Genomic DNA, 242,382 nt, shown 5'->3' with positions numbered 1-242,382 from the left:
CACCATAGGCCCCAGCAGTTGCTTTAGCAAGTTTAGCTCTGTTACTGGAAAAAACTTCAAGAAGCCAAATGGTCTAGTCCCCAGTTGTACCTAGATACCAACTGGCTCTAAGGTTCAAACTGCCCAACTCCACTGTAAGTAGGTGTGTGGCCGTGGGCTAGCTGCTTAATCTTCCTATGCCTCAGTTTCTTCCTCTGTAAAATGGGGATAATAACACCTACCTCAAAGGATCAAAAAAGTTAAGATATGTAAAACTTATACTTGCAGCACAATAAATGTTAATTAGTATCGTTATTCTCTCCTTCATCATTGACAGGGATGAAGAGGAAATACCTCTCTTGGGTTATTACTAAAATAAAACCGTCAGCCATTATTTACTGAGGACCTACATTAAGAACTCTTTTTTCTTTTTAAATCTATTTATTTATTTATTTATGGCTGTGTTGAGTCTTTGTTGCTGTGCGCGGGCTTTTCTCTAGTTGCGGCGAGCAGGGGCTACTCTTCGTTGTGGTGCGCGGGCTTCTCATTGCGGTGGCTTCTCTTGTTGAGGAGCACGGGCTCTAGGCACACGGGGTTCAGTAGTTGTGGCACGTGGGCTCTAGAGAGCAGGCTCAGTAGTTGTGGCGCACGGGCTTAGTTGCTCCACGGCATGTGGAATCTTCCCGGACCAGGGCTCGAACCCATGTCTCCTGCATTGGCAGGCAGATTCCTAACCACTGCGCCACCAGGGAAGCCCACAAGACTTCATTTAAAGCAATGTAAGGTTCACAGGAAAATTGAGGGGAAGGTACAGCGATTTCCCATATGCCTTTGCCCCGACCACATGCATAGTCTCCCACATTATTAACATTCCAACCAAAGTGGTACGTTTACTACAATTGATGAACCTACAATGACACAGCAGCATCCTCCAGATTCCATAGTTTACATTAGGAGTCACTCTTAGTGGTGTATATTCTATGGGTTTGTATGCACTTTTAATATAATCCTCACAATAACCTCACAGGATGGATATTATTTACCCCCAGTTTACAGAGGAAGGTACTGTGGCTCAAAGAGTGTAAATGAGCTGCTCAATCTTCTGGAAGCATTCAGGTCCCTCGTTTGACTACAGCTGCTTCCTGAGTGCTTGGTCACAGCCAAGTCCATAGCAGCGTTGGGTATCAGGTTCCCAGTGATGAAAGCCCTCAAAGGGCTCAGTGTCTGTCGCCAGTAGCAGACAAGGCAAAAGTTTGTGATAGGACTACTAATTGTTCCACAAATCCATTCTCCTCCTCTTCCTGGCACGTGGCCTCCCAGCTAGAGATGACATTTCCCAGGGTGCCTTGCACCTAGGCTTGGCCAAAGGGTGAGAGCAGAAGTAATGTGAGAACTTCCGGGTCTTGGATTTAAAGCACTGGGCCAGGAACCTCTGTTTCCCACCGTTCCTATAGGCTAGAGCGTGGTTCAACAAGCAGACAGGATCGATATTCTAGGGCAGAGATTTCTGCGTTCTGCAAAACCACGGAATTAGCCTTGAGATCTTTCTAGTTTACGGATTCCGTCTTGTGATGAGAAAAAAAAACCCTCAGCATTATTTTCGAAACTCGCGTGCTGTGTGATGCCAGCGCTTTCAGTGATGGACAGTAATCGAGCAGCCTCGGAAACCATTTGTGAAACGTTGTTCAGCCCCATCTGCAGTGCTCATTGGGTGGGGCCTTGCTCAGTTTTCAGCGTGAGATCAGGAAGTCTGTCGATCATGTGTGAACACGGTATTGCCCGGATAGGAGGTGGTAAAGAAGGTGACCTCAGCCTCGCCCTCCTGGTTACCTCCCTCCACCTCCCCTTAGGCGCAGATGACTGACTTAGGGGCGCAAACACTCTGGTGTGATAGAAAATCAGAGGAAATTTTTCTTCTAAGGAAATCATTTTTGCCTCGACGTAGCGGCCTCCCTGCCACTTTGCTGTTGATGCGAGCACTGTAAAACATGAATTATGCAGGTTAGAAGTGAATTTCAGCATGATTTCATATCTTGTTGCAAGTTTCCTGCTTAGTTATATATGATGCCCTTCTATTGTATGTCTTATTAGTGTTTGTGTTTTACAAATGGGTCTAGCGATTCCATGTGATGCTGTTTTATCATCAGGTGTGAAGTGAAAGAGGAGGAGCTTAGGACTGTGGACAAATCTGGTAGGGTTAGCGATGAAGAATTACAATTTACAAGTGTAGCAATGGCTTCAGGAAAATCGAAGAGAACTAAATTACAAATTACAGCCATTTGACAAATAAATGTGCTGATTTTTAACCTATCGTATCTCAAAACAAACAGGGTAAGGCTTTTATAGGCTACATTTAGTACAAAGGCTCAAAGAGCAAGTTATTTGTAACAGACCAATTGTCCAGAAAAAGAACCCAATAATGCTGGCATGTAAAAGTATATGAGTGACGCGTTAGCGCAAGATGCTCAACAAAAGAGTGTAAGTGTTCTACTCTCAGAGAGAGTGACAACACAACGTGTTGATGTCACGTGATGCTGAAGAACTTTTCTTTTTTTCTTGGTAATTAGCTGAAAACTAACAGATTCTTTATCCAGGCTGATGAGTCAACAGATTTCACCGATAAATGCCATGTTTTTAGAAGTGGCACTGATAAATGCCACTTCTAAGATTTGTAAATGATGCTGGTAATCGAGACTTTTTTTTTTCTGAGGCAAACAGCTTTTACATAGAAACAGCCAAGATATGATTAATGTTTTCTTCATATCTAGAATCAGAAGGTCTGTCTTGGAAGAACTGTCTTGGCATTTGAACTGATGGTGTTTCCATCAAAAGTTGGCTCCATAAGAGTTTTCACTGCTGTTATAAAAAAACAAAACCAGGACTTCCCCAGCGGTCCAGTGGTTAAGACTTCACGCTTCCACTACAGGCGGGGGTTCAGGTTTGATCCCTGGTTGGGGAAGATCTTGAATGCCCCGTGGTGTGACCAAAAAAAAGAAAAAGAAAAAAAACAAAACCAATCAAAACCCAACAAACAAAAACCTGTTGTTGCCACGTACACTACTTTCCTTACAGGGAGGAACAGGCGTCACAAACTCTTGGAGATGAAAAAAAGAATGATGCTGCAAAATGGTTAACTTGATGAAACAAAGACTTAACTTGAGCATGTTTAAAAAACTGTGGGCTTCCCTGGTGGTGCAGTGGTTAAGAATCCACCTGCCAATACAGGGAACACGAGCTCAAGCCCTGGTCTGGGAAGATCCCACATACCACGGAGCAACTAAGCCCGTGCGCCACAACTACTGAGCCTGCACTCCACAGCCCGCGAGCCACAACTACTGAGCCTGCGTGCCACGACTACTGAAGCCCACGCACCTAGAGCCCATGCTCCGCAACAAGAGAAACCACCGCAATGGGAAGCCCGCGCACCACAATGAAGCGTAGCCCCCACTCTCTGCAACTAGAGAAAGCCCGCGCACAGCAACAAAGACCCAATGCAGCCAAAAAAAATTTTTTTTTAATTAAAAAAACACAAAAAACTGTGATTATGGGGAATTCCCTGGCAGTCCAGTGGTTAAGACTCCACACTCTCACTGCTGAGGGAGTGGGTTCCATCCCTGGTCAAGGAACTAAGAGCCTGCAAGCCACGTGGTATGGCGTGCGTGGCCAAACCACTCCCCCAAACCAAAAAAACCCCTGTGATTATGATCCAACAAGTCCACTTCTGGGTATGTGCCAAAAGAATTGAAAGCAGGCATTCAAACAGGTATTCATACACCCCTGTTTGTAACAGCATTATCCACAACAGCCAAGAGGTGGAAACAACCCAAATGTCCATGGACAGGTGGAGAGATAAGCCAAATGTGGTCCATAGATAAAACGGAATATTACTGAGCCTTAAAAGGAAGGAACTACTGATAACATACCACAACATGGATGAACCCTGAAGACGCTATGCTAAGTGAAATAAGCCAGGCACAAAAGAACAAATATCATATGGTTCCACTTAAATGAGGTACCCAGAATAGGCACATTTATAGACACAGAAGGTTACATAACGGTTACCAGAGGCTGTGGGAAGGGGATGATGGAAAGTTATTTTTTAATGGGTGCAGAGTCTCAGTTTGGCATGATGAAAAGTTCTGGAGATGGACCGTGGTGAGTGTTACACAACAGTGTGAGTGTACTCAGTGCCCCTGAATTGTACATTGAAAATGGTTAAAATGGCCAATTTTATGTTAATGAATATTTTACCACAATAAATGTTTTCTTAATTAAAAAAAAAACTGTGTCCGCAAAAAAAAAAAAAAAAAAAAAAAAACTGTGTGAAAACCTGAACGAAGAACACAGACATCTCCTATACAGACAATAGAAATCTGGTGGCTTCCCACTTTGTGATAGGTCCATTGAGAAAGCACCAATTTAGTTGAGGAAAGAGGCTGGCTGAATCTATAGAATGGGTCATCTCATCCAATTAGTGAGGACTCCTGCACTGACTACCTTACATTGCATTTACATGGGACATGAGTAACTTTCCATTTTGTGAGCATTTTAAGAAGCCATCCACAGACCTCTTCCCTAGACCATCATATAATCAAGTTCCCAGTTGTGTTCTTTCCAAGTCTCTGTAAATGACCAGCCCATCAGATATTGCTCAAGAGCCCATATGAATCTGCACCTTAGCCCCTCTTTCCTTCCACACAAAGTGGATAATATATGTATTGCCCGAAGTTCTGCCTACTGGGAGGATTTTTCTTCACCACCGTCTTTCAGGGCCAACTCTGAATGGGGCTGTCGTGCAGCAACTGTCCACTTCTGGCTGTCGCTGGCTTACTGTGCAAAGTCTTCCATAAATCAGGTCTGTCCTTTTTCCTCTTCCCCTTGAAGCCTTTGAGTGTAAACAGAGGGAAAGGAGATGAAGCATTAGAAACAGACATCACGGTAGGCTGAAGCACCTGCTCATGTAATTCATTTGTGTCTTCTGGATCAGACCTCCCTTGCTATACAGGAGGTCCATGTTGATTACCTCTTTTATATGTACTAGCATGTATTTGTTAATCCCAAACTGCTAATTTATACCTTCTCCCCAGTATCATATATACCACTTCAATTTCTAATGGGATACAACTGTGAAAATCCAATTTCATGATTCTGTGGGCCAGATAACACCCAGTTTATGATGAACATTTGGGTCTGATAATCACTAGGTGTTCCATAAATCAGTCATTCAGTGTTCACCAGGGCCCAGAGGCAAGCCAGAGGCTGCTTTTGAGAGGATAGAATAGTCGTTGGCAGAGGACAGCATGACAAAAATTCCATGGGTCTTAGCTGTGATCCTCCTATTGGGGCTTGCTAGATATGCCACATGGCATCTTTGGCTGACACCTGCCCAAGTGGTAGGGCAGCTTGCACCACAGGCTGGACTTTTGCAGAGCTTTTTTTAGATCCAGATCGAACATTGTCAGATTTACAGGTTACCCAGAAAATGAGTCAAAGCAGTTTGCCCCAATGGGACCTACGTTGGCTCCAAAATCCAAAAGGCACACCGTACATTGCTCCCCTTTCTTCGTGACATATAGTGTTAAGCGGCAGCAACGTGTCTCTCACTTTATTTATTTTTTACATTTTATTTATTTATTTATTTTGGTCGCGCCACATGGCATGTGGGATCCTAGTTCCCTGACCAGGGATCGAACACACGCCCCCTGCAGGGGAAGCAAGGATTCTTAAGCACTGGACTGCCAGTGGAGTCCCTGTCTCTCACTTTAGAAGAGACATGCAACATTCCCCAGACCTCTGGACCCCTGGAAACTTTCCTGATGTGGCAGGCAATTTGAACTTCCATGGGGTTCATCTCCAGCTCTCTGGCACACATATGTTTAACGCTTGCTGTTTCCTGATCATAGTGCACAGTTAGCATAATAGCTTCAGTTGAGTGTGTCAAGATGGTATTCTCTGTGTTGTCAAGACTATCAACGTAGGGAGGGTGGGAGGGAGGGAGACGCAAGAGGGAAGAGATATGGGAACATATGTATATGTATAACTGATTCACTTTGTTATAAAGCAGAACTAACACACCATTGTAAAGCAATTGTACCCCAATAAAGATGTTAAAAAAAAGAAAAAAAAAAAGACTATCAACGTCCCTTTGGACCTTGCAGTTTGCTGGAAGATGGCATAATCCAGGGACAAGACACTAAAGGTATACTGTTATCCTTGCTATGTAAATGCAAACAGTGTAAATTCCCATATTCATGGGAATGTAAGAGAAAGCATTTACTAGTTCAATAGCCACATAACAGTTGCTGGGGTTTATACTGAGTTTCTCCAATAAAGATCTCAAATCTAGAATTGCAGCTGTGATTGGCATTGCCACATCACTAAGCTTGCTTTTCCACCGGCAAATAAGAAGGGGATATGCCTGGAATCACCACTTTTGCATCTCTCAAACCCCTAAAGGTGGCACTAATCTCTGCAGTTTCTTCAGGTTGTTGTATCACTTGATGTATAACTTCGCAGGGGTGGGGGGACAATTCCAGAGGTTTCCACTTGGTCCTTTTACCATAATCGTCCACACTACAGGGGAAGGGAAGCAACGTGAGAGTCTGCCAGCTACTGAGTACTAATCTCACAATCAATTCTGGAATGGTGGAACTAACCACAGCGTGAATCTGAGGGCCTCAGGAATGTGACCTTTCATCTCTAAAGGCCTTTAGTGCTAACTGGTCTCCATGGGTAATAATATTCGAATTAACATCTGAAGCTGCAATGAATTTGTCGTGTCATTTTAGCTAAGCTGGAACTGCTTCCCAGAATTCCCTTCTCTGCATAGTTCTCTTTAGTGTGGGCCACGAGTGGCATTTTGTGTAAGATTTGGGAAGTAGAAGTGAAACAGGAGTTGTATCCTTTTTCCACTAGGAAGGTTGGTGCAGGGGCACCAGAAGCAGCTGCATCTCCCTCACAATGACCCTCATTTGCTAGCTCACCTTTTTAGCATCGAGCAGTACCTGGGTCCACAGCTTCTCCAGCTTCTGCTACTCTTGTTTCAGGTGCATGTTTAGCTCCCTGGTGGAGTGCCAGCTTCTCCTGTGGGTCATCTGCTTCATTAAAGTTGGAAGCTTAGACGCAGTGAGAGACTGATACAGGTTCTGGTCCATCCTGTGGGTACTAGCTTATTCTCACTGGTGCAAGTTCATTCTTGCCTCCCTCACCTCACATCACATTCATTCCAGCTGTCTGCCTGCCATCTTTTAGCTCCAGCACCAGAAACAAAGATGGCAGTCTTATATGATCAGCCCTCACAATTATGTAGGGTCTTATCCATATGATACAACTTTACTGCCTATAATCGCTCCCAGTAATTTTGTTTCTCTGATTAAATCCTGGCTGATACAGTAACTTTATTTTTTGAGTGTTTTTTTTGTTGTTGTTGTTGGTGGTGGGCTTTTTCTGGTTTTTTTTGGCTGTGCCATGTGGCTTGTGGGATCTTAGTTCCCCCCACCAGGGATTGAACATCCTCAGCAGTGAAAGCACAGAGTCATAACCACTGGACCACCAGGGAATTCCCCAGTAACTTAAAAAATACACAAATTGCCATTTTCTGTGTCTAAAGAAACTTACAGCTCATCTCTTGTCCCTTTGTGCACAAAGGTAAATAAATCAATGTTTCCGGTATCTTCCTTATTGTAACAAAGTGCTTATGACGGGTTGGGTTTTGTTTTGCTTCTTAGGGGTGCTGGATGAAAACAGAATCAGGAGTAAGCTCCTTCGCTTGAAGAAAGAGGGGAAGGTAGTATGATAGACTGAACATAAAAATAACCCCAGTTCTCTCCTGCTTCTATCCATAATGCCCCATGAAATGTGACTTTGAAACATCGACCTTCCCACCCCTTAAATCTGAACAGGTTTGGCTAATGAAATGGGGCAGAAGTGATGGAGTGTCTCTTGAAAGCCTCAAAAGAGCTTGCCCGTTTTTCGTTGTTCTCTTGGACCCACACTTGGGCGATGAGAACAAGCCCAGTCTCCTCTGCTGAAGATAAGAGAGACCATATGGAGCATAGCTGTGTCATATGGGCTGAGGCCATCACAGACTAGCTAACCCCTCCCCGCCCTGCAGTTGATCCTGCACCACGAGTGAGCACAACTGAGATCAGTCAAGCCCAGCCCAGATCAGCAGAACCACCCAGACGACCCATACTCTAATGAGAAACAATGCATTTTTATTTTTTTTTTATGATTAATTAATTAATTAATGGCTGCATTGGGTCTTTGTTGCTGCGCGCGGGCTTTCTCTAATTGCATTGAGTGGGGGCTACTCTTCTTTGCGGTGCGTGGGCTTTTTACTGTGTTGGCTTCTCTTGTTGCAGAGCATGGGCTCTAGGCACACAGGCTTCAGTAGTTGTGGCATGCAGGCTTCAGTAGTTGTGCCTCACAGGCTCTAGAGCTCAGGCTCAGTAGTTGTGGTGCACAGGCATGGTTGCTCCACGGCATGTGGGATCTTCCCGGACCAGGGCTCGAGCCCGTGTTCCCTGCATTGGCAGGTGGATTCTTAACCACTGTACCACCAGGGAAGTCCATAGAATGCATTTTTAAAAGCCATTGGATTTTGGGGTGGTTTGTTACACAGCACATTGCTAACTAATACAGGAGCATGGGAAAATGGATGTTTTGAAGAATGGTGAGGAACTTTACAGGTGGATCAGAAAAGAAAAGGCACTAAGGGCAAAGAGAAGATCATGTGCCAAGAACAGAGGTGTGAATTGTCCTGACACCTTCAGGCAGTGGTGTGCTGGGAAGCATTTGACACCTATCTCTCCATGTGTAGTTCTGATGTGAATTTTGGTTGCTATTTTTTGGTTTTGTTAATGAGTAACAGACTTTTTCCATGAAGGACCAAGAGGTAAATGTTTTAGGCTTTCAGGGCCACACAGTCTCTATTGCAATGACTCAACTCTGCTATTGTAGTGCAGAAACAGCCACAGAACAATAAGGAAAAGAATAGGTGTGGCTGGGTTCCAATAAAACTTTATTTACACAAACAGGTGGTGGGCCAGATTTGGCTTGTAGTTTGCTTATCCCTGGTCTAGACGATTAACAAAACAATAAATCGATCTGATTTATAGTGTTTGTTGATTTGCAGTGTAACTACTTGCACCATGGCTGATTTCATGCTACCAGTGTAATGTCGCTGAACACTGTCTGGAAGAAATGGACAATAAGGAGCATCCTATTCTCTAGGATTTCCACCAGGCAGATACAATAGACCTACATAACCTTAAGAGCAGAAATAATAGTAAAATCTAGTAAACGATTTAGGAAGTAATGAGTTGTGAGTATTTATTACCTTTGTTCTTAATATACTTTATTTAATAGTAAGTTTATGTAATCTAGTTAAATTTTTAATTTAATTTTTAATACAATTTAATTGTGTTCAACAACCAGCTGGCAAAATTCAGCATTCTAGAGCCAGTAAGAGCCAGACCTGGCATACCATTGCATTCAGGAAATGATGTGTTATCCAGAGTGAGCAAGATGGGGGGTGGAGATAGAGGAGTAATGGGAGATGCAGGTGAAAGGTTTTTGGAAGGTCAGACTAGGCTGGGCCTTGTGGGCTGGTAAAGGGGGTGGCATTTCAAACAGTGATGAGATCAGATCAGATGGCTCTAAGAAGGATGCTTGCACACAGAGAGGAGTCTGTTTGCTGTGGGGATCCTGAGGCCGGTGGGTCAGTTAGGAAGCTGTTGGCATAACCAGCAGAGAAACTCTGATGGCTGGGACTACAGAAGATGTTGGGAAAGAGAGGTGGGTTGATGCCAGTTATTCAGGCGCCTGGATCTACAGGATGCAACGACGGATAGGTGGTGCTGGGGAAAGGGTGAGGGACACATGAAGGGGACATCAAGGATTGGGGCTTGAACATCCTCAGGAACTGGGGCGCAGGTTCCTGAAACTGAGAGTGCTGGAGAAGGAGCTGGTTTGGCAGAAGATGAGTGTTCGGTTTGCACATAGTGGGTTTGACGATCCCGGGAACACCCAGGAGGGGAGCCCTGGGCTGGAGGCCAAGTTGGGAAAGTGGGCCCAGGACCTTGCCTCCTGGGGCTCCGGTGGCAGGACACTCATGGGAGTGTCCCCACTCCTGACTCTGCCCTGGCTCCAGGCCACCTCTGAGCCACATTCCCTCTCGGGGCTCAGTCTCCCCATTCGTAGTGGGGGGTTAGGGTCTGACTCCTGCACTCCTATTGCCTGGCTTTTGTGAAAATCCCACGAGATCGGGGTGCGGGTTGAGAGGGCGGTGGAGGACGCTGTTTCTGTCCTGTCCTCGGCCTGCTGGAGGGTGCTGGGGGACTCCTGGGAAGGAGACGATGGCCAGCCAGATTCCTGAGCCCTGGCTGGGTCAGAAGAGCCCAGCTCAGGTCCCCCCCCATCACCTCCCCTTCTGCCCTGTATCCCCCTCTCTGGATGGCCTGGGGGGCTGTCCCCTCTCCTCAGGTTCTCTTGCCCTGCAGCCCCTCTCCACTCCTCTCGCACAGCCCCAGACGCCGCCAGCCAATTGCGCTGGCAGATCGCTGCTTTCCTCACCTCCGACACCCAAAGTGTCTCCCTGCCCCTCCCTCCCACTCGAACCACTCTCAGTGGCTTTTATAAAGAGGCTCTTTAACAAGGAGCCTGCATTCTGGTTTCGGTCCTTGCTCAGGCTCTCCCTGAGTGTGTGGGTGAGCCTGGGCACATCACCTTTTTGTACCTCAGTTTCCCCTTCTGTGAAAAGAAGATAAGAATAGCATCTACCTTACGGGGTTGCTGTTAAGAAGCACATAAGTTAAAATGCAGAAAGCATGGAGAAAAGCGCCCAGCACGTAGCAAGTGCTCAATAAATGTTAGCTGGTGCCACGTCCCTCCTTACCGTGCCTTCTCCCTGCAGCATCTGCAGTTTATTAAAGGCCTTTCTCCTGCTTCCCTCAGTGGCTCCATCATCTATAACAGAGCTCCCTACCTGGTGCACTGCTGTGCCAGGAATGGGCTACAGACGGGCTGAGACGGTGACTCCCTCCCCTCTGGGGACAGCCCAGCACCCCCTGCTGGTCATCTCTGGCCATTCCATTTATTCCAGTGTCCGGTGCAGAACAAGCTGGACTTCTAAGCGTGAGATTCAAGGCCTTTCCTAACCGGACACTGGCATGCTTCTCCCCACACTGGTAGCCCAGCATTCTCTACCTGGAGCACCCTTCCCTGTCCCTGTTCTCAGCTTTGAAACTGCCAGGTGATGCCTCAGGGAACTCCAAGGGGCTCCCGGTTCTTTATGTCTCAGCACAGAAAGAATTCAGTGAGAGGCAAAGTGATAGATAAGAAGTGATTAATTAGGATAGGATGCTTGTGAGGCTTAGGAGCGGGCAGGTGAGCATCTCGCTGCACTGCCCCAAGTACTTAGTGGGTTACATCTTTATAATCAAAGGAAAAGAGGGGTGGGGGAGAAGACCACCTTCTTCCTCGTTCTCCTTTGAGTCTTCCATCATTAACTCCTCCGACATGTCAGGTGGGGTATTTTTTTGACCCTATATGGCCCATCTGGGACTGTCATGGCACTATGGAAAAATTATTTCAGGTCTCAGTATAATGAGGGTCTTTCACTTTGAAATGTCACCTTTCCCTAAATTATTGTTTTTTATGAGTGCAGAGAGTATGCCCTAGAAGTCATTATCTTGTTGACATCACTGGGCAGGATGTAGGCATTATTTTTCTACTATTGTTTTATTGTCTTGAGGCATGATTTGTGCCTCCATTGCTTAGTGTTGTTGCTAAGCACCTTGCTCTGCTTCGTGAGTCAAGCAAGCCCACATTGTTTCAGGATTTTCCCATTGCTTTCCTCAGTGCTCATTAACTTACTGTGGTCTCCCAAAGCCCCCTAAAGTTCCCTGTCTATCTACAGTCCCCTAGTGGGATTTCTAAACTAACTATTTGATTATCCTACTCTATCCCTATCACCTTCTCCAGGGCGCCTCTCCAGACGGCTCAGGCAGACACTCCTGTCCTCCTCTGCTCCCCATGAAACTGAGCAGGACCCTGTGGGTCTCCTGGCACAGAAGCCTTTCCGTGTCCCCCATTTCTTGTTGTAGGGAACAGACTCCAGCCTCCATGACCTTCCCTGAGTTCCAAAGCGCAGATTCAAACAGTTGCTAATCAGGGAAGGGAGGGGATGCGGAGACAAGGGATGAGGAACCAAGAACAATAGTGGAGCCTTGGGGCAGGATCTTGGTTCCGCCTCAAGGGACACACAGAACAATTTATTTGAGCTCTTTACAGAACTAAAACCCCCAACAAGTGCAGTCAGCATTCTTCATTCCAGAGAAGACCACCTGAGACCGGATTCAAGGAACCGGAGAAGCTCATCAAGAGATTACCTGAGGGGCTTCCCTGGTGGCGCAGTGGTTGAGAGTCTGCCTGCCGATGCAGAGGACACGGGTTCGTGCCGTGGCCCGGGAGGATCCTACGTGCCGCGGAGCGGCTGGGTCCGTGAGCCATGGCCACTGGGCCTGCGCGTCCGGAGTCTGTGCGCCGCACCGGGAGAGGCCGCAGCGGTGAGAGGCCCGCTTACCGCAAAAAAAAAAAAAAAAAAAAAAAGAGAGATTACCTGAGGGCTTCCCTTGTGGCACAGTGGTTAAGAATCCGCCTGCCAATGCAGGGAACACGAGCTCAAGCCCTGGTCCGGAGCAACTAAGCCCGTGAGCCACAGCTACTGAGCCTGAGCTCTAGAGCCCTTGAGCCACAACTACTGAGCCTGCGTGCTGCAACTACTGAAGCCTGTGCGCCTAGAGTCCGTGCTCCGCAACAAGAGAAGCCACCGCAATGAGAAGCCCACGCACAGCAACAAAGAGTAGCCCCACTCACCGCAACTAGAGAAAGCCCACGCACAGCAAGGAAGACCCAACACAGCCAATAAATAAATATATTAAAAAAAAAAAAAGACAGAGAGAGAGATTACTTGAGATCAGATTAAAGGAGGGCAGGGCCTGCACACACACTAATCTTATCAGCAACCCCACCCCTCAACTGTTGCTATAAAACTCCTTCCAAATCCTCCGGGGTTGGGACACACAGTTTTCTTTTTTTTATATATATAAATTTTATTTATTTATTTTTGGCTGTGTTGGGTCTTCGTTGCTGTGCGTGGGCTTTCTCTAGTTGTGGCCAGCGGGGGCTATTCTTTGTTTTTAGTTGTGGCGAGCGCGGGCTACTCTTCATTGCGGTGCTCGGGCTTCTCATTGCAGTGTCTCCTCTTGCTGCGGAGCACAGGCTCTAGGCACGTGGGCTTCAGTAGTTGTGGCACGCAGGCTCAGTAGCTGTGGCTTGCGGGTTCTAGAGCGCAGGCTCAGTAGCTGTGCCACACGGACTTTGTTGCTCCAAGGCATGTGGGATCTTCCCAGACCAGGGCTCGAGCCCATGTCCCCTGCATTGGCAGGCAGATTGTTAACCACTGCACCACCAGGGAAGCCCAAGGGACACACATTTTTCGAGGCAGGAGACCGCTGTGTCCCCTTTGCCTGGTAAGGCAATAAAGCTATTCTTTTCTACTTCACCCAAAACTCTGTCTCCAAGATTTTATTAGGCACAGATGCACAGAGGCTGACTTTTTGGCATCACCCACATGCTTTGCACATCCTTCTATAATCATAAAAGTCAAAGCTGCTGCTCGTCCATACAGTGCCTTTGAGCAAAAAGCCACCCTTACCTCAAAGTGCGTTCTCCCATCTGCTGGAAAACTCTTGGAATAGATGTGCCAACCTATAACATCTACAGCGTGAAGGGTGTCTGTCTCGAAGGAGCCCTGATGATGCCAGAGCGGCCACTTTGGGGACATTTCCATGTGTCGGGCACCGTGCTAAGTGCCTTATCTCAACTACTGTTCACAAAGCTCTGGAGGGTTCATTTCACAGATGAGGAAAGTGAGGCTCAAATGCTAAGACCAAGGTCGTGTAACCAGTAGGTGGCAGAGCCAGGGTTTGAATTCCAAAGCACTGATGGAGGTAGTTGCTTCCGTCAAGTCACTGTCACCCAGGTTGCTGCTTACACATCTGTCCCAGACCTGAGCGTGAGCTTCTCAAGGAGGAGACATGTACAAAGGGCACAGATGGAAGGAGTCTCTCTGCAGGGCACTGGGGTCTCAGGGGCCGGGGCCTGTTCCTCTGGGTTGTGGCTGAAGCTGGAGATGTTCAGACCAGAGTCTCAGCCACTGAAGGCTAATCTTTGATTCAGTGTCTGCTTAGGATCTGCCCTTGCTCCTACCGCAAACAGAGAAACCCTCTCCTGTGGCCTGATAATTCCAGATGATTCCAGTTAGTCCCTGAATCCAGATTTTTCTGAGTCCAGAGTTGTGCTCTTTGCTGAAGTGGGGCAAGGTCTATAAAAGAGGCCCAGCTGCCTGAGGATGAAGGAAGGCAGGAGAGGCCTATGAAGGCAAATCTAAAGGTATGTATGAGTTTTCCAGGAGGATACAGGGCACGGTGAAGGATGTTCCTGGCAAAGGTATGACCAGAGGCTAGGGCTGGGGGGAGCAGGGGTGGGGGACAGTAGTGGACAGACATCTTCTTGGCCTGAGGGCCACAGCATGTCTGACTGCTTGTTTTTGGATAGATGACTTTGAGTCTAGTACAATGCTTTTTTTTTTTTTTTTTTTTTGCGGTACACGGGCTTCTCATTGCTGTGGCCTCTCCCGTTGCGGAGCACAGGCTCCGGACGCGCAGGCCCAGCGGCCATGGCTCACGGGCCCAGCCGCTCTGCGGCATGTGGGATCTTCCTGGACCGGGGCATGAACCCGTGTCCCCTGCATCTGCAGGCAGACTCTCAACCACTGCGCCACCAGGGAAGCCCGAGTCTAGTACAATTCTTTAAAGCTGCTTAACACCAGAAACCTAATTATGTCTTTGCAGGTCTCTAATTATTGTCTTTTGCCTTTTCCAGAGTGCCACTGTAAAAAGTGCTGTGTTTTCAAGCCCAGGGAGAGTCATATAACCTGCCAACTAAACCTTGCAATCTCCATTGCCCAACCAGGCCAACGATTGTCTCTGTGAAAGATAAAAGAGGAGCTGACAGCAATGTCTTGGTTTCTTCACTTATCATTCTTTTGGGGAAGATCCTGGGCATCAGCCTAGCCTGGGGAGTGGGAGCTCCTTTATTCTAGTGGCAGTGTGAGAGCACTTAGGAACTATCAGTCTGGGTTCAAACTCTAGCTGTGTGACCCTGAGCATCACTTAACCTCTCCCAGTTTCAATTCCCTCAGCCATAAAATGGTACCTATCTCATTAATTAATACACGTGAAGCCCTTCAACAGCAGTTGGCACATAGTATACCATGTTAGCTATTGTTTCTTTTGTTTTTTTTGTGGTGCGCAGGCCTCTCACTGTTGTGGCCTCTCCCGTTGTGGAGCACCAGCTCCGGACGCGCAGGCTCAGCGGCCATGGCTCACAGGCCCAGCTGCTCTGCGGCATGTGGGATCTTCCCGGACCAGGGCACAAACCCGTGTCCCCTGCATCGGCAGGCGGACTCTCAACCACTGCGCCACCAGGGAAGCCCAAGCTATTGTTTTTATTGCTTGTCCAGATGTGTCAATATAGCACTGAAGAAAGTAACAGGAAAAGTCCTGATTCTCTGCTGGTCTTAACAGAGGTTTCATTTGAAAGTGCTGGGTGTATTACTGTGCTAAAGGACATTGGAGGCAGGGAGTAGTCCTCATGAGTCAGTGTTGTCTTCTTGTGGGGAAGGAAGACCAGTGGTGAAGTCAGTGACTCAAAATGGAGATAAAGTCCTGAGTTAAGCCTCTCCTGACCTGAAACGATCCTCCTTCCAGCCTCTGCTCTGCCCAAGGAGGGGTTGTCAGTGTTTTCCCATGAGGATAAAGGTCCTATCTGCCTTGTTCCCCTGTGTCCCTAAGTTAGGGGGATGACGCTCAATACATGGTGCTGAAATGAATGAAAAGGCATGATTTAGATCTTCTCAAAGAGAAGTGAGTGGGGCTGGGGTGGCCAGTCTGGTGAACCCAGTCAATCAAGGGCTTGCTGAGTGTCGTGAGCCTCTGGGAAGGGCAGTGATTGAGCCTGGTGACGCCGAAAACTCAGCCTCCGTGCACCGCTGCCTAATCGAATCTTGGAGACAGAGTTTTGGGGGACGTAGAAAAGAATAACTTTATTGCTTTGCCAGGCAAAGGGGGGACACAGCAGGCTCCTGCCCTCGAAAACTGTGTCCCACCTGGGAGGATTTGGTAAGGAGTTTTATAGCAATGATTCAAGGGCGGGGTTGCTGATAAGTGTGTGTGCAGGGCCTGCACTCCTTTAATCTGGTCTCAGGTAATCTCTTGATGAGCTTCTCTTGTTCTTTCTAGCCTCAGGCAGTCTTCTCTGGAATGAAGAATGCTGACATCTTCCATTTATTGGGGGTTTTAGTTCTATAAAGCTCAAAAGATATTGTTATGTGTGTCCCTTGAGGTGAACCAGGACCTGCCCCAAGGCTGCACTATTGTTCTTGGCTCTCCTCCCTTGTCTCCGCATCCCCTCCTTTCCCTGATTAGCAACCGTTAGAATCTGCCCTTTGGAACTCAGGGAAGGTCATGGAGGTGGGAGTCTGCATCCCCTACAAACAAGAAATGGGGGACATGAAAAGGCTTCTGTGCCAGGAGCCCTACAGGGTCCTGCTTGGTTTCACTGGGGCCCCATCCTCATGGTAACAGCCACACCTATTCTTGGGCATCTGCCTCATCCTCAAACGTGGGGAATCTGGCTTTTAATGAGTGACATGCAATCTGTACATTTTAAAATATTTTATTAAAAACAAGGAAAACCAACCAACCAAAAAGCTCAACCCAAGAACTCTGGGTTCTGGGGGTCTGGGAGCAGCTTAGGTCTGCGGGAAGGGTGGAACCTGGAAGACGGACAGTGTGGGGGGCCTCTGACCCCTGGCAGGAAGAGCAAGAGCCGGGGAGGCTGACAGGCAGCACAACCTTCCCCAGGGCTCAGCCCCTTTCTGTGGCATGGGCTCATCCACTTGGGGAAGACAGGTGGGGGTCCTCAATCCCCATAAAAAGGCAGGGTGGGCGGTTCTGCACGGGTCTCAGACCTCTTGGCAAAGCCACCAACCAGTTAGGACGGAGGAGAGGGTGGCCCGGGGCTCGATCGGGCCTAACAGCACCCTCCCCGAAGGCGGGGTTCAGCTCCCCCTCGGGAGATGGGCTCAGACAGGGAGCTGCGCCCCCAAGTACTGCTGCAGCCCCTCTCAGGAGAAAGGGCCCCGATGGGGTGGGACCTGGAGGCAGCCCTAGGCAAGATCCTGGTGGGCAGGGCAGGGTCCGGACTCCCATCCGGAGCTCAGTGGCCCCGGGGCAGCGCCCGGATGGGCCGAGGAGGGGGATTGTCCAGGACCGGTTCGGGCCGGGGGCGCACGCCACCTCGGCGCTTCTGCTTGCGCAGCAGGTAGCTCGAGTACTGCACCTCGGGCATGGCCAGCTTGAGGCAGGCCTCGGTGGCCGGGCCGGCGCGGCCGCTGGGCAGGTCGTAGCCCATGATGTCCACCTTGCGGCTGGGCTGCCAGGGCTGCAGCTGCTTGGTGCGGATCTGCGCCGCAGGCCGCAGCACAGGTTCCTCACCAAAGCAGCTCCGCAGCAGGCGCTCTCGGGCCTCTCGCAACTCGCGCGCCTCGCGCTCCACGCAGGCGCGTCCGGCGAGCGCCACGCGGCGCCAGAAGGTGGCGTTGAAGTGGTCGTAGAGGCCGGCGTCGAGCGCGTTCCAGGCGCGCGCGGCCCGCGCGAGAGCCGCGGGGATGGCGGCGAGGCGCGAGCTGGCGGCGCGCGCGTTGAGCCTGGCGTAGAGCACGTCGTCTAGGTCCCAAGCCAGCAGGCGCCGCAGCAGCACGAGCGACTCGTCGAAGTACTCGGCGATCATGACGAGCGAGAAGACCTCCTCCACCTGGCGGATGAGGCCCGCCAGGTAGGCAGCGTCGTCGCGCGGGCTGCGCTCGTTGTCGCCGCCCAGGTCGTAGGCCAGCGTGTTGTGCGCGAACATGGCGAAGTGCTCGCCCGCGCGGTAGTAGGCCTCGGGCGCGCTCAGGAAAGCCTCGAGCGACGCGTTGGGCACGCGCCGGAAGGCGGGGCAGTACTGGTTGTAGTAGCTGAAGAGCGACTCGAACATGGCGGCCGGCTCGCGCAGGATGGTGACGTAGACGGTGCCCGGGGGCATGAGGCGCTGCAGCTCCGCGCGGTCGAAGCGCAGGTGGCTGGCCAGCATGTGCGGTGGCCGCGTGGCCGGGTGCACGAAGTGCGCCGAGAAGTTGCGCGGGTAGCAGAACTGGTGCTCGCAGCTCGGGTGTGGCAGGGCCACGGTCAGGTTGTGGCGCTCGGCGAAGCGGAACAGGATGTTCTGCACTGTCGTGCCCGCAGTCTTGTGCGTCTTCAGAAAGGCTACGGTCATGTGCTTGGGGCGCGGCGGAGAGTCCTGCAGAGGCGGGCAGCTCTGAGGGAACAGCTTGGGGTACCTGCAGGGTTCAGGGGGTGTGCAGGGAGGAGGAAGTAAGAAGGGTGCGGCTTGACCCTGCTTCTCCCCAAGGATGGTGGGGATGGGCCAGGGCTCATCCTGGGCTTTACCCACAGAACAGTAGAGGCGTATGGTGGGCAGCCTCTAAGATGACCCCCGTGATCCCTGCTGACCTCCTGGCATTCACGCTCTTGTGTATGTCCCTTCTCTTGAATATGAGTGGGACTTATTGATGCCTCTTAGGTAGTAGAACAGGGCGGAAATAGTGGGATGTCACTTGTGAGATTACATTATAAAAAGATTATGTTTTCTGTCTTGGTATCTTTCACTCTCTCTAGGGCAGCTCATGCAGGGGACAAGGAGGTACCAGGTGGGAACAGTCCCCAAGGAACGAGGCCCTCAGTCCATCAGCCTGCTTGAAGAGCTGAAGGCTCCGCCACCAACCACTTGAATGGGCTTATAAGTGGAGCCCTTCCAATCAAGGCTTCAGATGAGACTGCATCCCCAGCAGCCAACTTGATTGCAACTCCGTGAAAGACCTTGAGCCAGAGGTATGCAGCTAGGGCACACCTGGGTTCCTGACCCACAGGAGTGACATAATAAATGTTTAATGTTTTCAGCTGCTAAGTTTTGAGGTAACTTCGTTACACATAAAAGATAACACAAGGACAAAGGCCCTTGGAGATCCTTGAGGAATTCCACTTCACAGATGTACAAACTGAGGAACAGAAGGAGAAAAATCATTTCTATAAGTTTGGCAACTCAGATTAAGTCACCAAATCCTCTTGCTCTCTGTTTTCTTTCCACTGGCTACTCACATTGTAGGTGAGTGGCATGGGCTTTGAAGGAACCTGTTGTTATGTGATTCTGTTAAGTCCTCTGGAACCTTATTTATTTATTCAAGTAGTATTTTTTTAAAGCATCTACTATGTGCCAGGTACCGTTCTAGGCTCAAGAAATATGATAGTATAAAAAACATAATAATCCTAGCGTTCATGAAGCTTTCATTTCTGTTTCCTCATTCCTGAAACAAGGGCCTTCGGGATTACAGGTGACCTGTGAGTTCCCTTCAGACTTTGAGTCACTCTGCTGTTTCTTTTCTGCCATCCTCAGCGTCATGTAACAAGGACAACTCTAAGCAGCTTTGAGAATACCATTGAGACTTCCTATCAGTGGCTGGTTTGGGTTCAGGATAACGTCTGCATGGATGCTCCTGAAGACCAGCAAATCATCTGGCAAGAGGGACGGGGCCCATTCACACTGTTCTCATGGGCAGACCATGTAGCACATGGTGAAATTGAGGCCCTGAGGGGGTGCAAGGATTCACTGGGTTCACAGTGAGCCAGGAGCAGGGTCAGGGTTGCTACTAGTCATCACATGGTATCCTGTATCAGGGTGACTGGCTGGGTCACACATACATCATTCCCATTTCATAGATGAGCAAATGGGCTCAGAGAAGTGAGGAGGCTTGGCCAGCACAACAGTAGTGAGAAGTTGTTTGCACTTCTCTGGGGGTGTGTGGCTGAAACACACTGTCTCCATCTTGTCAGCTCCATCGTAGGGCCACAGTCCTACCCCCTCCCCTTTCTGCGAAACTGAGCTTTAGCCTACGAACAAGGGGTGCGTCCAAGCCCGATAAGTTCCCTGCCAACCTTTACGCTTGCCTTCATCCCATGTGAAAACTGCAAGAGTGTCTTTTGCTGATGCAGATGGTTAATGGCCATGAGACCCACCCCCCCGGGGGCGGGGAGGAACCTCGTCCTTCCCATCCACGCGGATGTGCTTCTCCCTAATAGTCAGATTCTGTTTTTAGCTCTGGCCCCTTTAAACCCCCCTGTACCCCTTTCGGTGCCGCGGCGAATGTGGCGGAGGCCTCTGGATTGACTGTCCGATCGTTCTTTCCTGCCTGTATGTAAGTTACCCACAATAAACTTCATAGTTGCAGTTTATGGAGTCGCCCACTTCATTTTTTAGTCTTAAAGTTCCTTCTCACTTTGGAGAATATTCAACATCTCTGCCTTCTGACAGGGAGGCACTCAGAAGGAGATGCCGAGGGAAGACTCGAGCTGGAATAGAATTCCAGATTACTCACTCAACCCTTTCAGTGAAGTCCCTGCCCAGGGAGGTTGTGTGAATCTAAAGAGAATGTATGGAAAGCGCTTTCAGAACAGAGGGAAGGAGCAAAGCCCATCATAAGATGGACTCTTCTGGCAGCTTTAAGGAACGAGGAGAGCTCCCCTCTGCTAACGCTAACCAGGCAGCTGACTTCTAGAGGACCCCAACTGCCGAGCCCCGCCCCCTCACCGAGGCCCCGCCCCCTTACCAGCTGAGCTGCGCCCCCTGGTGGATGAGGAGGCTTAAGGTGCTGCATCCTAGCACCAGCAGCAGGATTTTCCTGCGGCTCATCTTGGTGGCCTGCTGCAGGCGCTGGAGGATGGGTGGCATGATGGGGTACCCACCCCTGGACCAGCCAGGGCCTCACTATCCAGGACTGCCTTCGCCGGCACTCATGGGGGCTCCTGGGGCTCTGGTAGCAGGGCCAGTGTTCCTGTGAGGCCTGGCAGGAGAAGGAGGCAAACAGGTTTGTAGCAGGCAGAGAAGATGGGCTCCGAGCCCCAACAGGACTGCTGCAAAGGAGAGCTGCAAAGGGTGGGGTGAGCAGAGAGGCCAGGGAAGATCAGATTCCTACCTCCTGTTACCATGACCCTATCTCCACACTGCTCCAGATAACTTAGTCTTGGGTGGAATTACACGCTCTGGGGTCTGGCCAGCCCTTCAGGCTGTAGCCACTCCCTTCCTTGAGCCCTGTCTCTGCTTTTCTGCCTGCCCCTAATTGTCTTTGTCTCATGGCCATTTGTGTCTGTCTCCCCTGTAGATGTGCCTTAGCACCAGCACTTGGCTCAGGGCACAGAAGTCTCAATTCGGGGTTTCCTCTCCTCTAGGACTCCTTGCCTCATTGCCTCAGCCAACGAGTTGGTCTTGACTCCCCAGACGCTGAGCTCCTCAGAAACACTGACCAGGTGTTCACTTTCTTGAGTCTCTGACATGAGGAAGAGGCTTTCTCTACATATTATACTACCACACACTTAATCCCATTTAATCCTCGCTGCAAGCCTAACATAGGTATTCCCATTTCACAGACAAGGAAACTGAGGCTCTAAGAGATGATGTCACTTGTCCGTGGTCATGCAGGTGGTATTAGCAGAGTCTGGATTCAGATCTGTTCCTTCCGGCTCCAAAGTCCATGCCCTCAGACAGTATGTGTGCTGCTTCTACAGAGAACTGATTTCCCCATCCCTGCCCTGGACTCTGGCAATCCTGCATGCTTCTGAGCCCCGAGGGCCCAAGACCAATAAATCCACGAGGGAAAGAAAGGAGGACTTGAAATCCTGGAACCCTATCTGGATTCCATCCCCAGACACCTGAAACCCTGGCCACCTCATCAGACGATTGCAGTGAGAGGTGCCTGGCCAAGGGAGGGGGGAGGGGAATACAGAGCTTGCTCTGCTGAGACTCTCCAGGAGAGGTGGGCCTCTATCCCAGCTGAGCGGCAGCAGTGAGAGGCAGGAGAAGGGCCTGGTTTCTGGTCAGTTACCCATCCGCACATGATTGTCTTGGGTCAAGGGCAGCTCCAGGGGAAAGTCAGCTTCAGTAGCAATGACTGCCCCCCAGTTAGGGTGGGCTCTCTGTCTCAGCAGCCTCAGTCTCCAGGTTCAGGTTTGGCTTCATCCTCGCACACACCCGTCTCCAAAGGGGAGGGGGAGCCTGGAACGTTATGGGCATGTGCATGTGTGTGGAACTAGGACACCTCAGTCCCAGGAGGGTTGAGGTAATGGTAAAACTCTTTTGACCATGACCTTCCCCTAGGCCCCTGCACTTGGCTTCCAATCCTTCTCCTTTAGCCCCCCCTTCCCCCAATTAATCCTGGATTACATTTAAACCTGTTTGGGTGGAAAGGTGTACTGGTTACGCCTTTCCCTTCTCTCCAGTTCCCATCACCTGATTTCCTCCACCCCTGCAGATAGCCTTAATCCTCCCGGAGCCAAGGGGTATGAAAGGTCCAGCCACAGAGGGCAACCAAGCTAAGGTCCCTCTGTCTTCAAGGATGGCTAGGGCAGAGGAGGGCTGGCGCTGCCCACGTGAGGCTGCCGGCAGGAGGGAGCCACAGCCAAGGCCCTCTCGAGATGCACACCTTCTTTCCCTGTCACTTATCCTGCCTAGAGGAGTTGGTGACCAGGCAGGAGTTTCCCAAGGGGGCCAAGTGGAGGGCCAGCCTACTCCCATCTTTGCTCAACTCACTGAAACCACCCTATTTTTCAGTGGCCTCTGGGTCAGCCAAGGAGAGGTCAAGCCTGGAGAGAGCTGCAGTGGGACTTTCCCTGGGAGACGCTTCAGCCAGGCCATATAGAGAAGGGTGATGGGGTGCTTGGTAGCCCCCTCCATCCCACTCCCCTCCATGGCTTAGCCCTGGGCAGCCAGCCAGACCCCAGTCTGAGGCCCACTGGGTACAGGGTATCATCACCACAAGAATCCCCTGGACACCAGCCCTCCAAGGTGGGCACCAGCTTCTGCGTGTTCCCGGTCAATGACTGGATGCTCACCGCCTTCACATACAGCCTGGTCCGTTTCTGAGCAGCCTTGGCTGTTCAGAAGTTCTCTCTGGGACAGCTGGGATCAGCCTGCCACTGGCGGCGCCCTCCTCCCCTTGTCCCCTTCCACCTCCCACTCTCATGGTTGCTAGTACTGCCCTGCTACACCACACGAACCGTTTTTTCTCCATGACAGACCTTCAGGTATTTCAAAGCAGTAACCCTGTCTCCTCTGGGTGGGCACTCGGCCAGGCTAAACATTCCAGGTCCCGAGAGAGGGTGCTGCTCGGACACTGGAGGAGGCCTCCCTTCCCTTGGCAAGTTCACTCCGCGATGCCTATTCTGGAGACGGAGTCAGGTCACTGGCACCCAGGAAGGGGGCCACCTGGGGCTGGGTTTCTCTTTGTAACCTCCGGGGCGGTGTGGGGTGGGCGGCAGTCTGCTGGGGCCAGAATTTAGAGCAACAGCCCTGGCTCCTGCCCCTCACATGTTTCAGACTACTCCCTGGCATCCCCGGTGCCTTCTCTGTGGAGACAGAGTTTCCCTCAGTCGTCCGAGACAAGTCAGGGTGCCCAGCCTCATCAGAAAATCAGTGCTAATTTTAGTCAGAACAATCAACCTCAGGCTGCTGCCTGGTTTTGCAAATTGCTTTCCTTTCTCCAGGGAACCAAAGAAGAAATGGTTTAGCTAGCCAAAGCTTTGCAAACCGGCCTGGATGCCCACCCACTCCCACATAAGCCCTTTGCTCTCTCCCTGTAAGCTCTAGGGCTGATATTGGTGCCTTTGGAGGAGGGGGGGGCACCCTGGCCTGGACCACCCGCATCTGACCGTCGGATGACCTGGAGACTCTATCCTTACCTGAGGATGGCACAGCCCACTGTGTAGGGCAACTGCCCAGTGCACTAAAGAGGAAAGGGCCAAGGGCTGAGCGGGCTGCAAATTAGTGGCCCAGGAGATCAAATATTTTTCAACCTTCCTCTTTTCCTTCCTTTCTTCCCCCCCAACCCCCGGCCTGCGCCAGGTCAGCCCCCCCTCCTCCAGTCCCCTCTCCCTGTCATCCACCCCCACGTCATCCCTGCCTCTGAATTCCCTTCATCCTCCTCTCTTCATCACTACTGCCCACCCTCCCAGCCCCCATTCCCTCAATTGCATCCCAGCCTCCCCCAGGGATCGGTCACTGGGATCTGGTCCCCATAAGGGATAGGCCAGATTCTCTCTCTCACCCGCGTCCTCTCCTGCTCTGCAGGGGGCCAAGAGCCCGCCTCCTCATGCTCTTCGGGGACTGGCCCCCACGGCACCCTCCCGCCCAGCCGGCATCCCCCATCCTGGTCCGGTCCACCCCCGCGCCTCCAGCCCCAGGCCGTCCCGCTGCAGTACTTACGCTGAGCGAGCTCTGCTTTGACCCGGGTTGAGGGTGGTCGCCGCTACCTCCCAACCTTGGCCGCGAAATCCGCTGAGGGTCCGAGGGCGCTGGGGGCCCTGCGAGCAGAGTGCTGGTCGCTCGCCTCTCCGTGCCTGGATGGGATCAGGTGGCAGCGTCAGCTCAGCTCCGCTGCTCTTGGCTCTGCCCGCCGCCCGCCCCCCATCGCACACCGGAGGCGGAGGCGGGGCGGGGGCGGGGGCCGGCGAGCAGGGGAGGGGGAGGGGAAGAGGAGTGGGAAGGGGAGGGGGCAGCCCTGACTCGCAGGCTCCCCGAGAACACTCTCCGAGTGGCGTCTTCGCATGCGGGCATCTTCCCTGGGCAGCCTTTGCAGAGTCTGGACACCAAGGTGGCCAGCTGCTTGCCCTCACTCTACAGGAGGGGAAACTGAGGCCTGGACGGTATCTGGATACTCCGGCTTTGCTGGGCCCCACTGGTCACCCTTGGGCGGGGTAGGCCCTGGGAGAGTTAGAGACACAGGTACATGTACAAGTACCTACATGGTTTCCCCCCACCCCCTTCTCCTCTTTCCACCTCCAGCCGAGAAATACCCTCCAGCCTGGGGTCTGGTCCCATCTTTCCTCACACCCCTAGGGACCCTTTCCTTTCCAGCCCCTGCTGCTGACCCACTCCTACTCTGCACCGGGAGTCCAGATCCACTCACTCTTGGCCAGAACTGTAGTGGGCCCGGGACCCCTGCCTAGGCACTTGTGTGCTGGGAATCAGAGAACCCAAGTTCAACCCGGGTTGAACTTAAGTTCCGGAGTCAAGAGGCAACTTCCTGGGCCTGGATGCTTCCAGCTCTACAATAGGGAGCTGTTCTTGGAGCTGTTCTCAGGCTGCAGAGATGATACATGTGAAGGCTCTGTGTGAACTCTGTGTGAGGATCCTGAATTTTCTACTGCCTTCTTTGTCCTTAGCTCCAGCCACCTGGGAGCCAAGCAGCAGCAGCTCCCAAAGTCGTACCAGACACCAAGAGCCCCAGCCGCACATTTAGTTATGTGGTTCTCAGGAACCCCTGCTTTCTCCTGCCTTCCTGGCCTGGTATGGCAAGGATCCTGGAGCTGGGGTAGCCACCCCAAACTGGGACCTTGCCTGGTATGGGAAGGAGGGGACTGGATTCCGTGCTAGACCCACACAGATAGGTATCGTGTGAGGGTCCTTGTTAAGGAGAAGGGAATGGGGACTCTCAGAGTCAAGAGAACTGCTTGTGGTCCCAGTTTGACCCCTTGGGGACATCAGTGTCTCTCTGCCCCTCAGTCTTCCCTTCCGCACAACTGGAGGAGGGTCATATCCTGCCTGGGTCCCAGGGCTGTTGGGAGAGAATGAGGCCCCAATTGGCCTGTCCTTTTCTGGCCCTGGCTACATTGCATCTTCACCCATCGGCCCTTAGTTTATCCTGCCTCAGAGACCCCCAACCTCTTCCCTAGCACATACACATGCTTTGGGGCCTTTGGCCTCAGATGACCTGCAGTGGCTCTCCAGTTACAGGGAGCAGAAAGACACTTCCTCTGGGTCAGGAATGGTGCTGCCTGAGTGGGCTGACAAGCTGGAGGGGAGGGCACTGCTGTTCTTTCTTCTGTCCTTTCTGGGTTTGGCTTCTCCTCTGGGAGTGTCAGGAGACTGGGATGGTGGTAGTGATGAAAAGGGGAAGGTCCAGGTTTGGGTGGGAGCAAAGAGAATTTCCTAGCCTGGGTTAGGATGTGAGCAACCTTCCTGGTCCAGTCCTTTTCTTTGTCTCTCCTAAATCTCACCTTCCCTGGACCTGACATCCCATTCTTTTTTCCCTGCTCCCAGCTACTCCTCTGTTGGGGGTGGTTGGTGAAATAGAGCATGCTAGAGAGAAGATCTGAAAGATGTGGGTGTCAGGGGGAAAGGAGACCATTCTGAGGTTCCCAGCTCTCTCACCCAACACACACACACTCACACAGGACGGGAGCCTGGCCGTCAGTGAAAGAGCAGAGCTAGAATGGGAGAGGGACCTCACAGCTAGTGGCAGAGGGGGGAAGGTTAACTGAATTGACTGGTCAGGACAGGGAGAAGTAGAAGGTGGGCAAGCATGGGGCACCCGCCCATCCCTCCCTCAGGGGCACAGGCCACTGGTGAGGTAGGGGAGCAGCAGACAGGGTCAGCTGCAATGGTAGGCTGGTGGGGATGAGGGAAGAAAAGGTCCTGAGTTTATTTTCTTTATTTTTTTTGGCTGCGCCGTGAGGCCTGTGGGGTCTTAGTTTCCTGACCAGGGGTGGAACCCCGGCTCCACAGTGAAAGCACTGAGTCCTAGCCACTGGACAGCCAGGGAATCCCCTGAGTTATTTTCAAGACTAAAAAAGACCCAAATCCTGTAGCCAGAAAGACTGTTACATTTGTGTTTTTTTTTTTTTCTTTCAGTAATCATTTATTGATCGCCTCCTTAACGCCAGGTACTGCGAGCCAGTAAAAACTCCTGTCTTGGAGTTGGAAGTGCGGAGAAAGGGCAAGAAAGAATTCAAAACAAATGGTGGAGGTTTCGACGTGTTACGGGCACTCCAGGGTAGGAAAGGCGGGAGACAGCTTAGAGGAGATGACATTTGAGCCGGCCAGGAAGGTGGAAAAAGGGGCTTTAGTGTGGCCCTTCCCCCAGGTCGGCAGCTGGAGCTCAGCCGGGAGGGCCCACTTCGCTCCCGGCTCCGATCCCCTTTCAGCCCATTCATCCATGCCTGGGCCGGGGGTGGGCGGGCAGACAATCAGACACTGTTTTATCACAGGCATCGGCTGCAACCTCCCGCTTGGCGCCCACAGCGCGCGGCCGCCGGGGGAACGAGTCTCCCCGGAACGTAAGCGTCCGGGCCTCTCACGCCCGACCAGGGAGTCGGGCCGGAAGGCGGGACGTCAGTGCTGCGGCCCGTGAGACGATGAAAGCACGCCCTCCGGGCAGGTCCATCTTTCCCCGCAGCCCCGCCCCAGCTCCGGCCCCCAGTGTTCCCGGTGCCGTGGCCGGCCACTGTTCTCCCCTCCCGGCTTCTGACCCTCAGAGACCGTGACCTGCGCACTACAACTCCCAGAAGGCTTCGCGACCAGGCCGCTTAGCACCATTGGAGAACGGCAGGGGGTGGGCCCTAATCGGAAAGGCCTAACAACCCTCGAGCGCTGCCGGAAGTTCCGGGAAGTGGGCTGGGAGGCTGGCCCGAGCTTCCGGGTTGGTCGCGCGCCTTCCTGCGGCTAAGATGGCGGCCGAGCATCCCGAACCCCCTAAAGGGGAGTTGCAGCTGCCGCCGCCGCCGCCCCCTGGGCACTATGGTGCCTGGGCTGCCCAGGAGCTTCAGGCCAAATTAGCAGAGATCGGAGCTCCGATCCAGGGTGAGGAGCACGGGAGGTCAAGAGCGGGAAAGTGCAGGCCTGCGGGGAAGCGGAGCTGGTTACCCCGGAGACTCGGGGGCGGGGGTGGAGGCTGGCCGCGGGGGCCTGACTTGGGCCTGCTCCGCCTGACCTACCCCATTGATCCTGTGCTTTGCCCAGCAGGGACTCGCGAGGAGCTGGTGGAGCGGCTGCAGACCTACACCCGCCAGGTAAGTGTTGGTGGCGGGACATCAGGGTAGGCCGAGCTTTTCGAGGAGGCATTAATGATCCCTCACAACTCGGTCTTCGTTCTTAACGTATCTCCGTACAGCAAGTGGGGTCTTGCTCTTTTTGCCTCTTCTTGCCTGCTCAGATATATCGGTCTTCCTGAGAGTCCAGTCCGAGCTCTGGCAGACAGACTCTGGGTAAATTTTGTTGAACAGAGCGAATGTTGTTCAGTGGAAGAACTCCTTTTGGGCTGACTCAGAGTCCTTCTCTTTCTCAGACTGGCATCGTCCTGAATCGGCCCGTTCTGAGAGGTGAAGATGGGGACAAAGCTGCTCCCCCTCCTATGTCAGCTCAGGTAAGGAGATTGTCCGGCTTGATAAGATCCGTTTCTACTCACAGTAGCCCATACTCTCACATGGAATGTACGGGAGGGATGCAACTAGCCGATTGGGCAGGGAGGTACTGTGATGACAGTATTGGGAACTCTTCAGTTCTCCTTTGGTCCTGATCCTTGCCTCTTTCCTCGGTGTCAGCTCCTCCAAATACTACATGTCATTTAAGATTCAGCTTAAATATCTGGAAGCCTGATTTACTCCTCCCCTAGTGGAACGTAATCACCCTCTTCTCTGCCCTCCCAGCACACAGTTGCCATATTATTCAGTGAGAAACTAGGGCTTACTCCCTGATTTGATTTCATATTCTCTATATTTAGTGAGTCCTTGGAGGCACAGTGGCTCCAGCTCCTCTCAACTTGCATGTCTTTTCTGATCTAGGATTTGACTCTCTTTCTTTAGAGCAGTGGCTCTGACTTGGGGTCCAGGGACTTCTATGTGTGGGATGAGGAGTTCTTAGATGGCCTTTTGAGGTGTCCCTGAATCTCCTGAAATTGTATGCAAAGTCTGTGTTCATGATATTTTTCTGGAGAGCGAGTTGATAGCTTCCATTAGTTGGTGCCCCAGAGTTAACATTGCTATAGAGTATTCTTGATATCCTTGATATTGCTGTAGAGTATTCTTTTCTTGAGTGCAAGAATTATGCGTCATTTGACTTCACATCCCAGCACCTGGCTTATAGCAGTTCCCCAGCAAATGTCTGCAGTTAGATAAATGCTGCCTAGTTAACGGTCTTATTTTCCCCACAGCTCTCTGGGATTCCCATGCCACCCCCCCCCATGGGACTCCCTCCTCTGCAACCTCCTCCGCCACCCCCACCACCCCCACCCGGCCTTGGCCTTGGCTTTCCTATGGCAGTTGGACCCCGCCCACCAAACCTGGGGCCCCCTCCTCCTCTCCGGGTGGGCGATCCCGTGGCGCTGTCAGAGGAAGAGCGGCTAAAGCTGGCGCAGCAGCAGGCGGCGTTGCTGATGCAGCAGGAGGAGCGTGCCAAGCAGGTAGGGCAGGTGGCGGCCTGAGCCTGGATCTCATCAGGGTCCCGAAAGGGGAGTGGAGCCTCAGAGAGAGCCGGATCCTGGGGCCAAGGCTTCTGGGAAGGTCTGAACCAAAGACTTGGGCCCTAGGCTGGAAGAGGACGCCAGGAAGCAGAGTTGTGGCAGACTGGCCTGTGGGGTATTGGTGCTGGTATGAGCTTGTTTTCTTTTTTAAGCAGGGAGATCATTCACTGAAGGAACATGAACTTTTGGAGCAGCAGAAGCGGGTAATGCCTCCCTCATCTTAACCTTTGACCTCAGGGTCCAGTTCTTTGTCTGTCACTGCTAGTGCTTAGTGTCTAAAACGAGAAGTACCATTCAAGTTCTCCATGGAGGGAATTCCCTGGCGGTCCAGTGGTTAGGACTCTGCGCTTCCACTGCTGGGGGCCTGGGTTCGATCCCTGGTGAGGGAACTAAGATCCTGCAAGCCGCATGGTATGGCCACAAAAAAAAAAAAAAAAGTTTTCCGTGGAGGTTACCTCATCCTCATCTAAGTTCCAGTATCTCCTAAATAATTCTCTCTTTCATGTAGCCCAAGGGTTGGTAAACTGTGGAGTACAGCCTGTTTTTGTATGGCCTGTGATGTAAGAATGGTCTTTATATTTTTGAAGGATCGTTTAAAAAAACACAACAAAAACAAACGGAGAATACACAACAGAGTCTGTACAGACAGTCTGAAAAGGCTAAAATATTTACTGACTCGCCCATTACAGAAAAGGTTTCCTGACCCCTACTAGTCTTACATGATATCATTTGAGGTACATTGGAGAGAACTCTGGGCTAATTTAGTTATTTGTATCAGATTTAGTTTAAACGTGATGGCTCTGAGTTAGGGAATGATACATAAGACATTCAGCCACAGAGACGCATTATATCAGTTGTTACCCCATACGTTACTCAGGAGTATTAGAAAATAAGCATTAACAGCAACAAATATGGAAATATTTACAGAGTACTGTCTTTGCCCAGATTGTGCTAGATCTTGAGGGGCAGGTACAAGAAAAGAGTTCAGTGTCCTTAGAAATAACTTAATCTCTTGGGGAAGAAAAATCTTGTTAAAAAACAGAAGGTAGTGTTTATTAAGTATTAAATTCTCTGTTAGGAACCAGAAGTTTCTCAGGGTTTTTATTGGTGTAATTTCCAGGGGTTTTCTTTTGTGGTAAGAGGGCTCCTTCACTTGGATCAATAGCCTGGAAGTGTGGGTGTGGCGAGGATGTCAGAACACGGGTGGTACCTGATTAATCAGTTCTCCTTGGGCCAGTTACCTGGCTGTAAGGCTGCATTTGCCAGATGCTGCCTGCCCAATGGATTTCCAAAGCGGTGTCTCCAACTCCTACTTCCCTCTCATAGGCAGCTGTGTTACTGGAGCAGGAACGGCAGCAGGAGATTGCCAAGATGGGCACGCCAGTCCCTCGGCCCCCACAAGACATGGGCCAAATTGGTGTTCGCACTCCTCTGGGTCCTCGAGGTAAGACCGTGGAAATGGAAGGGAAGGGCAAGGAAGATGATGACAATTTTTAACTTAAGTATATATCACATGAAAAGGTGCACATATTGTAAGCGTACAGTTCAGTGAATTTTCACAAACTGAATACATCCATACAACTAGCACTTGGACCAAGAACCAAAACTACCAGCACCCTAGAAGCCCTGCACCCTTCTAGCCACCCCCTCTCCCAAGGGTAACCATTACCCTGACTTTGAAGCAAGGAAGGTAATTTTTATGTTTTGATTTTTTTTCAAATCATTCTTTTTAAAAAAATTTAGTTATTTTATTTTTGGCTGCATTGGGCCTTCATTGCTGTGCACGGGCTTTCTCTAGTTGCGGCGAGTGGGGGCTACTCTTCTTTGCGGTGCGCAGGCTTCTCATTACGTTGGCTTCTCTTTGTTGTGGAGCATGGGCTCTAGGCATGTGGGCTTCAGTAGTTGTGGCATGTGGGCTTAGTAGTTGTAGTTTGCGGGCTCTAGGGCACAGGCTCAGTAGTTGTGGCACACAGGCTTACTTGCTCTGTGGCACGTGGGATCTTCCTGGACCAGGACTCGAACCCATGTCCCCTGCATTGGCAGGCGGATTCCCAACCACTGAGCCGCCAGGGAAGCCCCAAGGAAGGTAATTTTTAAAATGTGTGATTTGTCTTTTCTTACTTGAGATTTTGTTTTTTCTCCTCTCAGTGGCTGCTCCAGTGGGTCCCACTCCCACTGTCCTGCCTATGGGGGCCCCTGTTCCTCGGCCTCGTGGTCCCCCACCACCTCCTGGAGATGAGAACAGAGAGGTGAGATTGCTGATTTCCTCCTAGGGACAGGAGAGTGTTTTAGAAAGGGACTGTTTCTAGATTTTTTGAGAAGGATTCCAGAGAAGATGGGAGAACTTCTGGGGGTGGGGTTGGGTGCGGGGAGCCATATTTACTTAAAACATACTTAGGTAGGGCAGGAAGTAGGGTCTGGGAGACGTTTCTGGGGTAGGGTTCTGGGCTTCACTTTGAGGGATGCTGAGGGATGGTTGAATTTAGTTGGTGTTGTCCCCTATCTGCTGTTCCCAACACCTGGCCAGCAGGCTTTCGAGTACAAGAGGTAGGAGTCGGAGGAAAAAGGGCACTGTGATCACCCCCTCTGCCTGGGTTGTCTCTGGCAGATGGATGACCCCTCTGTGGGCCCCAAGATCCCCCAGGCTTTGGAAAAGATCCTGCAGCTAAAGGAGAGCCGCCAGGAAGAGATGAACTCTCAGCAGGGTGAGTGTGCCACCGTGTCCCAAGGGCTGCAGGGACAGAGCCTGCAGAGCTGCAGCCAAGTGTGCTTCCCTCCTCCCTCCCCCGAGGAGGATTTGAGAGAGAAACTGGCTCTTGGTAAAGAGGGGTTACCGTGAAGAGACTGATGGCCTCCTTCCTCCCTTACAGACGAAGAGGAAATGGAGACAGATGCTCGCTCGTCCCTGGGCCACTCGGCGTCAGAGACTGAGGAGGACACAGTGTCCATATCTAAAAAAGAGGTATGGATGGAGCTGGATCTGGAAGGGATGTCAGAGAGAGGGTTTGGGCCCTAAAATAACCCCTATTCTAAGTGTTCAATAAGCAGTAGCTGCTGTCTCTTGCCAGTTCTTTGTCCAAAGCGTCTTACAGGTATTTTTTATTCAATTGGCTAAATCCTTTGAGTTCTGAGTGTGATGCCTGCCTCCATTTTAGAGCTGAAATAACTGAGGTTCTGAGAGATGCAGTAATGTACTCAGAGGCACACAGCTTGAGAGGCGTAGAACTTTGTGGTCTGACTTCGAGGCCTCTTTTCTCAGTCACTTGGGGAAATTGGGTGAGATTGGCGGTTGGGAGGCAAGCATGGTGCTTGGATTCCCTGACCCAGTTGGTTTTCCATGTTTTGGCAGAAAAACCGGAAGCGTCGGAACCGAAAGAAGAAGAAAAAGCCCCAGCGGGTGCGGGGGGCATCATCTGAGAGCTCTGGGGACCGAGACAAAGAGTCAAGCCGCTCCCGTGGCTCTGACTCCCCAGCGGCTGATGTGGAAATTGAGTACGTGACTGAAGAGCCTGAAATTTATGAGCCCAACTTCATCTTCTTCAAGAGGATTTTTGAGGCTTTCAAGGTACAAGGAGGAGCGCCTTCGGAAGGGGCAGAGCTAGCAGAGTAGGGGCAGGGATGGGGCAGGACAAGGGGAGGAGGGCACCTCTTCAGTGCCAGGTTCAGGAACCGGGGAGGGGCCCAGGGCTGGGGTTTCCATGCTGTCTGCCTCCTCAGCTCACTGATGACGTGAAGAAGGAGAAGGAGAAGGAGCCAGAGAAACTTGACAAACTGGAGAACTCTGCGGCCCCCAAGAAAAAGGGCTTTGAGGAGGAGCACAAGGACAGCGATGATGATAGCAGTGATGACGAGCAGGTGAGGCCCACGCTCTCCTGTTGGGGAAACAAGGGCTCTGGGGACGAGTAGCTGAGGTACAGCCAGCGAGGGACCATGGGGAACTCTTGCAGGGGAGAAGTCCTTTGGTGGCTTTAGTTTCAGGGTAAGCTGGGCGGTCTGATTCACACCTAAGAATCCTGCTCACAAGAGATGATTGTTCTGGGACTTCCCTGGTGGTCCAGTGGTTAGGTCTCCACACTTCCACTGCAGGGGGCACGGGTTCAATCCCAGGTTGGGGAAGTAAGATCTCGCAAGCCGTGCAGTGAGGCCAAGAAAAAGAAAAAATGTCCTGTTCTAGGAAAAGAAGCCAGAAGCCCCCAAGCTGTCCAAGAAGAAGCTGCGCCGAATGAATCGCTTCACTGTGGCTGAACTCAAGCAGGTGAGAGCTGAGACGTTCCATCAAGGCCTGGAGCCCAGCTGGGAGAGCACACGAGGAGCTCCCGGAACCTCTCAGGGGGTTTGCTCTCGGGGTGGGGAGGAGGGCTTTGAAGGAGGCCCGGGACGGGCCCTTTGAGGAAGAGCAAGCAGGCAAGCTTTAGATCTGCGAAGCCCAGGCTTTCCAGAGGGGTGCTGCTGTGTTTTCCAGCTTGTGGCTCGGCCCGACGTTGTGGAGATGCATGACGTGACTGCGCAGGACCCCAAGCTCTTGGTTCACCTCAAGGCCACTCGGAATTCTGTGCCCGTGCCTCGCCACTGGTGTTTTAAGCGCAAGTACCTGCAGGGCAAACGAGGCATTGAGAAGCCCCCCTTCGAGCTACCCGACTTCATCAAACGCACAGGCATCCAGGAGATGCGGGAGGCCCTGCAGGAGAAGGTGAGGGCCTGGCTGGGGTTCAGATCTGCCCTGGGGGATCCACGTCCTTAGCAGCAACCGGCTTCAAAATTGCAGCTGGCTCCCAAAACCCACCTACACATTAATTGTCTGATTATTTATTCTTCAGTTTAGAAGTCAGCACTGCATGTCACACATGGCAGGGAGGGCAGGAGGGGAAGGACATCTCACAAAAGGCAGACCTCACCTGTATGCTCAGAGCTCGCTCTCGCCCCCGCTGAGACTTCCGGTTCTGTGCGGTTCGGTTTGCCCCTTTGTCTCCTTGTCCCCCTGCCTGCACTTTGCCAACTCTCTCATTTGCACACGGTGACTCCTCCCTCTGCAGGTTGCTGTGTCTGTAGTTCTCTGCCCCCTGTGTGAACCTGATGCACTTGTGGCTAGAAATGTATGGTGGTTGTGTAACTTCTTGAATTTAAAATTTTTAATTAAATACTCTCATTAGGTAATAGTTGCGTGTAGTGCAGAAATTAAGGAGGTACCAAAGCACATGGTGAAAACTGCCTCCCAGTTAGATTCTAGTCACCTAGCTCTCTGCAGAGGCAACTGATGAGCTCAGTCTCTTGATCAGATGGCTTAAAAAATATTTGACCTAGATAGCTGAGGCTGATTGCATATGTTACATCTATTTTGTTCAGCGTGGATCATGTAATTTTGAGGGGCTTGAGCAGGAAGGATTTTGGTGACTTTCGGAATGAGCCAAATGAGGTTTCCCTCTGTCTCTTTTGGGAGTGGGGATTTAGACCTACCAAGAGTTGAACTTGGTGAATACCTTTTATGGTGTGTCTTCTGCCATGCCCCACAGGAAGAACAGAAAACCATGAAGTCAAAGATGCGCGAGAAGGTTCGGCCCAAGATGGGGAAGATCGACATTGACTACCAGAAACTGCATGACGCCTTCTTCAAGTGGCAGACCAAGCCAAAGCTGACCATCCACGGGGACCTGTACTACGAGGTCCGGGAGGGGGCGGGGAGGCAAGGCTGGGCCTTTGGGCATGGCTGTGTAACTCTTGGTCAAAAGGGGTTTGGAAGCTGGAAGCGGGTACGGGGCCCCTCCCCTCAGCCTTAGAGTTTGGAATGAGGTAGTTTTCTGAAAGAGAAATGCAGACTATGTCTTTGAGGTGATCATTGTTTATTGTGGGTGGTTCAGGAACAGAGGGGCCAAGGGCAGATGCTTTTAGGAAACGTTTAGTATTGAGGGTAGGAGAAAAGTATTTTTTTTCTGATGCTTGAAATAATCACCGTGCAGTTTTTCAAGTGGAAGGACCTTGGAGATCATCTTCTCGAACGTCCTCATTTAGCAGATGAGAAAGGCTGTCCTTAGATTTGGCCACGTTCTCATAGTGGGTTAGTGACTGCACTGGGAGTCTTGCCTTTCTCCCTACTTCCTGGCCTTTATTCCTTTCCCTACTCTAGCCAGGAAAAGAAGTGATGAGAATCAGAGTGGGAACTGGGTAGCCCTCAGTGGGACTTTGTGTCTGATGTGGATTGGGACATCTCGTCTTTGTTCTCATGTCCTCTTGCAATTGACCTCCCAGCGTGTGTCTGGTGTCCACAATACAGCATGCTTGGCTTTTTCCTCAGGGGAAGGAGTTTGAGACACGACTGAAGGAGAAGAAGCCAGGAGATCTGTCTGATGAGCTGAGGATTTCCTTGGGGATGCCAGTAGGACCAGTGAGTGCCAGTTATCTGACTGGGAAAGTAGAGAAGGGGTTGGGAATTGGGGCAGGAGAGAGACAAGGGGATAGGGTTGGGCAGATGGTATCCTGTCCTCTTTTTCCTGCAGAATGCCCACAAGGTCCCTCCCCCGTGGCTGATTGCCATGCAGCGATATGGACCACCCCCGTCGTACCCCAACCTGAAAATCCCTGGGCTGAACTCGCCTATCCCCGAGGTGAGTACTATCCTTTCTTTCATTCTTAGCTGGCTCTACATTTTTTTTTTTTTTTGCGGTATGCAGGCCTCTCCCGTTGCGGAGCACAGGCTCCGGACGCGCAGGCTCAGCGGCCATGGCTCACGGGCCCAGCCACTCCGCGGCATGTGGGATCTTCCCGGACTGGGGCACGAACCCGTGTCCCCTGCATCGGCAGGCGGACTCTCAACCACTGCGCCACCAGGGAAGCCCTGGCTCTACTTTTTAACTAGAGGATGATTTTCTTTTCCCTTTTCTCATTCTACCATGTGTCCTTTTTTTTTTTTTTTTAAAGGAGTAATGGTTTTTGTTTTAAAAAAGAATCTGAGATGCTTGTCATAAAGTGGTCAATCAGAATTAACAAGTACAAAGATGAAAACACATCACCCACATTTCACCACTCAAATAACCAAATTTAATATCTGGTGAATGTGTTTCCAGATAATCTCTCTGATATTATCAGAGAGATAGACAGATATAATTTTATCTCAGGAATGGCATTGAACTTATTTTTATTTTTAAAATTTTTTTAAGGAAAGATTTATTAAAGTGAAAAAGAAGTAATTGTTAAACTTCAGATAAAAATTTCTGTCCCTTAAGAGTAATAGATTCTAAAAGCTTACCAAAGTTAGGAAAAATCAGTAAGAAGTTGGAGTAATGTTTTTTAAAGTGTATGTTTCAGTTTCAGATAGCATGGACTCTGCCACAAAGGCTGAATTTATTAGCATGCTTTCTGCTCCCATCTCCCCATCCTATTACCTCCAGATTTTTATTGTTTACTACTTTTGCTTTGTAATGCTTTATAAGATTTAATTCTTCTCTGAAATCATAATCTCCAGAGTTCCCAGGTGTTAGTTCTGTACTTTGGAGCATGACTTTTCTTTAGGGCTTCAGTGTTTCTTTTGGAGCATAGGAGTGGAACTGACTTGCTTTCCTGTCTTGCAGAGCTGTTCTTTTGGGTACCATGCTGGTGGCTGGGGCAAACCCCCAGTAGATGAGACCGGGAAACCCCTCTATGGGGATGTGTTTGGAACCAATGCTGCTGAATTTCAGGTATGGGCCACGGCTGGCAAGCTTGGTCTTAGTTAAGGTTATGAAGTTCAGAGATAGTTGGTTTATAGCTTCATTAGCAGAGAGCTGTGTGTTCTGAAGTTTCAAAGTCTGAAAAAGGGACATATGTTTTCCTGAGATGTAATGCAAGCTCCCCACTAGCATATGAGCTCTTTGTCGGTAGTGATTATTGTCTATTTGTTTACTCTCATATCCCTCTGTTTACAACCGCTTGACACATAATAGGTATATAGTAAACATTTGTTGAATGAATGAGTGATGTCTTTCAGACCAAGACTGAGGAAGAAGAGATTGATCGGACCCCTTGGGGGGAGCTGGAGCCATCTGATGAAGAGTCTTCAGAAGAAGAGGAAGAGGAAGAAAGTGATGAAGATAAGCCAGATGAGACGGGCTTCATTACCCCTGCAGACAGGTGGGGGAAGCAGAGAGTCTGCCTCTCTGAAGTGGTATGTCTGTCTTTGGGGGCCTTGTCTTTACTCCAGAGCTTGTTCCTCTCTTCACAGTGGCCTCATCACTCCTGGAGGGTTCTCATCAGTGCCAGCTGGAATGGAGACCCCTGAACTCATTGAACTGAGGAAGAAGAAGATTGAGGAGGCGATGGATGGGTGAGGGAACCAGGGAGGGCTGAGAGGGGAGGATTTTCAGCCTCTAGGTGGACTGGCTGACTTTTTCTCCGGCCCCCCCTTTTTCTTTTTAAACAATTATTGAACACTAGCTCTGTGCCAGGCACTGCTCTAGGCACTGGGACATCTGCAGTGAAAAAGCCAGGCGAGGTAAACAAGTGATCAGAGAACAAGATAATTTCAGATGTGGATAAGACGTGTAGCAAAGGAAACTGAGTAATAGGATGTAGAGGGATTTGGGTGGTGGGGAGGCCTTTGGGAAGGCTTATGGAGGAAGAGGTATTTGGGCTGAGAGCTGGGGCAGAAAGAACTGTAAGAGCAAGTAAAAGAACACTGGAAATGATAATAGACAATTCTTATTATTTAAATCTCTCTAAAAGATAATTGACCATTTAAACAAAAATAATAACCATGTAGTAGCCTTCCTTTTTGAAAGATACAGGATTCTAGGTTAACAGTGATTTTTTTTCTTTCATTACTTTAAAGATGTTGATTCAGTGTCTTCTTTCTTGCATCATTTCTGGCAGGAAATCTGTCATCATCCTTCCTTTGTTCCTCTGTGCATTTGTGCCATTTTTCTCTGGCTGCTTTTAAGATTTTCTTTTTATCACTGTTTTGAACAGATTATGACATGCAGTGTAGTGCAGCATAGTAGTGTAGTTTTCTTCGTATTTCTTTCTTTTGTTAAAACGGTTTGGTGGGGTGTTTTTTCCCTTCTTTTTCTGGCCATGCTGCATGGCTTGCAGGATCTTAGTTCCCCAACCTGGTGAAAGCCAGGAGTGAAAGCAGTGAAAGTGGCGAGTCCTAACCACTGGACTGCCAGGGAAGTCCCATCTTTTGTTTCTTTACTTGGGGTTTGTTAAGCATCTGGAATCTGTGCCTTTATAGTTTTTATTAATTTTGGAAAAATTCTGGCCATTATTTCTCCAAATATTTTTTCCTGTTCCCTTCTCTTTCTCGTCTCCTTTGGGAACTCCAATTATACATCTATTAGATTTCTTGAAGTTGACCTACAGCTCACCGATGCTCTGTTCATTTAAAAAATTTCTCATTTCTCTTTTTATTTCATTTTAGAAGTTTTCTATTCCTATGTCTTCAAGTTTGCTAATATTTTTTTCCACTATTTCTAATCTGACATTAATCCCATCCAGTGTAGTTTTCATCTCTAGAAGTGCGATTTGGGTCTTTTTATATCTCCTGTGTCTCTTATTTGACTTTTGAACATACGGAATCCAATTATAATAACATTTTAATGTACTTGCCTGCTAATGCTAACATCTGTGCCAGTTCTGGGTTGATTTAAGTGCATTGATTGTTTTCCTCATTGACGATTGTATTTTCATGCTTCTTTGCATGTCTGGTAATTTTTGATTGGATGACAGACTTTGTGAAATGTACCTTGTCAGGTCCAGAATACTTTCATAGTCCTATAAATCTTCTTTAGTTTTGTTCAAGGTTACAGTTAAGGTACTTGGAAACAGTTCGATTCTTTCAGGTCTTGCTTTTCAGGTTCATTAGGCAGGACTGAAGCAGTGCTCAGTCCTCTTCACTATTGAGGCACAAGACCCTATACTCTATCCAATATCCTGTTAATCAGGAGGTTTTTCAGTCTGGCTAGTGGGACTAGGCACTATTCCCAGTCCCGTGTGAAGCGCAGGCATGTATGATACCACTAATGCTAACGGGTGGTTCTTTCCCTGGCCTTGGTAGTCTCCATCCACACAGTACTCACCTGAGAACTTGAGGGGATTCTCTGTAGGTCTCTTGAGTTCTCGAGTCTCTGTGCTGCTTTCTCTTCTCCAGTTCTCTGTCCTGTGATCTCTAGTCACCGTAGTCTCTCTGCACTTTCAGCTTCATCCTTTCAACTCCTAGAGTCCTCTGGGCTCTACAGGAGTTCCCCTCTTTATTCTGTAGCCTGGAAACTCTCAGTGCAGTAGGATGGACAATTGAAGGAATCACCTCATTTGTTTCCTGTCTCTCAGGAGTCACTGTCCTTCGTTGCTTCGTGTCCAGTGACTTGAAAACCACTGTTCCATATATTTTGCCCCTTTTTTGATAGTTTCAGGTGGGAGGGTAAATCTGGTCCCTGTTACTCCTTATCCAGAAGCAGAAGTCTCAAGTTTTGAGGAAGAAAAAGAAAGAAGGGTATTGGGGCTAGACTGTAGTGAGCAGGGATTAAGTACAGGACCAGATGATGAACCCTATAGGTCATGGTAAAGAGTTTGGGTTTATTCAAACAATGATCAGAAGGCTCAAAGGGTTTTGAGCAAAGGAGTGACAGGATGTGAATTCCGTTTTTCCTTCTGGCTGCTTTGTGAGAATAGATTTTCACCTCTTCCAGGGGGAGGGGTGGGGATGAAGTCATGGTCTGGGTTGGTATTGGTAGATTTGCTGTTGTATTTCGAGTAGCATTCTTGAAACAGGTGGCACTTCTTCCTCCCATGGGTCTCCATGACTTGCAGAGGCAGCTTGGGCAGAATTTTTCCCCTGGGTATCTTGGAACCTCGCTGGGGAGCTCTGTGGGGATGCTGCCCTTACTCCTTTTGCTGTCCCTCCTGGAGACCCTTTTATCCTTTCCTTTTTGGGCTTGACCCCCTCGTCCTTTGCAGAAGTGAGACGCCTCAGCTGTTCACTGTGTTGCCAGAGAAGAGAACGGCCACTGTTGGGGGCGCCATGATGGGATCAACCCACATCTATGACATGTCCACGGTGAGCACTTGGAGGATACCGCTTTTGGGGGCTGGGAAGTGGGTCAGGAGCTAGGGCTTCTGAGCTTCCCCTTTGGAGATGACAAGGCTCCGATTCCTCTTCCAGGTTATGAGCCGGAAGGGCCCGGCCCCCGAGCTACAAGGTGTGGAAGTGGCCCTGGCACCCGAAGAGCTGGAGCTGGATCCCATGGCCATGACCCAGAAGTATGAGGAGCACGTGCGGGAGCAGCAGGCACAAGTGGAGAAAGAAGACTTCAGTGACATGGTGGCTGAGCACGCGGCCAAGCAGAAGGTGGGCGCGCACACAGGAGCCTGGCTTCGTGAGCGCCAGGGACCAGGGCCGCCTTTCTCAGTGGGCTGGTGTCCTCTAGTGGTGAGAGGGAGGGAGGACGCAGTGCCTGCTGCCCTGAGCTTCCTTGGGGTTGGGAACCTAGGAATCCTCCAGTGGGCTGCCCTCTTTAAGGATGATGAAACAGGCACAGGGAGGGGAGGGAACTCATCCAACTCTGAGAATTCCAGTTTCAGTACTTTTTCCACAGACGTGTGTGGCTCTGTCAGGCTGCCCACTCTTTGTTTTGGGGATCAGCCAGTTGTTTAACCTGTTGTAACCTGTTTCGTTCTCTCCTACAGCAAAAGAAACGGAAAGCTCAGCCCCAGGACAGCCGTGGGGGCAGCAAGAAATACAAGGAGTTCAAATTTTAGGTCCCCTCACACACCTGGCCCTCCTTTCGGCCCTTTGCCTGGACACCTGGGCTTCTTCACATGTGGGTCCCCAAAAGCCAGCTCTCCTGCTCTTCCCAGGGGCTTGTTATTTCATGTTCTTATTTTAGACCTGTTTTGTAAATAAAGCTGTTTCCCAAGGAAAGAGATGAATATGTAACACTGCTCATCCTCCTTCATCTTGTTTTAGTCCCCTCCTGCAAAAGAACGGAAACAGCCATTTTCTACAACCTGAAGTTGCTCCAGTGGCTGGGGGCAGGCACTTGGATCAGATGTTGCAGTTGAGACTGGTGATGAAGCTAAAGCCACACCGAGATTGTGTGTTTTACCACTGCCTGCTTTTGTAGGAAGGCTCTGGGGGAGGGACCTCCAGGTCTGGTTTGACCTTACTGGTGTGTCCTTGGGGACTAAAAATAGCCAGCTTAGCGCCCTGGCTGGGCTGAGGAAGTACAGTGGGCTTGGGAAGTAGGCCAGGTCAGGCCTTCCTAATAGACCTTGTGGCCAAGCGTCCAAGTCCTTACGTGGGAGAGAGCACAGCTCAAAGTCCGTATAGGTTGTCCTGAGTCCATGTGAGCCCCTGGGTGGTTTCATCAACAAGTCTCCAGGTTTTGGTGGGCGGGGGCTGCTTTCCCAGGTTCTAGTCCCCCTGTCCTGGGAGGTCTTTCTGACAGGCTAGACTACGTTGGACCAATGGTTCCAACGGGCATTTGCCAAGCACTGGGGAGGGAAGTCGCATACTGCCGCTGTACCACTGATGCTGGTCCAAGTCCACCATCTGGGGTGCCGGCATGCAGGAGGATTCGAGATGGTTTCTGGAGCCGGGAGTGTGGGTGACTCCAGGGAGGATGAGGCAGTTGAGTAAGGCCTCGGGAAGAATAGGATTTTAGAAATTTAGTAAGTGACGAAGCAGAAAAACATCCCAAGTAGAAGAAATTGAGCGTAGAGATGGCTTGGGACTGTGATGGTTCTTTGTGGGAGGGGGACATTAGGGGCAGAAAATAGGTGGTTGGCTCCAGATGGGTCAGGGCTTAACTTCAGATTCACGCGTGCCAAAGGCCTTCTGAACTCTAGGTCCTTGAGCCCTTGCCCACACTGGGGAAAAGCGGGGCGGAAACTGCCCGGCCCACAGGCGCCCAGCCGGCCGCTGGGTCTCCATCGCTCCCTTCGCTGGTCGTGACGGCGAAGAAGCCCCGGAGCCGCAGGGTGGGGGCCAGGGCGGCGGTCGGAAAGCGGGCTTGGGTGGGCAGCGGGTTGGGCCTCTGGTCCACAGGCCCGAGAGGGCCGAGGCGCGCTGCCGCGGTAGCCCCCTCCGGTCCGGGGCCGCGCCCCGGAAAAGCGAGGTTTCCGCTGGCTCGGCTGCCGCCGCCCCCGTGGAAAGGACGACGCGAGAGAAGAGGGGGGTCAGCTGGCTGCCGCCGGGCCGCGAACTTAAGGAGAGGATCCGGCAGAGGCGCGAACCGCCGACCCCTCTCCTGAAGAGCGAGGGGCGCGCACGCCCACAGGCCCGCCCGGGGCGCGAGCGCGAGCGCGGCCCCGGCCCCGCCCCTCGGCGCTGGGTGGGGCGGGCGCGGGCCAGGCCTCCCCGCCCCCTCCCCGGACACGCCCACCCAGTGCTTTGGCGGCGCGAGCCGCAACTGGCAGCGGCGGGCGAGCGCGAGGACCGCGCGCCGCGACGCCCCGCGCGTGCGTGCAGTCTCTCGCTCGCGCGCTCTGGCGGGCGGGCTGAGCAGACGAGTCGAGCCCCCGCCGCCGCCGCCGCCGCCGCCGCCGCCGCCGGAGAAGCCTCGGCGTCCGCTCGGCGTCGCCTGATTCCCGTAACCCCTGTGCCTCCCTATCCCCGGCCGGGCCATGGCGGAACGTGGAGGGGCGGGCGGTGGTCCCGGAGGCGCCGGGGGCGGCAGTGGCCAGCGGGGCTCTGGGGTCGCCCAGTCTCCGCCGCAGCAGCCACCGCCGCAGCAGCTGCCGCAGCAGCCGACGCCCCCCAAGCTGGCCCAGGCCACCTCGTCGTCCTCGTCCACCTCGGCGGCGGCCGCCTCCTCCTCGTCCTCGTCCACCTCCACCTCCATGGCCGTCGCGGTGGCCTCGGGCTCTGCGACTCCCGGCGGCCCGGGGCCAGGCCGCACCCCCGCCCCCGTGCAGATGAACCTGTACGCCACCTGGGAGGTGGACCGGAGCTCGTCCAGCTGCGTGCCCAGGTGAGCGGCGGGTGGGGGGGACCGGGCCCTCGGGGGTCGCCCAGCCGGGTCTGTGGCAGGCCCCCGCCTTCCCATTCCTCCCCGTCCCATCGCCCAAGGGGGCACCCCGACCCTAGATTCCCTCTGGCTGCTTTGCCGCCCGGCCTGGCTCCTGCCCGGCCTCCCGGGACTCCTCCCGAATGGACCCCGCCCTCTCCTGGCATCCCCACCTTCTGTCTGGGGCCGGGGCCACCCTCTTCCCCTCTCTAAGCTGGGCCTTCTGGACTCTCAGCCCTGGGCCTTCTCTTGTTGATCTGACCGAATCCGGCCTTCCTGTCAGTTTCCCTGTGAAAGTCACAGACTCTTTTCCCGGCCTTGCCAGCTCCCGTGGGCTGTACATATGTTACATAGATGTGGTATGGATCTCTTTAGACATTATTTCCCAATATACTTGGCACGTGTCAAACTCGGTTGTCACCTTCTGCCAGGTAAAGTCGGTATAGTAACCCTTGGCGCTTCTAGTTTGTCTTCAACACACATGTTCATTTGTACTCCAAAGACACACATTGTGTCCCGGCCTCTACGTCTTGTAAAAGTCCTATTAAATGTGTCTTAAAGTGTATTTTTCATCCTCTTCTCCCTCCTCACCCCCCAATAACTGGTCACAACTTCTAGCCCTGCAGGGCTACATAAAATTACTGCCTGTTCCTAAATTCAATCCATTCCTCTGTCTGTTGGAACCATCTGGGGACTTTCCTTCCATTGGTAAAATATACCTGAGTTTGGCATATTTTCTGTTTCTGTACTGGCAAGGCAGTCTTTCTCAAACTCTTTGGGGACGGTGTGCAACATCCTACAGTTTACCCCTTGAATAGACACTGTGAAGCTGGTTTCACCCAGGAAGCCCAGAGAAGTGCCTGGAGGTGGTCTTTTTTGTCACCTGTAAACTGAGTTGATTCTGTTGGCTTGGAGTCTGGCTGGCTCCTTACTTTGTCAGCCCTGTCTTGGGCAGATGAACGTGTAAGTGGGGTTGGGGAGCATTGTCTGGTTACATCTTCAACTCTTTATTTTTCTCCATGCCTCCCCCTTTATTCTGAATTGTTTCATGCATGCAAGATTATATATGTCCTAGAAAGGATTGTAAATAAAAATGACAAGAAGTACATCTCTGTACTTGACTCAGCTTGAGAAAGAGCATTACAATTGTGTTGAAGCCCTCGGGGTGCCACTTCCTGATCACATCCCCTTCTTCCCCCTACAAAGGTAAACATTATTTTGAATTGTGTGTCTGTCATTTCCCTGTCTTATAAAATTAGTTTTACTGACATATGTGCATCTCTAAGCTATGTTTTTTAGTTGTGGATGTTTTGGGAAGTTTATATAAATGCTATCATACTGTATGTGTTCTGTGGCCTGTTTGTGTGTGTGTGTGTGTGTGTTTAAACTCAACATTAAGTTCGTGAGAATCATCAGTGTTGTATGGTGGCTCTAAGTATTTTCACTATTGGGTAGAATTTCATTGTGTGAATGTATCATAAAGCTCCTTTTGATGAACATTTGGGTTGTTTCCTGTTTGTTAATACAAACAGTAATGCTGTAAATATTTTTGTCCAGGACTCTTGGTGCTCCTTGCAAAAGTTTCTTTAGGATGTCTTTATATGTAGGGGTGGAATTGCTATTTGAGAGATAAACGTCTGGAACATTTTTAGATAATGCTGAATTGTTTTCCATTAGCCCCTCTCTACTCTTCGTGTCCCTTGTGTTTCAGCGTTCACTTCACTGATTTATACTTTCCTTTTTCTCTGTCCTTTCTTCAGGGTAATCAGGAGCCACATTAGTTTAGTTAGGTTTGGCCAGTACCCTAACACACACCAGACGCAACTGGGAGTTTAGTATGTGGTGGTTTTCCTCTCTTGGTCCTAAGCAGGCCTGCCTTTCTCTTTCTGTACAGGCCCATCTATAGTTGAAGTATTCTCATCTACTTCTTTCAAACATAAAAGCACTGGGTCCTTTCCTCCATGGGTCCAGTGTTAGCATGCTTGCCTGTTCTTCCGTCACATCTATCACTGTTTGACTGGTGACATTTGGACAGCTGCCTTCTCTAGCTTGTTAGATCAGAAAGGCGTGAGCCTACTGGCAAGAAGCTGCTGTGCAACCGAGGGGGATAAATAAAAACACTGATTGCTGTTGATTTCCAATCTGTCCCTATTGGTCACTGAAAGGTCCACACAATAAATAATTAGCCAAAGAAACAGCCAGGCATCCTGATCAAATCAGTAATTGTTATGTTGACTTGGTGTGAGAGCCTTAGACTGTCTTGTTGTTTTCACCTGCAGGGAGCATGCAGTTCTGTCATGTCTACCAACCAATCTTTGGGATTGTCAGCTGTCCTGCTCTGACTTATTTTTTAACCGGCACCCTTGTGCCTCCCAGCTCTTTGTGAAACACTTGTGCTCTTTGGAGCAGGCTGTTTTATCTGCAGGATGGAAAATAACACCCTGTGGGGAGAAAATGGCCTGCTATTGGCCCTTCCAGTGATTAGAGTCATCCAGTTAATTTGAAGTCTCCTTGGTATGCTTGTTCACATTGTTTGGAATGTATTGGCAGCGAGCACTCTGTATACAGCACGCTGAATATCGTCTAGGATTAACATTCTTGTCTTGTGTAACTCAAATGAGACACAAATGTATGATTTATATGCACTTGAGAAATGCACGCATGATTGTATGATCTAAGGTTGGATGTGTATAAAATGTCCTGGGATTCAGTCTTGTGAAATTGTCATCCTCTTCCTAGTGCAGAGAAGCGAGTTGAAAAGTCGAGTGTTAGGAAGGTCATGCTCCTTTTGTTGATCCCTGTAGGAATATAATTTACTTTTGGAAAAAAAAAAAAACTTTTTCCTTTATTAGATGTTTAAATAAAGTTGTTGTTTCTCAGGTATGTACTCTGCTCTGACTTAACAGCTACTAAATTCTCTCAGAATCCATAGTATTTTTTTTTTTTTTACTTTTTATGAATGAAGAGCATACCTATAGTTGGCTTTAAAATAACTAAATTGTTCTTTTCATTGCCATTTTTACCAGCATTTTTTAAAATAAAAAGATGGTTTTTTTCCTGATAGTAGATTTTTATTCTCACAAGGAATTTCAAAATTTTAACTGAAATATAGTTGACATACAATATTATATTGGTTTAATTTGCATTTGATTTGACATTTGCATACATTATGAAATGATCACCACGATAAGTCTACTAACCATCTGTCCCCACACAAAGTTATTACAGTACTATTGACCATATTCCTTATGCTGTACATTGCATCCCAATGGCTTAAAATAAAAAGATCAATACACGTCCATGATTAGAAATTCAAGCAGTACAGAAAGATGGAAATGGTAAAGGAAAGCCCCAGCCCTGTGTCTCTTCTCACTCCCCAGAGGTAATCATTGTGAAATACAGTTGACTGTTGAGATTCTGTCACCAGCAGGTAGGTCTGTTACAGTTCCATTATGAAATTCACAGCTTTGGAAGTGGACGCTGTTTTCCCTCCACACTAAGGAGTGCTCCCTGGTCTGTGGTCCAGAGTATGGACAGTGGTGTGGCGCTGTCGTAGGTACCAGGTGGCAAGATGCTTGACATTGAAGGCAGGGCTTTAGAGTCTCATTGACCCTTTCTCTTTGGTCTTTGTATGGTGACATTTCCCCTGATGTTCTTTTCTCTTTTTGAGTTGCTTAAGTAGGAGAGACTGAAAAATTATTCAATTTCCTAAGTGTACAAAATTTCCTCAGGGGTGTAAAACTGACTGTCAGGAGACAAAATGTGCTCTGCTCTATCACCCACTAACTGTATCACATTTGTCTTTGAGTACAGAGCACATTTGCGTATCCTTATCTGTGTGCTTAGGGAAGGAGTTCAGTGGTTATCAGTCACATTTCTCCTTTAGACCACATTTGGAAAAAAAAAAAAAAAAAGGGGGAGGTGGCCATGGCCAAGTTTGTGTGACTGTCCTGCAATAGAAGTATTAATTTCATGAAGATACTTGAGGCCAGCTACCCCTCTAACCATGAAAGCACTGGGCAAGCCAGGATGTATTGCTGTATGTGCTTCCTGTGTGCTAGGGCAAACTCTCCCACACCTTAGCATTTTCATCCATTGATTGGGAATACTTTTACTTACTATCCATTCCAAGATGTGGGTGAAATAAATATAAAATAGGACCTATAGATCCACAGGAGAAAGTACTTCTTAAATGATAGATATAAAGTAAATGTAATTGATCAAATAAGAGAGAGCTGTTAAACTTTCATTTATTTCCCTAGCGTTAAAAGTCTTGGAAGCAGGGCTTCCCTGGTGGCGCAGTGGTTGAGAGTCCGCCTGCCGATGCAGGGGACACGGGTTCGTGCCCCGGTCCGGGAAGATCCCACGTGCCGCGGAGCAGCTGGGCCCGTGAGCCATGGCCGCTGAGCCTGCGCGTCCGGAGCCTGTGCTCCGCAACGGGAGAGACCACAACAGTGAGAGGCCCGCGTACCACAAAAAAAAAAAAAAAAAAAAAGTCTTGGAAGCATATTTGTATCTTAGAAGATTTGAATTTCACATTGTGAGTGTTGTAATAGAATATGCTCTCTATCGGAGTAATATAATCCACCGTCCCTGTGGAAGCTCAGATTCCTTAAGTCAGAAAGAGAATGACTTTCACAGAGTCTGTCTTACATGTATTGATTTACAGATCTTTTGGACACATTAGTGGTTATGTGATTTCCTTTTAAGCTAGATTTCCAATTTCTTAGCTGAGCCAATAAGCTGCCACTGTTATTAAGGTTGGTGCCGTCTCTGTGTGCACCAGGGAGGTGCAAGCCAGAAAGCGTTTGGGCTGTGTCTTTTCACTGCTGCGCCCTAGGAGGCTTGTCCTGTTTTGGCCCGGACTTGCAGACTCAGTAGGTCCTCCGAAATTTGGAGTCGGCTTGGCTTGGACCTGTGGTGTCACATTCTGGGAGTACTTTGGGAATCCAGGGAAGCTGTGGGAATGATTGCAAGAGTTGGTCTTTTTCCAGTGTGAGTTCGGAGCGGTATTAAGGGCTCTTGAGAAAAGACAGAGTTTGAAGTTGGCCTTAAAATGTCTCTCAGAGCCCACTGGGCTGGAATTGAGCAAGGCGGTTTGGTTCTAGATTGGCGAGCCCTGACGCAGTCCTCCCTTCTCCAGGCCTAATTAAAGGAATAACCAGCATAACTTCAGAGGACTTTAGGGAACCAATGTGTGTGCCTGGGCACCAACTCTGGAGTCATTCACAGGGCAGTTATCTGATTAGAAAGCCTGCTGGACCTGCTTTCCCTTTTACGTTATTACAAACCAGCGAATAGCTGTAGTCACAGCTTAGGGAGCTGCTTAGGCAGACACGTGCCTGGCCTCTACCTTGGGTAGCGCAGTAGAGAAGGCCAGTAAGTGATGATGTATTGTTGCTGAGCTTTTATAACTTCTAGAAAACAGTTACTTAAAACATTTTCTTTGACATTCAGTTATGTCTTAAGATCATAGGCTATTTCATCTTTAAAGCTGTGCTGTTCAATACAGTAGCCACTAGCCACATGTGGCTGTTTAAATATTGATTAAAATTGAATGAAATTTAAAGTTCTCTTCCTTAGTTGCACTGGCCACATTTCATTTCACACCAGTCACGTGTGACTGGTGGCTGCCATATTGGACAGGGCAGATCTAGAACATTTCCAGGACCACAGAAAGTTCTGTTAGATAACACTGTTTTAGAGAGAAAACTGCCTAAGTATGGGCATTTCTGGTATTAATATTTATGGCTTCTCCTTATTTGTTTAATTAGACTGAGTACTCAGTCTGTCCTCTTCCAAGTTATTTTAAAATGTCCCCTTTCTTCGCTATTCCAAGGGCCCATTAGTTTTCTTTTGTTAGTTTTCCCCCTTTAAGTGTTGTTACCTTCTAGTCTGTTCACTTCTTCCTGGAGGGAATTAGCTTCCTGGTGCTTCCCTGTCATTTTTTTCTCACAATTTTAGGTCTTAGTCAATATCTACAGAGAAAACTGTCTGGAGGCATTAACTCCAAAATGGTTTTGGATGGTAGGATTATGTGTGATACTAATTTTTGCCCTTGTGTATTTTTTGGTGATTTCCAGACTTTCTATAACAGACATGTATTACAGAAAAGACCAGTAAATGTTGTTTTAAAAATATATATTTAGGGACTTCCCTGGTGGCGCAGTTGTTAAGACTCTACCCTCCCAATGCAGGGAGCCTGGGTTCGATCCCTGGTCAGGGAACTAGATCTCACATGCATCCCACCTGCTGCAACTAAGACCCAGTGCAACCAAATAAATGAGTAAATATTTATATATATATATATGTATATATTTAAAGATGCATATCAACTCTTCTCGGTTGTATACGTACCTCAAAGGAGGGAACCTTACAAATTTTATATCATTATAAAGATGTAAAATATAGGATTTATTGAATGGATGAAGACATTGGGGGGAGCTGAGGTTTCACTCCATTCACCTTCCTTTCTTGGTTCTAGAGTTGCTTGTTCATCTTTATTGACAGCAAAAATGGTGACTGGAGAATGCTCTAGCCTGCTGCCCACCTCATGGTTGTGGATGGTGGGGCACAGGTGAGGAGGGGGGCATTGATAGAGGCACATTAGTTATTTGATGTTCGTGTAGCTTCTTTTATTTTATTTTTATTTTTTATTTTTGGCCACACCGTGCTGCATGCAGGATCTTAGTTCCCTGACCAGGGATCGAACCTGCGCCCCCTGCATTGGGTGCGCTGAGTCTTAACCACTGGACCTCCAGGAAAGTCCCATGTAGCTTCTTTCAGATTGTAAAGTTTTTAAATACATTAAAGGTCAGAATATCTGAGTTTAGTTCTAGCTTCACCAATTTTTCTGACCCCGAGTACTGTTCTTCCTCTTTTCTCCTTGGCAGTAATGATCCTCCACGACTCTCAGATGAAGCTGTGTTTCATTCATCCTTTCAGCACTTGCAGTTCGTTCTGTAAACAGAGGCACTAGGTAATATCCAGAGCCTATTTTGGCAAGAAAATTTTTTGGAACTGTGACAGACCTCTCAGCAGTTACACCCTGAGTGGTTTACCCTGTATGTTTTTTTAGTGACCTGGTGCAGGTATAGGTAGGCGTGATGTTTTAAAACTTGGTTCCTATTACAGCACCTGCTCCTGTCTTCTTAGTCTGCAGACTCCTCCGAATGGCAGTCTGCCTCTCAGAGCAGTATTCTGAGCAAGACTCCCCCCAGGTAACAGTTTGGATGTGGTAAGTGGAATGTTAATTGTCCCTGAGGAAATTTAGCCTGGTTATTGTGCTTAGATGCAGGAAGGTGTTTTTTCTTTAGTTTTTCTCCAAAACTCTGTGTGTGTGTGTATGTGTGTGTGTGTGTGTATGTCTGGCTTTGAGCTTCCTTTTGTTCCTTTTTTTATAAGTGAAACAGAGATTCTTTGTAGTGTTTTTTTTGGTTTTTGTTTTTATAACAGTTTAGGAGAACACAAAAGGCTTAGGACACAGTTGTCCTATTTGGTCCCTCCTCCCAGACCTTTTCCTGTCTGTTGTTTAGAAACACCAAATGGCTTCAGGGGTTAGATAGTAGCTTTTTCCTCCCATGTCTGTGATTTACGGTGCCTGGAAAGCACATCGCACTCCCTCATGTGTAATTCTACCCATCCTCTGTGACTCTGATCTCCTCCTAGAAGGTAACCACCAGTAGCAGTTCAGAGTGATATGTTAAAATGAAAATCAGATCATGTCACTCCCCTGTTCATAATCTTCCCAATTAACTCACTTAGCAAATGCTTGTAGACCAGCCGTCATGTGCCACAAACAAAATCCTTGATCTCATGAAGTGTCCATTCTGTTGGGTGAAGATGAGAGACCCTATCAGACAACTTTTCATCACACTTAGAGTAAAACGCTTTTTATGACCTAGGAGATACTTCGTGGTGGGACTCTTCCTGTGGCTTCCACCTCATTGCTACCATTCTCCCCATGCACACCTGGCTCTGGGCAAGTTGGGCCCGGGCACAGTCACCCTGCCTTTGGGCTTTTGCACTTGCTGTTCCCTCTACCCGGAATGCTGTGTCCCCAGGTCATCGTGTGGCTGGCTCCTGGGTATCATTCAGGTCTCAGCTGACCTGCTACCTTGGAAAGCTTCTCTCACCTGCCCATTCCATTCTGGGAGTTTATAAATCTCCTTCACACCAGTTACCATCATCTGAAATAATCCTGTTCATTACTTCACATAGTAGTTACTTTATAGGTGCTTGATGGATACATTTGTCAATGAACAGTGCCTGTTTATTCGTAAAGTTTATTGAATGAAAATCTATCCTACGCAATTCTTTCATTCAACAAATATTTTTTGAGTATTTCTATATGCCAAATACTGCTCCAGGTGCTGGGGAACCAGCAGCAAACTGGTTGACAAAGTCCATTCTCTCCTAGAGTTAACATTCTTGTGGAGGGAGACAGATAATAAACACGTAATTAGGTCTATAGTGAAGAGTCAGGTGGTGAGTAGTGCCATGATGGAAAACAAAGCGGAGTGTGGACTTGAGAGGGTTGGGTAGTGTGGTCAGAGAAGGCCTCTGGTGAGGTGCTGTTTGGGCTGATGCCTGGGTGAGGTGAACCAGACTGCTGAGCGTTTGCTATGTGCACAGCACCTCTGCAGGAAGGGAAGTCGAGGCCCAGGGAGGTGAAGGCTGTTCTGCAGGGCTCCCCAGTTTAGAATTAGGTGGAGGACTTCCCTGGTGGTGAAGTGGTTAAGAATCCGCTTGCCAATGAGGGGGACACAGGTTTGAGCCCTGGTCTGGGAAAATCCCACGTGCCGTGGAGCAACTAAGCCCGTGCGCCACAACTACTGAGCATGCGCTCTAGAGCCCGTGAGCCACAACTACTGAAGCCCGCGCGCCTAGAGCCCGTGCTCCACAACAAGAGAAGCCCCCTGCTCGCTGGAACTAGAGAAAGCCCATGCACAGCAATGAATACCCAACACAGCCAAAAATAAAATAAATTAATTAATTAAAAAAAAAAAAAAAAAACTTGGTGTCCCCTGAGCTCTGTCTGGTTCTCATGGTTGACAGATAATATTTAATGCTTTATACTTTCTAATGTTGGGATTACAGAATGCTGCTTTATTACCAGACTGTTGACAGTGAGAGGCTTCGTAGCACAGTGGCTACAGGTGTCATTTCTGGAGCCAGTTAGCCAGGATTTTAATCCTGACTCTGTTGTTTACTGTTTAAGTGACTTGGGCAAATTACTTAACTTCTCTAATGCTTCATTTGTCTCATCTTGTAAAATGGGCATAGTAATTGCCCCTACTGTTCATTTATTATGAGGATTAAATGAGATTAATACACTTTAAGTGCTTATGTGGCACATAGAAAACACTTAAAAATGTTAACTATTACTCTTGCTGTCTTTATTGCCAGCCTAGCTTCTCTGTCTCTCCCCCACACCCCTCGAAAAACTGCTTTCTGTCTAGAATCAGGGCAACCTTGTTTATATTCTGATTTCCTCAGGGGGACCATTACAAGGTCTTGGGTTCACTTTGGCCACAGATCCTGCCAAACCCCAAGCTTAATAGACTAGAAAGTCAAAGGAAAATATTTTGGTTCTCTGAAGCAGTGGCTGGGTCGGGATCCTGTTTCTACATCCTGCCAGCTTATATGAACGGAAGAGATGGTTCAGGCCCGGCCTGCAAACCACAACTTTGTTTTGAGCCAACTTAACTTGACAGCTTCCCTATTCTACCTGCTGACTTCTTTAGCTCCGCTTTGGCAGCCAGAAGAGCAACTAAACCGGTTTACAGCTAGCCATTTATCACCAGTAAAAGCTGAGCGACTCCTAGGAAAATCAGGATTTAAACGGAGTTGATCTTTTTCTCTTTTCTCCTTAAGCTTTCCTTTTTATGTCTCAAACTATAGAAAAACTGTATTCTACTTTTGTAGGAGAACCTGGTAATACATTTAAGGCCTATTGTGAAACATTTGGATCTTGGTACACATGTCAGTTTTCTCCTTTAATAAGCACCAAGACTTTTTATCTTCCCATTTTGGTTAGAAACCCACAAATATATTTATGTGTTTCTGGTTCTTCCTTGAGAATATATAAAACACAGATTTACCGCTTCTCAAGTGCGGATGGTCATGATGAATGGGACCCTCATGGCGAACATCAGGGCTTGAAATGAAGTGTGGACCGGTACATGGTGCGTAACTGTTTTTAAAGTCATATGTTTGCTTTTTTAGTTTTGTTTTTGTCTTCTCTTCTCCCTGTTGCTATCAATATGCCTTCTTTCTGCTTTGTTGCTTCTAATATTCCATGAGCTGAAGAATCATATAGTCAAATATGTTAAGAAGGAACGGGCTCTCAGTGTGAGGCTGAGAGTAATGGGCAGTGTAATCTGAGAGCATGAGATCCACAGCGGGGCTGTTTTGCTCACCTCTCGGTCCAGTTTGTGCTGTAGAGGTAGGCTTGCTGGTGAGTTGAGGGTGAGGGTTTAATCTTCTATTTAACTATTTAATCTTCTATTACTATTATGGATTAGTCAGTAAAACCCTATATCTAGTGCTTAGTTAAATCTATTTTGATTACCTCTGGGCAAGTCACTTTTTCTCCTGATTTTTTTTTACAAGTGGGGATACCCTTTTTGGCCTTGTTGATTTGTTATGCAGAGAAACAAAATATTTGTAAAATGTTTGAGCATCTATATTCATAGAAATCATTACCTTAACATCTTTGGGTAATGGCAGTGAAACTATGAATATGATGGTATAGTATTTGTAGGCCTGATTTACATTAGTCATCATTTACATTGTCTCTGCAAGTAGGTTTTTGTTTCGCACTTTCAGGTCGTATCCAATAGAGTGTGGCAGCGTAATCTACCCTAAGTCTGTTGTTTAATAAAATTGTCTCCTCAAAATTAAAATATGTGGAAAGTAGACTACAGCATTCAGTCATCCATGCCATGTACTGTTTTTGCTGTGGATGAAAATGAATGAGCAACTCTGGAAACCAGCGTCCTCTGGGAACATAAAAGCTCAGTAGCTATTAATGGATTTAATTGTATTTCCACTCTGCCACCAAGATGTGCAATAAATTGTTTATGCCCTTATCTTTAATGGGGAGAATTGTTCATTAACTGTATATGATATCATTATCCCTTTGTTTTTATTACTTGTGGATAATCCCCTCTATCTTTCCTTTCTTTAAAAAAAAAACTTATGAAAAGGAGCAGCTAAAATGTTATTAAACATTGCCCATTAATCTTTTTGGTTGACTTTTCTCTCCGTGGAGGAAAAGGAAAGTGTCATCTCACTGGGAAAACAAATGCTTGGGTTGGAAATGGGACATGACCTGAACTAAGATTTGGCATAGGATTAGTTTGGTGTGCTTTGGACTTAGGCCAGCGATGTGTTTGCTTATGTTCCAGGAGGGCCTCATTCTCAGGCAGCCTCGCTGATAAATGAGTGCCGTGTCTCCGTGTGCTGAGGCGTCGTCTGATTGGAGTCCATTTAAGAGAACGTTTTATAGAACGTTTGTGGTGATGGCTTTATTTGGGTTTGGGTTTTGTTTTGTTTTGCTTTGTTTTGTTTGATGCTCATTCAGGTATTTCCTCCTATTCTTATAATATATCTGGAGGAAAAAAGTCAGCAAGTTGCTATCATCTCTTTAAAACCACGTGCCAAAAATGCTTTGGCTCTAGAATCTGGTTTCTTATTTGGCTTTACCTCACCATGTGGGTTTGCATAAGTCTCTGTGAGTCCTCTCCCTAATAGTAACTTCATTTAGTTGGCAGGTACTCACCGTGCAGAAACCGCATGCCTAGTCACCATTTTAGACACCGAGGAGAGAGTGCCTAATAAAACAGGCAAAATCAAAGCTCCCCTGGAGGTTACCTTCTAGGGGCAGAGGGGGCAGCAGGCAATAAACAAATGAGTGAGCAAATGGTAGGGTATGTCAGATGGGGAAAATTAAAGCAGGAAAGGGGTATACGTGAGGCAGAGAGTGTTACTTTTTTAAATAAGGTAGTTTAGAAGACCCCAGAGAAGGTGAGTCATCATGTGGAGCACACACTTAGGCAAGTCATTAGAGGGAACAGTAAGTACTAGTAGGTTCCAGGAATATCCAGGAGGCCAGTGGACTGGAGCCAAGTGAACAAGGTGGAGAGTAGTGGGAGAGAAATTCAGAGAAGTGAAGGGACCAGATCTCGTAGGCCAATGTAGGACTCTGGCTTTGACCTTGAGTGAGATGAGGAAGCCAGTGGGGATTTCGAGCCAGAGAAGAGGCATGGTAATGACTTACATATTAAAATAACCACTGGCCCTTGTGTGTAGCATAGCCCATAGGGAAGGGCAAGGGTGAAAGCAGGGAGTCCAGTTAGGAGTATGAAGATGATGTACCGGGAGCTGATGTTGCCTTCAGCCAGGGTGGTAGAGAAGATGAGAAGTCATCAGAGTCGGGTATAGTCTTTTCAAGCCTAAAGGATTTGCTTATGGATTACATTTGGGATATGACAAAAGAAAAGGATTCAAGGACAACTTCAAGATTTCATTTAACCTCCTTGTGTCAGTTTTTCACTAAAAAAATGATAGTGATTGTCATCTGTTTATCATAAGTGACATTATATGAGAATGAGATCTGTGTAACAGAACTATTCAAAGCTCTTGAGGAAGGTTGTTTGTTTCTATTTTTGCCATTTGTGATTAACTGGGAATAAATTTCCTTGGGGATTTACTGGGTGATGGAATAATCCATAGGTTGGCAATGATTGTGTTAAAAATCTAGATAAATTCTTCTTATGCTGTAGGCCATGGTGAAGGTGTTGGAGCAGCAGAGTCCCAACATCCCTAATTATTCTGCTGTCACATTTGCTTGGTCTGATATCTCCTCTGTGATCTTTACCTATTTGATGGCTTTTGGTGAGGGAGCTGTATTGCAGAGGCCATTAACAGCCATAGCACCTACCCTTTGTCACTGACCCGGTGGAACTGAAAAATAAAAAACATCTGTTTTTTGTTTTTTGTTTTTTTTTTTAAATGACTGGTTTGCTACAGCCGACAGCCTGTCTGTGCTTCCTAGGAGCTGCTCTATAAGGAGGAATCCTGCTGCAGAATGATCTAATTTGTGTAATCTTGAAGGTGGAGCTATTTTTGAAAGAGAACAGAAAAATAATGGAACCCTTTGCTTGTGAATGCCAAGCTGGATCTTACTGACTTAAAAGGAAAAGGGCTCAGTTAGATCTTGTAGTTTGAACTCTAGTTTCCCTCTTGTCCTGCTCACCAGGTCTAGGCAAAATTTATAATAGATATATCTAGGTAATTGCTCTTGAAAACGGTAGCTGGGTTTTTCTTTTCTTTTTTTTAAAAACATTTTAGATAAATATATTACTTGTGATTTGGATAATGTGAGTAGCATAAAAGAGCAGTTACCAAATTCAAGAATTAGAATTCTCTTTACAGTTATTTGATAGACTGATGGTTTGTAACTGGTTCTCAAAACTATCAGATTTTATGGCCTCTTTTCTATCTTGAAATGAAATTCCCAGATAATCAGATTTACCAGCATGTCTGCAATGTCTTTTTTTTTTTTTTTTTTGCGGTACGCGGGCCTCTCACTGTTGTGGCCTCTCCCGTTGTGGAGCACAGGCTCCAGACGCGCAGGCTCAGCGGCCATGGCTCACGGGCCCAGCTGCTCCGCGGCATGTGGGATCTTCCCGGACCCGGGCATGAACCCGTGTCCCCTGCATCGGCAGGCGGACTCTCAACCACTGCGCCACCCGGGAAGCCCTCTACAATGTCTTAACTGCACTATAAAGGAAAAATAAAAAGAAAGCTGTTTGTAATACAGTATGTGTTTCTATATGTAAATTCTCAGAAGACATGTGTAAGTGTTCACAGCACATTAGAAACCATAGCTGTCAGGTGCTTGCAGGTACACATCGCCTTATCTCTGTGGATATGGCTCCCATAAATAGAGACTGATACAGGTGTACTGCATGGGTGCCTCATGATATGAGGCAGTGCCATCGGTGATACAGTTTTCTAAAATGGTGGATAAATCTTCATCAAATTCTACACAAAACAAAATGTACTCTTTTCTCTGTTTACTGTAGTTACATTCCTGCAAAATCCAGTGTATATTGATTGGTGAAAAAATCAATTAAGTTTCTATGTAAAATCTATTTAAATCTAGGCTTAGAACATTATAAGCTGCTTTTTATTTACATACGTTTGTGTCTGGCAAGACCAAGGCAAATTTATTAGTAAGCTAATGAAACTTAAGTTTCAAGGTCCTTTATTTGCCTTAAATTCAAAGCAAATTTATTATGAAGCTAATGAAACTTAAGTTTCAGGCTACTTCTGTGGCCCTATACCTAATTTTTTTTAAACTTTTTATTCAAAAAGTATAATATATAGTACTTAGAAAAGGACAAATATAATAAGTACAATTGATGACTTTTTACAAACTGAACAAAACTAGCACCCATATCAGGAAACAACACATTACCAACACCCCAAAACATTACCTTGTCTACTTCTAATCACTGCCTCTGCCCCCACCAAAGATGACTAGCATCCTAACGTGTAAGAGCGTAAGTTAGCTCTGCCTGCTTTGGTACTTCATACCGTGTATACTCTTGTACCTGACTTCTTTTGCTCAACATGATGTTTGTGTGAATCAGCCATGTTGTTGCATATGGTTGCAGCTCATATATTCTTGTTGCTGTACGGTATTCCATGTGCGCATGTATCACAAGTTATTTAATCACTGGGCTGGCGGTGGTCATATAGGAGATTTCCCGTATTGTGAATAGGGCTGCCATGGACATTCTCACCCGTCTGTCGGAGGTCATAAGCACTCTCGTACAGTTCATTTCGTTTCTCTTGAGAGGACAGCCAGGAGTGCAATTGCTGGGTTGTGTGAGAGTTCCGCTTGGGTCAGATCGCTACCATCAGTTGGGATTGTCTTTTGTGTTTCAGTTATTCTGAGTGGAGGTGAAATGGCTGCTCCAGTGGTGTTAATCTGCATTTCCCTCATGATGTTGGGAACCTTTTCATAAGCTTAGCAGCCATCCGATATCCTCTTTTATGAATTGTCTGTTCAGGTAGTTTTTCTATTGGGTTGTCTGTTTTCATTGAATTGTAGAAGTTCTTTTTCTTCCAAATATCTTCTCATACTCTGTGGGCTTCCTTTTTACTCTTTCAGTGGTGGTGTTTGTTGAACACAGATTCTTAAATCTGTCCAGTTTATCCATTTTCCCCTTTATATTTAGTGCCTTTTATGTCCTGTTTAAGAAATCTTAGTCCATTCAAGATCATGAAGAGGTTCTCTAATATTTTCTTCTCAAGCTGTATTATTTTTCTTTCACATTTAGATCTATAGTCCATCTGGAATTGATATTTGTGTGTGGAATGGAGGGTTAAGATACATTCCCCCCACATGGATCTTCCATTACCCCTGTACCATTTACTTAAAAGATCATCTTTTTTGATGGAAATAAATGTTCTGTGTTTTGATTGTGATGGTGCTTACGCCATTTGTCAAAACTCATAAAACTGTACTCTCAAAATAGGTGAATTTTATTGTATATACATTAGACTAAAATTGAAAATAAAACAGAACAAAACTAAAAAAAAAAAAAGATCATCTTTTTCCACTGCTCTACACGTCACCTTGATTGTAAATCACATGACATTTTACATGTGGGTCTATTTTTAGACTTCCTGTCTGTACCGTTGGTCAGGTTGTCCACGCTGGTACCAGTGTTCCCCCTGCTCTACTCCTGTATCTTTCCTTTATCTTTATAATAGTCCTATTACCTGGTGGTGTAAGTCTTCAACTTTGTGCTTTCATGATTGCCTTGACTTGTCTTTGCTCTTTCATTTCTTTTTTTTGCGGTACGCGGGCCTCTCACTGTTGTGGCCTCTTCCGTTGCAGAGCACAGGCTCCGGACGCGCAGGCTCAGCGGCCATGGCTCACGGGTCTAGCCGCTCGGCGGCATGTGGGATCTTCCCGGACCGGGGCACGAGCCCGTGTCCCCTGCATCGGCAGGCGGACTCTCAACCACTGCGCCACCAGGGAAGCCCTGCTCTTTCATTTCCTTAAAAATTTTAGAATCAAATTTTCAGTTTCCTTAAAAGTTTTTTGAGAATTTTATTAGGATTGCATTGACTCTGTGGATTAATATGGAGAGAACTGAAATGTTTAAAGTATCGGTTCTTTCAGTCCATGGATGTGTTATGTCCCTCCATTTATTTAGATCTTCTTTCACTGATTTTGCACTTTTAGCATAGAAGTATTGTAAATCTTTCTTTAGATGTATTCTTACATATTTGATACTTTAAAATCCTAGACCTAATTTTGTAACTGTATTTGCATGCTTCTCCTGTAGAGGACCCTCCAGCTTGTAAAAGCTTTAGGCCCTACAAGACCTGGTTCTGCCCCTGGTCAGAACATTCCACTTAGGTGAATGTTGGAAATTGTGCAGGAAGCTAGTCATTTCTTAATTGTGAGGGGCTCAGAGGAATTGTGGGTTGTAGGAGGTCTGGCTTTCTTGTTTTTTCCACCACTGAATGTCAGTGAAGTCTCTAGTCACTGTGACAATCCAGAAAGCCCCCTGGAGGCGTTAGCACCACCATTATATTCCAGTTATGATAGTTACATCCAGATGATAAGTGTGCTTGAGTATCTTCCAGTGTGTGTGGCTTTTTGTTTGTTTTAGGAAGAGACCTAAAGTAAACCAGCAATTTCAAATGTTGTCATCCCTAATCTAGACCTTAAAAACTAGCAAATGATTAATCTTCACAGACTTCTGTTTGCACAGAGAGACTGGCAGAGTGGATTGAACACTGGACTTGGAGCCAGAAGAGTTAAATCCTTCCTTGAACAAAAACTGTGATTTGGGGTTGGTTACCTTTTGAGCCTCCATCTCATCAGAATGGAAAGAAAGAAAAAAGACTGTCCAGCTGCCTACCCGGGGTTGTTGGGAAGAACAGATGAAATAATTTATAGATGCCGTCTTAAGTCTTAGAGTACTATAGAAAAGCCATTGAGTCGGGCTGTGAGTTTGCTAACTTCAGTTTTTGCTGGAGCTGTAGGCAGAATTACCAAGACGAAGTCTCCTAAACGGTATGGATCTGCCCAGTCCGGGGTTCTTTGAGTTTGGTCACTTTAGAGATAACTTATTCATGGAAAGTGGTGTCTGCTTTTTAAAAGCTGTGTGTTTATAGGAAGGCAACAAGAGCACTACTCTGTTGGGATTCCTGTGTCTTAATTCAAATTCTGGTTTTCAACATGAAAGTAGGCAAACCACTCACTTTCCATTTCCTTCGTCATCTTACTGCTTAGAAGTGCTTTGAGGATTCTGGTAAAATTTAAGCAAATTTCATGTTCCTCAGTGAAAGTTTCCATGTGAATATAGGTGTTACATTATTATAATTAAATTCTCATTCATATTAATTCACTATAACCCTGGCCTTCCAGCCAGTGGATTGAGAAATCCCTGGCCTCTTACTGGATGAAAAGGTGATAAGATTTTGGAATGTAAGTTGTGAGAGAGGAAGGATACTGTCTCTGCAGTTTTAACATGGAATATACTTAATACTCGTATGAAACTGAATTACAATGTGAACTCCTCACCCCCTCCCATAACTAAGTCTCCGTAGTACCTCTGGAATGCACCTTCTCATACAGACTGATGCTCGTTTGAACTGCATTTTGGTTTCATTTGAAGTTTCAACATTTGATTATTTTCCATCCTGGTTTTATTTTTTTTACTAGTCCACTTCCCCTTAATAGTTTTCTTCCCCTTGTTGTTGTATTTATTTCTCGTCAAAGTTGTACATATATTTTAAAGAGTCAAGTAGTTCTACAAGGCTCCTTTCAGAAACAATCTTTGGATAGTATCTGGTGAATTCCAAATGTGGAAGATGGTTTGGCTTTTTCACCACCACCTCATTCTCCCAATAAAATTGTAATTTTGGTTATATTATTATTCAGGACTTTCATTATTATGACCGTAGAAGGGCAAGTCACTGTTGAGCCATATAGCCAACTATGATTTTCCTTTCCTGGCCAATTTTTAGTTTTTCCAAGCATCCATAATCATCTTTTTAGTTTTGTTTGATTAATAGCTAATGTTAACTGAATACGTAATATGTACTAGGTGCTGCTCTAATTGCTGTCCACGTGTTAATTCATTTAATTATCAGATAGGTAGAGGTGTGCAAAGGGGTTAGGTAACTTGCTGAAGAAAGCTGCATTGCCAGAGTTCTGACCCTGGCAGTCTGGCCTCAGGATCTATGCTCTTAACTACTGTGCTACACTTTTTTCACTGTCTATTAATATGCACTTAAACATTTTTTTAATTGAGGTAAAATTTGAATGCAGTGAAACGCACAGATCTTGGGGTTATAGTTGGATGAGTTTTGACAAACATATACATTCATGTAACCAACACCTTAATCAAGAATGTTTTTGTCACTTCCAGTCATTCCCCACCTGTCATAGGCAGTTACTGTTCTGGTTTATATGGTCATAGATTATGTTTGTCTCTTCTTGAGCCTCATATAAGTGGAATCATATATATTCTTGTGTTGACCTTCTTTTGCCAGATTCATCCATGTTGTGTGTTAGTGGTTCATTATTTTTTATTGCCAACAAATACTACAATTTTTTAATCTATTCTGCTGATGGACATATGGGTTGTGTACAGTTTTGGGCTTTTCTTTGTAAGGCTGCTATGAATGCTCTTGTACAAGCCTTTTGTGGACTTACATTTTCATTTCTTTGGGGATAACTATGTAGGATTGGAATGGTAGGACTCAGTATAGGTTTATGCTTAACTTTATTTTTTATAGTACTTATTTAATTTATTTTTATTTTTGGCTGCGTCAGTTCTTAGTTGCAGCATGCGGGATCTTCGTTGAGGCATGTGGGATCTTTTCTCGTTGCGGCATGTGGGCTTCTCTAGTTGTGGCATGCGGGTTTTCTCTTCTCTAGTTGTGGCGTGCAGGCTCCAGGGCGCGTGGGCTCTGTAGTTTGTGGCACGAGGGCTTAGTCGCCCTGCGGGCAGGTGGGATCTTATTTCCCTGACCGGGAATCAAACCCGCGTCCCCGCATTGCGAGGCGGATTCTTTACCACTGGACCACCAGGATGTCTCTATGCTTAACTTTATAAGGTGATTGTGTCAGTTTACATTCTCACTTCCTGTGGCAGATTCTAAGGTGGCCCCCGTGATCCCTGTCCCCTCATATTTATGCTTTAGTGTAATCCCCTCCCTATGAGCGTGGGCGGGACCTGTGACTTGCTCCTTCCTAACAGAAGATGTCAGAGGTGATGGGATGTACGTGATTATGTTGCATCAGACTGTAGTGCCCACCCTGTGGGGAGACTCCCTTGCTGGCTTTGGAGAAACAAGCATAGAGCTGCCTATGGAGAGGGCCACGTGGCAGGGAGCTGGGGGCGGCTTCAAGTCCACAGCCAGAAGGAAACGTGGCCCTCGGTCCAGTAGCCCACGAAGAACTGAATGCTGCCAACAAGGAGGTGAGCTTGGACACAGATCCTACCCAACGCAAGCCGCATGTGAGACCACAGCCCCAGCCGACACCTTAATTGGAACCTTGTGGAGGACCCAGCCCAGCCACGCCTGGGCTTCTAACCCACTTAAACTGGGAGATGATTAACATGTGTTATTGTAAGCTGCTAAGTTTGTGGTAATATTGTTGTGCAGCAGTAGATAACTAATACCAGCAGTATACAAAAGGTCCTGTTGCTCCACATTTCCACCAACATTTAATTTAGTCAGTCTTTTTAATTTTAGCCATGTGAATGGGTATGAAACGTTCACTCCTTGTGGTTTTAATTTGCATTTCCCTAATTAATAATAACATTGAATATCTGCTGATTGGCCATTTGGATATCTTCCTTTGTGAAGTATCTATTCAAGTCTTGCCTGTTTTATAAATTGGTATGTTTGTCTTTTAATAATTTATTTGTAGCAGTTCTTTATATATTACAGATAAGTCCTTTCAGATGTAGGTCTGTGCATGTGACTCTGTGTGTGTGTGTGTGTGTGTGTGTGTGTGTGTGTGTGTGTGTGTGTGTCTCTGATAGATATTACTTTCTTCCAGTCTGTGACTGGGAGGAACTCCCACATCCCTCTCACCTCACCCATGTTCCCAAACTTTTTACATTTTTCCACATTTATTCTACTATGCTAACTTTCTCTAAATTAGTTTTTCTGAGCCATTTGAGACCAAGTTATGTACATGATGCCCTACCACCCCCAAATATTCCCTCGAATCAAGTGCACTCCTAAATAACTAGTACACGCCCTCTAAGTCAGGTAATTAGCATTGATAAAACCCTTTTCTCCAATCCATAGACCCCAATCACATTTTGCCAGCTGCCCAGCAATACCTCCTTTTGATTTTGCTCCAGGATCCCACCAAGGAACATGCATTGGATTTAGTTGTCATGTCTTTTCTTTTTTAATATTTAATTTAATTTATTTATTTGGTTGCTCCGGGTCTTAGTTGTGGCAGGCGGGCTCCTTAGTTGCAGCTTGCTGGCTCCTTAGTTGTGGCATGTGAACTCTTAGTTGCGGCATGCATGTGGGATCTAGTTCCCTGACCAGTGATTGAACCCAGGCCCCCTGCATTAGGAGCGCGGAGTCTTACCCACTGCGCCACCAGGGAAGTCCCCTGTCATGTCTTTTCGTGTCCTCCAACCTGGGATAACCTCTTAGTCTTTTCCTGTCACTCATGTCCTCAGCTCGTTGTATGTTCAGTAGGATGATCTGCAAGCTGAATCTATTAGTATTTCCTTGTGACCAGGTTGTGATTTCTTGCCAAAAATATCACAGAAATGATGCTGTGAATATTCTCAGTACATCACATCAAGGAACACATGGTGTTCACCAGTCCCATTACCGGTGATGTTAACCTTGATCATCTGGTCATGTTGGTGTCTGTGACGTATCTCTACTTTTCTGCAGACTTTTCTTTTTGTAACTGATGAGTATTTTGTGTGGAGACAGTTTGAGATTATGCCAATATTCTGTTCCTCATCACACTTCGAACTTACAGCATTAGTGTCTTCCCTAAATCAGCAAGCACTATGTGTTTGCCAAATGGTGATTTTTTTTTTGTTTCCATTATTCCTTCTACATCTATAAATTGTTCTATTGTAAAGATGAGCCTTTATCATCTCCTTCCTCCCTTCCTCCCTCACTCCTTTTCTTCCTTTCAGTATGGACTTACGGATTTGTCATTTATTCATTGTGTTGTAATTTACTAGTGTTATTATTTATTTTGATGCTCAGAGTACTCCAAATTTGGTCAGTGAGAGCTCTTCCAAGCTGTTTCCCTTTTATATGTTCTTTGCATTCTTTGAACACTTGTAATTTTCTAGAACAAGATGTTCCAGGCTTATCTTGTGTTTTCTCTGCCCTGGCCCTGGAATCAGCCATTTCTCTAAAGAGTCCTGGTTCTTTTAGTGGAGGATGGTATTTAGAAGCCAAGATTGGAGGTTTGTTGTGCTCATTGTTACAGGATGTCATTACTTCTAGGTGCTCTCAGAAAACAGAGCCTGGGCTTCCCTGGTGACACAGTGGTTAAGAATCTGCCTGCCAATGCAGGGGACATGGGTTAGAGCCCTGGTCTGGGAAGATCCTACATGCCGTGGAGCAACTAAGCCCATGTGCCACAACTACTGAGCCTGCACTCTAGAGCCCGTGAGCCACAACTACTGAGCCCACGTGCTAAACTACTGAAGCCCGCGCACCTAGAGCCTGTGCTCCGCAACAAGAGAAACCACTGCAACGAGAAGCCCGTGCACCGCAACAAAGAGTAGCCCCTGCTCGTCACAACTAGAGAAAGCCCGCGTGCAGCAACAAAGACCCAATGCAGCCAAAAATAAATAAATAAAATAAATAAATTTATTAAAAAAGAAAAAAGAGAACAGAGCCTGGAAATGTAAGTGAGTATCTATAGCACATACCCGCCCCCTCCACCAAAAACATACACACACACTCTATTTCTGTAGAGAAACCATATGTTTTTTTTAAAACTGTAAAAGACCCAGGAGTTCAAACTAACACCTTCATTTCCAGTATAATACCTCAAGGTTCTCTCCAGCCCTACCCTTTTCCATGTTTGTTAGTACCTTTTCCAATTTCAAAAATATACCAAAGTAGAGAAAATGTGTAATGAATCCCCGTGACCTCATCACCCAGCTTCATTATCAGCTGGTTGTTTCATCTGTATCCCTACCTCCTACCCCGACTTTCACTCCCAGATAATTGAAGCAAATCCCAGATGTCGTAGGATTTCTTCTATAACAATTTCAACATATACCTCTAAGAGGTAAGGACACGTTTTAAGAGTATATAACGCAATACCTTTATCCCTCCTAAAATAATTTACGTTTTAAGAGTATATAACAGCGATACCTTTATCCCGCCTAAAATAATTAAGTCCTTAATATTAACTACTTACAGCCAGTTGAGCTGGATTTCACAGAAGATTTAATAGTGGGAGGAAGAGAATTCAGGTTGAGGGAAATGTGGGTAAGTGACAGGGGTTACAAGTCTGGTTTAGGGCTGCGGCAATGGAAGTGGAAAGTAAATGGCAGATATGAGTCATTGTGGAGGAAAAGGCAATGGAATTGTCGCATTGCAGACAGCAGGTGTCTCTTCCCTCTGTTTCTGGTTAACAGTGTTTGAGTGGTTGTTTTGAGCCGTATAGAACAGGGTCAGCAGACCGAGTCCTACTCTCAGCCAGTGTTTGTAAGTAAAGTTTTTCGGGTACCCAGCCACATCCATTTGTGCACACATTGTCTACAGCTGCTCTTGCCCTGCAGAGGCAGAGTTGAGTGATTGCAGCAGATACCCCATGACCTGTGAAGCCCCAGATGTTTACTGTCTAGCCCTTTATAGAAAAAGATTGCTGACCCCTGATCCAGAGGAAACTGGGTCCTGGGTTTAGTGCTGTCGGAAGGCTGTGTTGAATGTACTGGTAAGGAGCAGCCGTGTTTGTGATGTATAGGAGTGAGAAGCCTGGGAGTTTGCTTTGTTCTGTCTTGATCATTCTCTCTGTAGCCTGAGAAAGCAAGTTTCTCTAAGAATTTCTCTGCCTGTTTGCCTGTTATCTTATTTATTGTCTTTCTCTCCCACTAGTCAGGGATTCTTGCATATTTTGTTCACTACTCTATCCCCAGGGCCTGGATTAGCGCCAGACACTTAGCAGGCACTCAGTAAACAATTATTGAATAAACAAGTCAGTGCATTAGTGTTTCTGCTCCTCTTCTGCATTAGACACATTTGGAGCTTCTTGGGGGATAAGAGTGATGTATTTTTAGGTGACAATGATGCTATTATGTAAATCCATTATAATTTTCCCCCAACAAAGTTTAGAAAAGTGTTCATCAATACAATGGACTGTTAAGCAGCAACTAAAACTAGTAATTATGAAGATTGTAGAAATGTGGGAACACGTTTATAATGGGTCAAAATCTTATGCACACTGCCTCTGTAAAATATATATGAATATGGGCAAAGGCTAGAAGATAATGCGAAAACGAAATCATTGTTTTAAGACAGTGGGTTTTTGGGGTGGTTTTTCTCTCCAGATTTTTCTTTAATACTGTTGTTTTCTCATATTTTCAATAATGATTTTAAAAATATATAATTTTTCTGTGCCTCTCCGCCCGCCCCATACATGTACGTCTGCACCATGTCCAGAAATATAACCTTTAGCTTGGGTCACAAATAATGCAATAATCAGAAATTAGAGTTAGTATTGGAAAGGTTGGTGGGCATTATGGGTGAATGGTCCACTTTATCCCATGGTAAACTGCTACAGTATACTTCCCAGCAGGACATGCCTGTAAGCATTCTTGGTTAGAGCCTGATTTGGGTTTATATGTAAGCTTACATTTAGACAAAAGCCCTTTTATTTGAAATGGAACATGAACAGGCATGGTGGGAAGGAGTGGTCTGGGTGAGAATGTCTTATGTTTGCGTTTTCTCAAAGCAGTACTTCCGCCTTCCTCTCATTCTGAGATGCACGTTCTGCCTGGCTTTTCTTTTTTCCATAGAAAGGCAGCATTTTCTCGGGGATGCAGTCATTTGGAGCAGTCATGTGGTTTTCTTCCCATTTCACGTTTAGGCTGCCTTTAAAAACATGGATAAATCTTTTCTTTGTACCTCACTTTCTCTATGTGCAAAATTGTTGTTCGCTATACATCTTCCAAGGATGTGGTGAGTTTATAGCCGTTTTATTTAAATAGGTGTCTGTGTTTGTTCTACCTAACTACGTTTCTAGGTTATATATAGTTGGTGTTCCAGCCGTTGCCTGTAGGCTTCGTCTGAGTGTCTTGTCAGGGGCTGGAATTCTGCACTGCAAAACAAAATACAGAAAGATCCCACGATTTCAGCCTGCTCTTTAAGGGAATATTACCTCTCAGGTTTAGCAAATGGGCAGATGATAAAGTATCTTAGTTAATTCAAGGTAAAACCCAGAGTCCTTCCAGTGGTCTACAAGAGCCTATGTGATATGGCTGTCTGCCCCTCTTACTAATCTGACCGCCTGCCACTTCCCCGTAGGTCACTCCATTCTCAGTGGGCCTCTTGCGCTTCCTTGAAAATGTCATGTGACCTGCCTCTTTGCACTGCCTCTGCCGGTAGATACATGGTTCATTCTCGTTCTTCTTCTAAGTGTTTACTCAAGAGTCACCTTCCCAGTGAAGTGTGCTCCAAGCCCTCCTTCCCCCATGTCGTTCCTGCTTCTTTTTGTCTATAGCAGTTGTCAACCTCTAACACACTATATAATTTTCTTATATATTATGTTTGTTGTTTACTGTCTCCTCCCTGCTCTTAGCTAGAATGGACGCTCTGTGAGGACAAGGATTTTTGCTGGTTTTGTTCACTGTTGCATCCCTAGTGGTTAGATTCGGGTCAGCTGTATAGTAAGCGCTAGGTAAATATTTGTTGAATATTTACAGTGATTGGGACACTGACTTCACTTTCCACTTGGAATCTTACTTATGTGATTGTTACTACCATACCCTCTTGACCCCAGGGGTACTCTGTTCCCCTTTAATGAGCAAAGGTGAAAACATCTCTTGGTTCTGCTTTGGCGTAATTGAGATAGGCTGGAGAGTTCAAGAAAATGTTTTTGTTTTTGTTTTCATTAGGGGGTGTTCATTTTATTTATTTATTTATCTATTTTTATTTTTGGCTGCGCCGGGTCTTAGTTGCGGCATGCATGCGGGATCTAGTTCCCTGACCAGGGATCGAACCCGGGCCCCCTGCACTGGGAGCACAGAGTCTTACCCACTGGACCACCAGGGATGTCCCCAAGGAAACGTTTTGAGTGTTAAGAATAATGGAGAAATGAGTACAGAAAATGCAAGAAGTGTAATGGTCTAGCTTATAGTGTATGACGCTTGAATCTGTCTTAGCTAGCTGGCTCTGGTGTCTTGCATGCCCTATCCTCGTCTACCCATTTATGAGAAACCTAATCTTAGCTTCGAAGGACTCGTACTGACCTTGCCTTGATGTCCTTGCATGTGGCTCCATCTCATAATCTGCTACTGAGGAGCTTCCCCCCGTACATCTTCACAACTATCAATGAGACCAATGGAACATTCATTTTCTAGTTTGAGTATCAGTCAGCTTGGGCTGCCATAACAAAATACCACAGACCGAGTAGCTTAAACAACAGACATTTGTTTTCTCGCAGTTCTGGAGACTGGAAGTCCAAGATCAAGGTGCCGTCAGAGTTGGTTTCTGGTAAGACCTGTCTTCCTGACTTGTAGATAGCCACCTTCACATGGCCTTTCTTCTGTGTACACTTAGAGAGAGAGATCTCCGGTATCTCTTACTCTTCTTATAAGGACACCAGTCCTATTGGATTAGAGCCCCACCCTTATGACCTCATTTAACCTTAATTATTTCCCTAAAGGCCCTGTCTCAAAACACAGTCACATTGGAGGCTAGGGCTTCAACATATGAATTGTGGGTGGGAGTTGGGGAGAGGGGACACAGTTCAGTCCGTCAGCGTCGTCTCTTTTACTGGAACGAATAACATTATGCTTCAGCTGAGATGGCACACAGGTGGCATGGCCTTCATTAGCATTTTAGCTGGCATTTACTGAGCGCTAACCATGTCCCAAAATGCGTGCTGGATGCAGGGGATATCCTGTACCCTGCCATCATGAAGCCCACGGCTCAGCAGAGGAGACAGACAAGGGTGACAAGTACTGTGAGGGTGCATCTATGTGTCAGGGAAAGCATACTTGAGAAGATTGTGTAATATTCTTGCAGATCTGTCAATAAATATATCCATAGTTACAGCACCATAGCATATAGTGTACTAATACGGTAATAACAGACATATACAGCAACAGGAAGGCAGTTCCTTCCACCTCTAGCCTAAACCCTCTTCCTTGTCTTCCCCTGGCTTTAGTCCTCCAGCCCCTCTCCCCAACCTTGACCCCCGCCCAACATTTTTCCCTTTTATTTTAACAATCCATGACTTTTCTTTTCATTCGCTATAGAAAGTTACTGATTTTTTTTTTCTCAGTACTTTTCCTTAACAAGTTGAGTTGAACATTTAGTTCTCTGTTCTCATCTCTTAGCTTTCTGCAGAGGCAGTTCCTGATGCTAAGTGAAAACTGTTCCCATCAGAGTCTACTGTTTGCCATTAATAAATGCTAAAGGAAATTGTCAGCCAACATTAATGCTCTGTTCATAAAATTGCAATTACTGATGCAGCATTTTGTGAAGTTCTTACTATATAAATGGTGCAAGTGATTTGATCAGTTACGACTTCTGAGAATTCCACACATAGTAAGCCACATTTCTTTTTCCTTCTCAGGGGAATACACATAACATTAAATTAAGTTTATTTTGCTTGCCATACATTTTAAACTGAGCTGGCTCTCCTGCCTATGCCCAGGCGCGTTTATGAGAGTGTAACTGATTTCTCTCACAGCATGGACATCGAGGGAGCAGCCTTCTCCTGCCTCAGTCTCATTAATGCTTCATGGTCTTGAAATATCAAAAAGCGCTTGCTACTTGCCTTAGTGCTTTATGACCCTGTGATAAACTACCAAAGCTCCTACCAGACACCTCCTGATTTTGATGGCATGGCTTTACCTCATAGCACACTCCATGAAGTACTCAGCCTAATAGATATTATTTGTGGTCCTTCTCTTTTCTGTTGGTTCTGTTCCCAAGTCTTTGTATATAATGTTTCTAGTCCTTGGGTTGTAAACTTCCCCAGACAGGTGACGTGCTGATACTTAGGTTGAACTTATTTTCAGTAGCTTTTATAATTGTGTAGTAGAGGCTTTTAAAAAAGGTTTTTTAAAAAATCTTTTTTCTTTCCTATTATCCTTTCCTTTTGTCTTTCTATTCCAATTTTGCTTGTTCATTCATCCATCTGTTCTTCTGTCCCTCTACCTGACATTTGTTGAACATTTACTAGGTGATAGTTGTTGTGGAACTTTCTTGGTCCTCTTGACCATAGCCCTGGGCTTCACATACTTCTTTTGTTCTCTGTAAACCATTTTCCTTTTCCATCCTCACATGGAATATTTTCTGATACTCTGATAGCTGTCGGTTGTAATTGGTGAAGTTAATTTCTTCAGTAGATGATTCTCTTTTCTCTTTTATTAGCTTTAGAATTTTACTGGCCTTGTTTTGTAAATAGGTCTATCACAAAGGCTATTATACAAACAGGAAATAAATGTGATTTTTCTCTTTTTTTTTCTTTCTCAATATTACTATAACTGACTTATGGTACCTTCATAAATGGAGAAACTGTCACTCTCAAGTAGAAATACAGTGTGAGCTGCACATGTGTTTTTTTAAAAAACAGCTTTATTGAGATGGGATGCACATACCATACAATTCACTTATTTAAAGTGTGCAATCCACTGGTTTTTAGTATATTCATAGAGACTGTACTTTAAAATTTTCTAATAGCCACATGAAAAATGGGAAAAGAAACAGGTGAAATTAATTATGTATTTTATTTAACCCACTGTATCTAAAGCAAGTGTGATCAATGTCAAAGAATTTCCACTGCTTCCGTTTTTAAATTTAAATTCATTTAAGTTAAATAAAAAATTTAAATGTCATTTCTTAGTCGAACTAGCTTCCTTTTAAGTGCTCAGCAACCACACGTGGTCAGTGGTTATAACCGTATTGGACCATGGAGCTCTAGAAGGACAATCTTGTTGCAAGATGATACTGCCTCAGGCAACTGTAATATTTATTGAAAATGTAAATTTTCTGACTGTTTGGTAATGAGCCTGTTTTGGAGCATGAATCAAAGTTATTTGACTGACATGGTTGAGAGACAGTGTGTTTATTTGCTGTTGGACAGTGAGAGAGGAGGTAAGTTGCAGAAGAAAGTCTTGCCAACGTGACTCCAAGAGGAGGCAAGAGTTGGCAAAAGGTTTCACTTGGGCTATAGCTTTCCCATTCGTACACACTCATCCTCATACACGGATGCACTTAGTTGATATTAAGCACCTCTTTCTCATTTCTCATAAAGAACTATAATTTTGGCTTTTGTATCTAGTTTGTCCCATGAAGCTTTTCAGTGTTTTCAAGGAGCAAACAAAGGTATAGTGTTCTCTTTTTCTAGCCTTTTAATCTGCTATCTCCTACATGTTTACTTTTTCCTACAGACTCTTTACCACCAACTTAAAAATCATTAAACAATTTTAAAGTATGAGAAGTGGTAGTAACTTCAAGTGCTCCAAGATGTTAGTCAGGTAGTTAGTTACTGTCATTTGAATACTTGGAGCTAACTGTATTGACTGGAAAAGTCTGGCAGTTGCTCAAAAGATTAAACAGTTTAACCATAAGACCCAGCAATTCTATTCCTGGATAGATACCTAAAAGAAGTGAAAACACATGTCCGTACAAAAACTTGTACATGAAGGTTCATAGCAGCGTTACTCATAATAGCTAAAAAGTAGAAACAACCCACTGTCCATCAGTGATGGGTGGATGAATAAAATGTGGTATATCCTTACAGTAGAATATTTTTTGGCAGTAAAAGTATGAAGTACTGATTCATTCTACAGCATGGGTGAACTTTGAAGACATTGTGCTAAGGGAAAGAAGCCTATCACATGCTGTATGATTGTATTTATATGAAATGTCCAGAACAGGAAAATCCATAGAGACAGAAGGCAGATTAGTGATTGCCTAGGGCTTGTGGGGTTGAAAGAAGATGGGGAGTGACTCCTCATGGGTATGGGGTTTCTTTTTGGGGATGATGAAAAGGTACTAAAACGGATTGTGGTGATAGTTGCACAGTTCTGTGAATGCAGTGACAACAGCTGAATCGTACACCTAAGTGGATGAATTATATAGCGCATGTGGGTTGCATCTCGAAGATTGTTTAAAAAAGTGCTGACAGGCAAGAGTTCTCAGCAAGTTCTCAGTAAATGGTAGTTCCTGTCCTCTCCACATTGGTTTTACCTTCTTTCCTTTATTTATTCCCCCTGAGATAAAAATAAAAAGAAATAAAAGCTGAAAGCCTTCTGGTCTTCCTGTATCTTAAAAATTTTTTTTTAATTAAGGTAACATTGGTGTATAACTTTATATAAGTTTCATGTGTACAGCGTCATATTTCTACTTCTGTATACACTACAGCGTGCTCACCACCAAAACTTTGGTTTCCATCTGTCGCTGTACAGTTGACCCCCTTTACCCATTTCACCCTTCCCCCACCCCCACCCCTTCCCCAGTGGTGACCGCCACTTTGTTCTCTGTATCTAGGTATTTGTTTTTGTTTGATGTGGTTTGTTCATTTATTTTGTTTGTTTTGCATATTCCACATATGAGTGAAATCATATGGTATTTGTCTTTTTCCATCTGACTTATTTCACTTAGCATAATTCCCTCAAGGTCCATCTATGCTGTTGCAAATGGCAAGATTTCATCTTTTCTTTTCTTCTTTTTTTTTTTAATTAATTAATTTAATTTATTTTATTTTTGGCTGCATTGGGTCCTCACTGCTGTGCGCGGGCCCCCTCCAGTTGCGGAGAGTGGGAGCCACTCTTTGTCGCGGTGCGCGGGCTTCCCACCGCAGTGGCCCCCGCCGTTGCAGAGCACAGGCTCCAGAGCGCAGGCTCAGTAGTTGTGGCACACAGGCTCAGCTGCTCCGCGGCATGTGGGATCTTCCCGGACCAGGGCTCGAACCCACGTCCCCTGCATTGGCAGGCGGATTCCTAACCACTGCACCACCAGGGAAGCCCTCATCTTTTCTTATGGCTGAATAATATTCCATTGCAAATATGGAATTGTATATACATATACCACAACTTCTTTATCCATTCATCTATTGATGGGCACTTAGGTTGTTTCCATATCTTGGCTGTTATAAATAATGCTGCAGTGGACATTGGGGTACATGTAGCTTTTTGAATTAATGTTTTCATATTCTTTGGATAAATACACAGAAGTAGAATTGCTGGATAATATGGTAGTTCTAGTTTTAACTTTTTTAGGAATCCCCATACTGTTTTCCATACTGGCTGCACCATTTTACATTCCCACCAACAGTGTGTGGGGTTCCTGTAGAAATCTTCTTCAGCCCAGATTTCAGTGCTTTCCCGACCAATCACATTTAGCGTTTTTCATATGTAACTTATATTATTTTCTTTTGATACTTATGTCTTGTAGATCTTATTATACAGTGAGACCCTGTAGAGAAAAAATATTGGGGCGTGTGTTTAACCAGGGGCTATGCTTAAGCGCCTTGCCTGTATTCTGTCATTTAACCCCTGCAGTGACCCTGTGCCTCCACAGTTAATGAGCAGCACAGGTGGCATGTGAACCGAGGCCCGTGGGCTCTGAAGTCCACGTCCTAACAGCTGTGCTGCTCTGCCTTCTTGTGAGCCCCACAGCCTCAGGCCCTGGGCTCTAGTCCATATGTTACATTTTTGCTAATTGATTGTTGTGTATTCTGATACTTGTCCAACTTTTTTCCTGAAATACTCCAAGAGATACATGAAGATGTATCACTAGGTGTCTTGTGGTATAGTCCGAAGGCTGCCAGCCACAAACACAAAATGGCTTTGAAATCTTATGTTTAATCATGAACAGTTGTGTAAATCCAGCATTTTAGTCTTTACATGTGTGCATTCAAATATAAAATTCATCCCTCCCTACCCCCTCACCCCCAAATCACAGTAAAATTGTTCTTGGAGTCCTGTTCATCTGGTGTGATCCAGGTGCACTGAGGTATATGTCAGAATATTTTCAGAAGCACAATTGTAGAATCTGTTTCTCAGCTTCAGATACTATTCTCTAATACTATCAATATACATCCAGCACTGACTTCTCGTCTTAACTTCAAACTCATGTATCCAAGTGCCTATTTGACATCTGCATTTGGACGTTTAATCAGCATCACAGCTTCATTCTGGTGGCGATGGCCTGGACTACAGGGAGAGCAAAGAAAGATGTGCAGAATACACTAGACTACAAGTCCAAACCTCTTTTTCCTCCAATTTTCCCCATCTCAGTAAATGGTACTACCATCCACCTAGCTGCCCAAGCCAAACACCTAGAAATTATCCTAGATTCTTCTTTTTTATTCCCACTACATCTAATCCATTAGCAAGAGCTATTGATTCTACTTTTAAGATATCTTGAAATCATCCCCAGCTCTTCTCTTTTCTTTGCTTTCCCTGTTGTCCAAGCCATCACCACCTGCATCATGCAGTAGCTACCTAACTAATCTGCTTCTCCTCTTTCCCTTTACAATTCTTCTCTACACAGCCAGGGTGATGTTTTTAAAATGCAAATCTGATTATTTTACTCCCCTGCTTAATAGCCTCCAGTAAAACCCAGACTTCTTGGCCCATAAGATTATTTGGCTTGGCCTCTGCCCGCCTCTCCAGCCTCATCTTTTACCCTCATTCACTACATTTCTTTCTTTCTTTTTTTTAATTGTTATGGTTATTTTTAAAATTTATTTATTTATTTATTTGGCTGCATCAGGTCTTGGTTGCAGCACACGGGATCTTTCGTGGCGGCACATGGGCTTCTCTCTAGTTGTGGCATGTGGGTTTTTTTCTCTCTAGTTGTGGCACGCAGGCTCCAGGACGTGTGGGCTCTGTAGTTTGCGGCACACGGGCTCAGTAGTTGTGGCGCGCGGGCTTAGTTGCCCCGAGGCATGTGGGATCTTAGTTCCCCAACCAGGGATTGAACCCGCATCCATTGGAAAGTGGATTTTTTACCACTGGACTGCCAGGGAAGTCAGTCCCTCGTTCACTACATTTCTATCACACTGGCCTTTCTGCTGCTCCTAGATGAGGAGAAGTTCAGTCTGTCCTTAGGGCCTTTGCACTTGCAGTTCTCTTTGCCTGGGATGCTTTGATCTTAGATAGTCACATGGCCGGCTCCTTGGTGTCATTCAGATCTCAGCTCAGATAGGCCTTCCCTGGCTGCCGGATCTGAATTAGACACCCATGCTTCTAGCCACTTTCTGAATATGTTACTTTCAACTTTTTCTATTTTGTGTGAAATTTTCTTTTATTTTTGTATATCTCCCCTTCTGCAGTCCCTCCCCTCAAAAAAGATTCTAAGTTTTACAGAAGAGGGATTATACTGTCTTGTTCATTACTGTGTCCCTGGTGCCTGAACAGTCCCTGGCAAACAGTAGATCCTTAATATATGTTTGTTGAATAAACGATTGCTTTTCCCATTGCACATAGGGCCAATGTAAGAATGGGACTTGTGGTGAGCTGAGAGTATATGGACAGTGCTGAGGTAGTAGAAAGTGAAAGGAATGAAAAGCTTCTGGTGCCTTGCATGTTCATCACAGATTTAGTCATAATAATTCAAAACTGGAAACAACCCAAATGTCCATCAACAAATGAGTGGATAAACAAATTGTGGTCCGTACAGTAGAATATTATTTGGCCATAAAAAGGAGTGAAGTACTGATATGTGGTACAACATGAGTGAACCTTGAAAACATTATGCTGAGTGAAAGGAAGCCAGACACAAAAGAGCACTACTTATCCTTTCATTTCTACGAAATTCTAGAAAAGACAGATCTAATCTGGAGTGACAGAAAAGTAGTTAACCCAGGGTGGGAGTGGATTGACTGGAATGGGACGCAAGAAAACCTTTAGGCTTTTGGAAATGTTTTATATCTTCAGTATGGTGGCAGTCACACAGGTGTATAGATTTGTCAAAATGTATTGAAACATAAAATTTAAATGGGTCCATTTTATTATACGTAGACTATATCTCAATAAAGTTGATGAAAAAAACTTGTGGTGCCTGCATTTAAGAGTACTTTGGATTTCTCTTGTCTTGTTTACCTGACTGTTTCTTGGGCAGATGACTTTTAAATTTCAAGATCCCCTAGTCACCCGCCGACTCATCCTAGACATGCTGGCATTCCAGTTCATGAATCAGTACCAGCATCCTTTGGGTCTCTTGTCCTCTATCTCTAGTTGGCAAAGTATCTTTTTAATTGTAGTGCTGTTGGTTATTTTCAGATATGCTGTTGGAATTTGCCATCAAGGCTAGTTGGATTTCTTTTTTCTTTTTGGGGGGCACACCCCTTGGCTTGTGGGATCTTAGTTCCCTGACCAGGGATTGAGCCCAGGCCCTTGGCAGTGAAAGCATGGAGTCCTAACCACTGGACTACCAGGGAATTCCCTTTCTTCCCTTTAATTCATAGAATCATCTAGTCCCTTTTCTGCTTTAAGTTTTTTTTAATATACAAGCGATATGTGAATGATGTGAAAAATTTCTCCAAACTCCCCCTCTTCTCTCACCTCCCCCCCAGTTGAAATAATTATTAAGAATTTGGCATGTATTCTAGATCTTTTTCCCAAGTATTTGAGTACAATATGTGTACAGGTTCACGTAAATGGTTTACATAAGCAGAATCACCATGAGTTGTTCAGTTTGCTCTTTTCCTGTAACAAAGGTGTCTTGGAGATTTTTCCATTTCGTACTTGGAGGTCTCTCTCATTCTTTTTCATGGCTGTGTACTATTCCATAGAATTGACAAAACACAGTTTATTTAACTAATCCCACCAGGTGGATATTTAGTTTGTTTCTGATTTTCACTTTAACAGTCAATTGAATTTAGACTAATGTAAATAATTTGTGTTTTTAAGGTTTTTCATTTCTTTCTTATTCAGTTATGTAATTATCCATACTACATTTTCTAAGCTTATTGGGGTGAGAAATACCTCACTGATGTTGTAAAGTTGGAACGACACTGTTTGAAGACCTTTACTTTGAAAGAAAGGGTTGAATATAAGTTCTCTGTGCTTGTGGGTTTTATTTATCATTGTGTCTTCAGCGCTTTCTTTTAAGGTGTGTTTATAAAGCAACAGTAGTTACAAAATTGTATTACAGTTTTTATCTGGCTAGTTCAAAAGAAGCATACATCTCTAAGGATCAGATCTAGGACAATACAGGAAGTCAGCAGTTGGTTATAATGGTTGCTCTAGGTTAATATTTTCCCATTGAGCTGGAGTCAAGCCTACGTGAAAAATGTTTTTGTCTCCCTTTTTCTTCCAACTCGAAATCCTGTTAATACACATCATTGCCGTGGAACTTTCTGTCATTGACCAGCTGTTGCTGGTTTATTAGCACTTGAAATATTAAAAACAAACCCACAAAAACCCCTGTCTCTTCCCGTTTTCTTGCCCTGTATGTAAGAAGATATACATATATGGATAATTCTGATGTTTAAGGAGATTTAGGAGGTTATATTTTAAGCAGATGGGTTTGAGTGTCTCAAAACCCTCATGATACAAGCGCATTTCCTCCGCTCTGCTTTTGGGCCAGTGCTGGGGTTGGGGAACAGGCTGACGTTTGCGTGACCACCCAAGAGGGGCCCAGACTGCCTTCCGGTGAGGTTTTGACTGCTGCCTAGTTATGAAACAGTCTCAGGACACTGTTTCTGTTGTATTAACTGACCTTGTTGTTAACCTCATGTTCCCTCCCACCTTTCTTTTTCTGGTTTCTGGTTTGCCTTTCCAATCTGTTATCACACTACAGCGTGAAGGCGTTGCAGTTGGTAGAAATTATTACATTTCTCTGGAGCTTCGAGTTGTCTTGGCTCTTAGCTTCCTTCCTCTTAGGACTTTGTGAGACAAACAGCATAGGCAGCCTGTTGTGTCTGAGGGTTTACATTCTTGTTAACCTTTTAATTTACTGTGAATAAGATGAATTAAAAATTTTTTCCCTCTATTTAAGAGTTGCCTTGGCGAGAAGCTGGAAACCCTAGAACCTTGTTGCCAAGGAGAGTGTGGCTGTTCGTTGTGAATGGGTTGTCTCTTATCGTTAGCGTGCAGTTAGATACCTTCAGTGGGAAAGAGACGGAAGGCAACGCAGCAAAACTTCAGAGGACAAAGGGTAAAGTGAAGGCAGAGTTAATAAGCAGGAGACCTGGCCCATGAATTTTGTTCACTGACTAACCTGGAGGCATTTGACTTCTCTGCCTCACCTCCCTGCTTCGCCCTCAGTCAGTAGATATTAAGTTTATTGTGGAGGCATGAAGTTGCCTTTATAAAAGGTTTCCAGCGCTATTAAGAAGTTAGTAAACATGAAGCCTTGTGTATTATCTTGCTTAAGGATGACAGATCCTAGTAGAACTGCCTGTGATTCCTCTGAGAGTAATAGCTCTTAGGAGACAAGACGTTTATTTACTAATTCAGAATATATTTATTGGGCATCTGTTAGCTACCAGGCATTTTGTAGGTTTTGGAAATAGAGTGGTAAACAAAATAGATAAACTTGCCTGCCCTCATGGGAGCAAGGTTCTAGTTGGGAAGACATCTACTAAATAAGAGAACAGAAGTAAAATACGCATAGCGTGTTAGATAGTGACAAACACTAAGCAGAAAAAATAAAGCAGGGAAAGGAGACAGGAAGTGTCGGGGGAGGTAGTGTGGGCTAATTATTATAACTGGTTTCCTTTTTTAAACCACGCATACTGTCTTATGTATTCGAAAACATTGTTCTGAGCAGGGATCTGCTGGCTTCTCCGGACTGCCAGAGGGACCCCCGGCACAGAGAAGGTTAATGATCCCACCGTACAGGGTCATCCACCCGACCATGTGTGATTGAAATATATTTGTTTCTCTTTTATGCTTTATGTGATAACGATGAAGTAGACTTTTCCATGTTGATTTTCACCTTATATCTGGTAATTGTGGCTTTTCAGGTTTTCTTCAAACTATTTGAAGCCATCATTCATTTATTTTATTTTATTTTTTTTAATTTTTTTCGTCATTCATTTTTGAGGCTAGTGTTATAGGACAGTAGCTTTTCCATTTGTGTTCTGCAGACCCCCAGGGTACCCCGAGCCTTTCTGGAGACTCAGTGGTCATTTTAAATTTATGCTTGGATCTTTTTCATGCAGATTAGTCTAAACAAGTTAGTCCGATGCCTGGCTTGAGGGAGGTATAAGTATAGAGACTAGATGGAGGGGTTGGTGCATATGTATAGGGCATAAGCAACATAGATTGTTAACAGATACAGAAAGTAGCTGAACCACTGATTTAACTCCGTAGGTGTATGTCATGGAACCCCTGTCAAGACTCTGTGCTGATATCTAGTGTCTGTATAAAGATAAGAATTTCTGAGCTTATTCCTTTTTATTTTCCTTATCGCCCTTACCCCCGCTATTTTTGAGCATCCACATCGGCTAGGAATACAGACTTGAAAACAAACAAAAGCACATACAAATGATTGATTGAACATATTATGGTAAGTGTTAGGATAGAGATAGACCCAAGTTTCAGTAAGAACACAAAAGCGGGACACCTGCCCCAAGTGGGAGTGGGGGATGGCCCAAGAAGGCCTCCTGAATCAGTGACTCCAGAACTGAGTCAAGAAAAAGGCCGTAGCCTTGCTTTGTAGCAAACTGCTTTTCCTTTGATCACTTCTGCCTTTTACTTCTTTGTTTTAATGCAGGGTCAGCATATGCCCTCTGGCCCACTACCTGTTTTTCTATAGCCTGAAAGCTGTAGCTTCTTAAGTAGTTGGGAAAAATCAAGAATAATATTTCACGGCCTGTGAAAATTATATGAAATTCAAATTTTTGAGTCCAAATATTAAACTTTATTGGAACATCACCAGGCTCATTGGCTGCTTTTTTTCCTCACTAACGTGCTTTTAATGCCCTACTGAAAGGCAGGAGGCGGCAAAAATGATGGTGGTGGAAAGGAATGCATGAAATCCTGTTATCTTCTGTTAGCTGGTTGCAAGTAATGCACAGGAAGTGTTTGAGGCGTCTCTTGTTCTGTCTTCCACGAAAACATGATGCATCCATAGCTCGAGGCACAGTGACAGGCATTTACATATATCATTCTTGTTTTGTCTCTTTTATGGGGAAATTTTTAATATTTCTCAAAAAGAAAGTATCTGGTATGAGTCAAAATGATTACAGACTGTGCTTGCCTCAGAGTAGGAAATCTGGGGTTCACTCCCAGTTGTGCTGTAAACTAGCCAAAGGACCTAAGTAAGGAAAGTCCTTTACCCTCCCTACAGGTCTTTTTAAATGATAGGGTTGATTGGTGAATAAATCAGATAATCTCTAGGCACCTTTCAGCCCAGTAGAGATGATGCTGCTTGGTGGAAGGAGCATGCACTTCGGCATCAGACAGACCTGTGTGTACATCCTGGCTCTGTCACTTCCTACCCAGGTGACCTTGAGCAATTGATCTAAACTCTCTGTGCCTTAGTTAGCTCATAGGAAAGCGAGGCTGTAAGAATGAAGTGAGCACTTGTTCTTAAAACTCCTGGCACTAATAAATGTTTAATCTGGTATAACTATGATAATTATTGTCAGTCTGTGAACTCTTACTGTACATTATGAGACATTTAAAAAAGCAAAGATCTCCCAGCAGTTTGCTTTAATGATTTATTAATAGCCCATCAACTGTGACTTAGTACATTTGCATTTTTGCTGAACGGCTTCCGAAAAAACTGAGTTCTTTGAACCAAGACTTTCCCTAACTGATAAAATTTCTGCTCATGTTTTAACTGGAATTGGCACATAGACTGTTTACCTTGCCTTGTAAACACATTCAGTGACAATTTCTATGCTTAAAGCAAATGATAGTGGGGAAAAGAGATTTCGTGTGTCATAGCATCTTTCCTCTGTCTTAGCTACTTTCTTCTTTCCACCCATTCTCAATAATTGATTGAGTTGTTTAATTAATAAGTTTAATTCTCCTTAGGAAGGTTAGTTTTGATGAGGCGACTTAGAAGTTCTAGTGTTTGCTTAGCATAATTTTTGATGGTTTAGAGGTAACGTAATTCTAGAGACAGTATTGGAATATCAGTCAAGACACTGCATTTTCTGTCTCTGAAAAATTTTCATTTGGTCTTCATTTTAAAAAGTCTATTGAAAAGGGCTTCCCTGGTGGCACTGAGGTTAAGAATCTGCCTGCCGATGCAGGGGACACAGGTTCGAGCCCTGGTCCAGGGTGATCCCATGTGCCGCGGAGCATTTGGGCCCGTGTGCCACAGCTACTGAGCCTGCGCTCTGGAGCCCGCGCACCACACTACTGAAGCCCGCATGCCTAGAGACTGTGCTCTGCAACCAGAGAAGCCACCGCAACGAGAAGCCCGCGCATTGCAGCAAAGAGTAACCCCTGCTCGCCACAACTAGAGAAAAGCCTGTGTGCAGCAGCGAAGACCCAACACAGCCGAAAAAAAAAATGTCTATTGAACACTAATTATATACTTTATTTTAAACAATCTCAATGTATGAAATATTTGTGTTTATGATTCGCTTAATGAAAAAGACATGGGATTCCTTAAATAGCCAGCTCTTCTAGTAGGATCAAGGTAATTATTTGAATTACATACAACTATATAAGATCATGTCAGTGCACAGTGAGCTAGACAAGGATTAGACTGTGGTTAAGAGCACAGGCTTTGGAGTCATGTAATACAGCTGCGGTTCAGAGCCTGGCTTTGCCATTTGCTAGCTGTGTGCGATCTTACCTCCTCGTGGGAGTAATAATGCTCAGGGTGGTTGTGAAGATGAAATTATCCATATGAGGTACTTAGCGTGGTGCCTGATGTACAGTGAGCGCTTCCATCATATCCATTGTTATTGGATTATTTTAGGGATCTTTACAGCGTATTGCTATCTCTGAATATCGAACTGAATCTTGCTGTCTCTCAAGCTTCATTTATCTCTGTCTGATCTCAGACTCCAGCCGTAGTGAGCTCGTAGTTCCCCTAAAATTCCACGGCCGCTTTCTTCTCTAAAGATATACCTAATGCTCTGTCCGCCTAGGACACCCTTGTCCTCAGTTCTTTTCCTCCCAACTTCCTTGTCCTTCAGGGCTCTGCTTGGGGGATTCTCCTCCATGAAGCCTCCCCCCGACCCACTGTCTTTTGCTTCCATAGAGCCCTGTGCACACGTCTGTCCGCCTCCCGCATTGTGTTGGAAGGGACTGTTCATTTGCAGTCTCTCAGACTGTGAGCCTCTTAAGGGCAAGGTGTTCTGATCAGCTTTGGAAATGCCGTGTGGTGGTGGACAAGAAAGGCCTGTTCTCAGGGCATGTACATCCTGTACATTTGGGGAAGACAAATATTTACATAATCGCGAGTACACACAGTGCTTCAGTAGAGCATTGCATGTAGTGGAGTGTACAAGGAGCTTTGGACCTTGTCTGGACACATCAAAGAAGCCTTCTTCTAAGGAAGTGATGTTTCTGTTTTGTTTTGTTTTGTTTTTTTAATAAATTTATTTATTTATGGCCACATTGGGTCTCCGTTGCTACACGCGGACTTTCTCTAGTTGCGGTGAGCAGGGGCTACTCTTCGTTGCGGTGCGTGGGCTTCTCATTGTGGTGGCTTCTCTTTGTTGCGGAGTGTGGGCTCTAGGCTCGCAGGCTTCAGTAGTTGTGGCATGTGGGCTCAGTAGTTGTGGCGCACGGGCTTAGTTGCTCCGTGGCATGTGGGATCTTCCCGGACCAGGGATTGAACCCATGTCGTCTGCATTGGCAGACGGATTCTTAACCACTGCGCTACCAGGGAAGTCTCGGAAGTGATGTTTATTCAAGTTGGAACCTGGAAGATGTGTAGGAGTTAGCGAAGGGCAGAAAGGGGAGAGTTCCAGGTGGAGAAAAGTGCATGGATGGAGTGACTTTGGCCAGTTACTTAGCTTCTCTGTGCTTCAGTTTTCTCATTTGTAAAATAGGAATAGTGTGACTATTCTCAGAGGATTATTGCACACATAAGTACCGTATGTAAAGTCATCGTCTTCTAATGAATATTTCTGAAATGAAGCACAATCAGTTCATACAGGCCAGTTTCCGGGTCCAAGTTTATTTATTGAATTGTTAAACGTGTGGATTCACTTACTGTATTTTTCCTCGTAACCTTGCTCTTTACCTGTCCCAAAGCCTTTCTCATGTTTTAATGACAAGAATGGGGTATTTCGTTTTGCTTTCTTGTTTTTTTATTTTAATTATAGAGATCCAGTTCTGCCTTTCATTGCTGCACGTAGCTAGTGGTGTGCAACCTTTTAGGTCAATAAGTGTCATCGGTTGGAATGCTTTTACCTTCAAGAAAAACAGAAGAGCCAACTCAGTGACTTAAACACACAGGCAGTATTTCAGACAACAGGAAGTCTGGAGGTAGGGTGACTCCAAAGCTGGTTAATTCAGCAGCTGGGGAGCCACGTTCGTTTTTTTTCTTCCTGCCCTGCCATCCCCAGAACACTGGCTTGTCCTGGCTGCTCCCGTGGTCTCAGGTGGTCTGTCGCCATTCCAGGTGTCACAGATAGACACCAGAATATCCAGTTGAGGAAGAGGGGCCGTTGTTTTTCCTTGTCTGTCTCTTTATCGGTGGACTTCTGGGTGGTTTTGGCTATTATGAGTGAAGCTGCTAGAAGAAAGGAAATCAAAACCTAGGTAGGTTGATTTACCAGCTTCACACAGCCGGCTGGTTTGACGCAGCAGTAGTGGCCTACAGGGGAAAGCACCAGACCAGGAGTGAGAGTTCCTTGTTTGGGCTTTACTTTGCCCTGGACTGCTAGTAATCAGGGTGTTTCCTTCTCCTGAAACACGTTTGTTAGTCACCACAGGGTTCCCAGCAGAGCACTGTCTGGAAACAGACTCAGGACATGCAGCCAGGTAATCCCTGAACAAGTAAATCCCAGTGGAACCAGAAAACTGGGTCTTGCTTTCCTTAATTGGAGCCTGACTTAGAATCAGATATTGAACTGGAAAGGAAGTATTAGCCATTAGAAAAAGAATTTAAATTACTGGTCTGTCCATATTTAGAATTTCTTGCAATCATTTCCACTGTATGTAACACTGAAATCCTTTGTGGTTGTCTGCTGCAAAAATGGATCTTTGACCCGGCAGCTTTAAATGTGCTTGACACCGTTGGGAATTTTGAGAATTCTTAATTTAATCTGTGCTTGTCCAGAGGTGGGGGCCAGGATGAGGGAGAACTCGATCCTTTTGTACTGAAGGTTATGCTGTTTGTAAGCAGAGGCCTGTGCTTCTGGAACTTACGTTACCAGGCAGTAGTTACTGGCACAATAATTATCATATTCTAACTTTTACTTCTGGAGGCAGTAAGAACCAGCCCAGCACGGAGATGAGTAGGAGGTGGCTGGCAGTGGAGGGCCCTGTAGCTATTAGTGCAACATCGTGCTGCAGGTGGCTGAGGGTTTATCAGAGTGGGAAAAAGAGAGAGGCCCCAGTCGTCCTGCCAGTGACTCTAACTTCCTCCGCATGGCTCAGTAACAGTGGGCCTCTCCCCTGGACTTGGGTGAGGTTGGAATGTAAACTTGCTTTCCTCTTCCCCATCCCAAATGTCCCAGGTTATCTCTTTAATTTAACTGATTCTTATTCTCTTTTGTGATAACTTAGTTCTTGTCAAGCAGGGACTTGCCCTGCCAAAGAGAGCAGGAAGGTCACTTTACCGGGCCCTCTGGCTCCTTGTGTAAACAGCATCCACAGCCCTTTCCCTCGGAGACTCAGATTGTGTAGACTCACGCATCTCCCTGAAGGGAAGGAGGAGGCATTAAAGTAGAAACACGTGCAACTCAGCAGGTTTCTCCGAACAATCAGTGATCTGTGATTTCTCATGGTAAACTTCCACCGATTCACTCTTCATATTTCTTCTCTGCACCTCTGTTTTCTGGTTGGTAAAATCTGGATGTCGCTGGCTCTGGAGGAAGGTTGTAAGCAGCTGATGAAGGAGGCGGACCTCATCAGGGATAGAGAAGGGCCTTTCCTCAGCGGAGAAGCGTATGATGGTCACTCTTGCCTGGGTGATACCTGTGTGCAGAGCCAGTGATGAGGGTGGAGGAGAGGCCACCTCTGCACCTCTCCTCTCGGAGATAAGACATGCGCAGAAGACGGACGTGGCAGCGTGTGTTCAGTGTGTGACTTCAAGTAAGTGATAGGTGGATATGATGGATGGAACCATCTGAGACAGTGACTCAAAGCCTATTTTTCCTTTGTAGGAACACCACTGTCCAGAATCAGTCTGTTAAAATGGGGGTCGATGTCCTATACTTTTACACTTTTCTAGATTATATGAATCTTATAAACTATCATAAATGCTTTTCTTTTCAATTAGTTGAGGAAAAGACTATGGTTTTCAAAACGTGAGACAAAGAGAATATGGGACATGATATGTGTCTCCTGATAGAGGTCCACGATACCGCCCATAATGTAGCCTTGCCAGCTATAACAGAACCTGAATTTGTTACAACTTCTAGATCTTATTACAAATTTATAGGGACTACAAGGGACAGAAACTTGGTAAATGTTTTTTAGGGAAGCAGTCAGCAAATTCCAAACTGCAGGTGCTTTATAGGACAAACTAGTTTCTTCAACAAATAAATTATAAGGGGGTGGGGGAGAAAAGATGGAGGGGACACCTATAGATAAAAAGGGACTTAAGAGATGAATGAACCAATAGTAATATATGGATCTGATTCAGACAAACATAATGAAGGAAAAAATGTGAGGCAATCTGGGAAATGCAGGTACTGATTATTTCATGGTATTGAGAAGCTTATTTTTAATTATTTTAAGCGTGAAAATGGTATTATGGATATGTTTTAAAAGAATATCCTTCAGAGATATATACTGAAGTATTTACATGTGAAGAGAAATAATGTCTGGGATTTTCTTCAAAATAATCCATGCAGGGGCGTGGGCAGGAGTATAGATGAGACAGGATTGGTCATGCATTAAAAATCGTTGAAGCTGAGTGTTGGGTAAATCACTTTCATTATACTCTTCTACTGTGTGTGTGTGTGTGTGTGTGTGTGCGTGTGTGTGTGTGTGTTTTAAATTTTCCAAATATTAAGTGAACCTTTTTTTATACTAGAAAAAATATAAAGATGGGTATCTTGACAGAGGGCAATCAGTGGTTGCCTGGAGCCAGGGTGGAGATGTGGACTGATTGCATAGGAGCATGAGGGAACTTTTGAGGTGATGGAAATGTTCTACGTCTCGATTGTAGTGGTAGCTGCATTCATTTAAACTCATCAAAATGTTCATTTAAAAATGGGTGCAGGCAGGACATACTTAAAGTGATGAAAGGGAAAAACCTACAACCAAGATTACTCTACCCAGCAAGGATCTCATTCAGATTCTATGGAGAAATTAAAATCTTTACAGATAAGCAAAAGTTAAGAGAATTCAGCACCACCAAACCAGCTTTACAACAAATGCTAAAGGAACTTCTCTAGGCAGGAAACACAAGAGAAGGAAAAGGCCTACAATAACAAACCCAAAACAATTGAGAAAATGGTAATAGGAACATACGTATCGATAATTACCTTAAATGTAAATGGATTAAATGCTCCAACCAAAAGACACAGGCTGGCGGAATGGATACAAAAACAAGACCCGTATATACACTGTCTACAAGAGACCCACTTCATTCAGACCTAAGGACAGATACAGACTGAAAGTGAGGGGATGGAAAAAGATATTCCATGCAAATGGAAATCAAAAGAAGGCTGGAGTAGCAATTCTCATATCAGACAAAATAGACTTTAAAATAAAGACTATTACAAGAGACAAAGAAGGACACTACATAATGATCAAGGGATCAATCCAAGAAGAAGATAAAACAATTATAAACATATATGCACCCAACACAGGAGCACCTCAGTACATAAGGCAAATGCTAACAGCTATAAAAGGGGAAACTGACAGTAACACAATCATAGTAGGGGACTTTAACACCCCACTTTCTCCAATGGACAGATCATCCAAAATGAAAATAAATAAGGAAACACAAGCTTTAAATGACACATTAAACAAGATGGACTTAATTGGTATTTATAGCACATTCCATCTGAAAACAACAGAATACACTTTCTTCTCAAGTGCTCATGGAACATTCTCCAAGATAGACCATATCTTGGGTCACAATCAAGCCTTGGTAAATTTAAGAAAATTGAAATCGTATCAAGTATCTTTTCCGACCACAACGCTATGAGACTAGATATCAATTACAGGAAAAAAACTGTAAGAAATACAAACACATGGAGGCTAAACAATATGCTACTAAATAACCAAGAGACCACTGAAGAAATCAAAGAGGAAGGCAAAAAATACCTAGAAACAAATGACAATGAAAACACGACGACCCAAAACCTATGGGATGCAGCAAAAGCAGTTCTAAGAGGGAAGTCTGTAGCAATACAATCCTACCTCAAGAAACAAGAAAAATCTCAACAACCTAACCTTACACCTAAAGCAGTTAGAGAAAGAAGAACAAAAAAACCCCAAAGTTAGCAGAAGGAAAGAAATCATAAAGATCAAATCAGAAATAAATGAAAAAGAAATGAAGGAAGCAGTAGCAAAGATCAATAAAACTAAGAGCTGGTTCTTTGAGAAGATAAACAAAACTGATAAACCATTAGACTCATCAAGAAAAACAGGGAGAAAACTCAAATCAACAGAATTAGAAATGAAAAAGGAGAAGTAACAACTGACACTGCAGAAATACAAAGGATCATGAGAGATTACTACAAGCAACTATATGCCAATAAAATGGACAACCTGGAAGACATGGACAAATTCTTAGAAAAGCACAACCTTCTGAGACTGAACCAGGAAGAGATAGAAAATATAAACAGACCCATCACAAGCACTGAAATTGAAACTGTGATTAAAAATCTTCCAACAAACAAAAGCCCAGGACCAGACGGCTTCACAGGTGAATTCTGTCAAACATTTAGAGAAGAGCTAACACCTATCCTTCTCAAACTCTTCCAAAATCTAGCAGAGGGGGGAACACTCCCAAACTCATTCTATGAGGCCACCATCACCCTGATACCAAAACCAGATGAAGATGTCACAAAAAAAGAAAACTACAGGCCAATATCTCTGATGAATATAGATGCAAAAATCCTCAGCAGAATACTAGCAAACAGAATCCAACAGCACATTAAAAGGGTCATACACCATGATCAAGTGGGGTTCATCCCAGGGATGCAAGGATTCTTCAATATATGCAAATCAGTCAATGTGACACACCATATTAACAAATTGAAGGATAAAAACCATGTGATAACCTCAGTAGATGCAGAAAAAGCTTTTGACAAAATTCAACGCCTATTTATAATAAAAACTCTCCAGAAAGTAGGAATAGAGGGAACCTACCTCAACATAATAAAGGCCATATACGACAAACCCACAGCCAACATCGTTCTCAATGGGGAAAAACTGAAACCATTTCCTCTAAGATCAGGAACAAGACAAAGTTGCCCACTCTCACCACTATTATTCAACATAGTTTTGGAAGTTTTAGCCACAGCAATCAGAGAAGAAACAGAAATAAAAGGAATCCAAATTGGAAAAGAAGTAAAACTGTCATTGTTTGCAGACATGATACTATACATAGAGAACCCTAAAGATGCTACTAGAGCTAATCAATGAATTTGGTAGAGTAGCAGGATACAAAATTAATGCACAGAAATCTCTTGCATTCCTGTACACGAATGATGAAAAATCTGAAAGAGAAATTAAGGAAACACTCCCATTTACCATTCCAACAAAAAGAATAAAATACCTAGGAATAAACCTACCTAAGGAGACAAAAGACCTCTATGCAGAAAACTATAAGACACTGATGAAAGAAATTAAAGGTGATACAAACAGATGGACAGATACACTATGTTCTTGGATTGGAAGAATCAACATTGTGAAAATGACTATACTACCCAAAGCAATCTACAGATTCAGTGCAATCCGTATCATACTACCAATGGCATTTTTCACAGAACTTGAACAAAAAATTGTACAATTTGTGTGGAAACACTAAGGACCCCAAATAGCCAAAGCAACCTTGAGAAAGAAAAATGGAGCTAGAGGAATCAGGCTCCCTGACTTCAGACTATACTAAAAAGCTACAGTAATCAAGACAGTATGGTACTGGCACAAAAACTATGTTGATCTATATTAAAATATGGATGGAAAGCCCAGAGATAAACCCATGCACATATGGTCACCTTATCTTTGATAAAGGAGGCAAGCGTGTACAATGGAGAAATGACAGCCTCTTCGGTAAGTGGTGATGGGAAAACTGGACAGCTACATGTAAAAGAATGAAATTAGAACACTTCCTAACACCATACGCAAAAATAAACTCAAAATGGATTAAAGACCTAAATGTAAGGCCAGACACTATAAAACTCTTAAAGGAAAACACAGGCAGAACTCTCTATGACATAAATCACAGCAAGATCCTTTTTGACCCACCTCCTAGAGAAATGGAAATAAAAACACAAATAAACAAATGGGACCTAATGAAACTCAAAAGCTTTTGCACAGCAAAGGAAACCATAAACAAGATGAAAAGGCAACCCTCAGAATGGGAGAAAATATTTGCAAATGAAGCAACAGACAAAGGATTAATCTCCAAGATATACAAGGAGCTCATGCAGCTCAATATCAGAAAAACAAACGACCCAATCCAAAAATGGGCAGAAGACCTAAACAGACATTTCTCCAAAGATACACAGATTGCCAACAGACACATGAAAAGATGCTCAGCATCACTAATCATTAGAGAAATGCAAATCAAAACTACAATGAGATATCACCTCACACCGGTCAGAATGGCCATCATCAAAAAATCTACAAACAATAAATGCTGGAGAGGGTGTGGAGAAAAGGGAACCCTCTTGCACTGTTAATGGGAATGTAAATTGATACAGCCACTATGGAGAACAGTATGGAGGTTCCTTAAAAAACTAAAAATAGAACTACCATCTGACCCAGCAATCCTACTACCAGACATATACCCTGAGGAAACCATAATTCAAAAAGCGACATGTACCACAGTGTTCATTGCAGCACTATTTACAATAGCCAGGACATGGAAGCAACCTAAGTGTCCATCGACAGATGAATCAATAAAGATGTGGCACATATATACAATGGAATATTACTCAGCCATGTAGTGAGGTGGATGAACCTAGAGTCTGTCGTACAGAGTGAAGTAAGTCAGAAAGAGAAAAACAAATACCATATGCTAACACATATATATGGAATCTTAAAAAAAAAAAGTTATGAAGAACCTAGGGGCGGGACAGGAATAAAGATGCAGACGTAGAGAATGGACTTGAGGACACGGGGAGGGGGAAGGGTAAGCTGGGATGAGGTGAGAGAGTGGCATGGACTTATATACGCTACCAAATGTAAAATAGATAGCTAGTGGGAAGCAGCCACATAGCACAGGGAGATCAGCTTGGTGCTTTGTGACCACCTAGAGGGGTGGGATAAGGGAGGGTGGGAGGGAGACCCAAGAGGGAGGAGATATGGGGATATATGTATATGTATAGCTGATTCACTTTCTTATAAAGCAGAAACTAACACACCATTGTAAAACAATTATACTCCAATAAAGATGTTAAAAAAACTTTTTTAAACATAAAAAGATGCGCTGAAAAAAAAAAATGGGTGCGTTTCGGGAATTCCCTGGTGGTCCAGTGGTTAGGACTCAGCACTTCCACTACAGGGGGCCTGGGTTTGATCCCTGGTTGGGGAACTAAGATTTCACAAGCGTGGCCAAAAATAAATAAAGTGGGTGCATTTTATTATATATAAATTATACTGTAATCAAGCTGACTTAAAAATGAGTAAGAAGGGTTTTTCCGTTTTGTACATATAGGGTCAAATGGTCATTTCAGAGGTTAATGCTACCTAGCACTGCCAGGAACAGGAATCATCCGACTTGTGCTGCGTCTCTTTTTTTCCCCCACTTAAAATGAACTTTTGTCATTTGCATTTCTGATTTTGCTGTAGCATCTCTGAGTTTCCTTGCAGCCATAAAGTCGACTTGAATTCTGTGATATGTTTGTTCATGTGTCTGTCATCCAAATGGACATGCCTTTTGATGCTAGAATAAATGATGCAGGGAGGGACATCTAGCCATAGCCAGTCAACATTCATTGAACATTCATTTAGCTACATTATAACAGTCAAGAAGGTTCAGTTGAGTTCTAATTTTGGTTTATTTTTCATCCAGTCTACCAAGCAACAAAGAGGTCAGCCAGTCAGCAGTGACTGAATCTATTCTTTGCAACAGCCACTGTGCTGAGTCCTGGGTTTATGAGGGTGAATGCGATCTAACGCTCAGGGTGGGAAGCTCGTCGTGGATGCATGTAGTTGCAGTGGTGTAATGAATGCCGTGGTGATAAAGGTGGGTGCAGGATACAGCGGGGCTCCATTTGCACTGTGCCCTGGTGCCTGCCCTCCTCCCTCCGAGGTCCCTTAATCACCTGTTAAATCAGATGAGTCAACTGACAGAATGTCATGCAGTTTGGGAAAGACAGTTGGAACAGATGAACATTCCTTTTGCCCTGTAAAATTTGTTGTTTTTCCTTTTAGATCTCAAGTGCAGAGCTGAATTTATCATACAACATTGTACTGACATTGCAAGACCCCTCTCATGTTATTATTTCTCACTATTGTCATTTTCCATCTCTTCTCCCATTCCCGTTAACTTCTTCTATAATGTGTTCAGTATTTATCCTTGGATATGTTTGTATCCTTGTATGATTTGTTTTGTAAATTTATATTAAATAATATTATGTCATACTTCTTTCTCATTTTGATCCTTTTTTCATTTAAAACTACATTTTTAGGTTCTGTCCATGTTGTTGCGTTTCTATATTGTGTTTAGCTCCTTTATTGTATTTTATCACTAGCATCTACCGCATATTATTTATCTATTTCCCCTAGTGATGGACGCCTAGTTTGTTCTCCAGCTCCCTGCACCACAAACAAGTGTTCTGATGGAAATCCTCACGTGTATCTTCTTAGGGACTTGAGCAAGAATTTCTCCAGCTAAATACCAACAGGTCTAATTGTTAGGTCCCAGAGTATACTCACATTTAATTTCACTAAGTGTGGCATGACTGCTCTCATTATATTCCCACCACATAGTGCAGCACGCGGTATCTGACTTTCAGACTTTTGTCAGTTTGGCGAACGTAGCGTGTTATTTTGTTTGAATTCCTGTTTCCCTGATTGCTAGTGAGAACGAGAATCTCTGTGTATACTAGTCTTTGGATTTTCCTTTTATGGATGACCTGGTCATATCCTTTCCCCATTTTTCCAGTGAAGTTCCTTATATGGTCTAGATATTAATCCTAAATCAGTTATAAGTGTTGCAGCTGTCATCTCCTGGCCTTGCCCATCTGTTAACTTTGTTCATAGTGTCCTTTATTCAGCAGAAATCTTACATTTTATGTTTTATTTTATTTTATTATTATTTTTTTTTGGCCGTGCCTCGCGGCTTACGGGATCTTCGTTCCCTGGCCAGGGATTGAACCCGGGCCCCCTGCAGTGGAAGCGCCGAGTCCTAACCACTGGACCGCCAGGGAATTCCTGAGAAATCCTATGTTTTAGTATGTCATTTTCTTTGGTTTTTCCAAGTATAAAGATTTGTGCTTTTTGATATCTTAAGAAATCTTTTCCCATCCTCAGGTCACTAAGAAATTACCCTATATTTTCTTCTAATTAGAAGAAACACATTAGGTTTACATGTGTCTCTTAAATTTGCATCTTCAGTTTGATTGTTGCATCTCTAAATTTGTATACCCGCTGCCTACCTCATAGATCCATCTGAATATCTAACAGATATCTCAGACTTAACATTGCTAAAACAGATCTCTTTATTTTATCCCTTTCCCATTAAAAAAAAAAACCAATCTCTCCCAGTCTTTATTCATCTAAGTAAAAGGGTACCACCGTCCACCCTTTTGCTTAAGCCAGCAACCTAGGAGGCCTCTTTGCTTGTTTCCTTTTTCATGTTCACCCACAGCCAATCCATCAGCAAGTCCTAAACATTCTAACTCCAGAATAGAGCACAAATCTGTTGCTGTCTTGTCAACTCCACCCGCTGCTGCTGCCCTAAACCACATCGCCATCATCTGTCCTCTGGAGGCCGGCGGTGGCCTTCCCGCCGGCCTCCCTGCTTTCAGTGTAGCCTCCCCCCAGTTCATCAGCAGCCAGAGGGACCTTTCACAAACATCAGTCAGAGGGTGTCACTTCCCTGCTTAGAAAAACCTCTGATCATTTCCAATCACAGAATAAAATGCAAACTCTGTTTACCTTAGCCTCAGGACCGACGCGACCTATCCTTGAGCATCCATCTAACCCCATCTCTTGTTCTGCTCCAGCCAAACAGGTCTATTTTTTGTTGCATACCGAGCCTGTTTCTTCCTCGGGGCGTTTGCATGTGACCTGGAATGTTCTGCCGCTAGCTATTTGCATGACTGGTTCTTGTCTTTCAGTTCTCAGCTTTCTGTTACCCCCTCAGTGTAGCCTTTCGTAACCACTCAGTCTGAATTAGGACCCTTGCCCCATTCTCCTGCCTGTGTCATGTTTTTGGTAGTCATTGTTACTCTCCCATGTCGTGTTATTTGTCTGTTGTATATATTCATTGCATCACTACCTCACCCTGCTTTTCAGCTAGCTTTACAAGAGTAGGGCACCGAGTCTCTCCTTCACGGCTGTATTGGTATTTGCAGCTGTGCTCTAGATATGGTGGCAGTTAGGACATCTGTTTTGAATGAATGAATAGGCTTTCGAGGCAGCGTCTCTTGCAGAGTCATAAATGGCCCACGTGCTTCCGGCTGGAGGAGCTGCTCTTTGCTTCTCAGTGAGAGGAAGGCAGCTGTCATTTTAGAGCCTTCGATGAGGATCTGGCTCTACCCCTTACTGGTTTTGAGGCCTTGGGTGAGTCACTTGTCTTCCCTAGGTGTGTTCTGTCATTTATAGAATGGAGATAACACGTACCTTATTGGTGTTTGGTGAGGAATAAATGAAATTACATGAGAACACCTAGCAGCCACCTGGCAGTGTGTGCCCCCTACCCTCTGTCTCAAAGTAAAGCTGCCTCCCTGAATTCTGAAAGCTCATTCCCTTCCGTGGGCCAGCTCCTAAACACCAAGCATCTGATGTAAAAACGATATTTCTAAGGAATTCCCTGGCAATCCAGTGGTTAAGATTCTGGGCTTTCACTGCCGAGGGCCCTGGTTCAATCCCTGGTCAGGAAACTAAAAGGAAAAAAAAAAGAAAAAGATATTTCTAACATGTAGTTTTGTTATATAAGTTTTAAGCCAATATTATTAAAATTGCACAGATGAATAATTATTCCTATTCCACTGCGGGAGCAGGGCAAAGCAGTCAGTACCCAGGGACATCACCTAAAGACAATTTGGGGGCACTCTGTGTAGTCTAAACTACTAAACCAGCTTTTGTCCTTTCTGTCCGTTTTCTGTGTTCTCCATTTTTATACTCTCTTCTCTCCTCTCTGCACGAACCCTCAGCCTTCTTTCCTCTCGGCCTCCTCTTTGGCTTCTCTCGTGGCTGCTGGAGGCCTCACTGTTGACTGACTCTTAGGGTTAAGGATGCTGTCAACCCCAGTACAGATCATCGGAACAGCCAGTATGTCTCACGGTTTATAATATAAAGTAATATAGGTCAACAGACGTCTTGGAAAGATTTTGCCTGGCAGCAGGTTTGAGGGATGAGGACGACACAAAGTAGCTCCCGAAGGGACAGATTTGCTTGTATGTGTTATCCAGGCTCAGATATTTAGCAGACCTTTTTGTTAAATGTATCTTAAAGCAATACTTTCTGCCTTGTTTAAAAAAACAATTGTGAATCTCTGGCATCTAATGGAAAAAAAAAAAAAAACTGGACCAAACAGTTATACCAGTAATCTTTGTCCTGGTTAAGTGTGATACCGAGCGAGACATTTAACCTCCTACTTTTTCAGCCGCCTGTGAAATATACCCCATGTTTATTTGCGTTTCTCAGAGATATGAAAAGCTAGGTTTAACATATCCGTGAAACATATCTATCCTTGAGGTCACTGCTCCAGGCCTCTCACCCCTGCGCCCTGCTGAAATCCCTATTCGCTTCATTCCCCTGCACCGCAGCCTGGGTCTGAGGGGCCTCAGCACGCTGTGTGCTGCTCCGGGATGGTTCAGGGTTCAGAGCATCAGGAGCTCCTTGAAGAAATTTTTCCAGCCTTCCCTGGCATTCATCTTCCTTCTGGATACCAAATGACACTATCATTGCCCTTTGTGATTTGGATAAGCAAATACAGAAACAGATGGCAGATAACTGGTTTTGTTTGTTTTAATTTTTTTCTCGATTACCTGGCTATGAAAGCATTTCTAAAGCTTGATAGATCAGTGTAGCTTTCCAGTTTGGGAATATGCTACAGCTATCGGAAGTCCTGTTAGAGGTGTCTCTCGGCCACCTGGAGCGGCTGAGTTGTCCTGGCTGATGGTGCCCCCTGATGGCCTGTAGAGAAACTTGGCCACGGTGTCATCTTCCTCTTTTCCCACCTTCGTGGGGGATTCTCTCCCTACCCCTATAAACACTTTTATTCTATCTTGCATTTTAGATAATTATGCTTCAGATAAGCCTTCTTGCCTCTTCTTTGGGCTTCTTATTTACTGCTGTCTTACCTCAAAAGCATCTTATTTCTTGTCCTCACTCATTCTTTTCATTATACTTTTTTTTTTTTGCATACTTTAATTTCAGAACAAAATGAACAAAAAGCCATGATACACAGCATTCAACCCTCATGTCAAAGGTGGAAAGAGGTAGGGCTTTGAGGCCCTTGTATCCTGCCTTAGACAGAAGGACTAGCCATCAGCAGAGGGAGCCAGGTGGGCCAGGACTACTGGGCCTGCTTCTGAGGGAGCTGTGGGGATCTTTTCATTATACTTTTGAACTAAAAACTTTCCCCCATCACGGCTAAAAAGCACTCAGTGGCATGTCCTTATTAAGGCAAAAGGCAGCGCCAGATTTTGAAGTGAAATTAGATGCCACAGTAGATAGAGACTCACTGTTGCCAACTTCTGGAGCTCTTGAGAGATACATTAGGAGCTCCCTTCAGAACCTTCACACATTTTTGTTCACCGTCTCAGCCTTCTTCAACTAAATTTGCTTTGTCTTAAGTATTAGAATTTAAAGTAAATAAAACAGTTCTTCCATTTTATTTTACCTTATAAATTGCTAGTATTCCAGTGGTATTTTCTACTTGGAAAAGGTGCCCATGCTCAATATCTCAGGTACTTTGTGGGTTCACTGTGCATGCACTGACAGGCTGGCCAAGGGACCCGCCTCGTCTTAGCTTTCCTTCTCTCCGGCTCTCCACATTTTTAGTGCTGTTTCAGATTCTACCCAATTGACTTGCAAAACTCACTGCTGGTTTATATCCTGTCTGTAAGCTGAATTTTTCTACCATATTTGTTTGTGCTTTTTAGCTCATAATCAGATTATAGTGAAAGTGACCTTGACGTCGACGTATCTCTCACGGGTGGTGGGTTACGGCTTTTATACGACAAAGAACCACACTAGTGAGACCTCATACTTAACTCTCCAACCCTAATTCACTCTCTTTTAAAACCCTTCTTTTGCTTTTAGTAATGAAGGAGCAGGAGCAATGAATGAAGAAGGCTTGCCCAACCCCCCACCATAAAACCCTCAAAATACTCCTGAGTACGGAGTCAGGAGTCAACAAATCATTTATACCCTCCCCGCTGTCCCCCTGCCCCCAGAGAACATTGTACTTATAATGAAGAGTTACAAGTGATAAGCACCATGGTTTCCAATCTTTTTGGAGTTGTGAGAGCCTAACGTTATTTGATTTTGTGCTGTTAACTTTTCCAGAGGTGATGTAATCTTTGATAGGATTGCATAATTTCAGAGTTTGATGGAACCTCAGAGATCATGTTGCTTAGTTTCCCATCTTACCTGGTCCTCCCTTCCAAGAATTTCCTAAAATTTGGCCAGTTAGCCTTGGCCTAATTCTTAGAAAGTTCTTCTGTATGTTCAGCTGACATTTAACTCATGGGAATTTCCACCATCAATCCCGATTCAGCCATTTATAGCAACACATGACTCAATGTTTTCACTCTTCCACAAGAATGCCCTTCTGCTATTGGAGGACAGCTCTCAGCCTCCTTAGTCTCTCCAGGCTGAGCTTTCCCTTTGGTGTATTGGGCTTTTTTCTTGATGATTTTGGGAGTCTTTGTACATTAAAGAAAATCGCCCTATGTCTTTGATATGAGTTGTAAAATTTCCCCTACCTGTTGTCATTTTTCTTCAGGTTTTGTTTACAGTGGTGTTTACCATGCAGATTTTTTTTCTTAATGTAATAAAATGTATCAACTTTTTAAAAACAGCCCCTGGATTTTATATCCTTCGGATTTTGTTCATGCTTAGAAAGACCTCACCTACTTTGAGGTTATTTTAAAAATATTTTCCTCGTATTTTCTTCTCATACTTTAATGGATTTGTTTTTATGTTTAAATCTTTGATCCTTCTGGAATTTATTTTGATATAAGATGTGAGTTAGAGGTTCAAATTTATTTATTTTTCCAGTTAGCCACCCAGTTACTCCAGTACCATTTATTAAGTGATTCATTTTTCTCCCACTGATTTGAAATGCCATTGTATTAAATTCACAATATACTTTTGGACTTATTCCCAGGATTTTTCATATGTTTTGCTGCCAGGCAAACCATCACACATTTTATACCTTCGTTAGTAAAATTTTTAGCTGAAATGTCAAACTTATTCTATCCTTATTATAGTTCAGTGTTCAGCCTGTCATCTGGCCTGTCAGGATGGCCTGATTCTTACCTCTTGCACCAGCAGCCTCTTGCTTTGTGCCCCCTGCAGCTTAATAAGCATCTCTTTTCTGTCATTATCCAGGCCATTGATGAAAAGAGTGACAAAAATATTGGTCAGTGTAGGGCTGTCCTTTGAACATCAGTGGAAAGCCACTGCTCATTTTCCTGTATCAGAGATGCAACATGATGTGTTAGAAAGAGCTTAGGATTTTACTATCTGTTGCAAGACTTTATTTGGGCATCCCTTATTTTCATTGTTTCTCAAACTTTAATATGCGTAGGAATAACCTGAGAATCTTGACAATCTGCAGATTCTGATTCAGTAGGTCTGGAGTTGGGCCAAGATTCTGTATTTCTAACAAGGCTCCAGACCGTGCTGGTGCTGCTGGGCCACAGACTCACCCTGTACAGGACGGAGGCCAGGGGGAGTCCAGCGAGATGCCCTGGATGCCCCATTTAAGGAGGCACTCTGAGGTTTGCTCAGGTGGCAATCTTGCACTTGGGTAAACCTGAGAATAAGTACTTCCTTAAATTTTGTGCCCTAGGTGCCTTCTAATCCCAGCCCTGAGGCCATGTTTCTTAGAATTGTTAGAGTCACTACTGATGAACTAATAGGACTCCTGAGAGGTGAGACCTTGCTATCTTCCTTTGCAAACAAGTTCCCCCGGTGATTCCCAGGTGCACCAACGTTTGAGAAGCACTGAAACAGACATTTAGAAGTTCCGACTTCTAGGATTAATTTCTTAAATAAATCCCGTTGTGACACTGATGCTTACAACCTGAGAACATCATGGAACCATTTGCCCTTAGCATGTCTGACGTGCTGAGCCCCAAATACTGACTGGTTGCTCAGGTGGTGCCAAACCACAGATGAAAAAGGCCTCCTTGAATTTGACGAAACCAACCTTCACCTCTGTATTGATGGCTCTTGTAACATGAGCTCAAAATCAAGCTCTTATATGGTATTAAAAGCTTAATTGAAAATGTGCTATCGGCCGGTGCATCTCAAACGTTAATGTGTATACAGATCTCCTGGGTGTCTTGTTAAAATGCAGATTCTGATCTAGTGGGTCTGGGGTAGGGCCTGGGATTCTGCATTTTAACAGGCTCTGAAGTGATGCTGAAGCTTCTAAGCTACAGCTGCAGAACACAAAAACAGGGAGAGTTTTGACTGGCCTCTAGTTAAGTTCTTAACTTCTTTCTAAAGTATGAGAGGGTTTTGGTTAGGAATGTCTGGAGAAGTTCTTCATGGATTCTACTTCAGGAAACAAGGAAAGAAGCTTAAATTGTTTCCCCTTTCTTGCTGTTACAAACAATGCTGCAAAGAATACGTTCATCACATTCATTATTTTATGTACATTATACATATTGTTGTCTGTTATGCAGCAATGTTATTTCATTTTAGAAAGCCTTGAAATGTATTTATCTTGAACTTTTTATATATTTAATGCAATATTATTATTTTTATACCTTTCAGTTCTGTTTTGGTGGATTTGGAAAGTATTTTCTCATCCCTAATGTTATTAACACTGTGTGTGTGTATATATATATATAAAACACTGTATATGTGTGTGTGTGTGTGTGTGTGTGTATACATGTATATATGTGTGTGTGCATATATATGTGTGTATATATATACATATATGTGTGTATATATACACACACACACATATATATATAGAGAGAGAGGGGGATTGTTTTTCTGTAACCCAGGTAGAATGTGCTCATCTCTTACGAATCAGCATCTTATGAAAAAAGAGGCAGTGGATAATTTCTGTCAGATGTACACCTGACACTTTCTATAATTCAGATCCGTTAGTTTAAACCAGATGGGAATGGAACTCATGAAGAGAAAGAGCAGGGGAAGTTTCGAGTCAGCTGCCGTCTAACACTGCTTTTCCTGTTAGAACAGCCCTGAGACTGTGTTGATCTGAATGATGTCCAGGGTTTTTACATTCCGTCCCCTTACATGTTAGCCACCTTCACTGGAAAAACCCAAAATCCATAAATGGTATTTGTATCTGGAATGCCATCACTGAGAAAACAGAATGACTCACAAACCAAAGTTTAGCCTACATTGACTCCAGCTGTGTGGCTTGACTAGAAATTCTGTTATTTATAGGTGGGTCAGGTCATTCTATCCAGTAAAGACCGTATGAGAGGGACTTTCCTGGTGGCACAGTGGATAAGACTCCATGCTCCCAATGCAGGGGGCCCGGGTTCGACCCCTGGTCAGGGACCTAGATCCCACATGCATGCCGCAACTAAGAGTTAGCATGCGACAACTAAAGAGACTGCGAGCCGCAACTAAGGGGCCCATGTGCCGCAATTAAGGAGCCCGCCTGCTGCAATTAACACCCGGCGCAACCAAATAAATAAATTTTTTTTTTAAGACCGTATGAGAGGCTGTTCTTCCTAATGCAGCTTTTTAAACTGCAGTCAGGGGGTTCTGTTAATGAAAATGCCAAACAAAAGGAGTGATTTCCCTCCCGAGCAGTATTAGATTATGGTGTTGTCAAGAGTCTTGCAATTGAATTACCTTCTTGTAATCCACCCCACCTTATCAGTTAACTCCAGTTGTAATGGACTGCTGACTTCCAGGGACACCGTGTGGATTACTTAAAACCTCTTGCTGTCTGGAGGAGACAGGATCTGCAGCATTTCCACCTTCCTCGGGTGGCGTATTCCTCACCCCCACGCTGGTGAGGCTAGCATCCTGGAGTAGCCGCTAAGTGTGAGGGGCAGTGGGTGTGTGGTCATCTCACCGCCGATGCCCTCACTGTGTGTCCTCAGCTGGATTGGATCAGGTCGGACCAGTGACTGCTCTTCTCTCTTGCGTCAGCCTGTCACGTGGTACCACCAACCCAAGAGAAGCAATGAGTGAGAAATTCCCTTTGCCATTATGTTTGCCCTGATTTAACATATAATGCTCAGTCTGGGAAGCCATGTACTGCTGCAGACTTTTGTGAGGAAAAAGCATTTTAAGAAAGTTTCAAAAGCCATCTGCAGTTACTTGAGGGTGGGTCGTGTGGAATAAATGCTCTTTCACAAACTCAGTGTCAACGTAGCAACAATATGGAAGAATGCTTTAGTTTGGGGAGGCGCGTAACTGTAGAACTAAGAATCAGAAATCCTTGAACTTTGATTCCTGTCTGCCTCTGACTGATAACTGACTGTATTTAGCTTTTTCTTTTTTTTAATGTATTCAACTGTTCCTTTTTTATTAATTAAGTAATTTATTTATTTGGCTGCGCCCTGCGTTATGTGGGATCTTAGTTCCCTGACCAGGGCTTGAACCTGCACCCCCTGCATTGGAAGCAGGGAGTCAACCACTGGACTTCCAGGGAAGTGCCTATTTAGTTTTTTCTTGAGTTGGGTTCTAAGAAAAAGAACAAACAGTAACAATAATACCTGTTTGCTAAATGACCAGATCAAGCCATGTGATAGTTTGCAGTTTCAGTAGGGTAAGATACAGCAATAGGAGCCGTTTCTATTACAAAAAGAAACTGTATCACATTGAGGAAGGAAACAAGGTTTATTAGAGTGAGGGAAAATAAATCCCAGGTTTGTTACTGGTACAAATAAACACAGAAGGCTATCAGGGCAGTCTGCCTTCACTAGAGATCTGGTAACCAGCTCTCAGGAGCCCGGTGACTTGAGATGCCAGCCAATAGAGAGAATGTGTGACTTACAGGGAAGGAAAACAAAAAGTAGCCAAGCAACTTTCTTCCATAAAAGAGTCAAGGTGAAACCTGCTCCTGGAACCTAGATAAGACTTGAGGGAAACACAGGCATTTGGTTTACTTTTAGACCAGGTAGAGTTGTAGAGCCATCTTTAAAAACGTTATATTTTGCTCCTTCTTTGTAATAGCGTTAGGAAGACAGCTGGGCATGAAGGATGCTCACTTTCCTTTATGATCCCGTATTTGACTTATAGTGTGGTGTTATGTCATGTGGCCGAGTGGTACACTGAAATGAAAGAAGATTTATAAGTAGCTGAGGACAGAGGCAGGACGTCGGTAGGTGGAGTGAGGAATTCTGCACATCTCTCCTCGAAAAACAATGATAAACTGGACAAAGTTGTCAAAAACAACCATTTCAGGTCTGAGGAAAGAGCACACATGCCAACAGCAAATTGAGAAGCATTTGTCCGTAAGAAACTGCTGAACTTCAGATAAGGACAGTGGGAGTTTTTGATGTTCTTAGCCTGGGACTACTCCCTGCCACCCCCAACCCATTAATGTAGTAGTTCCATCGTGGGGGGGTGGGGTTTGGGCAGACCGTAAAAGCTAGCAACTGGCTGCCAGAGGAAACGCACCTGATTTGGAGCAGAAGGTGAAAAGCCGACGCCCACTGGCATTGTCAGTAAAAGTTATGATCTCGGTGGCAAGCAACAGGCAGCTCTGGTAGCCTAACTAGCTGCCCCACTTGGGTCAAACAACGGACTGTGAACTAGCCAGAACCTTAGTAGAGGTCCTAGAAATGACAGCCACAGACAGGCTTGAAAAACTCTCCACACATTCCTGACCGACTGGAAGCCGTGCACACATGTAAGACTAGACGGGTCCCAAGCTAACCACACAGCCCTGGTCGGCTGGGCAGCTGAATGGATGTACAGAGGAGATGCAGGAGGCCCCGGGAGAGAGTCACAGTTGGGGCAGACCTGAACTGTGTGTTCTTAACCCTACACAAATCAATGTGCAGAGGCTGGAAGTCTCGCTGACTCCAGATGTGTGAGCACGACCTTTAACCAATCATTGGCTGATCACTAAACCTTGTAGACACAGGGGCAACCCCTAGGAAGTCAGGTCTAATAACAGAAACAAGAATTGAAAGAAAAGAAAGCACCTGAGTAGAAACATCATGGCTGCACATCACGGAGCAGACAGATTCTGCAGATTTAGTCCAGGAAAATTACTCACATGGAAGGGTGTCCACTTAATGTAAGTTGTAAAATATGAACAACAGGATTTGTTTAAAAAGAGAGAGCAAAGGAAGCACAGAAGTATATGCTCAAAGGGTGGTGGACACACATACACACATTTTTTTTTCCCTTGGATTTTTAACAGTGATCTTCCTTGGAGGTTTATAGGGATGTTTCTTTCACTTTGCTATATATTTCCAAAATAAACTAAATATTTTTTCTACAGTGTATCGGTAATACTTCGTAAACATACACACACAGACAGAAGTAACTCATAGCATAACACTAACTGTGATTTGGAGTTGTGAGATTTACTAAATCAGGTACTTAGTCTATAAGCAGCACTTAACTGTCTACCTCCCTTTCACCTCCTGTGTCTCTCCTCTTCTGTTTTTGTTTTTTTTCTTTACATGTCTATTTAGTACATCATAAAAGTCTTTGGGAGCAAAACTGATCTTATTCACATTATTCACTTTTCTTCCATCCCATTTCTCTGTTCCTGTTACATATATGCATTGCTTATAGCAGACCATCTGTAAATATTTACACTTTGAGACATATAACATCTCATTATTCCATACAGCAGTTGGGAGTCCAGTACTGTAAATGTTGAACAGTTATTCAGCCCACATTCTTTCTCCTCCCCCCAAAATAACCATTGAGACTCTCAAAAATAAAGCAAAACAAAACCAAAACAAAAGAAGAGCTTTATTTTTCCCATGTCCTTCATTTGCTAAGTGTAGAACAGACTGAGTTGTGGTGATCCTAGGCAGGAAAAGGATTCATTTTCTAGAATCAGAATTCTAGTTGCTAGCTTCTTTAATTTGGGCCCTGGGCTTTTCTTTTTCTTTGTTTCTTTCTCTTTTTTTTTCACTTTATGTTTCCTCTTCATTAAAATAGGAAGAACTGCCCCAGGCCTTTTCTGCCATTGACTTTATTACATGCAACACATGGACTGCTTGACTTAAATTTTCTAAAGACAATTAGGTCTTTACTAGTGAGATTGTTGTTCATTATTTTAAAACTTTTATTACTTATAAATATTTTGTATAGCACTATGCTTTTTAAAGGTAAGGTGTTATTTTAAAAAATCTAGAAAGTATATTGAGTTGTAAATTATTCTCAGTTGGATTAGGAAATTTCCAGTAGAGGAGGTAGAGTGAAGTGGTTGCTCAAGCCCTCCCATAGATAATAATTAGAAAATCTGGACAAAATAAAAGAAACTACTAAAAGCACCCAAAAGCAGACAGAAGCTGGAGGAGAAAAAGTTGTAATTGGAAGGAGCAAGACTTGCAAGTTTGTGGGGGTATTTTGCCTAAAGGTGTGCTTCAGTCCCCATGGTGGCTACAGTGGATGAAGTGACAGTGCAAAACTGCAGCCTTACAGGTGAGAGGTGACAGAGAAGGGAGGTCAGGGATGGAGGGCAGAGGAAACATACGGGGAAATCCTGGAAGCAAGAGAGAACTGCAAAAAGGGTGAGGCCCAACATCTGAGTAAAAACGCTGCCCAAATCCCTTGTTGACTGCTCTATTAGTCGGGATTCTCCAGAGAAACAACTTATAGGATATATAGATATATAGGAGGAGATTTATTATGGGAATTGACTCACGTGGTTATGGAGGCAGAGAAGTCCCACGATCTGCAGTCCGCAAGTTGGAGACTCAGGAGAGCTGGCAGTGTAATTCAGTCAGAGTTCAGAGGGCTGATGGTATAAGTCCCGAATTGAGTCTAAGAGCCCAAGAGTCAGGAGTGCTGATGTCCGGGGGCAGGAGAAGATGGATGTTTCAGCTCAAGCAGAGAGAGAAAACAAATTTGCCCTTCGTCCACCTTTTTGTTCTATTTAAGGCCCTCAGTGGATTGAATGATACCCACCCACACTGGGGAGGGCCACCTGCTTTACTCAGTTCACCAATTTAAGTGCTAATCTGTTCCAGAAATACCCTCAGACACACCCAGAAATAATGGTTCACCACCTATCTGGACACCCCCTAACCCAGTCGAGTGGACACATAAAATTAACTATTACAATTGTTAAATTCCAAATGTGCAGGAGAGACACCAAGGGACCCAGCAAAACAAAAAACAAACAAACAAGTAGAGGCAAGAAGGAACCAGTCCTTGAAAGGCAAACCTATACGAGCTGAGATCTGTAAGTTTGATGCCTTTTTTTTTTTTTTTTAAGATGAGTTAATTCCTAAACTACACAGCTCAGGAAGGAGAAAGCTGGAGCCTTACTGGCTTGGAGTGTCAGAAGACAGACCCTGAGACTGGCAGAGCAGCTAGAAAATTAGAGGGAAATTACAAAAACACAAAAATTGCAGAGTGTGAGCCCTCAAATCTGAGTATAAGCTGCCCAGGTCTTTGGCTGTCTGCCAAATTACACAGGTACAGGGCAGACCCCAGGGAGCCAGTCTTAAAAAGTAGTAGCTAGAAGCTGTAAGAACTGAGCAGGTTTATCAGCTGCTGCATACCAGGGGAAGACCAATATGTGGTCTGAATCTGGGCAAATTAACTGCCTACTAGAATTTTAAAAACCCAACAATCCTTAAGGACACAGCAGAGTCCAGAATTGCTACAACATCTTATATACATTGTCTAGCTTTCAACCTACAGTTACTAGACATATAAAGAGACAGGAAAATGTAACTCATACTCAGGAAAAAAAGCAATCAATAGAAACTGCTTCTGAGTGTCTTCGTGGGTACACATGTTGGATTTTGTAGGCAAAGACTTCATTCAAACCAGTTATTATACATATGATCAAAGAATTATAAGAAAATATCAGAGAATTAAAGGAAAAATAAGTGAACAGATAGAGGAATTGCCACAAAGAAATGGAAACTATGAAAAAAAAGGAAATTTTAGGGCTGAAATGAAAGTAACTGAAATCAAAATTCACTAGATGTGCTCACCAATTTTGAAATTACAGACAAAATAATCTGCACTTGGAAACAGAGCAATAGAAATTACCCAGGTCAAAAAAGAGGGGAAACAATATTTAAGAAAAGGGAACAGAGCCTCAGAGGCTTGTAGGACAATATGAAGTAGTCTGATATAGCTGTAATTGAAGTCCCAGAAGGAGAGGGGAAAAATGGACAGAAAATATAATCTGAAGAAATTAGTAGCCCCAAACTTTGTAAATTTGATAGAAAACACTGATTTACATATCCAAGAAATTCAATGAACTTTAAGCAGGATAAACACAAAGAAAAGCACTTGTAGGTACATCATAGCCAAACGGCTGAAACCAAAGATAAAAGAAAATCTTGAAAACAGAGAAAAATGACACATTACATACAAAGGATCAATGTTACAAATATGGCTAACTTATCAGAAACAGCGGAGGCCAGAAGACACTGGAACAATATATTCAAATACTGACGGAAAACCTATTAACCAAAACCCCAATATCCAGATAAACTGTCTTTCAAAAATGAGGGGTAAAGACATTTCCAGAAAAACAAAAACAAAATTTGTTGCCAGGAGACTTACACTAAAGGAAGTTTTTGGAACGAAGGGAACTGGCAGATGGTGACTCAGATCTACAGGAAGAGATGAAGAGCACTAGAAACGGGAAGTAATATGGTGAATGTAAAAGACTATGTACTTTTTTCTTCTCTAATTTCTCTAAAAGACATATGACTTTATTTTTTAATTTTTTATAAGTTTATTTATTTTATTTTTGGCTGCGTTGTGTCTTCGTTGCTGCGCACGGGCTTCCTCTAGTTGCGGCGATCGGGGGCTCCTCTTCACTGTGGTGCAGGGGCTTCTCATTGCGGTGGCTCTCTTTGCAGAGCGTGGGCTCTAGGTGCACAGGACTCAGTAGTTGTGGCACGTGGGCTCAGTAGTTGTGGCTTGCGGGCTCTAGAGTGCAGGCTCAGTAGTGGTGCATGGGCTTAGTTACTCTGAGGCGTGTGGGATCTTCCCGGACCAGGGCTCGAACCCGTGTCCCCTGCATTGGCAGGCGGATTCTTAACCACTGCGCCACCAGGGAAGCCCAACAATTACATTTAGAATGGATACACAACAAGGTCCTACTGTATAGCACAGGGAATTGTATCCAATTTCCTGGGATAAGCCACAGTGGAAAAGAATATTTTAAAAAAATGTATACATGTGTAAACAAAACCAATGCATAATCAATTGGGATATTAGTGCCAAATTGCATTAGCCACGTGTACTTTCTTGCTCACCCATCAACAAAGCCCTTGAGAATGGCATTTCTTAAGCATCATAGGCCATCTTAGCCTTCCACACGTCCCATCCTTTGCTGTTCACCAAACTATTTTGTTTCCTTTGACTATTTTGATCTTTAACTGTATCACCCTCTTTGATGCAGTTCTGAATTTAAAAGCTATGTGACCGACTCCCTCTTGTGAGAACACCAGAATCACAACTAAGTGCTGAGCAATCATCGACAGGAAGACACTGGAACTCACCAAAAAAGATACCCCACATTCAAAGACAAAGGGGAAGTCACAATGAGATGGTAGGAGGGGTGCAATCACAATAAAATCAAATCCCGTAACTGCTGGATGGGTGACTCACAAACTGGAGAACACTTATACCACAGAAGTCCACCCACTGGAGTGAAGGTTCTGTGCCCCACGTCAGGCTTCCCAACCTGGGGGTCTGGCAATGGGAGGAGGAATTCCTAGAGAATCGACTTTGAAGGCTAGCGGGATTTGATTGCAGGACTTCGACAGGACTGGGGGAAACAGAGACTCCACTCTTGGAGGGCACACACAAAGTAATGTGCGCATCGGGACTCAGGGAAAGGAGCAGTGAACCCATAGGAGACTGAACCAGACCTACCTGCTAGTGTTGGAGGGTCTCCGGCGGAGGCAGGGGGTGGCTGTGTCTCACTGTGAGGACAAGGACACTGACAGCAGAAATTCTGGGAAGTACTCCTTGGCATGAGCCCTCCCAGAGTCCGCCATTAGCCCTGTCAAAGAGCCCGGGTAGGCTCGAGTGTTGGGTTGCTTTAGGCCAAACAACCAGCAGGGAGGGAACCCAGCTCCCCCCATCAGCAGACAAGCGGATTAAAGTTTTACTGAGCTCTGCCCACCAAAGCAACAGCCAGCTCTACCCACCACCGGTCCCTCCCATCAGGAAACTTGCACAAGCCTCATCCACCAGAGGGCAGACAGCAGAAGCAAGAAGAACTACAGTCCTGCAGCCTGTGGAACAAAAACCACATTCACAGAAAGATAGACAAGATGAAAAGGCAGAGGGCTATGTACCAGATGAAGGAACAAGATAAAACCCCAGAAAAACAAATAAATGAAGTGGAGATAGGCAACCTTCCAGAAAAAGAATTCAGAATAACAATAGTGAAGATGATCCAGGACCTCGGAAAAAGAATGGAGGCAAAGATTGAGAACATGCAAAAAATGTTTAACAAAGATCTAGAAGAATTAAAGAACAAACAAACAGAGATGAACAACACAATAACTGAAATGAAAAATACACTAGAAGGAATCAATAGCAGAATAATAACTGAGGCAGAAGAACGGATAAGTGACCTGGAAGACAGAATGGTGGAATTCACTGCTGCAGAACAGAATAAAGAAAAAAGAATGAAATGAAGACAGCCTAAGAGACCTCTGGGACAACATTAAATGCAACAACATTCGCATTATAGGGGTCCCAGAAGGAGAAGAGAGAGAAAGGACCCGAGAAAATATTTGAAGAGATTATACTCGAAAACTTCCCTAACATGGAAAAGGAAGTAGCCACGCAAGTCCAGGAAGTGCAGAGTCCCATGCAGGATAAACCCAAGGAGAAACACGCCGAGACACATAGTAATCAAATTGACAAAAATTAAAGAAAAATTATTCAAAGCAGCAAGGGAAAAACAACAAATAACATACAAGGGAACTCCTGTAAGGTTAACAGCTGATTTCTCAGCAGAAACTCCACAAGCCAGAAGGGAGTGGCATGATATACTTAAAGTGATGAAAGGGAAGAACCTGCAACCAAGATTAATCTACTGGCAAGGATCTCATTCAGATTCGATGGAGAAATCAAAAGCTTTACAGACAAGCAAAAGCTAAGAGAATTCAGCACCACCAAACCAGCTCTACAACAAATGCTAAAGGAACTTCTCTAAGTGGGAAACACAAGAGAAGAAAAGGACCTACAAAAACAAACCCAAAACAATTAAGAAAATGGTAATAGGAACAAACATATCGATAATTACCTTAAACGTGAATGGATTAAATGCTCCAACCAAAAGACACAGGCTCGCTGAATGGATACAAAAACAAGACCCATATATATGCTGTCTACAAGAGACCCACTTCAGACCTAGGGACACATACAGACTGAAAGTGAGGGGATGGAAAAAGATATTCCATGCAAATGAAAATCAAAAGAAAGCTGGAGTAGCAATACTCATATCAGATAAAATAGACTTTAAAATAAAGAATGTTACAAGAGACAAGGAAGGACACTACGTAATGATCAAGGGATCAATCCAAGAAGATATAACAATTATAAACATATATGCACCCAACATAGGAGCACCTCAATACATAAGGCAACTGCTAACAGCTATAAAAGAGGAAATTGACAGTAACACAATAATAGTGGGGGACTTTAACACCTCACTTACACCAATGGACAGATCATCCAAACAGAATGTTAATAAGGAAACACAAGCTTTAAATGACACAATAGACCACATAGATTTAATTGATATTTATAGGACATTCCATCCAAAAACAGCAGATTACACTTTCTTCTTAAGTGCACGGAACATTCTCCAGGGTAGATCACATCTTGGGTCACAAATCAAGCCTTGGTAAATTTAAGAAAATAGAAATCATATCAAGCATCTTTGCTGACCACAACGCTATCAGATTAGAAATCAATTACAGGGGAAAAAAACGTAAAAAACACAAACAGCTGGAGGCTAAACAATACGTTATTAAATAACCAAGAGATCACTGAAGACATCGAAGAGGAAATAAAAAAAATACCTAGAGACAAATGATAATGAAAACATGACTATCCAAAACCTATGGGATGCAGCAAAAGCAGTTCTAAGAGGGAAGTTTATGGCTATACAAGCCTACCTCAAGAAACAAGAAAAATCTCAAATAAACAATCTAACCTTACACCTAAAGGAACTAGAGAAAGAAGAACAAACAAAACCCAAAGTTAGCAGAAGGAAAGAAATCATAAAGATCAGAGCAGAAATAAATAGAAAGAAAGAAAACAATAGCAAACATCAATAAAAGTAAAAGCTGGGTCTTTGAGAAGATAAACAAAATTGATAAACCATTGGCCAGACTCATCAAGAAAAAGAGGGAGAGGACTCAAATCAAAAATTTCTAAAATTAGAAATGAAAAAGGAGAAGTTACAACAGACACCACAGAAATACAAAGCATCCTAAGAAACTACTTACTACAGGCAACTCTATGCCAATAAAATGGACAACCTGGAAGAAATGGACAAATTCTTAGAAAGGTATAACTTTCCAAGACTGAACCAGGAAGAAATAGAAAATATGAACAGACCGATCACAAGTAATGAAACTGTGATTAAAAATCTTCCAACAGAGGCTTCCCTGGTGGCACAGTGGTTGAGAGTCTGCCTGCCGATGCAGGGGACATGGGTTCGTGCCCCAGTCTGGGAAGATCCCACATGTCGCGGAGTGGCTGGGCCTGTGAGCCATGGCCGCTGAGCCTGCACGTCTGGAGCTTGTGCTCCGCAATGGGAGAGGCCACAGCAGTGAGAGGCCCGCGTACCGCAAAAAAAAAAAAAATCTTTCAACAAACAAGAGTCCAGGACCAGATGGCTTCACAGGTGAATTCTATCAACCATTTAGAGAAGAGCTAACACCCATCCTTCTCAAACTCTTCCAAAAAACTGTGGAGGAAGGAACACTCCCAAACTCATTCTATGAGACCACCATCACCCTGATACCAAAACCAGACAAAGATACTACAGAAAAAGAAAATTGCAGACCAATATCACTGATGAATATAGATGCAAAAATCCTCAACAAAATACTAGCAAACAGAATCCAACACATTAAAAGGATCATACACCATGATCAAGTGGGATTTATCCCAGGGATGCAAGGATGCTTCAGTATATGCAAATCAATCAGTGTGATACACCATATTAACAAATTGAAGAATAAAAACCATATGATCATCTCAATAGATGCAGAAAAAGCTTTTGACAAAATTCAACACCCATTTATGATAAAAGCTCTCCAGAAAGTGGGCATAGAGGGAACCTACCTCAACATAATAAAGGCCATATATGACAAACCCACAGCAAACATCATTCTCAATGGTGAAAAACTGAAAGCGTTTCCTCTAAGATCAGGAACAGGACAAGGATGTCCACTCTCACCACTGTTATTCAGCATAGTTTTGGAAGTCCTAGCTACGGCAATCAGAGAAGAAAAAGAAAAGGAATTCAAATTGGAAAAGAAGAAGTAAAACTGTCACTGTTTGCAGATGACATGATACTATACATAGAGAATCCTAAAGATGCCACCAGAAAACTACTAGAGCTAATCAATGAATTTGGTAAAGTTGCAGGATACAAAATTAATGTACAGAAATCTCTTGCATTCCTATACACTAACAACAAAAGATCAGAAAGAGAAATTAAGGAAATAATCCCATTCACCATTGCAACAAAAAGAATAAAATACCTAGGAATAAACCTACCTAAGGAGGTAAAAGACCTGTACTCAGAAAACTATAAGACACTGATGAAAGAAATCAAAGATGCCACAAACAGATGGAGAGATATACATGTTCTTGGATTGGAAGAATCAATATTGTGAAAATGACTATACTACCCAAAGCAATCTACAGATTCAATGCAATCCCTATCAAATTACCAGTGGCATTTTTTACAGAACTAGGACAAAAAAATCTTAAAATTTGTATGGAGACACAAAAGACCCCGAATAGCCAAAGCAGTCTTGAGGGAAAAAAACGGAACTGGAGGAATCAGACTCCCTGACTTCAGACTATAGTACAAAGCTACAGTAATCAAGACAATATGGTACTGGCACAAAAACAGAAATATAGATCAATGGAACAGGACAGAAAGCCCAGAGATAAACCCACACACCTATGGTCAACTAATCTATGACAAAGGAGGCAAGGCTATATACAATGGAGAAAAGATAGTCTCTTCAATAAGTGGTGCTGGGAAAACTGGACAACTACATGTAAAAGAATGAAATTAGAACACTCCCTAACACCACACACAAAAATAAACTCAAAATGGATTAGAGACCTAAATATAAGACCAGACACTATAAAACTCTTAGAGGAAAACATAGGAAGAACACTTTTTGACATAAATCACAGCAAGATCTTTTTTGATCCACCTCCTAGAGTAATGGAAATAAAAACACAAATAAACAAATGGGACCCAGTGAAACTTAAAAGCTTTTGCAAAGCAAAGGAAACTATAAACAAGACGAAAAGACAACCCTCAGAATGGGAGAAAATATTTGCAAACGAATGAATGGACAAAGGATTAATCTCCAAAATATATAAACAGCTCATGCAGCTCAATATTAAAAAAACAAACAACCCAATCCAAAAATGGGCAGAAGACCTAAACAGACATTTCTCCAAAGAGGACATACAGATGGCCAAGAAGTGCATGAAAAGCTGCTCAACATCACTAATCATTAGAGAAAATTAGTGCAAATCAAAACTACAATGAGGTATCACCTCACAGCAGTTAGAATGGGCATCATCAGAAAATCTACAAACAACAAATGCTGGAGAGGGTGTGGAGAAAAGGGAACCCTCTTGCACTGTTGGTGGGAATGTAAAGTGATAACAACCGCTGTGGAGAACAGTATGGAGGTTTCTTAAAAAACTAAACAGAATTACCATATGACCCAGCTATCCCACTACTGGACATATACCCAGAGAAAACCATAATTCAGAAAACACGTGTGGGCTTCCCTGGTGGTGCTGTGGTTGAGAATGTGCCTGCCAATGCGGGGGACACGGGTTCGAGCCCTGGTCTGGGAAGATCCCACATGCCGCAGAGCAGCTAAGCCCGTGAGCCACAAGTACTGAGCCTGCACATCTGGAGCTTGTGCTCTGCAACAAGAGAGCCCGCGACAGTGAGAGGGCCGCGCACCGCGATGAAGAGTGGCTCCCGCTTGCCACAACTAGAGAAAGCCCACACACAGAAACGAAGACCCAACACAGCCAAAAATAAATAAATAAATAAAGACACATGCACCCCAGTGTTCATTGCAGCACTAAAATAGCCAGGTCATGGAAGCAACCTAAATGCCCATCGACAGATGAATGGATAATGAAGATGTGGTACATATGTACGATGGAGGATTACTCAGCCATAAAAAGGAACAAAATTGGGTCATTTGTAGAGGCATGGATGAATATAGAGACTGCCATACAGGGTGAAGTAGGTCAGAAAGAGAAAAATATTGTATATTAACACATATATGTGGAACCTAGAAAAATGGTACAGATGAACCAGTTTGCAGGGCAGAAATTGAGACACAGATGTAGAGAACAAACGTATGGACACCAGGGCCGGAAAGCAGCGGCGGGTGGTGGTGGTGGTGGTGTGTTGAATTGGGAGATTGGGATTGACATGTATACACTGATGTGTATAAAATGGATGACTAATAAGAACTTGCTGTATAAAAAAATAAAATTCAAAAATTCCAAAAAAAAAAGCTATGTGACCTAATTTTCAAAAATAAAAAGTTAAAAAAAAAAAGAAAAATAGGAATGTCTATACTGTGGGTGGTAGTGATAATAAAATGATCCTATTAATCTAATTTCACTAGACCAATGAATAAATTCCCACTTGAAAGCTCAGCCAGATAAGAAAGTGGAGATTCAATAGGCTACATTTTCTTCCCACAGGAGAACACTTATTTGAATTTAAAAATAGATAACTGGGACTTCCCTGGTGGCACAGTGGTTGGGAGTCCGCCTGCCAATGTGGGGGACATGGGTTCGAGCCCTGGTCTGGGAGGATCCTACGTGCCGTGGAGCAGCTGAGCCCGTGCGCCGCAGCTGCTGAGCCTGCGCTCTGGAGCCCGCGAGCCACAACTACTGAGCCCGTGTGCCGCAACTACTGAGGCCCGCGTGCCTAGAGCCCGTGCTCCGCAGCGGGAGAAGCCACCACAGTGGGGGGCCCGTGCACCGCAGCGAAGAGTGGCCCCCACTCCCTGCAACTAGAGGAAGTCCGGGTGCAGCAATGAAGACCCAACGCAGCCATAAATAAATAAATTAAAAAAAAAAAAAGAAGATTCTTTTAAAAAAAAAATAGATAACTTAGGAAGTGAGTATTCACAGTATCAAGGGATTCGCTCTTGACTTCCTATCAATAATAGCTTTTCCCAAGTCAGGTTGGATTCTTGGCAGAATATGACGAGTAGCATGAGAGGCAAACATGCTTTATTTTTGGAGCTCAGCCAGATGGATAGTGGTCTATGTCGTGCGTTGGATGGTGGCCCCCGGAAAAGATACATCAGTGTGCTAACCCCCGGTACCCGTGAATGTGGCCTTATTTGGAGAGAGGGTCTTGCAGCTGTAATTAAGTTAAGGATCTAAAGATGAAATCATCCTAAATTTAAGGTAGACTCTCAGTCTGATAACTGGTCTCCTTAGAAAGGAGAGGGAGATTTCAGACACAGAAACAGGAGAGACAGACACAAGGGAGAAGGTTATATGAAGACAAGAGGCAGAGATTGGAGTGATGTGTCTACAAGCCAAGGCATGCCAGAGACTGCCAGCGGCCACCAGGAGCTGTAAGAGGTAAGGAAGGATTCTCCCCTAGACTTCAGAGGCAATGCAGCTCCACTGACACCTTGATTTTGGATTTCTGGATGTTAGAACTACGAGAGAATAGATTTCTGTTGTTTTAAGTCACCAAGTTTGTGGTAATTTATGTCAACCCTAGGAAAGTAATACAGTCACAAATGAAAATAAGACATATTTGAAGTTGTCAGGGAAAATTATTTTATGCAAACACACAAAAGTACATTTTCTAAGACTTGTGCATCTGTTGTATCTTAAAATTTTACAGGCAGTAAATTTGGGATGGGAGGAGTCAAATATATCATTTTAGATGTAAACAATCCTGAAAGGCATTATAAAATGACCTTTTTTTTTTTTTTTTTTTTTTTTTGTGGTACGCGGGCCTCTCACTGTTGTGGCCTCTCCCGTTGCAGAGCACAGGCTCCGGACGCACAGGCTCAGCGGCCATGGCTCACGGGCCCAGCCGCTCCGTGGCATGTGGGATCTTCCTGGACCGGGGCACGAACCCATGTCCCCTGCATTGGCAGACGAACTCTCAACCACTGCGCCACCAGGGAAGCCCGACCCATTTTTATTTAATTAATTATTTATTTATTTGGTTGTGCCAGGTCTTAGTTGCGGCAGCCAGGCTCCTTAGTTGCAGCTCACAGACTCCTTAGTTGCAGCTCACCAGCTCCTTAGTTGTGGCATGCATGTGGGATCTAGTTCCCTGACCAGCGATTGAACCCAGGCCCCCTGCATTATTAGCGCAGAGTCTTAACCACTGTACCACCAGGGAAGTCCCAAAATGACCCTTTAAAAAAAAAAAATTTACTTTATTGAAGTATAGTTGATTTACAATGTTGTGTTAATTTCTACTGTACAGCAAAGTGATTGTTATACATATATGTATACACATTCTTTTTCATGTTCTTTTCCATTATGGTTTATCACAGGATATCGATTATAGTTCCCTCTGCTGTACAGTAGGGCCATGTTGTTTATCCATTCTCTATATAACAGTTTGCATCTGCTAATCCCAAACTCCCAATCCATCCCCCCCGCACACCTTGGCAACCACAAATCTGTTCTCTATGTAAAATGACCCTTTTTATTTGTAGAATTGGAGAGAGAGAGAAGGAGAGATTGAATCAGGTAAACATAAGCATAGCCATTAAATTTGCCATTAGAGAATAACTAAAAAACTGTACTAAAAAAAGATACTCACAACTTAATTTTATTTCTTATTAATACAGATAATTGATTACAGTTCTTCCTTTGAAAATAGTTGTTGGTAAAGTCTGACCTGATTGTCTTCATATCCCAATATCTCAGTCCCACTCAACATTTGTAATTGCTTTGAGACCAGGCTTATTTGATTTTATTTTTTAGTTTATTGCTTCTAACATTTCTGATCCAAAGCTAAATTCTGATCTTAGGTCTAAAATGTGTGCTTCAGGTATTATGCTCATTCAAATCCCAGCATTCTTCTTTTCAAGGTGGTAGCTCTGTGAATAGAAAACTGTGACGTGCAGAATATTCTTATTTGAAGCTCTATGGTTTCAAACTCTAAGATAATGGTAATTCCTCTCTGTGAAGTCCTTTATCAAGAATGCCTAAGGATTATCCTGTTACCTCACCTCTAAGAGCAGCTGTTTGTTTCTGGAGCCAAATGTGGGTCCTGCCTTGAGGTGGGATAGATAGAGAGATTAGAGAAAGATGGAATTATCTCTGGAAAAAAAGAAGCCAGCTGGTTATGCAGTATTTAAAATATATATATATATATATTTGAAGGTAAAATGGCAAGCTGTTTCAGCCCCCAACATGACCTACTTTTTAAAATGTTAATTATCTCTGTAGAGAAAGCCACCTTGAATCCAGATTACACAGTTTTCTTATTTTGTTTGTTTAAACATTGTAAGAATCTGTCAGAGGCTGAATGTTGGGAGAGGGGAATAAAGGCAAGAGAAGGCACATGAGAAAGGGAAGGAGCCGCGCTAGCAGTTGGGTGTTTCCTTCCTGGCTCTTCAGATCGTGTGAAGCTGCAGCATCTGGATGGCTGTGACACCCCCATAACTAGGGATACGAGCAGCGATCTCTGGTTTCAGCCTCCTGCTGTTACTGTGCTGCTTTTGAACTTTACAGAGTTAAAGATTTCTTTCTTGTGTGTTATTCACTTTCTCGATCAAGGCTTATGACAGAGGAAATTCAGATCAGCTCCTCATCTGTGTGATTTCAAAAACAGTAATGACCCTGGGATAATGATATGGCAGGACACAACTGAAACTTTCTGGGCACTTGTGTGCTGTATCATTTTTCCTGTATATAATTCTAGAGTGACACCAGAGCTACTTTAAAATAAATCTTTTCTATTTGGTTGACTTATTCCATTTCAGGTCTCCAGTCACCTCTCTTCCCCACATTCTCAGATAAAACTTATTTTCCCTTTTTCCAGGGGAACTCTGAGAACCACAGGGGACCTTAGATGAGACCACTTGGTCCCAACATTTTCCCAAGCAGCTGAATGCTGGAAAATGTGAATTGTTAGACTAACACTGGTCAGTATGGAGACCAAGTTCCTCCTTCTGTACCATGTTGCTCTTTCTCCAGCTCAAAATTTTCTCCTCCATCCTCAGCTCCATCTACAACTGCTTATATTTCTCAGGAGAAAGGATACTTCAAGCTTTTGTTTTTACTACTCCACTGAAATGACTAATATGGTCACCAGTATTCTCCATTTTGCTAAATCCAGTGATTAGTTTTCTCTCCTCAGCTTACTCTGCTTCTCAGCAGCGTCTGACACATCTTCTTAGGCACTTTCTTCCCTAGGTTCATGCAGGCACATCGTTTTCCTACTTCACTGGCAGCTTCTCCGTCCCCTTTACTGGACCTTTCTCCTTGCCAGACTTTAATGCGTCGGAACGCCAAGGATTCCATCCTTGGCCTTCTTTCTGATTTGAACTTTCCTCTGGAAGATCTCAACCATTCCCATTGCTTTATATATCATCTTTATGCCAGGACTCCTAAGTCTGTATCTCTAGCCTAATTTTTCCCTTGAGCTCAAGACTCGTATAGCCAGCTGTCTAGTTATTGTTTCCACTTGGATATTCAAGCTATCTCAAACTTAACAATGTCCTGACTTTTCTGCCCTATTCACCCTAAAACTTCCCCCCAACTCCCTCATCTCAGTAAACAGTACCACAGTCCATCCACCCAAAGCCCAGCTAGCTTATAGCGAACTTACGATGGGCCAGGCACTCTTCTCAGTGCTTTTATGTATATGAATCCTGACAACAACTCTGTGAGTTGGTAGTACAATCCTCATTTTACAGATGAGGAAACAGGGGCATAGGAAGATGAAGTGGCTCACCCAAGGTCACATAGCCAGTGATGTGGCTCCTGGTACACAGGGCAGGAGTTTCTCCAGGAGTGAAAGTGCTAGATCATGGGTTTCACTCATGTTTGGCTTCATAAGATGATACCCGATAGTTTCCTGAGTGATCGTACCAGTTGAAACTCCCACTAGCAGCATATGAATTCCCGTCGCCCCACATCTTCAGCCACATTGAGTTTTGCCTACTTTGTGAGTGTAAAATGATATTTTGATTTCAGTTTGCATTTCCCTGATTCATAATGAGGGTGAGCATATTTTTGTGTATTTATTAGCCATTAGTGTTTCCTCTTCTGGAAACGTGAAATGTCTGTTCATATCTTTTGCCCACTTTCCTGTTGATTTGTCAGTCTTTTTCATTTTGAACTATAGGAGTTCTTTATATTCTAGAACCTTTTTCAGTGTTATGAGTCTCAGATATCTTCTCCAAGTTCATGATTTGTGTTTTAACTCTCTTTATGGTATCTCCTGATGAACAGAAATTCCTAATTTTACTATAATTGAATTTCTCAGTGTTTTCATTGTCTTGTTTGAGAAATCCGCCCTTCAGAGTATGAAAGATATTGTCCCATATTTCTGCTACAATTTCGTGTTTCACATTTAAGTATTTAATCCACTTGGAGATTATTTTTATATATGGTGTGAGGTGTGGATCTGATTTTTTTTTTCCATTTCATAGTTTTTTCTTTTCCCAATTATTGAAATACTGCCTTTTTCTTCTATCAAATTTCTGTACAATTGTGAAATTGTTTCTGGGCACTCTGGTCTGTTCCATTGGTCTACCTTTCTGTTCCTTTACTAATACCATACTACCTCAACTAATACTGCTTTACAATAAACCTGGATATCTGATAGGCTAATTTACCCACCTCATTTCTCTTCTTCAAGAGTGTTGTTGTTTTTCTTGGTCCTCTTCCTTTTAAATTTTAGAATTAGCGTCTATGGAAAATCCTATTGGAATTTTGATCAGTGTCGTATTAATTTTGTATATCAGTTTGGAGGGTGAATTGAGATCTTGATAGTGGGGTTTCCCTTGTACATGAACATGGCATCTCTTTTACTTGTTTAATTTCTCACAACAATATTTGTGCATGGTCAACATAGCCTACAACTACGTAAAGGCCTTGCCCATCTTGCAGAGAGGGAGGCAGCTTGGAGGGGTGCTAAGAGCAAAGACTCCAGGACCATACTGCCTGGGTTTAACCCTTCACGTGGCTGCTTACTAATTGTGTGATCTTAGATAAATCAACCTCTCTGTGCCTCAGTTTCCTCATCTGTAAAACAGGGCTAATAAGAGTCTCTATTTCATAGGGAGACACAATGCTCAGCTATTAGCTCAGTTGTTAGCTTTTGCTCTTACTCTATTTTATCTCAGGTGTCTAATTTTTGTTGTTTTGCAAATAGTATCTTTTTTAAAAATTACGTTTTATTTCTTTGTTGCTGGTGTTTAGAAATGCAATTGATTTTCAGAAATCTAGCAACCTGGTTAAACTCTCATCAATCCTAATAATGAGAAATCTTCTGGATTTCCCAAATCATATCAACCTGCAAATAATGAGTTTTGTCTCTTCCATTAAAAAAATATATTTATTTATTTATTTATTTATCTTTGGCTGCATTGGGTCTTCATTGCTGCACGTGGGCCTTCTCTAGTTGCAGCGAGCGGGGGCTACTCTTCATTGCGGTACATGGGCTTCTCTTTGCAGTAGCTTCTCTTGTTGCAGAGCACAGGCTCTAGGCACGCAGGCTTCAGTAGTTGTGGCGCACGGACTTAGCTGCTCCACGGAATGTGGGATCTTCCCGGACCAGGGCTCGAACCCATGTCCCCTGCATTGGCAGGTGGATTCTTAACCACTGTGCCACCAGGGGAGCCCCTGTTTCTTCCATTTTAATCCTTGTATTTTTATGTTTTTTGGTTTCCTCCCTGGGCTGGCTAGGGTCATGACAACAGTATAGCCTTGAATGGAAGTGGGAATGGTGGACACTGTGTGTTATTCTTGGTTTTAAAGAGAAGGTGCTAATGCTTCACCATTAAGATTTTTGCTGTAGATTTTTGGTACATACCCTTTATGTCAAGGAAGGTTTTTCTATTCCAAGGTTGCTAAGAGCATTTATCACGAATGGACGTTTACTTTCCCCAGATGCTTAATATGATATGATCATATTGATATAATCATATATTTTGTCCTTTATGATCATATATCTTGTCCTTGAATCCGTTAATGGAAAGTTGCATTAGGTTTTCTAATATTAAGGCATCCTTGTATTCCTGTACAAATGGGTCATGATGCATTTTTTAATACATTGTCAGGTTTAGTTTGCTAATATTTTGTTTTGAAATTTTGCATCTATGATCGTAAATGAGATTGGCCTTTAATTTTACTTTCTTGGGTACTAAGGATATGTAAATCTTATGAAATGGATTGGAAAGTGTTCCCTCTTTTTGATCCTCTGGAAAAACGTGTGTAAGCTTAATATTATCTCTTCCTTGAATATTTGATAGAATTTGCCTCTAAAAATTATCTGGACCTGGTGTTTTCATTTTCAGAAGAGTTTAAATTACTGCTCAATGTCTTTAATGGTTTTACAGCCATTCAGCTTTTCTGCAGCTTCCTTAGTCATTTCTGTTACATTGTATTTTTTAGGAATCTGCCTTTTTCATCTAAGTTTTCAACTTTATTTAAATAAAAGTGTTTTGTGGCATGCTCTAATAAATCTCTGCTTTGTCTGGAGTATGTCCGTTTAAAAAACGGTTCCAGGTTTCTAAATTTTATTAGTCTACTAAGTCATATATATTTATTTTCTATTTTATGAAATTTGCTTTATCCTCATCATTTTCTTACCTTGAGATTTTTTTGGTTTATTTGGCTGGGTTTTTTTGTTTGGTTGGTTGGTTGGTTTGCTTTGTTTTTGCTTTTGTTTTTTTTCCTTCTTATTGGCTGCTTAATTCATTTATTTCAACATTTCTTCTTTTCTAATATAACCACTTAAGACTGTTGTTTCCTCTGAAAAACAACAATAAGATAAAATTTCCTCTAAGAACCTCTTTAGTGGCATAACAAAGTTTTGATATACAATGTTTTAGTTAATTTTTGGTTCTGAATATTTTCTGAATACTTCTGATTTCTATAATGATTCTTCTTCCTGTGTTTCCTTTTTTTAACCCTTTTCCTCTGTTTCCTTTGAATTGGTTAAGTTGTTTTTTTTTTCTCTCACATTCCATTTAAACTACCAGTTTGAAAGATAGGCATTCAATTTTCAGTTTCTTGATGATTGCTCTCAAAGTTTGAAAGTGAGTACCTAAGAGTTTAACGTTAGTTAGTTTCCATTTTCCTCTGAAACAATTCAGGGACCTTAAAAACATTCTCTGACTTCAGGCAGTTCCTCTTACCATGCATGCTATAACATTTACTGTGGGTAAATTAGACAGTCATTCTTGTTTCATATTAGCAGTTTGTTTAAATTTACCCACATTTTTATGATTTTCTTTGTCCATCATTTCTTTTTCTATCCTTGACCTTGATCTTCTAGGACCATTTTCTTATTTTTATAGTATAGCCTTAAGAAGGCATGTTAATGCTCAAGCCAGCCTCTAAGGCGCCCCAGTGATTCACCCTCTCTGGGATTCACACTTAGTATCCCTCCCACACTGAATGAGGCTGACCTGTGTAACCATTAGGATATCGTGGAAATGATGGAGTGTGACCTCTGAGGCTAGGACATAAAATACGTTGCACCTTTGCCTTGCTCTTTCTTGGACCACTCACTCTGCGAGGAAGCCAGCTCCCATGTCCAGAGGATATCAATCAGCCCTGGGAGAGGAACTGAGGCCACTTGTCAACCGACAGCCAGTACTTGTGAGTGAACCACCTGGAAAGAACGCAGACCCTGCCGTCCTGGTCAGGATGATTGCAGCCTTGGCCAACATCCTGACTGAAACCTCCTGAGAGACCTTGAGCCAGGACCACTCAGCTCAGCTGCTTCTGAATTTCTAACACACAGAGAGTGAGAGATAATAAACGTGTGTTATTTATAGCCATTTGTATTGTTATTTAGCAGTAGATAAAAGTAATACACATAAACTCTCCTAAACTCTCGGTAGTAAACTCTCAGGTTTTGTTATCTGAAAATGTTTTAATTAACACTTAATTAACATGAATGTTCGTGAGGATGTGGAGAAACAGGAACTCCATATGTTGCTGGTGGGAATGGATAATGGCACAGCCACTTTGGAAAATAGTTTGGCAGTTTCTTAAAAAGCTAAACCTAAATGTACCATATGAGCCAGCAATTCCACTGGCAGTGTATACCCAAGAGAAATGAAAGCATGGGTCCACACAAAGACTGGTGTGTGGATGTTCGTAACATGACTATTCGGTAATAAAAATGAATAAATACTGATACATGCAACAAATGGATAAACCTCAAAATCATTATGCTAGGTATATATCCTTTATGTACAGCTTTATAGAAGCCAGACACATATTGTGTATTTCCATTTATATGAAATGTCCAGAAAAGACAAGTCTGTAGAGACCGAGAATGGATTGGTTTCTGGGGGGGTGGGGAACAGGGGTTGAATGTAGATGGGCAGCAAGGGATCATTTTGTTGATGGAAACATTCTAAAACTGTATTGTGGCTGCACCATCTGGTAAATTTACTAAAAATCATTGAGTTATGCGCTTAAAATAGGTGAACTATGTAACATGTAAATTAAACCTCAATAAAATTGATTTTTTTTAAGTCAGTTGTCAGTCTGATTGTTTCTTATTTGTCTTTTTTTCTACAGGAGCCTTTAAGTCTTCTTGTCTTTGGTGTGTTCTGCAGGTTTACAGTAATATGTCTGAGTGTGGATTCATTTTTATTTACCCTCCTTCAGATTTGTTGGACTTTCCAAATCTGAGGATGGGTGGCTTTGGAAAATTCTGGAGAATTCTTTGCTATTATCTCTTTGAATAATGTCCCTCCCCTAATTTCTCTATTTCTCCTAGATGTTCATTATATTTCAGATCTAACTTTTCTGTTTTCTTTTATTTCATATTTACCATTTCATTGTCACACTGATAACATTTTGTATAATTTCATCAGATCTGTCTTCCATGTTACAAACTCTCCATCAATTCTAATGGCCAGAGGCCATGGTGTGTGCTTGTTAGAGAATATTACTAAACAGAGGCAAATGTCAGCTCCCATTTAGTGCCTAATCTCCCTGAATTTATAAAGTGGAGTGGAAAAAAAATAGTTTCCACCTGACAGTTTTCTAAAAAATGTTTTTAACCCTTTTTGCACTGGTACCAACTCATCTAGAATAAAAGAACCCGATACTTATGTCTGACTGTGACACCTTTAACCTAAGACCAATTAATGTGTTCTTTATTCTAAAGTCAGCCACTAAGAGACTTTACTTATCCTATTTTCTTGTTTGCCTGGAGTTGACACTGCTTGGTGAAATGGGTTCATGAATAATCAAGTAGTCTGTATAGAAATTCCCACTCATTTTTCAGGGGCAAAATTGTAGAAAGTATGTTTACTTGTTCAACAGTATTTTCACTGAGTGCCTACTGTGTGCCGGACACTCTGTTAGGTGCTTGGATTGCTGTGGTCAGATAAAATAGCTAAAATAGTTGTTCTCACTGTCCTCACTGAGCCTAGCTTGGGGACATATTAATTGAGGCTGAGGGGTACCAGACATGATCAGACTGCTGGTTCAAAAAGATCTCTAACCACAAGGTAAAGAACAAATTGAAGGGAAACAAGAGTGTAGGTAGATTGGTTAGGGGGCTGTTGCAGAAGTAGGTTATGGTGTCTTAGACTAGGTTGGGATTGGTGATAATAGAAAGAAATGGATTTGAAAGCCCTTTCGGAGGTATCGTTGACAACACTTGATAATGGTTTGGATATGAAGGCAAGGGAGAGAGAGCTGTCGTAGGTTACTCCTAGGTTTCTTGTTTGCTTAATAGAATGGATTGTGAACAGTGAAAAGGACGAAGTTTACTAAGGAAAGTTGGGTTTTGAACATGTTGAATTTGAGATGCCATTGATACTTCCAAGTAGAGCTAACTGCCAGGCAGAAAGCAGTTGAATATACAAGTCTGATGATTGGAGGAAATATGTAACTGATAAGTTGTCTCTGTATAGGTCCTTATGTATAGGTCTCCAGTTCTCAGGTAAAATTCTCCATCTTTTCGTCTCCTTTTTTCATCTTTTCTCCTGTTTGTGTTTTCTTTTTTTGTTCCTGTTTGTTTTTTAAACCAGATTAATTATTGTTACTTTTAGGTGCTTTCCAGCTAACTCCTAACATCTGGGTCATCTTTGGGTCTCTATCAGTCTTTTTCCCCCTTAGTTTCCAATTGTATGGTCCTGTCTTTTGCCATGTTTAGTAATGCCAGGCATTGTATACAAAAATAATTGTAGGAGCTTCAGATGATGAGATTTTCCTACAGTCAGGGCTCACTTTTCCCTCTGCTTGGCTGATCACCTTAATCCAATCAGAGGCTGTGCTAGATGGAAGTTGAATTTGCAGTTCTGGTGAGGCTCAGACTTTCTAACCTCTGGTTCCCCCCAACCCTCCGGGGTTTCCCACTGAGACCTCATGTGTTCTCAGGACCCTCTTCCCTGATAGAGACCACATTCTTAGTCTAACAAAACTGCTTTTCAGGAGATTTTTGCTTAGGTTTTTACTGCCTCGTACACCATCAGTATTCAGCAAACATCCTCAGAGAAAAACTGGCAGTGTGCTTGAAGCCACCATTTTGCTCATATCTGACACAAAGCCCAGATTCTCTGCCTTCCGCCCATATTCAGAATCTGTAATTTACTGCAAAAGTCAGCTCTCTTCTCAGGATTCTCTTCTCTTGGCCCCTCCAGAAACTCTCTACTACTTTATTTTTTAATTTGTTAAAGGTTTTCTCCCTATTACTTTTTTTTTTTTTTTTTGCGCGGTACGCGGGCCTCTCACCATTGTGGCCTCTCCCGTTGCGGAGCACAGGCTCCGGACGCACAGGCTCAGCGGCCATGGCTCACGGGCCCAGCCGCTACGTGGCATGTGGGATCCTCCCGGATCGGGGCACGAACCCGTGTCCCCTGCATCGGCAGGCGGACTCTCAACCACTGCGCCACCAGGGAAGCCCTACTTTTTTTAAAAAATAAATTTGTTTATTTTATTTATTTTTGGCTGCATTGGGTCTTCGTTGCTGCGCGCGGGCTTTCTCTAGTTGTGGCGAGTGGGGGCTACTCTTCGTTGCGGTGCACGGGCTTCTCATTGTGGTGGCTTATCTTGTTGCAGAGCACAGGCTCTAGGCACGCGGGCTTCAGTAGTTGTGGCATGCAGGCTCAGTAGTTGTGGCACACGGGCTTAGTTGCTCCGTGGCATGTGGGATCTTCCCGGACCAGGGCTGGAACCTATGTCCCCTGCATTGGCAGGCGGATTCTTAACCACTCTGCCACCAGGGGAGCCCTCTACTACTTTAAAATAGACCGTTCCTGTATTTTAGCCGCTTTTTCCATTGTTCTTGGCAGGAGTGCTGATCTGCTGCAGCTTCTCCATTCTTCTATGAAGTGGAAGTCCAGCCTCTCTTCCTGTGAACTTCTTAAGGGTGGGGATTTTGTGTATTTTGTATTCCCTCAAAACTTATCATAGTAGTATATGGTGGATGTGTAACAAAAATTTAGTGAATTTACTCCCCATTTTTAGTCTTTAGATCTGCCTCATCTTTTCCAGAGTCTTGAACCATTGTGATCTCTAGTTGTTCTTATTAGATATTGAGTATTTTACTAAATATTGAGTAGATATTTGAGAATATTTAGAAGAGGTATATTATATAAATATATAAGGAATCATTTTACAACAAACACCCAAGAACCTACTACCCAATTTAAGAAAAAGAATTTAGTCATTGAGTTCCTTATATATCCCTCTTTTTCCTCATCCTTTTCCCTCCCCCTCAGAGGTAACTGCTATCCTCAATACATAACTGTGTTTATCATTCGCTTGAATATTTGTCTTCCTAAACAGTGTATTATTTAGTGTTGTGTTTTGAGCTTTATGTACATAGATTCATGTTGGGTGTTTTCTGTTTTCTTACTGTTGTGTATATCTGTAATTCATTCATTTCCACGGATGTGTAAGTAGTATTCCATTGTATTACTGTGTATGCATGTATGTTGATAGACATTTGTGGTGTTAATGAGTTTTTTGTTTGATCTTTGTTTGGGGGTTTTGCGGGGTGGGGGTGGGGAGTTGCAAATAGTCATGCTAAAGATATTTTTGTGCATGTCTCCTGGTGGGTTATATCTATTAATATTCACTGTACTACAAATTAGAATAGAAATGTTTAAAATGTTTACTTACTAACTTATTTAAAAAACAATGATTTTAAAATTAAAATAATAAAATAAAAATTTTTCTGAAAGAAAAACTGTGGTTTCCAAAACAAACTAATGAGAAATATGGCATGGTTTTACATTTTTTTCAAATCTCTTTACTGTCTTAATAGAAAACCACTGATTTCTCCTGTCTGCTTCTGCATTCAATTTGTTACAGTGTCACACATGAGTGGAAAACACTGCATATTTGGGAGAGAATGAGAGTGAAAGAGGAAATAACATCTTGGAATCATTTTGAAAATAGTTTTGACCTTGCATACCTCCTGAAAGGATTCCAGAGTGTTCCAGACCATACTTAGAGAACTACCGCCCTAGGGTCTGTTCACAGACTAAGCCCCAGGGTGTGTGTGTTCTCTGCCTTTGCTTTGTAAAGCCAAACTCTTTGCAAAAGTAGATAGACCAAGTTGCCCTCCCACCAGCAGTGTTTAATTGTCTGATCACCGTAATCACATCACCTGATGTTGTCAGATTTATAATTTTTTCTCCTCCAGTGGAAGTGAAATAGTATCTCCCTGTGGTTTGATCTGCATTTTCCTTATCACTGATTGGTTTGGGCATCTTTTTATGTTTATTAGCTATCTGCTTTCCTTTCTTGTTAAGTGCCTATCTAGTATTTTTCAGCTGTAATTCAAGTTTCATTCTTCCTTGTAAAGTGAGACAAAATGTTTTTTGTTAAAATACTCATTACAGAGTCAAATTGACCATTCTCATTACATATTTTTATTTGAGCAATAATTTTAACATGTGAGGGAAATATTTGAGATTTAAAACATGGCATACCTAATTGTTTGTACCTCTTAATCCCCTACCCCTATATTGGCCCCACCCCTCTCCTCTCCCCACTGGTAACCACTAGTTTGTTCTCTGTATCTGTGAGTCTGCTTCTTTTTTGTTATATTCACTAGTTTGTCGTATATTTTAGATGCCACATATAAGTGATATCATATAGTATTTGTCTTTCTCTGTCTGGCTTATTTCACTTAGCATAGTACACTCCAAGTCCATCCATGTTGCTGCAGATGGCAAAAGTTTCACTCTTTTTTATGGCTGAGTAGTATTCCATTGTGTGTGTGTGCGTGTGTGTGTGTGTGTGTGTGTGTATACCATATCTTTATCCATTCATCTGTTGATGGACACTTAGGTTGCTTCCATATCTTGGCAATTGTAAATAATGGTGCTATGAACATTGTGGTGCATGTATCTTTTCAAATTAGTATTTTGGGGGTTTTTTGGATATATACCCAGGAGTGGAATTGCTGGGTCATATGGTAGTTCTATTTTTAGTTTTTTGAGAAACTTCCGTTCTGTTTTCCACAGTGGCTGCACCAATTTACATCCCCACCAGCAGTGCACGAGGGTTCACTTCCCTCCACATCCTCACCATTTTTATTTGTGTTCTTTTTGATGATGGTCATTCTGACAGGTGTGAGGTGATATCTCATGGTGGTTTTGATTTGCATTTCCCTGATGATTAGCGATGTTGAGCATCTTTTGATGTGCCTGTTGTATGGCCCTCTGATTTCTGTTCAGCCTGTTTCTTTTACTCAAATTGTTTATTTTTTAATTTATGGATTTTCAAAACTAGGAAAAATAGTATGGTGATCCCCCATGTACCTGTCACCTAGTTTTAATAATTATCACTATTAAAAAATCTTTCTCCTAAAATGTAAATATATTTTTTGGTAAGAAAAATAGATATTTTTAAAATGTAAACAATACCAAAAAACTTAAAGAAGAAAATAAGAATAAGGTAGAATCCCACTGCCCAGCAATGACCACTGTCAGAATTTGTTTGAACGATCTTCCATTTGTATGAAAACTAAATGTGATTTAACAAAAATGGAATTATACCATAATTATTATGTTTTCTCAATTTAATATATTTAGATCTACATCGTCCCTTATAGTAACTATACATTGCTTTTTATATAAATATAATATTTATTAATCAGTTCCCTGTGTGTACTGCTCTATTTATCTTCTTATATAAATTTCTAAAAATGGGATTATACTTTCAAAGGTATGCATATTAAAATTTTAATACTTATTATGAAACTGCTCTCTAAAAACTGAAAATTGCTAGTAGGTTTCATTCCTGCCAGCAGTACATTATAGTGCCTTTTTCCCATATTCTCACAACTCTGGGTCTTGTCACTCTTTCTCATTTTTTCAGTATGGTTGATATTTGTGTTTATCTGATTAGTAGTAAAATTAAATATCTATTTATGTGTTTTTCACCACTCCTTTTTCTTCCTTTGTGAATTGCCTGTTAATATTCTTTGCCAATTTTTATTTTGAGGTATTTGTTTTTTCTGTTGATTTGTAATAACTCTTTGCATATTAAGGATTTGACATTTTATCATATCACAAATATTTTTCATTGTAGTTATTAAAATCTTTAAATCTTTTTGAGTATGTTCAGATTTCTTTTTTTATTATTGATTTTGCTATATAGAAGTTTTTTATTTTTATGTGTATCAGTCAGTTCCTTTATGGGTTCTGATTTGGTGTGTTGCTTAGAAAGCCTTTCCCCAACAGAAGATTAGTTTTTTAATTGTCCATATTTTCTTCTGCTACTTTTATGGCTTTCTTTCTTTTTTCTATTTAAATCTTTAATCCAGCTGAAATTTACTTTGGTGTAAGGAATAAGATAGGGTCCATCATTGTTTTTGTTCAAATAGCTAGCCAGTTTTCCAGTGCTATTTAGTAATTGAGTAATTCATCTATTTCTTACATACAGTAAATTCCTATTTATACTTGGGTCTAATTTTGGACTCTGTTCTCTTCCATTTATCTCTTTGTTTATTCTTTTCTCAATACCAAGGTATTTTAATTACTTTGGCTTTAGAATACATGTTAATGTCCTATTGGGTCAAGCTCTCTTCGTTATTCTTTGTCCCTAGAAGTTTCTTGGCATTTTTCTTTCCTTTCTTTTTTTTTCTTTTTTGTTACTATGAAATTTTTAAAACCTACAGAAAAGAAGAGAGAGGCATTTAGTGCAGCCCCATATATATTAATCTCCTACCTTGAGCAATTTTTAAAATTTTGTCCTATTTATTTTTTTCTGAAGCATTTTGAAGTTAATTAGGAAATCATTTCCTCCTTGAATACTGCAGCAAGCATCTCTACCTACTTTCCAATTATATTTATTATTATTTTTGATTAATTAACTTATTTTTGGCTGCATTGGGTCTTCGTTGCTGCCCCAGGCTTTCTCTAGTTGCAGCTAGCGGGGGCTACTTCTCGTTGCAGTGCGCAGACTTCTCATTGCGGTGGCTTCTCGTTGCGGAGCACGGGGTCTAGGCACATGGGCTCAGTAGTTGTGGCACACGGGCCCAGTTGCTCCACGGCATGTGGGATCTTCCCGGATCAGGGATGGAACCCGTGTCCCCTGCATTGGCAGGCGGGTTCTTAACTACTATGCCACCAGGGAAGTCCCTCCAATTATATTTAATTATTGGTTAGCATCCGCATTAAGCAGACTTTTGATTTTTATATATTTATTTTGATATTTTCTTAATGACTCCACTAGCTTTTTGGTTGATTCTCTTGAGTGCTAGTGCACAGTCACACACCTGTAGATGGGCTAGTTTTGTCTCCTCCTTGCTTCTATATCATTTATTTCTAATTACTTCAGCCAGCTTTTAAGACCAGTTTTATATAAGTAGCAGAGATAGGCCTATATATTGTTACTGTCTTCAGAAGGAATGCTCTGGTCTCTCACCTTCAATCCTGATGCTGACTATATGGAAAATATATATGTTTAAAGTTTATGTTAAGGAGGTATTTTTCTATCGTTCTTTTCCCAAGGGTCTTTTTAAATTAGGAGTGCATGTTGAATTTGATCAAATTCCTTTTCAGCATCTAATAAAATAATTGTATTTTTTGAGCTTATTAATGTGATAACATGTATTACTAAGTTCCTAATATTCAACCATGCGTGCCTTGGGAGTCTCCTTGGATATGATATATTTTTGTTTTCATATATTTTATTGGTTCTTGCCCCTGTTATTTTTGGCTGCACCCTCGAGGGTTTTTATTTGTTTGTTTTTGTCCTTCCCACACATGCCCTCTACCTCTATCACTGAAACACGTGGATTAAGGGGTTGTCACAATGAGGGACAGTAATTTAAGTGACTGGGACTTGTCCGATGCTGACGGCATGTACCCTTTTTGAGCACTTCTGATGTGCCAGGCTCTGTGCTAGGTGCTTTCCCATTTGCTAGTTCACACAGCAGTTCTATTTTATAGATGAGAGAACGTACACTTCAGTCTCTTCTATCTTACTAAGGGGCTGCAGACCTGAAAATTGTCCTGTCTGATTTTAATAGGCAAGCCCCCTCCACACCTCCCCACACATTCGAGGCCTGTTTTCCTATCCAGAAGACTATCATCAAGAACTTTGTGAAAGAGGGGAAAATGTTACAAATCTTGTTGGTATGTGCAAGTGATTGGCATTTATACTCCAAAGATAAACATATGCTCAGTAGCTGAAAATTAGGGATTTATTCATAACCTTACATTCCTGTGCTTCGTAGAGTCATATCAGATGGCTGGGGAATAAAACGTGTCTAAGCATCTTCCTGGGTTCTGTTTCTTGTTTGGGTCTAAGTTTTTCTCATTCTCTGGTGTTTCTCCATTTGAACAATGCCTAGTGCCATCTGATTTCTTGCGAGACAGTTAGAGACAGGAAATCTTTTTTCCTCTTATCCATTCACTGGAAAATCCACTCTCCTCTGCATCTCATTCAGCCCATCTCTTCCAAGTTGTGCCTTTCCGGATGATAATTTAGTCACTTTACTTTTTAAAAATCTGCTTTAGGGCTACTCATTTTAAAATAATAATGCCTTAGTTAATTGTTTCACAGTGAAAATTACGCTATTTCACGTGAAGTAATAATTTCAATATCTACGTAGTCAAGTAACTTCGTAAGCAATAAAATACACTGCTCAGAAATTTACCTTTCACGTTATTGTTACTGAAGCTCATGCAGACCTCTACAGGCGCCCTGTTAAAATGGAGACCGTTTTAGAAATGGAGTTACTCTCACAAAGAAAAACCTTTCCCATAATTTTTTTCTATTGATTTGCACTTTATCCTGATAAATGCTGTTGTAGAGGGAAGGCAGAGCTCACTCTTCCCATTTTAGGATTAAAGAACTGCAGGGGAGAAAAGCGAGACTTGCTCACGTGACACAGCCATTTCTTGTTGGGACAAAAGAATGATCCAGGTCACTTGGCTTCTGGTCCAGCATTTATCTGCTCTGGTCCCAAGAGGACTGTCGGTTTGGTTCAGAGACTAGCTCTTCAGTTTTTTATTTCATCCAGATCTTTGTTTCTCCTTTCTTCCCCCTTTTCTGTCTAAAATATGGCCACTTCATTGTTCACTGATACCCTATCAGAATGGGGCTGGGGGCTGGGGATGGAATATGAGACTGTTTCTCTCCTGGTGAGCCCCTCTAGTTCTGGTTTGCTTGGGGAGAAGTTTGAAACAGTTGTTAAATGCAGATTGGAGATCATTTGTAGATAGCACTTAAGGCTGTTTCTCTTTTATCTTACAGCAAAGCACAAACTAGAATAATTTAGAAGGTTTCAAAAGATTCTTATTATATTTTTGTTCCATTGTATACCTAGTTATCAAGCTTTATTTTTATTCTTTCAGATTTAGTCTAATAAGATCTAAAGAAAACAATTTCTTGAGAGAATTTACCTGGGCTCAAATAATATGTCCTCATTGAAGCCGCAGCTCAATTACTTGTGATCTTCTTTTATGTAATTTAGTACTTGTATTATGTATGCAGTGTTACATTTGTTGACAAACTGTTCAATATACTTAATTCCCGTCTCTCAAAAGCTGCTCAGAAGCAGAGATTATGCCTCCTGTTTCTATGTACCTCACATCTTCTAGCATAGAGCTGAAGTTCAGAGAAGATGTACAGTAAATGGTTGATGGAGATCTTGCTGGGCAAAGAGAAGGTCTTTAACCCAATTCTAGATGCCATCAGTGTTCCTCTGACTTCATCCTTCCTGTGGATGATCGCAGTGAGGATGTTCTCCGCAAGGGCTCGAGTGCCCGTGAAGTGGGAGAGAAATGGCTCAGTGCAGGGAATGCGGGGAGAGACCAGGAGCTCCCTCCTCTTTACAAGGGCAGTTGCCTCACTGCTCTTATTGGAAGGAAGTTGATCCCATAGAAGTTGATCCCACAGAAGAGCTAACCAAACACAGGCTTAAACAGTAAACAAGTAAGAGTGATGATGATGATGACGATGGTAATGCTGATGGGTCCAAGTGTAGCGTTTACTGCATCTCACCATATGCCAGGCCCTGTGCTGCCTTTCAGTCTCTCAATTAATCCGGATCACAGTGTTATTAAGTAGAAAGGGTTATCTTCATTTTATGTGAGAAAACTGAGGCAAAGGGGTCACCAGGGTTACCTAACAAGGAAATAAGGGGTGGGATCAGGAAAAGATCAAGATGCAGAAGGAAGGACTTTGAGTAATCAGGGGACCATTATTTGTTGTTTTATTAGTTTGTTAATAAGGGACTTAACTAAGATTTCCAAGTGGAGTCTTTAAAAATGACAGTAAACAAGTCCTGTTATCAATATATTTTCAAAATTCCTTTGCAGAGAGCAAGATTATCTTTGAGCTGAATAACCTGGGATCCTCCTTTATAAGTCCTTTGGATTCCAGCCATCTTTGTGACATTGTTTTACTTTAAACCATTGATTTCTTTGAGTTCTATTACCTAGAGGCATGCCTTTCTCTGTCTGGCTTTTCACTGACGTTCCGGAGGTGGACTAGCTGGGGAACCCCAGCCATACCTTCCATTTGAAACCCCCTTTGATTAAGGACTTTTAACTAGAACTGCCGTCCCACCTCATCCCCAGATGAGGAGGTGGGTAGGAGGGTGGGGTACAGAGGGGTCTTCATTCAGCTCCCATATTTCTAAGTGGTGCTGTGGGACCTGCTTCCAACCCTCTGTACCGTGGAGATTCCTAGTTAGCTCTCTGAAGTGCAGAAGACTAGGGATTTGGTTCTTTTAGGGATCATGGAAAGAATCTTTTTTCCTTCAACTTTTGAGAAAACTCCCTTTCCTTCTATAAGGATGGGAGTTGGGATTTCCTCATAGGGCATCACCCATTAAAATGGACTCTAGGAATAATTCAGCTGGTTTTCTTAAAAGTATCTGGGAGCTGGTGACTAAAGTCCTAACATCTTGGGAATCTATTCCCATATATTAATAATAGGTTTACCGGGACTTCCCTGGTGGCGCAGTGATTAAGAATCCGCCTGCCAATGCAGGGGACACGTGTTCGAGCCCTGGTCCGGGAAGATCCCACATGCCACGGAGCAGCTAAGCCCGTGTGCCACAACTACTGAGCCTTCACTCTAGAGCCTATGAGCCACAACTTCTGAGCCTGCGTGCCACAACTACTGAAGCCCGTGTGCCTAGAGCCTGCGCTCCGCAGCAAGAGAAGCCCACTTGCCACAACTAGAGAAAGCCCGCGCGCAGCAGCAAAGACCCAATGCAGCCAAAATAAATTAATTAATTAAAAAAAAAAGAATAGCTTTACCTGCATATAACAAAAAATAAGAAAAGATTTATATAAGATAGCGGCTTATTGCTTTCTCACATAAAAAATAAAAAATCCAGAGGTGAACAGTCCAGGGCTGATAGAGTAGCTCCCATGGTGTCGTCAGGGATCCTGGCTCCTCTCTTTCTAATTGACGTTCCTGACACATGGATTGAATTATCACAGTTTCCTCATGGTCCAAGTTAGCTGCCGGAGCTCAGGCCATCAGCCTGCATCACAGACCAGAAGAAGGAGAAAGGACAAAAGAGGGTCCTGTCACGTGAGTGAGCTCCCTTTAAAAAAAGTCTTCCCACATGTCCTACCTAATACGTCCACTTACACATTGGCCAGATTTCAGTCACGTGTTCTCAACCTAGCTGCAAAGGAAGCCGGAAAGCGTGGTCTTTTATTTCAGGAAGAAACATGCTCAGCTAAGAACTGGTGCTCTTTTATTAAGTAGGAAGGGGAAGATAGATGTTGGGTAGGCAATTAGCAGACTCTAGCACACTGGGTAGAACCTTCCTTTTAAAACAAAACAGCTTTGGACTTCCCTGGTGGTGCAGCGGTTAAGAATCCTCCTGCCGGGCTTCCCTGGTGGCGCAGTGGTTGAGAGTCCACCTGCCGATGCAGGGGACACGGGTTCGTGCCCCGGTCCGGGAAGATCCCACATGCCGCGGAGCAACTAAGCCCGTGTGCCACAACTACTGAGCCTGCGTACCTAGTGCCCGTGTTCTGCAACGAGAGAAGCCACTGCAAGGAGAAGCCCGCACACCACAATGAAGAGTAGCCCCCGCTCGCCGCAACTAGGGAAAGCCCGTGCGCAGCAACGAAGGCCCAATGCAGGCAAAAATAAATAAATAAAATTTAAAAACAGCTTTATTGAAGTATAATTGATATACAGTAAACTGCACATATTTAAAGTGTATAATTTGACAACTTTTGACACAAATACAGTGAAACCACCACAATGAAGATCATGACATATCCATCACTCCAATGTACCCTTTGTAATTGCTCCTTCCCGCCCCCTCTATGTCGGGGGTCCCCAAGACCACTGATTCTTTTCTTTTTTTTTAAATCAATTAATTTTTTTGGCTGCATTGGGTCTTTGTTGCTGTGTACAGGCTTTCTCTAGTTGCGGCAAGTGAGGGCTACTCTTCGTTGCGGTGCACGGGCTTCTCATTGTGGTGGCTTCTGTTGTTGCGGAGCATAGGATCTAGGCACAGGGGCTTCAGTAGTGTGGCTCACGGACTCTAGGGTGCAGGCTCAGTAGTTGTGGCACACGAGCTTAGTTGCTCCGTGGCATGTGAGATCTTCCCGGCCCAGGGCTTGAACCTGTATCCCCTGCATTGGCAGGTGGATTCTTAACCACTGCGCCACCAGTGAAGTCCAGGTTTGATGATTCTTAGGAGAACTCACAGGGCTCAGTATATAGTTGTAGTCACAGCTATGATTTATTTCAGTTACAGGATACAAAAGCCAAGTCAGGGGGGAAAGTGCATGGATAAAATCTAGAGGAAACCAGGTGCAAGATTCCAAGAGTCCTTCCCCATTGGAGCCACACAGGACCTAATTCCTCCAGCACTGGATTGTGACAACGCATATGAAATGTTCTTACCAGGGAAGCTCCTTAGAGACGTACTGCCCAGATTCTTGCTGGGGGCTGGCCAGTTGGGTACCCTCTTCCTAGCACGGAGGGCAACATGTATTCAGCATAAACCACATCATTTGTAAAAAACAGTTCAGGCACAGAGAGCCACTCTGACCAGTTCTGGAAGCCCTCCCAAGATCCAAGATGTCAGGCAAGGGCCCATCCTGTAAGCAGGCCTTTTCTCGGGCCTGCAAGTTAATGCTTTTCTGTACACCGCCACCCCGTCCCCATCCTAAGGTAACCACAGGTCTGCCTTCTGTCACTAAAGGTTTGCATTTTCTAGAACACTTTGTACCTCTTTTTTGGCTTCTTTCACTCAGAATTATTCTGAGTTCATTCATGTCATGTGCATCAGTAGTTCATCCATTTTTATTGTTAAGTAATATTCCATTGTGTGGATATACCAGTTTGTTTATCCATTCGTCTGTTGATGGACATTTAGGTGGTTTCTAGTTTGGGGCTATTTCAAATAAAGCTGCTGTGAACATTCAGGTACAGTTCTTTGTATGGGAATATATATTTCCTTTTCTCTTGGGTAAATACACAGGAGTGGAATGACTGGATCATATGGTAGGTGTCAGTATAACTTTTTAAGAAACTGCTAGGGCTTCCCTGGTGGCGCAGTGGTTGAGAGTCCGCCTGCCGAGGCCCGCGTACTGCAAAAAAAAAGAAAAAAAAAAAAGAAACTGCTGAACTGTTTTCCAGACTGACTGTACATTTTACATTCCCGTCCACAGTGTGAGTTTCAGTTGCTCCACGTCCTCACCAACAGTGAGTAATGCCCAGTCTTTTAAATTTCGATTTTCAAGCAGGAAGGTAGTGGTCTCTCATTGTGATTGTAATTTGCATTTTCCTACTGACTGGTAAGGTTGAGCATCTCTTCATATGTCTTGCCTTCTGTATACCTTCTTTGGTGAAGTGTTTGATCAAAACATTTGCCCATTTTTTTCACTGGGATGTTTGTTTTCCTAACATCAAAATTTGAGAATTCTCTATATATTCTGGACCAATCTGTTATCAAATAGGTGATCTGCAAGTATTGTATCCCACTCTATGGCTTGTCTTTTCATTCTCTTAATAGCATCTTTCAAATTCATTTTGACAAAGTCCAGTTTCCTCATTTTTTTCTTTTAGGGATTGTTCTTTGGTGTCATGTCTAAGGAATTTTTGCCTAACCCAAGGTTCCAAATATTTTCTCCTGTGTTTTTTCCTTAGAAGTCTTATAATTTTATGTTTACATTTAGATTTGTAGTCCATTTTGAATTAATTTCTGTAGACAACTTAAGGTATGAATTGAAATTCCATTTTTTTAATTGGGTATCCAACTCAAACAATGTATGTCTCTCTATCTAGGTCTTCTTTAATTTCTCTCAGCAATGTTTTATAATTTTCAGTGTGTGTAGGTCTTGTATGTTATTTGTCAGATTTATCCCTGTATATGTCATTTTTTTGGATGCAGTTGTAAATTGTATTTTTTCAAGTTTCAATTTCTAATTATTTGTTGCCAGTATGTAGAAATACCATTGATTTTTGTATATTGATTATATTGATCTTGTTTCCTGCAACTTTTCTAAACTCACTTATTATTCTAATATTTTTTGAAGATTACATCAAATTTTCTATATAGATAATCACATCATCTGAAAATAAATTCCAATCTTAGATACCTTTTTTTTCTTAATTTATTTGGTTGCACTGAGTCTTAGTTGCAGCAGGTGGGCTCCTTAGTTACGGCATGCAAACTCTTAGTTGCGGCATGCACGTGGGATCTAGTTCCCTGACCAGGGATCAAACCCAGGCCCCCTGCATTGGGAGCATGGAGTCTTAACCACTGCGCCACCAGGGAAGTCCTGCATTCCTGAGATAAAACCTACTTGGTCGAGGTATATTATTCTTTTTACATATATTGATATTTTAATATATTGTTTATACTATTTTGGATATATTGAGTTAAATAAAATATATTACTAAAGTTAATTTCACCTTTGTTTTTACTTTTTAAAAAATATGGCTATCAGGAGAAGTTTAAATTACAAATGTGGCTTGCACTATATTTCTGTTGGACAGGAAGTTTACAGTCAGGATACGGGGATAGAGCTAAGATTGAAACAGATTTGCTATCTCCCAGTTCCTTTCCTCCCATTCTCTCTTAAATTTATTCCAGTTTGGCTTTCATTTTCACTCTTCCAGTGAAACCGCCCTTGTTGAGGTCCTCAGTGGCTTCCATATCGCTAAATTCAGTGACCAGTTTTCAGTGCCCCTCTTGACCCATCAGCAGCAAGCGATACAGCTGACCATTCCCTCTTGGCTTCTAGAATATCGCGTTCATTTGATATTCCCCCTGCTTCACTGGTTAATTCTTCTTCATATCCTTTGCTAGTTCATCCTCTTCATCTCTCTGTCTTAATGTTGAAATATTCTTGGGCTCAGTCCTGGTCCTCTTCTCTGTATACTCACTCATCCTCATGATTTTAAATTCCATCTTTATGCTGCACTTCCGTCTTGATGTTCCCAGCCCACAGGCAGACTTGTGTACCTTAACTCTCTGCTCAGCATCTCTACTAGACATCTCAAATTTAAAACGTCCAAAATTGAACTCTCAATCTTAAACTCCCAAAACCAGCCTTGCCCAGAGCTTTCCCCATCTCAGTTAATGATAACCCCATCTTTCCAGATGTTCAGGCCCCAAAGCCTATATTTTCAACAATATATCCAGAATTCAAACCACTTTTCACCACCTCCACTGCCCCTACCCTCCAAACCTCTGCCGTCTGTTGCTTGCACTACTGCAGTTGCTTTCTAACTCTCAACCTTTTCCCCTTTTCCCTTGGCTTCCCTCCATTCTGTCCTAATAGAACAGCTAAAAGAATCCCATTAAAATGTAAAACAGGTCATGTCTCTCTCACGTAAAGCCAGTGGCTCCCCATTTCTTGCAGAGTAAGAACCAGATCCTTACTGTGGTTTACAAAGCTTTGCATAGCTGGTATGGCTCCGCTACCCACAATGCATGCGTTTGACCTTGTCCCATACCACTGTCACCCTTGCTCCCTCTGCTTCAGCTCCACTGGCCTTAATATTTCTCAAACAGACCAGGTGTGCTCCTTTGCACTTCTTTCCCTTAATCTAGAACTTCTCAGTGAGGCCTACCCTGACCACCTTACTTAGAATTACAACGCTCCCTGCCCTCCTCTGCCTCACACTCCCAATCCCCCTCACCTAGCTCTATTTTAACACAATCTAACATACTATGTAATTTATTTAATAATTATGTTTATTGTTATTGACAGTTTTTTTCTCTAGAATATAAATTCCATGACAAGAATTTTGTCTGTTTTGTTTCCTGATGCATCGCAAGTGACTGGAACAGTGACTAGCTCAGCATAGGCTGATGGATGACTGACAGAGTAATATGACAGAACTGTAATTCAGACCAGGTTATGTCTGACTCTAAAGCCTTCATTCTGGTCTTAAAAGTCTTTTTTTTGATGTGTAGTTTGTGTACAGTGTGGTGCCTGGGCCTTGAACATAAAGCAGCTCTGTGGATTTTTGCAGGTGTGAATATCCACGTGGCCACCGTCGTGGGTGTCTCAGTCACCCCCAAAGGGTTCCCTTAAGACCCTTCCCAGTCAATGTCTCCACCTGCCTCAGTTACTGAACTGGCTCCTATCGCCATGCATTGGTCTTACCTATCCTTGAACTTCGTATGAGTGGAATCATATAGTCTTTTGTGTCTGCCTTTTTTAGCTTAGCACAGTGTTTCTGAAATTTGTCCATGTTGTCCCATGCATCAGTAGCTTGTCGTCTTTGTATGCCACAATTCGTTGGTCCATCCTGTTAGTGGACACTTAGGCTGTTTCCAGTTTAGGGCTGCTGTGAACATTCTGTCTTTGTGTGGCCTGTGCCCTCGTTTTTCTCGGCTTCTCTTGGGACCTGGGCAGAGGAATAGGCATGTATTTAATATCTACTAATAAGCTACCAGGTGGTTTCTCAGATACCTGTCTGACGCTGCACTCTTACCAGCCACGTATGGGGCTTCTGGTTAGTCCACATCTTCACTAGCACTTGGAATTACCAGTCTTTATGATTTTAGTGTAAAGTTATTTTCTGCTGTAGAAAAACTGATTAAAGCTGGAGTATGGTCAGGGAAGGACTCTTCTTTCAGGCCTTGGGTACTGTATTTTTACTGCATATGAAGTGCCCAACCGATAAAACATATAGTAACAAAAAACCCTAGGATCAGCATCTAATCAGCCTCTTACTTGTTGAGACACCTCCGTCGGAACATCTTGCCAGACTCAGTCATCCTCAGAACTATATCTGGGACTGTTTCAATCAGTATTGTGTGAGTGTGGGTTTAAGGAGAAATGTGTCTTATTTACTCAGAGTTTTTCTATTGTATTAAGATATCTGTCGGAAATATTTACTTGTGATTAAAATAATTTCTTCTTACCTTCAAATAAGTGCCCTGTACTAATTTTAATTGGGTTCTGACCTAAGATAAACCTAAGTTTGCATCTTGGCTCAACCACTTTCTTGTGTGACCTTGGGCAAGTTTCTTAATCCTTCTCAACATCCTTATCTGTAAGCTAGGTAGAGTACCCCACCTCTTAGAATTATTGTAAGACTTACATGAAGTAGTGAAATGTATCTCAAGCAACTGGTACATGGTAGATGCTTAATGAGTCACATTTTCTTATGCTTTGAAGAACCAGAATACATTTAAGTCCCCACATCCCCTTGAGTGATACCATTAAAAACAAACAAAAAGACCTGTTGAACTGATTGCCAATAGTATGGAAATCAATGTGGCATGTCTAGTTTCTGAGCAAACACTAAACACATCCAGTCTTGTTATTATTTTGTTACCTAAGGTACTAGATCATTGTTGGCTTTCTTCTTGACATAAGGTGCTGTGGCCTAAAGGTTTGTTTATTTATTCACCAAATATTTATTGGTATATGATGTGTTTTTCCCTCCTAACAAAATTCCACCATATTACCTATTACAATATTTTATATGTTATGTAAGAGGAAAGATGGTCCAGAGCCTCATGGGGCATAGAAGAGCTGAGGACAAGAAGTGTCGTGTAAGTCGTTGCTTGTCTTCCCCACCAGACTGTAATCTCCATGAGGCTGTGGACCATGTCCTCTAAACTCCCGCTAACCCAGTGCCTGGCGTACAGGAGATGCTCTCTCAACGTGTGGAATGTGTGAGAGGGTGAAGGATCACAAGCAGAGGGGAAGAAACACGCGTGTTCCCAGTTTATTCCTGTGACTCTTTTTTTCTCGCAGTGAGTTTATTCAGCACCAGCGCATCCGTCTGTAGGTGCTTTGGAAACAAACGAAAACCCAACTTATCAGAAGCATTTGTAATCGGCAGCCTTAGATGAGGAACAAAATTGGGCATATCCAGTCTTTTCCATTTGCTCATCCCAGTTGTGTTCCTTCCCTTTCCTCTCCAACAAGCCTGGAAAATCAGCTGAACAGTGTAGTTAGTAACACTTCTTAGTAGTCAACTATGTGAAATGTAATAATCCCTTGGGTGTTGGCAGAACCAGAGTTCCTTTTGGGCCAGCACGTTTCTACTCTGAAGGGAAAGGAGAAACAAGTGATGCCGTGGGTAGCTGTTGATGGGCGGGGGAGAGGGGGCGGCGAGCATGAACCATGGTGACTCCAGTTTAACAGACCTGAGCGTGTTTTAGGAGCACAGGTGCGGGAGCGCCAGTCATTGGCTGAGGAGGCAGCTGTGTAGTGGAGGCCTCAGGTCTTAAGAGGAGAAGCGTATTAGCTCCTACAGCTGCTGTAACAAATGACCACGGACTTAGTGGCTGAAAACAAAACACACGTTTATTTTCACAATTCTGGAGATCCGAAGTCCAAAATGGGTTTCACTGGGCCAAAATCAAGGCGGTGGCAAGGCTGCATTTCTTCTGGAGGCTCCAGGGAACGTCGGTTTTCTTGCCTTTTCCAGCTTCTAGAGGCTGCTTGTATTCCTTGGCCCCTGACCCTGGGGTTCTTCCATCTTCAGAGCCAGCCACACATCACTCCGACTTCTGCTTCCGTGGTCACATCTCACTCTCTGACTTGGGCCCTCCTGCCTCCCTCTTATAAAGACTTGTGATTGTAGTGGACCCATCCAGATAATCCAGGATCATCTCTCCACCTTAATTTAATCACATCTGCGGAGTCCCTTTTGCCCTGTAAAAAGTTTACAGGTTCTGAGGATTAGGAGATATTATTTGCCTACCACAAGGAGATTGGCGTTAGAATCTAGCTCTGTCACTTACTAGCTGTGGGAATTTAGCTGAGTCACTACTCTGTTTAGAATCTGTTTCCCAGGACTAACCTGGTGGCGCAGTGGTTAAGAGTCCGCCTGCCAGTGCAGGGGACACGGGTTCGATCCATGGTCTGGGAAGCTCCTACATGCTGTGGAGCAACTAAGCCCATGTGCCACAACTGCTGAGCCCGTGTGCGGCAACTACTGAAGCCCGTGCGCCTAGAGCCCGTGCTCCGCAACTAGAGAAGCCACCGCAATGAGAAGCCCGCGCACCACAACGAAGAGTAGCCCCCCCGCTCACCACAACTAGAGAAAAGTCCACGTGCAGCAACGAAAACCCAACGCAGGCAAAAATAAATAAAATTTAAAAAAAAAGAATCTGTTTCCTCTTCTGTTATACGGGTAGAGCAGTGACCCCTGCCCCCTACACACACACTCACACACACACACACACACACACACACACACACAGAGTCATGTTTTTGAGCTCTGGATGAAATAATGTATATGAAAAGACTTGATAGGCTCTCTTTTAGTTGATTTTGATTGTGACTTAAAGCAAAAGGAAAGAAAGAGTTTTATTTGCTTCGTGTCAGCAGATCTTAGCAAGTGTTTGGGGTGAGGGTGAATTCAAAATTAGAATTCAGTTCTGTGGATCTGGATTTGCCCCCCTTTTTTCATGAATTACATGAATTTCTTCAACATGTATTCTTGTTCACCTGGTTTTAGCTAGAGGCCGTTTTAAGAAAGTGCTAAACTTCATTAACAAATATTTGCGGAGCAGCTGTACTGGGCCCTGCCCTTTGGAAGAAGGCCCAGAGGTGAGAGAGTGGACACGCGAGGAGCAGAAATGAATTCGGGGCGACTGGAGCTTAGAGAGTAAGGAGGAGGCCCAGAGGTGAGATCGACGGGAAACAGGGAAAATGAGCCCCAGGCCAAGTCGGGGTCTCAGGACCTGACTCGGGTTGGCAGCGTCCCACCTATAACCATCCTCCAGAACCTCACCAGGGAGAAGGATGTTTTAAGGACTTGAACCACTCAAACCAGAAGCAGAAGGGCAGCATCTGCAGTTTCCCTCCCAGCTCCTGCTAGAAGCCCAGGGTAGCCCTGCCTTGGGAGGCCAAGGTCGAGTCACATTAGAGATGCCAAGACTCCAGAGTGAGGGACAGTCCCATTGCTTTTAATTAAGGAGAACTTCCTCATTGTGGCACTGAAGATTTTCTGCATGTTTGAAGCAAAGTTTGGCTGAAATCGAATTTGTGGTCATTTAAAGCATTTCCTGCCAAATGGTTTCTGTTTTGTTTGTGTGGATTTTCTCTTTGTTGCTACAGATTTACATCGGTAAATGTTTCAGGTGTGCTTAGATATAAGGTGGAACTGGAACTGGGCAAGCAAAATAAACACTGATGCCCCTCCCTGGTCTACTCCCCGCTCCCAGAAACGGCTCCCACATATTAGGAGTGAAAAGGCATCTTGGTTTTGGCTGGAGATAAAGGGGCATCCACAGACATTCATGGAATAATGTACCTTTTTGACACTTACCAAGTACAAAGGTTAAATAAGGGGGATGCTGTTTTACTGATGGTAGACACAGTAAACAGCATTCTAACATTCTTCCTTTAGGTAAAGCAGCATTTCCTCAACAGACTGTCACTTTTCTCATAAGTTCCTTACATTTGACTCGATCTTCTTTCTCAAAATTTTTCTAGGCTGTTCAGCTTGACCCTGAAGAAACTTGTCATGCTAAAAGAAATGGACAAAGACCTTAACTCAGTGGTCATCGCTGTGAAGCTACAGGTGAGTTGAACAGGATTGTTTGTTCAGGACCCAAGGAAGCTAGATAACCTTGTGCCCACTGTCGGGGCTTCAGAGATGCTGGTAGGGGACCAGCTCTCTCGTCCTTCACTCAGCAAAGCAGGTGCAATAGTGGGAAGACGATTGAGCTCCTGCGACCTACTGGATCCCAGTTCTGCATCTTAGTTAAAGCACTCAGTCACTTTAAACCTTAGTTTCTTTGTCTGAAGGATAAAAGTGGCTCTCCCTGCCCTGCCTGTCTAACAGGATTAGCATGAAGATCCAGAAGTTCATGCTTCTGGATCTAGAAATTCAGAAGTTACTAGGGTGGCTAGAAATTCAGAAGTTACTAGGGTGGCTTGTGTAGGTTTTGGTCTTATTCCTGGGATTTCTGGGTATAAGGAGATGTATGGGTTGGGGAAGCAGCTTTGGCAGTTTTCTATAGGGTGGAAGAAACTTGTAGGTTATTATTTCAGACTTGACAGTTTAAAATTTACTGGGGTGTTTTGTCTTCTGAGTCATCCCCACATTTAATTCCTTGAAATTACCTCAGTAACTCCAGGGGACCCAAAGTATTTCACAAACATTCATATTCTAAGCATTTGGAATTTCAGTTTCAGGAGAAACTGAACTCCAGAAAGGTCAAGGAATTTACCTGTTGCCAGGTGATACTAGGTGGCAGAAGTGGGACTAGAAACCAGAGAGCCAGTAACGTATGTAGACGTTAAACTCCGACACCAGGGCTTCCTTAACCGATCAGTCCCTTTTAATGACGATCCCTAAAGCTTACTGAGAGTCTGAAGTGCCTCTGGAACCACTAAACGATGGAATCCTTCAGCTTAAGAATGGTGTATTTACTGAGTTCTATTTCATGGAAAAATAGTGGGCTGTAAGGAAACTCACTACTAACCAGAACATTTGATTACTGGCTCACCTGTTTGTTGTGCAGCGGTTTCTTGGCTTCACTAAAACCCACGTCTGTAGCATTTTCGCAGTATGTGAACCATACGCCGAGGTCCTCAGTTCTCTTTCTGAGATAAATACATTATGTTAATTTAGTCCTCAAAACTTGAAACACTTTAATTACTCCTTATGATTTCCTGTGTGTCCCTTATATTCAGACTCCCTGTTCATCTTCGTGCATAATTCCTCTCGATTCTGTGAAACGTTTCCAGACACTGTGGGTCGAAAAAACAAGTGTGGGACCATGATGGGCGAGTGGAAACTTGCGGTTCTTTTCCTCCTTTCCCGATTTCGCACCTGTTTCTAGGTCACGGGCAGTGTTCCAGTTTTCAGGAGTTATTTGCATAGCTAAAAGCAGTTGCCTTCCAATGCAAACACTGTTGGTACAGTTTTGAAAGTTCCTTGCTGCTTTTGCATCCCCGCAGTTAAATGCCTTTGCCAAAAGAAATAATGCCTTTTATTTCCTGATTAAATATTTAGCATTCCGTAAAATTTTAAATTATACCCCAAAGCTACAAATATCCTAAATTTTTTATTGCTTGACTTCCAAGCAGCTGAAAGTAATTACAGATGTTATCACATTCCTTTATCCAGTCACTTATTTATTCATTTACACATTTATCTAATAAATATTTATTGAGCACCTGTTATAGGCCAAGTATTGTTCTAGGCACAGGGGATTCAGCAGTGAACAAAACACACCCAAACCCCTGCCTTTAAGGCCCTTTACGTGCTGATAGAGCAGCAGTTCTCAAAATGAGGTCTGCAGAGCCTGGGCTCCCTAAGACCGTCTCAGGGGATACGTAAGATCCAAACTGTTTTCATGATAATACTGTGGCTTTACTTGCCCTTTCCACCACGTTGACATTTGCATTGAAGTTACAAGAGCAATGACTGGTAAAATGGCTGGCTGGCCCTTAGTGCAAATCAGGATGTCAGTAGTCATTGTATTGCCTACCATCGCAAACTAGAAGGAAGAGAGGAAAAGCCAGTTTTGCTTAAGAATGTCCTTGGAGAAGCAGTAAAAACTGTTAATTTATTTTGTCTCAACCTTGGAATACACGTCTTTTTAATAGTCTGTGTGATGAAACGGAAATGCGCATACAGCGCTCCTGCTTCACAGAGGCGGCTACCGTTGTCTCGAGGACAAGTCCTCATACAACTGAGCTGTGCATTGAAGTAGCTGCTTTATCATGGAACACCATTTGTACTTGAAAGAGGGGCTTACAGACAAACTGGTTATTCAGACTCAGGTATTTGGAAGATACTTTCTTGAAAATGAACAGAGTAAGCCCGTTCAGAAAATGAACAGTTTCCCACTTTGAGGGAAACAACTGAGAATATTTTGAGCCAATAATAAATGACATTTGAGCTTTCAAGTGAAAACCAGAATTTTGGAAAACTTGTCTTTGTCATTGTAAGCTTAACAGCTTCCCAGTTCTTTTTATTTATTTATTTATTTATTTATTTATTTATTTATTTATGGCGGCATTGGGTCTTCGTGGCTGTGCGGGCTTTCTCTAGTTGCAGCGAGCAGGGGCTACTCTTCGTTACGGTGCACAGGCTTCTCATTGCAGTGGCTTCTCTTGTTGCAGAGCACAGGCTTTAGGCACATGGGCTTCAGTAGTTGTGGCACGTGGGCTCAGGAGCTGTGGCTCACGGGCTCTAGAGCGCAGGCTCAGTAGTTGTGGCTCATGGGCTCTAGAGCGCAGGCTCAATAGTTGCGGCTCATGGGCTCTAGAGCACAGGCTCAGTAGTTGTGGCGCACGGGCTTAGTTACTTGGAGGCATGTGGGATCTCCCCGGACCAGGGCTCGAACCCGTGTCCCCTGCACTGGCAGGCGGATTCTTAACCACTGCGCCAGCAGGAAGTCCCAGCTTCCCAGTTCTTGAAGACTTTCCTAAAAAGGTCTGTAGTGATAGTAACTGTCGTGATTTTTTTATATTGTGTAATGAGTAACATTTGAAAGATTCGCGTAACTCAGTGAACCAGTATTTTCCAAATGACCAATGCATGAGGTCACAAAATTGCGCTGCGTAAAGATCCATTCAAAGAACAAAACAGGTCAATGGATTGGATTTTATTTTTTACTTTTTGTTTAAAAATAATTTTAAATTTACAGAAGAGGTGCAGGAGTAGTACATAGAGTTCCCATATACCCCTCACGCAGCTTCTCCCAGTGTTAACATCTTTCTTAATCATGGTATTTATCAAAACTAAGAAATTATCATTGGTACAACACTATTAACTAAATTACAGACTTTATTCAAATTTCCCAGTTTTTCCAGTGATATCCTTTTTCTGTTAATTGACTGGATGTTAATATATAACAGACTATAAAACCTTATTGATACGGTTTCAGGCTCTACTTTGCGACTGATATCCTTTTTCTGTTAATTGACTGGATGTTAATATATAACAGACTATAAAACCTTATTGATACGGTTTCAGGCTCTACTTTGCGACTGACCTTTAAGAGACTACCACTTGTAGAGTTTTGGTATACTATCAAAGAAAAATAGTCCACCATTATTTGAAAAGGCTGTTAAAATGTTCTTCCTTTTTCTAACTTCGTATCTCTCTGAGTCTGGATTTTTTTAATATACTCAACCAAAACAATATTTTGTAACAGATTGGTTACAGAAACAGGTATGAGAACCTGGTTGTCTTTTATTAAGCCAGATGTCAAAGAGATTCACAGAAGTGTAAAAGTATACCATCTGCCTCATACACAGCTGTTAGGTGTGTACAGTGGTGCAGACACTGTGGAAAACAGTCTGGCAGTTCCTCAAAAGGTTAAACACAGAGTTACCATATGACCTAGCAGTTCCACTCCTATAAATATTACCCAAGTGAGATGAAAACATGTCCACACAAAACTTTGCACACAAATGTTCATGGCAGCATAATGGCTGAAAAGTGGAAGCAACCCAAGTCCATTAATTGATGAATGAATAAATAAAATGTGGTATATCCATACAATGGAGTATTACTTGGCAATAAAAAAGAATAAAGTACAGGGACTTCCCTGAGGGCGCAGTGGTTAAGACTCCTCACTCCCAGTGCAGGGGGCCTGGGTTCGATCCCTGGTCCGGGAACTAGGTCCCACATGCATGCAGCAACTAAGAGTTCTCATGCCACAGCTAAGGAGGCCGTGAGCCGCAACTGAGAAGCCTGCCTGCCACAACTAAGGAGCTCACATGCTGCAACTAAGACCCAATGCAACCTAATTAATTAATTTTTTTTAAAGAAAGAATAAAGTACATTCATGCTACAATATTGATGAACCTTGAAAACATACTAAATGAAAGAAGCCAGTCACAAAAGACCACATGTTATATGATTCCGTTTTATGAAATGTCCAGTATAGACAAATCCATAGAGTCAGAAAGTTAAATTAGTGGCTGCCTAGGGGTAGAGGGATGGGAAGGTTGGCAGAGTGACAGACAGCTAATGAGTATGGGGTTCCTTTTTTGGGTGGTGAAAATGTTGTAAAATTGATTGTGTTTCTGGTTGCACAACTCTGAATATACTAAAAGCCATTGAATTGCACATTTTAAATGGGCAGATTGTGTAGTATTTGAATTATATTCTAATAAAGCTGTTATATACATAAAAAAACGATGCCCTCTTCTTAATAAATTGTTTTTGCTTTAGAGAAGATATTTTTCATAAAAATATTTTTATGTAAACACATAATAAGTTCATTACAGTTATTTTTAAATGAATTAATACATATTTTTAATATCTCAGTTTTTTGGTTTTTTTGCGTTATGCGGGCCTCTCACTGTTGTGGCCGCCCCCCCCCCCCCGTTGCGGAGCACAGGCTCCGGACGCGCAGGCTCAGCAGCCATGGCTCACGGGCCCAGCCGCCCCGCAGCATGTGGTATCCTGCTGGACCGGGGCACGAACCCGTGTCCCCTGCATCGGCAGGCAGACTCTCAACCACTGCGCCACCAGGGAAGCCCAATATCTCAGTTTTAATTCCTAGTGTGGTAAACATTGAAAGATACATGTACATAAACAAAAGCTATTTGGGGTCCTCAGTAATTTTTAAGAGTGTAAAAAGATCCTGAGACTGAAAAGTTTAAGATTAATCATTGTAGTGGAAGGAAAGAGACAATAAACATTAATTAATTAATTATTTTAAAAACAGATAGTTTTGAAATTGGACTCAAGTTGGTAGTGCCTGGCACCTGGAAGAAGCAAATACTGGGACCCGTGAAGGGCTAAATCTTTGGAGAAGGTTGGCAAAGATGAGAACAGTACTGTGCCATGCTTCGGAAGCGCGTGAGCTGGCCATGGTCCTGTGGCTGCACCGCAGCTACATCCTGTTCCCCGCATGCACAAGTTCATGTTCACAAGTTTGCAATTCAGATAATGCGTTTGGGATAGAAATGTTTACAGGTATTTATAGCATATATTTGGATAGTGAGAGTTCAAATAGTGAGGGCCGCTGCTGTTGGAAGATGATATGTCCCGGGGTGGGGGGGGAGGTGGCGGGTGGGGGGGCGGGGGATGTCAAATAAATAAAATACGGTGAAGAGGATGGAGCATGCCATGCCCTGGGGTGGAGGAAGTTACAAATCGTATGTGGTGGTCAGGGGTGGCTTCACTGAGAAGATGACTTTCATGCAAAGACTTTGAAGGAGGTGAGGGAGGAAGCTGTGCAAATATCGGGAGGAAGAACTCTGCAGGCTGAGGGAGAAGCCAAGGCAAGGCCCTGAGGCAGGAACGTGCTGGCAGGCTTACATCTGGCAGGGCGGAGACGGCTGGGGCGGCAGTGAGGCTGGAGGGGAGTGAGAGGAGGAGATGAGGTCAGAGAGGTAGGGGGAAGGGTGTGCGCAGTTATGGCAAGGTCTCTGGCTTTCGTTCTGTGTGAAGTGGAGGGTTTTGAACAGGGAGGTGATGGGGTCGTTCTGGCTATGGAAGACAGACTGTAGGTGGGAAAGAGGAATCAAGAAGACCAGCCAAGGGGCTCTGACAGTGATTCTGGCAGGAGATGAGGGCGGCACCAGAGCTTCGGCCTCAGGGACTAGAAGGGCGGAAACGCCATTAAGTGAGATGGGGAAGACTGGGGAAGGCAGGTTTGGGGGGAAGGATCCAAAATTCAGCCTATCACATGGTGTTTGAGGTGGCTGTTACACATGCGAGGGGAGGCGGTGAATAGACAGCTGAATATGTGAGTTCGGAGTTCAGGAGACAGGTCTGGGGGAGGGAAACAGTTTGGGGAATCATCAGCGTATCTGACACCATAAGGTGGATGAGCTGCCCAGGAGTGGAGGAAGCCGTTACAGAGAAGAGAACAGGTCTAAGGATTGAGGCCACAGGCTCCCCAAGACTAGGATGTCAGGGAGGAGAGGAAGGACCTGACACGGAGACCAGGAAAGAGCAGCTGAGGGTGAGAGGAAATCCAGGAGAGTGAGTGTCCAGGAGGCCGCATGAAGGGAGAGTTGCTGGAGGCGAATGAAGAGGAGTCCTCCTCATGGAGGTTATCGGAGACCCTGCCAATGGCAGTCGTGGCGGAGTTACGAGACAATGAGAGAAGTCTTCAAGAGCAAAGTAGACAGCTCGGGCTTCCCTGGTGGCGCAGTGGTTGAGAGTCTCCTGCCGATGCAGGGGACGCGGGTTCTTGCCCCGGTCCGGGAAGATCCCACATGCCACAGAGCGGCTGGGCCCGTGAGCCATGGCCGCTGAGCCTGCGCGTCCGGAGCCGGTGCTCCGCAACGGGAGAGGCCACAACAGTGAGAGGCCCACGTACCACAAAAAAAAAAAAAAAATGTAGACAGCTCTTGAGGAGTTTGCTATAAAGGGGAGGTAAGATGTGGGGTGGCAGCCTGCAGGGCACGTAGGGAGACAAGAGCGGATATTTTTTTTAATGAGAGAAAAAACATTAGCCTGTTTGCTAATGGAAATGATCCAGAAGAGAGACGGAAGTTGATTGTATAGGAGAGGGGAGAATGGTTAGAAGAGCCTCCCTGAGTCCGTGAGCAGGGATGGAGGGATGGAGCGGCTGACATCGGGTGGGGGCCGGGAGCCCATCTGTGTAACCGGAGGGGAGGAACCTGTGGGCATACGGACTGGGCAAGGAGCTAAGTGTGGTGGGCGTTCTTTTCCTATTGCTTCCATTTTCTCGGCAAGGTAGGAATCAAGGTTATTCGCTTAGAATGAGGGAAGGGGTGAGGAGGCGTTGGGGTGTGAAGAAGAATGGGAGGTCATCTTGTGGAGTGAAGGGGCAAGTGCCCGGACTGGGGAAAATGCAGTGATCGCCAGGCAGCTCTGCAGGCCCACGTCACGTTTGGGGTCATGAAGTCAAAGTCAGAACAGTTAGGGCTTCCCTGGTGGCGCAGTGGTTGAGAGTCCGCCTGCCGATGCAGGTGACACGGGTTCGTGCCCCGGTCCAGGAAGATCCCACATGCCGCGGAGCGGCTGGGCCCGTGAGCCATGGCCGCTGAGCCTGCGCGTCCGGAGCCTGTGCTCCGCAACGGGAGAAGCCACAACAGTGAGAGGCCCGCGTACCGCAAAAAAAAAAAAACAAAGTCAGAACAGTTAGCTGATTGTATGATTCTCTCCAGGCATGTTCAGCTGGGGCAGCTGGATTTGTACAGGGTTGTAATGTACCAAGTGAGCGCAGAGAACAGCAGCGGGCAGAGGCGCTAGGGCGTGTGCAGGGACCGCTCGTCCAGACTGACGGGGGCATTTAAGCTGAGTGAGGAGGAAAGAGGGGACAGCGGGCATGAGGAGGAGTGAAACATGGTGGGGGGATCAGTGGATCGTAGGCCTGGGGGGTTCAAGGGATTATTGTTGTTGACAAACAAGCGAGAGTGAGCTGGAAAGTTGGGAAGTGGAGATCAGAGAGTGGGGTGCATGACACTGAGATGAGGCTTTGGCCGTCATTATCGGTAACCATAAGGCCCAGAGTGTGACCATGTGGGTGGAGGGGCTCAGACAAGGGTGAGGACGAGACCACTGGGAGAGGGAAACCACGGGGTTTAGGGGCCAGGACATTGGAAAGCGCACATGTCGAAATCACGAAGAGGGACTTCCCTGGTGGCACAGTGGTTAAGAATCCACCTGCCAATGCAGGGGACACGGGTTCGAGCCCTGGTCCGGGAAGAGCCCCCATGCCATGGAGCAACTAAGCCCGTGCGCCACAACTACTGAGCCTGCACTCTAGAGCCCGCGAGCCACAACTGCTGAGCCCACGTACCACAACTACTGAAGCCCACGTGCCTAGAGCCCGTGCTTTGCAACAAGAGAAGCCACCGCAATGAGAAGCCCACGCACCGCAACGAAGAGTAGCCCCTGCTCACCACAACTAGAGAAAGCCCGTGCGCAGCAACGAAGACCCAATGCAGCCAAAAAATAAAGACATTTAGACAAGGATGCTTTCATCAGTAAGTTATATTATCGTTAAAAAAAAAAAAGAAATCATGAAGAGTTACGGCGGGAGTAGTGCTGGGAAAAGAACAGTGCGTGAGGAGCTAAAGTCAAGAAATGAGCAGGGATGCTGGCAGGTACAGACAAGAGCCACAGCCAGGAAGAGAGGCTAGAGTAGGGGCATCCACTCAAAGCAGGAGTTTGGGGAGGTGGAAGGGAGGATGTTCTGGAGCTGCTGACAAGGAACAAGGAGGACCCTGCCCCACCCCCAAGCCCAGCAGTCAGCCCAGGAAGCAGTGTCTTCAGGACGGAGCAGGTTTCAGCTGTGCGGGGTTTCTCAGCAGTGTTGTGGGGCTGTGCTGTACCTCGTAGACTGGTCGGCAGCAGCCCTGGCCTCTACGCTCTAGAAATATCACGCACGCACGCACGCACATACCCCAGCTGTAACAATCAAAAATGTCTCTAAATTTTGCCAAATGTCTCCTACCCCTAGTTGAAAACCACTGCTATATATCAACCACATTTTGGATTCTCAGCATTTCTGAGATTCATTGTCCAGAGACTTCTTAAATCCTAAGAGCCTACCTATATAAATTCAGGTGAAAACTTTGCCAAGACTCTTGTTTGTCATAGAGGTTACAGAAAGCATTATCTGACGCATGAGGCAGAGCGTCCTTTATTATTTTTAATTGGCATAATATAATGCTATTCTAATTTTAAAAGCATTGTGAAATACTACATTTAGGAGATTTTCCTTCCTGCATTATACAAAATCTGTATTTTATAAAAGCAAAAATTAGAAATGGATAAGAAACCTAAAGGTTAAAACTAAATTTTTTTCATTCCTAAAGGAAAACAGAGTGGAATATCTACTCTAATACAGCAGAATAACTTCATTACTTGGAGTAGGCAAAGGTTTCTTAGCTAGGACCCAGAATGCATTAACCATAAAGGAAAAAAATAATAATAAAGTTGACCAGATCAAAATTAAATACTTCATCAAAAGATACTATTAAGAAAATGAATAGGCAAGAAAATATTTATGGTGCATATACCTGACAATGTCTTATATAAATAAAAAACTTACGCCCGAATAACAAGGTAAACAAAACAAAGAAGTTTGATCAGTCATGTCATAAATGGAGATTTACAGCGGACCAATAAACAGCTGAGAAGGTGCTGCGTGGGCTGAGTCCTCAGGGAGATGCAAATTGCAGCCACAGTGATGGACCTCTCTGCACGTGGCCAGTAGAATCCACGGGTCCAGGACAGACCACGCCGGATGCAGCTGCAGGTGGAAAGTGGTACTAACACTTTGGAAATCAGTCTGGCGGTTTCTCACGAAGCTACATATGTGTCTACCCTAAGTCCCAGCCGTTCCTCTCCTAGGTGTCGGCCCAAGAAAAAGAAGACACATCCACTTGTGTGGATGACTTGTACGAGAATGGCAGCTTTAACCATAATGGTCCCAAACTAGAAACACCCCAAATGTGAAGTGTTCAGTGACAGGAGAACAGAAATCACATGTGTACATTCATGGGACAGAATTCTGCTCAGCAGTAAAAAGGAACAAGCTTTCGATACACTCAACAGCCTGTATGAACCTCAGACACATTGTAAATGTTGGGCAAAAGAAGCCCGACCAGAATAGTACACACTGTATGATTCCATTTATATGGAATTTTAGAACAGGAAAAACTGACCTATGGTGAAAGAACTCAGAACAGTGCTTTCCTCTGAGACAGGAGCGCAGGATTGACTGGGAGGCATCACAAGGGATTTTTCCAGAGTAGTAACAATGCTCTACATCTTGATAGAGGTGTGGGTTACACGGGTATATACATTTACTAACTCACCGATCTGTATACTGGAGATCGGGGCACTTCACTGTGTTAAATTAAACTCAACGGTTTTTTAAGTAATTTTTTTTTTTTTTTTTTTTTGCGGTACGCGGGCCTCTCACTGTTGTGGCCCCTCCCGTTGCGGAGCACAGGCTCCGGACGCAGGCCCAGCAGCCATGGCTCACGGGCCCAGCCGCTCCGTGGCATGTGGGATCCTCCCGGACTGGGGCACGAACCCGTGTCCCCTGCATCGGCAGGCGGACTCTCAACCACTGCACCACCGGGGAAGCCCTAAAGTAATTTTTATAAATATACTGGCATTCCTCAGGCTCTCCTGCTGATCTCTTTTTACATTGAGGAACAGTTTAGCCCAACTTTATTTTTAAGAGCTAAAAACACTATGGTGTTTAACCCAGCGTTAGGTGTGGTGGAGCGGGGGTGCTGGGGGGCACGGCAGGGGAAGCGGGGGCGGGGGGAGCCGCACTAAAAGGAAGAGTTCCTGGAAAAAAATTATATCAAAGCTGAGACTGGGAAGGTGAGTTGGTTAGCTGTGTACAGAAGCATGAAGGAATATCCAAGAAGAGAAAACAGCATGTGGAAATGCCCAGAGACAGGACAGTGTGGCCGAAGTGTCAGTTAGACGGGAGGAGGGCGGCTGAGGTGCCATGGGGAGAACTGCCACGCCTTGGGGTGCGACACCACTGCCTCTCCCTCAGGAGCGGTGGGAGAGGAGAACTCAGATGCAATAACAAACCATTTTCATGTGAAAACCCTTTGCAAACGGACAGCATAATACATGTAAAACCACATCTATGGTAGTGGCTTGATTGTGATCAAGTACAACAAAAAGACGGGTGGAATACTTGAACTGGTAAGAATCTTTGTAGAGTTTAGATGTTGTTTGCAAGCAGTATTTCTTTTGGTCTGATTTTTGGTGATACAGCTTTGACCTATTTTTTCTTGGTTTCAGGGTTCAAAAAGGATTCTTCGCTCCAACGAGATCATCCTTCCAGCCAGTGGGTTGGTGGAAACAGAGCTCCAGTTAACCTTCTCCCTCCAGGTGAGAGCCTGCTCAGTCTTAGGTCATTAATATGCCATGTCCAGCCCAATCCCAAACAGTCCTCTAATCTGGAGACTGTTTTATCCGAAAACAGCCATAACCCAATGATTTAAAGTCACCTAGAGCTTCTGTGGCCGGCCTGGAGAACCAGAGCAATCACCCAGACAGCCACAGCAAGGGTGCCGAGACCCAGATGGGCTGCTGAAAAGTACACCACAAATCGTTCTTTTTTTTTTTTTTTTAATTGCAGTATAGTTGATTTAAAATGTTGTGTTAAGCTGCTGCATAGCACAGGGAGATCAGCTCAGTGCTTTGTGATGACCTAGAGGGGTGGGATAGGGAGGGTGGGAGGGAGGCTCAAGAGGGAGGGGATATGGGGATATATGTATACGTATAGCTGATTCACTTTGTTGTACAGCAGAAACTAACACAACATTGTAAAGCATTTATACTCCAATAAAGATGTGAAGTAAATAAATGAATGAAAAGCACTAAAAAATAAAATAAAATGTGTTAATTTCTCCTGTACAGCAAAGTGATTCAGTTATACATATATATATGTGTGTGTGTGTATACATTCTTTTTCATATTCTTTTCCATCATGGTTTATCACAGGCTGTTGAATATAGTCCCCTGTGCTCTACGGTGGGACCTTGTTTATCCATCCTGTATGTAATGCTTTGCCTCTCATTCTTCTTCCCCTTTTCCTCAGACAGAGCTGTTAACCCCACTGTCCCACCACACTCGGCCCCGTCTCCTCTCCTTAGTAATCCACGCCATGCCCCCCAGCAGAGGCGGATGCTTCAGTCTTGTTTTGCCTGCATACTGCAACCTCCATCCCTTCCCTTCTCCTCCTTATCTGTCCCAGTATGTCTGTCTCTCCGCCTAACGCCAGTACCCCAGGTTGCAGTGCACGGACAGCTGATTATCTGGCAAGGGAGGAGGCTGTTTTCTGAGCGTGTGTGGACCACCCCGCTGCGGAGTGGAAACCAGGCGCTCCCCTCGCCCCTATCACCCCCTTGTGCAGCTGGGAGCCAGTGAAGCACAGGAAGGTGGCACGTCCTCTCGCAGCACCAAGACCCACCGAGGACCCAGTTGCTGATTAACTGTGCTCGGCTCTGTTTTGTGCTCGGCAGTACCCTCATTTCCTGAAGCGAGATGCCAACAAGCTGCAGATCATGTTGCAGAGGAGAAAGCGTTACAAGAACCGGACCATCCTGGGCTATAAGACCCTGGCCGTGGGGCTCATCAACATGGCAGAGGTGAGAGAGGGCGGCCTCTGGACAGTCAGCCTTTCGGAGCCTACGAGAGACACGGCCCAGCCAGTGATTTTCCCAGCCTGCTGTTTGGGTGTTTTATTCTGTGTTACAAATTAATTCTTTTATTGGAAATTCAGGATGCACTTCTTTTTATCGAGAACTTTCTCCCTCATGAAAAGTTTTTTCTTTAACCTTTAAAAAAATGTCAAACTTAGAGAAAAGTTGTAAGAATAGTATAAAGAATTCCCATCTACCCTTCACCCAGATTCTTCAGTGTTAACACATCTGCCTTATTATTCTCTCCTACATACGCGTTATGCATGTTGTTTTCTTTTCTGAACCACCGAAAGTAAGCTGGTGCCCCATCACACATAGTTAATACGTACTGTGTCTACCGTGAAGATCAGGACATTAGCACCGACACAGGGTTGCCATCTAACCCGCAGTCCCCACCCAGGTCATGCCAAGCGACTCAGGGATGTCCTCTGCAGGCCCAGGGTTTCATCTGGGATTAAGCGCTGCACTTAGCTCTTGTCTCCTTAGTCTCCCTCGACCTGCAGTCCCTTGGATTTTCTTTGTCTTTCAGGCCCTTGACATTTTTTAAGAGTACAGGCTCTTTATTGAATGTGCCTCAGTTCAGATTTGTCTGATGTTTTCTGAAGATGTACATTCAGCTTCTGCGTTTTTGGCAGAATTATTGCAAGCAGTAATGCAGGCAGCACTCCTTGTTGATTTGTTCCGTTACTGGTGAGGCTAACTCTTATCGCTTGGTTAATTTAAGATGGTGTGTGCCAGGATTTCCAGTATAAAGTTAAGTAATACATATTTTGTTCTTACCAATGAAAAAAAAACATTTTATAGGGAGGAGATATTTTGAGACTATATAACAGTTTCTTATCCACTCATATCTTCACCAAGTAGTTTTAGCCTCTATTAATGATTCTTACCGGAATCAGTCATTACTTGGACGTTTGCCAGACAGTGAATTTCCAATCCCACCATTCCTCCTCTATTTATTAGTTGGCCGTCTGCTGTAAGATACAGCTTTCCCTTCTTCTCCACTTACTGATTGACTCATTTCTTTGTAGCAGTTTTGGATCTGTGGATTCCTGTTTAGTTCAGTGGGGTTTAGTCTGCTACTATCATTATTTATTTTGATGCTCAAATTTTCTCGAATTTGGCCGGTAAGAGCCCCTTCAAGCTGATTCCTATATCCTTTTTATATGCCTCATCGTTCTTTACATGCTTCTTTACTTTCTGGTACAAAATATTACAGGCTCATCATGTACTTTCCCTGACCCAGCCTCAGCATGAACTGATCCTCCAAAGAGCCCTGGTTCCTTGTAGTGGAGAATGGTATTTAGAAACCAAGATCTGGATGCTAGAGGTGCTCGTTTTCCCAACTGGGGCATCATTGCTTCTCCTCCCTCTCAGCAGATGGAGCTAGGAAATACATGTATACATATGCGTATGCACGTGTATGTACATACACATCGCATCTGTTTCCACTTCTGTATCTATCTGATCATGAGCTCACATTCCAGTCAATTCCAATCAGCACTTTGGGGTTCCTCTAGCCTTTCTCCTTCTCATGTTTTTAATTCCCTTCTCAGTATGTTTGCTCGTTTGTGCGGCTTCCCTGTATGCCTGGTGAATCTTCTCAGCCCTGACCAAGGGGAAGAGGAAAGGGGCCACAAATCAATTTTAAAACCTATTTCTGTATTTTAGAACATTAAGTAAGAAACATTTTGTGTCCATAGTAAAAGGTGAGCTAGTCCCAGCCCATCTTTCTGTCCTCTTCATGTTTTGTGTCAGAAAGAGGGCCTGGGGGGAGTGAAGTATGTGGATGGCACGTTTTGCCAGCTGTGTCAAGCCCTTATTGCCTGGCACAGGTGGCCTGGTACAGGTGGCCACGGTCTGCAGGCCAGCCTCGCGCAGCCTTGAGAGCTAGTTTCTCTGTGAAAGACTTAAACTAAAATGCAGTCCTAGAGATTAGCAGTCATTTTCAATCTCAGGCCTTGATTTTTATCTCTAAGCACGTGGCCTGACCCGTGGCTGACACTTCAGGAGGTAGTTTTAAAGTGAGACCGGGGACTTCCCTGGCGGTCCAGTGGTTGGGACTCCGTGCTTTCACTGCGTGGGCCCTGGTTCAATCCCTGGTGGGGGAACTAAGATCTCACAAGCCGCGTGGCACAGCCAAAAAGGAAAAAAAAAAAACGGTAAAGTGAGACAGGCAATAGGAGAACGGTAGGCGTGAATCTGGAAGATAGTGAAAAAGAAAATGTGTCAGCAGAACACCGTTCCCAGTGGCTCGCCTGTCCGTTGGGATTTGTGAAAACGGGCTGCTCTGCGGCACTGTCCGTAGTGAGGTGTGTCCGTGGCCACCCCGTGCTCGTAGGTGATGCAGCACCCGAATGAAGGCGCCCTGGTACTCGGCCTGCACAGCAACGTGAAGGATGTCTCCGTGCCTGTGGCAGAAATAAAGATCTACTCCCTGTCCAGCCAGCCCATTGACCATGAAGGAATCAAATCCAAGCTGTCTGGTAGGACATGTGTGGTGTCGGGAGGCCCTCCCCGTCACCTGATCTCCATCCCAGGAAAGCCTAACACGTTCCTAGGAAAGAGGAGCTTAGAGCTCCCTGGAAATGAAAGGGGGTCGGGGCCCTCTCCTGCACCCCGGCCGCGTTTCCACTTGAGGAGAGCATGATTCCAGCCAGCCAAAGCCTCTTAGACCAGATCTTCGCCCTGCGAGGTCATCTTATTAAGGTGTCTGTTTCCAGACCGTTCTCCTGATATTGACAATTATTCTGAGGAAGAGGAGGAGAGTTTCTCATCAGAACAGGAAGGCAGTGATGACCCACTACACGGGCAGGTAACTTTCCACAGCCCCTCAATAAAGCGGCCGAGAAGCAGTTACAGACCTTCCTAGGGTTTCCTAACCTCATTCCATCCCCCTACCCACTTAGGACCTGTTCTATGAAGATGAGGATCTTCGGAAAGTAAAGAAGACCCGGAGGAAACTAACCTCAACGTCTGCCATCACAAGGGTGAGCCTCCAAGGCCCGGGGAATGTTTTAGCAGAGATTTGCAATCTGGGGGTAGGATGGGAGTGGTGTATTCAGACTTCCTGGGGGCTTTTTAACATCTGCACAGGGCCATGCCCTCAAGGCTGTGATACACCCCTTGGTACCTCCACCTCCACCACCAGCTAATTAAGCATCACTGTTGCAGAGAACCAGCGTTCCTGATAGGAGCGTGTTATATTCTTCAGGTTATCTTAGGATAGAAGAAAGGTTGAGAAACCTTGTTGTAGACTTTGGAACAGATGCTTCCTTGGGGAGCAGAACCCCTCAGACACCCTCCCTCCCTTCTCCAGGTGATTACTTCAGGTTTCGTACTGTCCACCGCACAGATAAGTCCAGTCCTCTCTAGGAGCATCTCCATTTGGAATCATTTGTTGAACTTACCCGGAAATAGTGGGCTAGTGCTTGGAACTGTGGGCTCGACACAGTGCCTGCCTTAATGGACCCAGAACCTTAGAGACCAGAGGCCTTTAGATTGTGTCTCCTGCACGCGATCTCCTCAGGAGTCACTACTTTTGGTGAAATTAGAGTCCTGGACTGAGATGCTTAATACCCGAATTTCTAGGTTAACTTTGACCTCTTCTCGGGTTCCCATGCCAGAGTTCGGGGGAGTCAAAAGTGCCAGGAGCTTTTTGGAAGAGAAGTTCACAGTTTCATTTGTCCCCAGAGGCATCCTGATTCTCTCTAGCGCAGAGCAGCCCAGGGACCCCAAGAGCAGAGATTCCCGTCACCTTCAGGAGTGAAATAAGTGGAGGCCAGACCTTCCGAACATGTCGTATCCGAGCCTGTTCCACCATGAAACACGCTGTCCTCTCTCCAGGCATCCTTGGGTATCCCTGGGCTACAATGTATAATAAATTCTCAAGGCTGAGGCCTTGGTTCCCCCACCGGATGATGACTAGAGCGCGTGTGAACTGTTTCATCGTCCTCAGGCTTCTAATCCTCGATAGGCGCTCCTAGGCCGGGTAAGGCCCATCCTGGCCTCCAGCCCACCCTGTGCTCTGATGATGGCAGAGGCTGGAGGTCGCTCTCTGTTGTGGCTACTCCTGCTAAGTTTTTCTTTTTCCTGTGCTGTAACCACAAAGAGGCCCCGTTTTCTTCCCAAAGGTGCCCCCTGGAGCTATATAAATCGCCTCTTCCTGTGGTCGCCTCCGTAGCTTCACTGGTTATACGACCAGAGCTCAGTGTTCCTTTGACGCCCACTCACTCCCCGAAAGGTGTTTTTATTTTTTGTGTTAACTGCAGGCGCTTTCCAATCAGATTTCCAGAGTGATTGTCCTTTCACTCCTGCCTCCCGTGCACACGAATCCTTCTCTCCCTACCAAGAGCACTTTGTCCTAGACGTGTTAATTGACTCAGCGTTCTCTGAAGCGCCTTCTGCGTCTCGGTCGCTGTGGCTCTCGTTCCTCCTCTGCTGTGGGTGCTCTTCCACCTTGGGGAGCCCCGCCCTTTCTTGAAGGCCCAGCTCAGTCTCACCCACAAGTTAGTCTCCCCCATCCCCAGGCGGTGAGTCTGTCATCCAGTCAGGAGGTGCTGAGGGCCACAAGCTAGTCGCCGTGCCTGGGGTTGGACACATAGAGATAAGGAAGGCCCGGTCCATGCCGTCAGGGAGCTCACAGTGTCCAGTGACACAGACACATCTACACAAGTGACCGTAACCCCGTAGGGCAGGCGCCAGACGAGCTCTGCGTCAGGGGCAGCGATGGCCCTGAGGGGAAAGTGACCGGCTCTGAGCAGGACAGCTTCGCGGGCAAGATGCCAGGAGATGGGTTTTCTAAGAGTAAATAGAACTTCACCAAGTAGATCTGGGGACATGTTTAGTCAAGGCAGAAGTTACCATGTAAATGGCCCAGAGGGGTGCCAAGTCGTAAGCAGTTAGTTCCCACCTAAGTGGGGTGTGAGGAGTTGGGTGGTGGGTGAGGCCAGGGTCAGGCAGAGCCAGCCCTCAGCAGACACAGGGTGACACCGAAGTTCTTGAGGCTCTGGGGCCAGTGAAGGCCTTGCATCTGGGGAGTGACGAGGTGAGATCTGCATGTGGAACAGTCGCAGTGGACTCTGGAGGGAATGAGACTGGAAGTGGGGTGGGAGGAGCTAGTTGAGGGCGGTGGGTGGCCCCAGAGAGGGACGAGGAAGGAGGCCGGATGGAAGCGGTGCGGTTTCGGGTGGACAAGAGGGTAGGAGGCAGCACCCCTGGGCTGGGGGTCGGGGGAGACTCCGGGTTCAGATTCGGGGACTCCTCGGTGCCTGGGTGACCAGGAGGGGGAATGCACGGCGCAGAGGGTGAGCTCTGTTTTGGAAACCTCGAGTTTGAGGAACCTGTGTGTATACAGGTGGCTCTCGCCGTGGTTCTGAAGTTCTAGAGAAAGGGATGGGCGGGAGGCGACCATGGGCAGTTACTGGGCTGGGGGCGTGGCCCCGGTTCTTCACCAAAGCCGGCCCTCGATCACTCTGCCGACTGGGCTGCTGGCTGAGGACTCCTGTGGCTTTGTCCCTACAGCAACCTAACATCAAACAGAAGTTTGTGGCCCTCCTGAAGCGGTTTAAAGTTTCAGACGAGGTACGACCCCTTACTCCCGAGCTGGATGGTGAGTAGAATTCCCAGAGTTTCACCCTCATTCCTCGGGCACAATCTGGAGTCAAGATTCCAGGAGCCCCACGTGAGGGGGTCGCTAAAGGAGGGCTTTCCGCTACTTGAAAAGAGAAGGAAAGATTTACACGTAGCACCCAAGGTTCCATGGTATTCGAAGCAGGGGCACATGCTTCTGCCCAGCTTTCGGGTGTGGGGTGTCCAGCACAGATCCAGTTGCTATCGTTCAGTTTTCCCTCCTGCCCCGAGGGGAACCTCGTGAGTAGCAGCCTGTGAAGTGGGGGCCTCCTCCATGGCGTCAGGGACTGGCCGCTAAGAGCAGCAGTGCCTTCCCTGGGCTCGCAGGCCTAGAGCCAGCTTTCGTGGGCTCTCTTCTCAGTGGACTGAGACAGGGATGGAGAGTTGTCCCCTGCGGGCTCTAGAGGAGGCCAGCATGAGCCCGCCAGGGCCCCAGGCGTCTGGGTTTCCCTGCGCCAGTTCCTCGGGAGAAGTACCGCCTGAACCCCACTCTTCTTCCTGACGCCGGGCACTAGTGGGGAGCACTAGGGAGGCTCTGAGCGGGGCCGGTGGCCTCACCACGTCCCTGCCCTCAGGATCAAATCACAGCACACCAAGACCACCCTGATGAGCGTGAAACTATGGCACGTCCCTTAAGGGGACTGGGTAGGGAAGCCAGTGGGGCCTGCCCAGGAGGAAGGAGTTTCCTGTCTGCCGTGTTGTTAATAGGGGTAGCCCCAGACTCCAAGGTTTTGTTTTCTCCCACAGGTGGGCTTTGGGCTGGAACACGTATCCCGAGAACAGATACGAGAAGTGGAAGAAGACTTGGACGAGCTGTATGACAGTCTGGAGATGTACAATCCCAGCGACAGTGGTCCCGAGATGGAGGAGACAGAGAGCATCCTTAGCACGCCAAAGCCCAAGCTCAAGTGAGGCCCGCACCCCCTCTGTCACACTGTCTCTCTAGGCCATGGCAATCTCCTAGACTGCCCTCCCTCACCCCACCCCAACCATTACCCGGGAATCTCGGTTCCTCACCCCTTCTGAACCGCCTGCCGTCTGGATAAAGCTCGCTGCTTTAGCCTCTAACCGACAAAAGCCCCGATAGGACTCTCCTGAAGTCCTTCGGTCCAGGTCCCTACTGGTCCAGCCTCTGCTGTGTCCTTCCTCGCCGGCATCCTCGAAGCCCGGATTGTCGCTCTTTCTTGAACACCAGCCCTGCCCGGCTGTCCGTGAGCTGCTGCTCTGGGCCCTGGCGGCCACTGACCCTGGCTGTGCTTCTTTGCCACAGGCCCTTCTTTGAGGGGATGTCGCAGTCCAGCTCACAGACGGAGATTGGCAGCCTCAACAGCAAGGGCAGCCTCGGCAAAGACACCACCAGCCCTGTGAGCAAGACCAATGGCTGTGGGGTGTGGGAGTGGGACCAGGGGAGAGTCAGGGCTTAACACTGGGCCCTGTGCTCCTGGCTCATTTGGGACCTACGGGCCATCTCATCTTGTTTCAGCCTCAGTTGTCATCTCAGTCCTGCTGGGCTCTTAGTGCTCTGACGATATTGCTGTGGCCAGGCGGGTATTCTTTATGGTCTGTTCCCGCCATGACCTGGCGCCTTCCCTCCCGGAACACGCAGTGCCTCAAGACCTCTCCCTTAACGCCCGTCATGCGGTAGCTGGGAGTGTGGCACCCGGCCAGTGGTGGCGATTCTGCATCCAGGCTGGGGAGAGGGTGGATGCAAAGGGGCAGGAAGGCCCCAGGGTCTGTTCAGGAGAAATTACATGGGCTTTATTCAGAAAGTGAGCAGTGCCCTCGAAGAATTTAGAACTCGGTGGGCTGGTTTCCATTTTGCCTGGCGAGCCAGAGGGAAAAGGAGCTGTCTACTGCAGCACCCCAGAGCCCCGCATCACCCCAGGACCACGCTCTGTCCCTATCTGGGAAGGCTCTCCCCAGCAGTGGATCAGGGGCAGAGGCCCGGGTTGATGCTGTACCCGCCTCGGGCCCTAGGAAGCTGCCCTCCCCCTTGTTTATGACCAAAGGCAGGATGACATGTCTGATTCTAGTGGTTTTCGGTTTGCTTTGAAAGCCCAGTGTCTTCTCTGTAGATCAAAAAAACTGAATCCTTTAAGTCCTTCTGCTCTTGCCGCTTTAACAGAGGAAATATAAAACTCACCCTGCGCGTAGGTATTAATTGTGAGGAAACGACCTGAGGCCTGTGAGGCTCTCCATCCCCTGAAAAGCGCTGTCTATGGAAGGGCTGCCTGCCGCCGGTCCCAGGTGTCTGCGGAGCGTCAGCTCATGGACTGCCTGCTACCACCAGGTGGCACTGTCGTCCACGTAATCCCTCTCCCTGCTGAAGGCGCAGCAGGGTGATCCAGCCCTAGAACAGCGGCACCACGTGGCCTTAGCGAGTAAATGTGGGATGGGAAATGGCAGCCCCCACCGAGAATCCCTCCACCGAGAAACCTCAGGCCCGCCGCTTTCAGACCGGGTGCTCTCAGCCTTTCCAGCCCAGGTTCATATGATCTGGGGCTGAGGAGGCCTTACCTGACTAGTTCTGCTCAGGATGTGGCTTGGGGCTGCTCGTTCTCACAGAGGGCTGCTGGATGGCCCTGCTGAAGCATCACTGTCCACGTGGACAGATCCTTGGCCCCTGGAGCCAGATTCCACAGCAAGTATAAATATAAGGGATGACTCTTCTAGAGAGAAACCTGGGACCTGGCCAGGGGAGGACTGTCTTACGGTGTCCTAGGAATGCAGAACAAGGGCCCTACTGCAACACAATGCAATCAAATTTTAAATGAGGTTAATACCCCGGAAATGCTAAGCGTGACACCTAACATGTGGTGACCGCTCAATAAATTTTAGGAATCGTCGTTACTAAATCAGTAAGAGAAACTACTCTCTACTGATGAAGCTGTTTCTGGGTTGATAGAATTTGTAGGTTCTACATTTAGTCTCAGCTGCATGGCTTACAAAACTTAAAGAGAAAAATCACCTTGATGCTCTGGGCCTCGGGTGCCTTATTTGTGAAGTAAAGGAGTTGGCCCAGGAGCCCAGTTAGCTCAAAAGTCAATGGAGTATCAGTCTTTACAGTGTGATGGCCTAAGGATCCCTGTTCAGGCCAGACATTTCTTTGGGGCAGGGTAGGGCTGGTTTGAGAGCACACGCTCTGGAGTCAGACTTCTGGGTTTGAATCTTGACTCCATCACTCCACTGACTGTGTGATCTGGGCAGTTACCCAGACTTTGTGTCCTCATCTACAAATTGCATGTAAGAAGGACATGGCTCACAGGGCAGTGTGAAGATCCAGTGCGAAAATGCAGCTAAAGCCTCCAGCGTGGTGCTTGATTGATGGTTGGATTGATTTACGGCATGGGGAGCATCAGTAAATGGAAGCTGCTTTGCCATTGTTATTACAGACCCTGAGAGCCGTGCCAGTTCTGGACTCCTGAGATTGATAGAATCTAGATGTCTTTTTAGTGAGTTCTTCAAATTCTGGTTCCCTGGGCCAGATTTCAGACTTAGCTGGTTCTCTGTGATATTTCTATTTTGAAGAGCCCCATATGTCTTGATGTGGGTGTGGAACTTTGGAATCCTTTAGTATGAAAGACACTTTGGAAACTACAGAGCGAGGCTGTGCTCTTACACAGAGAACTTCTAAACGTATTAGGGAAAATGTACGGGGATGGTGTATCCATAGGCAGGCGTGCACATGCTGCCCAGCTCTTGTCCTCTCTTCCCTGATTTCCCAGCCTTGTTATTCATTTATTTTTCTTAACCTTCCTTTTTGTTCCCCAAATTTCAGAGGATTCAGTTTTATCACTAGAACCAGAAGGAATTTCTGCTGATACAAATTATTACAGCTGTTGAGTTCTCCCAAGACTTGAGCACACAGTAGCAACATAATTTTGTTCTTGGAGCTGATAACAGTGGGCCCCGACAGCGCTTCAGTTGGGGCGGCCAAGAGATGGAGACTTTCTGCCAGGACTGCCTGCTGCTAAAAGTTGCTAATTCCACAGCACTGTAACTAGTGGTGCTAGAGACCAGTACTTCGTAAAATTGAGAGCCTAAAGTGCCACCGCACTCTGCCCCCTCCACGTGCGCTCACACGCGCGTGCGCACGCACACACACACAAGCACGTGCACCCCCTGCAGCAGCAGCCAGCGTCGCCCCCAGGCACAGCGCCTTGCACCGCCACATCTGCCTCAGAGCCACTCAGTTAGGCAACACAGCTACTGCGCTGCTGGGGTGAGAAAAGCCTAAAATATTTATAGAAGCAGGAAGAAGAACTGGGAGAATCGGGAGTTTGCTCCCGGTGGGGCTGACTGAAACGTGCAGAAGAGTCAGTGCACAGCCCGCAGGTGCCCCACCCCGAGTCCACCTTAGAGCGCTCGGCACATCTCAGCACAGCGCTGTGCCATGAAACACTGCTCTGCTGTCGGAGGGCTGACCACAGGGCTGCTGCCTGAGAGCCTTCCAGCAGGATGGTGTTATCGCCCCGATTCCTTCTCTTTGAAACGTGTTTAATTCACTTGTCATGCTGAGGTCCCAAATTGAGTGAAACCATCTTCAGTCTTAAGTCTGATGAAGAGTTCTCTGGGAGCGTGGACTCTGTTATCATCGGTTATTCATACAGACAATGTGTAAATGAGCTAGCGGTGCAATCTGGAGGCAACCTGCTGTGCGCGGCTCTGAGCAAACCGTCTCCCCCTCAGGGGTCACAGGGTCTGGATAAAGTGTGTTAGGTTAGTTTGGCAGACGGCTCAGAGCAGTGGTCCTCAACCAAGGGTGATTTTGCCTCCCAAGGGACATTTGGCGAGGACTAGAGACATTTTGGGTTCTCACAGCGGGGGTGATAGGGGATAAGGGGCTGTTCCTGGCATCTAGTGGGTGGAGGCAGGGATGCAGCTCAAATCCTGCACAAGATGCCCCTGAGCAAAGAAAGACCCGCCCCAGATGTCGGCGGTGCCCACGTGGAGAAACCCTGGCTTAGCGTATGGTGTGGGCCTACTTTTGTGGTCCTTGTTCATTGGTTTGCTGAGTGGCCCCTTGAGCTTATTAGGCCATTTCTCTGTACTCTGTTATTTACTCAGAGAAAAGGCTTTGGGTCATTGGGAGGAGGTGGGATATCCTTGATCCTTTCTGATTCCCTGGTTCCCCACAAGAACCAGAGACCCACTGAGGCCAGGACCTTCCCCATAGCTAAGATCCACAACCCGCAACTGCTTATGATTTTGACATTGGTGTCTGCACAGCCAGAAGCAGCATTAGCAAATGTGAAAAATCTGGTTATGTATCTGTATTTGCAAAGTCCTTTTTTAATATTTATGAGAAATGCCAATAGAAGTTGGGAACAAAGGGAGAATTATTTCACACCTAAATGGCTTAGTATATTCTGTTTGAGGGTTTTCCAGATGTTTCTACCAAGCAAAAAGCATTTGGCTACCATGGATGTCTTTAGTCTCGAAATCAAAGACGTGAACTCTGAGATTCCCCTTTCTTCTGAGCAACTCTGACAGCAGAAGAGGCCCTGTGTGCCCCTCCTGGGCAAGAGTGTTTACCGAATCCAGGGTTAAGACTGACAGATCCCACAGCCATGCCATCTGAACGTTGAGCTTCTCTTTCCTGGTGACATCTTGTGAGAGTCAGAATTTCTGGGTTCCGCATTTCGCTGTTATTAATTTAATGATCGCAAAATAACTGACCTTTCCGAAGCTCAGTTTTCACAAAAATATGCTCCTAGTAAGATGAAAGTCCCAAAGATTTTATGAGGTCTTCAGATTAAGTGAGAGTATTTTAAGCTTCCAAGGGACCTAGAAAACAGGTTAGAGTGGTGGTTATTTGGATTGATGATGACTAATTATTATAATTTTTGCAGATGGAATTGGCTGCTTTAGAAAAAGTCAAATCTGCTTGGATTAAAAATCAAGATGACAGCTTGACTGAAACAGACACTCTGGTATGTATGGTTTGGGCTCCTGTTTCAGCTGTTTAAAATAGTCTTTGGTACCTTTAGAAACAAAGGCAGAAAGATCCTGACGACCACCCTGAAACTTTGGCTTAACTCTGTGGACTTGTGAATGTCCTGCGTGCCCTTCCTCCCAGCATCCTTACCCGTGGAATATAACGCTGTTCCCCAAACTAGCAAACTAGAAGTGTCCCCATTCTGCCCTTTAGTTAGATCTGATCAAGTGCTAATTTAGATAATTTCTCACTATCTGTCACCCTCGTTTACTGCTCAGATACGATGACCAGTATCTTCCCCCGAAAAACCATCCCTGCCTCCAGGTTGCTTTTACAATGGCCAGACAGCCCACAGCATTAAGTCTCCAAGTGATTACTAGTCAGCTCCTTCCGCTAAGAGATGCTGGAGCTGCTCAGGGGCGCGTGGGGTGGATCGGCTGGGCTGCCCAATTTAATTACACACAGGTTGAAATTCCACACGCATACACGTGTTGAGCACTGAAGGTGCAAAAATGAGAACACCGTGGATCCACCTCCGGGAGGAAAGCCAGCCGGGGCACACCTGGCGCAGAGGCTCTGTGGGGCCCGGGAAGGACAGAGCCATTCACCTGGGGGTAGGGCGTCTGAGCTGGGCCCGCAGGTTCTGCCACAGTTCAGCCGGTGGGGCTGGAGGCCGGGCCCAGCAGATGGGAGGGAACAGAGAACTTGACCGAATACCATCTGGGGGTGTGCTGCACATCCGCCTTACGGGGGGAGCTGCTAGCTGAATGGAGGCCGAGGAGGAATTGTTTCAGGCTTATGTTTCCTACAGTAAATAATGCTGCATTAAGGATCTGGTGTCTGACAAAACCTTAGGTTGGATTCAACATTACTGTAGTTCACCCATAATCCGAGTAACCCATCTTCCACTTTGGCCCATACTGCACAGCGGTCGTTTCAAAATGAAGTTCCAGGGGCTTCCCTGGTGGCGCAGTGGTTGAGAATCCTCCTGCCAATGCAAGGGACACAGGTTCGAGCCCTGGTCCGGGAAGATCCCGCACGCCGCGGAGCAACTAAGCCCCGTGTGCCACAACTACTGCGCCTGTGCTCTAGAGCCCGCGAGCCACAACTACTGAGCCCATGTGCCACAACTACTGAAGCCTGCGCGCCTAGAGCCCGTGCTCCGCAACAAGAGAAGCCACCACAATGAGAAGCCCGCGCACCGCAATGAAGAGTAGCCCCCGCTCGCTGCAACTAGAGAAAGCCCGCGCACAGCGGCGAAGACCCAACGCGGCCAAAAATAAATAAATAAATTTTTATTTTTTAAATGAAGTTCCAGTCATGTCACTTCCTGAGTGAAACACTCTCCTTCCCACCTAGAGAAGCTAGATCATCAGCCCAGGTTTGTGGGCTGTCAGTTCATAAATGTAGGGTACAGATTGAATAGCAGGAGATGGTGCCTGGTACAGCGGGTGCACTCAGCTAAATTAAACAGTCACGGTGTCCTCGTCGGGTGGGGAAGGAGTTGTAGAACCCTGTGCTTCCCGGAAAAGAGAGCAAGGGACTGACTTTCTTGTGACGGTCATGGGCCCTGGCAGGAACCACGAGGCTCCCGTGGTCACCAAGGGGAAGTAACCCTCACTGCTTCCTTTCCTCCGTGGCAGGAAATCACTGACCAGGACATGTTTGGAGACGTGAGCGCAAGTCTGGTTGTGCCAGAGAAAGTCAAAACTCCGATGAAGTCCAGTAAAACGGACCTCCAGGGCTCTGCCTCTCCCAGGTACTCAGGGTTGGAAGAAGCTCCTAAAGCGTCGGGTAGAGCGAGGGAAGCCTAGCAGGAGGGGCCTCAGGAAGCGGGGGCAGGCCATGGCTCTGGGCCAGGGGGCTGTTTAACCGCCTCCTTCCACGTCTGTGGCAGCAAAATGGATGGGGTTCACACCCCCCGGCAGAAGAGGGGCACTCCCCTGAAGGAGCGGCAGCTCTCCAAGCCCCTGAGCGAGAGAACCAACAGCTCCGACAGCGAGCGGTCCCCAGACCTGGGCCACAGCACGCAGGTACCCCGGCCTGTCGGGCGCCCCTGGACCTTGGTCTCTGTTCCGTTGTCTCCTTGGGCGGTTGGGTGAAGAGGAGCGGGGAGTACTTTGAACGGCTCTGAATAAAGTCTTGAAGGCAGACCTAAAGGGGGACGTCTAGCATGCTTGTTATTGCTACTGCTGAGGAATTGGTGGGGAGCCGGGGACGGAGCAGGAGACTCTGGCTCGTTCTGCCCCCATCAGACCTTAGTGGAGACTGTGCGGGGACAGTGGTTCTAGGGACAGCAGCCATCGGCTCTCACGGGACGTCTGCTCTGAGCTCTGATACCCTTAGTGCTGCTGTGGGCCAATTAGAGTGGTTTCAAGCTGGCACGTCAACAGTATTAAAATGTTTTGATTGAGGGCTTCCCTGGTGGCGCAGTGGTTGAGAGTCCGCCTGCCGATGCAGGTGACACGGGTTCGTGCCCCGGTCCGGGAAGATCCCACATGCCGCGGAGCGGCTGGGCCCGTGAGCTATGGCCGCTGAGCCTGCGCGTCTGGAGCCTGTGCTCCGCAGCGGGAGAGGCCGCAGCGGTGAGAGGCCCGCGTACCGCCAAAAAAAAAAAAAAAAAAAAGTTTTGATTGAAAGACCTAAGAGTGGCTGGGGCAGGCACAGAAGGAACTGGCCCTCGGGAGTCCTGTTCCCTCTGAAGGTCAGTCTCCGGGGGAAGGATTCTCCCCCGACAGACCTCCTGCTCTCCTGAGGTCAACAGCAGGCCTGTTCGTTTCCCTGCTACCTATCATTGGAAGGGAAGTTTGTGTCCATGTGGCTTTCTGAGCTGACGCTCTTATAGCTGAAAATGAACCCTGAAAATGAACCCGGGACTAGAATAGCCTGGTGCCTGGGGCGAGGTATTGTCCTTCTTGTTAATCACTGTTCCTGAAATACCTTTGTTCGCTGTGCCGGGGGAGCTCCCCACACAGCCTCCTTGCTGCTCTCATTAGTTCTCTCCCCGGCGTTGCCCTCGTTTTCCATCCTGTGAGCGCCTGCTTGCTGTCGTCTTCCTCCTCCTCTCCTGCTGCCCTGCTTCATTACCCTTCGGGGCCCTTCCTGCTCTGGCAGGACGGCCAGCTGTGCCCCTGGCGCACCAGCCTGTGTTCTGAGGCCTCGCTTTGCTTGTTCCTGATCCCCCTCCTTCCTTCCCCTTATGCTCTGGCCGGTGGGATACCGGGTCTCCCGCACAAGTCCCTGGTAGCTGTTCTCTGAACACCCCTGCCCCAGGAATTCTCAGCCTTCCCCTCAAGCTCCCTGGGGACTGCCCAACAGACGCTTTTGTCCTTGTAGATTCCAAGAAAGGTGGTATATGACCAACTGAATCAGATCCTGGTGTCGGATGCAGCCCTCCCAGAAAACGTCATCCTTGTGAGCACCGCTGATTGGCAGGGCCAGGTAAAGTATCGAAGGTCGCAGGGCTGTGGAGGAGAGATTCTGGGGAGCGAGAGACAGATTTGAAAGGCAAGGTGTGGGGAAATAGGAAATCACCCCCCTTTCTCAGGCCCCCCTGCCCCGAACTTAGCCCACAGTTCTGGACTCTAGTCCCAGTCCCGTCGTCTTCCCACCTGTGGGGCTTAAATCACCAATTTTCCGTACCTCGGTTTCCTCAGCTTTATAAACACGGCAGTATCACCTGTCATGCCCGCCTTCCTGGCCCTGCGGCTCAGGCAGCATACCGGAGGGGAGGTGCCTCGAGGAGCACCAAGGGCTGTGAGATGCCAGAGGCGCCCTGGTTTCCACAAAGTCCGCCCAGCAGGGGCAGGGCAACAGTGGCCCCTGTCCCTCCCGCTCCCGTCGTCCACCCGGTTAGATCCCGGGGCCACCTAGCGTGTGGGCGACAGAGGCCGCGTTAGAATCTAATGTGCCCTAGGTCTTCCCACATTTCCGTATGAGCCCATCTACGTGGGGTCCGGCCCCACCTTCTCCTCGCTGGCTGCCGGAAGCCTGACCTTTGCCCGGCTGTGATCTGAACGACAGAGGATGGGGCCCTGCAGCTCGGTCTGGGCCTCGCTGCCCTCTTGGCCTGTGGGGAGGCAGTGCCCCTGCTGCGTGGCCTCACCTGTGTCCCTGCTCCTTTCCCTCCCCCACCCCACGCAGTACGTGGCAGAGCTGCTCCAGGACCAGCGGAAGCCCGTCGTGTGCACGTGCTCCACGGTGGAGGTCCAGGCCGTGCTGTCCGCCCTGCTCACCCGTATCCAGCGCTAGTAAGGGCTCGGCTCTTCTCCTGCCCTTTGGGGTTCCCTCTGACCTCATCCTCCCACCCTGATTTCTAAGCAGTGAGAGGACCTCCTGGCCTTATCAGACCAAGAATTCGTAATTGGTACCTGGTTGGGCAGCGTCAGACCGTGGTGTTCTGATGCCCTGCTGGCCCCAGAGGGTTGGGGTAAAAATGTCACCTTCCTGCCCACCTGCCTCCCCACCTGGTCTCCTGCCACACCTTGAGTTGCCTCGTCCTCTTCTTAAGCCCATGACGAAGAAGGCCGGGCAGAGAGAGCCCAGGGTTTTACAAGACCTTTTACTCCCGTCCCTCCGACTACCCAGAGTCGGGGCCTTCGCTCCGTGGGAAAGAGCTGCGGGCTTTCCCGGGTGTCTGGGCTCATGCCCACCGCCAGCCCCAGGGTGCTGCTGAGTTGTCTCCCCGTGAGCCTCAGCCAGTTCTGCCTTCCTTCTAGACAATTCCCTGTCCTCTCTGATCCTGGGTTTCTCTCTGTTTGCGAAAGCGCTGTGGTTTATTGCCTCTCCCTGTATTATTTTGTTTATTGGTTTGCTTTTCCCCGTGGGCTGTTGAGATCGAGTGAAGTCTGAGCTTGGGGCCTTCCTCTGAGCCGGACGCAGGCCCCCCTGACCCAGCCGTGCCTTTCCCCGTGCTTCCCAGCTGCAACTGCAACTCCTCCATGCCGAGGCCGGTGAAGGTGGCAGCGGTGGGCGGCCAGAGCTACCTGAGCTCCATCCTCCGCTTCTTCGTCAAGTCGCTGGCCAGCAAGACCTCCGACTGGCTGGGCTACATGCGCTTTCTCATCATTCCCCTCGGTAAAGGCTCAGCAGGGCCCACTCCTGAAGCGGGGTGGTGGCGCTGGGTCCCAGGAAGTGACGGGCAGGGAGACCGAAGGCTGGGCCATCATTCACCCCCTCACCAGCTCTCCTTGTCTGGTTTCCACCTACCAGGTTCTCACCCGGTGGCCAAGTACCTGGGCTCTGTCGACAGTAGGTATAGCAGTATCTTCCTTGATTCTGGCTGGAGAGATCTGTTCAACCGCTCAGAGCCCCCGGTGTCAGGTAACGGCCCCTCGTAAGGGACCAAGATAGAATGTGGCCTGATTTCTGGAGAGCCAGGGGCGAGGGGCGTGCCGCTTCTCTTCCCTGTGGCGTGTTCGTTTTTTTCAGTACTTATTAAAAGGAGGCCCATTAAGCGCAGCCCTTCCACTCTGGATGTGTTTAGTCTCTGCTATTTGCTCTGCACAGCTGGAAACGAGGGCTGTGAGGGTGGCAGGGAATATGAATAACGCTCCTGAAAGACAGAGGAGAGGTGGCAGGAATGGGCGCGCAAGCTTGGGCTCTGCGGGGCCGGGAGGTGGTCAGTGCTCCCACAGGCCTTGCAGGGAGTGCCGGGCAGACGTTGGATGGGGAGGGCAGGCTGTGGCAGTGGTTCCAAGGTTGCTGCAAGCAGAGACGGAGGCGGGGGCGAGCCAAGCCTGGGAGGGGCAGGCTGGGGAGGACAGCACGCAGATCGGATGGGAGGACGGCTCTTTGCTCCATGATTCGTTAGATTCAAGCCAGTGGGTCTTCAGAGCCCTTTCTCTGCCTCAACTCCTGGGGTCTTCTGGTGGGACGCAGGAAGGGGGCTCTCGGAGAGGGTTTTCGGGCTCACTTGCTGAAATGTCGGCGTTTGTCTCTTGACTTCTCTGCAGAGCACCTGGACGTGGTTGGGCGGGTGATGCAGTACGTCAGCGGCGCGGGCGTGACGCACCAGCTGCCTGTGGCGGAAGCCATGCTGACCTGCAGGCACAAGTTGTAAGTTGACCGAGGGGTTTCTTAAAAACAGGTTGGGTGGGCTAGATAAATCTTAGGTCTCCTTTGCTTTTTCATACTTTCCTTCTCCCCACCCCATTTCCCTTGGTAAGAACTCAAGAGGATATGAGAGTGTTTTTTGCTGCCTCCCCCCAAGGCGTTCCCTTCCTTGCCTGGGCCTCCCCACCCGTGTGGGCGCCCCTCAGTACAGACCCGGGAGCAGTGGTAGAGTGTGCAGAATCGGAGCTTCTGCCTCCATTTGGTGGCTCCTCGCGCCATCCTGAGGCGCCGTGGGAAGATGCTGTGTAGTGTCTGGACTCCCTTAAAGCCACAGTAAAACATGGAAAGCTTGTGTCCCCATCTCTCCACGAAGTCTCACCCCCCAACTGTAAAGCTTTCCTATCTCTCCCAACAGCCCTGATGAAGACTCGTATCAGAAGTTTATCCCCTTCATTGGCGTGAGTACAACTCCCCTGTTCTACGTACCCCACCCACCCCTTCTCCTGGCCTTCCTGTCCTGCACGTGCACACGTGCGCATGCACGCGCACACACACACACACACACACACACACACACACACACACACACGACTCATCTAGACAGCGGTTCCCATCCGGAGGCGATTTTGCCCCCAGGGGACATCTGGCAGTGTCTGGTCTGGAGACAAGTTTGGCTGTCACAGCTGGGGATGGGGGTGGTACCGGCATCTCATGGGTGGAGCCCAGGGACGTGCTAACCATCCTGCAGGGCACAGGACAGGCCCCCGACAGAGAGTGATCCAGCCCCGAGCGTCAGCAGTGCCGAGGTGAGGGAGCCCCAGGCTGGGACAGGCACCGAGCTGTTCCTTGCAGTGTCCTTTCCCGATCAGGGGCCGTCCCCAGCTCACCACGGCTATCTCATGTTTATTACACCAGGCGCTGAACTTGGCGCCGTGGCCTAGGGAGTGATGTCCAGGGCATTGGTTCTACAGGCTCCAGGGAACAGAAAGCTGCCTCGCGGATAACGATAGATGATACTCGTAGAAGTCCGAGGAGTCGGTAGCCTTCAGAGTCGTGTGGACACCAAGCGGAAGAGGCTCTTTCCTCCTCCTGCTTAGTCAAGGCAGAGTCTCTACACGAGCGGATCTTGAACATAAAAGGAAAACCTCTTGGGTGTCTTTGGTGTCAGGTGGTACCGGCCTTTGCTGCACAAAGGCCTAGGCCACAAGGCAGAGACCGACCGAGAGAGGGAGCGCAGAGGGGACAGAGCCAACGCCCTGCCGGGGCCAAAGCACGACACAGACGCGTGGCTGGGAACTCTGATTTCCATTTGCAAGACGATTGAGTTTCTCTTCCAGACCAGCTGGTATCTTTTCCTACAGTCTCCCCGAGGATCCTCCCAGCTTCTAGGGGAGATGGGGCATGTGCGGGGGAGGGGCCCAGCTCCCACTGTCCCTGTTCTCTGTTCGTCCCAGACCCTGGGCATCTCGAGAGATCTTGGGAGAGGCCTGATCCTGGGGAGATCCTCCGTAAAGCCTCCTGTCTGCCTGGTCCAGTCAGTCCCCATTAGCCACTGGGGCTGCTCCCACAGCCCCGCCGCAGGCCCGGGACCGTGGCCCGTAGCCGAGGCTGGCAGTCTGACCCACATCTTTGTGGCGCTGTGGGGTCTTCATGGAGCTGGGGGTCACTGCCTACTCCAGCCTCGCAGCAAGACAGAGGGATAGAAAAAATTAAAAATTCAAACAAACAAAGGAGCTGGCAGCCTTGTGCAATGCCAGAGGAGTGAGGGGAGAGGAGTCGTGTCCAGAAGTTCAGGGTATCGATGTGTTACTTTCTGGGAATTAAAATCAGGATGTGTAGAGGATCGGGAACAAATTTCAGCGAAGGGCAGCATTGTGCTCTGATCCGTGTGTGACCCCTGCTCCCTACCGTCCCCGGGGCCCAGCTTCCATGACCTCCCCGCCCTGCTGTGCCTCTGCAGGGTGCTGGGATTCACCTGTCACCTCAGGCCCCAGCCCTGACCTTCATGGTCTGTCTCTAGATGTGCCCTTTGCTGGCCACGGGAGGGCCCCCTTCTGTCCTTCCCAGAATTCTCTCAGAGGAATTTAAAATTCTCTGGGGAGCTGAAATGGACACCACTGCCTTGCGGGGAGGGAGCGGCGGTACTGGGGACCCCCTCCTCATTGGTGTTCCTCCAGATTCCAGGAAGTCTGGAAAGGAGGGGCCTGCTCCCAGCGTGTCAGCGTGTTCCAGCTGTTCGCTGGGCCTGGTGCAGCACACGCGCCCCCCCAAGCCCCCGCCGCACCCCGCTCCTGTCTGCCGAGGCTTTCTCCCGGTCCTCCCCTCTCTCTGACATGAGACGACAGCCTCCTGCCCAAGTGGTCTTAGAAGAAATGAAATCAGGACACAAAAGTGCTTCCCACCCTCCAGGTGGCCTTGCCTGCATCCCCAGAGAAGAGCTGCAGGTCTCCTGTGCCCCTGACTCATTGTTTGCAGCTGGGCTTTTTCACATCTCTTTAACTATCTGGTCTGCTCGGGATCGGCAAAGAGTCTTAAAGCCTACGAGCCAACAGTGTGCGGTGGCGGCCGCTGGTTCCAGCTGATCAGAGCACGTCCAGCTCTGGTAGGAGGATCTAATGCGGCATCTCTTCTCCCTCCCAGGTGGTGAAGGTGGGTCTGGTCGAAGACTCTCCTTCCACTACAGGTGAGCCTGGGGCCCCTTGGCCTCTACAGGGTGAGGGTGGTGCCTTGCCGTCTCCTTCCTATTCAAACAGGCCAGAAGGCGAAGACTCAGGGGGTCCCAGGCCAAGGCAGAGCTCGAGCCTCGGAGCGAGGCAGTGGCCGGGGCGGAGTGGGGAGCAGGCTGCAGCCGAGACGGGGGCGCCTCGACTTCCTGGCACCAGAGGGTCGGGACGGCTTCCCCTGCCCAACTGTGTCTGTCTGTCCCGCTGGCAGGCGATGGTGATGACTCACCCGTGGTCAGCCTTACCGTGCCCTCCACGTCGCCGCCCTCCAGCTCAGGCCTGAGCCGAGACGCCATGGCCACCCCTCCTTCCTCCCCGTCCATGAGCAGCGCCCTGGCCGTCGTGGGGTAAGCCTGTCACCGGTTCCTGTCTTTCCTGCCACGTCCTTCCATCGGGGCAGCAGCCCGACTGATTTCCCTGCTGCCACAGCGTGTAGGACGGTGACACTGAGCTTGGAAGGTGGCGGGGGGAGGGAACGAGAGCAGTGGAGCTAGGTCGCTGGCCAAGCAGGTCATCACACAGCTCTGCAAATGCAGGCTCCCGTCTGTCCTGTCTGCCTCACAGGTATAAGGTCGAGTGAGACAAAGGGCAGAGAGGCCCTTGGCAGCCTGTAAAGTGCTGTGCATGTGTCTCGTTGTAGGACTGCCCAGTGTGGTAGAGGGAGTGTGGGCGTGGGCGTCACACACACCCGGATTTGAGTCACGGTTTGTGTTACGTCCACCGTGTTAGCTTGTGTTAAAGAACAGATCACTCAGTGACACCTGTTAAAGCAAGAGAGACTTTCTCCACGTTGGGAACAGTCACCGTAGGTGTCGGGACCACCTCGATGGGATTTTGCAGTGAGAGAGGGACGGGACCTGACTCCAAACCCTTGAGCAGCTGGGTTTGCAGTCCAGGAGCAGCGTGGGGGCAGCGGATGGAAAATCACCAGGAGGAACGTCGGGAGTGAGGAGGGGTGTGATTCCGGCTAAACGGACCTGACAGGAGCCTTGCTGGCGACACTCCTGAGGGAAGGTGGAGGGTGCGGAGCCTAATCAGAGATCCAGGGTGACCAGAAATGCGGGCCGGGGGCTTCTTGCAAGAACTGGATTTTCCAAGGAAGTGCACAGGTGGGCCCGGGAAGAGGTGCAGGAGCCTGACTAAAGTTTGGTCAAGCAAAGAATCTTTGTCGCTTGGGCGAGTTACTAAGCCTCATTTCAACACAGTGAAAGTAAAGGTGAAATAGCCCCGTCGGTCTTGCTGTGAGGCGGAAGCGAGAGCGCGCATTAGTGCCTGGCCCGTGGGGGTGCGGCTCCTTCCAGGCACTCAGTCCATCCATCACTGAAAGGCTGCCGCGGCCAGTGACACAGGCAGGACCCTGTTCCAGAGCCCAGGCTCCTGGGCCCCAGCAGCACCAAAGCCACAGAGAGAGTGCTGTGAACAGTCAGGGAGGGGTGGCTGTGAGGGGGACGGGAATTTCTTTAGGATGTCAAATATCCAAAGTTTAGACCAGGCGGGCAGGGAGGCCTCCGGGAGCTGAGCAGAGCGGGGGTGGGCGGGAGGGCAGTCCCACAGCGGGGCTCAGGGAACAGCCTTCGAGGTGGGAAAGGGCTGAAAGGAGCCCCTGCTCCTTCTTCCTCCCCGTTCCCTTTCTTCTACCCTCACCTTCCTGGTCTTCTGGTGATGGTCCCTATGGAGCAGAGAGGGTAGGCCCTGGCCAGTGGCTTTTCCAGAACCCCCAGTGACAGAATACGAAGTGTTCTCAGGGCGGAGCCCAGACCCCAGCCCTCACCCTCCCTTGCCCTGTCTTCCCCCTTCGCTTCCCATCGAGGGTCTGCCGCTGACTTGCCGAAGTGCATGAAAAGGAGGAAATCCCACCACAGGTCACATTGTGACCTCACGGTCCAGGCTTCCTGGGGGCCTGGGGGCCAGCCTTGCCCCGACCTCCTTTCCCATCCAGTTTAAGCTGGGTTTTTAATGGAACCACTGAATCCAGGCAGAAAGAAAGACGTCAGATGACTTTTGTAGCCTATTGTGTCTGGCGCCTCCTTTCAAGAAAACATCAGCTTTTTTTCCCCTTGGAGCTAAAATTATCCCTGAGCTAGAAGCGCCAGAGACGGGAGGAAGCCACAGGCCGGCCTCCGCCAACTGCCCCCGGGGCCGCTCCGGAGCCGCCACGGTGCTCCCTCCTCTGCCCCACTTAATCTCCCCCACGCTTGGTGGGGTTCTGCCCCGGCTCTGCTCATGAGGGGTGTGCATGTGTGTGTGTGTCCTTGTGTATGTGGGCGCACGTGTGCATGCACACACTTTCTCCCTTCGTTGCCTCGTTCCCGTGTGACTTTTTATTCGGTTCCCTCGTGCGGACTCGGGTCTTCACCCTCTCATGGCTGTGTCCTCAGATCAGCCTGATTCTCCACTCCCACACCAGCCAGTGCTGTGAGGCTGGAGGGAACCCGGAGCCACTTAGCGGGCGCCTCCCCCGGCCCCTCCCAGAGCCTGGCGGGGTCCTCTCCACCCCGTCTGCCCTGTGGTCAGGAACTGAGCCCGCTCTCCGGCGTCGCCCCTTCTCCAGGAGCCCCAGCAGCCCATATGGGGACGTGATTGGCCTCCAGGTGGACTACTGGCTGGGCCACCCTGGGGAGCGGAGGAGGGAAGGTGACAAGAGGGACGCCAGCTCCAAGAACACCCTCAAGAGCGTCTTCCGCTCGGTGCAGGTTTCCCGCCTGCCCCACGGTGGGGAGGCCCAGCTTTCCGGCACCATGGCAATGACCGTGGTCACCAAAGAGAAGAACAAGAAAGGTAAGTGACATGTGAGGCCACAGGCCATCAGGGCCACCAGGCCTCCCCGTCTGTCTCGGGGGCTGGGACAGGACGTGCTTCTGGGAGACTGTGGACGAGGACAAAGGCAGCACACGTATCATGTGATCCAGCCTGGGGTCCCGCGGGGGTCCCGCCTCACCTTGTGGGACGAGGCCGTTCCTTCTGTCACAGAGGAGACCTCGCTCCCCAGGGGGTCACTGGTCCCTGCCTGCAGAGCATCGGCACCTGAGGGGCTGAGGCAGTTTTTGCTGCCATAAAGAAGGGAGGCTTTCTGGCCACCGCCCTCCGGGATGGACGGTGTGACAGGGGAGGACATGTCCCCCTGCCACAGCCCCACGGAGCGGAGCACTTGCACCCAACCCTGGAGGCCACCCAAGCCTTCTGAGCAAAGGGCATGGCTGTTGTTAAGAATCCAGGGGAACGGAGCCCAGCCCAGAGGAGAGGGTGGCTTCAGCACCAGCAGTGGCGGGGGAGCGGGTCCCGTGCACTGGGAAAATGAGGCAAGAACCGCCACGGCCAGGCCACCGTGGGGACGTCACTCGCTGCTGTCGGTCCCCGTCGGGAAGCCACACAGCTGGCTCTGTGCCTGCAGAAGCCGGCAGGGTGACTCTGGGGCGCTCGCAGCCCCCCAGCCGTCAGGAAGGGGCTTCCTTCACTGCCGGGCCCCGCCTTCCTCCTCTGGGCGCATCCAAAGCGGCTGGGCTTTTCCGTTCATGCCTCTCTGGAAGAGCTCCCCCGGAGGGCGGCCAGGGCCATGCCAGACCCACAGCCAGGAGCCGTCCGGGCACCCAGAGACCTGCCTAGGGCGTCCCGGGGCGGAGCTCACGCAAACCCTGCCGCAGGGCCTCCCCGCGCAGGCGCATGAGCTGGTGGGAAGGAGGCACCCGACAGGGCAGCAGAGCCCCTGCCCCACAGGCTGCCGGAACGTTCGAGCTGGAAGGGACTCGGAGACCGTCTGGCCCTGGGTCCTCGTTATTCAGTGAATATATCGAGGCCCAGGGAGAGCAGGAGCTCGCAGACCCTGATACGTAGCCCGGAGCCAGGGAGCAGGGGAGAGGAGTGGGCTGTCTGCCGTTCACCTCCCTGCCCTTGGGGGGAGAGGGCAGTGGACGGGGGAGAGTGGTGGCCGCTTTTCAGGGGCTGTGACAAGGCGGTTCCTGCTTGCTTTCCAGTTCCCACCATCTTCCTGAGCAAGAAGCCTCGAGAAAAGGAGGTGGATTCTAAGAGCCAGGTCATCGAAGGCATCAGCCGCCTCATCTGCTCTGCCAAGCAGCAGCAGACGATGCTGAGAGGTGTGGGCGGGGGAGGGGGGAGGGGGCACAGCAGCAGACGATGCTGAGAGGTGTGGGCGGGGGAGGGGGGAGGGGGCAGGGGGGCCGCGGCCCTCCCCAGCGACCCTGGGAAGACGGCCTTAGCAGCCCCGGTCACCCCCTCGCCTCCCCTGTCACCCCCAGTGTCTATCGATGGAGTCGAGTGGAGTGACATCAAGTTCTTCCAGCTGGCAGCCCAGTGGCCCACCCACGTCAAGCACTTTCCAGTGGGACTGTTCAGTGGCAGCAAGGCCACCTGAGGGCACCGTCTCCTGGCTACTCTCCCTCCTGGCACTGCCACCAGCCTCACCGCCTGCAGGCAGGGGGAGGCCAGCAGGCCCAGGCCCAGCGTCCCCTTTCCTGGCCCCGGGGCCTGCATCTCCCTGGCCCGGTCCTGAAGGCCACTGCCACCGGGGACGCTGCTCCCCACCCCCACACCCCACCATGCTGGGTCCCATCCGTGGGCAGCCCCCGCCCTCCCTCTCTCCTTTTCCTCCTCTCCCTCCGTTCCAGGCCCAAGGCATGTTGATTTTGCCTTTTGGCGGCCAACCCTGGTCCCTGGAACTGAGTCCTCCGGGCCTTCCTTCGCCTGACTTCCAACCTCTTTCTCCACGTGGCACCAGTTCCCTTCCCGGAAACAGGAAACCCAGGGTCCTGGCCCACAGCAGGGGCTCCAGCCTCCCCCATCTCCCCCAGGATCTCGTTTTCTAAAGCTCAGCTGCCAGATGCCACTCAGCCGGACCCCCTCTAGTGGGGCCCAGAGCCAAGGCCACTTCCCACTGCTGTGGGCTGACGGGGCACGAACCCTCCCACCCCCTCATCCCAGGACAGCATTTCTGAGGCCACGCGTGGGTTTCTGGGGTGGAGAGGGCTCCGTGGTCTCGCCCGTGCAAGGGTTCACCGCGCCCAGGTCCCCTGTAGGTGCCGCGCGTGTCCCTGAGCGGTTCTTTGGTTGTCCGCCCAGCCAGTCTCTCGGTGGTTCCGTGTGACTCACCTGGGCGCTGGTCCCTGTCCTTGGGTCTCCCCCTGTTGATGGCTCTCGTCCCCAGCCTCCTCCCCCACACCCCCAGCACACCTCCGCCTCTGCCTGCAACTCTGCACCCGGAGAGATGGGAGGCAGCCCCATCCAACGTGTCGTCTGTGGCCCCGGTCCCTGCGGCTCCCTGCTCCCCGTGTCCATCCGTTTCCTTTCGCCGGTCTGTCTTCCCCTCCTCACCTGGAGCCCTGGCCTGGACAGGCCCCGTCCTCCTAGCCAAGCCTCCCTCTCTCCACGGCCTCAGGGGGCCTGAGCCCCTCAGCCCGCACCATCGGCCTTGGCCTTCTCGGGGAGACGCGGAGCGCGTGGGTGGAGCTCCAGCTGCAGCCCTCCCAGCCCGTCAGCGCCTCCGGAGCTTTGCCGTGGCCCTCTCACCCCTTCTAGAAGTTTTTGCACAGAACTTCATTTTGAAAAGCGTTTTTCTCATTCTCCATACCTCCCCCAAACTCCTCCAGCCCTTCCCCCGGCTCAGCCCTGCTGTCCAGAGCGTCCCTGGGGCTGTGCTGCTCACTCAGCCGGAGGGAGGGGCGGGGTGGGAGGGACTAAGAGGATGTTGGATTTTTCATTCAATAAACTGGTGATTTCTTACCAACGAGCAAGCCTTAGGCTTCTGCGCCTCTCATTGTGACACAAGATCTGTCCAGCCTCGTCCCCACTTCACGCCGCGGCCACTTCACTCAAAATCAACTGGGGGGACTTCCCTGGAGGTCCAGTGGTTAGGACTCTGCACTCCCACACGGGGGCCCTGGGTTCGATCCCTGGTCAGGGAACTGGGATCCCGCAAGCCGCGCGGTGCAGCCAAAAAGGAAAAAAAATCAACTGGGAACTGGCTGGAAAGAAGCAGTTTCCTGTTTGCTTGGTGATAGAAACAGAGGTGTGAAGGTGTGTTGCCCAGCATGAGGCAAGCCGAGGTCAGGAACAGACGTCAACACCGTTCCCACTCCGAAACCCCATTTTTCTCTGGCACCTGCCGTCCCCAGATCCCACCTCCCAAGGCAATGACACATCGTCGGCAGCTTCCACTCTTCCGACTGGAGATTAGAACTCCGCTTCTCTCCCGCTGCTAGGCTGACGTCCTGCCACGGTTTCAGAAAGTTGGTGAAGTCTGAGGCCCAGGTGGAGGGAGTGAGCTGGGGTCCATCATCAGGCTCGCCTTCCTGTCCGCCCTTAACCTGAGAGGTGACGGTCAGAGCTCCTGCTTCCTGGAAGCCTGGCTCTTCACGCGCTCCCGGGACAGAGGCCTGCACGCCAGTGCCCAGAAGTGGGAGCTTGCGTGTCCCCCCCCCCCCCCGCCACCGCCACCACCTGCAGGACACAGCCCCAGAGGAGCGGACGGCCAGGTGGGGCAGGCTGTCACTGGCTCCCCAAGTCCTGTGGCCAGGTCACCTAACAGAGGGAGGCTCTGGGACCCAGCAGTGCGGCCACCCAGGCTCTCTGGGCCTGGAAAATGGAACCAGTGCCCATCTTCCAAGGGTCAGAGTCTAGTCAGATACCGGAAGTTGTCCCAGAAACGCAGTCTGCACGCGTTACTTCCCGGATGAGGGGTACAAGCCGGCCAGTGAGAGGAAATGCCAGGAGAGAGCGAGGCTGAGGTGGGCTAGACGGGGTACAGAGCCAAGGCGCCCACGGAGGCTCCGGCAGGGCAGGGGCCTGGGGACCTGGGCGCTGGTGGGGGGCCCGAGCGGGACGGGCGTGGGACAGGTGGACTCAGGTCCCAGCTCAGAACCGAGAGGGGAAGCAGACGACGGAGAGACGAGCGTGAGGAGGCGTGAGGAGGCGGCGTGAACTCCCTGCCGACCTGACTCCAGCCTCGGCCTCCTGCCCGTGGAGACCAGCACCCTCCCCTGCCCCTGCCCTGGCCCAGGGTCCCTCCCACCTTCTCCAGGGCTTCCTCCTGCTGCGCCCCCTCTCCTGCATCATCGGTTCCCCCACTCCACCAGGTGGTTCACGTCCACGTGCAGACGCGCGGTAATAGCTCCCTGGTTCTAAATCCCCTCTGGCTGCCACACCACGTCTCTGCTCCCCTTACAACGAAAGTCTTCAAAAGGGGGTGTTGCAATGTAAATAGAAGTGAGAGTTTTCTTTCTTCTGAGAGCAGGGAAAACAAAGGGAACAGCAAACAGGCTAGAGAAGAAACAAAACCTGGCCTGAAAGAGTTAATCACTCCTTGGTTTACTTTAACTGTCACTAATTGGTAGTTAAATAGATTTGTACTTTATAAAGCTAACCTCCCTGACACTACGTAATTTACATTCGGCACCTATCACCCCTAACTCTTACGTGACTTACATCCCGTGCCTCTCACTCCCTAACCTTATTACCACCCCAGCACTCACATTCTGTACGCCCCTGGTAACAAATCGCCCCCTATCATTTCTGCATTTCAGAAACAGGATCACTGGCTGATAAACCAGAGGCAAACGGACACAGTTACCAGACTGCCAGACCCCAGTTACCAGGCGGCCTGATGCCATCTGTGACTGCTTTGAAATAATGCAAAGGAAAAGAAGAATGCAAGACCTTCACTACTTTGATCCTTATCTTATACCCCGGACTGCAAGCCCCACATATAAAATCTTCCCTGATTCCCAAGGAGGGAGGGCACAATTCTTGAGGCACTAGCCTGCTGTGTCTTCCCTTCTGCCTGGCAGAAAATAAAGCCATCTTTCTCTTCCTCCAAAATCCCTGTCTCCGTACTTCTGTTCAGCCTTGGTGCACAGGGAAGCCGATATTTCGGCAACAGGGGCTGTTCGGGTTCCCTGTCTCCGGTCCTCCCACTCCTCGGGCTCGTTCCTCACTTCCCCATCAGGAGTTAGGAGTTCCTTTGCCAAGGTCACTGATGACGTGGGTTGCCAGGTCCAAGGCTCAGTTTTCTTGTCTGACTGACTAGGAGCATCTGATGCACGTGATCACTCCTCGCTCTGCCTGTAGACGGCGCTCTGCTCTCCCCGCCCCACCCCCGGCCCCTACCCCTCCCCGCCTCTTCTCTGGCTGCTCTTTCTGGGCCTCCCTTGTGTCCTCCTCATCTTCCCGACCTCTGGCCTCCCCTCTCCCCTCACCCAGCCCCAGGGTGGGAGACACTCCCTGTGTTCAGACTTCCCGACTCTGTAGTTGCTGAGGCCGGAATCTTTAAAATCGTCCTCGACTCCCCTCTCTTACACCCAGCATCCAGTCCCCCCCCCCTCCCCCGGCAAATCCTATAGGCCTTCCCTTGAAGACAGACCCAGAGCCCTGCAGCTCCTGGCCTCTTTCACTGCTGCTCTCCTCTCTTGTCTGGATGTCATAATAGCCTCCTAATTACCTCTGCTTCCATCTACTCTTCCCGTAGCCTATTCTCCACACAATGGCCAGAGAAAGCCTTTTAAAATGTTAATTAGATCGCGTTAAATTACTGATCCAAACTGTCCAATGGCTTCCCACCCCACTAGGAATATAATCCAAAGACCTCCTCACAACCTCCAGGGCCTACCTGATCTGACCTGCCTGGGGCTGCTTATCTGATCTCTTCTCACTCTACCCCTCACCCACTGGCCTCCTCTGCATTCCTCAGACACACGGTGCACATACCGCCTCAGGGCCTTTGCACGAGCCATCCCGCCCCTGCCCATCCTGCTCCTGCCCCTGGATCCGTACGACTTGCTCCCTCACTCTGGTCTCCGCTTAAATGCCACCTCAGAGAGGCCTACCCTGTTCAGCCTCTCTAGAACAGCACCTCCCTTTTCTCTCACCCTTTCGTTTTTCTTATTAGCACTTCTCACTCCTTGGCATTTAATTACTTGTCTCTCCCCACCAGAATGTAAGCTCCAAGAAAACAGGAACTTTATATTTTTTTCCTACTCTATCCTTGGCACCCAGGATACCACCTGGCTCATCATAGGTGAACAAATACATGCTTGCTGACAGAATGAATGAAAAGCCTTTGCGCTGCTGGAACGGATGGGACTCCTCATCCACAGTTGCTACTCAGACCCTTCAAGGCCTCAGCCCCAAAGGACGCCTGAGTTTTCTCTTAGGCGTGGAGCAGCAACATAGACTCTTACTCTGAGCAAAGAGGAGGTAGAGGGTTGTTCAGGAATGGTTTCCAGGATTCCAAAGGCGAGGCAGCTCTGGTGGAAGATGCGCCCCAAGACGACTCCCAGGGGCCAGGCCAGAGCACAGCCGCCCACGGGGCCGCCAGAACAGAAATGTTCTTTAAAGGCAAAAGGGTGGCATTTTGGTGCAGAAGGTAGAGGAGCCACTATCTGATCTGCACACCAACTCCGGACTGGTTTTATTTTTTAAATAAATTCATCTATCTATTTGTTTATTTATTTATTTATTTTTGGCTGTGTTAGGTCTTCGTTGCTGCGCGTGGGCTTTCTCTAGTTGCTGCGAGCGGGGGCTACTCTTCGTTGTGGTGCACGGGCTTCTCATTGCGGTGGCTTGTCTTGTTGCGGAGCACAGGCTCTAGAGCGCGCGGGCTTCAGTACTTGTGGCATGCGGGCTCAGTAGTTGTGGTTCATGGGCTGTAGAGCGCGGGCTTCAGTAGTTGTGGTGCACACGGGCTTAGTTGCTCCGTGGCATGTGGAATCTTCCCAGACCAGGGCTCGAACCCGTGTCCCCTGCATTGGCAGGCGGATACTTAACCACTGCGCTGCCAGGGAAGCCCCCAGGTTTTATTTTTTATTTAAATAAACTCTTGGAGAACTCCCGGGAGGTCCACTGGTTAGGACTCCGCGGTTTCACTGCTGAGGGCCTGGGTTCAATCCCTGGTCGGGGAACTAGGATCCCACGAGCCGCCTGGCGTGGCCCATATAAATAGATATATAAATAACCTTTTATTTTAGAATAGTTTTAGACTTACAGAAAAGTCTAAGATAGAATCTTGCAAAGATAGAATCAAGAGTTGCTATGTACCCCTCACCCAGTTTCCTCTATTGTGTATGTGTTCCATTGGCATGTACATCTATCATAACTAATGATGATGATTAACTAAAGTCCACATTTGACTCAGATTCCTTAGTTTTTCCCTAATGTCTTTTCTCAATTCCAGAATCCCATCCAGGATGCCACACTACGTCTAGTACTTGGGGCTATGACATTCTCTCAGACTTTCCCTATTTGGGGTGACCTTGACAGTTTGGAGGAGTCCTGGTCAGGCATTTTGTAGGATGCCCCTCGACTGGGATTTTTCAGCATGCCATACCAAGGGTACATGCCATCGGCGCGATATCCCCGATGATGTTAACCTTGATCATTTGACTAGTCAGGTGTCACCCTCTTTCCAAACTGTGCTCTTCAGAAGGAAGTTACCAAGCACAGCCCACACTTAGGGAGTGAGGAGTTTTCCCTTCATTACTTGGAATTCTGTACCACAGATTTCAGATCAATGTGTTCAGCTACTGTACTTTCATCACCCACTGCTGTGTCCAAGGACTAAGGGCAGAAATCGCCCTGTCACGGTCACTACGGACATTTTCTTTTAGCCAGGCTGCTGCTGAGTGCTTCCCGTGGTTTACTTCACTGAATTCTTAGAGCAGCCCTAGGAAATTGATTCAGCTGATATTTCCTTTTTTTTTTTTTTTTTTTTTTTTTTGCGGTACGCAGGACTCTCACTGCTGTGGCCTCTCCCGCTGTGGAGCACAGGTTCCAGACGCACAGGCTCAGCGGCCGTGGCTCACGGGACCAGCTGCTCCGCGGCACGTGGGATCCTCCCGGACCGGGGAACGAACCCGCGTCCCCTGCATCGGCAGGCGGACTCCCAACCACTGCGCCACCAGGGAAGCCCTGATATTTCCTTTTTACCAAGGAGGATGCCAAAGGTCAGAGAGCCTCGCCTCCCAATTCTCAACTCTCATTTCTAACCATTTACTTGACTTGAATACACCCAGCCATCTCGAACCTCATATGGCCAATACAGAACTCTCCATGTCCCTTGCTCCTCCCCAGTCTTAGTAAGTAGCACCAGCATCCCTCCTATTACTCAAGCCAGAAACCAATGAGCCAGCCTCTGTCATCTTGGCAACTCCTGTCCATTCTGCCTCGCAAGTGCCTCACTCCCTTGCTAGAGGCCTTCAGTGAGTGGCTTCCTAATGCCTTTGAATACAGCTGCCCAACCCCACGGTCCTTCAGCCAGCGCGGTCTCCCCACCCCACCTCTCTAATTTCACTTTAAGTAGCTTCGCCCCCCCCCCCACCCCCCCAGTGCTCACCACCCTCGGGCCACACCTGAACTTACAGTAATCAGATCCCTCCTCCTCTCTCCACCTTATACGCTCTCCCTGGCCTGCTGAGTGTCCCCTTTTCCTTTAGGATGTAGCCTGCACATCACCTCCTCAGAGAGGTCTTCCCAACTGCTCTGCCCCAAACCCCACTGTTAGTCTCTACCTCGGTCCTTTCTTCAGTCGGGACATCCACTGTCACCTGCAAAAAATGTCTGTACCATGTTAGAAGGAGAGCTTCAGGGAGGGCAGGGACTCAGGCTGCCTCATTGCTGTGTCCCCAGCCCCCATCACTCTGGCACAAGGCAAACGCTCAAAGGCCAGATAAAGGAATGAGCAAGGGGGAAAGTCACTTGTCTGACACACTCAGAGTGGCCAAGAAGGAGCCAGATTTCTAACCCAGGTCATCGGACTCCAGGCCATCTCTCAAGGCCCTGCTCAGATCCCAACTTGCCAACCCTCCATCTGTCCTACATGTATTAAGTTCCTACCGTGGGCCAGTTCCTGTCCTAGGTATGATGACACACGGATGAATCTAGGGCTGGGTCTTTACCTATACCTATAAGGAAACTCTGAGCCTCGCAGGGGAGACAGACAAATAGACAATTGCCACAGAGCATGAAAGTTTGCTTGGGAGCACACAGGAGGGGCAGCTAAGCCAGCCTGGGAAGGGGTGTACAAGAAGATGTCTCAAAGGAAACGATGACCGACATGACAGGTGTTCTGGTGCGGGAAATAGCAAAACTAGAGATTAGACAGAGTCTGGCCTATTCTGAGACTCACACGTGCTTTAGTGGGGCTGAAAGCAATGGTGAGTGATGGGGCAGAAGAGAAAGGAAGTGGCCAGAGCACTGAGGAGCCTTGTAGATATTATTGTTACTACGCTGAGCCAGAGCAAGGACTGTGTAATTTATCGTGAGATCAGTGGGAGCCAATAAAGGATTTTAGGCAGAAAAATGAGATGACAGAATTTGTTTATTTTTTATTTATTTAGGTTGTGCCGGGTCTTAGTTGCAGCAGGCAGCTCCTTTAGCTGTGGCTCGAGGGCTCCTTAGTTATGGCTTGCCAGCTCCTTAGTTGCGGCAGGCGGGCTCCTTAGTTGTGGCATGCAAACTCTTAGTTGCGGCATGCTTGTGGGATCTAGTTCCCTGACCAGGGTTCAAACCCGGGCCCCCTGCATTGGGAGCGCAGAGTCCTAACCACTGTGCCATCAGGGAAGTCCCTGAGATGAGAGAATTTAGAAAGATCACCTTGCTACAACATGTTGGAGGAAATAAGAATGAAAAATGAAAACCGGAGGAGTTCGAAGGGTGTGGCAGCAATTTAGAAAAGATGTGATGAAGACATAGACTAAGATAAGGGTAGAAGAGGAGGTGGAGGAAAATGGAGACTTGAGTCCTATTTAAGAGGCAGAATCGAGGTGTAGGTGGCTGGTTAGAAAACTGGGTCGAAGGAGAAAGAGTCGAGGATGGGGACTGGCCGTCTGCTGGGTGAACCGGCCAATGCTGGAACATCCCTGGAGGAGAGTTGGGTGGGAGATGGTGGGTTTAGGGCAAGGTGGGCGTGTGCTATTCAGAGGTGGAGTTGAACATGTAGGTCTGGATGGAGTGCAGGGAAGTTCTCCGGGCTGGATGGAGATTTGAGTACCCTTAGCATGGGGAAAAGCCGATCTCAGGGAGACGGTGAGATGGGTCCTGGCCGGGCTGAGCTCCCTCTGTCCTGACCACACAGGGCACCTCCTGGCAGCACCAAACATCTCAGCACCCGTTATCTTCAGACTCGCCTATTTGCTGCCTTATTTGTTCCTCACTTTCAATCTGAATGTGTTTTCCCTCCAATGACACCCTAAGCAGAGACTGCCCTATATCTCATGTATACACTACATGAAATATAGGGCTCTCCATACACTAACACAGGGTCTGTCAAATAGTAAACTTGATGATACTAATGATAATAACTACTAGTAATAGTGTCTGTTATGTAGAGGGCATGATGTTAAGGTCTTAACTCTGCTACTTTATTCTTTTCTCTTGAGGACCCAACAAGGTAGGTATCAGGAACCTCATTTTACAGATGAGGAAACAGATGAAGTTGCAGCGCATGCCTAAAGCTCCCTGGCCAGCAAACGGAGAAACGCAGCTCTGGACGCAGCTGAGTCCGCCCCCAAAGCCTGTGTGCCCTCCCGCTAAGCAGGACACGGACCTTTCCAGTCTGGCTGGGAGGCCACAAGGAAGAGAGGGTGCAGATTTGCCCCGTGGCTGCCAGGACAGGCATCAAAAGCCTCTCAGGGGAGCTCTGAGCAGACTTGATTCTTAGCTCAGTGGCAGAAAAACTGGCAACCACAACCAAAACTGGCACCTTGTGTTCAAGGTGAAACAGCTCCTCAGGAAGTGGTGAGCTGCCCGTCACGGTCACGGAGGAGGGGTTGCATGAGACATGGTCTTTAAGGAAGCTCCAATCTTGAGCGCTTATGGGTGAACCTGCTCATGTTTCTCTTTTTCTTGGCTGTGCCATGCAGCATGCAGGATCTTAGTTCCCCGACCAGGGGACGAACCCGTGGCCCCTGCAGTGGAAGCGTGGAGTCTTAACCACTGGACCGCCAGGGACGTCCCGACCTGCTGATGTTTCAAGGGGGATGATATGCTTGGGAAAAGCACCCACCCCCACTCCCACTTCAAAGAAAAGGCAGGAAGCTAGCCAAAGGGAAAAGATTGACTTAAGAAAGCAGATTTCAGTGCTTCCAAGGATCCAAGGGGAAGGGGTGGGAGCAGTGGGAGTGATTTTCAGGGAGAAAACAATGTTGAAAGTAGCGAGAACAACTTCTGCAGACATGGGACAGGCGGAGGCAAGCTGATGAGCTCCGTGGAAAATGGCGTAAGAATCACCATTGGGCATGGACTCCTTCCTTTCTTCTCCATTAACTGAGCATCCATCAGCAGCCTGGCACCAGACCAGCAGCTGTGGGGTGGGGGGTCGGGGAGTGGGGAACAGAGCAGGGTGAAGTAACAGTCCCTTCCCTTGGGAGAGCACAGCGTAATCCTCAGAGACAAGATAAAAAGCCGAGTGGCTAAAAAGATTGAACACATGCAAGGTTACGAACTGAAAGCAAGATAAGAGCCTGAGAACCCGGCAGGGAAGGCCCAGCCTTCCCTCTACGTGGCACACAGGGAGAAGCAGGGCCAGATGCCTAAAGAGAACCACAAAGAAACCACGGAAGCCTAAGGCTAGCAGAAAAGCTGGAACAGGAACCCAGCAAAAATCATAAAAGGAGATTGAAAAATCTTCTCTCCGTTTACCTGGAAAAAGGTGATAAAAGGAATGTGCTCCTTTATTAGATGGAGAGAGAGCACAAGGTTAGAAAGCCCGGGCTTTGTGTTTGAGCCCGAGTATGTGTGGTGTGCATGCATGTACGTGGGCCTGTAAACCCATGCACGTGGAGGTGTGAGTGTGGCACATGGGCGTTCAGTGCCCCTGGGTGAACCTGCCTGAGGCTGTGTGTTGAGGGTGCGTGCGTCTGTGCTTCGTGTGGCTGTGAACAAGCAACATGACCTCGGTCCTCTTGACCTCTGCTCTATGGGGTCAGTCTCCCTTACACACTGGGACAAAATGATGTGGACTCTGGATTGGAGAAGGACACAGTGGTCACCTCGTGCAGCTGCCTTCCCCTCTTTGGGCCTCACTTTCCGTACTTGTAAAACAAGGACATTGACGCATTGGCTTTCAATCCAGGGAGCACATCATGGGCACCACTGAAGTTTCAAAATAATAAGAGATGCCCAGGACCCACTCTGGCACTACTGAATCCCGATCTCTAGGAGAGCCTTCTAACAAAGTTCCTTCCCAAGAGGTTCTGAAACCTAGCCTTGGTAAGCACAGCAAAGGTGCCCTGGGCTCCAGATTCCATCTCCTCCCCATGAACTTGACAGCGAGCTGGGCGTGCATTCATGGTATGATGGAGTCTGTTTGCACAAAGGCAGGCTTATCACACCGCAGCCAGTGCAACTGTGGGAAATAGGGCCGCTGTGTAGGCTAAAGACCTCGAATGCAAAAGACTCCAACCTTTAGGGTCCTGGATGAAAACTGACTCGATGAAACTAACAAAGATAAACACAAGCTCTGGACTGAGGCAAACAAAGTAATCGGCAGACACAAGAAACTGGTAACAGCAGGTGCTTCGGAGGAAGGCAGCTGCATGACTGAGGACAGTGGTCAGCGAGAAGGAGCTGCATCTCACTGTAACTTGTAAATGCCTTTTGAATGTTGCATCATGTGAATGTATCAACTGTCTTTAAAAATCACTGGGAGGGACTTCCCTAGCCTTCCTGTGGTTAAGACTCCGAGCTTCCAATGCAGGGGGTGCAGTTTGATCCCTGGCAGGGGAACTAAGAGTCCACATGCTGTGTGGTGCAGCCAAAAAAAAAAAAAATCCCTGGGAAAATATCACTGGCAGAAGCACAGAATCGGCAGAAGAACCTGGCTGGATATAAGTGGGATGCATGCAATCTAGGGTTTTAGCTGACAAGCTTACCCTGAGCAGACACCGTACCGTGGCTGTCAAAGTCAACCTGACTTTCAGCTTCACGGTGGACAGGTGGTGTGCTCCTTAGGGGGGGACTCTCCCTCTGTGATCTGTGCAGTTCACTCCCTGTCTGTACCCCTGCGCCCTGGACTGACCACCACATTCGGAGTAGTGTCTGGACTGACATGCTAAGCCACACCCAGAAAAGAGAAATCGGGAGGGGGAAGGGTCAGAAACTGCACAGGAGTGGGTAAAGGGACCCAGATTGTCAGCCCAGGCGTGGGGAACACTGTATGGGGCACCATCACTGTCTCCAAATATCTTCATTGGCAAAAGGGAGCAGACTGTCCTTCCTGAGGACAGAGCTTCAGTTTGGTGTGGGCAGGCACTGTGGGCAGGTCCTTTGGGGGCTAAGGAAAAGCTTGCTAACTTTTAGAGCCATCTCACAGCAGAATGTAGTGGGCTCCCTGTCATAGGACATACTTGAGCTGGCGGGGTGCCGGACCATCTCTCTGTCAGAGATCATGCCGAGGGGATTCTCACATCCACAAGGACACTGAACCGGGTACAGTCTGAGTCTGAACCCACCCTGACTCATGAGGAACGCCCCAGGCCCCTGGATACCAGTGCTAGGCCTTGCTTGGCACGTTTTGTCTCTCAGTGTGGTTAACTTGCTGTTACCCACTGGGATGTCGACCTAGAAGCAGTGCAGGTAGAGCTAGGGTAGCCAGAAACCCAGGGCTGCAGAGCACCAGCCCCAAACCTGGGCCAACAGGTGCGCCCTTCTGCCTTTTAAAAAAAAACAGCATTTACTGAGTGCTGCTATGTAGTAGCCAAGAGCTACTCTGAGAGTGAACAAGACAGGCAGATCTTGGCCTGCATTCTAGGGAGGAGACAGAAACTGACAAGGAAAATGTTAGAAGGAGTAAATGCTACAGAGAGAATTAAATGTGTGCTTGAAATGGGCTGGAGGACTGCTCTACATAGGGGGTGGGGAATCAGGGAAGGGCTCTGGGAGGAGATGACGTCATCATCACCTCGTCCTGATCATCCAGCCCACAGAATCTGTGGTGGTGCTCACCCACAGGGTCACGAGTCTGTTTCGGCCGATGCCCAACTGCCCCTTGCCATCCTTTTCTCCCTCACGCCCGGAAGCCTCCGTCCCTTCCCCCCAAGAAGCAGCCCTAAGATGCCGAGAATCCCCTACTGGGACAAGGACAGCTCCGAAGGATTTGGGTGGGGCATAACCACTCTCTAGAGACAAATGAGCCTGGGGTCAGATCCGCGAGGTTGGGATAATAGCAGTGCCCGCTTTATCCGGTCTTTGCAAGCATTAAATGTGTCATCACACTTAAGGCATCCAAGCGCCCCGCACACAGTAAGCGCTCTGAAAGTGGCAACTACCTCAATAAATGTCAATAAATGTCAACTGTCTCTTTCTGGACTCTGAGGAGGCCGGGCCTTCTCCCTGGGCCCCAGTTTCTTCCGCCGCCCTCTCTGGCAGCGGTACAGGGCAAGTTCAGGTGCACATCCTCCCCAGGCTGTGCACATCCTCCCCAGGCTGTGCACATCCTCCCCAGGCTGTCCACACCGCTGTGGCCTCGGGGCGGGTTACAGCGGAGGAATCCGAGGCCGCAGGAGAGTGGGAGGTGGCCGCTATGAACCTAAGCTTCGGGCAAGCCCACGCCCGGCGCCTCAATGACCACGCCCCATCCCCGAGAGCCACGCCCCCGGATCCCTTCCTTTTGCCTGGAGTGGGCCCAGCCGGCGTGCTCCTTTAAGGCAGACAGCGGGCCGAGGAGTGTTTAGCCCCCTCCGACGCCGCCAAGGTACAGGCTTCACCTTTAAGGCGGCGCAGGGACTGCTGGGAAGGCCGGCGGGATGGAGGCGGTGGGACCTGCTCACGGCTGCTGGTCGGGGTGAAGCGGGGCGGGAGCCGGAGCTGGAGCGGGAGGCGGGCCCGAGCGGGAGACGCAGGTCCACGCGGGCCGATCGGGCCGGGAGAGGGGGGGCTCTGGGTCGGCCTAGGGGAGGGGTCGTCTTGGGCGCGGCCTGTGAGAGGGCCCGGCCAGCCCGCGGGGAGGGGGCGCGGTCCTGGGTGGCCGGGGGCGGGAGCTCGGCCTTTTCAGGGGAGGGGTCCGCAGGATGTCGTGCTGGCCTATGGGGCGCGTCCTGGGGGGAGGGGGGGACGAAGAACCCGAGATCTCAGCTCCTTAGGGGAAGGGTCTCCCCAGGGTCGAGCTGCCCAAGAGGAGGGGCTCTGTGGCTCGGCCAGCCTGTTGGGAAGGGGGCTGCCCGAGGGGGGCTGGGGCCGGAACTCCCAGAGGGATGGTGTCTCCGCACGGGAGTGAACCCCCCAAGATCCCCGTAGGTCCATCCTCTGGCGCGCCCTGCTCTGGCTAAGGGAGTCTCCAGGGAAGCCCCGAGACTGGGTCGCCTAAGCCGGCCTGAGCCAGTGGTCTGGGCCGAATCCGGGTCCAGCCTCGCCGGTCGCACCGCATTGCGTCTCCCGGGCCAAGACGAGCCGGGCGCGCCCCCTGTAGGCCGAGCGCGGGCACGGTGCGGGCTGCTGCCTGGGGGACGGGGCACCCCGGGGACCCAGGCGTCCGGGGACCCTAGGTGTTTACCTAATCCGGGGCGGACGGCGGCGTGGCCCCAGGCCCGGCAGCCCCTGCCCGCCCTCTCGCCTTCACAGGCGGCACGGCCATGGCCACGATGGTGCTTCCTCGGGAGGAGAAGCTGAGCCAGGATGAGATCGTGCTGGGCACCAAGGCCGTTATCCAAGGGCTAGAGACCCTGCGCGGGGAGCATCGTGCCCTTCTCGCTCCCCTCGTCGCTCATGAAGCTGGTGAGGCAGAGCCCGGCTCACAGGAGCGCTGTGTCCTCCTGCGCCGCTCCCTGGAGGCCATCGAACTGGGGCTGGGGGAGGCCCAGGTAGGCTGGTCTGGGGTGCTGAGGAGGGAGGTCATGGGAGGGGTGGAGCCTTCCAGAGGAATCCTGGCAATGTAGTAACAGAATCAGAAGGGAAGGAAGAATCTGTCCCCTGGAGCCTCATGGTAGGATCCCAGTAAATATCTGTTGAAGAAATGAATGGGCTCTGGAGACCCCGGCATTGCCTGGCCCCAGGAGAGCCTGATCATCTGGCTTCTCTGCTAGGTAGCAGAGACTGCATGGCCTAAAAAAACAGAGGATATCCTTAAAGATCCCCCCACTCATTCTTCTATTAATTTGTTAACAGGTAAGTTATCAAGTGCCTACTATATGCCTGGCAATGTGTTAGGTGCCAGGGCTACAGGTCCAACAAGACATGAGATCCCTGCCCTAGTCCAATAGGAAGAGAATCAGAAATACACATATATTTATTCAATATTATGGTAAGTTCTCCAAAGAAAAAAACAAGATCTTGTGACAACCTTAGCTATTGGTCAAGCAAGACTTCTGAGGAAATGACATTTAAATCAAGACCTGAGGAAAGGAATGAACCAGAGAAGGGAGGAAAGTGAGAGGTTGCATGTATAAAGGTCCTGAAGTGGAAAAGATCTTGTTGTGGAGGGAGAACTGAGAGACCTGTCTAACTGGAGCTTCGTGAGGAAAGAGAGGGACAGAAAAGGCCTGTGGAGAAGGCGGGGACCAGATCATGCTGTGCCTTATTAGTTTGGGTTTTATTCTCAGGAAATCAGAAGCCTTTGGAGGGTTTAAGCAGTAAAGGGACACAGTCTGGCTTAGGTTTTAAAACTCTCTCTGGCTGAGGGGTGGAGAATGAATGATTGTGGGTCAGGGTGGAAGGAGGTAGCAGGTGTTAGGAAGCCGCTGCTAGAATTCCAATGAGAAATGGTGGGTTGGGCCATGAGGGTAGTAAGAAGGGGGTCAGTCCTAGACGTTCTGGAAGTAGGTCCAGTAGGGCCTGGGGATGGACTAAAGGAGACAGAGAGGGGCAGGGAAAGTCCCAGGTTTGTGGTTTGAGGAAACTGAGGAGAGAGCCTGGATGGGTCAGGAGTTCTGTTTGGGCCCTCTTAAGTTGAGGCTGCCAGGATGACATGCAGACAGAGCTATCCAGGAGGTGCTGGGGTGTACAAGGAGTTAGACTCTCGGGCAGAGAGTCTTGGCCCACTCAGATCTTGGCTGAGACACTGCCTGGCTCTGTGAGTCCTGGGCAGGTGGTATCCCCTTGGTTTCCTTGTTTTTAGAATAGGGGTCGTGCCATCTGCCGTAAATACTGACAGGCTGTTTAGGATATTTTTAAAAATAGCTAGTGGTTGTGAAAACACCTGTCACTTAGGCGTTTGCTAATCAACTAGAAAGTACAAAGTCCCAGACTGCCTGGCTCTCTGGGAGGGCAATGTGTCGGGCATTCACTCCTCGGCCGGCTGACTGCCAGGTGCGGAGGTGAACACACCAGGGCCCCCTCCCAGTGTATACAGGCACAGATGGACAACAGGATGGCATGGAGGTGGGGGAGGTGCCATGCTTTCCAGGGGCTGAGGGCATAAGAGGCTTCACTGCAGAAATGACCCTGACCATGAAGGACGGAGAAAGGGTAGAGTCTAGGCAAGGCCCCAAGGCGGGAAGAGCCTGGAAGCTCAGGAAAGGAGTCATGGAGTTTGGAGAGAGGGATGGGGGCTGAGGCTGAGGCCTCTGGATCCCCTTACCTGCCCCTGTGGTTTTCCAGACACTGGAGGTTTAGGACACACACCCCCCTTCCCTCCCTGGGAGCTGCAGGAGGACAGGGGCTGCCCTGGCTCTCTGGTAGAAGTCAGGATGGGGTCTTTCGGTAGCCCTTCAGTCGTCTATCAAGGTCTTTGGGAAAGTGCTAGCCCTGGGCCAGGGGCAGCGGTATAGTGGCTCTGGCTACAGGGCTTGAGTACAACTCCTAGGAGAGACGGGGAACGAGTGGACAGCTCGGGGAAAGGGCAGCACCCCAGCTAGTGCTCTTAATGATCCGAGCACCCCGACAAGGTGGGAACTGGACCATCGATGTGGAGGACTAGCTGGAGGCCCAGGAAAGGGGATGGGCTATTTCAGAGTCCAGCACAGCCAGCCTGGGTCCTGACCGCAGAAGGAAGGACTTAGGAATCCCCAAGCCTCCTGGTTTCAGGTCTCAGGCTATGTTGGTCTGTTTGGGTCACTGGGGCAAAACTCCCTGGACGAGAGGAGAACTTCAGGGCCCTCAGCCCTGCAGCTCCTCCGGGCCTGGCTCTTCTCTGGGGCCCAGGCTGGGGGTCAGCAGGGCTCTGACCTCTGTTCCGGCTGGCTGCGCAGGTGATCTTGGCGCTGTCGAGCCACCTGGGGGCCGTAGAGTCGGAGAAGCAGAAGCTGCGGGCTCAGGTACGGCGCCTGGTGCAGGAGAACCAGTGGCTGCGGGAGGAGCTGGCAGGGACGCAGCAGAAGCTGCAGCGCAGCGAGCAGGCCGTGGCCCAGCTCGAGGAGGAAAAGCAGCACTTGCTGTTCATGAGCCAGATCCGCAAGCTGGACGAGGACACGTCCGCCAGCGTAAGCCCTACCGTGGCCACTGGGCGGGGCGGGGGCACCTGGGAGCAGGGAGGGGCGGCAGGGAGCAGACGCTGCTCCGACCCAGCCCGCCGACCCCTGGGCCGCCTGCTTCCCTGACGCCCATCCCGTCTTCCTCCCCAGGAGGAGAAGGGGGACGTCCCCAAAGACTCTCTGGATGACCTGTTCCCCAGTGAGGAGGAGCAGAGCCCAGGTGCGGAGGGGCAGCTGGCTCTGGGGGCGGGAAAGGAAGGCTGTGTGAACTCCTGGTCCTTGGGACCCAGAGGTCACAGAAAACAAGGTCTGAGTGGCTGCTGTGTTCTCTCCTGCCTCGTTTCTGATTATAACATCCCAGCATTAGAGCTTCAAAGGCAGGTTTTACATGTTGCTTTTCTCATCTCCCAAGTTCTGTGAGGAGCGGGCATCACAGTTCAGAGCTTTGGAGCCGTCCGACCTGGGTGCGAGCCCTGCTCTGCCTGCGTTTGCGCGGTGGCCACTGGTAGAGTTTCTTTCCCCTCTGAGCCTCCTCTGAGGGTTAAAGGAGGACGCATGCACAGTGCTGATCCGCGGGCCAGTACTGGCCTTGCTGATCGTGTGGCCTTTGTATCAGAGCCTCTCTTCTGCACGTGACGAGGCTGAGGCTCGGGGGTTAGGCGACTTGCCCTGGGACACACAGCTTGAAGCACCGGAGCTGGGACTCTACCCACTCTTCTTGTGGGGTGACTAGACCCACTCTACAGACGGGGAAACCGAGAGCTAACGGTGACTTGCCCAGGGCCACGTGTGAGGTCGGTCAAAGGTATGGCTGGCATGTGCCGGCCCAGCTCAGGAGGCACTTGGCACATCTGACCTCCCGCCCTTGGCTTTGCAGCCCCCAGCCCTGGAGGAGGAGACGTGGCTGCCCAGCACGGGGGCTATGAAATCCCAGCACGGCTCCGCACCCTGCACAATCTGGTGATCCAGTACGCCTCTCAGGGCCGCTATGAGGTGGCCGTGCCACTCTGCAAGCAGGCCCTCGAGGACCTGGAGAAGACGTCAGGCCATGACCACCCTGACGTGGCCACCATGCTGAACATCCTGGCGCTGGTCTATCGGTGAGGGCTCCTCCGGCTTCGGTCACCCATGGGAGCATTCTTCCTGAAGGCTCCAGCCCTGGTCACAAATCCTCAGTGCCTGCAGTGGGCCAGGACTCGGGTTCTACCAGGCAGTTGGGTGACAGAGAAAGAAGGATCTTGTCCCTGGAGAGGGCCAAGCCCACAGGGTGCCTGAGCTACAGACATGAATATGCCTCAGTCTAGTGGTGGACAAAGGCTTGGACATAACCAGGGAGGGGAAGGCACACGAGGACGCGGGGGGCACACCTTCTCCAGGCACCAAGGCTTGAGGAGGGCCTTTGGTGAAAGTTGAGTTTGCCCAGAGCACAAGAAGGTCGGAGAAGGTCTCCTTGGCAGAAAGGACACCATGAGCAGAGGCCCTGGGGAACAGAGGACAAGGTGCACTGGGCATGGAGCAGTGAGGGTGGGATCTGGGGGAGTCTGGCTTGTACCCCAGCACTGCGCGCCCTTCCTGCACAAAGCCCCCCAAGCCAGAGAGCAGGGGCTGACCACGTCTCCCCATGCTCTGGGTCATGCCCCATCATGCTCGCTCATTAGTAAGTATAGGAAGAGTGACCACAGGGATCTTGGGCCACTAGGAGGAGGGCCTTGGGCTGGAGGATACCCCTCATCATCTCCCACCTGCCCCCAGGGACCAAAACAAGTACAAGGAGGCTGCACACCTGCTCAATGATGCCCTGGCCATCCGCGAGAAGACGCTGGGCAAGGACCACCCAGCTGTGAGTGAGGCTGGGTGGGAGGTGGGGCTTCCCCTCCCCCTGCAGCTCCCAGGTCCCGGGTCATGGAGCCTCCATTCTCCCACCCCCTAGGTGGCTGCGACACTGAACAACCTGGCGGTCCTGTATGGCAAGCGGGGCAAGTACAAGGAGGCTGAGCCCCTCTGCAAGCGGGCACTGGAGATCCGGGAGAAGGTGGGAGCAGGCAGGGCTGGGCAGGCCAGGTGGGCTGGGCAGACGGGGGACGTAGGCCGGCCCCGAGCCCAGCCACCGGCTCCCCCTCCTGTCCCAGGTTCTGGGCAAGTTTCATCCAGACGTGGCCAAGCAGCTGAGCAACCTGGCCCTGCTGTGCCAGAACCAGGGCAAAGCCGAGGAGGTGGAATACTACTACCGGCGGGCACTGGAGATCTACGCCACACGCCTTGGGCCTGACGACCCCAACGTGGCCAAGACCAAGAACAACCTGGTGTCCTGGGCTAGAGGGGGCTGGAGGAAGCGGGGGGGAGGGAGGAGAGGAAAAGGCTTGACTCCTTGCATCCTGCTCACCCTCTGGGCCCTGCCCCTCCAGGCCTCCTGCTACCTGAAACAGGGCAAGTACCAGGATGCAGAGACCCTGTACAAGGAGATCCTCACCCGCGCTCATGAGAAGGAGTTCGGCTCTGTCAGCGGTGAGCATGGCTGCTGTGTGCCCCAGCTCGCAGGCCCGCTCAGCCGTCAGCATCTAGGACGAATACCTCAGCCGGGCCGGCCTCACGCCTAGGGTCTGGCTGGTCCGCAGCCACTTGTGTGCACACGTGAGCACACACACCCAACTCACACAGCCCCCTGGGAGGTTGTACCCGTGCAATGCCCTCCTTTTGCATACCCATGCCCTCGGCCCAGAGCCTCTTCCCCTTTCCCCACGGGGCAACTCACGCTCACCGTGAGGGCCCAGCCCAGACGTCTCCCACTCTGGGAAGCCACCTTCTGGTCCTTCACGGTCAGTCACTTCCTGCTCAGGGACCCCTCGGCCCGGCCCATCATTCAGGCCTCGCATCGTCTCGCACCGTGGGCCTGAGGTTTGTAAGGGTGCGCCCCCCCCACCCCCGGTCACAGGCCCCTCAAGCACAGGCCTGGGCCACAGGCACCTCTGTTCCGGAGGAGCGTCAGTCATGTTTTGGGTCTGTTTCTTGTCGATTCATTCATTCAGTGAAGCCCAACCCTGGTCCTTCTTGAGTACCCCTGACCTCCCCCCAGACCCCAGTCATGTGTCCAGCCCAACCAGCAGAGGCCCACATGAGAGGCTGGTGACAGCCCCCCCTCTCCCTACAGGGAACAACAAGCCCATCTGGATGCACGCAGAGGAACGGGAGGAGAGCAAGGTAGCTCTGTGGGGCAGGGCCGTGGCAGATGTCTGTGGAGGGAGGATGAGGCTGGGGGTGTGTAGAGGGGAGGGCCTTCTCCTACCTTCCGCTTATCTCTCCCCCAGGATAAGCGCCGGGACAGCACCCCCTATGGGGAATATGGCAGCTGGTACAAGGCCTGTAAAGTAGACAGGTGAGGATGGTGAGGCGGGACTGCTGGGACAGCAGAGAGCTGGGAAGCGGCGTCCTGGGTGGGGGCCGCGGCCAGGCTCCACACTCCATACTGCTCAGCCCCAGGACACACACCTCTTCTCTGTCAGCTCATCTTTCAAGGCCCAGGTCACAGGCCACCTGTCCCAAGAAGGTTTTCTGTCCCAGGACAGCCTGATTTATCTCACTCCTGGGCTTCCCAGCCTTTAGTCCTGGTGGCAACATCCCACCTAGGGCCCTCAGGTGATTCCCCAAAACAGGGGAATCCAGGCGGACCTAGCACAGGGCCTGACACACAGGAAAGGCTCGATATTGGGCGGCTGGACAGTTCCTCAGGGCCAGCGTGGGCTGGGTGTCAGGATGGGCCCTGGCTCCTGGGGAACACGGAGTTGGAGCCCGTCCCGCTCTCCCGTCCGCAGCCCCACGGTCAACACCACGTTGCGCAGCTTGGGGGCCCTGTACCGGCGCCAGGGCAAGCTAGAAGCCGCGCACACGCTGGAGGACTGCGCCAGCCGCAGCCGCAAGCAGGTAGGGCGACAGGCAGCAGGGGTGTGGGCAGGGACCTGCGTGGCCCTGCGTGTGATCCAGTCAGGGCCCGTTGCTCCACCTGATGCGCCCGCCCCCCCCTCAGGGCCTGGACCCTGCAAGCCAGACCAAGGTGGTGGAGCTGCTGAAAGACGGCAGCGGTGGGCGCGGAGACCGCCGTGGCAGCCGAGACATGCCCGCGGGTGCCGGGGCTCGGTCTGAGGCTGACCTCGAGGAGGCAGGGCCTGCAGCCGAGTGGAGCGGGGTGAGTAGGGGCTGGACTGGGCCAGGAGGCTGTGTAGCCGGCATGGCACAGAGACGAACCTGTCCACCCCACAGGACGGCAGCGGCTCCTTGCGGCGCAGTGGCTCCTTCGGGAAGCTCCGAGATGCCCTGAGGCGCAGCAGTGAGATGCTGGTGAAGAAGCTGCAGGGTGGTGGCCCCCAGGAGCCCCCAAACCCCAGGTGAGCCGTCCACCCAGGTGAGCCTCTCGAGAACCCACCCCACAACCTACCAACCCCAGCTGAACTTCAGACCCAGGGTGAACTCCCTGTCTCGCTCAAGCTCCACCCACCACCAATCTCCCTTCCCATCAGCCTCCCTCCCCTGCCCCAAGCTGACCCCTTCCCCCATCCTCCCCCAGTTCCACCGTGGGCAAATCCTGACCGCCCTTTCCCCTCAGGATGAAGCGGGCCAGTTCCCTCAACTTCCTCAACAAAAGTGTGGAAGAGCCAGTCCAGGTACGGGTGGATAGTTGTCGGCACTGGGCAGCTGAGGCCCCGGCCCCAGGCCTGCATGTCCTGTGTACTTGCCGAGCTTCTCAAGCATGTCTGTTCATCCAGCCACACTTCCTGTCTCCATCCCAGGCCTGGCTTTGGGCTGGACCCTGGGGAGACAAATGAGGGAAACTCAGCTCCTGCCTGTGAGCGGCCAGTGGCAGCACAGTAACTGTGGAGGTGGGTGGGAGTGTCAGGACCCTTCGGGCCAGGGAAGCGCGCACTGGCGGCAGCCCAAGGCTGAGCCACCTGCCCCTCTGCCCACAGCCTGGAGGCACAGGTCTCTCTGATAGCCGCACCCTCAGCTCCAGCTCCATGGACCTCTCCCGACGAAGCTCCCTTGTGGGCTAATCCTGAAGGGGCAGCTGGTCCCCAGAGCCTCCACCCGGCACCATCCCCACCCCAGCCCTGCGCATGGGCCTGCTGCTTGCCCCTCCTGTCTCTCCCAAGGACCCCTGTCTTTTCTGTTCAATCTCAGGGTAACCTCCTCCCTTGTCATCTCAGCCTGAGCCCTGGAGGCTGGGCCTGCCCACTCCAGTTCTACCCCTTATTTATTCCTTCCAGCAGGGCCCCCTCTTCCCTAGGTTCAGGGCCAGCGGAGGGGCTGGCCGGGGTCTCCAAAGGTAGAGAGAGGCTCAGTGGCCCCCCCTCCGCAGACCCCAAATCCAAGAACACTAAGCACCTGCCGTCCCTTCAGCACCCTGCCCTCCCCCGGCCGTTGCTTCTGTATATAGAGAAATAAGTTATTGGCCGCACTCCTCCCCTCAGTCCTTGGTACTATCCGGCCTCCCCTCACCCCACCCTTCTCTAGTGGTACCGCCCAGGCCTTAATCACCCCCATTCCGCGCGGTGGTATCTCCCAGGCTCCACATCTCAGGGGCGGTGCCTCCCCAAAGGGTTCCCTAGGCATTCTCGCTTTCCTCCCGGCCTCTAAATGGTGCGCCCTGCCCCGTGCCCCAGGACGGAGAGCCCACCCCCTGTCCGTCCTCTCACCGCCGGGCTCTGCCCTGCAGCCCGGTCTTATGCACTGCTCCTCCCGCCCGGCCTGCCCAGGCTCGGCCTGACCCCGCCCCGGGCACCGCCCGTAGAGCCATCCTGCCACGCCTCCTCCCACACCTGCAGCTTCTTGCTAGGGGCAGTGATGGACCCCTGTGGCAGGAGGGGCTGCCCCAGTTGGGAGGTGAGGCGGTCGCTCTCTATTTTCAAATGTTGCTGTAGAAATAAAGACGGTTTGACTCTGAGCTGGGCTTGTTTTGGGGCGGAGCCCGAGGGCTCCTGGCGTCTCTACGTCTCTACATTGGGGGTGGGTACAGGAGAGGCTGCGAGTGTGTGTGTGTGTGTGTGTGTTTGTGTGTGTGTCTCGCTCACGTCTGGTCCTGCGCAGCTGCAACCCAGATAGGCTTCTCCTATCCCGGAATTGTTCGGGAGCCCCACAGATTCAGGATTTTTTTCTAACAACCTTCATCTCTGAGATTCTGGAGACCACGGGCTTTGATCGAGCTTTGCCCCTTTACCAAGCTGTTTGACCTTGAGCGAGTTACCGAGTCTCAATTTCATCTATAAAATGTGGGTGACACCTTCCTGGGGTTTCTGCTGGGAGTTAGGAGCGCCAGCACACGAAGAACCCTGGATAAATGAACTTTTACCAACGCTGCGGGGAGTGTAAGGATGAATGCCTCTGTCAGACAGACGTGAAACGTGTCAACGCCAGCACTAAATTGAGGATCTAACGCCGGGACGCTGTCAGGCTCCCGAGCGCGGTCCTCAAGCCCAGGTACTTCTAGGGAGGGAACTACAAGCTCCAGAAGGCAACGCGCGGCGATGGTGCGGCGTGGGCTAGGATTACGCCTGCGCAGCGGGGGGCGGGGTGAGTTGCACAATGTAAGGAGACTACAAGTTCCGAGGAGCCACGCGGCGAGGTCCCAGTCCCGAGTGTTTGCGCCTGCGCGTCGCGGGCGGGGTCTCTGGGGCGGAGCGGCCACCATCTTGAAACGGGAGGCGGAGCAGAGCCGACTGGGAGCGACCGAGCGGGCCGCCGCTGCCGCCATGAACCCCGAATAGTGAGTGCGCCCCGCCCGCGCCGTGCAGCGCAGCCTCGATCCCGAGTACGGGGCTGTACGCTTACCGGGGTTGTCCGGCCCGGGTCAGGACAGCGCGGCGCCCCCACATCCGGGTCTCTCTTCCGCTGACCTCCCCCCCCTCACATCCGGGTTCTGCCCCTCCCCCGGGGGCCCCAGAACCCCGGCTCGACGCCCCGAGTTCTTGCACCCGGACCCGGAGACTGCGACCCCGAGGGGCACCACTTGGATCCCGAGGCACCGGCACTAGCAGGCCTTGTCGGTCAGGTGACCCCGCAGCCCCGGTCTTTCCAGGCCTCAGTTTCCCCACCTGCTGCCTGAGAGTAGCGGTCTGGGTGCTGACGACGGTCCTGGCATTGTGGAGCCCATCCCCAGAGTTTCTGGTCTCGGTCCAGTTTCGGGCCCTTTAGGTCGGGTCGTATATTCTGCTCTCCAGCCCTCCCGGAATCCGCTGGGTAGCTTTTCCGCAGGTTCTCCCCTCCGGGGCTGCCGCTTTGCCCTTTACCTGGATCAAAATGCCCTGCCGCTCCCAGAGGCTGGTCCCCTCCCGCCCTCCCCTCACCCTTGCGCAAGCCCCTGGCGCCGCCGTCACCCCACTTCCCTTCGCCGTCACCCTGCCGGAGAAGTTTAGATGAATGTGGCATTTGCTTTCTACCTTCCAGTGGGATTCTTTGTTCCTCAAACTTTCCTCACTTCTTGGTCACTCCCCCTACGGGTAGGTGGCCCACATCTCTGCCCCGACTTCTCATCGACAGTTTTCCCTTAGTGTCAGTTATCTTCTTCCTCTTTTGCCACTTGCTTTTCTCCTCCAGATCCTGGCCTCAGATTTCCTTGGGGAAGGGTGAAGCTCTGAGCTGGATTATAAGGGGTAACAGAGAAGGGAACCAACATGCTTTCACAGAGACTTTGGAGTCTGAACCTGGTTTCCAGTATTAAAGTTAACAGCTGTGTAACTTAGGGCCAGTCGCTTCCCTTCTCTGGCCTCTGGTTTCTTCATTAATTGGGAATAACCGGCACTCACTTCATTGGACTGTTGTGAGGCTTAAATGAGATGATGCATTTGAAGTACTTAGCACAAGGCCAGGCACAAGTAGGAAGTGGATACGTTTTAATTGCTATTATCATTGCCGCTTGTTGAGCATGTCTTTCTGGAGGCTTCATACCGGGCTCTTTACATGGGTATTCAGTTAAGTTCTAGGCTGGGCCCTGGCTTCCACTTCTGTGGTCTCCCCTGCCAAGTCAGGTATGGCACTGGGCAGTGTAGGAGGGTTTCCCTAAATAGCCCCTACTGGACCCGAAACCATGGAGTCTGTCAGGAATCAGGGTAGGATACCCAGCTCTGTCACCTAGCTGATGTGACCCTTGGCAAGTCACGTCCCTCTCTGTGTCTCCGTTTCCTTCTCTGTAAAGTGGGAATTCAGATGCACCCCTTTGGGCCAGCTGTGTTATGGGGAGTGGCCAACCCTCCCCATCCCAGGACTGTGGGAGGATCTTGTGAGCGCTTTAATACTCTAATCCAAGGCACACCTCACAGTGTGGGAGAATGCTATAGGTTTGACTCCAGGATAATGGCGGGTGGGCTCCCTGCCTTCCTTCACACCTTCCCATCCTTTCTCTCCAGTGACTACCTATTTAAGCTGCTTTTGATTGGTGACTCGGGCGTGGGCAAGTCCTGCCTGCTCCTGCGGTTTGCTGTAAGTAAGAAGCTTCCCCTACCATCCATCTGGGGTCCTGGCTGGTGGCCGGAGGGAGAGGGGGGCAACCCAGAGAATAGTCTTTGCAAGACCTGGGAGACCAAGGATGAAGTTGCAGGACTTGCCAGCAACATATCTGACTGAACAGGCGCATAGGGCTGGCAAGTTGGGGTGCTGAGAACTGGGGCTCAGCAGTTGGGAGCTCGGCTGGGGCAGGACACCGGAGGGAGGTTTTCCAGATGGGCCTCAGACCTGTTCACTCAGGCCATTTCACTGGTCCCTGATCTTTCAGGATGACACATACACAGAGAGCTACATCAGCACCATCGGGGTGGACTTCAAGATCCGAACCATTGAGCTGGATGGCAAAACCATCAAACTTCAGATCGTGAGTGTTGCTCCTCCCAGAATCTCTGGTGCAGAGACATCTCCCTTGGGAGGGGAGGGGCCCTGGGCATGGAGCCCAGGGCTGACCTGCCCCTCTCTCCTGCTGTCTTGTAGTGGGACACAGCTGGTCAGGAACGGTTCCGGACCATCACTTCCAGCTACTACCGGGGGGCTCACGGCATCATCGTGGTGTACGACGTCACCGACCAGGTACTCCTGGGCTCACCGTCCCCCACTTGGCCTCCTCAGCCTCAGGTCTTTGGCTTTTGCTGCTTTTTATTGTTCCCATCCTCTCTTTCTTATGCTGCCCGGAAAGGAGACTGTTCTCGGACTCATTTCACAAGGAGGGAAATAGCTGCAGACCTGGATGCTCCCCAGGCCCCGCTGCAGGGCCTTGGCAGAACCAGGCCTCACCTCCCTGTCGGACTTGCCACCTTATTCTAGACCTTCCAGGCACCTGTCTTTTGTGGGGGGGTTAGTCAGCTGATTGGTTGCTGTGCTGGGCCCGTGGCCTCCTGGGTAAAGACACTGTGGAGAAGCGATTGGAGGGCCTTACACGAGGAAGTGAGGGAGCCCTGCACTCTGGGCCCAGTGTGAGCAGAGTTCTGGGAGCCCTGTGTCTGCTGTGGCAGCGTTAGTCTTGTGTCATTGGCATCAGTGGTGATGTTAACAGCGGGAAACAGTCCTGTCACGCGTTAGAGTTCACAGGTTCTGTCACAGCCTTTTGATGCTTGTAACACTCCAAAGAGGTGTGTGTTATATTCCCATTTTACAGATGAAGAAATGGGTCGGGGTGGTAGGACTTTCTTAGGCCCTGCAGCTAGTTAAGTGGCAGAGACAGAAAGCCCAGGCCTACTGATTCTACCCGCTTTGTTTTCTTTAAACTTCGTTGCTTCATGGGGGTCAGGCCCTGGAGACGTGGAGATACTTGTATCAGCCCCAGGCCAGGAGGAGTCCCTGCTCTGAGGGGCAGCTGGGCTCTTCAGCTCACCAGGGACTCATGCTGCCTCCTGGACAACAAGCTGTGGGTGAACTTTGCTCCACTCAGAGGTCACCAAGGACCTCTAACTGCCAAAACTTGTGACTTCATTTCAGTTTTTGCCATGATTGATCTCTCATGGCTTTTAACTCTGTTCTCTTCCCTCTCTTTAAAAAAGTTACTGTGTCAAGCTCTGCCACCTCCTGCTGCAGCAGATTCTCTTTTCAGTGACTTCTCACTGGTCCGTCGTATCCTGCCCCGCTACGGCCCCAGATTCAGTGCCTCTTGATTGCCCCAAGCTGCCTCCTGACTCCCTGCACAGTTCTGGCCACCTTGTGGTTTGGCTTCTTGTTCTGTGATTTCTACAAGTAAAGAGCTGTCACTGTGGATCTCCTCTTGAGTCCTGCGTTCTGCTGGCACTTTATGTCTGTGTTAATTCCCGTGTTCACAGCAGCACCCGGTGAACTCAGTGGTGGCATCCCTCTTTTCCAGATGAGGAAACACGCTTAGATGTATGTTGAGTTCCCTGCACTTGGCTTCACAGTCAGGAAAGGCAAAGCCTGTGTTTTGAACCCAGGGTTCTTTGCTTCCCAGCACATCCTTTCCTGCCTCTAGACCGCCTTCAGGCCATCTGTAGAGCTCCAGACCATCTGCAGAACTCAGCTTGTCTGGTGCTGGTCTCCCCGTCTCTTCTTGAACTGGCTTCTGCATCCTCATCTTTATAACAGAGTCCCTGTTGGCCTGACCAGAAAACTCTTCCCTCCCCCATCCTGTCAGTCCCTGGGCCCCTCTGTTCTCCCCCATCATCTCTCCCAGATCCGTTCCCTTGTAATAATAGCAGTGATGAGGATAATGGCAGCTCTTGCTAATTAAGCACTTGTTATGAGACAAGCCTGCATTCATTATCCCATGCTCACAACAGCCCCACCAGGAGGTACTGTTTTATAGAAGTGAGGAAACTGAGGTTCAGAGAAGCCAAGTGACATACCTAGGATCATACAATAAGTGGCAGAGGTGGGGCTTAACCCAGGGTGGTCTGACTCTAAATCCTGTGCTCTTGCCTGCCTCATTCCCTGGCTCAGGGCACATCTTCTCTTCCCTGGATTATGCCAACCATCTCCCAGTTGGTCTCCGTCTCCTTGCCGGTCTGATCTGGCCTCTGCACTCCTGCCAGGACTATCTTCCCAGAACACAGGTGTGCTCTTGCTGCTTCCTTCCTAAGAAAACCTCTACTGGCTCCTGGTTGTCTAAGATTTGGCCAGGCTAAGACCCTCCCTGCTTGGGCCTGCTTCCTTTTCCTTTCCTTCCCTGCTCAGGGACTGTGTCCCAGCCGCTTTTAGCTTTTCCCCCTCACCAAAGACAGCACGCCCATCCCATCCCATCCCGTGACCCGGCATATGTCTGCTTCTCCCCTTGCATCTTGCCCCGTCCCTCCACTGGCACCCACACGGGGGTAGTTCGTCCCTGCAGGTGTAGGTCGGCTGTCATCTCCCCAGGCAGAGATGATCCTGGAGCTCCACCTGCTCCTGCCTTCTATCCCTGCAGCGCTTGGTCGCCCTGTCTTGCCGTTGTGTGTGCCCTAGTCTAGTCCTCCATTGTCCTCTGAGTGCTTTAGGGCAGGGCCCAGGCATGATTCCATTATTTGAACCCAGTGCCCAGCACAGGGCCCCGCCTGGGACATGGCAGGAGGTGTACGTTTGAACCCAGTGTGATATCGGCAGACCTCTGGCTCCTAAGAAGGGAAAGCGGCTCTAGCTCAAGCATATTCCTGAAAGTTCTGTCCTTTGTCGGCGTGCCAGGCGTCGGGGGGTGGGGTGCAGCAGGCTGCCGGGAGAGCCAGGCCGAGCACGGAGGCTGTCAGTGCCAGAAGTAGGACAAATGTCAGGCCCTGTTCCCAGGATACCTGTCTCCCCCGTAGGCCAGGGTCTCCTCTGTGAGGATCCTCCACCTACCACTGGGCTCCAAGGTTTCAAACCTTAAAGGGATTTTAAGGCCACTGTGGGGACTTTGTAATTCTTGCTAACCTGATATCCTTTGTTTCTGTCTTTCCTCTGGCCTCTCTCCTGATGCCATTTGCTCCCTCCACGTGGTTAGGCCTTTTCTGTGTCTCGGGTAAACACGAGCAGCTGCAGGAAGCAGAGCTGGCTGGCCCTTGGTCTAAGCTGCTGAGGTGTCGGGGCTGTTGGTAGACAGCCGGGGCTCTGCTGGGCCTGGCTCTTGGGGTCTCAGACAGAGGAGCGCAGGAAGGAGCGCTAAGCCTGGAGGAGCTTCCTCTGGGTCCCTGAGCCCAGGGCGCCTGCCTTTCTCAGGAGCCCAGGACAGCCATCTTCCCCTGAAAACCCCTGTTCTCCAGGGCTGGCGTAGGGGCGGGAGGTGGGAGCAAAGTAACTTTTGATCTGGTCCCTCTAGGAATCCTATGCCAACGTGAAGCAGTGGCTACAGGAGATCGACCGCTATGCCAGCGAGAATGTCAATAAGCTCCTGGTGGGCAACAAGAGCGACCTCACCACCAAGAAGGTGGTGGATAACACCACAGCCAAGGTGAGCAGGCCTGGGCCAGGCCGCCCGGGTGGGCTGGGGCCTGCTGCCCCTCACCTCCTCTCCCCTTCTCTTTTCTCCTCTCCCCTTATCAGGAGTTTGCAGATTCTCTGGGCATCCCCTTCCTGGAGACGAGTGCCAAGAATGCTACCAATGTCGAGCAGGCGTTCATGACCATGGCTGCTGAGATCAAAAAGCGGATGGGGCCTGGGGCAGCGTCAGGGGGTGAGCGGCCCAACCTCAAGATTGACAGCACCCCTGTGAAGCAGGCTGGTGGCGGCTGTTGCTAGGAGGGGCTCGTGGGGTGGGACCGGAGGTGGCACCTTCTCCAGATGATGCCCCTGGAGGGGGCAGGAGGTACTTCCCTCTCCCGGGGCATTTGAATCTGTGGCTTTGGGGTGTCCTGGGCTCCCCATCTCCCTCTGGCCTGTCTGCCTGCCGCCCTGCGCCCCGGTTCTGTCAGGGCCCCCAAGAGAGGACACCCAGGACCTTTGGCTGGGGTGAGGGTGCGGGCTTGCTCTGCTGCTGCCTCTGGGTGACTTTAAAAGATACCCCACCACACACCTTTGGGATGAGGGCTCTCCTCTGTCTGTCTCCCTCCCCCTGCCCCCCGTGTATGCTGCAGTGGGTTTCTCTCCTTACTCTTCTTCCTCCCCTCCCCTGCGCCACCCCCCTTCCCCAGGAGCCGAGGGCCTCCCTGGCCTCTACTGCCCCTGGCTGTAGTCAGCACCTGGGGCCAGGAATGGGACCAGGGGATCCAGGGCCCTGGAATGCAGGGCCCTGGGCTGGACCTCAGGACGGGCATGGGGCCACAGGGGCCCAGCAGCCCACTTTCCTCTCCTCCCTGCCTCCCCCCCGACACACACACTCACAGCTCGAGCCGTCCAGCTGCGGTGGGGTCTGAGCACATCTAGGGCAGGTGGGTGGGCAGCCGCGCTGGGCCTGTGTCTTGAGCCCAGAGGGAGCCTGCTCCTGCCACTCCCTGCCCTGCCAGAGCCAGGCCCGTGTGCTGCCTGCCCACCGTGCCCCTTTGTCCCCAAGGCAGGCGGAGGCGGAAGGCCCACCGTGCCAGAGGCTGGGCACCAGCCTTAACCCTCACTCTGCCAGCACCTCCTCCCTTTCCCTGAGGCAGCACATCTGGCTTATTCTCCCCCTTCCGTCCCTTGGAGCCTATGAGGGCGGATCCTCATCCCCTGTCGCTACTTCTCTGGGAATGTGGGTGCAACCCAGGGTGGGGGGGGCCTCTCCACTTAACTCCCTCCCGCCCAGGATGCTAGCCCCCTGCCTCTGACACAGCTTCTTCCTGCAGAAAAACAAACCTTTGATCTCTACCTGAGAAGCCATGTCCCTTGTGCTGTCTCTTGCCTGTCCCACCTGTGCCCTCCCCTCCAGCTTGTATTTAAGTCCCTGGGCTGCCCCTTGGGGTGCCCTCCCCACTCCCAGGTTCCCCTCTGGTGTCATGTCAGGCATTTTGCAAGGAAAAGCCACTTGGGGAAAGACGGAAAGGACAAAAAATAAATAAATAAATTTCCACTGGCCCTCGGGTGAGCCGAGGGTTTTTGCAAGGAAGTTGTGGTGGCTGAGTGTGGTCTGTGGTGGGAGCTGCCTTTGGGTGGCAGGGAAGGAACTGGAGCCCTGGTCTTGGTGGGCTGCACAGGGGGTCCTGGCTTGGGCTGTGTGTCCTAGGGTTGCTGTTGAAAGGCCTTGACCCATTTCCTGAAGCCAGGAGAGCTGCCTGCTTGTGCTTCTATAGTCTGTCCCCACGGGCCCAGCACGGTTCCGGCCGGCCGGCCGGGAGGGCGGCTGGCGGCCGTCAGTGAGCACCTGGTGAGCCGCCGCCGCCGCCAACACCCACACAGGCGGGTCCGGGATGGGGAGTTGGGCCGCAGACCTTGTGCCCCGCTGTGTCTGGCTTGCGTCCCCTTCAGCCCCCTGGCTCAGCCCCCTCTCCCTACTTTCTCTGGGTTCAAGCCAGGTGTCTCTGACCCCTCGGACGGTGACAAGTGCTTTGCACTTAAGACCTCGGTCCGACCTCCGTGGCCGGCGAATGAGGGCAGAGGTGCGGGCACCCGTCCGAGTGGGCCGAGTGTGGCAGTGGTGGGCTCGTTGTGTGACGGGGGGGGGGGGGGGGGTTATGCCAGGGATGTGCGTCCATGCTTACGTGTCCCTGAGGTTGGGGCGGGGGTGGCGCCCGGGCCGCGCTGGCGGAGGGGCGCACAGAGACCCAGCCCCGCCCGCCCGAGGCTGCTCGCACGGCGGCCCCGCCCCCGGCTCCGCCCCGCCGGCTTCGCGGGCTGGAGAGCGAGGGAGCCGCGGGCGAGGGATCGCAGGATGAGCGATTGGGGCCCGGGCAGCCGGCAGCGGACGCGCCCCCCGAGCCCACCGGCCCGCGCCCCACGGCCCCGCGGCCCCGATCCCGGCCGCGCCGCCCGCGTCCCCCGAGCCCGCGCCCGAGCCCTGCGGGCCATGCCCGGCCGGCCCTAAGCGCGGGCCGGGGGGGCGTCCCCTTGCGCCCGGGACCCGCGCTGGCGCCCCCCGGGCCGCCGCCCGGCGCGGGGGCCATGGCGTTCACCTTCGCCGCGTTCTGCTACATGCTCACCCTGGTGCTGTGCGCCTCTCTCATCTTCTTTGTCATCTGGCACGTAAGGCCGGGCTGGGGCTGGGGCTGGGGTCGGAGTGGGGGCAGGGGCCGCTGGGAGCAGGAGGGGGACGGACGGATGGTCTCACGGCCCGGAGAAACTTGGAGCCTCCTCTCCGCTATCCCCCATCAGTCGGCTACTGTTCGCCCCATAAACACCCCCCATCATCGGCTTCCTTCCCGGGCCCCCCCCCCTTTCTCCGCCGCCCCCGACTATCTGTGGGTATGTCAGTCGGTCTCTGACCCCCCTCCCCTGCCCCATGGCAGCCTTGGGGTGTGGGGCGGAATTCTGGGATTCTTGTTCCTTTCCCTCCTATTTCCCCACCCCCCAACCCCCGCCATCTAGTCGCCCCCGTTTGTCCGTCGGGCAGTTTGTCTGTCTACTCTCCCCACCCCCTTTGTGGGTTTTTCCAGCCAGAGTGATGGAGCCAGTTGCTATGGCAACTGCATCTGTTTACAGGACCCACAGATCGCAGAGCCCATTAACCCTTTCCATTCCCGCCCCCCACCCCCACTCCCTGACCCAGCAGTGATTGGCTCTAAGCAGCCCCAGAGACCTAACGCCGACCACCAGCTCACCTTGGGTTTCCCTACCCCCTCCTGTTCGGGCTTCCCCCTACTAGGTTTCCTCCCCACTTTCCAGCTTTCCTCCTCTTCCTGCCCCCACTTTCCTCTTTGTCTCCTGTTTCCTTTGGTCTGTCTCTCTCTCCAGCCTTGCCTCACACCTGGTTCTTCAAAACGTCCATTTCTCATCCCTTATCCTGATTGCCTCCCTTTAGAGAGAGTCCCTCTCCCCCACTGTCTGGGGCCTTCTCAGTGGTCCCCTGCCTGTCTCCCTTCCACTCACTACAGAACTATCAATCAGCCTCCAGCTTATTTTTTGGGACCCTTGCTCCCCACTCCCTTTACTGCCCTTTCTTCTCCTATGTACCCTGAGGTTTCAGCCACCACCCTATCCCCTCCACACGGCCTGTGCATCTTGGCCCTGGCCCGCTCAGCTCATCATCCTCTGCTTGTACGTCCAGCACACACCTCCCTGATCATCGCGTTATCCCCCATCGGTCTCTTTGTACCCGCTTCCTTCCTCTTCCTCCCCATTGCCTCACCTGCTTCTTTCTTGGTCTCCCCACTTCATCACTCCTTTCTTTTCCTGGGACCTGCTGCCTGCCTGCTCCGTGGTCCTCCCTGGCCCTTGATCAGTCTCTCCCTTCATCCTCCCCTGCTGTCCCCTTGCTGTCTGTCTCTTTTACATCAGGATTCCATGGACTCTGACTGCGCCCCTTCTGTGTCAGGAGTGAGCCCCCATAGACACCTTCAGACACACACCCCCCATCTGCAGCCCTCTCTCTCTTTGGGTCTCTCAGTTGCTTTTTCTTTTCTCTGCCCCCTTCTCTATTTCTATTTCCCTTCCTCCATCTCCCCTAGGTCCATCTTCGTCTCTCTGAGCCTTCTATCTCATCCCAGGGCCTTGGAAAATCCTGTGGGGTGGTGGCAGGAGGGCTGGAGTCCTGAGGACTGGAAGGAATTGAGAGTCACAGGCTGGGCACACAGAGCTAACCAGCTCCTGGGAGGAAGGCTCCTGGAATTCAAGAAGCCCCTTTTTGGGCTCCTCCCCACCCAGAGGCCTCCAACAGCCTCTATGGGGGTCCCTGTCCTCAGGGGATGCTCAGAGCAGACCTCCATCCAACACACTTGTCGATGCTCCTGAGAACCAGGCTCTGGTCGGCTTTGGGAGTGACAAGGATGAATAAGACTCAGGCTTCGCCCTTCTGGGGCTCCCAGGCTGGGAGAGAGGGCCCAAGTGCTCCCCAAAAATACTCATTGAGTACCGACTACGTGTCAGGCACTGTGTTCGCTCAGCTGTTTAGCTGGGCGATCATAGCAAGTCTCTTGTCCTGAGTCTGTTTCCTCATCGGTAAAGTGGGCTTGTTGTATGTACAGCAGAGTGTATATAAGCCCCGAGCAAGGCTTGCCAAGGGGTGTGCAGGTGGGGAGAGGAGGTGTGGTCCTCAATCCAAATTGGTAAGAATTAGATAGAACCTTACAGGGCAGGACCCCAGATCCCACCAGGCCCCACTGGTCGCTAGGCAACCCTGGTGGGGAGTGACGCGTGTCTGCTGTCACCGTGGGGGATTGTTTGTTCCAGGGGGCTGAGTCAGCGCCAGGCAGCCTGGGGGGTGGGAGGTGCAACACTCGCCGCCTGCTGGTGGTGCCAGCTCTGGGGCAGACAGACGGCACCCTTCCGCTCCCTGCTGGACCCTGTTGCTGTGCCTGACAGAGTCAATGGGGAGTTGGTGGGGCTGCTCCAGATGGCCCCAGCTCCCTCCAGGAAGCCCGTGTTCTCTCCTTTCGAGCCTTAAGGGGTCCGGGATGCTTGGGGGGTGGGCCCGCTGCTTCATCCTAGGGCTGGTGCTCAGGGGAGGGGACTCCAGAAGGCTCCTCTGCCAGCCTTTCTCCCATGCCAGCTCCCCCCAGGTCTGTCCCATCATCCTGTCAAACACCTGCTCCCCCCAAGAGTTTCCCATCCTAGTGAGGACAGTGCCGTCCACCAGATGCCCCAACACCCAAAGTCACCTTGGGTCCCTTTGCCTCCACTTCACTGCCATTCAAGCCCTCTGGATTCTGGCTTCTAAATAGCTCTGGAATCCATCCCCACCTCTCCATCCCCACTGTCCCTCTCTCCACTCAGATCACCACACCTCCCCACCGCAAGCCCCAGCCGCAACACTCCCAATAGTCCCCTGACTGGTCTGGCCTGAGTGTAGTAAAGTGGTTAAAATTTTAACTCTGGAATCTAACGGGTTTAGAAACCTGGCTTGCCACTAACTGGCTATGTGGCCTTGGACAAGTCATTTAATCTATCTCAGTTTCCTCATCTGCAAAATGGAAGTGATAATACCAGCACCTACGTCATCAGGTTGTTGTAAGCATCAAATGAGTTAACAAACATAAAGCCTGTTGGCATGGAGGAAGCATCGTGTATGTCTTGGCTGGGACCGTTAGCCAGTTTGTACTTCCTGTTCGGTCAATCCTAAAACATCAACCTAACCACCCTGCTTTGCTGCTTTATACCCCTCGATGGCTCCCCTTTACTTCTGTGTTGAAGTCCAAACATCTGGTCCGGCCTCACAAGGCACCCACGTCTGGCGCTGCTGACCTCTCCAGCCCATCTTTCACCATTCCCGTCTTTCTTCCTGCTCGCCTCACACTTTCACTTTAGTCATATAGAACCTGCAAGCTTCCTGAATGTTCCTTGTTCTTTCAACCCTCTGCCTTGGTACCTGCTGTTCCTGCTGTTCAGACTGCCTTTCCCGCATTTGTTCATCAAACTCCTACTCAAGAGTCCAGCCTGAACTCCCCATCCCCACGCCACGCTGAATCAGGCACCCACCCCAGGTTCTTCCTGCACTCCACAGCCCTGATCACCCTGGATGTAGTTCACAGTTTTTCTCCCAAGTCTGGGGTTCCTCCCGGGCAGGGGCTGTGTCCCAGGCCTCTGGGACCCTAGTGTTCAGCACGGGGCCCAGCGGAGAACACACTATCCCTTGGGATGTTTTGGATGGAGGTGTAGTGGACATGTCCTGAACTGGGCATCAGCACACTAGAGTTCCATTCCAAATTGTTGTGTGACCTTGGGCCAGGCTCCACCCCTCTCTGGGCCTCAGTTTCTCCACCTTTGCAGCACGTCCCATCTCGTCCGATCCCCATGTGTGAATCTTATGCCACAGAAGAATGCGTGGGGGGCCATAAGCTGCTGCCCCAACCCTGACGGGCACACGCCCCTCCCCCAGATCATAGCCTTTGACGAGCTGCGGACCGACTTCAAGAACCCCATCGACCAGGGGAACCCAGCGCGGGCAGTAAGTGATACATGTGTTGTGCCGAGGTGTGTCCGTCCGTCTGTCTTGCCATATGTCGCGGGTGGAGGACGGCGGGAGGACAGGAAGACGGAGGTAGAGGGGACGGTGGCCGTGCCCCTTCCTCTGCCTTGTCCCAGCCCCCAGCAAACACCTGGCTCGGGCTCAGGGCTCGGGTTCCTCCTGGCGGGGCAGCCGTTGCCAGGCTCTGGGCCGTTGCCATGGAGACGCGGGTGAAGATCCCTCCATGGTGACGGTCGCTATGGGGACGGCGCGGCTGCTTTCCTGCCGCGCCGCCGGAAACGCCGCAGAGTCTGCTCTGGCGCCCCCTGGCGGCCACGTGCAGGGAGGGGGGGGGCGTGGGAGGGGGGCGGGGCGCCCCCAGTGCCCGCTCCTTCACCTCCACCATTGCGGTCTTTTCCTCTCCCTACAGCGCGAGCGTTTAAAAAACATCGAACGCATCTGCTGCCTCCTGAGGAAGGTCAGTGTCAGGGCTAGGGGCAGGAGGCTCCTAGCCGAGCTCAGCGCCACTGTAACCCAGAGCCGGGCCTTCCCCCTCTGCGGCCTGTTTGATCTGCTCTGCCACGTGGGAGGGAGTGGGAGGCTAGAAGCCCTTTCAGTCCCCAGAGGTGATGGTGGGTGGGCACCTCCCAAGTGCCCTTGAAGCTTGGATCTGTCCTAGCACCTGGCCGCTGACCTCTCACCCTCACTCCCCAGCTGGTGGTCCCAGAATACTCCATCCACGGCCTCTTCTGTCTGATGTTTCTGTGTGCAGCAGAGTGGGTGACCCTGGGCCTCAACATCCCCCTCCTCTTCTACCACCTCTGGAGGTGAGGGTAGCAGCTGCCTTCGGGAGGGTGAGATGGGAGAGCGGGGCAGGATGTGGGTGGGAGCCTTGAGGGTGGGCACTCAGGCCCCTCTCTCCCCCCAGGTACTTCCACCGTCCTGCGGATGGCTCTGAGGTCATGTATGACGCGGTCTCCATCATGAATGCTGACATCCTCAACTACTGCCAGAAGGAGTCCTGGTGCAAACTCGCCTTCTACCTGCTCTCCTTCTTCTATTACCTGTACAGGTGAGGTCCTGCCCATGGCAGTCAGAAGTCAGGGAAGGGATGCTCCAGGCACCATCCCTCCAATCCCAGGAATGGCTGGGCCCCAAGTTCCTGCCCTTTGCCCTTGATGACTGAGGGCAACCTAGGGCGCGACAGGGTGGGTGGCCAGTAGTGGGCATGCTCGCGACTTGGCTCACTGCCTCGTCTTCCCACAGTATGGTTTATACGTTGGTGAGTTTCTAAGGGGGAAGCCGGCCAGGGAGCGAGCCCAGAACGGACCGGACGCCTGTGCACCCCCAGCCCTGCCCCTGGGCCGCAGAGGCCTCAGCCCTGGGGAGGGAGGGGGCACTGGTGCCCCCAGCCTCCTCTCCCACACCCCCAAACTGCTGCTGCGGGGACTTCCCGCCTTCAGAGCCCCCTCCCCTTGGACTAGGGCTGGGCAGAGCTCTAAATAGGGGCAGGAGCTCCTCTGCCAGCCTGTGGGCATGGCAGTCAGTCCTGGAAGGGGCGGGACCTCTGGCCTTGTCCACTTCAGAGGGCATTTAGGCCCTGCCACGGGGCAGGGCTTGACCCTGGAAGTTCTGGGCCGCCCCCTCCACCACCACCCCCACCCTGGGGCTCCCCCTGCAGGTGGGGCGGTACCCACACCGGGAATGAGCAGGCTCAGCAGGGGGGCAGCCCCACCCCTAGTCTTCCCGCCCCCCTCCCCCAGGCTTTCTCTCCAGACCCCTCCCTGTCCCCCCTTGCCCCAACCCCAGCCACCCTGTCTCTTGGACCTATTTTCTATGTTGCCTGGAGGAGTCCGGCACCCCCTCCCCGGCCGTTTGTGACAAAATATGAATAAACTACTGCAAACACGTCTGCTCCTAAAAGGCTTAAAGAGGTGATGGGGGAAAGGGACTGCATAGGGGGCAGTCCTGAGCTAAATCCTTAGCACAGCTGGCCTCACGCCACTAGCCTACAGACCCCACTAGGGACCTCCTCAGATGGATCAGAGGCCTTTGAGGTCTCCTTAGCAGCTGCCCACTTCCATTCTCACTTTCTCAGCCACAGATAAACAACTATTTCTGCTGAAACACTTCCATCTGCCTTCTGAGGCAGTATCAAGGCCACCAACTCCAGGGAGCCCTCCCTGGATCCCCCTCCTTGGAGAAAGCCCGAGCCTGGTCCCCTGGGCAATGCAAAGGCCCACAAGTGTTGGCAAATCCCCCCATAAGCCCCAGAAACAAGGCTCAAACGAAATCAAGGAAACCAAATCTTCAATGTATGGAAAAATCAGTGCCAGTGGGGACCGGGGGTCACCGGACCAGGTGGAAGGTCAGCCAGTATATCATGAGGGGCTGAAAGGCTGCAGCTCCCAGAGTCAGGTAGAGCTGGAGACGTTGCCGGGGGGCCGGGCCCCCCATGCTGTCGGGGCCCAGGGCTGCTGTTCGCAAAGAGCGCACCTGGAATAAAGGAGAGAGCTGAAGCTGGGCCGGGAAGGGGAAGCTTGTCCCCAGCTCCGACCCCAGGAGAAGAGGAGCCAGCCCCAGACTCACGATGAAGTACATGAGCGCGGATGAAGTCCAGGCCAGCGCCACGTAGTAGCCATCGCTGCCGAAGAGCAGGCCCGTGAGAACACTGAGGATCATCCTGCAGCGGGCAGGGGTGGGGGAGGGAGGAAGAGAAGGCTGGAGACCTCGCAAGGGTCCAGGCCTGAGACTGCCCCAGAGCCCAGCCTAGACCCCGCCTACCATCACCAGGGCCCTTTCCCCCCAACCTGTCCCCCCAGGGACCTAGACTCGAAATGAATTGGGAGGGCCAGGACTCAGCCCTAGGACCTGGATCTGAGACCCCCTTCACTACACTACCCCAGCTCACCCCTCTCCCCTGTGCTCCCAGGGTGACTCTCAACACATTCCTGACCTCCTGAGCAACACTGCGCAGCCCCTGAGGAGGCTGCTGAAAACAGGCGCCCCCTCTAGTAGAGAGGAGCTAGAGGGGGTCCAGGGTCACAGTTCGAGGCTGTAGTTATGCAGGCCGGGAACCCAGAGTGGTAGGCACCCCCGACCCAGGCGAGCCTCCCTCTCGGCCCACAGGTGCTCACCCCACATATTTGTAGCCGCTGTAGGCCAGCAGGTGGAAGGTGCTCAGGTCGCTGCGCACGGTGGCCAGGTAGACGCCCAGGAGCAGAGCTAGCACCTCCATCACAACCCACACCAGTGCCGTGCTCGCACACAGGCCCAGCACCTCTGGGGAGAACCTGTGGCCGTGTGGGGGTGAGGTGAGGGGAGCCCCAAACCAGCCATCCCGTGGCAGGTGCAAGACTGGGGGCACGAGTGGACTTGGGAGCTGGCACAAATCCCCTAGGGAGGCGAGGAGAGGAGTCAGGAGTGGGGAAGTGGTGGGAATGGGGAAGGGGTTGGCACTGACCTTTTCTGAATGCCCAGCGCCATCCCAGCCAGCAGCACGTAGGTGATGAAGGCCATTGCTGCCAAGAGCCAGAGAGATGCCATCAGCCTGGTTTCCTCAACCAGAGCCACCCCCCCACTAGGTATTCAGAGCCACTGACACCCCCGTACTTCCTTCCCTGCATATCCCAACATGCTCGACCTCCACACTCAGCTCCCCAGTGCCCTGCCTGGGATGCCTGTTCCTGCTCAGCCCTCTCCCACTGTGTAAGTGCTACCTGACCCTTCTCTCAGGACCACCAAGCCACCTCCTTCCCCGTCCCTGTACTAGGAAACTCACCAAAGTTTCCTGCTGTGTCTCAGAAACTACATCACAGGCCAGAGTCACCTCTGCTATTTTCACAAAAGCTCAGACGGCAGCTGGGTTTTCACAGCAATTTCAACTCCTCAGTCCTGTCCTCTGCCCCCTTTAAGCACCAGAACTGATGTGCCCACAAGAGGGCACAGTGTCTGGAGACAGCAAACCAACTCTACCACCTATAAGCTGTGTATCCTCAAAGATACTCAACTCTCTCTGAGCCTTGGCTTCAACGTGTAAAACACGGATGGCAGTTCCTGCCTTACACAGTGACTATGAGAGGGAAACAAAATGAAGGAGGGAAGAAGAAACTGTGTCTCTCCCAGGGCAACTGGGCTGTTTGGCTGCCCTCCTGGTAGCCCTTCTGAGGGCTGGCTCGGGCATACTCACCCCTCCTCCAGCGTGTCCACCAGGGGCCTCGCCTTGTGCAGGCCCCAGGACAGAGAGAAGTCAGATGCAGAGTCTGCCAGCCACTGCACAGTGTGGGCGGCCTGACCCATGCCATGTAGACAGGCAGTTGTGGGAACCCAGAAGGGAGTGACCACCTCCTCAAAGAAGGGGATACTGAAGCAGGCCTTGGAGGACACGTAATAACAGTGATAACGGCTAATATTTACTGCGTGCTTCCTGTGTGCCACGTGCTGGCTGAGCACACACATCCCTTCGCTGAATTTCCAAAACAGTCCTCTGTGGTAGGAACTGCTGTTATTCCAGTTTTTCAGGAGCATGAAAGTAGCCACCTGAGGTCCCATAGCTGGAAGTTGCAGGGCCAGGTCTAAACCCAAGGCTCCAGGCTGGGGAGGGACATGGTCTAAGTCAAGTGGCAGGAAGGTCTCAAAAGGGAGTACCCTGAGAGCACACCCAGGAAGCTGCTTCCTGGTCACCCTACTCTGTCTACCTGGTCTACCTGGCATCTAGGGACACCACAAAAGCCACACACAAAAGCACCAAGAGCAGATGCTGAACCAACACATGAGCCTCTCTTCTTGTTGGCGCCTCAAGGTACAAGTCCCCCCATAACCCCTAGCCCAGATCAAAGACTCACTGGGGATATAGAGGTCGGGGGCGTTGAGGTCTTGCCGCGGAGGCAAAGGCACATCACGACTGTACTGCACTTCCCAGTTCTGGTGGTGGCAGCAGCAGCCAGGTTAGGAGGAAAAGACAAGAGAGGAAAGAAGGGGGTTGAGATCTGGGGGCCAGACTCTGGGGCAGGATGAGGGAGGCAAAGGGGTCCACCAGCTCACCTGGTAGGCAGCTCACCTGGTGTGTGTAGGGGAAGACCAGTAGCCCTAGCTTCTTGGCCACATAGGCTGTGTCCACAGCGAAAAAATACTTGAGTTTGTTCACAGACACAAAACGGTGCAGCTGGGAGGGGAGAGAGGAGGCTGTGGGCAAGCTGCACCCCAAACCTCAGGGTGCTCCTCTATGCGCTCCTTCCCTGAGGGCTGCTGTGAGGATTAGGTGGGATCCCGTGATGCCCCAGCCCTGGCCAGAAATCCTGCCACCCTTGCCCTGGGGGTGGGCCACACCTCCTTGTGCACCATGTCCTTCCCATGGGATGCGATGGAGCCGCCATAGGCCATAGCCATGTTGGCCACTGGGTCCCCAATCAAGTGGTTGACATTGAAGGCCACGTCGGCTCCTGGGGCTGGGTATCCCCCCGGCTGGCTGGAGTAAACACCGCTTGTGTCATCGAAGAGGGGAGGGGGATCCGGAGCTGCCCGGGCCCTGTGCTTGGAGCCTGTGGGTTTGTAGGTACCAGAGTAGGTGACAGGAATACCAAGCATGAGCCCAAACCACTGCCCCTTCCCCAGGCTGGGAAGCCCTGTATGGGTCCTGGGAGCACCAAGCAATCTGTGCGGGAAACTAGCTGGATGAGGAGTAGTTGACCCAGAAAGAACTTTGATGAGGGATCCTTTTGGAGAGGTGCTAAATGTGGGCAAAGAAAGAGCTGAGGCAGCCCCTGGAAGTGGTTGCCCGTCTGAGGGTTCCTGGGGGCCTCCTCAAGGGGACTGATCTCTGAACTGAGCCTTGGAGACAGAGTTTGCTAGGTGAAGACAATCGGCAGGGCATCCCCGCATGTACAAGGGTGGGAAAGGCGACGGCTGGGTACGCGGAGGCCCTGGGCAGTGGTGAGAAACCCTACCAGGGTCATGACAGGGAAAGGAAGTTTGGGAAGCAAACCCCATTCATGCCCGAGTAGAGCACGGGGATCCCAGCAGTGCTGTCACCGCCCGATCTGATCTCAGGTTTGGGCCGAGAGGGCGAAGTCCAGGACGCGTTGCACAGTCTTACGGGGCAGGAGTCCGAATGACATCCGCCGCCCTGGGCAGCGGTCACGGCCGCCCCTCTCCCTCAGAGTGAGCGGGCCGCGCAGCCGACACTCCTCGGGCCGGTCGGCCCGCGCCCCCGCCCACCCCGCGCCCCACGCACCGTGGGCTACGTAGCCCGAGTGATAAGCCATGGCCCCGACGCTCGCTCTTTCCGAGGGCCCGCTGCGTCGCCTCGTGGTACGAATACTAGTGAGGCAGCTGCTTCGTTTCCTGAGCACCGACCGAGGTTACCGAGCAGCCAGACACGTCCCCGTCCTGTCCGACGATAGCAGCATGTCCGCAGCGTCATCCTCTGCCGCCTGCCATTGGCTCCTCGGCGGCGCCGGCTCGCCCATCCCCTCTCCCAATTGGTTACTGGCGTGTCCTCGCCGAAGTGGATTCGGCAATAACCAACTTCCGGTCGGGGGAATAGGCGGAGCAACTTGAGGCGCTCTCGGATTGGATAGTGCCGTTGTTAGTTCGCGGCGGAGCAGCCAATAGAACGGTTAAAGTAGGAGGAGGTTGAGAAGTATTTCCGCGCCTGCGCACTGGAGCACTTGACGCTCTACCTGCCACGACTACAGCGGGAAGAGACCCGGCGGAGGCTGGCGGCGGCTGGACTCCGGAATGAAGTTTCGCTCGCGGGACGTAATCCAAGAGGGAGTGGGACAGTGGGGCTATGACCAAGCCCTGTCCCTCGGGGCTCTTTCCCCTCCTTCTCAATGCTAGCTTTCCTTCCCCGTCCTCCATACTTCCCCCAGTACTGGCGCGGAGCCCGGGCAGCCGGGGCGGGATGCTGGTAGGAGCCCGGGCCGAGCAGTGACTGCGCGGCCCAGCGAGCTCCGGGATGCTGACTCCTCCTCCCGCCTCCCACCACTCCTTTCCGCGCGGGTGCTGTCCGCTGTCTGGTGCTGAAATTCCCTACCGCCACTGCCGCCATCCTGCAGACTCCGAGGGCCTGGGCTCTCGACACACACACACGCACACACACACAAACACACACCTGGGCTCTCGACACACACACACGCACACACACACAAACACACACCTGGGCTCTCTACACACACACACACACACACACACACACACACACTACATGTATTGAAAAACCGAGGTCCGGGTCTGAAGTCCCAGAAATTGGGTGGTAATAAAGTGGGTGGTAATAGTTGGGATAGGATCCTGCACCAGGCTTGTCCCGTCGACTCTCCCGTGGTCCAGGTGATTTGTGGGTGGAGGTGTGCCGATTCGCCTCCTGAAGCTGTGGTTGCAACTCCTGAGTCATTGCCAGCCCTTCAGTCATCTCGAAGTGAGACCCCCAAGCCTCACTCATGACCTCAGGGGCTCCTTTCTCTCCACCTTTCTCTCATTCCCACCTTCCCCGGAGACAGTCTTCGGGGCCTCCCTTCACACAGACCTCCAGCCACCACTTTCTACAGAGCAAGATCAGGTCCTCTTCGATCTGCCTCTAGTTAGCTACCCAGCGTCCAGTTACACCAGGTGACCTTCCTGCTCTCCGAACTCAGTCCACGTGGTCCAATTGCAGTGCCTTTGCCCAGAAGTCCCCTCCACCTGGGATGCCCTTCCCCCTCATATCCACTTGTCCAAAACCTAATTATCCTTTAAGAGTCAGTTCAACTTGTGCCTCTCAGACAGAGGGAAGAGTCCTGGCTTGGAATGGAGGCCGGAGGCCAGGCTCTAGGCTCCCTCTGGGTGCAGTAGTTTGCCCTGGATGTAAATTCCATGAGGACAGGGACTATGTCATTCTCCACTTCTACACTTGTCTTCGCGATGCTCGTGAATGCTTCACAGTACTTGCATATAGAAGACACCTAATAAACATCTGCGCCTAATAATTTTTTTTTTTTAATGGATGAAACTCTGGTTCACTCCTTTTTTCTCTCTACCGTTTCGGTTACTTCATCTTTAAATGGGTAGGGGTGTTGAACAGAATGGTCTTCGAGTTGCTCTTTGGGAAAAAAAAAAAATCACAAAACAAACCGCACCTAGCATTGCAGCTCCCTATGTCCCACCCACTGATTGCCTACCTTGGGGACTAGGCCCTGGCCCGGGGCAGATGTGAAGGTCTGAGGCCCCTGAGGGTCAGAGAGCTGCACTGGGGCCACCAGTACCTGGGAGGGGGTCCTCTCATGCAGGACGAATCCCACTCGCCTGGACAGCATGATGAATGTGCATTGAATCCAGCACCTTTCCATCCCCATTTCTCCGGTGGGAAAACTGAGGTTGGGGGTGAAGGGTGCCGACTCAAGATCACAAAGCCTAGGGCCCCGGGTGTCCTGGCCTCCTGCTTGCCTGCTCTAAGTGGAGCCCAGCTCCTCTGCCCAGCTAACGAGGTTCACCACAGCTTTCAAGGCTGTAACTGCCCCCTCCACCACCACAAGCAAGGCTTCAGGGGTGGGGTCTGGGTGAGCTCAGGCCTGGGCCTACTCAGAGATAGGACCCCGCGGGTACCCACCCTCTTCGAGATTCATTTTACAGCAGGGGAGTCTCAGGCCCCAGAGAGCAAGGACTCGTCCAAGGTCGCAAGCTCGATCGCGGCAGGAAGGGAACCCAGGCGTCCGTCCGCCCAGCCTGGGCTTCTCAGGGGTGGGGGCAGCACCCGCGGTGCCAGGCGCTGCCGGCGGCGCAGAGGGTGCCGCGGGGGCGGGGTCAGCGGAGGGCGGGGCGCCGGGCACCGCGGCTGCCAACGCCACCGCGGCTGCCAACGCCTCCGCCGCGCTAAGGCTCTAGCTCCGCGCACTCCCTCCGCGGCCGCTGAGCCGAGCGGACGCCCTCCGGGGCCGCGCCGCAGCCCTCCGCGCTCCCCCCTATCATGCCCCGGGCCCAGGCGGGGGCCGCCCAAGCAGCCAGGACACCATGCCCGAGGGCGGCGGTGGCGGCGACGGCGGGGAGGTGCCCGCGCTCATCCCGGACGGCGAGCCGCTGCGGGAGGAGGTACCGGCTCTGTGTGGTGGGGGCCGGAGCCGGGGCTGGAGCGGGAAGAGGGGGACAAGGGAAGGGGCGACCCCCGAGGCGGGGGCTGAGGAGGGAAGTCCGGAGACCCTGTGGCCAATGACGTCACTGGGGTAGCCTGCGTCCTGCAAGAGGTCCTGGGACCTAGGGGCCCACGTGGGGGTAGGGGTGGGGTTGGCTGGGAAGGGATATGGGGGCAACTCCCGCCCCCGACGCCCCCTCATCCCGCCTCGCCTTCCTGTGACGTCAGCACCTGGCCCCTGCGCGGCCCCATTCTGCAGCGCTGCCCCTCACCCCCAGAGCCCCGGGGTCAGGCCCCCAGGCACTCACGAGGTGCCGGGGCGGCGCCTGCAATGCAGCAGCGGTAGCGGGGACTCGGGGGGCGGGGAGCGGAAGGAGGAGGGGAAAGAGGGAGGGAGGTGGCCTTTGGTACCCCTTCTCCCTCTCCCTGAGGTGAGGCCCCAGGGCCCATCATGCTGGTTGGGACCCTCAGAATGGCCCCTCCTCAGTCCTAGCCACGAAGAGGGTCTGCAGGGCTGTAGGGCCCAGTGTGGGGTGTTGGGGGTGGTGGGTGGTGAGTAGATCTCTGTGTGTGTTTCGGTGGACAGAGGTTGCTTGTGGGTGTGTGAATGTCAGTGCGTGCTCCGCACACCTCGAATGGAATATACGTGCCCTATAGGCAGGTGAAGGTCTGGTGGCTTGGGTGAAATGCTCACGTGTGAGTGCATGTGAGTGTATCGTCCTGCGGTGTGTGGGTCTCTCCCGGTAGTCTGTAGGGTGTGGGTGTCAAGTCGCAGTAGGGGTGGGGGCATGTGCACCGTGGTAGGTAAGGGGCTGCCGTGTCCCTGCGCTTCAGTGAATCTGTAACATTTATGTGCATCTGTGTCCTGTGGTGGGTGGGTTGGGGGAGGGGATGCGTGTGCACCTGTGCGCCAAGTTACAGTGGGGGAGGGGGGTTGCGCCCTGGGCTCTGGTGAGGGTCTGCTGCGTGCTGGATAGACAGGCAGTGGTCACATTCCCGGTGGGAGGTTCTTCCGTGAACTTAGGGTGGGGTGGGGTGGGGGTCGCGGATGAGGGCAGGTGCATCCCTCTGGCCCCGCAGGTCAGGGTAGTGGTATGCCTCTGTGGTGGGCGGCTGCTCTGGGCTGGGGTGGGGACAGTTCCTCTCCTCCTGGGTTTCTCACAGCCTGGTGGGGGTGGGACTGTGGGGCAAAAGGTGGCCCCTTAAACCCCCACCCCTGCTGCTTCCTCCAGATCACGTCTTCCTTCTCCCCCTTTTCACCCCTTCTCTCTCCTTAGGCACCTGGGGATGAGGCGGGAGCCAGGCTGGCAGCCCGGGCCAGGGAGTGGTCCCTGCTGCCCAGCAGCTGTGTGCCGCTCCACCCCCAGCACAGACGGGGAGTGGAGGACGGCACTCCATCTGCTCCCCACCCCACCACCCAGACTCACACCTCTCCCTCTCTTCCTGTTTCTCGTTTACTTGAAAGCCTCGCCCAAGTCTCCTGCTGTCCCTAGCGAGACCAAGGGACCAGAGGGAGTTGCAGGGTAACGGTAATAATATTTATTCCCATGGCCAGACCCTGTGCCAAGATCTTCACACATTATGATCTCGATGAATCCTCACAACAACCCCAGTTTACAGAGGAGGAAGTTGAGGTCCAGAGAGGATGAGGGAACTGCCCAAGTCATACAGTGAGTGGTGGAGCCAGCACCCAATCCTGGGCTCCTAAGCCCATGCTCTTCACCCCTAGGACCCCTGCCACCCTGGCTTCCCACACCACCAGGTCCAGGCATCAGTGCCCAGAGAGGGCAGGGATATGGCCACAATCACACAGCAAATCGGAAGCAAAGTCAGGACCAGAGCTCAGTTTTCTCAGTGGCCAGTCATGGGGGAGAGGGGGGTCCTCTCCTCTTTTGGCAGAGATGGGTCTATTTTGTCCTACATGCCCCTGACCGAGAGATGACAGGGCATGGTGGAGGATAGGCTTGGGGCAGACAGGCCTGGGTTTGAGTCCTGCAGCTCGACTGTCAGTTGGCCAGAAGGGTGAGGCCTGGAGCAAGTTGCCCCGTCCCTCAGAGCCTCAGTTTCCTCCTCTGTAAAGTGGGGGCACAGCACCACCTCGTTCAGCGGCTTCCGCAGAGCAGCAGGCACAGCTGATGGCCGCGTGCTGACCCACGCCTCTCCTCTCTCTGCCCACTCCGCAGCAGCGGCCCCTGAAGCAGTCCCTGGGGAGCTCCCTGTGCCGCGAGTCGCACTGGAAGTGCCTGCTGCTCACGCTGCTCATCCACGCCTGCGGCGCCGTGGTGGCCTGGTGTCGCCTGGCCACGGTGCCACGGCTGATCCTGGGGCCCGAGGCGGCCCTGGCCCAGGGGGCTGGGGGCCCGCCGCCCACCTACCCAGCCAGCCCCTGCTCGGACGGCTACCTGTACATCCCACTGGCCTTTGTCTCCCTCCTCTACCTCCTCTACCTGGCCGAGTGCTGGCACTGTCACGTGCGCTCCTGCCAGGCGCCGCGCACCGACGCCAACACGGTGCTTGCCCTGATCCGCCGGCTGCAGCAGGCGCCGCCCTGCGTCTGGTGGAAGGCCACCAGCTACCACTACGTGCGGCGCACCCGCCAGATCACCCGCTACCGCAACGGCGACGCCTACACCACCACGCAGGTCTACCACGAGAGGGCCGACAGCCGCTCGGCTCGGGGCGAGTTCGACTACTCGGCCCACGGCGTCCGCGACGTCTCCAAGGAGCTCGTGGGCCTGGCCGACCACGCGGCCACACGGCTGCGCTTCACCAAGTGCTTCAGCTTCGGCAGCGCCGAGGCCGAGGCCTCGTACCTCACGCAGCGGGCCCGCTTCTTCAGCGCCAACGAGGGCCTGGATGACTACCTGGAGGCCCGGGAGGGCATGCACCTGAAGGACGTGGACTTCCGCGAGTCCCTCATGGTCTTCGCCGACCCTCGCAGCCCGCCGTGGTACGCGCGCGCCTGGGTCTTCTGGCTGGTGTCGGCGGCCACGCTGTCCTGGCCGCTGCGCGTTGTGGCGGCCTACGGCACGGCCCACGTGCACTACCAGGTGGAGAAGCTCTTCGGCGCCAGCTCGCCCGCACCCGGGGCCGGGCCCAGCGGGCCCCCGCTCTCCCGTGTGGCCACGGTGGACTTCACCGAGCTCGAGTGGCACATCTGCTCCAACCGGCAGCTGGTGCCCAGCTACTCAGAGGCCGTGGTCATGGACGCCAGCTCGGGCGCCTACCTCCGTGGCTGCCAGCGCTGCCGCCGCTCCGTCAGCAGCAACTCGCTGCCCCCCGCCCGGCCCAGCGGGCCCCGCCTGCCTTTTAGCCGCAGCCGCCTCTCGCTGGGAGCTGGGGGCCGCGCCACGCCGGGGGTCTTCCGAAGCCTAAGCGGGGGGCCGCTGGGGCGCCGTGGAGAGGACACGGAGCCCCTGGAAAGCCCACCGTGCTACGAGGACGCCCTTTACTTCCCCGTGCTCATCGTCCACGGTGACAGCGGCTGCCAGGGGGACGGGCAGGGTGCGCTCTGAGACCCACGCGGCCCCCACACTGGCCCTCCCCCCACCATCCCACCACGGGGCTTCCATGCCTGAGTAATTGTTATCCAGAACAGGAGGGAAGACAGACCAGCACACAAGGGATGGGGTGGGGTTGGAGCCCTTAGACAGGCTAACATGCAGGGACCCACGGTCATTTTGGGGGCGGAGGGACACCACCGCGGTTGGGTCTACGTACCATCCCAGCATGGCTCCCCTCCAACCACCACCACGTCCCACCCCCTGCGATGGCGGACGATCTAGCCTGGGGGCCTCTCAGGCTGCGCAGGGAAGGAAGTTTCCGGAAAGCCTGGGCTGGGGGAGGAGTCCCAGGGACAGCTGTTGCCTGCAGCAGAGGGCTGCCTATGGACTCTTCCCTGCATGGCTGAAGCCACGTCGGGGGCCCTCGAGCAACCCAGAAGCACAAATCGGTGGTTTGGGGCCGCCCAGCTGGGCTGGCATCCATGAACCTGAAGAGCCGGCTACGGCAGCACCACGGCCGCGGCCCCACTACCCTCCCAAAGTCCCCGTCCTCCTTCCCTGACAGGCCCGTCCCTGCCTGCCCTCTGGCCTCTGCTCAGGGCCAGTCCCTGATCAGACCCTGTGGTGCGGCCCCTCTACCAGGAGCCTGGTTCTTGGAGCACAGCCCTGTCCCACCCCACCCCCCTGTCTTCCCTGGTCCACCCTCCCCTGCACATCCAGTCACCCCTGTAACCCGGGGTTCTTTCCCAGGGCCCCATCTCAATTCCATATTCCCTGGTCTCTGCTCCTGGCCCCAGAAGTCCATGTCCGCCTCTGTCAGCCGCGCACACGCCTTCCAGGCTGTGTCCTCTCATCGCCCCCTGACTTCTCTGCTCTTTACCTTCCTGATGACCCACGGGGCTCAGGGCTATCGGGCATCCGAGGGGCCTTGGCCCCGGCCACAGCCTCTTGGACGATGCCCTTGCTCTGCCATGGAGGCCCCTGCTTCCCCCGTCCCTGGGGCTTGGCCCAGGGGACACCAGCCCTCCCCCAGGGAGGAGAGAGTAGTCCCTTCCCTTCCAACTGGGGCTTCCACCCGCTCTCATGGGCCGGTGGGGGAGGGAGGAGGCAGAGAAAATGCAGATAAAATAAAAGGTATGAAATGGAAGGTCTTCTCACGTGCATTCCTGGGTGGGGGGTTCAAGGCCACTACAACAAACACAATGGGCCATGTTGGGTCCGGGAGGGGATGCAGGGTGGGGCTGCAGCACCCCCAGGAGAGGGTGAGCTCCCTGCCTGGCCTGGGGTCTCTGACACTCAGATTTAGGTTGCTCTGAGCAGCTGACTCCACCCGACCGGTGTCTGGGTCGCTTCTAAGAGACTGTCCAAATGGCCCCTCTTCCAGCCCAGCAGCGGTTTCCATTCTGCTGCTGGGTGTGCTGAGGACTAAGGGAGTGTGGCTGGTCCCCAAAGTGGGAAGGAAGAGGTACGGCCTGTGGCGCAAATTCAGTTCCCCCGATGGCTGCTGGTGTCATGGATCTGGGGGAATGGGCACTGAGCAGGTCAGAGGACGCAAAGCTGGAAACAGCCAGCCCCAAATCAGGGCATGGGGTCTGAAGACGGAAGAGGGCAAAGGAAGGGCCTCCCTCAGTGGTGGAGCTCGGGCGGCCCTTGGAAGTGACATCTTCCTGTACAGCTGTGCAGGGTGTTCACTGTGCAAGAGGCAAGTGTGGGTGGAATCCCACCTGTGGGCCACTCCTCAAGCCCTGGCACGAAGCTGCATCCGCTTGGATGAAGGGCACCCTTTTCTAATCCATGCAAAAGCATCATAATGGCCAGTGGTGGCCCTAGAAGAGCGCAGAGAATGGATAGGATTCCCCCCGGCAGAGACAAGGCGAAGGGTGCTCTGGGCAGTGGGAAGTGGGAGCTGCCTGCACAAAGGCTTGGGTGCAGGGCATGAAGCAAGGGTGGAAGCAGAGCTGTGGAAGAGGTGGCTGAGGCCTTCAACACCAATCCCTTAACTGGGGCATTGCCCTTGAACTGGGGCAAACTGGAGCCCTGGAAGGTGGTTGAGCAGGGAAGTGACAAGCTCAGGACTGCATATTAGGATTTTTAGCAGAATTCCAGCTGCCTGCTGGCCACATGGGGAGGGTGGAGTTAGAGACCAGAGCTTTCCCTGTGCATCAGCCCACTGCCTCACAGTGGGTGAAGTCAAACCTTTGTTCAGAAGTAACTTAGGTGGAAAACTCCATGGTGCCCAAACATTCAAGGAGGCTGCAGCAGGCAGGGGGGGCAATGTGTGGCTCCGGCTCGTCCCCATGGGGAAGATTTCCCTCTTCCATCATCCTGCTCTAACACCTCAGCCACTAATGGCCCACCAACCACTATCCATTCTCCCCTCCTCAATACCAGAACCCCAGTTTTACTTTAGATGGCGATGAGCCCAGCTAAAAGGCAATATTTCCAGCCTCCCTTGCACATATGGTGTGGCTGTGTGACCTAATTTTAGGGTATGAGATATAAGGAGAAGGTCTTGGAAGGGATTTCTAAAAATGCTCCTTGAAATAGAAACAATATTGGTGAAGGCTAGTTCTGTCCTCTCTGCTTCATCCTGCATTTCGCCTGGAGTGCAGATGTGATAGTTGGAACTCCAGTAGCTACTTGGGACCTGGAGATGACCTTGAGAATTGTAGCCATGTGCTGAGGATAGCAGAGAAGCAAGATAAAAGACCTGGGGCTGGGAATTCCCTGATGGTCCAGTGGTTAGGACTCTGAGCTTCCACTACCGGGGAGCACAGATTCGATCCCTGGTCAGGGAACTAGGATCCTGCATGCCATGCGGCGTGGCCAAAAAAAAAAAAAAAAGACCCTAGGCTTCTGATGACACCATAGGTGTGTCCACATCATCCCTGGGTTGCCTGCTTTCAAACCCTCTCAGTGAAAAAGAGAAATAAACCATTAGTTTGTTTAAGCCACTGGTTTTTCTTGTCTCTATTACCAGCAGCCCATATTATTACCTATTTACTGCTGCATCACAAATTACCCCCAAACTTAGTGGCTTACAACGTCAATAATCATTATTATCTCTCCTGGTTTCTGTGGGTCAAGAATGCAGACATGGCACAGTGGGAGTGGCTTATCTCTGTTCCATGATGTCTAGGGCCTCTGCTGGAAGAATCAAAAGCCGGGAATCATCCATGAGGCTTGTTCATTCATGTGGCCGGCAGTTGACGCTGGCTGATGGCTGAGGGCCTCACTAGGGCTATCGGCTGGAACACCAAAAGAGGGCCTCTCCATGTGGCTTGGGCTTCCTTTTAACTTGGTGTCTAGGTTCCAAGGACAAGTGTACCAAGAGAGTGGAGGCTGTATTGCCCTTTGCAATCTAGCCTCAGAAGTCACATGCATCACTTCTGCCCCTTTCTATTGGTTAAAGCTATTACAAAGGTCCACCCAGTTTCAAGGTGAGGGAACATAAGACCCCGCCTCTCACTGGAGGCTTGCCAACATCGCATTGTAAGATTAGCACGTGGGATGGCAGATCTATTAGTGGCCATCTTCAAAAATGCAATTGGCCAATGAGCCAAATGCCATTCCTAACAAATCAACATCTATAGACTGGCCTGAAAAATTAGCACCAACCGTTTTTTTGTGTTTTGTTTGTTTTTGGGGGGTTTTTTTTGGCTGCACCGTGTAGCTTGTGGGATTGACCAGGGGTTGAACCCGGGCCTCGGCGGTAGACCGCCAGGGAATTCCTGAACACCAGCCATTTTATAATGTTTGTTTGAGGGAGAAGGTGGTGGTATGTCAGATGTGGGCCTACTAGGGGCAGAATGACATGCTTAGGTCATTTATTTGGGCCCTCTAGCCTACAGTAGATTAAATATGGCCACAGACTCTTTGTAGCTCATCCCCTCAAGAGGTGGAATCTATTTCCTTGCTCTCTAAATCTGGGCTGGCCTTATGACTTGCTCTGTCCAGTAGAATGTGGCAGAAGTGAGGCTGCACAGCTTTGGAGGCTAGGCCTCGAGAGGACTTGCAGCTTCCACCTGTGCTCTCTTGGAGCCCCGAGACCACCAGGCTGTGAAGATGCCCAGCCTAGTCTCCTGACAGATGAGAGGTCACATGCCCCAGCCAAGAGCCTGGACGTGCCAGCCCAAATGGAGCCGCACATGACTGTAGCCACAGGAATGACCCCCAGGTAAGAGTAACAGACTAGCAGACGAACCACCGAGCTGATCCCAGCCCAAATTGCTGACCTACAGAATGGTGAGAAATAAGAAATCCTTGCCGTTTCAAGCCACTAAGTTTTGGAGTGGTTTGTTACATGCAATGGATAGCTGATACAGGCTCTGAACCCATTTCCACCTCTTAATGAAGGGTCACTGGGCCTGCAAAGCCTGGTGAAACTGGAAACCCCAGTGTCTGCTGGACAGCTCCCATCTGGTGGTCTGCTGTCTCTTGTTCATGTTTGGTCTCTATTTGAGCCAACAGTGAACCAGGATACCCCATTCTAAACCATTCTCAAAGGAGAATAATGGCTGAGGAAGGGGGCAGAGCTTTGTCCCCAGATCCCAGAGACCTCTGCCTCTGCTCTCTGATCGAGGCCTGACTCAGCTCCACACAGCACAGCTGAAACAAGGTGCCCGATCTCCACACCCCCAACCCTGCTTCTCTCGATCTTTTCCATCTCAGGAAATAGTGTCACCACTGTTGCTTAAGCCAGGCGCTTGTATAGCAATCTTCTTCTTCATAGTTTTTTTTAAAAACTTTGTATTACGTAAAATTTCAAAGACCACAAAAGTAGAGAGATTGGTGCAACAAGGCCCTTCGTCTCCAGCGCCCAGCGCCGCAGCCATCGCCCACCAGGACCAGTCTTATTTCACCCACACCCCCTGCCCCACTTCTCCCAGCTCCAATTGGACTATCTCGAAGATCTGGAAGTTGTAACATTTGATCCATGAACACCTCCCTCACCCCTGACGTGACATCTACACCCAGGATTCTGCCTACAACACATCTCTCTAAACACCCCCAGTCCTCTCCAAGCCACCACCTTGCTCCAGGTCCCCCTAGGGGGTCCTCTTCCAGTGACAACCTTGGACTCCAGCAAGGCTCCCCTTCCTCGCATCCCCTCCAGCCCATGCAGAATCACCTTAAAATATAAACCAAATCACATCTTCACCTCATTCAAAATATACCAGTGCCTCAGGACTTCCCTGGCGGTCCAGCAGCTAAGACTCCATGCTTCCACTGCAGGGGGCACGGATTCCATCCCTGGTCAGGGAAGGAAGATCCCGCATGCCTCGTGGTGCGAAAATATATATATATCAGTGCCTCAAGGAAAACCCAGACTCCTGCCCTGGCCCTCAGACCCCTGTGAGGTCTGGCGGACATCCCCAAGCTCCCCTCTCCTTTTGGAGCTCCAGCCACTGCGGCCTCATGCCTGATCCTACAACAAACCAGGCTCCTTCCTGCCTCGAGGTCTTGGCACATGCTGTGCTAGCTCCAGGAGCCTTCCGCATCCCCAGCTCTTCCCGAGACGCCCTGACTGCTCTGTCTGAAGCCATCCACTGTTCTACCTCAGCTCCCTTTGCATTTCTTTTCTGCCACTCAACATAAGTGGCAATTATTTTTATTTATGTATGCATGAGGTTATTATTTGTTTCTTCTCTTAGAACTAAGCTATGGGAGGCAAACGGTAACAGGTGCAGACCTTTCAGTCTGACGGAGTTCCAATTCTGCCACTACCACCTGAGTGGCCCTGGGCAACTTACTTATCCTCTCTCTCAGCTGCAAAATGGGAGATAATAATAGAATCTTCTGACTTCCAGGGGTTGTCATAAGGATTAAATAAGATAATATGCCACCATCACAAGATTGTAAATCAACTATAAAAAATAAATAAGTAAATAAAATCACAACAGTACTAAAAAAAAAAAAAGATAATATGCCACCATGCTAAAAACAGGGTTTACGGGATAGCAAGTGCTCAATGAATTTAGCTATCATCATCATTTGTACTATTACTGTTATTAATTATAAATAGGTACTCCAGGGCTTCCCTGGTGGCGCAGTGGTTAAGAATCCGCCTGCCAATGCAGGGGACACGGGTTCGAGCCCTGGTCGGGGAAGATCCCACATGCCTCGGAGCAACTAAGCCCGCGAGCCACAACTACTGAGTCCACATGCCACAACTACTGAAGCCCGCGTGCCTAGGGCCCGTGCTCCACAACAAGAGAAGCCACCGCGATGAGCAGCCTGCACACCACAACGAAGAGTAGCCCCCGCTCGCCGCAGCTAGAGAAAGCCCGCACGCAGCAACGAACACCCAATGCAGCCAAAATAAATTAAATAATTAATAAATAAATAGATAAATAGGTCCATATTGCGCATGTGCACACACACTCACCAGCAGCCAGCACAGCGCCTGGCATACAGTCAATGTCCAGTGAACATGTGTTAAGTGAATGATTCCACAGCTTCTACCAACACCTCTGGGGTTACTGGGGCTACAAGGTCCTGAGGATTGGCTGGTGGCCCGCTTCACCTTATCCTGTGGCCCAGACCTGCCAAAGGAGATTTGCATCACTCAGTCTCACTGGAAGTGGGCCCATGGGCCCGAGAAGGGCAGCCAGAAAAGTGTGTGCTGCCCCCCCAACCCAGAGCAGCCCGTGAGGTTTTGTGTCCCCTCTGTGGATGCAGACCCAGAACTACCGGACCCCTCGAGCACCCCCAGGTGGCAGGCCCGTGCACTTTTTGTGAGTTTCATCTTCCTTCCCAGGTCACACCCACTGCCCTCTGTCCTCCAGAGCCCCTGAGTATGAATTTATCACTGAAGTGGCTGGAAAGGACAAGGACACGTCCCTGAGTCAGGGTGGAAAGGTGAGCTGCTGCCCCTCTGGGTGAAGGCAAAAAGCCCCTGGGAGTCAGATCAACAGCAACGAAGAAAAGCAGAGCGGCCAAATTGATAACTGCACACCAAGTGCCAGAGGCTGTGCTGGCTCTGCTCCAAGGAGGAGTTTCTGTCCAGTATGTCAGCTGAGACCAAAATCGGCTAATTTTCAGTAACCTGTGGTTGCCCAGGAAAAGGCAGTTGCATTTTTCTTCTTTTTGGCTGCTGTTTGTAAAACTTATAAAATAAAACTGACCAAAATAAAAATACTGATTGTTTTTTCAGTAGAAGAGTTTTAATTTTTGTGTTATAAAACACAATGTGGGTGGACTTCCCTGGTGACGCAGTGGTTAAGAATCCGCCTGCCAATGCAGGGGACACGGGTTCGAGTCCTGGTCAGGGAAGATCCCACATGCCACAGAGCAACTAAGCCTGTGTGCCACAACTACTGAGCCTGCGCTCTAGAGCCCGTGAGCCACAACTACTGAGCCCACATGCTACAACTACTGAAGCCCATGCACTTAGAGGCCGTTCTCTGCAACAAGAGAAGCCACCGCAATGGGAAGCCCGCGCACCGCAACAAAGAGTAGCCCCCGCTGGCTGCAACTAGAGAAAGCCCGTGTGCAGCAACGAAGACTCAATGCAGCCAAAAATAAATAAATAAATAAAATTTTTTTAAAAAGACCCAACGCAGCTAAATAAATATTGTAAAACACCACAATGTGTTATAACTAATATTTTAATATTAGACTAATATTTTAATAAAAATCAAGTTCAAAACTCTAAAAAACACTTCTAAAACAAACATAAGATCCTTGAAAATTTCAGACTCTGTGGACAGTTATGAAGTTAGGAGTTGGAGGGGAATTCCCCGGTGGTCCAGTGGTAGGACTCGTTGCTCTCACCGCCTGGGGCCCGGGATCAATCCCTGGTTGGGGAACTAAGATCGCGCAAGCCACGCGGTGCAGCCAAACGAAACAAAACAAAAACAAAACAAAAACAAAAAAAGCGCATCGCTCGTTTGTTTGCTGGGAAAGCAAGGGGTGGAACGTGAAGGACTCACCAGTGAAGGTGGCAGCTCCGGTGGTTTCAGGGACCGCCAACTGTGGGGTAGAAAGGAAGCTCCAATCTCCATCTTCAACCTGGCCCTCTTCCTTGAGCTCTGGATTCAGGCATACAGGTACCTTCTTGAGTAGCCCACTTGAGTGACTTCCAAATACGGCAAACGCAGTAGAGCCCACACTGAATAGCACCCATCTCTCCAAAGTGGCTGCTTCTTCCATGTCTCCACCTCCATGAATGGCACCACCAGGGGGAGCCAAAACCCGGCGGCCACAGTCCTCCTTCACATTCAGCCGGTCACTGGATCTGGTCCAAATCCACTTGCCAACCACCTCTCAACTTTACTCTCTCCTCCCATCCCAACTCTGCTTCTGCCTTGGTTCAGATCACCACCCTCTCCTGCCTGAGCAGGGCCCTGGGTGGTCTCACCTTACGTATTCCTCTTTTTCCCAGTATTATTGAGATATAATTGGCATATAGCACTGTATACATTTAAGGTGTACAACATAATGATTTGACTTACATTAAAGTAATAGAAAAAATTTTTTCCTTGTGATGAAAACTCTTAAACTTATTTACTTAACAACTTTCATATAATACATACAGCACTGTTAATTATCTTGTCATGTTGTACATTACATCCCTAGTACTTATTTATCTTATAACTGGAACTTTGTACCTTTGACTACATTCATCCAATTCCCCATCCTCCTAGCCCCCACCTCTGGTAACCACAAATCTGATCTCTTTTTTTATGAGTTTGTTTGTAAAAGCCCTTGTTCCCATGGGGATATGGGGCTCTGCATGTGTCAAAATGGCCTAAATTACACACAGGAACGAGGAAAATAGTCCGAGGTGGGTCCTCTGTGAGCAAGCTCTGTGGCGGAGCCTCTACTAGGGAAGAAAATTAAAATCTCCTCTTTAATTATTTCCTTATTAGTGAGAGAAACTGCCACTTAGAGGTTGCCTGCCGCTTTAAACCAGCTGGTGGTTCTGTAATCTTCCCCTTCTGAAAGACTTCCCCTCCTCTTCAACCAACACAATTGCAGGTCCATGATCCAAGAGAGGCCAAATGGATGCTTGGAATGTAAATTTTAGGCAAAGTCTCACATATTCTGAGCCTGGCTGGGGACGAGCATCCGGCAGTGGCCTGATCACGCTGCTCCTGCGTCCCCGCTCCAGCCTCCCAAGCTACCCCAGCTTCTGCTTGTTTCCAGGTCTGACTTTCAGCCCACATTAACCCTTAACCCCACGGCTCCCAATGTCCTACCAAAGATTCCCTTCTATTTTGCTTGACATCGAAGTTTGCTGACTGCCTGGGGGCCAAGGTACCCCTGGGAGGAGAGCATTTGAGACCTCCTTTCCTTCTGAGGTTTAAAGTGATTACATAGAGACTTCCCTGGTGGCGCAGTGGTTAAGAATCCACCTGCCAATGCAGGGGACACAGGTTTGAGCCTTGGTCCGGGAAGATCCCCTGTGCCGCGGAGCAACTAAGCCCGTGAGCCACAGCGACTGAGCCTGTCCTCTAGAGCCCGCGAGCTACAACTACTGAGTCCGTGTGTCACAACTACTGAAGCCCGCGTGCCTAGAGCCCGTGCTCCGCAACAAGAGAAGTCGCTGCAATGAGAAGCCCGCACACCACAACGAAGAGTAGCCCCCTACTCGCCACAGCAAGAAAAAGCCCACGCAGCAACGAAGACCCAACGCAGCCAATGAATACATAAATAAATAAATAAGAAACAACAACACCACATAAAGTGATTACACAGCCCCAGATGCCGGTGATGGACTTGAACTGAGATCAGATGGCAGGAAAGAACCCCAAGGGCCCCCAAGAGGGGGTGGCTAGACATAAGTTCAGTACGAGGGTCTGGATCCAGGCCAAAGCTGGAAACATCTCCTGACGCAGCCCCTCACTCCCAAGGCTGTGACAGCTGTGACAGCACACTGTCCCCTCCAGTGCCATGGCCACACGACCAGGAATGACTGTTGGGTGAAAATCGGCAGATAACAGCACCTCTCCCAGCAGTCTGGCTGCAGCAGAAAGTGGCTGGCAACTTCTCACTAGTAAACAAGCCGACAATAAAAAGAAGATTTTATCATCTGTCCTACTGGGCGCTCCACTGCAGGACCTGCTCGCTGTGGCTAGAGGGATCTCACACCAACCCAGCACTGTTTGCCTGGTCCCTAAGTGTGGCTGTCAGAATGATGGCCCCAAATATGCCCACATCTTAATCCCCTGGAACCTGTGAGTATATTATCTTACATGGAAAAGGGGATTTTGCAGATATGATTAAGGTTAAGAACCTTGAAAGAGGGAGATTATTATCCTGAAATATCCAGGTAGAGCACCCATTTTAATCAGTCCTTCGAGGGCTTCTTTAATCAGCCTGTCTTTTTTTTTTAATGTAAAAAGTTATTTATTTATTTATTGGGGCTGCACCGCACAGCATGCAGAACTTCCCCATTTAGGGATCGAACTCATGCCCCCTGCAGTGGAAGCACAAAATCTTAACCACTGGACCACCAGGGAAGTCCTAATCAGCCTATTTTCAATGGCCACTGAGAGCAGAGAATCTCTGGGACCCGGTGACACATCAGTCTGTGAGGTTGGTCAGCTAACAGGTGGGATAGACTGATTTTACCATTCTGTTCTCCAAAGCCTCGGTATTTTTTCCTCTGTATTATTCCAAGGAAGTCTGACTCTTCCCAGTGCGACCAGTGCTAGGTTGGGGCTGGAGTGGGCCCTCTGAAAAAGCTGCTGTCAGATGCCTGCATTAGAGTGAGAAGATCCAGCTTCCCGTAAGGCAATCCATGTGTTAAGACCTAAATCTTTGCTTTCTGCTGCCTGGTAGTGTACCCCCAAAGCCAGGTTTGCCTCTTCTCCACAGGCTTCCGTCATTCATCTTGGGGGTGATATCATCTTTCTAATCTGATTTTGCCCACCCACAGGCCCGTTTTGGTTTTGGTTTTTTTTAAAAAAATGTTTATTTATTTATTTATTTTCTTATAAGTCATCCATTTTATACACATCAGTGTATACATCTCAATCCCAATCTCCCAATTCATCACACCCCCACCCCCACCACCCCCAACCCGCCGTTTTGTTTTCATTTTCCTCCTTCTCATTAGCTATCATGGGACAAACCTGGCAACGGAGTAGAGCAAGAGGAAGGGGAAGGGTTCCAGGCACCCGCAACCTCGCACCTTCTTCCCACTCCTCACAGGCATCCTCCTTCAGAATCCTGGCGTCTAACAAGATCCTTCCTTTGATGCAGGGCCCATGCACTGCAGCAAACTCATGGGGATGCCATGAAATATTATAAAACTTTGAGGGAAACACAGAGATACTGGATATCTGTCAGACAACTGGCAAGCTGCTAGCTCGAGGCAGTTCACAGCTTCAGCATCGGATTGCAGTACGTTCCTTTCGATGACATAATATCTTTGCACAGCTGGATCTTTGGCAGCTGCCATGATAAAAAGCAAGTACCACAGGGAAAGTCAGTGCAGAACAGGAAATGAAGGTGACGATGTCCTGTCTCACTCCAAGTTTTGAGAAGTGGTGCACACACCCATCAGCAAGTGATTGTGGTTATTTAAGAATAAAATATTTTTGTATCTTTCAATGTATGTGTATTATTTTCTCAAATGACCACTGAGGTATTAAAACACAAGTACTTCTTACGTCATTTGAACCTAACTATTAAATGGAACTGTTGGGTGACCAAGGGACACCATGAAAAAATCAACTGAGACACTCAGGACGTGGTGAACCGACAGTGTTTGGGAACCTCTGCCGTAGGGACTTGGTGGGCGTAGGATGTCAGTTTCTGTGGATTCAGCTCTCCCATGATCAGTTTCTGGACTCTGTCTTCAGGGCTCCCCACTGGCAGCTAAAGCAGACAGCACTTCCTACAGGAGGTTCTTGCAGCCACCCTGAATGTCATAGGCTTCCATCAAGAAACCTGCCTCTCCTCACAGAGAGACCTTCCTTGTCTCCAGCAGATTATTGTGGCTATCATGGGTATTATAGTATACACATTGTTCAAATGAGGAACGATTAGGGAACCTGCCTAATGTCCCCAACCCTCAGGTAGTGGAGCTGGAATCAAAGCAAGGCTGTTTGGTGCAGGGTGCCTGGTCTTCTGTTTTTTGGCTGCGTTGGGTCTTCATTGCCGTGTGGGCTTTCTCTAGTCACAGCGAGCTGGGGCTACTCTTTGTTGCGGTGCTCGGGCTTCTCATTGCGGTGGCTTCTCTTGTTGTGGAGCTCTGGCTCTAGGCGCGCGGGCTTTAGTAGTTGTGGCGCACGGGCCCAGTT

The 242,382-nt window shown here is 48.7% G+C and overlaps 8 protein-coding genes across 16 annotated transcripts; 6 read left to right on the top strand and 2 right to left on the bottom strand.

Moving 5' to 3' along the window:
• Positions 1-17,223: 17,223 nt before the first annotated feature.
• GAL3ST3 (galactose-3-O-sulfotransferase 3) lies at positions 17,224-18,479 on the bottom strand. The gene has a single exon (XM_079929819.1). The coding sequence runs from the start codon at positions 18,421-18,423 to the stop codon at positions 17,326-17,328; it is 1,098 nt and encodes a 365-aa protein (XP_079785945.1). The 5' UTR covers positions 18,424-18,479; the 3' UTR covers positions 17,224-17,325.
• Positions 18,480-26,644: 8,165 nt separating this feature from the next.
• On the top strand, positions 26,645-41,374 carry SF3B2 (splicing factor 3b subunit 2). Of its 3 annotated transcripts, none has more exons than XM_079930527.1 (22): positions 26,645-27,831; positions 27,994-28,040; positions 28,316-28,393; positions 29,180-29,428; positions 29,641-29,691; positions 30,815-30,932; positions 31,637-31,737; positions 32,097-32,193; positions 32,359-32,450; positions 32,838-33,053; positions 33,206-33,343; positions 33,663-33,743; positions 33,951-34,178; positions 34,999-35,148; positions 35,778-35,867; positions 35,980-36,087; positions 37,051-37,158; positions 37,446-37,588; positions 37,680-37,781; positions 40,409-40,508; positions 40,614-40,799; positions 41,138-41,374. In XM_079930527.1, exons 1-22 carry the CDS (start codon positions 27,699-27,701, stop codon positions 41,207-41,209), a joined length of 2,688 nt encoding a protein of 895 aa, XP_079786653.1. In that variant the 5' UTR covers positions 26,645-27,698; the 3' UTR covers positions 41,210-41,374. The 3 variants fall into 3 exon arrangements, with proteins under 3 accessions (XP_079786653.1, XP_079786652.1, XP_079786654.1); XM_079930526.1 differs by having other exon boundaries at positions 27,991-28,040; XM_079930528.1 differs by lacking the exon at positions 29,180-29,428 and having other exon boundaries at positions 27,991-28,040.
• A 1,574-nt stretch (positions 41,375-42,948) lies between these two features.
• PACS1 (phosphofurin acidic cluster sorting protein 1) lies at positions 42,949-183,068 on the top strand. 2 transcript variants are annotated; one of them, XM_079930524.1, is made up of 24 exons: positions 42,949-43,422; positions 144,323-144,410; positions 155,562-155,651; positions 156,788-156,913; positions 159,309-159,453; positions 159,691-159,782; positions 159,877-159,957; positions 162,491-162,550; positions 163,346-163,506; positions 163,869-163,962; positions 168,451-168,531; positions 170,180-170,295; positions 170,434-170,569; positions 171,873-171,977; positions 172,680-172,786; positions 173,458-173,612; positions 173,748-173,858; positions 174,491-174,593; positions 175,006-175,048; positions 177,231-177,273; positions 177,525-177,660; positions 179,865-180,091; positions 181,285-181,404; positions 181,567-183,068. In XM_079930524.1, exons 1-24 carry the CDS (start codon positions 43,076-43,078, stop codon positions 181,680-181,682), a joined length of 2,883 nt encoding a protein of 960 aa, XP_079786650.1. In that variant the 5' UTR covers positions 42,949-43,075; the 3' UTR covers positions 181,683-183,068. The 2 variants fall into 2 exon arrangements, with proteins under 2 accessions (XP_079786650.1, XP_079786651.1); XM_079930525.1 differs by lacking the exon at positions 42,949-43,422 and adding an exon at positions 43,533-53,645.
• Positions 183,069-194,920: 11,852 nt separating this feature from the next.
• Positions 194,921-204,484, top strand: KLC2 (kinesin light chain 2). Of its 5 annotated transcripts, none has more exons than XR_013829407.1 (16): positions 194,921-195,005; positions 195,836-196,110; positions 198,436-198,666; positions 198,808-198,877; positions 199,535-199,757; positions 200,410-200,497; positions 200,588-200,689; positions 200,787-200,960; positions 201,063-201,162; positions 201,806-201,855; positions 201,963-202,030; positions 202,467-202,575; positions 202,679-202,837; positions 202,912-203,036; positions 203,255-203,528; positions 203,616-204,484. XR_013829407.1 is itself a non-coding variant. In XM_079928971.1 (16 exons), exons 2-16 carry the CDS (start codon positions 195,883-195,885, stop codon positions 203,697-203,699), a joined length of 1,869 nt encoding a protein of 622 aa, XP_079785097.1. In that variant the 5' UTR covers positions 195,061-195,153; positions 195,836-195,882; the 3' UTR covers positions 203,700-204,483. The 5 variants fall into 5 exon arrangements, 1 of the variants encoding a protein (XP_079785097.1); XR_013829408.1 differs by lacking the exon at positions 194,921-195,005 and adding an exon at positions 195,061-195,153; XM_079928971.1 differs by lacking the exon at positions 194,921-195,005 and adding an exon at positions 195,061-195,153 and having other exon boundaries at positions 203,255-203,312; positions 203,616-204,483.
• An 800-nt stretch (positions 204,485-205,284) lies between these two features.
• RAB1B (RAB1B, member RAS oncogene family) lies at positions 205,285-212,655 on the top strand. Its single transcript, XM_079929278.1, has 6 exons — positions 205,285-205,408; positions 207,048-207,120; positions 207,413-207,508; positions 207,622-207,717; positions 210,896-211,027; positions 211,120-212,655. Exons 1-6 carry the CDS (start codon positions 205,395-205,397, stop codon positions 211,312-211,314), a joined length of 606 nt encoding a protein of 201 aa, XP_079785404.1. The 5' UTR covers positions 205,285-205,394; the 3' UTR covers positions 211,315-212,655.
• A 915-nt stretch (positions 212,656-213,570) lies between these two features.
• Positions 213,571-218,941, top strand: CNIH2 (cornichon family AMPA receptor auxiliary protein 2). The gene is made up of 6 exons (XM_079929818.1): positions 213,571-213,666; positions 217,454-217,522; positions 217,953-218,000; positions 218,237-218,349; positions 218,451-218,594; positions 218,789-218,941. The coding sequence occupies exons 1-6, from the start codon at positions 213,586-213,588 to the stop codon at positions 218,814-218,816; spliced, it is 483 nt and encodes a 160-aa protein (XP_079785944.1). The 5' UTR covers positions 213,571-213,585; the 3' UTR covers positions 218,817-218,941.
• Positions 218,942-219,817: 876 nt separating this feature from the next.
• On the bottom strand, positions 219,818-224,071 carry YIF1A (Yip1 interacting factor homolog A, membrane trafficking protein). 2 transcript variants are annotated; one of them, XM_079929340.1, is made up of 8 exons: positions 223,755-224,071; positions 222,851-223,062; positions 222,582-222,686; positions 222,367-222,445; positions 220,986-221,043; positions 220,660-220,815; positions 220,112-220,205; positions 219,818-220,042 (listed from the first exon to the last, which is right to left on the bottom strand). In XM_079929340.1, the coding sequence occupies exons 1-8, from the start codon at positions 223,783-223,785 to the stop codon at positions 219,872-219,874; spliced, it is 906 nt and encodes a 301-aa protein (XP_079785466.1). In that variant the 5' UTR covers positions 223,786-224,071; the 3' UTR covers positions 219,818-219,871. The 2 variants fall into 2 exon arrangements, with proteins under 2 accessions (XP_079785466.1, XP_079785467.1); XM_079929341.1 differs by having other exon boundaries at positions 219,818-220,018; positions 223,755-224,066.
• A 2,126-nt stretch (positions 224,072-226,197) lies between these two features.
• On the top strand, positions 226,198-231,291 carry TMEM151A (transmembrane protein 151A). Its single transcript, XM_079929277.1, has 2 exons — positions 226,198-226,585; positions 228,809-231,291. The coding sequence occupies exons 1-2, from the start codon at positions 226,508-226,510 to the stop codon at positions 230,138-230,140; spliced, it is 1,410 nt and encodes a 469-aa protein (XP_079785403.1). The 5' UTR covers positions 226,198-226,507; the 3' UTR covers positions 230,141-231,291.
• Positions 231,292-242,382: the final 11,091 nt, after the last annotated feature.

This window comes from Stenella coeruleoalba, assembly GCF_951394435.1.
Source record: "Stenella coeruleoalba genome assembly, chromosome: 8".
Classification (NCBI taxonomy): domain Eukaryota; kingdom Metazoa; phylum Chordata; class Mammalia; order Artiodactyla; family Delphinidae; genus Stenella; species Stenella coeruleoalba.
This window is presented reverse-complemented; position numbering and strand designations above follow the sequence as displayed.

Excerpts from the sequence above, each read along its gene's own strand:
- GAL3ST3 (XM_079929819.1), bottom strand. The coding sequence starts at position 18,423 with ATGACCGTAGCCTTTCTGAAGACGCACAAGACTGCGGGCACGACAGTG.
- SF3B2 (XM_079930526.1), top strand. The coding sequence starts at position 27,699 with ATGGCGGCCGAGCATCCCGAACCCCCTAAAGGGGAGTTGCAGCTGCCG. Across the intron at positions 29,692-30,814 it reads TTTTGGAGCAGCAGAAGCGG|GCAGCTGTGTTACTGGAGCA; the intron begins GTAATGCCTCCC and ends TCCCTCTCATAG. Across the intron at positions 37,589-37,679 it reads TTCATTACCCCTGCAGACAG|TGGCCTCATCACTCCTGGAG; the intron begins GTGGGGGAAGCA and ends CTCTCTTCACAG.
- PACS1 (XM_079930524.1), top strand. The coding sequence starts at position 43,076 with ATGGCGGAACGTGGAGGGGCGGGCGGTGGTCCCGGAGGCGCCGGGGGC. Across the intron at positions 156,914-159,308 it reads GGCTCATCAACATGGCAGAG|GTGATGCAGCACCCGAATGA; the intron begins GTGAGAGAGGGC and ends CCGTGCTCGTAG. Across the intron at positions 159,958-162,490 it reads CAACGTCTGCCATCACAAGG|CAACCTAACATCAAACAGAA; the intron begins GTGAGCCTCCAA and ends TTGTCCCTACAG.
- KLC2 (XM_079928971.1), top strand. The coding sequence starts at position 195,883 with ATGGCCACGATGGTGCTTCCTCGGGAGGAGAAGCTGAGCCAGGATGAG. Across the intron at positions 200,498-200,587 it reads TGGGCAAGGACCACCCAGCT|GTGGCTGCGACACTGAACAA; the intron begins GTGAGTGAGGCT and ends CCCACCCCCTAG. Across the intron at positions 203,037-203,254 it reads CAGGAGCCCCCAAACCCCAG|GATGAAGCGGGCCAGTTCCC; the intron begins GTGAGCCGTCCA and ends CTTTCCCCTCAG.
- RAB1B (XM_079929278.1), top strand. Across the intron at positions 207,121-207,412 it reads GCCTGCTCCTGCGGTTTGCT|GATGACACATACACAGAGAG; the intron begins GTAAGTAAGAAG and ends CTGATCTTTCAG. Across the intron at positions 211,028-211,119 it reads TGGATAACACCACAGCCAAG|GAGTTTGCAGATTCTCTGGG; the intron begins GTGAGCAGGCCT and ends TCCCCTTATCAG.
- CNIH2 (XM_079929818.1), top strand. The coding sequence starts at position 213,586 with ATGGCGTTCACCTTCGCCGCGTTCTGCTACATGCTCACCCTGGTGCTG. Across the intron at positions 218,350-218,450 it reads CTCTTCTACCACCTCTGGAG|GTACTTCCACCGTCCTGCGG; the intron begins GTGAGGGTAGCA and ends CTCTCCCCCCAG. Across the intron at positions 218,595-218,788 it reads TTCTTCTATTACCTGTACAG|TATGGTTTATACGTTGGTGA; the intron begins GTGAGGTCCTGC and ends GTCTTCCCACAG.
- YIF1A (XM_079929340.1), bottom strand. The coding sequence starts at position 223,785 with ATGGCTTATCACTCGGGCTACGTAGCCCACG. Across the intron at positions 222,687-222,850 it reads AGGACATGGTGCACAAGGAG|CTGCACCGTTTTGTGTCTGT; the intron begins GTGTGGCCCACC and ends CTCCCCTCCCAG. Across the intron at positions 222,446-222,581 it reads TCTTCCCCTACACACACCAG|AACTGGGAAGTGCAGTACAG; the intron begins GTGAGCTGCCTA and ends TGCCACCACCAG.
- TMEM151A (XM_079929277.1), top strand. The coding sequence starts at position 226,508 with ATGCCCGAGGGCGGCGGTGGCGGCGACGGCGGGGAGGTGCCCGCGCTC. Across the intron at positions 226,586-228,808 it reads GCGAGCCGCTGCGGGAGGAG|CAGCGGCCCCTGAAGCAGTC; the intron begins GTACCGGCTCTG and ends CCCACTCCGCAG.